At 35.7% G+C, this 245,747-nt stretch overlaps 1 protein-coding gene across 1 annotated transcript; it reads left to right on the plus strand.

Annotated features, from left to right (window-relative positions):
* The first annotated feature begins 862 nt into the window (after positions 1-862).
* Positions 863-126,591, plus strand: LMBRD1 (LMBR1 domain containing 1). Its single transcript, XM_028097815.2, has 16 exons — positions 863-973; positions 7,558-7,734; positions 13,946-14,006; positions 28,550-28,647; positions 30,718-30,785; positions 40,301-40,389; positions 43,243-43,316; positions 62,110-62,235; positions 65,956-66,108; positions 93,196-93,260; positions 93,611-93,713; positions 94,257-94,361; positions 96,690-96,839; positions 99,018-99,096; positions 125,083-125,174; positions 125,316-126,591. The coding sequence occupies exons 1-16, from the start codon at positions 896-898 to the stop codon at positions 125,430-125,432; spliced, it is 1,635 nt and encodes a 544-aa protein (XP_027953616.1). The 5' UTR covers positions 863-895; the 3' UTR covers positions 125,433-126,591.
* Positions 126,592-245,747: the final 119,156 nt, after the last annotated feature.

Genomic DNA, 245,747 nt, shown 5'->3' on the forward strand with positions numbered 1-245,747 from the left:
GGGCCATGGGGAAAAGGGAGAAAATTGGCCTGGGGTTGTCTTAGACCTTTCCTTCTAGCCAAGGGAGCCCCCAGGAGAGGATTAGGAGACTAGGAGGAAGAGGCAGATTACCACCACAGGGTTGCCTGGCTGGCTCAGTTGGTAAGCGTCCTACTCTTGACCTCTGAGCCCCACACTGGGTGCAGAGATTACTTAAAATAAAATCTTATAACAAACAAGTACCACAGCCCGCAATTTCACCATGAATATGTTCACAAAGTCATTACTGAAATTCACAGGTATGTATAGAGCTAAATAGAAAGTCTACAACATCATGTGATACGGCAATGTCCAGCAAAATAGTTACCCAGGCTGGGCCCCGATGCCAGCAAATTTAGAAAGTCATCCGGCCATTAGGCCAACTTTTTCTTCAGACAGCCATTCCTGCAACCTAGTGAGCTCTACTAACTACAAGGCCCATTCTGTCTTGGACATGAGGGCCAAACTTTCTTCCCAGGAGGAAGTCGAAACTCCTTAACGCTGGCTTGAATTTCTAGAAAAACGCAATCCAGGCCCTTGCGCAGTCCCCTCGCTTTTCCTGTCCATCAGCTGAGTCCGATTCAATTATTCCAACAAGGTTGCTGCGCAGTAAAACAACACCCTCACGTAGAGCTTTCGCATCACCTCAGGAGCGGGCAGCGCGGTGACGTCACGGCGTCCCGGGCGCGCCCCGCCCCCGCTCGGCTCAACGCCAGGGGACGCTCGAGGGCTGGGTCTCCTTGACAACTACTTGCTCCGCCCCCTCCGCCCCTTTAACCTTTAGGGTGCACGGGCGCTGTGTCCTTCGCACTCTTTCCCCTTTCCCCCTCCCCTTTCCCCACCCCCTTTCCCCAAGGAGTCCGGGCCGGAAGTGAAGATGGCGGCGGCAGGGCCTGCTGGCGCGGCTTCGGCGGAGCTGGTGATCGGCTGGTGCATATTCGGCCTCTTACTACTGGTAGGGGAGGTGCTCGTAGTTTTCCCAGTGTTTGGTGGGAGAGAGGGAGGGGCCGGCCTCGTAGCTGGCCTTTCTGGGCCCGGGAGACCCTCCTCATTCCGCCCCGCCCCCCTTTTAATTTGGACTGTCGGGGGGCTCCTTTGCTCCGGGGCGGAGCTGCGTTCCGTGTGGGTAAAGGAGGCACGGATTTCCGGCCGCCTTTGCTGTCCTTTGCCTGATGACGTTTAATATTGCAGGTTCCCATTCTCGGAACTCTTGGCCTTATCCCTGACTAGGGCACTGGGACGGGTGGAGTCTGGGGACGGAGGAGACCCAGGGGGTTGAGAAGGGAGAAGTGGCCTCTGGTCCCCATGTGAGACGTGAGCACAAGGTGTGGGGCAGCGGCGCCTGATCTTTGCAAGTTCAGTAGCCGCTGGCCTTGATCCGGAAGGGGGCCTCTTTGCTTCTTTAACTGTGGTTTGTCCGTTTTCACTACCCTTGGGGTTATTGAGTCTCCAACCTTCTCTACCCATTGTGCGATTCTGCCTTGATGACGTGAGGTGTTCGTTCTGACTTCCAGGTTTCACATTCCTTTCCAGTCTTTTTTGATGGATGTAGAAACTTGGGCAGGGAAGAGCTGTAGCCCTCTTTACTGCCAGTATCAGGGTGTATATACTACAGCCTATCCGAACTGAGGTGCTTTCTTTCCGTACCATCTTATTCCCGTTTATCCAGTGATCAAAACGTGGGCCTGGGTAGCCCAAATGGCCTAGTTTTTACTTCCTTGCCTCATATTAAAACCCTTGGGCTTATTTTATTTGGGGGTTCAATTTACTTCTCTCCATACCCCTCCCCATTCTCACTCTCTTTCCTCATTGTCTTTATCCTCCTGTTGTAGCATTGTGTCCCAAAGTATTTGGCTGCTTTGCATTACTAAAACAAAAAACAAAATCAACCCCCAAACCCACTAACTTCAGTTTTGGAAATCAAGACTTGTATTTGTTAGATTCCACTACAGTGTCTGCAACCTAGGTAGAAAGTAGTATGTTTTGCTGGTAAATGTTTCAGCAGAAACTTTACAAAAAAAAAGTGTGAAAACTTCTGGAAAGTTACCTCTTGCTACCTTCACTTCTTCCAGAAAATAATAGTGCCCTTACACTGCAGCATACTTTACTCCTCTTGGTGGAGAAAATGGAAACAGTAAAGGGTGGCGCTGTTCCTCAAAGATCATCCAGTGTGGTACTTTAGGAGTTCACTAGCTTTTCCAGACCATCATATTCAGTTGGTTTAGGAAAAAACAAACGAGCATGTAACCAGTATCGAAGTCTAGTGAGAATATCTTGGCAGTTATGAATTAATAAACATTTAATGTATGTGAGTTGTGCTATAAATTGTGGGAGGATGGAAACAAAATGGCCTTTAAGAGATCCTGAAGATAATGGGAAAACAAAAACTTTTTTTTTTAAGATTTATTTTTTTATTTGTTTGGTTGGGGGGAAGCGCAGAGGGAGAGGGAGAGAGAAACTTTAAGCAGACTTCCCGCTGAGTGTGGGAGTGTGGATCCCTGTGCCCACCTAGATCCCATGACCCTGAAATCACGATCATAGCTGAAACCAAGAGTGGGACGCTTAACTGACTGTGCCACCTAGGTGCCCCAAGGACAGAAATTCTTAAAACAGGTTTAAGTACTGAAAACCAAAGTATGATTTTATAAACGAAATAGGACTTCTGAGAATAGAGAGCAATATTGGAAGACAGTGGAATTGAGGTGGACTTTGGATAGATGAAGAAGGGAAGGTATTGAAGTTGATGATAGTACAGAAAGAAAAAGTAAAAATGAGAAGGGAATTAAGGAGTTTGAAACTAGATGTTGGAGTAGAAAAAATTAGTAATAAGGGCTATTTTCTGCAAATTTCTTTAATTCTTGGTTTATTAGAAGAGAGCTAGAGTCTCATGTCTGCTTGTGTATTCAGTTTTTTGAGTGTTGTTTTGGTTGAAGTATGTGAGAAATATCCTATTTTAGTGGTATATCCTTGGAAGCAGAGGAGTATTTTTTAGATAATTGTGGATGTTCTTAAATACTACGCCAAAACTCAGTAACTGGAAGCTTTCTAAAGGTTAGTTGAACCAATGGAATCTGAAACCCTATCATTAAACTTTTCATTCTGTTACATTAAAATTTGTTGGTCCATGTCGCACTCTGGATCTTTTGCCTGTGCATGGTTTTATAACGTGAAGCATTGATTATTTAGAAAATCTGGTTCACTGAGTTATGCAGATATTCCAAATATGGATATATTTCATTACATAATAATAAAATATCTCATTCATTAACTTCACCACTGATCTTGTCAGAAGAAATGCCCCAGAAAAAAGTATTGAGAAACTGTCAAGCTTGCAGTCATGGATACAAGTTTTCCAAAATTCTAAGTTTCATTGAAAGCTTGAATTTTATCGTTGGGAACGGATACTGTCTGTTGTTTTTTTTCTTGAAGTGATAGGTTCCCTTTGTTCATTTCAACAAAATATACCAGATATCCAAGTCTGAATAACCATAGTTAATCACTTGTACTTAAAAGTGATACTCCTTGAAAAGAGTGTCTGATGTGGCTTTCAGCTCTTAAGTTACTGGCAGTGCTTTTCCTGGGGACAGCCATAACACCTTGATGTGCAGCAGGATAGCTCCAATGCATACTTCACCGTTTTCTGCATGGAATATTGAAAAGATTCAAGGGTTGAAGTTCAATAAAGTTAATTTTTAGTACTTCATTAGGCAAAGTCTTAAATTGTCCTCTGTGTGTGTGTGTGTGTGTGTGTGTGTGTGTGTGTGTGTGTGGCGGTGAAGAATACAATAACTACTGGCACAATTTGGTGCCATTGTCTTGATTCATGCTTAATTTGTCAGCAGTTTTACCACTGACTTATGCAGCATGAGTTCAGGTATCAACATAGTGAAAAAGGCAAATGACTTTTTAGTATTATGAGCATCGTTTTCAATTTGTAAATCCCCAGAAAGGATTCTGGGACTGCTGGGGTTTGGAGGACTTCACACTTTGAGAACTGTTGCCAATAATCTACTAAAGAATCAGAACACTAAGATTGACTACTTGAGTGATCCTGGGCAAACAGGGTGGACTTCAGTGTCTTCTGCCACATGGGTTAGGTTTGGTCCTCCAATCCTATAATCTAACTTTGTTTCTTTTACGAAATCTAAGCGTTTCTTCTTAAGTCCCCCAAGATCCTCAATTACATTTCCCTTTGCTATATAAGACAGAGTCTTCATTTCTGTAAAGCAAGTTTATTCTTACTGAAAGTGATGATTACTTGGAAACTTGTTAGGAATACTAAATGTAAGACCCCAGCTCTACTGAATCAGAATCTGCAGTTTAACAAGATCCCAGGCAGTGTATGTGCTCATTAGTTTAAGAAACATTCATCTCTTCTCATTCCTACCTCTGCCCCAGTCGTCAACCTTGACTGCTCATCAAAACCAACTAGGGAGTTTTTAAAAATCCTAATGCCCAGACCAATTAAATTAGAATCTTGTGGGAGGGGCTGGGGGTTGCTCTAAACCTTTATGATTGTTAGCAAAATCATATATTTCTTTTATGAAAGGCTCTTAAGATATTTCATATGACATTTGGTTTCATATGATTTATTGACATATGACAATTCATATGACAGTTGCTATTGGCCAGGCACTGTGCTATAAACTCTTTACATCTTACTTTATCCTTATAACGTGCTATGAAGTATTCTTACTACTATTTTATAGATGATGACATTTGGTTTATAATATAGTAACTACTGATAAATTTAACCCACATAAACAGAAAGCTCTTCGGGGTTCTCAATTTTAAAAGTATAAAGGGATCCTGAGACCAAAAAGTTCAGGATCCTTTGGCTTAACTATTTTGGCTGGGTTGCCCTTTCCCTGCTTGTCTGCCTGGTGTTGGCAAATGGCTTCCTCTGCCATAATACCCATCACTTTGAACTTGGGAAAAGTGCAGATTTTTTTGAAATCCATCAAAAAAATTATTGAATACTTTGTCAGGTCCTGCTAAAGATAGAATGATTAAGCTCAGCTTCCAGTGGCTTCAAAATAATTTGAAGAATGTTTTAAATATTTGTGAATTCATTTAAAAACATCCATTAAAATATTAATATACATTTATGAGAAAATAACTTCCCCAAACAAAAATAAATTAGTAAGTAGCCAGGATTTGAATCTGGGTCTTTTTTTTCCCTCCAACATCCACGTTCCAAAGTCTACATTCTGTTCTCACTTTATTTTTCCTGCTGTTCTGACACCAGCTGAAATGTTAGTAATATGAAGGAATTACATGAAACAACTTAGATAGATTTAAAATGCATTATCCTAAGTGAAAGTAGCCAGACTCAGAAGATGATATGCTATATAAGTACATTATTACATTATGGAAAAGGCAGAAGCTATAGGGACAGATAATAGTGGTTGTCAAGGGTGGAGAGTAGAGAGAGAGGGGTTGACTACACAGGGCAAAGGTGATTTTTCTGTGGTGGCAGAACTGTTCTTCTATCTTGATTGTGTAGGGGAATTTGGAAGCTGTGAAACAAATTAGGTGGTGCTGTTAGTTCAGCTCAGCCTCCTGAACTAGGATACTTAAAGGAAGTAACAGTTGAATCTGTTGAAAGAGTGAAAGGACAAAACGCTTTTGTTTCAGAGCTCTTAATAGAGTTTATTTAAAACAGTGGTTCTCTCTTACAGCTAAGTAATATTCCATTGTCATTTGCCACAACATGGGTAAACCTAGAGAGTGAAATAAGTCAGAGACAGAAAGACAGATACCATATGAGTTCACTTACATGTGGGATATAAAAAGCAAAACAAAAAACCAGAAACAGACCCATAAATACAGAGAACAAACTGTTGGCTGCCGGAAGGGAGGAGATGAGCAAAATGGGTGAAGGGGAGTGGGAGGTATAGGCTTCCTATGGAAGTCAGTGATACTATAGTGTTGTGTGGTGACAGATGGTGGCTATACTTGTGAGCATGGCATAGGGAGTAGAGTTGTGGAATCACTGTGTTGTACACTTGAAACTAATGTGACATTGTGTGTCAACTATACTTCAATAAAATGGGAAACAAAAACAGTGGTTCTCAAGTTTGGCTCAGGTTGGAATCCTCAGGCTTTTTTATCTTTATTTTTTTTAAGATTTTTATTTATTTGGGACAGAGAGAACAGGAGCGGGGGTGGTGTGGGGGTTGGGGACAGAGGGAGAAGCGGACTCCCTGTTGAGCAGGGAGCCCAGCGCGGGGCTTGATCCCAGAAACCACCCTCCCCATCATGACCTGAGCCTAAGGCAGTCGCTTAACTGACTGAGCCACCCAGGTGCCCCTCCTCAGGCTTTTTAAAAGTGCTGTTGCCTGGAGGAGCTTCGCTCTGATTGAATTAATTTGTGGGGAAGGCATAAGGGTATTTATTTATTTATTTTTTAAAGAGATTTTATTTTTATTTATTTGACAGAGAGAGACAGCCAGAGAGGGAACACAAGCAGGGGGAGCAGGAGAGGGAGAAGCAGGCTTCCCGCAGACCCGGGAGCCTGATGCGGGGCTTGATACCAGAACCCTGGGATCATGACCTGAGCCAAAGGCAGACACTTAATGACTGAGCCACCCAGGCACCCCGGCACAAGGGTATTTAAAAACTGTCCAAGTGATTCTAACACAGCCTAGGCTGAGAATCACTGATTTAGTACCTATCTGCAGTTCCCTAAATTTGAGTAGAGCAGAGCTTCTTAAAATGTAGTTCCTGAACCAGTAGCAGCCTCACCTGGGAACTTGTTACAAATAACAGATTTTTCTGGGCCTGCTCCAGACCCCTGAATCAGAAACCGGGGGTGGGGCCCAGCATTCTCTACTATAAGAAGCCCTCCAGATGTTTCTGATACTCCCTAAAGTCGGAGAATCTTGAGTAAAGTCCTATAGTCTGTGTTAGTCATTAGAAAGGCATTGGTAACTATTAAGAGTACCTGGTGGATTAGAGATGTCATCCTCAGTACCTGAGTGTACTTTTATCACTGGAAAGTTCCTTTGCAGTGCACGTGTACTCATTTTAAATGTTCACTTTTCTTTATTTAAGGCCCTTTAAAATTTGAATTATAGTATAATTTGTCAGTACATGGTGATTATTGGCAGATAATCTTTAGCTGAATGGTATTCTTGAACTGTAATAATGGGGCAGAAGTTAATTTCACTTCAAGTTATATTCTATTTAGGTTGGAAAAATCTATAGGTAAAAAGCATTCAAAACTAATTACAACTATGACGTTGTGTGAAACCATTAATGAGGTTCAATGAAGATATATGTAATTGAGCACTGGTATCAATAACTTTTGTGTGTGAATGTGTCTTTGCACCTAAGGGAGGTTGTACTGCATTCATGAAATAGGCTTTGAAAATTATAAATCTTGAACAAGTTTATAAGAGGTAGTGGACCTTCCTTATACATCTAAAAGAACCTTCATTTGACAGTTTCCCATTGGAAACTTTCAAACACATACTATCATCTGTGTTAGAGAATGCATAGGGCAGTAACAGAACATTTCTTTTTGTTCTCTTTCAGGCTATTTTGGCATTCTGTTGGATATATGTTCGTAAATACCAAAGTCAGCGGGAAAGTGAAGTTGTCTCCACCATAACAGCAATTTTTTCTCTGGCGATTGCACTTATCACATCAGCACTTCTACCAGTGGATATATTTTTGGTTTCTTACATGAAAAATCAAAATGGTACATTTAAGGTAATTACTATCATACTATGTGATTTTTTTCCCCCCTTTCAAGTTCTTGGCAATTAAGTGTTTAAGTTTAGCAGTCCAGTATATATTGTGCTTTTTTTGTTGTCTCCAGGGAATAAATATGAGTGAAAATGCAGCATAGAGACTGAGAATGGGACAACCACCATGGAAAACTAGAAACAGACTCTTAACTGACTAAAGAACTATTAATTCACCAACCCTCCAAATGTGAAGAATCCCTTTTGTTGATCCGAAAATATATTACATAATCACAATAGTTTATTTTTGTGTCTCTCATAGCTCCCTTGAAGTTTGAGTTGATTTACATTAATGCAGTAAATAAGTAATTTAGCAGGGCTTTTGTTAGTGGTGGATCAAAATCTAAATCTGTTTCACATTGAGTACTTTGAGTCAGTATGGCATGTGGAAGAGACCACTAAGCTAGCTGGGAGTTACAAGACCTGACTTCTAGTCTTGACTCTTTACTATCTAGGCTGTTTCTTTGGCCAACTTAGTTAAGTTTTCTGGACTTCAGGTTCTTCATTTTTAAAATGAGGGGTGTTGGACTGGAGGGTTTCTGAGTTATCTTTCAATTAACATATGTTTAAGTTTCTTAATAGTTAAGCTTCTTGAGGCAGGAACTGTGTCTTGTTTATTTTTGTATCCCAAGTGTTTAGCACAGAGTAGATACTTCAGCATTTGAATGAAATATTATTACAGTTAACTCAGTATTGCATGCTTCCAAAATAAGTTCCTGAATTGAGCCAACTGGACTTAAATAATGTGAAAACATTTTTGTAGTTAGGTTTAGATACATTATGATTGCTGTGAAAACTAATTATTTACTGTAGGTCACTTACTCACATATTTATTTATTTTTAAAATATTTTATTTATTTGGGAGAGAGAGAGAGCGCATACCTCCCCTTCCTGGGAGCATGAATGGTTGGAGGGGCAGAGGGAGAGGGGAAGGACAAGCTGACTCCCCACTGAGCACGCAGCCTGAGATGCAGGGCTCAGTCCCAGGATCCTGAGATCATGACCTGAGCCTAAGTCAGATGGTTAACCAACTGAGCCACCCAGGCACCCTGGTCACTCATTTATTTAGCAAGTATTAATTGAGCACTTAGCATGTGCCAAGTGCTGTATGAAGATAGTAATTAACATCTGTTGAATATTTACTATGTCAGATCCTGTTCTCATGATTAATATATATTAACACTGTTTAACCTCCCAAACAACCCTGTGAGGTATAGTATTATCCATGATTTTATGGGTAGGAAACCAAAGTCTGGAGAGGTGAAGTAACCTATTTAAGGTCATACAGCTTGTAGGTGCTGTAGCCGAGATTTGAAACTCTGCATTCTGGCTTCAGAGCTCTTTGTTCACTAGATTATATATATTTATATATATATGTGTGTGTATATATATATATATATATATATTTTCCTAGTGAGTACTATAAAGTTGACACTAACATAAACACTTTTTATTTTATACCAATGTATAAAATTTTTTTTTAAAAAATTAGTAATTAAGATATGGCATTGGAACATTTTGTGTTTTGGCTGCTAAAATGTTCATATCTTACTCCCCTCCTCCAGTGATTAATCTCTCTTAGATGTCTGGGTTTAACTCTCCAGTACTGCCTCATTTGTACTCTCAGATTTTGTTTTAGAACTTTGTATTCTTCACTGTACCTTAAATACATTTATTTGCTTAATATTTATTAAGCATGTAGTATGTACCTGACACACATGGGTGCTGGAGATTAATAAATGAGGCTGCTGTTTTCATGGAGCTTACATTCTCTAAGATCAGGCCAACAGTAAACAAAACAAGCTGACTTCACAGCAGTACATTCTATGAGGAAATATAACAGATTGCTATGAAAGTCTAAGTTGTGGGTAATTCACATAGGGGCATGGGAAGGCCAAATTGCTGAAACAGGTTACTTGAGCTGAGACCTGGATGAGGAAGAGCCAGTCAGGTGAAGATCCAGAGGTGAAAGCCTTTAGGGAGAGGGAACAGCAAATACAGAAGCTTTTAGATAGAGATGAGTTTGGCCTATTTGGCTGAAGTGTGGTGTTGGGGGTTGCACTTTGGTACTAGCTGAGATCAAGAGGAAGACGGGAGCCAAATTGTTTATGACTTTTAAGTCATGTTAAAAGAGCTGTGTTTTGGACAAATTACCTTCAGAGTGCTTATCCTAAATATTCAAGTGGAGGTGTCAAGTAGGGAGTTGGAAGTGTTGTTAAGAGGTGTAGTGAGAGGGGTAGAGAAGTGGCTGCTGGCTTTGGTCAGTGGTGACCAAAGAGCAAGAAGATAGTTTCAGTGGAGCATTTGGGTGCTCAGATTGGAGCGGGTTAACTGGACAGGGAGGTGAGGAAGCAGTGATAGGGAATGCTGAAAACTTTTCAAGAGCTTTTGTTTTCTAAGGGAGTGAGAAGTGGGGTCAAGGGAGGTGTTTTTATTTGAGGTGGTTGTGTGTATATCTCTGTGCTTATTGGAAGTTACTAGGGTTTGTATACTTTAGGATTCAGTGGGGTAGGAGGATTTTTAGAGGGAAGAGAAGATACTATTGCAGGTACAGTGTCTTTGAGAAAGCAAAAGGGTTGGGATTCTTAATGTGAAAGGATTGGCCATAAATAGGAGTACAGGTACTTGGCAGAAGGAAGGACTAACATTTGAATACAGATGGAGGTCGGTTTTAGATTTGGTAGTAAGTTGAGTGAGTTCCTGTCTTTTGGTTCCAAATTATTTTAGGGACCTCAAAGTCAGTGTTTCTTAGACATTGACATTTTGTTCCGATTAATCTTTGTTGTGGGTGAGGTCCTGTGCATCATAGACAGCAGATCTTTGCTTCTACCCACAAGATGCTGCTAGTACACCAACACTCTCCTGACCTCGTGGGGCTCCATTGCCAAATCCCCATGGGGGACAAAGTCACCCCTGAGTGAAAGCCACTGGTCTAAGGTGAGAATTTCAGGTAAAATGGAGGAGAGTTGTATACTTTGGGGTTGGGCTGAGCATTTCTAAATGTCATTTTGAAGAATAGGAAAGGAAATTTTATGTATATGACCCACTGCATCTCTGTTCTGTGGAATTTATATTCTTTTTCTTTCATCTGAAATGCTCTTTAATATTCTCTAGTATTCTTTTTCTTCCAACCTTTTGGGTCTTAAATGACTAGTTTCTTTTGGTCTCTGCTTTGGGAGGCCGTGGTCTATAAAATGTATCAAGGGTAGAGTGGTTTTCAAAATGTAAATGGAGGAAGGTTTCCTAAACTAAGCTCTTTTGACAGTATGTACCTTGGAGGCAAGACAGGGTATAAGAGCCAAATGCACTAATAGTATTTGAATGATGTTGTATATTTTATGCTTATTTATAGTCTTAAAATGGTGATGTTAATATTTTCTTATTGCCATAAGATTTGGTTAAAAGAACCTTGCAGGGTAAAACATTCTAAGTGTCAATGAATCTTTGGCTTTAAATTACCTACATTCTTTCTTCTTTTAACTTTTTTCTGAGTTTGGGGTCTTGTTTAATTTTAAAGTTTAACTTGTAAGTAATTCTCAATGGGTACATTAATACCTTATGGGATTATTTTGGAAATTGGAAGGGAGCTTGTGCAGGGATAGGTGAATTTTCCTCCGTTTCAAAAAATCTTCAAGATTCAAAAATCTTTTTAAAATTCCATTTTGTTCATAAACAGTAACTAAAGAAACTGTTAGGAACTCAAGTTTTGATTATGTACATATCCATTTGGATACTTGAATCATTGATGAAAAAATGTCCAGTTATTGCACAGAAATATCCCCAGTGCTTTGCCATGCCCATGTGGTAAAAGAGTTCCATTTTTTTTTTTTTTTGTATATGTATGGGTGTTTTATTTTTTAGACAAAGATTGCATGTGTTAAAACTACTAGTTGTAATTTGTTCTGTGGCTCCCCCCCCCACTCAAAAGTACTTCATGGATATCTATATATACCTGTTTATACAGATTTCATTGTTTTTAATGTCTATATAGTTTCTCCTTAGGCATATAGATTGTTTCTAGTTATTGATTTTTTAAATTTTTTTAAACAACACTGCACCGAATATTGTTGGGTAAGGAGCAAAGGGAACAATAAACATTATTTGGTGTAGGCTGGAATTTATGGGGGTAAGGATCAGCAAGTGCATAGGTTCTTAAATCCTTGACATTCTTGCAATAAAGTGAGCGTTCCCAAAGTGCAGGTGCTTCACCAGAGGTACCTCTACCTTCTTTTGTTCTCCCTTCTTTTAAGGCAAAGAGAATGGCCTTGCAGATAGGTAAACACGATGGACTTGGGTGCCAGGTAGTGTGAACTTAGATACAAGGTGTTCATGAGGTGCTTGGACATTCCAGTTGCTGAACACCTAGAGACTTTGGGCCCCTTTAGTCCTGTGAGTAATAGAGATGGGGTGTAACTCCTCCTATTGTATGGGAAGGGGAGGCCCCATTTTGGTAGCTTGCTGTCATGCAACCCAGTAAGAGCTCTTGAGGTCATTCATTAGACAGTACTACTTTGTCTTTAAAACTTATCTGTATATTGATATCTGTCCTGATTTGTGTGAATATTTTTAGGAATAGATTCCAACAAAGAATGTCTAGATCATAGACGATTTTCCTTACTATTAACTATGTAGGTGATGACTTTTCCTCTACATTTGCCACTAATGTTTTAAATTTTGCCACTTAGGTAAATGAAAGGTTACTATAATAGATTTTCATGTTTTATTAAGCAAATCTAGTAATTGGGTAAATTTCTCATTGTTGGTCATCTTGAAAAAATTTCCTAGCTCTTGCCTATATGTTTTTCAGATGATTTTTGTAATCAGCATGTCAAAATACTCTACCTCTTAGTATATTGGGATTTGGATTGACAGTATATATAGTTTTTATAAAGTAATTTGGAGGGATTTGGTATTTATAATCTTTTCATGTGGGAACATGTGACTTTCCATTTATTTAGATTTTTTAATATTCTATAATTAAGTTTTCTTTATATAGTTAACATTTTTATTTAGCCTATTAAGTTTTTTATAGTCTTTATTGCTGTTGGAAAAATACTATTTTTATTGTACTTTGTGTGTCAAGATTTTGCTTTTGTAGTGCTAAATTTGGATTTTCCACATTTTTGTTCTTTTAGAAATTTGTTGGTAAGAAATTCATAGATGTTCCTTGCTAGAGGTGTTTGTAGGTGATTAAAAAAAAAAAAGAAAAACCTAATTATTTGAGGAGATTTAAATTGATATCCTTCCTTAAGTGCCAGTGTAGTGGGATGTTGATACTGACTTGAGCTCTTAAAATTGTTTATTGGAAAGAAATGATCTGGATACTGATACTTAATAGCAGTAGTCACTTAGACTCTCCAGGTTTAATTTTTCATATGCATAAAGTTTATAGGACATTTGATAAAAAGACTTGCCATTATAACCTGAGTTCTAATTCATTAGTGTATAGATTTTTTCTATTTGAAAAGATTAATTTGAATTATATTTTCTAAAATTACTAATTTAAAGAATACTTGTGTGGGGTGAATGCAAAGAAGTTTAGATTGACTGTTCTTTTAGGTATTTTTAAAAAATTATGCTCAAATATTTTCTAAAATACAAATCATATTTCAACTCTCTGTATAGAAATTCATCACTGTTTTCTGTTGCCCTTAGGACAAAGTCCAAAATACTTAGCATGACTCATGACTCCCTTAAACTTGTGTCCTTCCCTCCCTTGCTCCACTGGCTTTTTCTTACCCTCCCAAAAGCTCTAATGAATCTATATTTAGCTTCTTGCAGTTTTTTTTTCAAACTTCCCTGTGTGTTTCTTCTCTCTTCTGTCCTTCCTGCTGTTTTTTTTTTTTCCTCCTTTTCTCTGAGAATGACCTTTCTTCCTTCATTTTTCAGTTTAGAGTCATTTTGGGAAGCCATCCCTGATCTTCAGGCTGAGTTAGGTGCCTCCTGCTTATGTCTTTCCCTAGAACTATATTGTCATCTTATCTCAGCATTTACCTTTTGAAATTTGTGTGCTTACTTACTTTACCTGTTTTCTCAATTATTGAAGGCACAGATCATACTTGGTTGGGTTGATGATACATTTATAAGTGACATTCAGTCATATTAAAACTTAATTATAATTGCTATAAACAGATGGGTGTTTCATTAATATTTCTTTTGTTTCCTTTTTATCCTAGGACTGGGCCAATGCTAATGTCAGCAGACAGATAGAGGACACTGTGTTATATGGTTACTACAGTAAGTATTTCAGTTTCATTTCCTATCTGCGCTGCTAACCAAGATGTAGAATTAAGCTGTGTATAAACATTTAATTTTGATATCACATTTGTGATGACTGTTTCAACACCAGGAGTAAGAAATACAGCATTCATTCTCATAATCTGGAAACTTTTAACCTACTTTGCTTCATTTAGGTTCACTTGTACTATGTCTTTTTGGAGTTTCAGTCAAGTTACTTTAAATCTCAAGTGTCTTCCTTTGTTAACATTACCATTTTCCTACTTGCAGTCTTGATTTTAAAAATCTCAGTTTTCTGGACATTTTTTCTAAGTATTGACACTAGTAAAGGGTACTCAGGGGAGTTTGTAACATCAACTTTATTGTACTATACAGAGCCAGTTTAAGGGATTCTGGTTGATTGGGCCTTCCCTCTCTCTTTCTTCTCGAATGTTCAATTTTAAAAGCTTTATAATAAACACCTAAGTGTTTCCCAGATTTTCTCTTTAAATTTGCATAAGACTTGTGTTTTTATAAAAATGTGTACGTGCAGGGGCACCTGGGTGGCTCAGTTGATTAAGCATCAGACTCTTGATTTCAGCTCAGCTCATGATTTCAGAGTCCTGGGATTCAGTTGTGTCAGGCTGCACACTCAGCAGGGAATCTGCTTGGATTCTCTCTCTCCCTCTCCCTTTGCCCCCACCTTTCCTGCTCACAGATGCGTGTCCATGCATTCTCTCTCTTTCACTCTCTAAAATAAAAATAAGTAAGTCTTTAAAAAAGTGTGTAAGTGCTGGGTGCCTGGATGGCTCAGTCAGTTAAGCGGCTGCCTTTGGCTCAGGTCGTAATCTTTGGGTCTTGGGATCCAGCCCCGCATCACATCGGGTTACCTGCTTTAGCGGGGAGCCTACTTCTCCCTCTCCGTCTTCCTTCCCCCCCCTGCTTTTGCGCACTCCCTCGCTCACTCTCTCTCTCTCAAATAAATAAATCTTAAAATAAATGTGTAAGTGCTGAGTTAAGAAAGGGATGTCATTTTTTTTCAGCAATTAATCAAGATGTTGAGTAAGATTTCAGTAGGACACTAAATTGGAAACTGAAAAACCAGCTTATAGAAGTTTCTCTTGATGGGATAGTTTTTTCAAGGGTTTCACTGAATTTTAATTTAGCTGCTTTGGCTCTACCTTTGCCTTTTCTCCTGATCTGAAATCTACAGACCCATGAAATTCTCTCCCTTTGGTGTGTATTTTAGAAATACTTTGTGGTATTTAATGTAGAATTCATTATTTTAAACTATAAATTTGACCTCTTAAGTTAAAACCTTTGAAATGGTGCTATATTAAGTAGAATGTTGCCTTTCAATACAAATTTTGGGGGGATATAAGTCACTTCAAAAACTGTTTTGGGGGAAGGGAGCCTCTCTCCTATGTGACACTAAAGTCTATTTGTGCTTTAGAACATGTGACAAGATAAAGCAGCTTTTATCTTGGTGTAGTCCAGGTCCATGAGCCATATCTTATCACTGAACCTAGAGGCTACTGGATTAATCCATTGTAACAAAGGTTACAAAGACTTCTAAACAGGAATGTTAATTGATGCAGCCCTTTCAGTTGTTTCATGGAGAGAATTAAGTCTACCAAAATGATTTTAGTATTTTTCTCAGTTCTCCTAAGGATAGTATGTCCCTAGTATTTTAAATGCATGGGAGATAAGTTAATCATTACAAACAGTAGATGACTTAGGAATTTAGGGCTTGATTTTCTGCAGAATTTGAGTTGTAGTTAGAAATATAACTACTGGGCCCCTGGGTGTCTCAGTTGGTTAAGTGTCTGCCTTTGGTTCAGGTCATAATTCCAGGGTCCTGGGATAGAGTCCCATGTTGGGCTCCCAGCTCAACGGGGAGTTTGCTTCGCCCTCTCCATCTGCCTCTCCCCCGCTCATGCTCGCTCGCTCTCAAATAAATAAAATCTTAAAAAAAAGAAATTTAACTACCTTGGGATAGGATAGTTGAGATACTGATTTAAGGAAGGAACTTGCATGAGAAGCCAAATGATAGATTTCTTGATGACTATGGATTCAAAGCAAGATTTATTCAATAATGTTAATGGTTGTTGTCATAAAGGTAGTCATATCCACTTTAGCTGTGGCTAATCCTTTGACTATAACTTAGGTGATGACCTACAGCAAGGAGCCTAAAAGGTTTGCATGGCTTCTGAAATAGTTACTATCCTCAAGCCCAGTTGTTTCTCCAGAAATGCTAGATATTATCTAACTGCCTGTTAGCTGTCTCCTCCTGGATCCTGAGGACAGCACAGACTCCATGTAATTCTAAGCACTATTTTTATACATCCCCTCTGTGAGATTCTATAGTTCATCTAATCTCTCCTAACATAACACATTTTCATTGTCTAACCTTGCCAAGAACTGTACGAGACTTTCACATTCAACATTTTACTTAATTTTCATGAATGTCATTTTTTGGGAAGTGTTTTCTACATTTTACAGATGGAGGAAATTTATATTTAGAGATATTAAAGATCACCTTGTCAGTGAGTGGCATTTTGAAGTGGATTTTATTTCCTAAGCTGGATCTTTGTGGCATGAAGTGAGCTGCCTTTTAATGGTTCTGGGGATGTTTCCTGTGAGAATGCTTAGCAGCACTGAACCCCCAGGGCAGCTCCCAAAATCATCTGGGACCTTTTAAATAATACGGAATGCTAGATTATATCCGGAGAGATTCTGATTTCCGTTAATGAATTCCCTATCCCTTTAGTGTCACCACTGCTCTGTCAGAAATGTGTTTAGGTATTGGAAAGATGTAAGGCTCAAGGTGGTGAATTCAAGTTTTCCAAAAATCCTAATTTTCTTTTGAAAGTTTAGGTTTTATCATTGGCAGCAAACACTATTACCTTTTTTCTTTGAAGTGACAGGGTCACTATTCATTTTGGAAAGAGTCCATCTAATCCTCAAGCCTAGATAATTACTGCTTGTCTCTCAGTTCTTTCAAGTAAAAAATGGTGTTCTTTGAAAGAAAGTGACTAAGTATAGCTCATAAGTAAAATAGCACAGTGCTTCTCACAAGTAAAATTTATGAGTACTTCCTTTCTCACAGAATATTAAAAAGATGTGTACTCAAAGGTAGACATCTAATGGAATTACTACTGCTTCAAAAGGGACTTTTCTGAATGAAAGTGCTCCCCATTGGTGAGTGGTTGGTGGTGAAAAACTTAATAACTGCTAGTGGAAAGGCTAACAACATTTTGGTATTAATGTGAATATAATTTTCATGTTTTGGGTACCCTGAAATGATCCCTGTGAATCCTTGGGTCTGGAAACTACACTTTTGAAATCCTTGTTACATTAATGGAACTTTGGGTAGTTTTTTTTTTGGACAATTTGTAGAAGTCAGGAGAACTACTGCTTCCACCTACTGGTTCTCCACTAGCTCTTAATTGGTTATTAACAGTCCTGTTACCTGAAACCGACTGCATAGGAAATACAAGTTCCTGGAGCTTGTCAAAGGATGAGAGAGTGAGGTTGTTTAATTCTGCCCTTTTGTTCTATAGTCATAGGGACCCTGTACCTAGGAGATCCCCTCATTTGAGGATGTTGTATGCATCCCAGAAACATTTCAGTCCTTTTCTCCTTTTTGAATGTCTTTGTTTCTTCATTTATATCTTTAAACTTCTTTGATATTTTCCTTTAAAAAGCTACTCTTGTCTGACTTTTCTTCTCCGTTCTGTTTTAATCCTATGTTGGAACCTATTTAAGATTTTATTATATATTGTGTTTAACCTTTTATCTGAGTTCTATTTTTATGTTTCAAATTTATTTTTATGTTTAAATTTTTACATTCTGTTTATTGTACTTTATTATAAATGTTTATTCTAATGTTTTCTCTAACCATTCTTGAAATTTTTAGTTTTAACTCTTTCACTGTCCACTTGAAGTGAATTTTCATTTTACTTGTTTTTCTAACTTTTTGTGTTGATTTTGCATGTGTACAGGGGTTGTAGAAATGGAGAGAGCTCAAACCATAAGCAGGAATTATTCAAGACTTATCATTTTTTGTGTAGATATAAATTGAATTCATATAGTGTACATTGTTTTCTGTTTGGCTGTAGTGCTCAGCATTGTATTTGAGATTTATCTGTATTGTTGCAGGTAACCGTACTTCATTGATCGTCATTGCTTTGAATATTCCATTGTATTAACATACCATGGCTTGTTTATCCATTCTAAAATTGATGATCATGGAACACTACATCAAAACTAATGATGTACCATGAGAGACTATGGACTCTGAAAAACAAACTGAGGGTTCTAGAGGGGAGGGAGTGGGGGGATGAGTTAGCCTGGTGATGGGTATTAAAGAGGGAACATATTGAATGGAGCACTGGGTGTTGTACACAAACGATGAATCATGGAACACTACATCAAAAACTAATGATATAATGTATGGTGATTAACATAACATAATAAAAAAACATATTAAGCAGAAATTTCATAAATTTAAAAAAAACTAATGTCCTGTATGGTGACTAACATAACATAATAAAATTAAATTAAATTAAAAAAATAAAATTGATGATCAGTTAGGTTCAGTTTTTGGCTCTTTCAAATACTGCTGCTTTGAGGATCTAGTATATATTTTAAAAAAAGCCTTTACTGCATTGTTTTCCATTGTATGGGTGCTCTTATTCAAAGAATTCCAGGTTATTAGGTGTTTAATAAGTTCTTACTTTTTGCTCTCCAGCATTTCTGTAGTGAAAATAGATTTATGCATATTTGGGTAAGGTAAGTTATGGAACTAAGGAAGAATAAAGATGGATCAAGAAACTTTCAGACTCTTCTATGCCATGCCTTTTAGCGCACCTAAGAGAATTCTTAGGAAGTTTTTCCTTACTCCTCATTGGTTAATTGCTGAAAAATTGTACTTGGAGTCTTTACTATGAATTTTGAACTTAGGGTTTACAACCTTCTAGTGTCTAATTTGAGAAGAGTACCATGAGACCATGAAGTCATTTAACTTCTTTATGACTTTAACACTTGTGAAATGGTGGATAAAGTAATATCTACTTCATTGTATTAGGAATGTGAGACGTGTGATTAGTGCTGAATAGCAGATATCTGCTGTTGTTTTAATTCAAATTAGCTAAGAGAGCAAGGAAAGTAAACCTCAGTGCAATGATAGGAGAAGATTAATATGAAAGAATTGACCTAACATCTCATTAAATTTATATCTTTTTGATTTATTGTTTTGAAAACATCTCTAATATATATAATTGCTTTTCTAAAAAAGATTGAGAATAATTTGGGGGACTTCTGTAAAGTTCTTCTTGATGAGATATAGTTGTGTCCTATCTCCTGCTTTCCCGCCCCCTTTTTATTTTTTTTTAATTTTATTGTTATGTAATCACCATACATTACATCATTAGTTCTTGATGTAGTGTTCCCTGATTCATTGTTTGCGTATAACACCCAGTGCTCCACGCAGAACGTGCCCTCTTTAATACCCATCACCAGGCTAAACCATCCCCCCACCCCCCTCCCCTCTAGAACCCTCAGTTTGTTTCTCAGAGTCCATCGTCTCTCATGGTTCGTCTCCCCCTGACTTACTCCCCTTCATTCTTCCCCTCCTGCTATCTTCTTCTTTTTCTTATTTCTTAACATATGTTGCATTATTTGTTTCAGAAGTACAGATCTGTGATTCAACAGTCTTGCACAATTCACAGCGCTCACCATAGCACATACCCTCCCCAATGTCTATCACCCAGCCACCCCATCCCTCCCACGCCCCACCACTCCAACAACATTCAGTTTGTTTCCTGAGATCAAGAATTCCTCATATCAGTGAGGTCATATGATACATGTCTTTCTCTGAGTGACTTATTTCACTCAGCATAACACCCTTCAGTTCCATCCACGTCGTTGCAAATGGCAAGATCTCATTCCTTTTGATCCGCCCCCTTTTTTAAAAGACTGTATTCTACCTGACGATGTATTCTTAATCTCTGGGGGAGTTTCCTAAATGGTTTCTGATTGCATTTGCTCAAGAAATTCTCTAGATAATGACTCCATGACACTAAGTGGCCTAAGAATTTGTTTCCAAGTAGAAATATTAGAGGAAACAAGCAACCAAAAAAATCCTTCAGAGAAATGACTGTTCTTCAGAGTACATATTCTCAGTTAAAGACTGTAAACAGTTTTGTTTCCCAAGTTGTATATTGTCAGATCATGCCCCTTAATGTTTCAGTCAGTGAGGTACTGTCAGCAGTGGTAGTAGTTATCTGCTGTGGTGTACCAAATTACCCCCAAATTTAGCAGTTTAGAACAAACATTATCTCCCAGTTTCTCTGGGTCAAGAATCCAGATGTAGCTGATCTGGTTTCTCAGCTCGGGTTTTCTCTTCACAAGGCTGCAGTTGTGTATGTTGGGACTACATTCATCTTAAGGCTGCACGTGGGGAGAGTTGGCTCCCAAGCTCCCTCACGTGGGTTTAGGCTGGCTTCACGTCTTAGCTACCTGTTGCCAGCAGCATCAGTTCCTTGCCACAGGGACCTTTTCATAGGGCAGTTCACAACATGGCAGCTAAGGTCTCTCAGAGCGAGCAAGATGGAAGGCAGAGTCTTTTAGTAATTAATCTTAGGAGTCACATTCTTTTCATCAACAGTGAGTCAGTGATCTAGCCCACACCTATTATATTAATATACCATGTCTTGTTTATCCATTCTCAAATTGGGGGATTGCACAAGGGTGTGGGGATCAACAGGAGCCATTTTAGAGGCTAACTTTATAGCAGTCTTGCAAGTATTGACAGTTTTGATGTTTTTTCAGCATATAATACTTTTATACTTGTAATATATCTATTAAGCATGCAAGGTATGAAGTTTGAAGTCCCTTGTGGGCCTTTCCCCGATGCCATCTCTTCTTCAACCCCCTTAGAAGTAACCACTATTTTAATTTAGTCTCTGTTATTCCCTTATTTTTGCCTTACAGTTCTACCAGGCTGTATCTTTAGTTTTACATTTTTTGAACTTTATGTGAAATTACTTGCTTGTTTTCAGGGGCACCTGGGTGGCTCAGTTGTTAAGCATCTGGTCATGATGGTGGTTTTTGTTTTGTTTAATCCAGCTCTTGCTGGATTCGATTTGCTGTTATCTTATTTGGGATTCTTTTAAAAATCGTCTTAGGTGAGACTGGTATGTAACTTTCCTTTATCTTAACTATTCTTGTCAGGCTTGTGTATGAAGACCCTGCTAGTTTCATAAAATGAACCGAGAAGTATTCCTTCCTTCCTTTCTTTCTTTCTCTCTCTCTCTCTCTTTCTTTCTTTCTCTTTCTTCCTTTCTTCCCTTTCTTCCCTTTCTTTCCTTTTCTTTCTTTCTTCTTTCTTTTCTTTCTTTTCTTTCTCTTTCTTTCTTTCTTTCTTTTTCCTTCCTTCCTTCCTTCCTTCCTTCCTTCCTTTAAATTTTTAAAAAATATTTTATTCATTTATTCATGAGAAACAGAGAGAGGCAGAGGCAGAGGGAGAAGCAGTCTCCCTGCAGAGCAAGGAGCTCGATGTAGGACTTGATCCCAGGACCAGGATCACGACCTGAGCCAAAGGCAGATGCTAACCGACTGAGCCACCCAGGCGGCCCTGTTTATTTTTTTATTTCAGAGAATGCTGTGGACCAGTGAGCATTACCTGGGTCTCTTTGTCCTATAATTTGTACCCATGTCTGATAACTAAGGGATAGAAGTGAGCATGGCAGTTTGTACAGTTAGTCCTAATGAACTAACCACAAAACTTGTTTCTTGTAGCTGAGTTCTGCTGGTTGGAATTTTTAATAGCCATATGAGAGTACTTCCAGCAAGGATGAAACAGTAGTTTTGTTGAATTAGCGGCATTATTTCCACTTGACCATTGGTTGCCTTATTCTATTGAACGAACAGACAGTAATAGTTAACCGTGTGGGCTGGAGTGATTGATGCTGGTTATTAAGGGAAATAGAGTTGCTGCTACACTGTGAAGGCAAGAACTGTATCTTGAACCCAGGAGATTCTGTGGCACCTCATGATGCTACCATGTTCAATGGTAAAAGTTAATTGAGATCTATTACACTCATGGCTCACAGGCAGGACCATCAATGGCTCAGGATAGTTCAGGAGTGAATGTTTGGGTTCCCCCATTTCTCATACCAGATTCTGTTTTAGGAATTACACCTGACGACATTAACAGACTGGAAATACATGACTAAAACAGTATAGTGGTTTTTAAATCTCACTTAAAGTGAGTCTAGAATTGGGCTATCCAGGGTTCAGATGGCAGCGTTATGGCATCATGAGGATCTTTTTTTAAATTTTTTTTAAGATTTTTTATTTATTTATTTGACAGAGAGAGACACAGCGAGAGAGGGAACACAAGCAGAGGGAGTGGGAGAGGGAGAAGCAGGCTTCCCGCCGAACAGGGAGCCCAGTGCGGGGCTCGATCCCAGGACTCTGGGACCATGACCTGAGCCGAAGGCAGACGCTTAACGACTGAGCCACCCAGGTGCCCCGCATCATGAGGATCTTAAACTTGTGTTTTGTTTTCCTTTGTTTTCATCTGCTCTCCATCCTTAGTACATGATTTCCATCTTAAGGTCACCAAAGTCCAAAATGATGGCTAGAGTTTAAGCTATCACATATCCATTTCAGGCAGGAAGCAGGAGGAAAGGGGAAGGACAAAAAGGGGAATGCCAGCTGAAATGAAAATGGGTATCTGGTTATACGGCTAGCAGCCTTGACCCCAAATATCTTCAGCTGGGTAAATGGGATAATTTTAGAAGGTTTTTAGAATTCCCAGAATATCTTTATACTTTGACCCTCTTAAAAAAAAGCTTTGTAATGATTAATTATACTATCACAATATTGACCAAGTTATTCTTTGTCTTGGTGTTTTCATCAGTAGTTGAGAGGAATAAAGAGTGTCTAAAAATCCCAAAGCCTAATTAATCCAAGTTAATTTTCATGTGCATTATAATTTAATGATATACAGTTTTTAAAAGGTAGCTTGTGTATATGAAAAGATCATAAGTTATCATATATTCTTTGCCACAGTTTTTGTCTATGTCCTTTTAAGAGTTGATGGCTGTCCACTTGTTTTTGCTAGTTCTTGCTAAGTTGTTTTAAAAAAACTTGTTTTATGAGTCTAATTTTTGCCAATTTTTGTGGACATGAGGTTTTAAAATTTGTTCTTAGTATGTTTTCTTTGATGTTAGTGGGACTATTAAACCAAATAGTCTGTTTATCTTTCACCTGCTAGTAGCAATCTTTTAACAAAAACATTTACAAGTAAAAGCATACTTTATAAAGATGTCAGGATATGAGAGTGTCATCACTGTTTGGGTTAAGAATAATTTTCCTTTGAAAATAGCTATCAATATGAAGTAGAGCTGTAAAAGAAGCAATTTCTCAGTTTCATAATCGTGGTAACAGCAACTTTTTTTTTTCATTTACAGATATATAAACCCAACTGGACATTAGAACTGATCCAAAACACAAAAATGTTAATTAATTAACTTACGTTTCTTTATAGATTAACATTTATGGGCTAAAGGAAAAGATCTTTATTTATTCATTTTTTAAAAAGATTTTTAAAATTTATTTGAGAGAGAGAGAAAGAGAGCACAAGCAGGGGGAGCGGCAGGCAGAGAGAGAGAGGGAGAAGCAGGGAGAAGACGCATATAGATGCAGGAGAGATCTTCCAGAGGATAGTTTATTTAGAGTGTGGTGTTGGCAAAACAAAGATTTAGAGCAGTTGTTCTACACCTATTTTTTTTTTAAATGAGTTTATATTCTTTAAGGATTTTTTTTTAATTTTATTTATTTATTTGAGAGAAAGAGAGAGAGAGAGAGAGCATGAGAGGGGGTTGGGTCAGAGGGAGAAGCAGACTCCCTGCCGAGCAGGGAGCCCGATGGGGGACTCGATCCCGGGACTCCAGGATCGTGACCTCAGCCGAAGGCAGTCGCTTAACCAACTGAGCCACCCAGGCGCCCCTGTTCTACACCTATTTTGAGTCATAGACTGCTGAGGGGATATTATAGAGTCTTTTCAGAATTGTGTGTGTTCCCCATTTCCTTCCCCCAGGTGTTGATTGCTAGAAACTGCCTTTTTCTGGTTATTTCTATCAGCAACATAATGGGAGTTTTGGTTGCCATACATCTTCATGTCTCTTTACAGTCAGTAGCTGTCCCAACCACTTTTTTTGACTCGTGTTGTAATAAATTAGTTTTGCCAGTTCTAGAACTTCCTGAAGTTCAGTTGTAGAAAATGTACTCCTGTGTTTGGGCATATTTTATTCAGCATAAGGTCTGTGCGATTCATCCTCATCTCATGTAACCATGGTTTGTTCTTTTTTATTGCTGTATACTAGTCATTGGTATAAATATAATACCATTTAGTTTGCTTATCTTTTCACCTGTTGATGGACGTTTGGATCATTTCCAGTTTTTGACTACTGTGAATAATGTTGCTAAGAACATTTTTGTTATGAAAGAGTTAATGCAGGGAGCACCTGGGTTTTTTAGTCGGTTAAGCATCTGACTTTTTTTTTTTATAGATTTTATTTATTTATTTGAGAGAAGAGAGAAAGAGAGCATGAGTGGGGGAGAGGAGCCAAAGGGAAAGGGAGAAGCAGACTCCCCACTGAGCAGAGAGCTGGATGCGGGGCTCGATCCCAGGACCCTGAGATCATGACCTGAGCCGAAGGCAGACGCTTAATGGACTGAGCCACCCAGATGCCCCATGCATCGGACTCTTGATCTCAGTTCAGGTCTTGATCTCAGGAGGGTTGTGAATTCAAGTCCTGTGTTAGGCTCCACAGTGGGTGTGGAGCCTACTTTAAAAAGAAAAGAAAAGAAAGAGTTAATGCAAGACACCTGAGCTTGTTCACTTACCATATACTTTCAGGTTGTGTGGCTGACCCTTGACTAACTCCTGTGAACCTAGCCCTTGGATGTACCCTGCATTACTAATTGATAAGGTGGTTTTGTATAGCTGAATATGGAACCTTGCAGTACCAGCTTGTTCAGTTGTGCAAAACGTATGATTTTTAGTCAATACTTGCTTTCCTGCTTTGGGTCAGTAGTTTTGGTATCATAGCTGGTCACTCAGGCAAATGTGCATATTTTACAAGTCCTCAGTAAAAGCCCTGGATTCTGTAACTCAGGCAGGCTTCTCTGGGCAGAAACCCTTTGCATATGTTGCTGCTCTTCATTGTCAGAGGAGTAGAATTGTTGGAGCATGTGGTAGTTGTATATTTAACTTGGTAAGAAACTACTAAACAGTTTTCTATAGTGTTGTGCCACTTTACACTGCCTCTAGCAAAGTATGGGACTATCAGTTGTTCTACATTCTTGATAACACTTGGTATTGCCAGTTTAATTTTAGCCATTCTTTTGGATATGTGTATCTCATTGTAGGTTTAGTTTACATCTTCATGACTAATGATGATAAGCATCTTTTGGAATGTGCTTTTTGGCCATTTTGTATCTTCGGCCAATATCTTCTATGGTAAAGTATCTGTCTTTCGTCCACTTTAAAAAATGGATTATTTGTATTTTTTGAATTATAGGAATTAATTTTATACCTGTTCTGCTAATTGACTATGATGTTAACTCTGAAGCTTACAAGATCATTGATCACGCAAGTTCCTGAATACCAGGAATGTTTATGAAATAGCCATAGGCTGTTTGGCCAGATGAAGGCCTAGGCCATCAGGTAGTAGACATAAGCAGCATGCTGAGAGTGAAGCCAGACATTACTGGGTCAAAATTTCTGGGGTATGGCTATCAGCTCATTAAACTCTGTTATGCTGATTTAGGGTTTCTCCTATTCTATACAAATTATTTAATCATTTTAATCATAATATTAGAATGGTATTTAGAGTGATTTATAGTCCTGTCCCTTTTACTTTTAATTTTTAAAAACTTACTTCGGTTACATTTTTTAATATATGTTTATTTCCATTGGCTGTTAGACTTAGAAATATTAATACTAACTATTGCTGGCCCTTGAACAACACAAATTTGAACTGTTGTGCCCACTTAATGTGGATTTTTTTCTAATAAATTCAGTATAATATTGGTTTATAATACTATAATATAATAGTCTAAATGTATTTTCTCTTCCTTATGATTTTCTTAACATTTTCTTTTCTCTTGCTGACTTTAAGAATATGGTATATGATACATGTAACCTACAAAATACATGTTAATTGAATGTATATTATTGGTAAGGCTTCCAGTCAAGAGTAGGCTGTTAGTTAAGGTTTAGGTGAGTCTAAAGTTATATGTAGATTTTTACCTCTGCAGGGACTTGGTGCCTTAGCCAACTTCAGGGGTTAACTGTACTCTGTGTTTTGTATAGGAACACAACAGTCATTACCTTTAAAGATTTACTGTCATTATTGGTTTCTCATAATATTAAAAGACTGCATGCATTTCACTAAATATGTGTAGTGCAAGAATTCAGTTTGCTGACAATTATTTTATGATTGGTCAATAAAAATTACCTTTTACCTTTCTATTGGTTCTGTAGGGCTTTGTTTGCTGAGTTGTAGCTATGCTGCATTTCATGGGGGCTGTTTCATGAGTGGCCTCCAGATAAGTGAGATAGTACTAGCAAGTATTAAGATCATGTTTAAAAATTCTGTAACTTATATAATCATTCCTTCTAACAGAATAAGTATTTGAAGTTATACATTACTAACAAATGCTTTTTTTTTTTACAAAGGAGTATAATAACTATTATCCTGTGATTGTTTTATATAATTACATTATATAATTCCGTGAATTTAGGCACATGCAAATAAATGTAAATTCAGAGATTTTTATTTTATTATTATTAATTTATTTATTTTTTAAAGATTTTATTTATTTGAGAGAGAGAGGGAGGGAGCACAAGCAGGGCGAAGAACAGAGGGGGAGGGAGAAGCAGACTCCACTCTAAGCAGTGAGCCCAATGTGGGGCTTAATCCCAGGATCTTGAGATCATGACCTGAGCTGAAGGCAGACACTTAACCGACTGAGCCACACAGGTGTCCCTTATTTTTTTAATTTAAAAAAATTTTTTTAATTTATCTTTTTTGAGAGAGGGAGAAAGCACGTGCATTGGGGTGAGGGATGAGAGGGGTAGAGGGAGAGAGAGAATCTTAAGCAGGCTCCACACCCAAGGTGGGGCTCCCATCTCAGGTCCCTGAGCTCCCATCTCAGGACCTGAGCGGAAATCAAGAGTCGGTCACTTAACTGACTGAGCCACCCAGGTGCCCCTTCACAGATGATTTTAAAAGCACTTTTTTTAGGTTTGTGAAGCCTCAAAAAGTTGTTTATTCTGTTTTCTTTTTTTATTGTTAAATATACTTTGGCTGTTCAAATTTTAAGTAATACATTGAATTAAAAAATATTTTGACTACTGGGTCAAAGTATCTCTAATATTATTTTAAAGCATATAAATAGGAATTCGTATCAGTTAACTTTGAATCTGATTTTACTCTTTTACCATTCTTACCTTTTCTTGGTCTTGATTTGTATAAGATTAGTTTTATAACACTACATATTTTAAACTTAGATTGGGGAAATTATTTGTACCAAAAGGATAGTATTGTATATATAACTATTTCTTTAACTTGAGTGACTGGAAAATGTTTTAACTTCACTTGATTTTAAGTTGGAAGGAGTACGAAAGTTAACACTCATTGATTTATTTTTTAACGATTTTATTTCTTTTAGAGAGAGTCAGAGCGAGTGAGCATGCATGTGCACGAACAGGGGGAAGAGCAGAGGGAGAAGGACAAGCAGACTCCGTACTGGGCATGGAGTCCCTCATGGGGCTCGACCCCACAACCCCAAGATCATGACTTGAGCTAAGTCCAGTCAGTCACTCAACTAACTGAGCCAGACAGTCGCCCCAAAAGTTAATGTTCATTTAAATGAGTTGGTTCACAGGAAGTTCTTGCACTGTGTTGAGTATGTAGTAAGAGCTCAGGTATTAGCTGCTACACTTGTTATAGGCATAATTGGTTTATTTTTATTTTTTTAATGTTTTTATTTATTCGTTCAAGACACAGATACAGAGAGAGAGAACACGAGCAGGGGGAGAAGCAGAGGGAGGGGGAGAAGCAGAGGGAGGGGGAGAAGCAGTCTCCTTGCTGAGCAAGGAGCCCCATGCGGGTCTCGATCCCAGGACCCTGCGATCATGACCCAAGCCAAAGGCAGACGCTTAACCATCTGAGCCACCCAGGTGCCCCTATAGGCATAATTATTATCATTATTGCTGAAAATTGCCCCATGGTTAACTTGAATTATGATCTATCTAATAGTGCTGTTGATTTCTTGGGGCAGGGATCAGAAAAGGCTGATTGGGATATTACATATAAACAAAGAGTTATGTGTATAGGGATCAGATGGGGGAGTGAATTTGGTATGTAAATGAATTTGGTAAGTTATTTTGTATGTTAATATACACACACGTAAGTATACATATAACAGTTATTAAGTTTATATGTATTCAGTAGAACTCAGCTTATTATTTCTTTCCACAGCCTTATATTCTGTTATATTATTCTGTGTGTTTTTCTGGATCCCTTTTGTCTACTTCTACTATGAAGAAAAGGATGATGATGACACTAGTAAATGTACTGTAAGTATGTTTATTTTAGGGGGAGGAGGAAAGATTATTTCCTTTCTTAAAGAATGACAGGACTTTGAATTCATTCTAGAGCAGTGTTGCCTAATAGAAATACAATGTGATCCAGATGTGAAATTTTAAATTTTCTTTCTACTTATTAAAATAAGTAAAAAGGAGCAGTTGAAATTATTTTTAATGGTACATTGCATTTAATGTAATATGTTCCAAGTATTATCACTTCAAAGAGTCAGTTTGGACTAGCCATATTTCAAGAGCTCAGTAGGCACATGTGACTTGTGACTGTTGTTTAGACAGCAATTCTAGAGCAGGGATTGGCAGACTTTTTCTCTAAAAGTCCCGGTAGTAAACATTTTAGGCTTTGTGGGCCATATAGTTTCTCTCTCAGCTACTCACCTCTGCTGTTGTACTGTGAAAGTAGCCAGAGATAATACTTAATGAGCTTGATGTGATCCAGTAAAATAGGAGGTGGGCTACATGTGGTCCACAGGGCAGTCTGCTGACCCCTATTGTAGGGCATAAAGAAGGAACACTTGCAGACTATTTTTACTAATCCAGGATAACACTGATATAAAAATCTGATAAATATAACATACATGTATGTCCAAAACTTCATACCAACATCACTTAAATATTGGTATACAAATCTTAACTGAAATATTAGCAAATTGAATTCAGAGGTATCTTAAAAATATATTAATATAGTATAACTGAGTTGGGCCTATCTCTAGACTGCATGGGCAGTTTAGAATCGGCACATCTGTTAATATATAGTCATTTGATAGGTCAAAGAAGAAATTGTATGTTGAAAGGTATTTGCTAAAATTGAACATTTTTTCTAATTTAAGGGGAAAAAGCAGCATAAAAGGAATGTCTTTTTATTGAGTAATAGGAATTTGTTTTATACCTTTTTTATGTTTTGTATTTAAATACCAAAAAATATATATATATAGCTTTCACTTAAAAACCAGCATTTTTCTTAATCATGTTTATTAAAACCTTAAAGTATTTGCATAAGATCAGGAGCAAGTACATAACAATATTTTAAGTGATTCCAAGTGGTAATCAGTACAGTTTATTAGAGAAAAAATAAGATGTTTAAATATTTATAAAGAAAGTCAAAATTAATTATTTGCAGATACTTATGTAACTCTGTATTTGTAAACCCAACATATGTAAGGTAAAGTGGGTGGTTAGGAATTTAATGTTAAAAATGGAATGAGATACATGCTTTCTCTTTTCACTTCTGAAGTTCATCTTTCCCAGCCCTTTGGTTGATCTTAAAATCCTCCTCAACCTTTATTTTAGGTTTTTTCCTAAAGATTGTCTTAACTCCTTTGTGAAGAATTTGTCATATGAAGCATGAATTTAAATTTTAAAAGGTGACTTTTAGAGACTTCATTAATCTGAGAGACAAATAGGTTTTTTTTGTTTTTTTACTGATTTAACCTTTTTTTTGAGGTTAACTTTTCTTTCCATATTTAGAATATCCAGCTTTGTGTTTGTCTTTGGACAAAGATAATGATAAATGTTTTATATATTTATATATGTGTTCTATATATATATTTTTTATTTTATATAAATATATACATTATATATAAAATATGTACATGTATACACACATGCATGCATATTGAATATTTATTGTACTTATTATTATAACCCATTTTAATGAATTGGGGGAGGGGTATTATAGATTCTGATTGCTTCCTGTTTGGGGGAATATATTAGTAAATATTCTGATAATTTTACTAATGATTATGCCCACTGAAGAATTGGTTATGCTTTTGAATACTGATTTCCATAAGGTCTAATCATTGAAAAGACTTTTAAAGTCTAGTATGGTTTGCAAAGGTAACTTATGATGTGGCATTACATTGTTTTTCCTTAAATTTTAAGATTATTTTTCAACAAGGAAATTTTACACAAATTTACACATAAATGTACATTTGATGTGAAAGTACTGTTCCACTGTAGCAAGAATATTTTATATTTTATTTTTTAAGAATATTTTATATTTTAAAGGTCTTAGTAAATGGTATATTTTTTTCCCTTGACTTCCAGCAAATTAAAACAGCATTCAAGTATACTTTGGGATTTGCTGTAATTTGTGCACTTCTTCTTTTAGTTGGGTAAGTCTTGATTTTTTTTGCCCCTGAAAGTGGAAATAACATGATAATAATAAAGGCTCATTTAGAAAAATCTAGAAAAAAATGTAAGAAGAAGAATAAACCACCTTTTATATTGCCACCAAGCAATAGCCACAGTTAACCTTTTTTGTATATGTTGTTCTACCTAGACATTTTATGTGATCAGATACATGCAGAGTGCTCTCCCCCCATACATATACCCTCCATGTTATAATTTTACAGAAATGTGATTTTATTTTATGAATTCTTGATAATCTACTTGCTGACATACTGTAGGCATCTCTTTAGAAATAGTAAATATAGTTTCATCAATTTTTGACTGTATTGCATTTTCCTTTTAGCATACCACAGTTTAATCTTCTAGTGATGATTACTTGGACATTTATGATGTTTGCAGTTTTTCCATTTTTATAAACAGCTCTTTGATGAAACCTTTCTGTGCATCTTTTCAGATTTGGTGCATCAGTCTTTAAATTTTTGAATTAATCTTTGTCAGTGAGTTCCTTTCTTAAATCTTCTTCCTTAAGGTTTTATACTAATATCAATAAAGTTTTGCATTTTTTTTATACATTTAACATTTTCTCTTTGGAAAACATTTGTCCTTGTTAATGGAAGACATTTCTCCTTGTTAAAATAGGTTTTGATTCTTTTGTTTTTTTAGGTTAGGAAATATGTGAGGTGCTAATAAGCTTTTAAAAGGTTCTTTTTATAATTTGGTCTCAGAAATTCAGTAAATAAAAAAATGACATTTATTGAATACAATTTGTGGTGGAATAAAATTGGTCAGTAACCTTTTGTGGTTCTAGGACTTCTTGGAATACAAATGCTTTATAATCAAGGCATATTCCCAGTACCCTTTGTCTGCCTTTATGTGTCATGAAAAAAGAGTACTTATTGAAAGGACAATTTTTTTTAGTAGTTTTTCTATTTAGCTATTGAATATATTTTTAATTCTCTTTTGGCTTTTTAAGAAAGACAGTTATGTGAATTTGCTTTAGTTAATGTGAAAGTCTCTCATTTAGAAACCTAAATTATCTAGAGGAGAGATCAGTAAACTTTTCTTAAAGGGTAGTTAATATTTTAAGTTAGAGGTCCATATGGTCTTTGTGGCAACTACTAAACTCTCTTGTACCTTGATAGTAGTTATGGACAAGATGCAAACAGAGGGACATGGCTGAGTTCTAATAAAACTTTATTTATAAACATAGTTTGTAATCTCCTGATTTAGAATGTGGCTGAGAACCATCAGTAAAACCACAAATCTTTATAGCAGCCAGAGTATGTGTCCCAGACAAAAGGTGTCTGGGGATATATTTGTAAATTTATTTGTTCTTTTCATGGTGTATTATCTTCAGTCCTCATTTAGAGTTACATTTTGCACAATTCTGATAAAGTTTTAACAGATTCTTTAGATGACATTTATTTATTTAGAAGCAATATACTAAAGTTAAGCAAATGTTTCCTTGCAAATACACTAGTAACAAGAAGCAACAGTTTGACCAGCCATTTTGAACAATATAACATTCACTTATTTTCCAAATATTATTATGTACTAGGTATGTTCCAGATACCGTACAAGGTGCTGGTGAGACAGCAGTTACCAGAAAAGACAACTCCTCTTCAGGGAGCATGTATTCAAGAGAGGTTTAGAGGGGCAGAGAAAGAAAATAAAAAATGGGTTGTGTTGAGGTTGTGAAATGTTAGGGAAGACACTGGTGAGAAGGTGGTATTTGAGAAGATATTTGAGGGAAGTGAGGGAGCCATGAATATATGTGGGGGGAAGAGCATTCCAGTCCGAGGAAACAACAGATGGAAAGTCCTGAGGCAAGAAATTATCTGGCATATTTAAGACAAAGCGAGGAAACTAGTGTGGCTGGAGTAGAGCGAATGAAGGCTGGAGTAGCTGAAGATACGGCCAGAGGTAACTAGTGCTGCCAGATTGAGTAGGATATCATAGGCCATTGTTAGAACTTTGACATTTATTGTGAGAGAGGTGGGGAGCTGTCAGGGACTTTTGTCATTAAGCGACATAATCTGACATTTTAACAGGATTCCTGGATGGTGTTTTAAGATTTGACTTTATGGGGGTAAGGGTAGAAATATGAGATCTGTGAGGAAGCTGTTGTAGTAACCGAGGCAAGGCATGATGGTAGCAGTAGTGATTTGATTCTGCCTACCTTTTGGAGAAAGAGCCAGCAGGATATTCTGATAGGATACATAGGTGGGGTGTGAGAGAAAGAGGAATTGAGAATGTACCTGCAGTTGGCCAGACTTCAAAGTCTTAGGAACACTTCTCTCACAGAGTTTTTTATTGAGACTGTTATTTAGGCAATTTGGATTGATTAATTGCTCACATAGTTATCTCAGCCTCCAGGACAGTGGACTCCATATGACCCGAAGTTCTCACCCAAAATCACATGGTTGGTCTTTCTGGCTCACCACTTAAGATGTTGTCAGCTCCTGCCCTAAACAAAGGCATTGGGTACCTGCCAGAACCGTGGGCAAAAGTCGCACCTCTTTTGGGCAAAGCCAAATTCTTTGCTACACAGAAACGGGTGAAGTTGTCATCAACTTAGATAGGCAAATCTGAAGGAGGAGCAGGTTTGGTGAGGGAGTATTGGAATCTCAGTTTATTTCATGGTAAGTTTTATAGGCAGTCAGGAAGAAATGATGAGTAAGGCACCAAATCAGGCATTAGGGAAGTCAGAGTTTAGTCTCTGCTCTTGCAATAGCAATATCTAGCTCCAGTGAGAAAATGAGTTTTTTCTTTTGTAAAATGTAAAAGATAAGCTGAAGGATTGCTAAATATTATTCCCCGTGCCACCTCCCGCCTTTCTCAGTATTGCGGTCCTTTTGTAATTGAATTGATGATGTTGGCTCTTAGGTGGATAATAGGTGAGAAGGAATGGCATAGAAAGCACCCATACAGGTGGGAGGCTTTGATTAAGGTGGACAGGTATTTCCTCTGTTGTTGTAAGAGCAATAAAAATGAAAAGATGTGCAAGTGGGCTCTTAGGTTTTGTGTGCAAATGAAAGAATTCTTCTCTGATTGGCCTCTATTTTCTCACTGATATTTGAGGTCATTAGCTGAGGGCACTGATAGAGGGGAGAGTATGTGGACTCCTGTATTTCACAAGCTTGAAATTTGTGAATGAAAGACTAATAATGTTTTTGTTACCCAGGGTAGTGTTCTTCTCATTACCATATTTGAATGAGGTATACATTTAGATTAATTGATTGACTAAATTGCCTGAAATTTTCTTGAGGGTAACCTACTCCTAGTTTTTGTTAAGTGATGTATGTTTTTCTTTTAAAACAGTAGATAATTTTATGGTACAAATGTGGTTGAGGTTTAACTAATTCATGTAGCTAACATATTTGGAGCACTTTGTTATGTAGTGTGCAAGGTCTTGGGGATAAAGGTGGAGGGTCATTGTCTCTTTCCTCAAGGTTCACAGTGGGGAGAGACATAAATACATAATTTGGGCTATGATATTTAAGTGCTCTAATAAGAGATAAATACTAGGTTTTGATGATGGAGTAGCAAGTTCCTAGCCTTGCCTTGAAGAATCAGGGAAGACCTAATAAGGAATAATATTTGAATTGAAATTTGAGGAGTGGAAATTTGTCATCAGACTAAATAAAAAAGATAAATAGCATGTGAAGTGTATTCATCTTTTTAGAGTGCTGTAAAAGACATTTATTTTCTCACAGTTCTAGAGGTTAGAAGTCCATGGTCAGAATGTTGGCAAGTTTGGTTTCTGGTGAGAACTTTCGTCCTGGCTACTGCCTTCTGTGTCCTACATTGTCTTTCCTGTGTGTTCTCACTGGGAGAAAGAGTGCTCTCTGGTGTCAGTTCTTCCTAAAGCGACTCAATCCCATCGGACTAGGGTCCCACCTCATTTAACTGATGACCTTCGTAAAGGCTCTATATCCAGATGCCATCACATTGGGGGTTAGGCCTTCACATAAAAATTTTGTGGGGACAAATTCAGTCCATAACATTCTGTTCTCTGGCCCCCCAAAATTCATGACCTTACTATGTACAAATGCATTCATCCCATTCCAGCAGCCCCCAAAGTCTTAATTGAGCATCAATTCTGAGTCCAAAATCTCATCAAAATACCACATAAATCAGGTATGGGTGAGACCTGAAATATGATGCATCCTGAGTCAGAATTCTTCTTTAGCAGTGAACCATTGAAACCAGACAAGTTATGTGCCTCAAAAATAGAATAGTAGGGCAGGAATAGGGTAGACAGACATTTCTGTTCTAAAAGGGAGAAATTGGAAAGAAAAAAAGGGATTATGGGTTCCAAGCAAGTCAAGGCAAGGCAAATTATATTAGATCTTAAGACTCAAGAATAATTATCTTTGGTTGGATGCTCTGCTCTCCAGGCCCACTGAAGGGTAGATGGTAGGGTCACCAGCATGGCCCTAGGTAGTGGCCTTGCCCTCTTGGTTCTGTGCCTAGGTCCTGCTCCCTCGACTCTTTGTAGCAGTTGCCTGGTGGCCACAACTGAGGAAAGCTGGGAGGAAGCAGCCTTGCCCCCTGGGCCTGTGGTGGGAGTGGCAGCCCTGATGATAACTGAATTGCTTTTGGATACTTTTTCTTGAAGGATAAAGCATGTTCTCAGCTAAGTAATTCTGTCATCCTGTCCTGTAGAATCCCAAAAATCTCATAGCCTACCTTATTTTGTCCCATCTCTGTTCCCTTTATTTCAAATTGGCAGTGTCCCTGTTAGTATCATCCTACCACTATTCCTGGCTTCTGCTGAGATGGTTGATTAAACCCATGGTTTCCACCCTTACTCCTCTCCTTATCAGATGGTTGTTCAGCCACACTCTTAACACAGGCTTCGTCATTCTTTTACAATACAGATGGAGTAGTTCCTTCACCTTACCTCTTTCCTTTCACATTTTACTGTAAACAGTAAGGAGAAACCATCCTGCTCCTTCAACACTTTGCTTAGAATCCTCCTCAGCTAAATACCCAATTTCATCTTTTAAAAAGTTCTGCCTTCCACAGAAACACAAACAGTTCAGCCAAAGTCCTTAGCACTGTATTACAAGTTATCTTCTTTTAGTTTCTAATAACATGTTCTTTTTTTCTAGCTGAGATTTCACCAGAATGACCTTCAGTGTCCATACTTCTACCACCATTCTATTCATGATGATATATGTCTTCTCTGAGACAACAGAGGCTTTCTCTATAACTCTTCTTTTTGAGTCCTCCCTCTTGCCTTTAACATCCACATTTTTATCAATAGTCTCTTTGTTAAAATACAAAATTCAAACGAGTAAATCTGAAGATCTAGTTGGCTTTATTCAGCAGTTTGTGAGTTGGGCAGCATCCCATCTAGCAAGTAGAAAGGAGCTCTAAGGAGTTATGCAAAATGGAAGATTTTTATAAGTAGAAGGAGGTGAGATAAGGAAGTTCAAAGAGGGAATTGTTTCAAGCAAGGTCACCTTCCCTGAGGGCACAGCAGGTTTTTTTTTTTTTTAAGCAATTGTCTGATTATTCAAGATGAGAACTGAACTAGCTGCTTTTTTTTTTTTTTAAGATTTTATTTATTTATTTGACAGAGAGAGACACAGTGAGAGAGGGAACACAAGCAGGGGGAGTGGGAGAGGGAGAAGCAGGCTTCCCGCGGAGCAGGGAGCCCGATGTGGGGCTCGATCCCAGGACCCTGGGATCATGATCTGAGCTGAAGGCAGAGGCTTAATGACTGAGCCACCCACGTGCCCAAAGCAGGGGGTTTTTATCAGGCAGATTACCTTACTAGGAAATTCCAGACTGATTGGTTTAAAATTCTACTCCTGGGAGAGGCTGAAATTGCTCTGAGGTTAGGTATTAAATCTTGGTGGGGCTTAGCACAGGTGACTCCATTTGGGGCCTGCCTTCCTTCCTTCCTTTCTTTTCACCTTCAAGGCAGCCTAGGCTTTTTCTGGCTTACATCTTAAAACCCTTGCAGCCTCTGCTCATTACTGAGTTTCAAAGAGACAGCCACATATTTAGGTATTTGTTACAGTAGCAGTCCACTTAACGGTACCAAAATCTGTATCAATCTACTTGGGCTGCCATAACAAAATAGCACAGACTGGGTAGCTTAAACAGTGCACATTTATTTTCTCACAGTTCTACAGTTCTGGAGGCTACAAGTCCGTGATCAAGGTTTCAGTAAATTTGGTTTCTGCTGAAGATACTTGGCTTATAAATGGCTGCTTTTTCACCGTCTCCTCACATGGCCTTTATTTTATTCTCTGCTAGCAGGGAGAGAGAACTGTCTAGTATCTCTTCCTCTTCTTATAAGGACACCAATCCTATTGGATTAGAGCCTTACCCTTAGGACCTCATTTGACCATAATTACCTCCTGGAAGGCCCAGTATCCAAATATCATCACACTGGTGGTTAGGACTTCAACATACGAATTTTAGAGGGACGAGTTGAGTCCATAACATTATGGTAACTTGTGAGGCTGCAGTTAACATGGAATATTTGAAGAATGATATAAAACATATAATGTGAATTTTTTTTAAAAAAGAGAGAGAAACCAAGAAACAGATTCTTTATTTGAGAGAGAGAGCACAAGTAGGCAGAGCAGGAGGGAGAGGGAGAGGCAGGCTCCCCGCTGAGCAGAGAGCCCATCGTGGGGCTGGGAGCTGGACCCTGGGGTTATGACCTGAGCCCAAGGCAGATACTTAACCGACTGAGCCACCCAGGCGCCCCTATTTTTTTTTTTTTTTGATTGGAGAGAGAGAGAGAGTGTGCAAGAGGGCAGGGGAGGGGACAAAGGAGGGAGAGAGAGTGAGAGAATTCCAAGCAAGCTCCTCACTCAGTGCTGAGCTGGATGCAGGGCTTAATCTCACGACCCTGAGATCATGACCCGAGCCAAAATCAAGAGTCAGATGCATCAACTGACTGAGCCACCCAGGCACCCTACATATAATGTGAATTTTAACTCTCACCCTCCTCCGTACAAAAAAAAAAAAAAAAAGTATGATGTGATGTTTCAGGTGTTTGTGTAGGTAGGGGACAGGCTATGATTAGCCAGGTAGGTAGACTGGGTCTCATAAACAACATTTAAGAAATTTTGAGTTTTATCCTGCTGAACAATTGAAAGACAGTGAAGATGTGTATGCATTTGTGTGTGTGTGAATGCATGAAAGTAATTATATATGAATTTATCTAAGAGTTACAGTACCATGAAGGATGCATTTGAAAGGGGCAGTTGCAAGTTGGGTTGGAGAATTGAAATATAAATGGTAGATGGGAAGACTAATCATGTAATCATTGTAATAGTTCAGGTGACAGATGAGGGTCTGAACTAGAGTAGCTACAAAGAGAGCAGAGAGGAAAAGAAACTGATAAGCTATTTGGAAGATAAATATGACTGGTGATTGGGTGTAAGATGTGAAAATCATATTTTCTATTCTACTGAATTTATCATTTCAGTTTCATACCTACTGAAATTCGTTAGCCTTTCCTTTGTCTTTTCCGTAAAAGAGAATCTGTATTAAACTAATAACAGCGAGTCAGATTGGGTATAAAGTATTTTTACTGAGTGGGTTTTCAGTTTTACTGTTTTTAAGATTGTAAGAGAAATTTATAACCTTTTGAGGCTCCAGGTCTTATCTTGATCTAGTATGGGTGTTTTTGGAAGCTAAGGTTCTCCTTATGCATTTTTATTTTGAGAGAGATTGAGATTAAGAAAATATCTGTACTTTCTACCACATAAATCTCATTATACTCTTACTCCTGGTTACTTTACTATCATCATCATTTAGTAAATAGTTGATAAACTTATTAAATGCTGCCTCCTCATCAAAATTGATGTATCTATATTCAAGACACATCTGACTTTAGTTTTAGTTGCCTTTGCATCTGTTGGGAGGTATTCCTTTCTCTTTATAGATCTTTGTCTACAGGCTGACATTTGGCCAGTGAACATTAGTTTGCCCCTTCGGGTTGTTAAGAGGTTGAAATGCTTGCATATCAGTCAGCTGCTGCTCAGCCTTCCTGAGTCTTCTTACTCCATCCTAGGCCTGTTTAAAGGGTAAAGCCTGGTTCAGCAGGGTCTTCCAGAATTAAGGCCAGTGTGTCTGTTGATTACTTTGTGCTTTTGCCAAATTGGTTGTGAAATGTTTTGAATATTATTGTTCAGGATGTATAGATGAATTTAGTTTTAACTCTTGAATTCAGCCTACACACGTTTCTCTTAGTTTATATGAAAATATTTCACATCTGTTTCTTAGATTATACAACCTGGTCACGGGATTCTCCTAATTGAGGAGAACCTGCTTTGGGGTTTGTGCTTTTGTTACTCCCTCTAGTTCCTACCTGAAAGTAAGCGCTAAAATGTTACTGTGCTGGATCTCCTCAAAGTAAGTATTTTCCTGAAGTCATTCTGACAGTAGTTTGAGCCATATGACCTTAAAAAAAAAATTTTTTTTTGTCATAGAAAGTTCTTGGTGATATTATATACAACTTAGAAGTTTTTCCCATACTTACAGAGTTGGTCATTCCCAACTAACAAATTCAAAATAAACTTTTCAGAAAATACATATATCGGGAAAAAAACTCCATCCAAATGAAATAGAGGAATATTATATAGGTAGTTTTTACTTGCTTGGTTTATACATTTGTTCAAATGCAGATAAATATGTTAATATCATTATAGAAGTATAATTTGCAAGAGTTTTTTTGTTTTGTTTTTTTTTTTGATTCCACTTTACTGCTTTTATTTTTTAATCTTATGACCAGAGCAATGATGAACTTTTTGCATTTATTGCTCTCTGTGTGAGTAATCACTTTTCTTTCTGAAAGTGGTGTGAAATAAGTCTCCAAGATTAAGAGTGTAGTAAATGCACATCAGTGCAAATAGTTAGAAATTTAAATAACCTCCTGACGTGCTCTGACCATTTATCTTTTTGTAAGAATAATAAGTATCAGTAGTACCAAGGAGTAAAGGTTTAAAAAAAAAATAGAATGATTACTTTGTTTTACTTGCACACATTATTAGATACTGTTCAACTTATTGTTGAACTCATTTAGTATTTCCTCTTTACAAAAGAGGATAGACCTTTGTGCTTTGTTTACAATTAAAATTAGGTTAGAAAGGAGGTAGTATTAGAGTTATTTCTTGTATTTCTGTTTGATTCTCCACATACACAATTTAAGGGATACCCAACGTTTTACCTTAATCTTGTTTCTGACTAGATATTAAAGTAATATCTACTTTCTTCCTTCCCTTTTCTTTCTCTCATGATCCCAGGGTCCTAGGATTGAGCTCCTCATCAGCTTCTTGCTTAGCAGGGAGCCTGCTTCTCTCTTTCCCTCTGCCACTTCCCCTGCTTGTGCTCTCTTGTTCTCTCTCTTAAATAAATCAATAAAATCTTAAAAAAAAAAAAAAAAGGAATTGAGTTTTAGACCATTTCCTTTTATTTAAATTTTTATCTTTACAGCCATTAACCAGATTTATTTTCTTTTTTGTAGTGCTTTTGTTCCTCTGAATGTTCCTAATAATAAAAATTCTACAGAGTGGGAAAAAGTGAAATTCCTGTTTGAAGAACTTGGAAGTAGTCGTAAGTATTCTTTTAAAAAATATTCATAATAGTTCATGTTTTATGACTCTTGGGACTTTTTTTGAGTAGTCTGTTTCTACAGTGTTAAGAATTTAACCTCACAGTTCTTTTGACTTGTGGTTAAAAGTGTGTTAAGACTCACTTCTAGCTATGATGTAGTTAAGTCTCTTCATACAATTACCAAGTCGAAACAAAAATATAATCTCCAAAGTATTTTAGCAGTGAAGGTCTTATAATTTCTATGTGTTTGTTAATTGACTTGGGATTATATAGAATATGTTAAAGAAATGTGCTTGATATAGTGTTTTTTATTTTTAACTTTTAGCCAGTGAAAGAACTACATATTGCTGTTTGATCATCATTAAGTAATTTTTATGTGGAATATAAATTACAGAGGTTTCATATGAATGAAATAATATTTTATTATAAATTTACCTCACCAAAACATTTTGGAATTGCTTTTCCAGAAGTTTCCCTTAACTTTATCAGTGTGACTTAGGTTTTTAGAAGGAAAAAAATAGGTTAAGGAGGTTAGGTTAAGAAAGATGCTCAATCATTGAAAAGTACAGTTGATATTAGAAACTGGACGTTGGGTTGGAGAATTGGTTATTAGATATTAGATATTGGAGTTGGAAGTTGGGTTGGAGAATTGGATATTAGATATTAGAAACTGGAAGTTGGGTTAGAGATATCAAATAAGAATGTGTATCTTATTCCTCAGAATTTCATGTGCATTTGAACTTAGTAATCACTTTATTTTCAAAGAAACCTACAATATTTATTTTATAAACCTGAAAGATGTTTATTGCTTTTGTATTCTTTTTAGTAAGTACTATACAGTCTTGATCAGCATTTCTTTTTCTTTATCCAGATATAATATTAAATGATGATTAAATTAAGTGTTAGAGTCCTTGCTGTACAACTTCTTAATTTTTTTGCTTTCCACTTAAGATTTCGTCATGTAGATTGTGGTCCATTAATATCTTGCTGATACTAGCAAGAACTAGGATAGCAGTCCTGGCATGTATTAATACTGAATTGTCAGGATTTATGCACCTGATCCTATTACTGAGAAATAAATTGCTTCTTTTCTCATAGTTAACTCCTTCAGGTCTCTTGAGTAACTACTCCTCTGCCTTAAACATTAAGTTATACACTAGTCTTTGAGTATTGGTATAACTTGAATCAGTAATTATATAGGTAGTAGTAGTGTAATTTCTGTAATCTCATGCTCTTTAGTCTTAACATTATTTCTTTTATTTAAAATCTTAAACACTACATCCTAGAGTACATTTTGCTTAATGGTATTAGTAATATTAACTTTTTTGATTGGCCAAATATGTTAATATAATACTCCATTTTATCAATTGTAGGGTACATATTTCCCCACATTTTTATATTTCTGATATTGGGATGTGTTTTATAAGTGATAGTACCTTAAAATTGCTATCAGCTAAATACCAGATCTCTCCTAGTTTTGGGTTTTTTTTTTTTTTAAAGATTTTATTTATTAGAGAGAGAGTGCAGAAGCCAGGGGGAGGGGCCGGAGGAGGGAGAGAGAGAGAGTCAGACTCTGTGCCCAGCAGGAAGCCCACCACAGGGCTCCATCCCAGAACCCTGAGATCATGACCTGAGCCGAAGGCAGATGCTTAACTGACTGAGCCACCCAGGCACACCTCTCCTAGTTTTATGAACAATTTCTGTTGATAATTCTAGTAAGATCAAGAAGGTAATAGCATCAGAATGTCTTTGATTTAATAAAATCTAATATTTTAGTTTTATAAAATGAAGGCTTAAAAATTAGGCTTGCATAGTAGCTTATGAATTTGTTTAATATGCTTTCTTGAGGTGTTATATAAAACTGAGACATGAGTTTTAAGAAGACAAATGATTCTGATTTTATTGTTATTCATGCAAGATTAATATACATTAAATTAAAATTACATTTGGTTCCACAGGACCTGCATTTTAACTAGATCAAAACAGGTTCAATAGGACCTGTATTAAAACTGAAAAAATTAGTATTACTCCCATTTATGAATATTCAAATTTGCTTGGGTGTTTCATTGTATAATCTAGTATAATTATTTAAAAGTGTCACTCTTGCCTCTGAATTATTGGCCTTCCCTTAAATAATTTACTATGTCTGACTTGTTAACATAATATTCTTCCTGTGTTAGTACTTTGAATTTATTTTTTGTTTGTGTTTGCTTTTTATTTGGTTTTGTTTTTTTCCTGCCAGATGGGCAGTCTAGCTCCTTTCAAATTAAAGAATGAAATAAACTCTTTAAGATTTAGTTTTAGGCTATATGCTAAAAACTTATTTGAAAATTAAGAAAGAAACTAAGAATATCAGGATTGCGGGCAGAGGGGAGAGAATTAGTCAATATCAGTGGCTTTCCTATGTAATGTTATTTCTCAAGGACTGCCATTCAGAAAGTCTAGGACAGTTTTTTTGCCACCTTTTGAGCATCTAATATTTCTTTTTAGGCTCAATAATTAGACAGTTTTTCACTTTAATTTTAAGAAGTGAAAGAAAGAAAATCTTAGTCCAAAAGATTTTTGCAAATGAATTTGTGAAGATCCCTTTAAAAACTCTTTTCTCAGGGTACCTGGCTGGCTCAATAAAGCATGCAACTCTTGATCTCAGGGTTGTGGGTTTGAGCCCCATGTTGGGTGTAGAGATTTTCTCCCCTTGGAGTTGGCACTTCAAAGATGAGGTAATATACATTGGGTTTATTCCTTAAGAATGTATAAGAAACCCAGTTTTTATATCTTTATATTGATTTTTTGAATATAAACATTTGAGTAGTATATGTGTACATTTTTAACAAAGTTCTGCTTCCTTTGCAGATGGTTTAGCTGCATTGTCATTTTCTATTAGTTCTCTGACCTTGATTGGAATGTTGGCAGCTATAACTTACACAGTAAGTGTAATGGTGATAATGGAGTTAAAATTAAGAAATTACTTTATGAAGCAATTTCATTTTACCTTAGTCATGTATTCAATTAATTATATTTTCCTCTTTAATATTTTAGTGCTTGCTTCTTCATTTCTTAAGTTTTCTTTACTGAAGAGGAGAGTAAATTTTTAACTACTTAGTCACAATCATTTTATCTATATTTTTGAAATTTAATATTCAGAAACAAATTTTATAACTTGTGAACCTTGAAGATGGTTATATGTTATGCCATAGTAGATTTAGTGATTTATAAGCATATTAGAACTCTGAACTGTAGATCAGTATCTATTACTGATGCAGTAGATTCATCCTACTTGGGTATATAGAGTTTTTAAATTTAGATATTTTATATAATATGATATTTCCTTAGTGTAGAGAATCTAATCTTATACTCTGAGAGACTTTTTTTTTTTTCAGTCTTTCTGGCGATAATAAGGTATGAGTTATAGCCTGCCAAACTTGTGTACAGTCTGTTTTTTGAGTTTTTTGCTCAAATTATAGAGGAAAAACCAACAATAAATACTTCTTACCTACCTCTTGAAAGAGAGTGGTGTAGGAAGCTTTAAATTATCTAGAACCTTTCCAGATTAATTGAGTTTATGTTTACAGAATTCTTAATTCTTGCAGAAATGGGAAATACTGGTTATAAAGAAAACATTTTTGGATATTGTTCCAATATATCTTTCTTTAGACATGAAAGAAATGGGCTTTTAGTGTGATAGCAGAATCTAATTTTGTTACATAATTATTCAAGGGTCATCATTTAGAATAAAAGCAGTCTAAAATACATGCATTTTAATATGTCAGGTGCTTATTTGGATACTCTGTTTTATTTATTGCCATTTTTTTCATGGATTACTACATAAGGAATTTGTCATACTATTAGTGGTAATTATCCTTCCATCTCACAGAATATATGTGTGCTATCTTTATTTGTCTTTTTAAAATTTATTTATTTATTTATTTTGGAGAGAGAGAGAGAGAGAGAGAATGTGAGCGGGGTGGTGAGGACCAGAGTGGGGAAGAGAGAGAGAGAATCTTAAGCAGGTTCTATGCCTGGTGTGGAGCCCAACAGGGGGCTCGGTCCCACAACCCTGAGATCATGACCTGAACCAAAATCAAGAGTTGGACGCTTAACCAACTGAGCCACCTAGGCACCCCTCTTTCTTTTAAGAAGCAGTCACAAATTAACAACAAATTAGGAGTTCGACCTGAACTCTAATTGTTATTCTGTGACTGATGTGTTAAGGTGATTTTGTGTGTTTTTTGACCTTCCTGGGTCAGGGTCTTTCCCATTAAATGAGAGTAAAAAAATGCCTTTAGAGGTTTTTTGAAGGTCAAATGATACTGTGTAAAAGTGCTTTGAAAACTATAGGAAAATGAGTATATAACAGTTGATAAAAAGATTAGTTAGGAGAAACAAATGGAAAAAGAGGAAACCAATATGTAAGGTCAACATCAAGAACTGTGAAAGGTCTAAGATTTTACCCTCGTTTTAGCCTGTTACAGTTCTTTGGTTGTTGGCTGAAGATGCAAGACTTCTGGGTCTAAGAGAGACCTTTGTATTACAGCAGTAACAATAGCCTTAGCATTAGCATTTTCCTTTGCTGGTTTCCTCAGTTCCAGTTCCCATGGGGTAATGTGAAGTGCACCAGATGATATTTTCATATAGAAGAGGAACCTTTGAACTTACGGAAGCTGAAGCTTTTATAATGGACAGTAAGTCTGCTTGCCCTTTGCTCCAGAGGAAGATGCTATCTTTGTTTTCCAAGGCTATTTTTCTATATAAACATCCTTGAAAAGATAGTATAGAAAAAAATGAGCATTTGTGCCTGGTTTGCAAGGTGTGAAGAAATGAGAGACCCATGGAAGATTGTCTTCCAATAGTCAAATGGTATTTGCTATGAAAAAAATAAAGCAGTGTAATGGTATAGACAATACTGGAGACTGGTTCTACTATAAAGGTCAGGAGTGACTTCTCTAACATTTGAACAGAGACCTGATAACTAAAGTGACTGAGCCAGCCATGAAGGAAGAGTAAGCGCAGAAATCCTGAGGTAGGCACATGTATGCAGTGTTCAGATAGTAGCAAAGAGGCAAAGCCAGTGTGGCTGGAGCTCGGTTAACAGGGGAAGGAAGGCTGAAGTTTAGATGAGAAATAGCCAGAGGCCATGTTAATATAGAGCCTTATGCATCATGGTTAGGATTTTGAATTTTATTTTGATTGAGATTAGAAACCATTGGAAGGTTTTAAATGGAGAAGTGATAGGATCTAACATTTTAACACTATTACTCTGGTGGCTCTGAATTATGTAAGCTGTGGCAGTGATGAGTGGGAGTGGGAAAAATCTGTGAAATTACTAAATTCTGCGAAAGAGAGCTTCCCTGTAGGAATGATAGTATTGTAAAGTAAATATTTTGAACTAATATTTTATATTACTCTAAGTCAAGCTGTGAAAATTAAATAATCATTTAAATAATGAAACCAAATAAAATAATCATAACTGACTTAGTTAAGAGATCCTTAGAAGAACCTTACGATTTTAGAATGCAGAGGGCATTGATAAACAGAGGACTTTATGATGGGGACTAGGTTGGGAACCTGAAAGACATAGAAGATATACTGAATAGGTGGGGAGGGGTCCCTTAAGTCCTAAGCCCAGGGGAGAGGGTCCAATTTAACAGTATAGTAAGATCATACTATCTAGGAGTTATATTTTTTCTTTAAGTAGCATAAGCAATAAAATGTGATCCTTGGTGGAAAGTCTTAAATGTAGATTCTTTTTAAGTCTGTGGGTCCCTTGAACTACTTTACTGTCTAAATTTACTCATTTCTAAACTGGGAATAATGTTTAATAAGATTATGAAGATTTAATTAAGAAATTTACCCAGTCTTGGAATTTGTTGGTCACCCAATAGTCACTAGTAGCTCAAATTGTTGAATATTCACAGTTTAGTATGGTTTAAACTATAACTCACAGCTCTTTCCACATCTTGCAGTGAAAGTAAACCAGATGCTAATAGCAGTTGTATCAACATCATTGAAAAAGTGGTTTATGAAAAGATGAGTAAGTCAAAGGAGGTATTCAAAGTTGGGTGGTAGTTACTTGGGGGAGGGGATGGATAGACAAACTTTTAAATAGCACAAAATATGCTCAGAACTCAGTGGAAGGATGTTTAGCCACCAAATCAGTCTGGCCAGTTTTACTATCAAGTATATATAGAGAAGACCCTGTTAAAGGGGAGAGCATGGCGTTTATACCTGAGCGCTAGTCATGAGTGAAAGTCTTTATGTAAAATCTCATATCTGAACCCTAGCTTCCCCATCTGTAAAAATGGGCCGTTAAAACTCAATCTTTATTAAAAAGCTAGTTGAAAATCAACTGTTTATAGATAGGTGGTTTTGTTATAGAGAGGTGGTTAATAGTACTAATTATCATATTTGCTTGCAGATATAAAATTTTGTCCTAACTTGTTATGGAAAAGCTTGAGAATTGAGCTTTTCACATGGTAGAGCATGGAAAGAGGGTACAGTATATATTCATGGGATGTAGAAGAGATTTATTTTATTTTATTTTTTTGAGAGAGAGAAAGAGGACATGCGCAAGCAGGGGAAGGAGCGGGGGAAAGGGAGACAGAGTATCTTAAGCAGGCTTCACCCTCAGTGGTAAGCCTAAATGAGGCTCAATCTCATGACCCTGAGATCATGACCTGAGCTGAAATCAGGAGTCAAATGCTTAACCAATGGAGCCACCCAGGTGCCCCAAGAGATTAATTTTAATTAAAGCTCCCAAAGTGGGAAGTTAATATTTAGAGTACTTTGACCCTGAGTGCAAAGAACTAATTATTAAATGTAAAGTCGTGTCTACTATAGACTCTGTAACTGTTAGTATTGAGACCAGAAAAGTTTTTTTGCTTTTTTTATTGTTGTTGTTTTAAGATTTTATTTATTTATTTGACAGAGAGAGACACAGTGAGAGAGGGAACACAAACAGGGGGCGTGGGAGAGGGAGAAGCAGGCTTCCTGCCAAGCAGGGAGCCCGATGCAGGGCTTGATCCCATCATGACCTGAGCCGAAGGCAGACGCTTAAGGATTGAGCCACCCAGGCGCCCTCGAGACCAGAAAAGTTTTTATAATGTGTTAGTAGAACGTGATTTTCTTAGCTACCCATTATTGTTTAGTTTAGAAACTAGTTGATTATTTAAATTTTACCAAGATCATATCTACTCTACCATGTCTTAAGGGGTAACCCAATAATTAGGCACTATTCAATATTAGAAGAATGTCAAACAACATACACCTTGCCTATTGTTTTCATCTTAAATTGAAAGGGAATGCTGCTACTTTTAAATTCAAAAAATGAAACCTCTAGACACACTATGTAGATATTTTAATTTTTTGGTGCCACCAAGTGGGGAAATGTTGAATAATGATACTTTCATACAAAATGTATCCTATGGACCGATGAAGTGCCTATAGAAACAGTGACTACTGAACTTTTTATTATATATACATATCAGTAAAAACTTTACCATGTCATACGTATATACATACATATATTATATGCACACACACTTATATACACACATATAACATGCTAATCTAGATACATTTAATATAAAATATAAAGTAATAGATTAAAGAAAATTAAAGTGATAAATTAAGGATTCAGAAATAGAAATAGAGCATTGACTTTTGGTAATCTTTGAAGAGAGATATGCTCTTTAAAAGTCAAATTTTTCAGCCTTCCATGTGATACTGTGTTTCACTGAATCTATGTCACTGATTGTAAGATGTACCTGCCTATGCTTTCTTATCATTTCTAATTTTTGTTTTATGTTTAGTGTGAGTTTTTTAGACTTATATAAATACTTCTTTTTTTTTATTTTTTGACTTACATAAATACTTTTAAAAAACCATATCATTCTTCATATACAATAAGGAGAATATAAGTGAAATAAATTGGAAAGGTGTTCCCTAAAACTTCACATTTGGAATCTGAGTCTTCTGAATCACTTTTTTAAATTGGTTATTCACATCCATGTTTTACTATACAAGACTGTCTTTTATGCTATCAAGAGAATTGATGATGGAGCTTTTACTAAGTCCTCCACTCTTGTCTCTGGAATTTTCTTTGAAGCTGCTAACATACCCATTGTTAACTATAAGCTGTTTTTGTTGTTTCTTGTCTTGCCATGTGAAGGGCAAATGGAAAATGGCTTTTACTTTGGGTATGTTCCTTTAAGCTCATAAAGCACTTGGTTGTTGCTTTGTAAGAAAATACGGAATTATGCTCCTTTTTTTTTTAAATTTTATGTATTTATTTTGAGAGAGCAAGAGCAAGAGCAGGCACACGTGGGAGGGACAGAGGGAGAGAGAATCTCAAGCAGACTCCATGCTGAGTGCGGAGCCCCGTGCGTCCTTGGTCTCATGACCTGAGCCGAAACCAAGTCAAATGCTTAACTGACCAAGCCACCCAGGTGCCCCTGCTCCTTGTCAATAAATACTTGCTTCACTATTTGCTCCTTTCTTTCCCCTTACACATTAACTTTTTGTTTCAATGTCAAATCACAGTACTATCTTAAAGACATTGTAAGTGCAATTAAACTCAATAGTGATAGCAAGAATGCATGTAACTCAAATAGAGGACTAACTGTAATGTAACCAGCTGTGACCAAATTTGTGACCATGCAGGTAATGACAGCTATGTCATGACTTCTGTGTAGTCGATGATTATAAGATGCATCCAAATTTCACTAATGTTAAATGTGAGAAAATATATGTCTTGGATTCAATGAATATTTAAAGGAGAAATCTTAATTATGTGTTTAATGAATTGTTTCATTAGTCATAAGCTCATACATGTCCTTGAATAATAGGTGTTACAAATATATGCCAACCATTTATGCAGTCTACAAGTAGTGCTTGGTATTGCACCTTTACAGTAATCCAGGGATCACAGGTTGGAAATTTTTATTCTAGATATCAGAGAGATGCATAGGGTGCTGTTCTAAACTGGGCAATGTAAGAAGGTATTAGAAGTATTGGGGCGCCTGGGTGGCTCAATCAGTTAAGCATCTGCCTTGGGCTCAGGTCATGATCCCAGGGTCGTGGGATGGAGCCCCACCTCCATCAGGCTCCCTGCTCAGTGGGGAGCCTGCTTCTCCCTCTGCCTGCCGCTCCCCCTGCTTGTGCTCTCTCTCTCTACAAATAAATAAATAAATTAAAAAAAAATTATCCTTAAAAAAAATGTAGTTTGTATGTATTCTTTCAAACATTTTAGGTTTTAATACATATGGTGATTTATTTTTGGAACTTGAACAAATAAAATTGGAGGCAATTATGACCAACCTAGAAGCATTTTAAAGGATATAATCTCTTTAGCCTTGTTGATCTTCTGATAATTCACTAGAGGGCAGTAGTAAGCAATAAAAGCTTTGTTTCTGAAAAAGATAGCTTTTTTATACTTTTTTTTTCAAAGAAGTCTGAGGCTAAATTCAAAAGTTTATTATTTAAAGACCTAAAGTTGTAATGATTAAATGTCTTATGTAATGTCTTATATCAGCTTTATCATAATCTAAATATTACAGTTAAATTTCCTGATAGTCATTAAAACTTAAACATGCAATCCAAAAAAAAAGCTAAAAGCTAGCTAATCCAAAACAATGACAACTTTCCTTTACTCTTCTTTTCAGACTTAAAAATTCACAAGAAGATACTGTGTTCTGGTCCCATGTTACCACAAGGTGTTACCAAGAACACGTCTTTATTTTCTAAGATTTTTACATTAAGCTCTGTAGGAATTTACTTCAGCTCTTCTAATAAATATTTAAATTCCATGTAAGGAAATAAGTTCATGTGAATTTAGATTTCTTTTTTAAACCAATTGTTAAATATTATTAGGAGAAAAAATAATTGAGACTTGGTTTTTACATACCAAATAGTCTACTGCACTTGTTACTAGTCTGGCTAAGAAATCTGTGTTTTTAAGAATTTTCTGAGTGATTCTGATTAGCCAAGTTTGGCAGATATAGTGAAACAAATGTGAAGACCAATAATGTTAACGTACAGAGTTTTGTACTATAATTGAGTTAAAAGCAAGGCACATTTACAGGTCAAGGCATATTTCTCAGACATGGTGTATGAGATGTGAAGGGCACTGAAATTTGCTGAAGAAATAGTGTTAAGAAGTTAGGCATTCTAGTTGAAGGCACTACATGTACTAAAGTATGGAAACTGGACAAAGCCAGAAATAGTATAAAACCAGTGTTTTAAGAACAGTGAAAATTCAGAGGTGTGAGGCATGAGATGAGGTTGGTAGGGATCAGATTTTGAAGGGTTTTGTATACCTGGATTAGATAATTGCAGTCTGTTCATAACAGTAATTCTACCTTTCATTGAAAAGTAACAAAACTTTTTTGAACAATCTTACATGAAATTCTGATATACAAAAAAGTTAGATGTACAACATAGAATTGCTCTGGTTGAAGTAGTAGCAGGTCTCTGTGTGGCTACTTGTCTTCCTATCTCCTGTAGTGGCCTTAAAGGCATCCACCCTGAATCCTAGGATATCCTCTCAAAGCACTTTGAAAACTATTCTAATTAGTCCTGGAGATCGTAATGGATGTTAATTATGGGAGTGACATAATCTGACGTGGATCCTAGAGATTACTTTGGAAACAGTGTAGAAGATAGATTTATACAAAGTGAGACCAGCAGACCAGGAAGGAGAATTTAGATGACCTTGTATTCGACTGTAGACTCTAAATAAGGGCCACATTGTTGATAATGACTAGAGCAACAGATTCCTTGGGAAATAATATTGAATACTGAGGTTCTTTACTTAGGGATCAAATCCATCTAAACAAGCTTTGGGGTAAAATAAGCTTGTTTGGAGGTCTTTGGGAGGACAGGGAATTTATGTGGGCATAAACTGTGTTTAGCAAAATATTTTTGCCTTGGAATTTGGTTTGACACAACATAGGTGTGTTAAAATTATATGTGAATGTGGATAATTGGTAAATAATCATTATGTAATACTGCCTATTCATCAGAGTCTTCAAGTATTATGTTACTTTTTTTCATTGTTTTAAAAAATCATGGAATTACTAGAAGAAACAAATGGGTCAAATGATAATAGAGTTAGGAAAGCCCTTTAAGGAAAGGTTAGAGGAGCTGTGGGATACTTTGGCTCCCATAGGCTTTTTTATTTACATTTTCAGTGTTCTAAGGATATGATATTTTATATTCTTTCCTTTTTATACTTTACCAAGGTCATTATAAGTATAAAGTTGGTAAGAATTGATTAATTACAAGAAAATTACTCTGTCTAAATTTCCTTCCAATATGAAACAGAATCTTCTTCCTTTCTGTTTTTTTCAGGGGCGGGCAGGAAGGAGGGGAGACAATGGGGAAATCATGAGAACATTAACTTCTGTTTTAACAATATGTAAAATGTAAGATTTTAAGGTATTTCTCCATTAGAAAACACAAGGACTTGAATATTGGGTAATAAGTTCATAATTATCTAGATACATTGTGCTATATATAGTTGATATTATCTGATAGAAGTAGTTGATTTCTGGGATTTCTTTTTGGTCGTGTTCTTTGCTCATATTCTCTCTTAATTAAAAAACAAAAAACAAAACAAGCCATGGAGGGAGTTTCAAGATAGTGGCATAAGAAGACCCTGAACTCACCTTCTCGCATGGATACAACAAACTTACAGCTATATTTGGAATAAATTTTCTCTGAAAACCACCTGAGAACTTGATGAACAATACCTCCACAACGAAAGACAAAAGAGACACATCAAGTAGTGTAGGAGAGTCGAAGACACTGCCTCACCCCTGACCCGATCCCAGGTGACCCCACAATCAGGAGGTATCCCATAATAAGGAACTCTACCTTAAGGAGTAAGGGGATTGTACCTCCTATCAGGCATCCTGACCCTAGGGGCTAGCACTGGAAAGATGACCCCCTCCCCAAACATCTGGTTTTGAAAATCAGTGGGGAATTAAGAGAGGGAGAATCGTAGAACTATAGATAACAGAGATCCTGCTCATAAGTGGCTTGTGTACAAACCTGATCACCCTGAGATCCAGCACAGAAGCCACAGATTTAGAAGTGCCTACACTGTAAATGAGGGAGAACCACTTACTAATTTTAAGGAGGCTGTGGCAAAGGCAGGGACCCATAGACACTATCTGGTGATGGAAGCATTGGTGGAGTCCATTTTTGGAATCTCATTCTAACTTGCTGGTGACAGAGCAGATGAGTGCCATTTCTAGTGCTCTTCCTCTAGCATGCAAGCACTAGCGGGCATATTTTGCCCACTTAACCCTTAACCTGGCTGGCAAGCACCTCACACCACACAGCACTCCAGCTACAAAGGGCCAGGCTAGTGTCCTGAGCCCTGTTCTCCTCACTCAGTGATTGGGCTGCCAATGGGCCAGATGAGCACCATGATCCCTACTTCCCCCATGTAGCAGTAAAGCTGCAGTTGGTCCAAGTGGGAGCCCTAAGTCCTGCCCAACCTATGCAGAGAACCAAGTTGTAACTGGGTGGGGAGAGTGCACTGAGCAGCACCCAAGCTACAACCTAGTTGGTCCAGTGACCTAAGTCCCACCTTTCCTGTGCAGCATATGGGCTGCAACTGGGCTGGTAAACACCTGACTCCTGTTCTCCCTTAGCAGCAGCTAAGCTGTAATTAGCTTCCAGGGACACCCTAAGCCCCACCTAATCAGCATAGAGACTGAGCTACAACTGTGATGGGCAAGCAGCTGGAACCCCACTCTCCCTGCACAGTGTCTGAGCCACAACTGGGCAGAGTGAGTGCCTGAGCCCTGATCTCCTAAACAGCAGTGCTGGCTCTTTCACACCTGGTGGGCACATGCAGCCCATCGAGTGGTTGCCCGTATGAAGTGTCTGACTCTGATGGCCAGGGTAGATTGCTCTAAAGGCCCATGTGAACCAGCTGTTAGACAAGACCACCCCTTCAAGACTGAGGGAGATAGCAGTTTCACCTAATACATAAAGACAAACAGAGAGGCAGAATGAGACCAAAGAATATGTTCCAAACCAAAGAATAAGGCAAATCTCCATTAAAAAAAAACTTTAATGAAAGGGAGATAGTGACCTACCTGATAAAGAATTCAAGTAATGGTCATAAAGTTACTTAGCAATGTTGGCAGGAGAATGGATGAACACAAGAACTTTAGCAAAGCTGCAGAAAATGTAAGAAAGTATCAATTAGAAGTTATAACTGAAGTGAAAAATACAGTAGAGGGTTCAGTAGCAGAAAGGATAAAACGGGAACATGAAGGCAAACGTGAAGACAAAGCAATGGAAAACACCCAGACAGAGCAGCAAAATGAAAAGAATTAAAAGAAGGGAGGACAACTTAAGGGACTTCAGGAACTACGTCAAGTGGGATAAATTTGCATTATAAAAGTTCCCAGAGGAGATGAGAGAGAGAAAGGGCCAGAAAAATTATTTGAAGAAATAATGGCTGAAAACTTCCATAATCTGGAGAAGGAAACACATCCAGGTCTGGAAGCCCCGGGAGTTCCAAACAAGATGAACTCAACAAGAAACAATCTCAGACAAATTGTAGTTAAAATGGTAAAAGTTAAGCATAAAGAGAGGATCTTAAAAACAGCAAGAGGAAAGTAACATTACATACAAAGGAAACCCCATAAGGCCATCAGCAGATTTTTCAGTAGAAACTTTACAGGCCAGACAGGGGAGTGACATAACTAACTAATTTATTTAGTGGCATAACATATTTAAAGTGCTGAAAGGGAAAAACTGTCACCCAAGAATTTTCTACCTGGCAAGATTATCATTTGGAATTGAAAGAGAGGTAACAGTTTCCCATATAGAAAAAAGCTGAGGGAGTTCATCACCACTAAAGTATGAAGGGTTAAAGACAAGAACAGTAAAATTAAAAATACAATAATTAGTGAGGCGCCTGGGTGGCTCAGTTGGTTAAGTGTCTGACTCTTGATTTCAGCTCATGTCATGATCTCAGGGTCATAAGATTGAGCCCTGTGTTGGGCTCCATGCTCAGTGGGGCATAGGCTTGAGATTCTCTCACTCCTTCTCCCTCTACCCCTCCCCCTAAACACGTGCTCATGCATGCTCTCTTCTCTTTCTAATATATATATATATAATTAGTGAAGGGATGCATAAAATAAGATGTAAAATGTGTCATCAAAAATATAAAATGTGGGTAGGGGAAGTAAAATATAAAGCTTTGGGATGTGTTCCAAATTAACTTACTATCAACTTAAAAGAGATTGTTATATACATGAGATGTTATATATGACCCTTACAGTAACCACAAAGAAAAAACTTATAGTAAATACACAAAAGGAAAAGAGAAAGGAAACTAAACATAACACTGAAGAAAATAAATCAAATCACAGGGAAGAGAGAAAGAGAAGAAAGGAACAAAGAGAAACTACAAAAACAACCAGAAAACAACTAACAAAATAATACATAACTGTCAATAATTATTTTTTTATTTTTTAAAGATTTGTTTATTTATTTGAGATAGAGTGAGAGAGAGCGAGAGCAGGGGCAAGGGGCAGAGACAGAGGGAGAAACAGGCTCTCTGCTGAGCAGGGAGCCCGATGTGGGGCTCAGTCCCAGGACCCTGAGATAATGACCTGAGCTGAGGGCAGATGCTTAACCGACTGAGCCACCCAGGTGCCCCTCAATAATTAACTTCAAATGTAAATGGACTAAATTCTCCAATCAGAAGATGTAGGGTGACTGAATGGATTTAAAAAAAAAAAAGATCCTTCTACATGCTGCTAGTAAGAGACTTCAAATGTAACGACCCACATAGACTGAAAATGAAGGGTTGGAAAAAGGATATACCATGGAAATGGAAAGAAAGCTGGGGTAATAATATTTCTATCAGACAAAATAGACTTTAAAAAAAACCAAGATGATAAGAAAAAGAAGGGCATTAATATTGATAAAGATCTCAATCTAACGAGGATATAACATTAAAAAAAATTTTTTTTTAGTATCATACAATGTATTATTGTTTCATGGGTACAGGTCTGTGATTCATCAGTCTTACACAATTCACAGAGATCACCATAGTGCATACCCTCCCCAATGTCCATTACTCAGCCACCCCATCCCTCCCATCCCCTTCCACTCCAGCTTGTTTGTTTCCTGAGATTAGGAGTCTCTTATGGTTTGTCTCCCTCTCTGGTTTTGTCTTGTTTCATTTTTCCCTGCCTTCCCCAATGATCCTGTCTTGTTTCTCAACTTCTCATGTCAGTGAGATCATATGATACTTGTCTTTCTCTGATTGACTTAGTTCGCTTAGCATAATACTCTCTAGTTCCATCCACTTCATTGCAAATGGCAAGATTTCATTTTTTTAAGGCCTGCGTAATATTCCATTGTACATATATATATATATATATATATATATATATATATATATATACACACACACACCACATCTTTATCCATTCATCTGTTGATGGACATCTAGGCTCTTTCCACAGTTTGGCTGTTGTGAACATTGCTGCTATAAACATTGGGGTTCGTGTGCGTCTTCAGATCACTACATTTGTATCTTTGGGGTAAATACCTAGTAGTGCATTTGCTGGGTTGTAGGGTAGCTCTATTTTCAACTTTTTGAGGAACTTCCATACTTTTTTCCAGAATGGCTGCACCAGCTTACATTCCCACCAACGGTGTAGGAGGGTTCCCCTTTCTCCACATCCTCACCAACATTTGTCATTTCCTGACTTGTTAATTTTAGTCATTCTGACTGGTGTGAGGTGGTATCTCATTGAGGTTTTGATTTGGATTTCCCTGATGCCAAGTGATATTGAGCACTTTTTCATGTGTCTGTTGGCCATTTGGATGTCTTCTTTGGAAAAATGTCTATTCATGTCTTCTGCCCATTTCTTGATTGGATATTTGTTCTTTGGATGTTGAATTTGATAAATTCTTTATAGATTTTGGATACTAGCCCTTTATTTGATATGTCAGTTGCAAATATCTTCTCCCATTCTGTCAGTTGTCTGTTGGTTTTGTTGACTATTTCCTTTGCTGTGCAAAGGCTTTTTATGTTGATGAAGTCCCAATGGTTCATTTTTGCCCTTGCTTCCCTTGCCTTTGGCGATGTTTCTAGGAAGAAGTTGCTGCGGCTGAGGTTGAAGAGGTTGCTGCCCGTGTTCTTCTCTAGGATTTTGATGGATTCCTGTCTCACATTTAGGTCTTTCATCCATTTTGAGTCTGTTTTTGTGTGTGGTGTAAGGAAATGGTCCAGTTTCATTCTTCTGCATGTGGCTGTCCAATTTTCCCAACACCATTTGTTAAAGACACTGTCTTTTTTCCATTGGACATTCTTTCCTGCTTTGTCGAAGATGAGTTGACCATAGAGTTGAGGGTCCATTTCTGGGCACTCTGTTCTGTTCCATTGATCTATGTGTCTGTTTTTTAGAGCTTGAAGTCTGGAATTGTGATGCCACTGGCTTTGCTTTTCTTTTTCAACATTCCTCTGGCTATTCGGGGTCTTTGGTTCCATACAAAGTTGATGGTATTTTGGTAGGGATTGCATTAAATGTGTAGATTGCTCTAGGTAGCATAGACATTTTCACAATATTTGTTCTTCTAATCCATGAGCATGGAACGTTTTTCCATTTCTTTGTGTCTTCCTCAATTTCTTTCATGAGTATTCTATAGTTTTTTAAGTACAGATTCTCTGCCTCTTTGGTTAGATTTGTTCCTAGGTATCTTATGGTTTTGGGTGCAATTGTAAATGGGATCGACTCCTTAATTTCCCTTTCTTCTGTCTTGTTGTTGGTATGTAGAAATGCAACTGATTTCTGTGCATGGATTTTTATATCCTGCCACTTTACTGAGTTCATGTATGAGTTCTAGCAGTTTTGGGGTGAAGTGTTTTGAGTTTTCCACATAAAGAGAATATAACATTTTAAATGTTTATGCACCCAATTTGGAGTACCTAAATATATAAGGTAGATATATTAATAGAAGTAGAAGGAGAAATAGCAATACAATAATCGTAGTGGATTTTAATACCCTCTTGGATCAGTGAATTGGCCATCCAGACAGAAAATCAGTAAGGAAACATTGACCTTAAATGACATATTAGACCAGATGGGCTTGATACATATAGAACATTCCATCCTAAAACAGCAGAATACACATTCTTTTCAAATACACATGGAACATTGTCTAGGATAGCTCATATGTTAGGCCATAAAACAAGTTTCAGTAAATTTAAGAAGATTGAAATCATATCAAGTATTTTTACAACCACAATGGTATGAAACTATAAATCAGTTACAAGAAGAAAACTGGAAAAAACACTAACATGTGGAAGCTAAACAACATGTTAAACAACCAGTGGGTCAGCAAGGAAATCAAAGAGGAAATCCAGAAATACCTTGAGACAAATGAAAATGTAACACAACATTCCAAAATCTTTGGGATACAGCAAAAGCCGGTTTAAGAGGGAAGTTCATAACAATACAAGCCTACCTCAAGACACAAGAAAAATGTTACATAAACAATCTACATTTAAAGGAACTAGAGAAAGAAGAACAAACCAGCCCAAAGTTAGTAGAGGGGAGGAAATTAAAGATCAGAGTGGAAATAAATGAAATAGGAAATAAAAAAACAGAGAAGATCAATGAAACAAAGAGCTGGTTCTTTGAAATGATAAACAAAATTGGTAGACGTCTAGCCAGACTCATCAATAAATAAAATAGAATAGAATAGAATAAAATAAAATGAAAAAGCCCAAATAAAATCAGATCTGAAATGAAATTACAACTGATACCACAGAAATAAAAAGGATCATAAGAGAATACTGTAAACAATTATATGCCAACAAATTAGACAACCTAGAAGAGTTGGATAAATTTCTAGAAACACAGTCTTCTAAGATTGACCATGAAGAATAGAAAATCCGAATAGACCAATTACTAGTAATGAAATTGAATCATGTACAAAAACTTCAAGAAATAAAAGGCCAGATCGAGATGGCTTCACACATAAATTTTACCACAAATTTAAAGAAGAGTTAATATCTATCTGCCTGAAACTATTACACAAAATTGAAGAGGAAGGAACACTTCCAAACTCACTTTACGAGGCCAGCATTACCCCATTACCAAAACCAGACAAAGACACTGTGGAAAAAGAAAACTACAGGCCAATATCCCTGGTGAACACAGAGGCTAAAATTCTCAAGAAACCAAAGTCAGCAATACATGAAAAGGATCATACACCATCACCAAATGAGATTTATTTCAGGGATGGAAGGATGGTTTAACATTTGCAAATCAATCAGTGTAGTACACCTCATTAACAGAACAAAGTGTAAAAATCATATGATCATTTCAGTAGATGCAGAAAAAGCATTGACTTAATTCAATATCTGTTTATGATAAACACTCAACAAAATGGGTATAGACGGAACATTCCTTAACATAGTGAAGGCTGTATATGACAGACCCACAGTAATGAAGGCCATTCATGACAGACCCACAGCTGACATCATATTCAATGGTAAAAAGCTGAAAGTTTTTCCTCTAAGATTAAGAACAAGGCAAGAATGCACACTCTCGCCATCTTAATTCAACATAATATTGGAAGGCTTAGTGACTGCTGGTAGGCATGGAAAAGAAATAAAAGGCATCCAAATTGAAAAAAAGTAAAACTTTCACTGATGACATGATACTATATGGAGAAAACCCTAAAGACCATCAAAAAACTATTGGAACTACTAAATGAATTCAGTGAAGTTGCAGGATACAAAATTAATATACAGAAATCCATTATATTTCTATGCACTAATAATAAGTAGCATAGAGATTAACAATCCCATCTATAATTGTATCAAAAAGGACAGAATACCTAGGAATAAATTTAACCAAGGATGTGAAAGATCTATACCCTGAAAACCATAAGACCTTGAGGAAAGAAATTGAAGGCCACCCTCAAGATGGAAAGATACACCATACTCATAGATTGGAAGAATTAATACTGTTAAAATGTTCATACTACCCAAAGTAATCTACAGAATCAGTGTAATCCCTCTCAAAATGCCAATGACATTTTTCACAGAGCCAGAACAAATAATCCTAAAATATTTATGGGCCCCAAAAAGCCAAAGCAACCTTGAGAAAGAAGAACAAAGTTGGAGGACTCATGCTCCCTGATTTCAAATTATACTATAAAGCTATAGTAATGAAAATAGTATGGTACCACAAAAACAGACACCTGGATCAACAGAATAGAATAGAAATCCCAGAAATAAGCCCATATTTATGTGGTCAATTAATCTACATGAATGGAGGCAAAAGCAGATGATGGGGAAAAGGCAGCCTTTTTAAATAATGGTGTTGTGAAAACTGGACAACTACAAGAGAAAAAATGAAATCGAGCCACTTTGTTATACCATATACAAAAATAAGCTCTAAATGGATTAAGGACTTGAATATAAGACCTGAAACCATAAATCTCCTTGAAGAAAATATAGGTAGTAAGCTTTTTGACATTGCTCTTAGGGCAATATTTTTTTGGATATGTCTCTTTAGGCAAGGGCAACGAGCAAAAATAAATAAATGGGACTATACACAGTGAAGGAACTCATCAAAAGGAAAAGGCAACTTACTGAATGGAAGAAGATACTTGCAAATGATATATCCAGTAAGGGGTTGATACCCAAAATATATAAAGAACTCGTACAACTCAGTAATAAAAACAAAACAAAAAAGAAAAAAACCCAACCTGTTTAAAAATGGGGCCTGAACAGACATTTTTCCAAGAAGACGTACAAATGGCCAACAGGCACGTGAAAAGATGCAACATCACTAATTATCAGGGAAATGCAAATCAAAACCACAATGAGATACTACCCCTGTTGGAATGGCTAATATCAAAAAGACAAGAAATAACACATTTAGTGAAGATAAAGAGAAGAGAACCGTCATGCACTGTTGGTGGGAATGCAAATTGGTGTAGCCACTATAGAAAATAGTATAGAGGTTCCTCAAAACATTAAAAATAGAAATACCATATGATCCAGCACTTCTGCTGTTGGGTATTTATCTGAAGAAAACGAAAACAGTAATTCGAATGAACACCTCTGTGTTCATTGCAACATTATTTACAATAGACAAGATATGGAAGCAACCTATGTGTCCAACACTGAATGGATAAAGATTTGATGTGCATGTGTGAACAACATGGGGGTTAGGGGTGCTGATCCCCCTGCATGTGTGAAAATCTGCATATAATTTTTGACTCCCCCCAAACTTAACTATTAATAGGATATTGTTGACCAGAAGCCTTACTGGTAGCCTAAACAGTCAATTAATACATATTTTATATATCATATGTGTTGTATACTGTATTCTTAAAATAGAGAAGGGGCACCTGGGTGGCTCAGTTGTTAAGTGTCTGCCTTCAGCTCAGGTCATGATCCCAGGGTCCTGGGATCGAGCCCCGCATTGGGCTCCTGCTCAGCAGGAAGGCCGCTTCTCCCTCTCCCACTTCCCCTGTTTGTGTTCCCTCTCTCACTGTGTCTCTCTGTCAAATAAATAAAAATAATATAAAAGTAAAATAGAGAAAAGGCAATGTTGTTAAAATCTTAAGGGAAATACATTTATAGTACTATACTGTATTTATGAAGAAAAGAATCCATGTATCAGTGGACCCTTGCAGTTCAAACCCAAGTTATTCAAAGGTCAACTATAATTAAAATTGTCACTAAAGTTTTTTTGGAGTTGACATCTAGGTTGTAGAGAGTTTGAGAGACAATATGCAAGATCACCCAGGATATTTTGAAGTTTTGGGATTAAGCCTAAGAAATAGCCTTTATCACTTCTGCCTACATTCATTGTCTTGAACTCAATTTCATGAGCCTACTTAACTTCAGGGGAGACTGGCTGAAGTAGTTTGGCTGTGTGCTCAGGAGGAAAATGAAAAAAGATTTAAAATATGTAATGTGTCTGCTTTAGAGCCTGTTGCTGCAACCAGGAAGTGATAGTTGTCAGTTTTGTTTCTAAAGATTTAATGATTTAGAATAACGGTCATGTGGCAATTGTCATTAAGTGTTTTTAATGGTTACAATTAAAAATCATCATTTGGGACTGGCTAATATAGAAAAATATAAAATATGTTTATTTTTAATGCTTATTAACATTAGAAAATACTTGTAGGAAAATACTTAAAATACTTAGCAAAATGATTAATTATACTTAAAACTTATAATAAACTGTATACAGATAATTGGTATGCTAATTAAATAATATGTATGTATTAAAAATTTAGTCAGGGTTTACTATATATATTGTTGGATAAAATTGTTTTTTCCATAGAAAATAATTTTATAAAGTGTTTCTACTAATTCACACTATCTTAACCCCTCATTAATCTGAAGTTGCAGCTTATTACTTTGGTATTCTTTTTACACTAATTTTGCAACTTTTCCTTTGAAAAATACATGTTATCTATTCTGTGAATAGTTAGTTTTACAGATGTCAGTTTATATAACTGTGAAATAAACAAGAGAATTATGAGGCAGTATGTCATGATTCATTTCCATGTACTGTGTTCTTCAGTGATTATAATCCTTCACAACTGCTTACTCTTGCACTTGCTTTAAAGTTTAAAGGACGTTTTTCCCTCAAAATTATATGTATAAAATAGTAGTACTAAAACACATTTTAATTTTGTTTCTTTTAGGCCTATGGCATGTCTGCATTACCTTTAAATCTAATAAAAGGCACCAGAAGTGCTGCTTATGAACGTTTAGAAAACACTGAAGACATTGAGGAAGTGGAGCAGCACATTCAAACGATTAAATCAAAAGTGAGTTGTTATTTTATTGTAATTGGGAAGCGTAAAAGCACATTGTCTTTGCACTACTTTCTGGTATGACTTAGACATTGGCAATCCCATATATTTGACATCCGTTGAATTTTTTTGCAACATATCTGTAACAAACTATGTCCATGGTTTTAAAATTTGTCCTCTGTGAAATGCAAGACACTGACAATTTGAGAATTTCTATCAGTGTTCTAACAAGTAAAAGCAAAAGTTTTGCTCAGGTATGATCAAGACCTTGCTTATTCCCAGGTATGTTGATTTTATGTGTAACATCAGATTTTACTGTGTCACTTATGTTCAAGTTTTATGTACTAGTGAAATAAGCTAAAAATTCCATGTCATCACTTGCCAATTGAATGTACTTCTAAAAACACAATGAAGTTTCTTCCTCTGTCACCTCAAGTAACAGATAAATATTATAGAAAATATTTAGAACAGATAAATAATACTTATAGAACACATAAAACCTATTTATAGAACATTTCTAAGCATTATTTAGAAAACAAGTTTTCTAAATTGTATTAAACTAGCATAATCCTGATACAGAAATCAGATGATAATTGCATACAAAAAAAAACTACATATGTACTGGTCTCCCATGAACTTCTTAGAAGCAAATGTTTTAATATAAAGAAAAATACTAGCAATTCAAACCTGTGTTGTAATAAGAGAATATTTTATAATTATCAGATTAGGTTTATCCTAGAAATTCAAGGATGATACATTAGAAAATCTACTAAAGTAGTTTAATGTATTGAGTTTAATGTAATAGGGATATTAACATTTTAATGAGAAATATAAGCATTTTAATAGCTGCTAAAGAATATTTAGTAAAAGTCAATTTGTAGTTATGTTTTTGAAAAAAAGCCTTACCAGATTAGAAGAGAAGAGAGTGCTTAGGAAAGGAAATCTATAATGAGTGTCATACTTAATGATGAATTGAACATTCCCATTGAAGTCACACATAGGTCAGTGTGGCCAGTATCATTGCTGCTCATTAGCATATTCCTGGAGGTCCTTGTCAGATAAGAAAGAATGCAAGTATAAACATAAGAGGGAGAGAGAGGAAAAGGGAAATATACTTATTATTCACATATCATCTACCAAGAAAATCTGAAAGAATGATCGACAAATTAATGGAACTAATAAGAGTTCATCAAAGTGCCTGGATACAAACATATAGAAATCATTAAACAGTTGGAAGATGGAGTAAAAAATGGTCTCATTCACAATAGCTGCAGACTATAAAATAATAAGAAATGTCAGAATTGTCCTGGTAGAAATTAAATAAAATTTATTGCAATACATAATAGAAGACTGAAATATATTGAGAACTTCATCAGTTCCTGATTGGGAAGACTGAATATTGTAGAGATGACAGTTTTTCATAAGTTTAGGTGGAAATTTATAAAAGACAAAATATGAAATATTCATAGACCCCCAGGGGGTCTAGAAGGATGTTGTATTGCTTAATGGAGGTAACAGTAGGAAAGGGCAGTGGTACTCTGGGATAGTATGAAGGGAAGCTTTCACGTTTTACTTTTTTTAAAACAAAAGGTATGTATTCATATGCTTTATAATTACATTTTTTTTTTTCCAGATGAGATAATTAGTTAGCTGCTGGGTTTCTATCCTGGTGTTTGTTTCTCTGACCAAAATTATTCTTATATTGTTTTGGTCAATAGGCAAAGCAGAGGCAAAGCCCTTACTCCACTGAAATATTCACCAAGTAGACAGATAAATAACTTGGGTTTATTTTTAGTGGACCCTTAAATAGGTTTATTAACTTTTTTTCTGAAATAGTGAAAGCTAGTTGTTAAATAAAACTACCTCATTGTTGGTATCCTTTGGATATTAGAATGGCATTTCTGAGAAAAATTATATGCTTACGATACAAAGTACTGTACCTTTCTCATGCCACACACTTGAAGTATTATTGCCTGGATCTATCTTCTAGAAGGGAATGTTTGTTTTATTCCTTTGTCCTTCCAAAAATACCTTTCCCTGAGGTTCCTTTTTCTTGGGAAGAAGTTCGATAGTACCCATTGTACTTAAAGGAATGAAGATAATTAAATATAGTCTAGTGTATGCAGAGTATGGCCTCTGGACTAGTAGCACCAGAATCTCCTGGGACTTTGGTAGAAATGCACATTTTAGACCCCACCCAAGACCAACTAAATTTTATTTATAGGGTCTAGAAATCTGTGTTTAACAAGGTAATTGTTATGCATGATAAAGTTTGAGAAGCAGTTTGATAAAGTATGGAAGACGACGGCTGGTTCCAGAAGAGTATGGCAGTGCCATTATGTAAAGAGATCATTATTACTGTGCAGGTATCTTTATTAAAGGATATTTGGATATTGTCTTCATTATAGCTATGATTTCAGATGAGGCTGCACTGCATATGCTAGAGAGCAATTTTGTTGTCTCTCTCTTAAGAACCTATTTAAATCTGAATAGGGATATTAACATTTTAATATCTGATGTCTTTACATTTTATTTTATTTTTTTATTTTTTAAAGATTTTATTCATTTGAGACACAGAGATAAAGAGAGAGAAAGCATGAGCAGGGAGAGAGGCAGAGGGAGAAGCAGGCTCCTCGCTGAGCCAGGAGTCTGATGTGGGGCTCGATCCCATGACCCTGGGATCATGACCTGAGCCGAAGGCAGACGCTTAACCATCTGAGCCACCCAAGTGCCCCTACATTTTATTTTTTTAAAGATTTTATTTATTTGAGAGAGCGAGCACAAGCATGAGTTGGGGAGGCGGGCAGAGGAGAGGGAGAAAGCACATTCCCCACTGAGCAGGGAGCCTGATTCAGGGCTCAATCCCAGGACCCTAGGATCATGACTTGAGCCAAAAGCAGACACTTAACCAACTGAGCCACCCAGATGCCCCTGATGTCTTTACATTTTAAAAATGCAGTTCCATGTAAATATTTTTCTTGTTGCTTCCAATAAAAGCAAACAAATTTATGTTACCTTTTTTGTTTATTTTTAGCAATTGTCATTTATTGTAACTAATTATTGTATCCAATTGAAGACACTTGTGGGCAGGGGAGTTCAAGCAGGAAAGTGTTATCTTTGAACCACCATTGAGAAAGGTACTGCTTATGGTTATAGTAAGCATCAGATAAAAATAGATGGATGAAAGTTACCTCTCAGTAGGCTGGCCAAAGAAAAGATAACTTATGTGCAAAAGTCCTTGGAGAATAAGAAAGTGACATTTCTTAGCAATTGTTATAAATACCTCTGCATAACACATACTGGTATTACATCCCTCTGCTGTATCTGAATCGGGGGCTGACCAAAGGGAGAGAAGGGGTAGAACCAAATATACTAAGATAAGGGATAGAAAGAGGAGCTTGGAGGTGAGAGTAATTGAACAAATTGAATAAAGTACCCCATAAAAAGGGCATTTTTAAAGATATTTATCTCCTTTCCACGTAACTTTACCATATATTTGGAAAATAGGAATCAAGAAGTTCAGTATTAAATGTACACACATCTATATTTTGATGCTGATCTTGGTTCAGAGATGTGTATTGTCACAAAGATGTCATTTTTTTTTTTTTCAGTTTGTAAATTTGCCTAAGGAGTATCCAACCTAAAAAAGGTTTTGCATGATTTGATAAATCTGATGGGTACTTTACTAAGACCTTAATGGTAAAAAACTGTTTTATTTTGTTCTGTTACTTGCAGAGCAAAGACGGTCGACCTTTGCCAGCAAGGGATAAACGTGCCTTAAAACAATTTGAAGAAAGGTTACGAACACTTAGGAAAAGAGAGAGGCACTTAGAATTCATTGAAAACAGCTGGTGGACAAAATTTTGTGGTGCTCTGCGTCCCCTGAAGGTAAATGGAGTTTTAAAAAAATTATCTTTGTCACTCTTTTCCCAAGTTTATGTAGACCTCTTAGAGTAATTGAGTTCTCTTTGTGAGGAATTACAGCATGGTACTTACGAGCATGAATTTCGGAGTTAAAGTGATTTTGAATCATAGCTCTGTCATTTGGTAGTTTGGGCCAGTTACACACCTCTCTGAGCTTCATTCATTTACTCATGTGTAAAGCAAGTATTATAACAGAGATGTTGGGAAATTTAAATTAAAATATAAGAAAGTAATGTAGTGTGTTGCTAACACATTTTGCAAGTTTGTACTTCTCCATAACTAGGAGAACTGGAACCCATATTAGAACTCAGGAACCCTAACTGAAAGTAATAGAATTTGCTTCATTGTTAGATGGTATGTTTCTGAAAGTATGTAAAAAGGTATTATTTAGTACAGAAAACCATTAATTAATCCTTACTGCCTCCCTCCTTCCCTCCCTTTCCTTCTTTTCCTTCTTTCTTTTCTTTTTTGAAAGTATCATTTGCTAGCCATGAATTCTTCAGACAGTGGTACCTAAACTTAAGTACCTACATTGAACTAAGGGCATAATAATAAAACTCTGAGTCTAAAAAGTAGCTAGAACTGCTGGCCACAGACTTCTATATTGTCTATTCTGTATCTGGCATTTCAAACACCAAGCTTTGTATATAATAGTGTGTAAGTTGTAATTTAGAAAGTGCAGTGAATAGACTGGTTTAAGGAAGGTTAAGCAAGATAAAGCTATAAAGTGGGTTTTGGCTAAGTTTAAAAAAAATGTTTTAGAGAGCCTCATGAAATGGTTAGTCAGGTTGAGTTCTGCTTTGTTTTCCTCTTGTAATTAGAAAGGAAATCAGGAAATGCATTGACTGCTCACCTTAAAAACCTGGTTTTTGAAAGAGTTCTTCAAAAATATATCGTAATCAGATCTATCGTGTATTTTTATTTTATTTATTTATTTATTTTATTTATTTATTTTAAAGATTTTATTTATTTATTGACAGATAGAGATACAGTGAGAGAAGGAACACAAGCAGGGGGAGTGGGAGAGGGAGAAGCAGGCTTCCCGCGGAGCAGGGAGCCCGATGCGGGGCTCGATCCCAGAACCCTGGGATCATGACCTGAGCTGAAGGCAGATGCTTAACTGACTGAGCCACCCAGGTGCCCCTATTGTGTATTTTTAAACCTTCTGTTAGAATCAATTTTATTGAAGACTCACCACTCCTTTTTTGCGGGGTGATTGTCTTTATAATACCAGAAGTATGATGAAATCCTCCTCAGTCTTTTTTTTTTAATCTCCTCAACCTTATCTTAATTCTGTATTTTTTATATGGCTTCTTTATAAATATTTATAAACTGGTCTAACATGGGCTACCTTGATTTAAACACACTCTGTCCTATTTCACTGAACCTATGTTTGGAGGGATTTTTAAATCAACTTTAATAAGTGTGCAGATTGATTTTGCCAAATACAGATATGTAGATATGGAAGATCCACATCACTCCAAAAAGCTACTTGATGTCTTCCCCTGTCCCATGGAACTCAGACCCTGGGTGTTGATGTCTTTGTCATTATAGTTTAGTTTTTTGTGTTCTATAATTTCATGTAAATGAAATCATAAGAGTGTAGTATAATCTTTTTTCTGGCTTTTTTGGTGCAACAAAATGTTTTTGAGATTTGTCTCTGTTGCATGTTTTCTTTCAGTAATTCATTCTGTTTTACTGCTGGGTAGCATCCTGATGTGTCTGTCTATGTCACAATTTGTTTATCCACTCACCTTTTAGTGGAGATTTGAGTTATTTCCAGTTTGAGATTATTATGAATAATGCTGTTGTGAATATCTGATATAGATGTGTGTTTTCATTTCATTCATTTTTCTTGGGTAAATAACTAGGAGTAGAATTTCTGAGTGTAATGTTTAATGTACATTTAACTGTATAAGAAACTGCCAATGTATTTTCCAAAGTGGTTGTACCATTTTGCATTCCCACAGCAATATGAGATTTCACATTGCTTCACATCCTTGTCAACTCTTATATTGTAACTTTGTAATAGTTATTCTGATGGATTTATAATACTATTATGGTTTTGATTTGCATTTCCTTGGTGACTAATGATACTGAGCATTTTTTAGTATTCTTATTGTGTATTTTCTTTAAAATGCTTGTGTAAATCTTTTGTCCTTTTTTTAAAATTAAACATTTGTTTTATGAGTGAGTTACAAGAATTCTTTATATATGCTGCATTAAGTACTTTGTGAAATATATGTATTGTGAATGTTGTCTCGTACTTTATAGATTGCCTTTATGTTTTCTTAAACTGTCATTCAAAGAGATGTTCCTTAAATTTTTATTGCAATCATTTTCTCATCTGTTTTCTTCTGGAAATTTTATGGTTTTAGCTCTTATATTTTAGGTTTGCAATATAATTAATATTGTGGGATGGTATAACTTAAGGGTTTATTTTCCGTATGGATATTCAGTTGTTTCAGCAGCATTTTTGTCAAGACTGTTCTTTGCTCATTGACTTCCTTGGTACTTTTGTCAAAACCAATTGATCATGTGTATGTGTGCATCTATTTCAGGACTTTCTTTTTTGCTTCGTTGATTTATATGTCCTTATGCTAAAACTTGATTACTGGTATGTTATACAGTCAGTCATGAAATCAAGGAGTATAAATTCTTCAGTTTTGTTTTTCTTTTTCAATATTGTTTTAGCTATTCTAGATCTTTGCATTTCCATATAAATTTTAGAATCAATGTAGAATTCTACAGAAGACCCATTGGGATTTCTATTGGGATTACTTTGAATCTGTAGGCAAATTTGGGGAGAATTGATATTGTAAACTTGAACCAAATGAGAGTTCGTCCACCTGATGAACATCAAGCCAGTAAAAACTGACACCAGTCTTTTGCAGTGAAGAATGATACTGGTGTGGCACCACCCAGGATAACAGGGAGCTAATGCTCTAAAGACCTGAACTACCTGATGGCTTGCAAGTGAAGGTTTTTAAAGGCAAATTTTGGGGCAGGGGCCCTCCTGAGAAGGTCAGCCCCACTGATTGGAGGCCCATGTTAGCAGGTACTCTAGTACTGCTTTGGTGCCTCAGAGGTCTTTTCCATCTCAAGAGACTTGGAATCTTAAAAATACCTTTATTCTATATGTTAGAAATTTCATTAAGTACATTTTGGTGATTATATCTTTACTTGTAAGCTAGTGGGGTTGTATTCCTACAGGTTCCCTGGCCAGTCCAGCTGTGCCCAAGGATGGTAGGCCCTTTGGTATTCATTTTCTCGTCTGAACTGACAAGATGGATGCCGGCTTTAATATCTTAATACTGAATCTTCTAGTCCCTGAACATGAGATCTTTCCATTTATTCATGACATCTGAAAGTTCTCTTTGCAGTATTTTGTAGGTTCAGCATGGAGGTCTTTCAAATATTGTGATAAATATATCTATATCTTTGTTTATACTGTTACACATGATTTTATTTAATTTCAGTTTTCAGTTATTGGCTTCTTAGTATGTAGAAATTTGTTTTTGTACATTGATCTCATATCATGCAACCTGGCTAAATTATTACCTCTAGTAGCCTTATTATAGATTCCTAAGGAATTTTTATGTACATGAACATGTTAGCTGCTAAGAGACAGTTTTATTTCTTCCTTTTCAATCTAAGAGTTCCAGGTGCTTTTTTTTTTCTTATTGTACCAGCTAAAACCTCCCATACAGTCAATTTACCACTTACTCTTTTTGTTATATATATGTATTATTCTTGAATATGGATCTAAGTGCTTACCTGTCTTTCATTTTCTGGGCCTGTTAGGAATAATAGGAATAATTAGGAGTAATAGGCATGCCTGAAGGAAAACTCTGGGGATATAAACTTACTGTTCTATAATTGAGGGTTTAACATGAATGTGAAGAGATAAGCACTGCTTTTTTTATTCAGATGAAATATGAAAATTATTTTTTCTTCAGTGTGTTTGTGCACAGTTGATATAATCAGAAATGGGAAGTCACATGCTCTAAGTGCTTAAACATTATCATCCAAGTAGTCCTAGTGGAAGAAGGTAGAGATAGGCCCACTCATTCCTCTGCATTGCTCAGTACATGCTGGAGGTGACTTAAGACCTGTGAGAAGCTCCTGATACAAAATTTCTTTGAAGTTATGCTCTATCTCAAAATTTTGTGCTAGTATTGCCTTTTACTCTGTATTCTAATCCATGTTTATTTTATTATAAAATGTATTAGATTTAAATTTTTGCAAATGCAAAAGTTCAGAGTTTGATGATTGTGTGACTTTTTTGAGAAAATATAATTTTTTTTTCCTTAAGATTAGATCCCCTGAGATACCTACTGATCTTGTGATTTCACATTACCATGTATTTTGCGGGGTATACATAACTCATTTCTTTTTTTTTTTTTTAAGATTTTTATTTATTTGAGAGAGAGAGCACAAGCAGGGTGGGGGAGGGGCAGGGGCAAAGGGAAAGGAAGAAGCCGGCTCCCCGCTGAGCAGGGATCCTGATGCGGGGCTCTATCCAAGGACCCTGGGATCATGACCTGAGCCTAAGGCAGACACTTAACCAACTGAGCCACCCAGGCATCCCTGCATACCTCATTTCAGAGGCAGGGATTTTGCTGTCACATACATCTGGTTTTGAATACTTGTTCTGAGCCTCACCAGCTATGTAAACTTGTTACTTCACCTTTCTTTTTCTTTTTTTAAGATTTATTTATTTACTTCTGAGAGGTGGAGGGGAGAGAGAGCACGAGTGCAGGCAGGGGCAGAGGGAGAGATAAATTTTAGCAGACTCCTTGCTGAGCTTGGAGCCTGACCCAGGGCTTGGTCTCACGACCCTGAGATCTTGACCTCAGCCGAAATCAAGAGTTGGGCACTTAACCAACTGCGCCACCCAGGTGCCCTGTTACTTCACCTTTCTAAACCTTAACTTTTCTCATCCTTATAATGGAGTTACATACTTACCTTATTTTTGTTATGGGAATTAAAAGAAATAATGTATGTAGTGTTAGTGCCTTTTGATGTAAACAGCTCAGAAAACTGCAGCTGCTGTTGTTATAGTTCTATATATAGGATTTTTCCACTTCTTAAATGGTGCCGGAGAACTCAAGGGAAAAAAGCAGTTTTGTGTTGTAGACATTTATAAAACTAAGCATCTAATTAAAATAAGTTAATGGCTCCTTAAAACAACTTTTATATGTAATACTGAATACATTTCTAAGCATACAGTCTAATGTTAATTAAACACTTGAATAAATTCTCCCCTGACAGAAGGGCATACTATGAGCTTTTACAGCTAATTGGCCTGGGTAACCTATAGATTCATTAGGTTTTAAATATAATTTTTTATTTTATTATATATATATTATTATATTTACTATATATATATGTTTACTATATATATATTTGCCTATTCTGGGTATCATATAAGTGGAATTATTCTGTATTTGTTCTTTTGTGCTCAGCGGGGAGCCTGCTTCTTGCAAAAGAATTGCAAGCAGGGACTCAAACAGATACTTGTCCACCAGTTACCACAGCAGCATTATTTGCAAAAGCCAAAAGTTGGAAACAACCCAAATGTGCACCAACAGATAAACAAAATGTGAAATATACATATAATTGAATATTATTCCATCTTAAAAAGGAATGAAATTTTGGTACATCTGTAACACAGATGAATCTTGAAGACATTATACAAATTTGGATTATGTATGGGAGAGTTCATCTCTGGGGTCTGTTTCATTGGTTATATATCTGCCTTTATGCCAGTACCAAACTGTTTTGATTACTGTAGCTTTGTAGTAAGTTTTGAAATAGGAAATATGAGTCTTGTAACTGTTTTTCTTCTGCAAGATTGTTTTGGCTATTTGAGATTTTTGAAATTCCATATGAATTTTAGGATAGGTTTTTTTGTTTCTGCATAAAAACACCTTTCCAAAAAATACCTTTGTACTTTTCATAGGCATTGTGTTGATTCTGTAGATCACTTTCAGTGTTATTGTTATTTTAACAATATTAAGGCTTTAAGTTCATTAACATGGCGTGTCTTTACATTTACTTATGTCTACTTGAGTTTCTTTCAGCAGTGTTTTGTAGTTTTCAGTGTATAAGTCTTTTGTCTCTTTGTTTAAATTTATTCCTAAGCATTTTATTATTTTTGATTCTGTTTATTTGAATCAGACCCATAATAAACTAGCAAAATTTTTATTTCTGCTTGTCCCACTAATCTCCTAACCCCCCAACATATACACAAACATAAACCAACTAAATTTCATAAGGTGAGCAAACAGTGAAAAATAATTTCATCATACACAGTGCATTGTTTTGAAGGTGTGTGGAAATATTTTTATGTTTCCTTACTAGTATTTTTGTCATGTCATTTTACCCTTTGAAATTTACTATGAATTATGTTTAAAGATGTAGCAGATTTTCTTTCTCAGAATAACACTTAAAGCATGTATGTTTTACATGGTGGTGGTAGTTTGTTTTAGGCCATACTGTTTGAGTATGTCTAAAGACAAAGACTAGCACTTTCTAACTTTAAAGAAGTCTTATTAAATGTTTTACTGGAAGTATAAGTGTGCATTCCAGATTTTTACTTGATCACTACATGAGATATATACTTTAGGTGCTTCTTAAGATGTCTTTCGGGTAGTTTAGGTTGGTAGTAATTGTGTGTTAGAGTTCCTGTAACCTACAGTGTCTTTTGAAGATTGCCAGTAACTTTATGATATGGATACTGAAGTTCATATAAGAATAAACCCACTTGTAAGCGACTTAATCCATCTTTATATTAGTACAGTCATGAAACTTAAGTGTGTAGAAAAGCTTGGATTGGGTCTTGTTAATCAATAACTGATCAATACATAACTTTGTTTTTTGTGTTTGTGTTGAAGAACAACTTGTTTAACACATGTGGTTGATTCATTAACATTGAGCTTAAGACTAACAGCAGTTATAACTCATGCCTGAACAGAGTTTACCTAACACATGTATTTTCTCAGTAATCACAGCCGTCTTAGTCTTAGGAACACTAGACAGCACTTCAGCACTATGCTTGGGGGCTGTTTAAAAGAGCAAAAGTGCCAACACAAAAGCACAGAAATGCAAAGAATGGAACACTAAATAGACAAAAGATACTTGTTTACAGTATGAGACCTGAAATAAGAAAGAGTGTTTGCCTTGTTGTGCAAGCTGGAAACTTGCACATTAGGTGACTTAGATTTTTTTCATTACTCTGCACATATCCCAGAAGACCACAAGTGCCCCAAGTATTGATTTTAAGGTTATAAATAAATTTTAGTGAGTAAATGGATTTGCAAATACAGAATCTGCAAATGAGAATCAACTGTACCTATAAGTAAAAACAAAACAAAACAAAAATCCCCAAATCCATTAAGTGTTCTCTTCAGCTTTTACTGTAAAACTTTGTGTTTAAACAAAGATAATTTGGGGAAAATTGCTTGGGAGAGAGAAGAGGAGATTTGGAGGTGGGCCTGAGATTGATCTGAATCCCCCTAAAAGTTAACTAATCTAGTCACATACACACAAAAAAATTGTATGATTCCACTTATATGAGGTATCCAGAGTGGTTAAATTCATAGAAACAGGAAGAATGGTGGTTGCCAGGGGTTGGGAAGAGGGAAACCTGGGGAGTTGTTGTTGAATTGGTACAGAGTTTCAGTTTTGCAAGATAGAATTCTTGGAGATTGGTTGCACAACAATATGAATGTAGTTAACACTACAAAACTGTATACTTAGAAAAAGATTAAGATGTAAACTTTGTTATATATCTTTTACCACTATTTAAAAAACAGAAACAAAAAACAAGTGGCTAAAAACCAGGGAGAAATGAAGAGTTGGACTGTGGGAAAAAATGGAAGGAAAACACAGTTAAATTCAGAAATGAATACAAAATTATAGGGTGTCCAAAGGAGAATAGACTCAAATAAATTTAATAAGTGGCATTGAATAAAGGTAGGTAACAACCAAGAGAAAGAAAACAAGGTGAAATAAAAAGGATCAAAAAATGTTGACATGGAAGAGAAAGAGAAACTACATAGGTTTAATTGGTATCCACACAGAAGTAAAACAAAACAAATTAGCAGGAACTAATATTTAAAGCCATATTCCAAAAAAATCCACCTAAAAATAGACAGACATGAATCTACATATTGAAAGAGCCACCTTGTACCTGGGAGAATTTATGTGCATTTTCCTAGTAACACTGACTTCAAAATTAAAGAAGAGCCTTCAAGATTTCCAAATTAAAAAATCAACTGACTTTACAAGGGCAACATAGTTAGAATCAGACTTCTTAAAAAACATGATAAAGCAAGGCAAGAATGGGGGGAACATTAAAAAAGTCTCAGTGAAAAAGTATGAAGCCAGAAGTTTATATTTAGCCAAACTATCTTTTAGAAAAACAATTTTTAAACATTTAAAAACTCAGGGAATTCTGTACCCATGTGCTCTTGAGAAATCCACTAGTTGCCAAGCTCTAATCAGCCAAGAGGTGAGAGGGGAAAACATCAGCAAAAGAAATAAAGGTGAATATTTAATATTGCAGATCTGTGAAGAAAAGATGTGGGCAAGGGTGAGACTATGTATAAACATTGTATGTTCTGATGAAACAAATCATGCAATTAAGAAGGGGGAAAGAGAAGTAGGGTTTCTCATAGATTACTGTGTGCGGAATTAGGTGGGAATTGGATACATAAAAATTAAACAACTCTATACCAAAGGGCTAAACAAGAAAATGGGCTAAGGGCATTTGAAAATTGAAGTACACTAAAACAAAAGTATAAATCTTCTTGACAAAAAGGAACTAAAAGAGTGAAAAACATATTAAGTAAGAAACACAAGAAATATACACATAATTCTCAGTAAGACTGTTGAGATTAATGTTTCAGGCATATCAATAAATATGAGTGGACCTAACACTATTAAAAGAAAAATTTTAATTTTCCTCACAAAGCAAGATATAACTATATGCTGTTTAAAGGAGCCACCTAAAACAGATTGACGAAGGCTAAAAATATGTATTGAAAGATATGCTAGGCATATGGAAATAATAAGAAAACATATAGTGATCTTGATGTTAGATAAAGTAGAATTTGAAGCCTAAGAACATTAAATCCAACAAAGGATACTTTTTGTGATAGTCAGAATCTCTTCCTCCTTCCCCAATGATTTCCATTCCCTAATCCGTAGAACCCTTAGTATGTTAAATGAAGTGGCAAAGGGGACTCTGCAGATGCAGTTATGGTTACAGACTTCAAGGAGATTATCTGGGTCGCCCCTTAAAATCATAGAACTTTTTTGACCTGAGTCAGAGAAATATACTATAAAGGGTAAGTGAGAGATAGTAAAAATGTGAGAAAGACTTGACTTGCCATTACTAATTTGAAGATGGAGGGGGCAGTGTGAAAAGGAATGCAAGCAGCTTAAGGAAACAAGACTCCCAATTGATAGCCAGCAAAGACTATAAATAAAGACCTTAGCCCTGTCACCTCAAGGAACCGAATTCTGTGAACAATCTTAAAGAGTGTGAAGTGGTTCTTCCCTAGAGCCTCCCGAAGGAAATACAGCTCTGCTGACAACTTGATATTGTGTGACCTTAAACAGAGAACTAGCAGAACTGTGCTGTGCCCAGATTTCTGACCTACCGAATAAGAAGATGTTGTTTTAAGCCACTAAATTTGTAGTAGTTTTTCAGTGTAGCAATAGAAAACTAATATACTTATTAATATGAAAATTCACAAGTTACAAGGTAGATAAAATAGTTATGTACCAAAGAACGCAGTAACCAACTTTATGAAGCAAGAAGTAGAAGAGATTCAAGGAGACGTAGATTGAAATATGTTAACAGTATGAGAATAACATAACACCATACTCAGGGTAAGACATTTGAGGTGCACAAAATTGAGTAAGATTATAGAAGACCTAAATATAATCAATACGGTGTATCATAACTTTTGAACTTTACATCCCAATAGTAGCGACTACACCTTCTCTCCAAGTGCACATGGAACATTTACTAAATTGATCATATATTACGTCATGAAGAAACTGTCAGTGAATTCTACAGAGTAGATATGTTACAGACAACTCTTCCCTGATTGCAATGCAGCATTAAACCTAGAAATTATAACAGAATCAATAAGCTAAGGCACTTTTCACTTGTAAATTAACCTTATTTTCAGCAACTTCCGGGTGAAAGGAAAGGAGAAAAACAAATTGCAAAATTTCTAAAAATTTGATGGAAAAATCATTAGAATCTATGGGATATATTTAAAACCATAATCAGGAAATAGTGATCAGGAAATTCAATGCTATAAACACATTTATTAATAAAAATAAAAGGATAAAAATATACACACTGAATTCCAAGCACAAAAGGCTAGCAAAGGAACAAAGTTAAGCCAAAAGAAAACACAAGGAAAAAAACATAAAAGCGGAAAACAGAGAAGAAAAACATAAATTAATTTCTATGTGTATGTTTTAATTAATAGATAAAACACTAACTTCATTGAAAGGAAACAGGACTGACTGGAGAAATGGTTGATGCTGAGATTGGTGCTGGGAAAGTATATAAGCCCACACCTGCTATGTCAGAAGGAGAGGATGTGCTGAGGAGTAGCTGAGGTATGATTAAAGGAACCAGCTTAAAGGGGCTCCTAGTTCCTAAATTTGGGACCATTTAAGTATGAAAATATATGAATATATTGATATAAATAAGTAAATGGAGAAAGGAAAGCTCTCCCTACAGTGGAATCCTAATAAATGTAGAATAAATACCAGAAAATCAGTGTTTGGCAAACACCACATACTGCTTCTTGCAGGAGACATAAATGAATACTAAAATTAGAAGGTGAGAGTTTTGTGAGAACAGGATATTTGCATAATCTCAGAGTATTTCCCTTTAAGACATTAATTCTGAAGAGGACAGTAGTAATTTTACAGTGGAGAAACGTGACCAGAACCACCTTAACCATCTAGTCCAGATTAAGCTCATCAGGAATGGGGCAATAGGTATGATTGTACCTTTTGTCATTTTTGCGAAAAATACATGAGCTGAATTAAGTATGAGGACATAGGCAACCCACATTGAAGGACAATGCAGATAACTGCTTGACTCCTCAAAATCTAAAGGCCATGAAAATAAAAGTGGTTTAGGAACTTTTCCAAATTAAAGGATACTAAACAGACAAAAGCAATGTGTATAATGCTGAATTGCGTTTTGGACCAGTAAAAAAACAAAACTTTTTTCTGTAAAGGTCTTTAGTGGAAAAATTGAAGCTTGAATAAGGTCTATAGATTAGATAGTAGCATTCTATCAGTATTAATTTCTTGATTTTGACAGTTGAAATGTGATAATGTGAAAGAATTTGCTTTTAGAGAATAGGTATTAAAGTATATTTCTTTAACTCATACCCAAAAATAATAGTTCAGCCAGAATAATAAAACAAGGTAAATGCTAAGATTTGTAGAATCTGGTTGGAAGGGATACCTGAAATTCTTTGTGCAATTTTTGCAGTTTTCTCGTATATCTGAAATTATGTCAAAACAAAGCTTTAAAGTCCTAACTTTTACTAGATCTCCCCTACTCCCCCACCCCCAAATTTTGGCATTATCCTTACCACTTCCATTTTTAATGTCAGTTTTTATGAAAGTCTCTTTCATCTGAATAGTATTGAACTGGAAGAAAACGCTTCTAATATAAGGAAAATTATAACCATGACCAAGTATCATAAGCTGATACTACACTGACAAATCACCATGGGAATCTTTGCAATATTAATAATTTTCTTTGCAATATTTTGCAAATATTTTCTTTACAATATAATAATTTATAGTCAGAGCTGAATATTACTGATCTTCTAACTTTTTAAAAAACTTTTGTAGAACATTTGCACCTGTAAAACAATTCTCTTCGTAGAACTGTAACTTATAATATCCTGTCATGATTTGATAATGAAAATCATGTGTTCTTGCCTTCTACCTATGAGGAAATTCTTGAAGACTAATTGGTTTGCTATCTAGAGTTAGGGGCCTGGGACCCATGGCCATTCACTATGTAATACTGGACATAGGATGTCAAATGGCCTCTGGAGAGAAGAAAATTCCAGTTTGGGTTAAAATTTAAATCCAGTTCTCCATTCCAAAATGCTCTTTCCAAACTCTTAACCTAGACTGACGTGGTGTCTTTTTATTGTAGTCATCTAACATTCTAGGTGACTTTTTTAAGGCACAGCTTCTCAATGTTAATGTAAGAATTACTGAGGAAATCTTGTTAAAATACAGATTCTGATCTAGTACACCTGAATTAAGCCCCAAAAGTATGTATTTCCAACAGGCTCCCAGGTGATACTGATGCTACTGGTCCATGACCACTCTTTGATTAACAAGATTCTAAGCAATTTTTAAAGAGGGAATGCTTCTGTTTCCTAACCTCATTGTTATTAAACAGTTAGAAAACTAGAAAGAGGTTTCCCTTGCTCACATTTTTCAATATGCCTCAAAAACACACAATTTTTCTTAAGCCTTCTCGACACCAGCCATTGCTTTTGGCAAAAAAGGAAGCAGTACATGGTATTTTATTTAAGTTAACATTAATAATAAAATACAATAGAAATTAACTTTACACCTATAACTTTTGTTTGAGTCTCTAGGTGTAACTTTCTATTGTTTTTGGTTATATCCTGGATACACAAAAGTTATTTTATGGATATGGGAAATTCACCTATGAAATCTCGTGTGTCTTAAAAAAAAACTCACCCTATATTATTTCTTTCTGTATTGCTTGGGAGGTTTGTTTTATATTGTCAGATGATATTAAATCCTAGGAGAAGAGATTTAAGCTTATTAATAAGCATTTTAAAACCAAAACACAAAATGATTTTAAGAGAATGATAAAAAGTTTATTTTTGCTGAAATGATAGCTTATTCATGCTGCTTTCTAATACCATGCAGGGTTCAATTTAAATCAGACTTTCCCAGTCTCAGCACCTTTGACATTTGAGGCCCAATAATGCTTTGTTGGGGAGGGTAAGTACTGTCCTGTGCATTGTAGGATGTTTAGCAGCATTCCTTTAGCAGCATTCTTACCCACTTGATGTAACCCACCCCTACCCCTCCCATCCCCCCAAATCATGACAGACTTTCTGTAAACATTGTCAAATGTCCTTTGAAGGGCGGTTATCCAGTTTAGAACCACTGCTTTAAATGAAAAGAACACAAGGTTTTAAACTTAATGTAAAAGGGAAAGGGAAGAGATTTGGGGGAATGGTATGCTATTAATGAGGTAGAGGAACTTAAATTTTCTTTGTAGGTAATGGAGAATTTTCTAGACAGCTGATCCATCATTGGTTTAGATAACATCATATATAAAGTTAGTAGCATTAATAGTATTTTTATTCTGACAAAAGCAATGTTTTACTTGGTATTCTTCATAGATTATAACATTTCACCTTTTTATTGTGGATTAATGAAAGTAACATGATTTATATCTGATTAATATCCAGGAAAAATTTGGTTTCTGTTCTATATATTTATATTTCTAAAACAGCATTTAAGATATTTATTTATTTATTTGACAGAGAGAGACACAGCGAGAGAGGGAACACAAGCCGGGGGGAGTGGGAGAGGGAGAAGGAGGCTTCCCGTGGAACAGGGAGCCCAATGTGGGGCTCGATCTCAGGACCCTGGGATCGTGACCCGAGCTGAAGGCAGACGCCTAACGACTGAGCTACCCAGGCACTGCTCTAAAACAGCATTTTTTAAGAGGTCAATTTTTCCCAACTTGGTCTATATCCCAGCAAGGTATTTGTGGATATTGACAAATTGATTCTAAAACTTATGTGGGCTGGGGGGAAGACCCAGAATAGCCAGCATAATACTTAGGAACAACGTCAGAGGACTGATACCACACAACTTCAAGACTTACTATAAAGCTACAGTAATCAAGACAGCATGGTATTGGTGGAAGAAGAGACATATAAACCAATGCAACATAATAGAGATCCCAGATATAGACCCATATTGTAGTCAACTGATCTTTGACAAAGGAGCAAAGAAAATTTATTGGAAAAAGGATAGTCTTTTCAACAAGTGGTGCTGAAAGAATTTGACATCTATAAAAAGTGAATCTAGACATAGACCTTATACCTTTCACAAAACTTAAAGTGAATTATGGACCCACTATATTAAAAAAAACAAACTATAAAACTTGTAGAGAATAACAGAAGGAAATCTAGCTGACCTTAGTTTTTTAATATATCACCAAAGCATGATCCATGAAAGAAAAACTTGTTAACTTGTACCTTATCAAAATCAAAAACTTCTGCTCTATGAAGGACACTGTTAAGAGAGCAAAAAGGTCACAGACTGAGAGAAAATATTTGCAGAATACGTATCTGATAAAGGGCTTCAATCCAAAATATACAAAATACTCTTAAAACTCAATGATAAGGGGTGCCTGGGTGGCTCAGTTGGTTAAGCAACTGCCTTTGGCTCAGGTCATGATCCTGGAGTCCCAGGATTGAGTCCCGCATCGGGCTCCCTGCTCAGCAGAGAGTCTCCTTCTCCCTCTGACCTTCCTCCCTCTCATGCTCTCTACCATTCTCTCTCTCTCTCAATAAATAAAAATCCTAAAAAAAAACCCTCAATGATAAGAAACTACCCAATTTTTAAAAAATGGGCCAAAGTTCGGACACCCATCCCAAAAGAAGATATGCAAATGGGAAATAAGCATATAAATATGTCATTAAGGAACTGCAGATTAAAACAATGAGGTACCATTTCACACCTATTAGAATGGTTAAAATCTAAAAATTTAGATTTGTCTAAAAAATTAGACAAAACCAAATGCTGGCAAAGATGTGGAACAACAGGAACTCATTGCTGATGGGAATGCAAAATTGTACTGCCATCTTGGAACACAGTTTGGCAGTTTCTTTTTTTTAAAAGATTTGTTTATTTGAGAGAGAGGGAGCATGCAAGCAGGAGGGGCAGAGGGAGAGAGAATCCCAAGTAGACTTTGGGCTGAGCACAAACAGTGACGTGGGGCTTGATCCTACAGCCCTGAGATCACAACCCAAGCCCAAACCAAGCATTAGTTGCTTAACTGACTGCACCAACCAGGCACCTCTGGAAGTTTCTTATAAAACTAAATAAACTTGGTCTTTTCATACATTCCAGCAATATGCTTCTAGGTGTTTATCCAGTTGTGTTGAAAAGTTATGTCTGCACAAAAATCTGCATATGAATGTTTGTAGTTGCTTTATTCATAATTGCCAAAAGTTGGAAGCAACCAAGGATATCTTCATGGTAAATGGACAAATTATGGTACTTCCAGACAATGGAATATTATTCAGTAAAGAAAAAGAAATGAACTATTAAATCACAGAAAAAAATGAAGGAACTTTAAATACATATTGCTAAGTGAAAGAAGCCAGTCTATGAACACCACATAATTTATGATTCCAGCTCTCTTCTGGAAAAGGCAAAACTATAAAGACAAAGAAAAGATCAATGATTGTCAGGGGTTAGAGTGAGGTAAAATAAGATGGATATGTGAAACAGGAAATTTTAGGTCAGTGAAGCTATTTGGTGTGATACTGTAATGGTGAATACATGAGGTTATGAATTTGGCAAACCCCATAGAACTTTATAACGCAAACATTGAAGTTTTAATGTAAACTGTGAACCATAGGTAATGTGTCAGTATTATCAGTTGTAACAAATGTACCACACTAATGCAAAATGTTAATAGGAGAAACTATTATGGGAGTGAGAGGTTTATAAGAACTTAAGTACTGTTACCTCAATTTTTCTGTAAACTCAAAAATGTTATAAAAGTCTACTAAGTTTTTAAGAATCACTTTTTGTTTGTTACACTTTTGTTTCTAATAAACATGTAAAAATAACTAGTGTCCATCAGTAGGAGATTGGCTTAATGAATTATCACCTCCATACTTGGAAGTATTATACTGTACAGCCATTAAAATGAAGCTCCATGTGTTATATAAAATGAAATCATTTCTTAAACAAAAGCTTAAAGTATTCTTCAGGATGTGTGTTGTATTTTAACTGAAACTAACGTTCAGGTTGCAAATACTCTTCTGAAACACACACATACCCCTCAGCATACACATTTTGGGAAGGATTTGTAAGAATTAATGGTAGTTACCACTGAGGAGTGGAACTGAAGACTTAGGGGTTAGTAATGAGGCTTATTTAAAATTTTAAAATTCTAGCCATGCTTTGTACTTAATTTTAAATGCCAGTTGTTTTTTTAAGGGTGTCTTTCTCTTCTATCCCCATTTGGTAATAGACCTTTTCCCTGTATTGAAGCCCCAACTTCTCATGTTTCTTGTCTCCTTTGAATCTCCTTTGTTTTATTCAAGCTAGCCTTACTGTTCCATATGTATGGGGAGGGAGAGGTTTGTATATTTTCTAGCTGAATTATTTAGTTTGGACCAAATTGGTTCCTTTCTCTGGTTTTGTATACACATATATGTAACAGATTATGTTCAGTATAGGATGGACCAAAAATCCTTTGTAAAAATTCTTAGTCAAATACTGCAAAATTCAGAATTTTTCATTTTTTAGAACAAGTATATTTATTATATACTTAATAACATCCCCCACAGGACTGAGCAGCATCTCTCCTTCTTTCAAGCACGTTAATAATTCTGCAGTGAATATATGAATATTCACAGAAAGTGGGTTTAAAATAAAGAGTATAAAAATCTCCATGTTAGTTTAAGCCAGGTTTTACCAACAAATGAGTTAGGAAAAAAGTTCAATATCTAGGATAATTTTTCAGAATTGTGGATAAGTGATTGTGGACCTATGTAACTTATTTTTCTTTAATTGTTATCTAATTCACATATCATAAAATTCACCCTTTTAAATTGTACAAATCAGTGTTTTTTAGTATATTCACAAGGTTGTACAGCTATCACAATCTAATTCTGGAACATTTTCTTCACCTCAAAAAGAAACTCCATGCTCATTAGTGGTCTGCCCCATTCCCCCTAGCCCCTGGCAACCACTAACCTACTTTCTGTCTCTATAGATTTGCCTATTTTGGGCATTTCATATAAATCAAATCTTTCAATATGTTTCATTTTGTGTCTGACTTCTTTCACGTAGCATAATTATTTAGATTTTTATTTGAGAGAGAGCAAGCAGGGGGAGGGGCAGAGGGAGAGGAGAGAGAGAATCCTAAGCAGACTCTGCACTGAGTGCAGAGCCTGACACGGGGCTTGATCTCACGACCCTGAGATAATGACCTGAACAGAAATCAAGAATCAAATTCTTAACTGACAGAGCCACCCAAGTGCCCCTCACTTAGCATAATATTATTAAAGGTTCATCCATGTTGTGCATTATAGCAGTACTTCATTCTTTTTTATCTGAATAATATTTCACTGTATAGGTAATACTACATTTTGTTTATCCATCATCAGTTGATGGACATTTGGGATGTTTCCACTTTTTAGCTAATAGGAATAATACTGTTATAAAATTCATATACAGGTTTTTGTGTGGATATATGTTTTCAGTTCTGTTAGATATTATATCAAGGAGTGGAATTTCTGGGTCATGTGGCAACTCTATATTTTAAACTGTTTGATGAAATGTCAGACTATTTTCCAAAGTAGCTGTATCATTTTATATTCCCATTAGAATCATATGAAGGCTTCAATTTCTCTACATCTTCACCTGTTACTATCTTTTTCATTATAGCCATCCTAGTGAGTGTGAAATGGTATCTCTTTGTAGGTTTGATTACATTTTCTTAATAAGTGATGTTGAGCATCTTTTTAGGCACTTATTGGCAATTTTTATATTTTCTTTGGAGAGATACCTATTCATATCCTTTGCCATTTCTAAATTGGGTTGCCTTTTTATTGTTGAGTTGTAAGAATTTTTTATATTCAGGAAACAAATATTTTCTTCCATTCAGTGAATTGTCTTTTCCATTTCTTGATAGTATTTTTTTAATTTATTTTTTTAAATTTTATTATGTTAGTCACCATTCATTACATCATTAGTTTTTGATGTAGTGTTCCATGATTCATTGTTTGCGTATAACACCCAATGCTCCATTCAATACGTGCCCTCCTTAATACCCATCACCAGGCTAACCCATCCCCCCAGCCCCTCCCCTCTAAAACCCTCAGTTTGTTGCTCAGAGTCCATAGTCTCTCATGGTTTGTCTCCCCCTCCAATATCCCCCCGTTCATTTTTCCCTTCCTACTATCTTTTTTTTCTTTTTAACATAGAATATATTATTTGTTTCAGAGGTACAGGTCTGTGATTCATCAGTCTTACACAATTCACAGCGCTCAGCATAACACATACCCTCCCCAATGTCTATCACCCAGCCACCCCATCCTTCCCACCCCCCACCACTCCAGCAACCCTCAGTTTGTTTCCTGAGATTAAGAATTCCTCATATCAATGAGATCATATGATACTTGTCTTTTTCTGATTGACTTATTTCGCTTAGCATAATACCCTCTAGTTCCATCCATGTAATTGCAAATGGCAAGATTTCGGGTTTTTTGAGGGCTGCATAACATTCCATTATATATATATCACATCTTCTTTATCCATTCATCTGTTGATGGACATCTAGGCTCTTTCCATAGTTTGGCTATTGTGGACATTGCTGCTGTAAACATTGGGGTGCACGTACCCCTTCGGATCACTACATTTGTATCTTTGGGGTAAATACCCAGTAGTGCAATCGCTGGGTCATAGGGTAGCTCTGTTTTCAACTTCTCTTGATAGTATTCTTTGAGGCATAAACATTTTTATTTTTGATGGCATCTGATTTATTCTTTTGTTACATGTACTAGGTGTAGGAAACCATAACCTAATCCCGAGTTATGGAGATTTACACTTATGTTTTCTACTAAGAGTTTTATAGTTTTCGTTCTTACATATGGGTCCTTGGTCCATTTGGAATTCATTTTTGTATATGGTGTGAGGTAGGATGTCTAACTTCATCTTTTGTATGTGGATATCCATTTATCTGAGCACCATTTGTTGAACCAACTATCCTTTTCCTCACTGAATTTACTTGGTACCTTTGTCAAAAATTAGTTGAACATAGATGTACAGTTTTATTTCTGGAATCTCAGTTTCATTCCATTGTTCTATATGTCTGTCCAGTGCCACATAGTCTTAATTACTGTAGCTTTGTAGTAAGTTTTGAAATTGTGATGTGTGAGCCCTCTACTCTGTTGTTCATTTTCAGGGTTATTTTGGCTCTTCTGGGTCCCTTGCGTTTCCATATAAATTTTAGAATCAGCTTGCCAGTTCCTGCAAAGAAGCCAGTTGGGATTTTAATGGAAATTGCACTGAAAATGTAGATCAATTTAGGGAATATTGCCATCTTGGAAATACTAAGTCTGATCCATGAACATGAAATGTCTTTCCATTTATTCAAGTCTGTAATTTCTTTATGCAATGTTTTTTAGTTTTCAGTGTACAAGTCTTGTACCTCCTGGTTAAATTTACTGCTAAATATTTTGTTATCGATGCCTATAAATGGAATTGTTTTTGTAATTTCATTTCAGACTGTATACTGCTAGTATATAGAATACAGCTGATTTTTGTATGTTGATCTTGTATCCTGCGATCTTGTCGAATTCATTTATTTGTTCTAATTGTTTTATTGCAATATTCGTAGGATTTTCTATCTACAAGAAAATGTCATCTGCAAATATATATATAAAATTTTATTTTTTTCCCATGTGGACACCTTTTATTTCTCTTTCTTGCCTAATTGCCCTGGCTAGAACCTCCAGTGTACTGTTCAGTAGAAGTGGCAAGAGTGAACATCCTTGGAGCTCCTGGGTGGCTCAGTCAGTTAAGCTGTCAGGTCATGATCCCAGGGTCCTGGGATCGAGCTCCACTGAGTTGGGCTCCCTGTTCAGTGGAGAGCCTGCTTCTCCCTCTCATCCCTGCTTGTGCTTTCTGTCTCTATTTCTGTCTCTCTCTCTCAAATAAGTAGATAAGATCTTAAAAAAAAAAGAAGAATGAACGTTCTTGCTTTTTCCTTGATTTTAATGGGAAAGCTTTTAGTGTGTCACCATTAAATATAGTATTAGCTGTATAAGTTCTGTAGTTGCCCTTAACAGGTTGAGGATTATCCCATGTATTTCTAATTTGTTGTGTTTTTTGTGTGTGTGTATTTCTTTTTTTATGAAAGTGTTGCATTTGGTCAAATGTTTTTTCTGCGTCTGTTGAGATCATGCAGTTTTTGACCTTTATTCTGTTAAAACATTGTATTATATTGATTGATTTCTTTATGTTGAACCAACCTTGCATTCCTTAGATAAATTGCACTTGGTTATGTACATAATTCTTTTTACATGTTGCCAGATAAATCGTTTGCTAATATTTTGTTCAGGACTCTAGCAGTTGTTTTTATAAGGAACATTAGTCTATAGTTTTTATTTTTTGTGACATATTTGGCTGGTTTTAGTAGGAGTAATACTGGTCTCATACATTAAGTTGGGAAGTCGTCCTTCCTTTTCTTTCTTTTTTTGGAAAAGTTTGTGAAAGATTAGTATTAATTTTTTGGGAGGAGGTTCCTTTTTTTATTTAAATTCAATTAACATATACTGTATTATTAGTTTCAGAGGTACCGTTCAGTGATTCATCAGTGCTCATTACCTCATGCGCCCTCCTTCATGCCCATCACCCAGTTACCCCACCCTTCCACCCACCTCCCCTCCAGAGACCCTCAGTTTGTTTCCTATGCTTAAGAGTCTCTTATGGTTTGTCTCCCTCTCTGATTTCATCTTGTTTTATTTTTCCCAGTTTTGCTTCTTTTACTAACCAGAATCATGCTGTATTGTTCTTTGATGTGCCTGTTGGAGATGTTCTCAGCCTAGCACACTCCTTTTATCCATTCTATATTCCACAGAATTAGTGTCAGTTTGGGTTGCTTCATTCTGCTGTTGTAATTATGCCCACTTTTGTACACAAACTTGAGCACAGGGGCTGGAATTTGAGGGGAAGAGTGCCAGTTTGAGCCCTTGGCAATCTGAGCTGAAGGCGTGTTGACTTGGCATTGAGCAGGTGGCAGGCCACGCATGCTGACTCGGGCAAGAGGGCGGCTGGACTGTGAATTTGGGACCCACAGGCCGATGGCACCGTGTGTGACAGGGACGTGGCTGGTTTTGCTTTTAACTTCTATTTTTCTAAGAAACTCTGTCTCTCCTTCTATTTTAAATGGAAGCCTTGCTGGATAGAGTATTCTTGGCTGTAGAGTGTTTCCTTTTAGCACTTGGAATTTATCATGCTGCTCTCTTCTGGCCTGCAGAGTTTCTGCTGAAAAGCCCACTGATAGCCATATGGGGTTTCCCTTGTATGTCACTGCTTTCCTTTCTCTTGCTGCTTTTAAAATTCTCTCTTTATCACTACTTTTGGCCATCTTGTTTACTTTGTGTCTTGATGCAGACCTCTTTGAGTTGGTTTTGTTGGGGGCTCTCTGTGCCTTCTGGATCTGGATTTCTCTTTCCTTCCCCAGATTCTGGAAGTTTTTAGCTCTTATTTCTTCAGACAAATCTATTTGCCCCATTTTGTCGCTCTTCTCCTTCTGGAATCCTTATCATGCGACTGTTATGCTTGACAGTGTCGCTGAGTTCCCTGAGTCTGTTCTCATTTTGCATATTTTTCCCCCTCTCATCTGCTCAGCTTGATTACTTTCCATTACTCTGTCCTCCAGGTGGCTGATCCGTTCTTCTACTTCATCTTGTTTGCTATTTATTCCAGGTAGTCTGTTTTTATTTCCATTTAGTGAGTCCAGTAGCTCTAATTGGTTCTTTTTTACATCTCCTGTCTCTTGGTGGAGGGTCTCATGGAGGTTCTGCACTCTTTTCTCAAGTCCAATGAGTATCTTTATGAGCATTACTTTAAATTACTTTAAATTACTATCAGACATATTATTTATCTCCATTTCGCTTAAGTCTCCTGCTCTGATTTTGTTCCACTCTTTCATTTGGGACATATTCGTCTGTCTCCTCATTCTGTCTATTGTTGTGTCTGTTTCTCTGTGTTAGGAAAGTCAGCTACATCTCCTGCACTTGAAAGTAGTGGCTTTATGAAGAAGAGGTCCTGCAGTGCAGTGTCTCCTTTTCACCAGAAAATGGTGCATCAGGGGGTGTTTCCTATGTGTGTTGCTACAGGGGTGTCCTGTTGTGGCTGAGATGTGTTTGCCCTCATTCCAGCCTGTGATGGCTCTCTGCCTATTGTGGGCAGTCTGGTGTCTGTAGTATTAGTCTGGGTGGTCCGGGGCTGCTTTGGGCTTGAGTTGAGTCAGATCAGGTGTTTGCCAGAGATGAAGTAACACCAAAATGCAGGCACTTTACCTGTGTTGTCCCCTGAGAAGTTTTTGTTGGTGGGTGGGGCCTGCAGTCAGACCAGCTGCCTGCCCCCAGCCCACTGCTGGGGTCACTGTCAGATTGGTATGTGGTTATCTTTCCCTCTCCCTGGAGCAGGACTCACTTTGGAGTGGTGCTAGACCCTTGTCTGGGCGACACGCACACTGCCATACTTATGGCACCACTTTGATGGGATCTTGCCAAGAGCGATCGGAGGGGGTGGATCTGCTTCACTGTGGCCTCTTATCTATACCGGGCTGTGAAGAGTCTGTTCTGCCAGCTTTCCAGTTGCTTTCTGGGTTATTTTTGCCGATGTGGGTGCTCTCTAGGCAGCCATGTGGCAAGAGGTGAGTCCAGGGTCCTCCTACTCTGCCATCTTCTCAGCAGCCTCTCAATTAGTGTTAATTCTTAACCTTTGGTAAAATTTCACTAGTGAAGTCATCTTGTTTTGGGCTTTTATTGTGGGAAGTTTTTGATAACTTATTCAATCACTTTTCTTGTTATAGATTTCTTCAGATTTTCTTTTTTTAAAAATCAGTTTTGGTAATTTGTGTCTTTCTAAGTTTATTTGAATTGTTTTACCACTGTTTTCTGGCCTGCATGGTTTCTGATAGGAAATTAGCTGTTAATCTTGCTGAGAATCTGTTTTACATGATGATCTCTCCTGCTTGCTTCTTTCAAGATCTCTGATGTGCCCTTCCCTACATTTATGTATGTCTAGGTGTGGATGTCTTTGAATTTATTCCTCCTGGAGTTTGTTGAGTTTCTTGGATACATAGGTTATTTTTCATCAAATTTAGAATCCTTTTGCCCATTATTTCTTATTCTTTTTGTCCTTTTACCTCCTCTTTTTCTGGGAATCCCATTGAACTTAGGCTTCATGGTGTCACATGTGTCTGAGGCTCTGTTCACTTTATTTCATTGTTTTTTTTCTTTCTCTTCCTCAGACTTGATCATCTCAGTTGATTTATCTTCAAGTTCGATCATTTTTTTTCCTTCTGTCCTGCTCAAATCTGCTGTTTAACCCTTCTGGTGAAATATTCATGGCCATTTCAACTCCAGAATTTCAATTCACTTCTTTTTTATAATTTCTCCTTATTTAGTGAGACATTGTTTTCATATTTTGTTTTAGTTCTTAGGTCATGATTTTCTTTAGTTCTTTGAACACATTTAAAACACTGGATTTAAAGTTTTTGTCTGGAAATCCAATGGGTTTTCTCAAAGACATTGCCTATTGATTTTTTTCCCCCTCTGTGTTAACCATGTTCTGTTTCTTTGCATGTCTCTTAATTTTTTTTCTTAAAACCTGGGATATTTTAAATGATATGCTGTGGTAACTCTGGAGATCAGATTCCACCTTCTCCCCAGGTCTGCTATTATTGTTCTTTGCTGTTTGTTTTGTGACTTTTGTGAACTAATTCTGTGAAGTCTATATTCTTTGTTGTATGTGGTCACTGAAGTCTCTGCTTGGTTAGCTTAGTTAATGATTGAACCAGTCATTGAACCTCAAACCAATAAGCCTCCTAATCTTTGCTGAAGGGCAGTGTATGTGTTTTGAGATACTACTTCAACACTCAGGCAGGCACTTTGCAACTATGCCTTAGCCTTCACTTCCTGCTTTTGCAGAGCCTCAAGGTTAATCAGAAGTGGGAGTTTAAACCTTCTCAGATCTTTGCTGAGTATGCACACAGCCCTGAGCATTCCCAGGAATATGTGGAAATTTTTCAAAGCCTCTATGGACATCTCATTTCCTAGGTTTCCATTTTAATCTTTTTGGTTAGTTTATTTTTTGCCTGTTACTGACCAGTTCTTGTGGCCATAAGTTATTGGTTGCCTGTAATTTTTTGACAAACAGTCCTGGAGAAAGAGTTTTGTATTGTATGAGCTCCAGTTCTTGTCAAACAGATGGCCTTGCAAGTGAGATCTTCCGTGGAATTACCCAGCAAGTCAAATAATAAGCAGTTCTCTGGGAATGAGACTTTGAAAGAGTTGTATTCCCTTTCTGTTTCCTCAAGTGGCTGCTAGGCTTCTGGCTTTTACAGGCTATCTTTCAAGGCTACAATACACTAGAGAGAAGCAATTGGGACTGCAACAAGTTAAAATGCCATAATGCTCTGTATTCTTACTGACATTCAGTCATTTTTCTTGGATAAATGTCCTTGGATTGTTGCATGGCTTTGGTAAATTTCCCTAGTGTTGAAAAAGTTGATTCTGACAATTTATGTCAGTTTTTTCATTGCTTTTATGGAGGAGAGGATTTTCAGAGGCTCTTATCCCTCTCTCTTTACTAACGTCATCTCTATAGCTTAATCTTTATTTCAAATTGACATTATAGCTAAGAGTGGAATATTTAGGTCAGTTCAAGGTGGTCATCATTGACAAGATTCTGGAAGTGCTAATTTAATTTCTCATTTATATATGTTGTTTTCTTGGTTTTTATAAAAGTTATAGTTTTTACATTTATTTTGTATTCTATTAGGTAGCTGTGATTAAACAGTTTAACTGTGGGTCATTCATCCTAACAGATTGGGAAAATAGTCCCAGATTTTTTTTCCTTTTGTATTCTCTCCCCAAAATGGACATCAGGGAAAGGGAATTTTAACTTCTGCTATTTCTGTGTTAGGTCTTTGTACTAATTGGCATCTGGCAGTTATATGTCCTCATGCTACAAGCTATTTCTTATTAGCAGTCTGTTAGGAAATATAATATGTTTTAGTTGTAGATCCTCAGTGTAATTATATTGTCTTCTGATTCACCTTGGTATTGAATAAAGGTGCTCAAATCTAGTAGAAAAAGATTGTGTAAGCTCCTTTGTACCTTCTACTAATGAACTTTTGTTACTGTAGAGTCACTTCAAACTTCCTTAGCAATAAGACCTTTTTTTTTTTTTAAGATTTATTTCTTTTAGAAAGAGAGAGCATGTGACTACAAGTGGGGGGCGGGGGCAGAAGGGGAGGGAGAGGGACAAGCAGATTCCATGCTGACCAGGGAGCCTGATATGGGGCTCGAGCCCATGACCTGACCCAGAGATCATGACTTAGCTGAAGTCAAGAGTCAGCTACTCAACACACTGAGCCACCCAGGTATACTAGCAGTGATACCTTTTTAAATAAATGAGTTCTCATGTGAAATTCCATTATGTAAAATTGGTACAAGCAGTGTTTTCTATTTCAGGTAATGACTATATCCTTTTTGGTCCTCTCTTGACAATTTTCTTTTCCAATGGTTCCAGAGGTACTCTTTCAGAACTGAAGAATTTCCTAGAACACAGCCTAAAATTTATTCCAAAATTCATCTTTATATGTGGGGTAGGATGATGTGTTACTATTTTACTTCATTTATCCTGGCAGAATTCTAAAGTAAACTTCAGCAATTATGTGTCATAAGATGAAAAACACCATCACATACATGATATTATCCATCTATTCCTATCAATTCTAGTCCAAAGAGGGGCCAAAAACACTTAACTATGCTTAATCAAAATCTTCCTTTTTTTTGTTCTGACTTTGTGGACTCTTCAGCCTACCCGTTGCTAGAACTTAAGGAAGATGTCAGGGAAAAAAAGACTCTAGGTTATTACAAACCTATATAAACCTATAACGTAGGTTTCAGCCCTTTTTTATTCCTTAGACACCAGGTTCCAAAAAATTTTTGCTTGTTTTCTACTATCTCTAATACAAAGTTCATATGGTAGAAGGAAATGTATTCTACTAATTACAGTGCTTAATACATTTCTTCCCAGAAATATTGTTTGAGATGACATTTTCTTCAGTGCTGTTAATACTCTATATTTCAGGAATAGTAGCAGTTATACAGACTTTTCTGGGCCATGGTATGTGATATATATATATATATATATGTCTCATACATATACACAAAACATGTAGACAAAAGCTATAAATTGTATGTATGTATGTGCATGTGTATATATATATATGTATGTATATACATACGTATGTGTGTATGTGTATATGTGTTTAAAAATTCTGTGGGAAATGTTCCAAGTTCCCTTTTTTAATAACAGGTTTATATGACCTGATGACTTTCATGACTTTTGGTTTTTTGTATGTGTGTGTAAGTCTTAATGTACTTTTTAAAAATTTTTTTTTTTTTTTAAGATTTTATTTATTTATTTGACAGAGAGAGACACAGTGAAAGAGGGAACACAAGCAGGGGCAGTGGGAAAGGGAGAAGCAGACTTCCCGCAGAGCAGGGAGCCCAATGTGTGGCTTGATCCCAGGACCCTGGGATCATGACCTGAGCCAAAGGCAGATGCTTAACAACTGAGCCACCCAGGCGCCCCTTAATGTACTTTTCAGTTATCTTCTAAGCTTATATTTCATTGTAACTGAATATAAACCTTTTATATGACCTAGCAGAGTCTAATTTGTTTACTTACTAATGAAGACTTTTAAATACTTTGTCTCCTGAGTATGTGTTTTCAGTCAAACAGTCTCATAATGAAAATTTAGATGACAAATGTCTAGAATTATATACTAAATTAAAATATATCTTAGATCATTTTATTTAGATCATTGTCATATGCTTGCAATTCATATTGAGCATAACGGTTTTGTGCTTTTAATATCAACTTCTAGAACTGTATTTTAATGAATTTTTTTTTTTTTACTTTTAGATCATTTGGGGAATATTTTTCATCTTAGTTGCTTTGCTGTTTATAATTTCTCTCTTCCTGTCAAAGTAAGTGTAGTATACATATTTTCTAAAGCACACATCCTGTGATGTTATACATTTTCCATACTTGATTCCATTAGTGTAACATATTCATCTTTAGCTATTTTACTTTAAGTATTCTACAGCATTAACTCAAAGAATGACTAAAAATGTGCAATAATAGACAGTATTTCTTTGTTCTATTTCAATTGAACAGTATCTGTAAGATATGTAAGTGAGGTTTAATTTGTTACCCATGGTTTTCTTTGACTCTGTTGAATCTGCATGCTTAACTTACGATATTTTTTCTAAGTTAATTGAAAATATGCTAGTATAACATATAAATTCACTCCTTATAATTTTTGTTGTTGTTTTAGTTTGGATAAAGCCCTTCATTCAGCTGGAATAGATTCTGGTTTTATAATTTTTGGAGCTAACCTGAGTAATCCACTGAATATGCTTTTGCCTGTACTACAAACAGTGAGTAAAAAAAAAAAAAAATCAGTCATTTTATTCTTCAGCAAACATTCTCACACTCTGTCAAATTATTATGTTAACAAACTATTAATACTTGGCAATATATACTTGTGCCCTCTGCTGATTTGGCTCTTCATTTACATGTAACTTCCACATTGATATATTACTTTAAAGATTATATTGATATATAGGTGAACTCTTATACATAATTTGATTTGGGATACATTATAATTCCTAAGGTGAACGTTTCTAATAATTCCTATTTTTAATTTTTAATGAAGTCTTTTATTCTATGTATAAATGTAATTTTAGTTTAATTTGTTATAGGATTTTTCTTAGGATAATGGTACTAAGCAATTTGTAACAATTTAGTAATTGTTTTTTGGAGGATTCTTTTTTTTTTGTATTATCAGAGTAGCCTATCAAAATCAGGACTGATATTTTAAACATTTGTCAAATATGAATAATGAAGTTTCATTTTCATAACTTTATATGACTTCTAGGACCCCTCTTATTTGTGCATTAAATTAAATTTTTTTTTTTCAGGTATTTCCTCTTGATTATGTTCTTATAACAATTATTATTATGTACTTTATTTTTACTTCAATGGCGGGAATTCGAAATATTGGCATATGGTTCTTTTGGGTTAGAGTAAGTATAATAACATTATTTTGATTTTTTTCATCATTTTGTACATAATCTCCATCTCCAAGTTAACTTAAATTTATAATATAAAAGTTGCAAATATCTTGATATTAAAAGGAAGCACACTAGCTTTTTCTTTTTTGTTGTTGTTATTTTATTTATTTATTTATTTATTTATTTAACAGAGGGAGAGAGAGAGCAAGAGCAGGAACACAAGCAGGGGGAGTGGAAGAGGGAGAAGCAGGCTTCCTGCCAAGCAGGGAGCCCGATGCGGGGCTCGATCCCAGGACCCCGGGATCATGACCTGAGCAGAAGGCAGACACTTAACGACTGAGCCACCCAGACGCTCCGAAGTACTAGCTTTTTCACTTCACGTTAGCATAAAGGTGCTTTTTGCCTAAGTGGTGGTTTTTAAATGGACAAGTTTGCCCCTTGCATACATTTGGCTGTGTCTGGAGATATTTTCAGTTGTTAAAACTAGTGGGTGATTGACTTATTTCACTTAGCATAATCCCTTCCAGTTCCATCCATGTCGATGCAAATGGTGGGTATTCATCCTTTCTCATGGCTGAGTAATAGTCCATTGTATATGTGTATTACGTCTTCTTAATCCATTCATCTGTTGAAGGGCATCTTGGCTCCTTCCACAGTAAAACAACAATAACAACCCAAAAAATTAGTGGGTGCTATTGGTGTCTAGTGGGTAGAGACCAGAGATTCTGCTAAACATTCTGGATTGCACAGAGCAGCCTCCCATAACAAAGACTTAACCAGCCCAAAATGTCAATAGTGCCAAGGTTGAGAAACCCTGGTTTAGATTATTTTCTTTAGTGTTTGGCTGCATGGAAACACATTGAAGTACAAATGAATACACTGTAGCTCAATAGATGGCCCTTCCTACTAGAAGTTAAAATTGCTATATGATTGGAGAAGGGTTATTTTCTTCCTACACTCATTTTGAGATAAATTAAGAATTTCAAGGAGCACCTGAGTGGCTCAATCGATTAAGCATTGGCCTTCAGCTCAGGTCATGATCTCCAGGTCCTGGGATCAAGCGCCGCATCAGGCTTCCTGCTTAGCAGGGAGTCTGCTTTTCCCTCTTCTTCTGCTCCTACCCCCTGTTCACGTGCTCTCTCTCTCTCTTTCAAATAAATAAATAAATAAATCTAAAAAAATTTTTTTTTCAAAATGAAGATAATTCGGGTAGAGATTACTTCCACCTGTGAGTAAAAGAAAACCCAGTTAAATAGTGGTTTGAACTAATAAAAGATTTCTTGCTATGAAAATTTTTAAAAATCTAGCATTGCTTTGTACTTCAAAAATGTCAAGTCCAACATCTCTGTAATGCTCTTGGCTTCTCCCTCAGGATTGTAATATGGATGCTATAGCTTCATTTATCCTGTTCATGTTCCATTAAAAAAAATACTATCAATAAAGCAACATTTTCCCAAAAGTCCACAGCAGACTTCTTTCCTTTTGATGTTTAATATTTTATCACTGTTAGCTACAACTACATGTAAGGGAAACTGGGAAATCTCAATTTTTAGGTGTTCATATTGTCATCCTATCCAGAATTGGAGTTCTTTTACTCTCTATTGTACTAAAATCTGTTAATAAAACAGAGTAGTGATTTCTTAGTTGCTAAAATAAAAATGTGCTTTGCCATTGAAATGAAGCAAGTTCTCTGGCTTATTGTATTTATTATCACATTTTAGTTTCCCTTTAGTATAAATATATATGAAAGTATTTACAGTCAGATTAATATAAATTATGATAAACTAGAACTTACAACAGTATAATATGAGGATATCATGAGTATCTCATAGAAATGAGGATTTATAAATGCATGACATGTCTGTTCTTATGTAGTAATATGTAAAACCACAAATATATTACTAATACTTGTAGTTTAAACTCACTCCTCTAATCTTTAGGTAGCATTAGTGGTAGTTCGTAATTCTTCTTAGCTCTATAAACTTCTAACAGATGCTATTACATAATAAGTTTAGAAGATTTGTCTGGAAACGAAGCAGGTGAATACTAACATATAATATATTCTCTAGTTCTTGAGTTTTTCATGGATCATTTATAGGATCCTTTGAATATAGATGCTTTGCTGTGATTTTAAAATAACCATAAATGTAAAACTAAAAGCTTTACAGAGAAAGAATTGTCTGTCATTGTCATAATCATTTGAAATGATTAAGAATTCTTAATATTTATTTTAGAAAAAGAAATAGTTGAACTGTATTCATTACCTCTAACACACAAGCAGAACTTAGTGCCTTAAAACTAAAGCATATTGCTGAAATATTGTTACTTTTTTCTTTCCAGCTGTATAAAATTAGAAGAGGTAGAACCAGGCCCCAGGCACTCTTATTTCTTTGCATGATACTTCTGCTTATTGTCCTTCACACTAGCTACATGATTTATAGTCTTGCTCCCCAATATGTCATGTATGGAAGCCAAAATTACTTAATAGAGGTAAGTACAAAATTTTAAACTTCATTATTTTGATATTTTAAAGAGAGTGGTATTTAAAACCAAATTTTAATTTGTGAAGGTTGGCATAAGATAATAGCTCATCAGATCAAGTTTAATATCACAAAAACAGGTTTTTCACTCCATTTTTGAGCATATTTATGTTTGTTTTGTACAAGTTCTTTTTTTAATAACACACTGAATTTTATTATTGTAGTTCCTTAAATGGATCCCATGACGCTAAACTACTGAACTTTATCTCAGCACTTTGTTAAAACTCATATTATTTTCCCTAAAATAATATTTTAAGTAGTTTTATTAATATGGCTCCCCAAAAAGTTTTGTTGAGCAAAGTATGTCTGGTCATCAGTACTGTGAATTCCACAGGAGAGTCTTAAAAAATATTTTATTTGTAGTGTTACAAAGGAAGGCAGTGACATACAAGGGAAACCCCATATGGCTATCAGTGGACTTTTCAGCAGAAACTCTGCAGGCCAGAAGAGAGCAGCATGATAAATTCCAAGTGCTAAAAGGAAACACTCTACAGCCAAGAATACTCTATCCAGCAAGGCTTCCATTTAGAATAGAAGGAAAGACAGAGTTTCTCAGAAAAATAGAAGTTAAAAGCAAAACCAGCCACGTCCCTGTCACACACGGTGCCATCGGCCTGTGGGTCCCAAATTTACAGTCCAGCCGCCCTCTTGCCCGAGTCAGCATGCGTGGCCTGCCACCTGCTCAATGCCAAGTCAACACGCCTTCAGCTCAGATTGCCAAGGGCTCAAACTGGCACTCTTCCCCTCAAATTCCAGCCCCTGTGCTCAAGTTTGTGTACAAAAGTGGGCATAATTACAACAGCAGAATGAAGCAACCCAAACTGACACTAATTCTGTGGAATATAGAATGGATAAAAGGAGTGTGCTAGGCTGAGAACATCTCCAACAGGCACATCAAAGAACAATACAGCATGATTCTGGTTAGTAAAAGAAGCAAAACTGGGAAAAATAAAACAAGATGAAATCAGAGAGGGAGACAAACCATAAGAGACTCTTAAGCATAGGAAACAAACTGAGGGTCTCTGGAGGGGAGGTGGGTGGGAGGGTGGGGTAACTGGGTGATGGGCATGAAGGAGGGTGCATGAGGTAATGAGCACTGGGTGTTCTATGCAACTGATGAATCACTGAATGCTGCCTCTGAAACTAATACAGTATATGTTAATTAATTGAATTTAAATTAAAAAAAGGAAACCCCACCCCCAAAATTTTATTTATGGGTATCTGAGCTTTCTTTCAACATGATGGGTATTACTTGTTATACTCTTTCTTTAACGTTGATCTTTCAGAAGCCAGCTGTGGCTCCTGCTTGTAACTGGACAGCTAGTTTGGGTTTTTTGACAGTTTAAAATATTTTGACCATATCTGATTCAGCCTTTGTGTAGTTTGTTTCCTTTCCCTAAAATACCTCTTGCTCTACTTAATAATGCAAATGTGTTTCAGGTTCTAGTACAAGCTTTGCTTTAATGGAGTCTTTGATTGCTAATCTAGTCTGCCCAGATCACCCCTTTTTTATACTGTATTCCTTCATTCTTTCTTTACTTTAACATGTAATTAGTAACAAAAATTTAACAAACACATCAAACCTTCCAACAGTACCATACATAATATTACCAATGGTTGAAAAATTAGTTCATTGACAAATACTAAGTAATAATGTAAGTGGAACAAATATAAGACACACACTATAATAGAGGTACATGAGTAACCTGAGTTTGGGAAACACAGTACTAGATCACCTGAATCCTATTTTCTACTTCTTATATCTTTTTATTTTCTTCTTGCCTTATTGTGTCCACCTAGTTCACTAGGTCATGTTTATTAAACTTTTTTCTATGAATAAATGAAGTGACATCATGCATTTGCATGGACAAAACATATTTTCTGGTTTCACAGTGGAATAATAAGTAGGCTTTTTCTCTGGGAAGTTGTTCTGTTGTTTAGTCCAGGACCTAAAATTGTTGCAAAAAAGCCCTAATGTTAAAATTTACCATAAATCTTTCTCTTCGAATTGTAATTTTGTATAAGAATATTAGCTAAATGTAGTTTAATAGAAAACAGTATAAAATATGATTACTTTTTGATCCAAATATTAATATACTTACATTTTAACCATATTTTTGTCTTTTAGAGCAATATAACTTATGATGACCATAAAAACAATTCAGCCTTCCCTGTGCCAAAGAGATGTGATGCCAATGCCCCTGAAGGTAAGGCAGCTCTTATCAACTATCTTAGAATTTATAACTCTGTGAGAAAAGAGTTGGCTTGCATTTTGCTGTGTTAATCATTTGATGCATCTGTTTTAATATATGGTAATAAAGGAACTTTTAGCAGGAAGAAATTGGTAAGTCTTTTCAATAGAATTTCTTGGTGATATATTGATTTCCATTAGGGAAAGGACCATTATAAATTAGTTACTTATCAAGTAACAAAAGGTAGTTCTTATTTATTACATTTACTAATATAAGAAATCACTCTTAAATGACTTTCTTTTTCCTTGAAATCTCAAGATAGTTTTGGTGGAATCTCTAATTCTTAGGACCAAGACCATAAGTACCTATGACTTAGAACTCTTCATTCATACGCATCTAGTTATTTTACTTAATAATAATAATGTTAATAGCAGTTCACTTTTAAGAACATATAATTGTGTTCCAGGCACTACGCTAAGTATTTTATGTGTATTCTGAGAAAAATTCTGTGATCCTATGCTTTTAACCTCTTTTTTTTAGAGAATTTTTTTTCTTCTTTCTGTTCATTAAGGTGATTTTTTTCTTTTGAATATTATTCTGTCCTGATTAAGGTTTCCAGATTCATTCTATCAGAATTTGCGATTTCTTTTCTTCTTCTTCTTTTTTTTTTAAGATTTTATTTATTTGACAGAGAGCACAGGCGGGGGAGCAGCAGAGGGAGCTGCAGAGGGAAAGGTAGAAGCAGGCTCCCCACTGAACAGGAAGCCCACTCGATCCCAGGACCCTGGGATCATGACCTGAGCCAAAGGCAGACGTTTAACCGACTGAGCCCCCCAGACACCCCTGCAATTTTTTTTCTACTCTTATCTTCAAAATGCTTTTATATCAGGGTAAAGTAATATGTCAGATGGAGTAAATTTCTTCATAAATCACTCATGGGTACCATTATAAAAAGAAAAATTCTGAGTTTTTTAGTAGGGTCAATTAAAGATTGTGATGGAGTAATAGGAAGACTAAGCATAGAATACTGGGATAGTCCAGAGGAGGAAGTAATTACTTCTACCTGGAGGAGATCATTGTGCAGTGGTAGTCAAAAGAAAGGCTTTTGGAAAAGTGACACCAGAACTGCCTTTCAAGGTTAAAGAAGAATTTGTCTGCTGTGTGCATCAAGGGAAGTTGTCCTGGGTAGAGGAACAAAATGCACAAATAAAATTGTCTTAAACTATATTATGGGTATGTGTTTAAAAGAATTTAAAACATTGTTATTGTTTTGTATTTGGAGGGAGGGAGGAAATGAAATTGAAGAGTTAGGAGTCAGATCGCAAAATGTTTTGGAAAGTAAAGAGTCAATGAAGAGTTTTTGTTTTTTTTTGTTTTTTCAGTGAAGAGTTCTAAATAAGAAAATAGAAGTTATGATCTGGTTTATTGTCCCAACAACTTAATTATCACAGTTATATGTTATATAGAGCCGGGATTTGAGACCAAAGCATAGAAATCAGATGGGAGGCATAGCCAGAAGGAGCTGTTACAGTAATCCAGGAGAGATGGTGGAAGCCTGAATTAAGCAGTGGTCATGAGCACATGAAATGAAGAAAGAAATTCAGGGGTGAATTGAGAGAATTTCTGATTGTTTGGATCCAAAGCAATTTCAAGGAACACAAAGATTCTAGAATGGCCCTCCAGTTACTGACTAGTTTGGTAAATTTTGGTATCACCAAACTGAGATAAGAATACTTACTAAGATTAGAGAGAATTTTAAGAAATGATGAGTTGACCTGAGATATCTCCAGGACATTCAGGTGGAGGTTTCATAGGCAGTTGAATATATATGCAAGGAACTGAGAGGGAAGAGAGTGGGAGGAGCACAGAGACTGGACCTCAGAAAAAGTGTTAGCTAAGGGCAAGTGGATAAAGAAGGTACAGAGGAGAGGACTGAAAAAAAAAATGTTGATGAGGAGAAATCTAATTGAATAAAAACGAGTATAAATCAGTGACTGAGTTTATATTATTAGTCTTCACGGAAATTCTTCATAGAGATTGAGAGAGATTAGGCAGAAACTGAAGAAGGCATGCAGGGTCATGGAAATTTTTGTTTAGCTCTTTTGTTTTGTTTTGTTTTTTATAGATTAGGAGAGACTTCAGGGAGGATGGGATAGAACTAATGAACAGGAGAAGCTGAAAAATATCAGAAAGGATGAATGACGGAACAATATCCAGTTCTAGAGGAGATGGTATTAAGAACATCCAAGATGGGATGCTTTAGATAGAACGAAGGGTACTCCTTCTCTAAGTTGTAAGTCAAGAAGCAAGGATATGGACTCAGATAGTAATTTCTTAGAGTGGACAGGAAGTTGTCATTTGTATCTCATTGTCTCAGTTTGCTGTGAAGTGTAAGTTCAGGTCATCTGCTGAGAATTGAGTAGGCCGTTGGGGCACGTAATTAAGGAAAGTGGCAAAAGTTTTTGATAGGCCATGAAAGTGAATAAAGAGGGTTCTCACTGAAGATAAATCAGTGATAGATAAATATGTCAGGGGACAGAGATGAAATTATCAATTTGTGTTTTTGTTGAACAGATCTGTACAACCAGTGTGATTATTCTCCATCGGGGCTTAGTTGTCTGGGGAGGGTAGGTTGAAGGATTGAAGTAGGATGCAAGGCAAAGGACAGGCTAAGAGGCACAGAATAAAGTGAGTCTGGGATGCATAAGGAAATAAGGAAGAGACTAAAACTGGGAGAAAAGAACCAAATGGAGAAGAGATGGGAAAACAAATCCAGTGGGATACCTTTTGTTGCCTGAAGAAATAATAGTAAAATATTTCTAGTATAAGTAAATATGACTTGACTTTCCAGTTCTACTTTTGTAATGACTTTAGTCCCAGATTTTTTTCTTTGAAATGTACACACACATCACAAAAAGGGTGGATAGTTGAAATGCTTTGGGTTGTCATTTTTAGCTAAGTGAAAATAGAATGAAAAATTACTGCTGAGTTGATTTGTAATTTTTTTTTTTAACTAAGGCGGCATTGACCCTGAAGATCTAAAATAGATTCTGCTTTTAAAATTCTTATGGCACTATTGAAACCATAGCAGAAAAAATAAATAAAAACAAATTAAGATTTCAAAATTATGTTGCACTGGTAAAGGGAATTTTAAATGCCCCTGTATTGCTGAACTGAGTGAATTTGTATATTATAGCTCAATAAGCTTTAGTCAGATGATATACTTTACCATAATTTTTTATGAATCCTATTTAGTATCTTTCTTTTTCAGTCTAACCTAATTTACAGTAGTTAAAATGACTCTATCTGAACTGTTAAATTTTTCTTAAACATTTCAGTTGACTTATCCTTTGAAATGTTACTTTGCAGTACAAAACATACCCTTAGGTTTATGGATTTGATTGATTTTTCTCAACCTTTTCTTTTGTTCTCTAGCTCATCCTGAAATGTTAACTTTGTAACATTATATGTTCATGGTAGAAATATCATTGGATCTGGGGTATCAGGGTAGATTTTTTTAAAATAAAAATAGTGATGGGGAAAGATGAAGAGCAGATTAGGACATGAGATTTGACACATAGGGGTGGGGATGGTGTGGAATATATGGTGACAGACTGGTATGACTGTATCCATTTGAACACGAACTTGGAAATCTCAGCAGAGAAAAAAATACTGTTATTTGTGACATTTTGGTGGGCACATTTGACTAGAGTAGATGGTGCTACAATATAAATATGCCATAAGGCACTTGATGGCACTTTTATGTGTCTGTTGCAAATAACAGAATCTTGAAGAGTGAGTTTTAGATTTAGAAACAAAAATTATGATGTTATACTTAAAATTATTTCTGAGAAAAGATAATCTCCCTGGAAAGATATTAAAGCAACAATTTCTAAAAATACATATATGAATCTCTTATCAATCAGTACATTTTAGAGACCTTTTTTCTCAAGTAATACTGTGTTCGTATATGGAGTAGTCTTGCATTTACTAAACATATAGAAATTATTACTGACACCCTAGTTTTAAGTGCCTATAGTGTCTAAGAGTCAAAAGAGAGTCACTCATCTAAAAATAGTTTAGGTTTTTGTGTTTAAAATCTCTTAAAGAATAGAATGGTTTAGCAGATTTATGAGGAATACCTGTCATACCGCGTTTATAAAGTTCTCCTAAAATGACAATATTACATAATTTATCTTGACAGGTAGTGCATAGTTTATATGTTTAAAGTGAGTCAAGGGCGCCTGGGTGGCTCAGTTGGTTAAGCGACTGCCTTCGGCTCGGGTCATGATCCTGGAGTCCCGGGATCGAGTCCCACATCGGGCTCCCTGCTCAGCAGAGAGTCTGCTTCTCCTTCTCACCCTCCTCCCTCTCATGCTCTCTGTCTCTCATTCTCTCTCTCAAATAAATAAATAAAATCTTAAAAAAATAAAAAAAATAAAAAAAAATAAAGTGAGTCAACTTGGCAAATTAGAAATCAAGTTTTAAATTTTATATGCCATTGTGGCAAAATAATCTTTACATTCTTAGTTTTGTATTCTTTAATTGCTACTTAATCCAACAAGCCTTAGTACACAATTTATGTTAATGTGAGTAAAATAGTTAAACACAGAACTATTACAAGTTAACATAAATGTACATAAATATTTGAATCAAAATAGGAAGATGAAAGATCATTGTCCCTTAATGGACAAACACAGTAGGCATTGTGAGTACTGGGGTAGATTTTGGAAAAGTGTCAGAGAAACACATATACCTATTATATGTATTTCTGCCATTGAATAGCACTCAGCCTAATGGACTTGGATATGAAAATAAATAATTGTAATAGAAGGAAAAGTAAGTGGCAAGCTATAAAGAAATAATAGACAAAAGTGCTATGGGAAGGCAAAAGGGGATAATGATTTATTCTGCCCAGGGGGTAGTATAACATTTCAGCTGGGCCCAAAAGCATAAATTAAATAAATCTAAATGAGCAATAACAACAACAACAAAAAAATTGAAGGATATTCCAAGCAGAAAAGGCACCTGCATTAATAAGGCATAAAGACATAAATAAATTTGGCATGTTATAGTAACAATAAATTATGGCAGGAGCATTGAATATTTGGGGAATACAGTGAGGGATGAAGGAAGATAATATGTTTCCAAGTGACTGTTTTTAAAAATCCATGAACCCCCTTATTTGTGCTGTTCTATTTAATTCTTTTACCTTTTCTTGACGTAAACTTGTGTTGTCTTACTTGGAACTGGAAATGAAGTGATCTGTATAAGTCAAATTTGATTTTTGTAAGTTATTCTGATTAAGTATATTTGTTAATATATATAGCCAGTCTTAAGTAATCAAATGATATACATAGCTGTAGATTTTAGCTTTAGGATATAATTTTACTAGGACAAATGGTTAAGATGACTCAGGTTAGCTGGTGATGCTAAAATAGAAGTTGATGTGTTAAACTAAACCACATGAATTACAAAAAACAGAGCAGACTTAAAATTTAAAAAGCTAAAGCAAGGTTATAATTATATACACTAAGTACAAAGGGAAAGTGAGAATTATTTTTAATTCTTTAATAAGGTAGAATGTGTATGATACCTTACTTTAGAAAGTAGTTAAACTCTAAATTCTGGAGTAAACAAGCCCATCATCAAGAAATGACTCAAAATACGTTCTCTGTAAATAAAACTTACTTGTCTGTTTTGCCAGCAAATAAACAGGTTGACCTGTTTTCTCAGAACCTCAAATATCTGTCCTAAAAACATTTAACATACTATGTCAGGGAGAGAGAATCTTTTTTCTCCTCATTTTCTGTGTGAGAATTACAGAAATGGAAATAAAGAGATACATAAATTGTAAACAGTTTTAAAATATGAATTAGAATGTTAAAGCAAAAAGAAAAACTTGATAGAGGACTTCTAACTCATGCAATCCTCTTTATTGCAGATACAGAAACTAAGGCCCTAAGAAATGAGAAATAAAAGCTGTACAGATAATATGAGACTTGGGATGATAATGCAAGTGTCTGGATTCCCAATACCTTTTTTTTTAATTCAGTTAATTAAGATATAATGTATTATTGGTTTCAGGGATACAGGTCTGTGATTCATCAGTCGTATGTAATACCCAGTGCTCATTACAGCACATACCCTCCCCAATTTCCAGCACCCAGTTACCCCATCCCTCCACCCCCCTCCCCTCCAGCAACACTCAGTTTGTTTCCTATGATTAAGTTTCTTATGGTTTGTCTCCCTCTCTGGTTTCATCTTTTTTCATTTTTTCCTCTCTTCCCATATGGTCCTCTGCCTTGTTTCTTAAATTCCACATGAGTGAGATCATATGATAATTGTCTTTCTCTGATTGACTTATTTTACTTAGCATAATATACCCTCTAGTTCCATCCATATCGTTGCAAATGGTTCCATCCATATCGTTGCAAATGGGAAGATTTCATTTTTTTTTTCTGATGGCTGTGTCATATTCCATTGTGTGTATATATGTGTGTGTGTGTATATATATATATATATATATACACACACACACACCACATTTTCTTTATCCATTCATCTCCCAGTATCTTTTTGTAGATACATCTGTGTCTTGTATTTTGTGTCCATTGCCTGTCCTTTAAATTTTAAAAATAAAACTGTTACTGCTTTTTTTTAATGTAATGAAGATAGTCATTTGAAGCCATGAGGGAATGAAAGTCACAGACAATATAAAGGAAAATCAGAGGTTGAGGAGCTAAACCTAGGTTATTGGAGAAGGAAACATAAGAGTCTGGAAAATGAGAGGTGAAAACCAGAATACTATAGCATTATAGTATCCAAGAGTGTTGTGTCTACTGGTCGGTAGTGTTGATGCTTCAGAGAGAGATTTAACAAGCAAATCTTAAACCTTTGAGAATGCAGTTTTAGTAGAGTAGTATGGGGCTAAAGTAGTAGAGAATTAGGTAAAAAGATTTAACAATGAAGATAATTTCTAACCTTGATGTGCTTTTGGTTTGCGATTTTTGTCATGCTGTCTACATGGCCTTTAAAAATCCCATATATTTGATGGCACATGAACTAAAAGCATGGATATAATACTAAAGTTGTATATCTATCTTATTTTTAGTATGAAATCATATTAAAATGCATTTAGGAGCTTGCTCTTTGGCCAGATCCTCAAATCTTTTTGCAAAGTTAATGTATTCTTAATTCCACATGTCTGTTTCCTTAATTCATGCATTGAGGGAGAACATAGAGTTCAGTTTTGAATCATTTTTGTTTGAGAATTCCTTAAATATCCAAGTGGAGGTCTTGAGTTGGAAGTTGAGTTGGATCTAAAGTTCTGGAGAAGTTTATGCTGGATTAGTCAGGGTTTGATGGGAAGTAAAGCTGTGAGACTAGATGAGAGATCACCAAGAGACTGAGTATAAATGGAGAAGAGGTACAAGGACTGAGCTCTGTGACTGTCCAATGGTAAGAGGTTAGAAAGAAGAACAACCAGTGAAGAATTAAGAAGGGACAATCAGTGAGTTAGGTGGAAAATTAGGCAAGGGAAGAGTGATGAACGATTTCAAGTGCTGTCATTTGCCAAATTAAAAAAAGAGAGAAAGAGAAACTATTTAAACAGATGATGACAGTAGGAAGAGGGGGACTGTTTGCAATAAGGAAAACTCTCTGACCATGAGATCTGTAATTGTTTCAAAGATCAGGCAGAAAAGAGGGTTTTTTTGTTTGTGTGTTTTCTATGTAGAGAGGAGTAAGTAAGGCGTAAATAAAGAACCAGGTGTTAGGGAGTAGGCTGATCAGAGAATGTTTTTCCCTGAGGTTAGTCAAGAGGTGTATTGTTCAGGAGCGGGTATAGGCTAGGGTAGGCCAGATTTCAGGGGTCTGGGGAAGGAGAGGAATTTAAATTTTGGGTAAATCAAATTAATAAGCCTCTTGTTCTGATTGATCAGTGTGGACAAACAGTTCAGGTAATCTTTTTTTGAAGCAAAATCATGGAACACTACATCAAAAACTAATGATGTATGGTGATTAACATAACATAAAAGAAAAGAAAAAAAAAAAGAAATGACTCTTGGTGGGGTTAATTGAGTGACTGACAAGAACAGGTCTGATGGGATGATGCGGGCAGAAACCTGATCAGAGCAGGTTAAAGACGGAATGGGGACTTGAGTAACTAAGTTTGAAATAATTGTCATGACAAAAACACCAAGAAAAAAAACAACTGCTGAATAAAATAACCAAATTTCTTAAAAGTATCAAAGTGCTGATAAGATCTTAAGACAAAAATCTCAGTTGTTCTCACTAATCATCATTAGACCGGCAGCATCTGGGTATTGGGGAGTTGTTAGAAATATAAATTATTAGGCTCCACCTTAAGCCTTCTAAATCAGAAACTCTAGGGATGGAACCTAGCAGTTTGTTTTAATAATTGCTCCAGGAGGGGTGCTGGGTGACTCAGTTGGTTAAGTGTCCAACTCTTCGTTTCAGCTCAGGTCATGATCTCAGGCATTGTGGGGTAGAGTACTGTGTCAGGCTCTGTGCTCAAAGGGGAATCTGCTTGAGACTCTTTCCCTCAATCCCCCCCTGACCCCTCCCCCCGCTCACTCTCTCTCTCTAAAATAAATAAATAAATCATTAAAAAAAATAATCCCTCTAGATAATTCTGGTGCTGCATTAGTCTGAGTGAAGGAAAGAAACCTAGAACGAAGTAGTAAGTAGAGTGTTAAGCTGCTTTGTTTTGAGGGCACTTACCAAGTCCAATGATTTAAGCTTCAGTTTTCATAGCCTTTTGAGGCAAAAGGAACAGAAAATAACAGAGCAGACCTGTCCAATGAAAATATAATGTGAATCACATAAGTGATTTAAACTTTTTAACAGTCACATTAAAAAAGAAACCTATGACTTTGATTTTATTAAATGGCATTGTATTTAACCCAGTATATCCAAAATATTGTTTCGATATGTAACTAACATAATATTTTACTGAGATACTTTATATCCTTTTTCATACTAATCTTCAAAACCTGGTGTATATTTTGCACTTAAATAACACCATAATTCAAACCCCAAATTTTCATCATCTAAATGAAACAATTTATTAAAGTAAAATACAGTTCTACCAAAGCAATAAAGTTGCTTTTAATAAAAAATTATTTTACACTGCTTCAGTTTTTAATTTATATTTGAATTAATTCGAATTCAAAATAAAGTTAGAAATTCAGTTCCTTAGTCTCAGTAGTCACATGAATTATTTAATAGCCACATGTTACTAGTAGCTATTGGACATGCAGGTGTAGAGTACACATTGAATGGTATCATCTCATAGGAGATGCATGTACCCTCTTGTAAAGCTGAGCCCTTCTGTCCCCCAAGTATTACATCACCATCTGAGGGTGAACAAGTAACGAAGTTATATTACTTCCAGAAAACTGAAGGCAAAGTTGGCCTTAGTGTCAAGAACCGGAACGTAAGAATCACATCCCTGAGAAGTTGTAACCACAGAACTACCAGCTCTTTGCAGATTTGCAGTCCAAATGCACATCACCAGAATGAATTTGTTTCATTGTCATCTCAGACTGGCAGACTAGGCACATGGCACAAGTAAATATAAATGCTCACTAGAGGGAAGAACCTTAATTCTAGGCCTCAAGGAATTCCTGCAAATGAAGACATTGGAGCCAAATATTTAAGCACACAAGGAAACAAAGCACCATGAAAGAAAGCTAGAAGAAATAGGCAGCAGAAAGAGACTCGCTAAGACCAAGTACTGGAATTATCAACACAGATTATAGAACAGAGAGCTATGATAAAAAGAATAAGACCAGGTCAAAATATTGGCAGGGAACAACAAACAGAATAAATGAAAGAAACTGTTACAGATTTGTAATGGACCCAAATACAATATTTGGAAATGAACATACAGGTAATGGGAATTAAACCCACTTCAGGGAACTGCAGTTTAAAACCACAATGAGTTCTCCATACATTATTAGTTGTAAGAGGAAATGTAGTTGCTGTCATAGGTATACATCAGAGAAACTGGAACGAAGATACCATCATCGTGGGGCAGTGCATGACATGCCTTAGGATAGGACACCCTGAGAAGAATGGGGAAATATCAGACAAAACCAAATTGACAATTGACAAGCATGGTATAAAGTGACTAGCTTCTATGATTTAAAAATGTCAATGTCATAAAAAACAAAGAGGTTAAGGAACTGTTACTGATTAGACATGTTGACCAAAAGTAATACATGACCCTGGATTGGGTCCAATACTAGAGGATAAAAATTCTAGAAAGAATATACTGAGATAAATGGCAGAGTTGGAATATGAACTGTAAAGTTTTAAAAATATCGTATCAGTGTTAAAATTCTTGAGTAGCTATACTCTGGTTATGTAAGAGAATATCCTTCTGCTTAAAAAATGCTGAAATGTTAAGACGTTAAGTCACAATATATGGTTCAGAAAACATAAGTGTGTATATATTGAAAGAATGATAAAAGGGGGGAAAAAACCACATAAGACCTGCTGTACACCACCAAATGACAACTATTTTAAAAACATAGTCCCAAGTATAGGCCAAGATATGAAACTACTAAAGATAACCGTTTCTACCTACCACGTGGAGGGTATTATGCATTATGCTATTTATATAATTATACATTTTATACTGTTAAAAATTTACACTTAAATGTTATTTTTCTTAAATTCCATAAACTCAAGTTATATCCAGTGGTTCAACATGATGTATTTGCCCTACAAAATGACAGAACACATTTTGAACATAAAAGTTACTGAATTCCCCAAGCAATTTAGAATAGAAGGTATAACTTTTTATGAAAGTGAGTTAATCTTTCTTGTTTATTTTTAATTTTGAATCTGCTACAAAATAATTCATCTCTTATATTTTCCTGTCACTTCTGGTATAAGTTTCTAGCATCAGATAAACCTTGATTTAATTATAGACCTATTCAATCATGTAAAATGAGTTATTCTTGGGCTAGGTTTACAGAATGTATTCGTATTGAGGCTCTATGCAAAAGGACAGTTTAAATCCACAAAGAACATATTAAAAACTCTTCAGAAATTGAACCTCTTCTCTAAAGGCACATAGTACTTTAAAACTTACTAAAGAATTTTTTCATATTTTTAATAATCCAATTTAAGTGCAAAGATGATTTTCTATATTTGGTAATATAATCCAAATTCTTTAAACAATTTAAGATTTTTCCATAAATTTATCACCCATTTTTAATGATAGAGCAATTTTTACATTTTCTTATGTGAAGCTTTTGGTTTGAAAGCTATGAGCTGAAACAGGTGGATTTTCTAACTAAAGTGGTTTCTTATGATAGTGTCAGCAACCTAGCCTTCTTCTTTCTGAAAACTTTGCAAATTGACTCTGTTAACTCTAGCATATTGTCCATTCCAGAGTATCATATTTTAACAAAACATGTAAAGTCTAAACCATTCCCAAATGCTTATCAATAATTTTTTTAAAACCTTTTTAATCCCATAAAATGTAGGGAACTGACACCAACATAATATGCTGATGTTCAACAATTCTTGGCAAAGAAATATTTCCCTGTCCCTGTGTTAAATAATACTGAGAACAAAAATAGTTTATCTGCTTGCTTCAGGGAATGCTCCTGACCATGAAACTACTAAAATAGCTTTGTTGTTCAGGAGGACTGACTTCAAGACTTCTCATTTCATTGTATCCACCAATCCAAAACTTATATTATAAACTTAGCCCAGTTCTACCCAGTTCCTCGCCTTCCAAGACCTTGATTAAAGTGGTCCAGCCCATTCCAATCCCTTAAACCTTATAAATATCCTATTTTTCCCCTTCTTGTTTTCCCTCACTATAGTCTAATAAACTTAGCTTTGCTAGTTGACAATTAGCCTCATCATGCTGAATAATTTAAGGATTAATAATTTAATCAGTAGATTCAGAATTTTAAATGTGTTATTTTCTGCCTGCTAGTTTATCTATATGGAAACCCCTCAAACCTCAAATCTAAGACTGAACTCTTTTCCTTCCCTCTTCTACTTTTTCCACCTGTCACCTTCATGTCATGGGGTGGGAGGAGTTGTCCTATTCCTGTTCTGTGCCCACAGCTATACTTACTCAGATGGAAATCTTGAAATCATATTCACATTTTTATGCTTTTCTGATAGCTAACCAGTTTCCAAGTCCCACTGATAGAAATAGCAAACAAAAAGAAACAACTGGTTGATTATCCATTAGTGAGAATACTTGAAATAACATTACATACAATGTAATGATAAAGCTTTATGTTAGAATATAGAAAAATATATACTGTATGATGGTATGATGGTAGGTAGAACAGCGTATATATAACCTCATTTTTTATGCTGTTGCACATAAACACATCTAGAAGTCTGGCTCTTATCTCAGGGCAATGAAATTTGGACTAAAGATAGGAAGTAATATTTACTCTTTTTTAAAAATAGATTTTATTCTATAATTAAAGAAAAAACATTGTTAAGCCTTTTTAAGGATGAAAATAATGACAGATAAAATAGTGGCATACATCTACCAAGTAGATACTTGTTTTAGGGAAGACTTTTTTTCCTCTCATTTTGTTGAAATGTGGAAGTAGGTTGGGTAGTTACTGAGACTTCGAAAAATTTAATTTTTGAATTCTTAGTACCGTCCTTTTCCCCAGAATATTGAATGTTTTTTTCTACTTTAGCTTTTAAGGTTCCAGGAAATTTTATTTAGAGGTCTAGGTTACTAAGCAGTACTGCTGAGAGCACTTTACATGATCACTAACAATGGATTCAGGTGATTTTTTTACCCACCCACCCATACTTTGACCTGTAAGCAAAAAAAAAAAAAAAAAAAGGAAAGGAAAGGAAAAAATTGAAAAATGCTTTTTCAGGAGATGCTTATTTCTGTTTAAAAACCAGTGTTACTCTACATCAAAAACTAATGATGTATGATGATTAACATAAAATAATAAAATTTAAAAAATATATAAATGAGAAAATAAAAAAAGTGTTATTAAAGGAGTTACTATACTAGTTGATGTTTGATTTATGTAATTATAAATAAAATGCACATTTTAAGGAAAGCCAGTTATAATGGGCTGAAAATGAAGCTGCGCAAGAGATTTCATTAGAAACTAAGCCTTAAAGGCTAGGTCAAAAAAAGGACACTGCTGTTTTGTGATGACAGTATTTGTTAATGTCTCCTGTGGTGCTGCATGCCCACGTGGGTGGTCCATAAATATAATTTGAAATGAAAATGGTACCAGACTCTTACTGTGGTGATTTAAAAGGCAGATTTGAATATGGACTATCTATTTAACACCTCCTACCCCATATTGGGTGAAGCTAATTAATTTTAGCTTCCTGGAATTTTATAACTAATAAGATCCAATTCAGGATTCAGGCAGTGGCCTTTAAAAAAACACACACACAACTATATATAGTCTTTTTGTTTTATAGTCTGAAAATTTGGGGACGGGAATGGGAAAGTTAAGGGTAGTTAGATTTAGTCTCTGTAAGACAAAGATAGATTTAGTCTATAAGATGAAGATAAGTCAACTCTTAGAATTGTGATAATTTTGATAGCCTTTTTTAGAAAGTTATAGGATTTCTTTGAAGAATACATTAATAGCTATTACAATTTGCACACCTTTAGAAGATATTGACATATATTTTTTAGTAATACTGAGAGTTACAGTCCTATTTGTCTTGAAATTCTAACATAAAATTATAGATGTCTTAATTTCCAGGATTCCGTATGGTCATTTAATTTTACTACCTATTATTCCTGTGTTTTCTCATTTGACAAATGTTTATTGATGTCTGTGTCAGGCGGTAGTCTAGGTACTAATGATACAACAGTGACAAAACAGTCCAATATTCCTGTCCCCATGAAGCTTACTTAGTAGAAGGAGTGGTGCCCAGAAGTAGGGATGATTTAAAATTTTGAGTAGAAAGGAAATTCTTACTGAGAAACTGTCATTTGAGCACAAAGACCTTAACCAAGTGAGGAGCAAAGGCAGCTATGTGGGGAAGACCATTCTAGACCAGGAGTAACAGCAAGTGCAGAGTGGAGGTAGGCTGGAGGAAGTAGAGGAACAATGAGCAGTCAAGTTTAAGGACTTTAGCTTTTACTTTCAGATGCAAGATTGTGAGCAGACGAATGACATGATATTCTCAAGGGATCACTTTGATTACTGCGTTGCATATGGACCAGGGCTTGGCACACTTTTTCTGTAGAGGATAAGATAGCAAATATTTTAGGCTTTGTGAGGCACACTGTTCAACTCTGCCATTGCAGTATAAAAGCTACCATAGACAGTACACTATGGATGGCCATGGACATGTTCCAGTAAAACTTACAAAAACAGGTGACAGGCTACCCTTGGGTTATAATTTGCCAATCCCTGAGATATAGACCATAATAAACCCAAGGACAAAAACAGGTTGACAGGAAGCTTTTGCAGTAATCAACAGAGAGCTTGTGGTGATGCAGGTGGCAAGAAGTGGTCAAATGCTGATGTATTTTGAAGGTGGAGCCAATAGGATTTGCTGAGAAATCTGCTACAGAATAGGAGAGAGAAAGGGTCAGGGGATGCCTATGTTTTTTAGCATTTTAATTAGAAAATGTTACTTAATGTTTTATATCCTACTTATTAGGTAATATCTAGAATAATTGTCTTTAAAATCTACTTGTAGCTATTAAAATTATCCTTTTTTTTTTCTTTAAGCCTGTTTGACTTTGTTTTGTTCCTGGTATTCCTTCCTAAATTGAGGACTATTATCTTAATAGTTATCTTAATAGGTTATCTTAACCTATTAACTTCTTAGTCTCACTGTTGGTCATTGCACATTTTCTCTTTAGATTCCCCTCACAGCTGAGAGCAAGTGTGGTCATGTGGTATGTGGGGTTAGGACATTACCTCGTGGTCAAGAAAGCAAGCAAAATAAAGATGTTAGCCTGTTAGCTATCTATGGGTAGCTCTGTAAGACTTACCAATCCTGTGAAAATAATATACAGAGCCTAGCTTATTTTGGTAATGTGTTTATTAAAATGTTTAAAATGAATAGTTCTTGATGAAGTCTATATAATCTATTAGATAAAGCCTTTGAACTATACTTACTGACCTCACTATTTCTCACACTACCACCATTCTAAGTACACTTACCTTCATTCGCTTTCTCCACACCCAGTCAGTTGCTACATCTCACATGAATTGCTGTACCTTTTAACTAGTGCTCCACTCTGACCCACACTACATAGTGCTGTTAGCTTAATTGTTCTGAAGCAGTGATTATCAAACTTACACGTGATCTGAGTCTTGAAGGCTTGTTAAACACAGATGGCAAATTTTTGATTCAGTAAATCTGAGGTGGGACTCCAGGATTTTCTGAGGGTTCTGGTCTGGGAGCCACACTGTGGAAACCACTGTTCTAAAGTAGTCTGATAAAGCCATTCCTCCAATAAAAACCTTAAGTGCCTCTCCCCTCATCATCTGACAAATTCAGTCTACGATTGAAGGACTACCTCTGTTTTTTCATACATTTTCTGAACATGGTCATCTTTTCCACCTTTGCTTTTCAGCTGTTTGTCCTTGAAATATCACAACTAGTTTCTATGCTGCCCACCCATTTTCATCACTCAGAGTCCTATCTAATGTTTATTTCAAACTTGACCCTCTTTTTTGAACCTCTGCACATGTTCAGTCTCTTTTTATCCTTTGAATTCCCATGACATTTACTTTTTATGACATTACCTTACTCTGTCTTAATTTATAGTAATTTATATATCATATCTCTCTTCCACATTAATTTTCTTAAGTAATCTCTTTGCCCAACGTGGGGCTCAAACTCACAACCCCTAGATCAAGAGCTGTATGCTTTACTGACTGTGAACCACCCAGGTGCCCCTGTTCTACTCTTTTATAGGAACTTAAGCTCCTTGAGGATAATAAAATATATTTTTCTATCTCCCTCAAAACAACAGTTTCTAGAATTAAGCCAGTTTTTTTTATTTGTTATTTTTTTGTCTTTTTAAAAAATGTTATTAAAGTATCATAAGATATTAGTATGCCTATTATCTTGTAGCTTCTTGCTTACTTTATCTGTTGGATGAAATCCATTGTACCTTCTAAGTACCTACTGACTTCCTTTTCTTATTTGGATCCATTGTTTTCTGATTCTGCTGCTCATCTATAAGGTTATAATTTCTGTTCATTGGACTTTTGATGCATTATAAGCCATATCTTTTTTCTTGATTTCCTCCCCCAAGTCCCTAGTTTTTCTTGAGTTAAAAAAAAAAAAAAGAAGACATGCTTTGTGTGAAATACACATCTGAAAATACCTTGTATGTCTGAAAAGTACTTTGCCCTCAGCTGATATAATTGATGGGTTAATTTGGTTGTGCTTAGAATTCTACATAAGAATTTATTTATTTATTATTAAATTATTTATTATTATTTATTAAAGAACTTTTAAGGCATTGCATCATCATCTGCCTTTCATTTTTAATCTTTTGAAGCTAACTTGATAAGTTCTCTTTTCTCCACTCTCTCTTGGGGAGCTTATCTTCATTAGTGCTGAATATCTTCAGTTGATCATCTGTCTTATCTGTATTTCATATTTTATGCCTATCATTTTACTTTGGATTCTTGAATATGTGTTTAGCTTTATCTTCAAACTATATCCTAAATTTTTTATTTCTTATAACAAAGTCTTAACTTTCCTCAAGTACTTGTTCTGATCTTTTTCAAGCATCCTTGTTTTATGGATGTTATATCTTCTTCAATACCTGAAGGTACTAAACATTTTTCTTAATGGTTTCCTTTAAATAAAATTACAGTTCTGTTTATCTTGGAACAATTCTGTTTATCTTGTTCTTTGTCCTTCATGCTGATATTTTCTATATATGTCTGATGATGTATTTCATATTTATGTTAATATGTATTTAAGTATCAGGAACTTCTAGGAAGCCTCATCATAGGAACTCTGTGACTGAGGTTTCTAGTGATCCTTAAATTATATTTTAAAATAAATGGGTGCCTGGGTGGCTCAGTCGGTTAAATGTCTGCCTTCGGCTCAGGTCGTGATCCCAGGGTCCTGGGATCAAATACCACATCGGGCTCCCTGCCCCGTGGGGAGCCTGCTTCTCCCTCTGCCTCTCTCTCTCATTCTGTCTCTCATGAATAAATAAATAAAACCTTTAAAAAAAAAACAAAATAAATGGAAGGGAAACCAGTTGTTTTATTAGAGACCTTTTAAGTGTGTCTTTTCATCTTCCAGATTGTTGAAATCTCTCATCACCTGATGGCTTTCTTCCCATTCTATTTGCTGTTAAGAGATTGCTGCAGGCTTTATTCCTATACTGTAACTTTAATGAGGTCCTGGGAAGGACAAGAAACAAATGACTGTGCCCAGTTTGTCATCTTGAACCAAAAAGCTTGGTTTGCAAAAGATTGAAATAGTTCTTCATGGTTAAGTACTGTAAATTTATAATCTTTTACTTGGCAGATAATAAGTTTGTGAATTGATAGCTTTATCTGGTTTAAATCTACCCATCAAATGCTACCATACCTTGGTCTTCATTGTCTGTATTTGGCTTCAGATAACTGACTGAACAGAAGAGACTACTATATTAGTTAGCTGTGAGTTTATCAATTTGCCACAGGAAGTACAACTGTTAAAGAAACTAGAGGCTCAGGGTTAGTGAATTCTCACCAGAGAGAAAGAATCTGTATGGAAAACCAAATTTATAGTCACAAAGTTTCTAAGTAGGCATGGATGTCAAAAAGAGGGCCTCATTGATCTTATTGGCTGGTATCATCCAGCTGAGATAGCCTGATGTATTGTGCCCATTGTCAAGTGAGGTTGCCATGCAGACCAGAAAATTAGGTATTGACCAAAGCATCATTTTTCTTGGATTTTGCTTGAAATCCAGAAAGTCTCTTGATGTTAAAGTTCTTTTTCTAGGTGACATTTTGATTGTGTTGATAAAAGTTCAACTAAGAATAGTAAAGTTAATTAGGTATAAGCTTTCTAAGTTCTCTGGAGTCTGTGCCAAAGCCAACCTAGGTAATTTTGTGAAACATATAGAGATTCTTGTTCAAGGTTGCTAACTCCTAAAACTGTCTTTTCTTTTAAAAAAAAAAATCACATGTAGATTTCTCTCTAAATTTAATTCTCAAAAGGTCAGTCTATCCTGTCACTATATACCACAAGCACATATTATCTCATTGTCATTTACAAAGAAACTGATACTTAGAAAGTTAAATGACACACCCCAGAATCTCATGGTATATGTGACAGACTCAAGAACTAAATCTCACTTTTCTGTCTCTAACTTTAATATTTTCTGCTATACTCATTGAACTATTACTGTTTTCTGAAAAAAATAAAGTAGTGGAAAACAATTGTTTTCTGTTTCTGTTTTATATTTGACTGTCCTTGGTCAATTAAGACTAATAGATAGTAAATCTTATTAATTTAGAGTTTACTAATAAGTTTGTGATTATTTCTACAGGTTATATGCTAATGCTTACCTTTGTAGCTCCTTTTTATAAATTTTATATGGCCAGTGAGTAATACATAGGAAATTAGGAACATTCTTTCTTGGAGCACTACATATTATAGTACTTTTGAAATACCTTAGTTACATAAATGTAATCAGAGCTCAACACAAGTTATACTTGTTCTTAAAAATAATCACTGTAAAACTCAATCTTTAAGATAAAACATCTGGCAAGTTCTATCTTCATTAACCTGATACAGTTTGTGTATTCATAAAATATAATAAAACTATTTCCTTTAGAATTTCTGTGATTCTTTATGTTTATCAATTCTTTCCCTTTTACCCATCCCCCAGTGAAATTTAACAAAATATTGATTTAACTGTACACCATTTGTTAAATTTTCAGATAAACATAAAACTTTGGTTTTTATTACATATTTCAATTTTTTCTGCCCTTTTTTTTTATTTGGATGTGTGTTGTGAGTATCTCAGAACTTTTCATGTGTATGTATTTTATATGCTATAAGTCATTTGACAGTAAAACAGTGATTAACTGGGATTTTACTTTCAGATTCTTTCAATCCAACCTTTTTTTTCTATCCTGACCTCACATTTTCACTTGAATTGTCTTCTGACTTAGTGAACTCTACTCTCAATCCCTTTTGCTAGTCTATACTCCACTCATGTAATTCTCTTTCTTAAAATCACTATAAATAATTCCTAATCATATCACAATAAAGTCAAGCTCTTTAGTCTGTATACAGTTAAGATTTACATGTCTATTTTAAATATTCAGTGGTATCAAGACCCTAATCAGAAATCAGTTAGCATAATCATGGACAATCAGGAGAAGAAAATAGAGCTATCCTACGACCCAGCAATTGCACTATTGGGTATTTACCCCAAAGATACAAATGTAGTGATCCGAAGGGGTACGTGCACCCCAGTGTTTATGGCAGCAGTGTCCACAATAGCCAAACTATGGAAAGAGCCAAGATGTCCATCAACAGATGAATGGATGAAGTGGCATTCTAAACAGTCCAATCTTCTGCCAGTTTTTTTGTCATTAGGCAAACAAAATAGTCGCTTTAAAGTTCGTTCTCCGTGGTACATGAGTTTTCTCAAAGGCCTTCTTTTATGTGCATATGTAATATAAGGATTTGTTTTACAAATAACGTACAAATATAGAGTGTAATTAATTCTAAATTGATTTCAGGTGAAGGTATAACATGGTGATGACTTAATTGTGGCTTAAATCAACACTAAATGTTTTAAAAATATATTTAAAGTAGAAGGTGTGATTTATCGTAGTTAATAACCAAAGTTATCTTAGTGGCAGTCAGCATACATTAACAACGGCATACCAAATAATCTAAAAGGAAACAAGAAATATATAATATAAAATTTATCAGGTATATTTATAAAGGTTGCTGTTACATGAAAAACAGATTTAATTGCACTTTCTGTTATTTATTTGATGATAAGTGAGAAGTGATGGAGGAAGGGTAGTAGTGTCAGTATTCAAAAGACTTTTGATTTTATTCATGTGCTCCAGATGTCCTTTCTTGGCTCTTTTAATTTTGATCTTTTTTGTGCAGCCGCCTTGTCATCAGAAAAAAATGTTTTATCTAACCCCTATTTTAATTTTTCATTGTAAACAGTACTCTTTAGTTTAATTAGAACTTTTATATGTCCTTTTGAGGAACAACAGTCAGAAGTTTCCTGAACACTTTTGATTTTAGAACACAGTCCTTAAATGAAACATCCAGTGATTGAAATTTACTTTGAAGGTTGAACCAAATTCAAAATACTTAATTATAATTTTTTAAATAACTGCAGAAAGACATCTATAGTTCTCCTAGGTATCTGTGATTCAGGTAAACAGCTAGAAGATGGCAGATGGTGAGGTAAGAAGCCCCCTCTGTTTATTCAGTGTGGAATCATCACTTGAATATAAAATATAGGCATGCTCTTATTAACCAGAATTCTTCTGTGGTCATATACCACTTTATATAAATATAAACATAATGACAGATACATATAAAGATAGCTATAAAGAGTTGTTACATACTTGTATGTATGGATTTGTGGTCTAGTGTCAGTTTTCAACAACAAAGCAGAACACTAACAATGACTACCTTTTAATCTTATGTTAGAAGGTTTTTGTCAAATCTACAACTTTTGAAAATGGTAAACATGTAAAATAATGTGATAGGAAAAATAAGGTATATCTATTGTGGTGGGCAAAAGAGTCAGTGACTATAAACCAATTTCAAATGACACTGAATGAATTATTAGACCTTTGTGGGAAAATGATTTGATTTGACTTGCTTCTGCCAGCTCAGTCTGTCTTAAAATCCCTGTTCTGGCCCTGAAATTTCTAATTCGGTGAATTTTTGACTCCCAAAGTATCTTTAAGTATGGCAGTAGATAATAGAACTTTTATTTTTTAAGTTTAGAACATTGTAACAATGCTGAGAAGGTTGAATGGCTTTTTTCAAATATGTTTATACTTGTAAGATGAAGCTCATGTAATACTTAAGCCATGGAACATACTGTTCTTGTTTTTAAAATAATTGTGAATAGGCATTTTTTGCATAAATCCCAGCTTGTCCCTCTCTTCATTTTTGAAACATTCAAATTGGTTATTTTTATTTAAAGGCATATTACTATTTAGGAGATAGCATATTACTGAATTATATACATTCGAATTTCATCAAATCCATTTATATCTGTATTTGTAACAACCAATGCAAGTTTGCTCCTTGGTGAGTCAAAAACTGCACCAGATTGAGTCGTTGCACAAAGAAGACTTATTTGTAGCAAATGAGATCATGAGGAATGGCTTCCAAAGCTGTGACTCCTCAAGAGGGGGTGAATGAATACCTTTTGTTTAGGGTTAGGATGAATGAATAGATAGGGAAGCCTTGTCATTGTATGTAGAGATAAGCATAAGGTCACACATGCACCTTAAGAAAACATGTGTATATGTGTAGTAGATGTTATGTAAATGAGGCCGTGGTTCCTCTTTGGGCAGAGATGTTAGTATTATAATGAGGTAAAGGTAATTGCTAGTTATTCCAAGGGTTACTCCTTGGTCCATCTGCACAGACACAAGTTAGGGTTTTAGCTCAAATGGTTTGGGTGGTCTGGGCCAGTGCGAGGTCTTGTCAGGGCAGTTGCCATCACCTGAGAGGTGGTTTCCAGTTTCATTTGCCTGAGTTAAGAGATAAGCCAGAAAGAAGAGTTTAAGGAAGAATGTAAAATAGAGATTTGTGAATATAAGCAGGTGGACAATTAAGGTCAGGTGTTGGGGTCTAGCTGGTGAAACTTTGACTATAGATACAGAAAAATAATGTCCACTTGAGCAGCTCTTGAGAACTGTATTCTTTATCATGGGTTCAGTTATACCTTGAAGTGGAAAAGAAATTAATATTAACTGCACTTTGTATGGAGATTTTTGTCTCTTTTGGTCTTTAGAATGACCCTGTAAGGAAATATGGTGATACCTCTATTTTACAAGCATGGAGTCTAAACAGTTCAGATTTTCCTATTCACATGGCAAAGAAGTAGCCAAATAATACTTGACACTAAGTTTCTCAGAGACCAGAGTCTGGGCTCTTCCTTTACCATACTGGACATTTTAGTTATACTTTCATTTTCAAGATATATGCAAGTGTCTTGTTTTGACATCCTTGGAATCTTGTCAGATTTTAGTTAAATAATGTCTTTTTCATTGTGCCATTTTAGTGAGTATGGAGTAGCATCTCATTGTAGTTTTGATTTGCATTTCCCTGATGACTACTGATGTTGGACATCTTTTGGTGTGCCTGTTGGCCATTTGGATGTCTTCTTTGGAGGAATATCTATTTAAATCCTTGGTTCATTTTTTGTTTAGTTGGGTTGTCTTTTATTATTTAGTTGTAAGAGTTCTTTATATACTCTGGATACAAGTCCCTTATCAGATACATGATTTACAGTTTGTTTTTCCCATTCTGTAGGTTGGTTTTTTTTTTGTTTTGTTTTGTTTTGTTTGTTTTCATTTTCTTGGTGATGGTGGTAAAGCCCAATTTTTATCCTCACTTTTCTGAGTTTTGAAAGTACCCCATATGGACACAGCCCTTTGGATGTAGCTGTTTATTGACTGCCATGGCATGAACCAGGAATATATCTATACTTAATACAGATTCTAGATTTCAAATACTTTTTTAGTAATTTCAAGCTTATTATTACTTGTGGTTCTTGCACTCACATCATCAAAAAGTAATACTTTTCAGAACTTGACAGTTCATAATTTTGAAGAGACGATGGCATTCTTTTTTGATTCATAATTGCAAAACATTTCCATTTTTAGATTTGTAAACGCCAGTGATCAAATCACTTAATTTTTTCATTTCCACATGATATTTTTTCTTCCAGACACTTTTGTATACATACTTGCCTTCAGCCTTTGTTCATTTGTTAACCATATCAAATAAATTTTGGTGCACAAATGTAAATGATGAAAGAATATTGTTACATATCTTTCCAGCAAAATGGTATGATCCGAGTTCCTGTTGCATGTTATTGCACAATGAAGTCCTAACTGTAGAATAACTAATTGGATAGAAATATCAGTATTTCCTTTTTGCCCTTAGAAATGTTTTATTCATTTATCAGTTCTTGGGTTTGAGAAAATTCATGTAGGATATCGTTATCTGTAGGCTCATAGTCTGAGATTTCACTTAACACCAATTTTACCATTATTATTGGAAACTAGATTGTTACTATCTGTCTCTTTGCATTCGTTTCCTGGCTTGTTTCTAATATTTATGAAGCATCTTTATCATTTTTCTTCTTTTTGTCATAGTGAAAAATAAAAGATCTCAATTCTCAAAAAGAAAGTGTATTATTTAGCAATATAATTTTTAAATAAAATACCCCTTTTAAAACATTTAGCTTGCTTTCGCAGTTATATTGATATGAATGCCACGTACACGGGTACTTTGGAATACTCAGGCTTATCTAATGGAAAAAGTGACAAATTGAATACAGGCATACCCCGTTTTATTGCACTTCACTGTACTGCACTTTGCAGATACTACATTATTTACAAATTGAAGGTTTGCAGCAACCCTGCGTGAACACATCTGTTGGTACCATTTTACAACAGCATTTGTTCAATTCATGTCTCTGTGTCACATTTGGTAATTCTCATAAAATTTCCAACTTTTTCATTATTATTATATTATGGTGATCTGCAATCAGTGATTATGAGTTCCTGAAAGCTCAGGTGATGGTTAGATTTTAGCAATAAAGTATTTTTTTAATTAAGGTATATACATTGTTTATTTAGACATAATGTTATTGCACATTTAATAGACTACAGTCTGGTGTAAACATAACTTTTGTATGTACTGGGAGACCAGAAAGTTCATTTGATTCGCTTTAGTGCAATATTCACTTTATTGAGGTGATCTGGAACCTAACCTGCAATCTCCAAGGTATGCCTGTAGTTATATTACTTTGAAACAAGTTCTATAATAGAGGTGAGAATAAAATATTAGGGGAGCAGAGTATGACTAACAACTTTCCCTGTCTAGGTATCTCCTCTGCTAGACTGAACTCCCAGCACAGCACCCAGCTATAATGTTGGGTGCTAGTTACCATAGGAGAGGAGAGAAACATTTATTCAGCCACTACTGCTTGAAATCCTCTTGGTTTTTGTTAGGAAGTTTTGAATATTCCTTCTAGACTTTTCTGTTGAGGAAGAGAGCAAAAATTTGAAGGAGGCCCTTGTGGGGATGGGGATCAATAGGTTATCATTAGATTGGTGTTCCCAGCTTGTGAAAGGAAGATATTGCCTCTTTATTAAACTGCATGTTTCTCTGCCAGAAAAAAAGATTTTGTCCAGTTGGTATTGAGTAATTCAGAAGTAAATGTTGAAGTATAGTGGAAGGGATTAAAGTAGATAAGATTTAGATTATCTATATACTTATATAACATATTTAAAACTTTACATAACAAGTCTTGTATAAACTATAACCTAAAGACTACTTTTCATAAAACCATGTGATAGCCCCCAAAGTAAAGTATATTAGAACCCTTGTGTAATAAACTGGGTTACAGAATTCCCAGCTCAATTTTATGTTTTAAGAGAAAATAGCACTTATTTATTGACACTGAGAAGAGAGTTCATAAAATTAGAAATCAATAGTATATTTTCTTAATCAGCAGTAGGATGTGATATTAGTCTCCTAATTGCATGTGGAATTTCTTGCCATTGTCAATTTTGGTTAAAATATGCAGAAGTCATAATCTTTTTTGTAATTAATAGACTAAAAAGAAGTTGCCTTGTAAGATAAGGATTTTCTTCTGTAATGAGTAAAGACCCTCTGAAATTTGAAAGGTTAGAATCCTCTACTAGCTGCAGAATATATGATTTTTCAGTCAGATACATTATATTGTGCTGCCCCAGACCCTTCTGAATGGTTTAAATAAACAAGTATTTCCTTAGATATTATTTCTCAGATATATGTCTATATTAGAGGATTTTGGAACCTAATGGAAATAACGAATTTGGATAAAATTAGTATGGAGTCTGACACAAATATTAAATAACCAGTCTCCACTGTCTCTTTAAAGGTTGCATTTTGTTTTTGAAAAAGTATATGATTGATTTTTGGTATATGATTGATTTTTAATTCAAGCTTAAAAACTAATCTAAATTTCAAACAGTAAGCATATCCATAAATAACAATTTTGTATTTCTTTAGAAGCAGCAACCTTTTCATGCTAGCATTCTTTTTTTTTAATTTTTTCTTTTAAAGATTTTATTTATTTATTTGAGAGAGGGAATGAGATAGAGCATGAGAGGGGGGAGGGTCAGAGGGAGAAGCAGACTCCCTGCTGAGCAGGGAGCCCAATGTGGGACTCGATCCTGGAACTCCAGGATCATGACCTGAGCCGAAGGCAGTCGCCCAACCAACTGAGCCACCCAGGCACCCTCATGCTAGCATTCTTAAAAAGAAAAAAAAATAAATCTCAAAACACCTCTCAAATTTGAGCTGTTCTGAGAATTGGATTCTTAGAAAAGTACAAGTTAATTATAATCACATCTGATTACTTAGTTCATTTTTTTTTTCTTATCTTTATCAGGAAAACTTTATCTGTTTTGGTTTAGGACATGTCTGGAACTCCAGTTTAAAATGCTTCTTCTATTTCAAATATATTGCACTATCCAATATAATTTTTCTTATCCTAAAAGCCAGGATTACATTGGTGGCATTCCTTTTTTTAAATGTCATATTATTTGGTAATTTAATACTAATTCTGGAGGAGTGGGCTTTGGAGAAAAACCTAGATTTCAGTCCAATCTCTAACACTTACTGACTGTATGACCTTGGTCTTTAGTTTTGATTAATAATCTTTTAGATAAATTTTTAATAGTCCATTTCAAGAAAGAAACTATCTCACTATGTTGTCCTTTATTTGCTTTATAGATCAGTGTACTGTTACCCGGACATACCTGTTCCTTCACAAGTTCTGGTTCTTTAGTGCTGCGTACTATTTTGGTAACTGGGCCTTTCTTGGGGTAAGTAGTACAGGTATCCTGGGGATGATGTGATCCTTAATTGCTCATTTGTATCACAGTAGTGCCATTGGATTTTAAATTCATTATTTCCTGAATGATCTTAAATTTAAGAAATAACACGTAGCTTATTTAAATTTACAGGTATTCTTGATTGGATTAATTGTTTCCTGTTGTAAAGGGAAGAAATCAGTCATTGAAGGAGTAGATGAAGATGATTCGGACATAAGTGATGATGAGCCCTCTGTCTATTCTGTTTGACAGCCTCTGTTTTATAAGGCTGACTGAATGTCTATTATGCATTTTTAAAGTGTTAAACTAACATTAGGATGAACTGACTAGCTTTCATCAAAAATGGGAGCATGGCTATTAAAAAAACTATATTTTTTATGTTATCTGAAGTAACATTGTATCATAGATTAACATTTAAAATTGCTATAATAATTCTATGTAAATATAAAACTGTGGACTTGGTGAGGGAATGTTTGTGGAAATTTTTTTTCTCTAGTGTATAATACTGTTGAATTGATTAAAAATCTTCCAGAATTAATATTCCCTTTTGTCACTTTTTAAAAGCGTAATAAATCACTTGTATCTGTGCCTTTGGGTCTCTGGAGTAATGTGGAATTCTAAAGTTCTATAACTGATTGTCTAAATATAATACAATATAGCTGATAAATAAATGTTACTCCTCTATGCAACTTGTTTTCTATTTTCTACATTAAATCATTAATGCCATTCAAATATATTTCATGAGCAGATCTCAAGCTACTTGGTGCTGTGAGACCATGGCATTCCAAGATGAATTGTATTGTTCAGATATTAATCCTTTAGATATCTTACCACCTCTATAGTATTTAAGGCATATATATTGTTGTAGGTAGCTAACGTCAAAATTTGCCTTCCAGCATGAATGGGAGTGCTGTCAAGAATAAATGATCTTGAAAAAAAAATCAGTTTACTGATTAGTTTAAGATATGTGACATTGGGTTCCCTGGGTGGCTCAGTCAGTTAAGCATCCAACTCTTGATCTCAGCTCAGGTCTTGATCTTAGGGTCGTGAGTTCAAGCCCCCCATTGGGCTCCTCACCAGGCATGGAGCCAACTTGTATGTGACATCATATTTTGGCTTTAAAGGTATTTTTTCATTCCAAAGATTTATACTTTTCAAAGGGATAAGGAATATTATATAATATTGATAGAGTATTTTGGAACACACTTTGGGTAGTGAGAAATCATTAGAAATGGTATTGTAGTTTACTCACATAGCAAATCAGAACTCATAAAAAGCACAAATTAGAACCCATAAAAAATACATCTTTGAAATAGAATATTAACTTTCTGAAAAAGTCTTAGGAATCAACAACCATCTCCTACTTAATTCTTCTTGCCCTTAATTTTTATATCACTTTACTCTGTTCTGATTCTTTGTCTAGGTATACCTTCATAGCCTTCTGTTTTTATTTTGCATTTTCTTTCTGGACAATCTCCTATACCCTTGGTTTCCATCTATATTATTATATCATATCATATATGTCATATTGTTAATATATCTGTATTATTTTTCCTAAACTCCAAAGTTTAACTTACCTGTTAACTAGAAATTATGACTTCAGTTACAACTTGAACTCCTCATTTTTCTGGGCATACCAAGCCTCCTTCTCCTTCTTATCATTTTTGTTTTTGTTTTTTGTTTTTGTTTTTGTTTTTATAAATGGCACCAGCATATACCTCATTGCCTAAGCCAGAAATCAAGCAGAGCTTCTTATTTCCTGTATATCCCTAACTCATCAACCAATCAAGTATTTGATTTCTACTTCTTAAGTATCCTTCTGTTTGTCCTTTCTTCTCCATTCTTATTGCCAGTCACTGTGTTTTAGATTGAGTTGTGTTCCCTCAAAATTCTCTGGTTGAAGTCCTAACTTCAAGTACCTGAGAATATGACTGTATTTGAAGATGGGGCCTTTAAAGAGGTAATTTGGTAAAAGGAGTCCATTAGGTAGGGCCTAATCCAGTATGACTGGTGCCCTTCTGAGAAGAGGAAGAGACATCAGGGATGTATATACAAGAGAGAAAAAGACCGTATGAGGACACAGAAGGAGGTCATCTGCAAGCCAAAAAGAGAAGCCTCTGGAGAATTAAACCCTGCCAGCATCTTGATCTTGGACTTCCAGCTTCTAGAACTGTGAAAAAATAAATTTCTATTGTTTAAGCCACACAGTTTGTTGTATTTTGTTATGGCAGCCCTAACACAGTAATACACACTACTTCTTGAACTTTCTCAGTCGATTTTGTGCCAAGTCCTGACTTCTTTCAGTCTTTCCTTGATAATGAAAATATAAATCAGATTATTTCATTTCTTTCCTCTGAAAAGTTTTCAGGTATTTTAGAATGAAATCCTTTTTTATCATGTGGTGGATAAAGCCTTTCTGGTGTATTTCTTCCCTGACTATCCTGCTTTCTCTGCTATCATCACACTGGTTATTTGAGCAAAATATCTCAGCATTATCCAAATGGCTCTGATTTCTCACATCTCCTCTCTGTTGAACTGTTCCTTCTTCCTATGATACCCTTCCCTTCCTTTTGTCTAAGAAAATCCTTATTCTTGAAATCTCAGCTTTAACATTATCTGTTCCAGTACCTCTCCGCTAAGTCTCCCAGGCAGTTAGGTGGTTTAAAAGTCTTTACTCACATGGCACCCTGTACAGTGTGTTGTGATTTATTGCTTTCATGTCTCCTGCCTCTGGACAGTAAGTCCTTCAATACCCCTCTGGGTTTGTCATCCTTGGTGCCTAGAATAGTTCTTTGCACATGGAAAGCACACAGTTGATAGGTGAATTTGCTAGTTACAGGCTCTAAGTCTGAATATATGGATTAAGCCTATATAAACTGCATTAGCTTAAGGGGAATGTATATTTAGCCTATTTTTAAGATTTATTTATTTATTTTGAAAATACTGCTGTATTTGTCTTGAATATTACATATACATTTTACTACTGCTAGGAAGTTTTTTTTTTATTTGTGTCAGACCAACCTCTTAGCTTTTTATTTGGCTAGTTGTATTTTTTAAATATGTTTTTCTTCGTAGATTCTATACATTTGCTTCTTGCCTATTTAGAAGTTTACTTTTGCTCTAACAAAGTTTTTTTTTTTCCCCTCCCCTATCAGTCATGGAATGGCTTTAACTTTATATTTTATGAAGTTGACTTAAGTGTTGTGACTTCACTAATGAAGGACATATTTTCTTTGAAGTCCTCTGAAAATGCCTAATTTAGAGATGATCCATAGTGATCACTTTCTAAAAGGTCAAGACCCTCTTATTTCATGCAAACTTCATACAAGTAATTAATTTGTTTAGCCATGCAACAAGGTACTGGCAAAATAAGGACCCTGGAACTGACTTCTGTCTCTTGCCACTATACCAAAGGAAATGAAAATGCATATTGTATTTTTTTTTAAGTAAAAGGAAAAAAAGCTCCAGGAAAAACAAGCAATACAAGAAAAGAATGTTTCAATGTATACTACTGAGCTCTTCAGTGAATGATAGCTACAGTAATATACTGTTTTAGAATTAATCCATAGAACATAGTAGACATTGATTATAGCACTGAATGTAAATAATCAACCTTGACAACGTAAAAAGACAGCTGTTAAAAATGGGAAGGTTGAAAGAGCTGGTGGAAGAAGACCTAAGGGGAGGGGGTATTAATATCCTTCCTTCAGGAGAGTGGTAAAGGGGGGACATGAAGAAAGAAATTGAGACACTGTCTCTGGGAGAGGGAGCAAAGAGGAAAGTTCTGAGCATATTAAGATTATAAAGAAAAATTATAAAGATAAAGGTAACCAACAAAGCATCATTAAATACTAATAAATTGGTGGCTGGGAGAAGAAAAGAAAGCAAGGGGTAACTGTCTCAAGCAGGCAACATTCTCTTTTACCATGGGAAGTCAGTAGATATTTAAGATGGATAAACTTAGAAATAGCAGTATATTAAAATATAGCAAAAGATTAAAACAAGTATTATTTAAAAGAGAAATCTTATCAGAAGATAAAATAATCATTAATTATACGTAAATATATCTTTGAATTTCCTGGCAGCAAAGACAAAAAGACTACGATGGATGATGAAGTTTTTACATTTAATAAAAGGAAGCACTTAATTTTTCCTAGAGACAATTTTTCTGGCACCAAAACTTAGAAGGAAATTATATTATGAGTTCTTATGTAAAGAATATTAACAATAAACAAATGTCTTCACTAAAATTTAAATAGAAAGGCATATGCAAGGAGACAGAATTTGGGAACAACAGGAAGAAATATGGTTGGCTACCAAGGAGGCTCAAAATGAATTAGCTTTATGTGTACATCATTTATTCATTCCACTCAGCAAATATCCAAGCTCCTACATATTCCAGGCATTGGATGACAGCTACTGATTTTCTAGGATTGAAGAAGATAGTCCCCATCCTTTCAGAACTTGGTCTAGGAATTTGTAGCTGAGTGGTTCTTGGCAATAACTGGGCCTTATCAATATTTACTAAGATTGTATGTCTCTATTATGAATATATTTTAAAAATCACTTTTATCAAGTTAGAGTTACAATGGAAAACATTCCAGTAACTGGAATGCTGTCATCTCCAAGCCACAACACCTTCTCTTCATGTCATAATCAGAAGGCTATTTGAGCATGGAATTGAAGTGATGTGAGATAAGTAATTTTAAGGGATATTTCAGGTATTTAGTGATGCTTGATTAAGTACCCACCTCTTTTTCAGCAGAGACCCATCTCCAAAGTGACCACGTTGTCCAAGTTTCCCAGATTGAGTTGTGTTGCCCTGGACACATATCACTGTGTTTAACTGAATTTCAGTTGACCCCCTTCATCTTCAACTGTGATTTCACAGGGAATGTGTAAACTTGCTTCTCAGAACAAAGCCAATAAGCAAATATGAAGTCATAATTTAGGGATAACGTTTCTTTGGAGAACTAAGCTAGTACGGTGAGGTATGTAGCTTTCCACATGGTTCTCTCATCAGCTCATATCTGCTTCAGCTCTACATTGAAGCTGCTGGATGGGACTCAAATCAAGGTCGAGCTCCTTGACAGGTATGTAAAGCTACATCTTCTGTTGATTAGCGGATGAGCAGGCAACAAAATTAATACTTGGAGAAATTAGGGGACACTTAGAGCTATTCCATTTCCATATCAAGAGCTGGGGTATTCATAGGCCAAGACAAAATGTATATCTAAAATAAATAATTGTTATATTTGTACTAAGTTCATTCAGTGTCTATCCAACTAGGGGTTACCATGTGCCGTCTGGACCTTATTTTAATATTTAATGAAAAGCTCTAATTTGGTAATATCTGATGTCCTCATCAGTTCTAGTTCCAGTTTCTACTATATTTATCTGAAACTTTTTAAAGAAACTCAGGGATGTGTGTGTGTAAATATTTACACACATTCACAAAATCTCATTTTATGTAAAGAAAGACCAGTCTGCCCAGTAGAAGAATAAGGGAAATGTAATGTTTATTCCTGATGTATACAATAACTCAAAAGCTGACCAAACTATAATCAAGTCTGAAAAGTCTTCTATAATGGAGAAACTGTAGTGATTCATTAATATGAACCAATAATTGAGGCCTAATATGTATCAGAAATTGCTATGAACAGGAGACACATAAATGAAAAAACAAAATAGTGCCTATTCTCAAAAGGTGCTTAGAAACCATGGAGCAAACAAATTCAAAAATAGAAAATTATAATGTATACAAATGCTATAAAAGAGGTATTACTGAATACAGTGAAGCTAAGAGTGATATCTTCTAAAGCTCAGGTAAGACCTAAGACTTGAAACAAACAAATGTTAATTACAGGCAATAAATCGTCCAACCAGAAAAAAACCTGGCTATTTAGTGAGCCTATAATGGCCTTAGACAGTAAGGAGATAACTGTGGGGAAGTCTTGAAGAGGCCCTGTGAGTGGGAAAGAAGGCTGCGTACAAGGTGAGAGAGAGACCAGTAACCCAGGAGCAAAAAGGGTAAGGCCTGTCTCAGCAGTAGCAACATGTGGTACTCTGTAACCAAATGTCCGATCAAAATTAGTCTCAACCCTGGGAAAAAGAAGGGAATCCCAAAACCACATTAACTTCCAACTCCCTGAGGAGAAAGAGAAATAGAAATTAAGTTGTCACAGAAATAAATTCTATTCCTTGTACTCCTTAGTTTGCAAAATGGTGTTTTCAGGGGCACCTGGGTGGCTCAGTCAGTTGAGCGTCCGATTCTTGATTTTGGCTCAGGTCATCTCGTGGTTGTGGGATAGAGCCCTGCATCAGACTCCGTACTTGGCAGGGAGTCTGCTTGAGGATTTTCTCCTCTCTCTCTGCCCCTCACCCCACTCTCACTCTCTCTCTCTCAAATCTTAAAAAAAAAAAAAAAAATTTAATGTTTTCACCTGCCAAAGCTAATAAAAAGTTAGTAAACATTTTGTTTCGAATGCCACTTAATTCTGTAAATTAGTTACTCCGGTAGTGGAATAGAGAAAACTCTCATATTTACATCGTGTAAGAAAAACCTCTTTAGACCGTACCTGCCCTTTCAGTGTTTGATTATTCCAAGGCTTGGCAAACTTTTTTTTCCAAAGGAGCAGATAGTATATATTTTAAGTTTGAAGGGTCAGATAAGGGCTCTATAATATATTCTTTCTTTTTTATTTTTATATCATGTACAAAAATTTAAAAACATTTTTCTCTTGGATTTGAATTGGTAGTTGTAGTTTGCCAACCTTGAATTGATCATTTTGCTTAAGGTAGTTTTGCGAAACAAAGAAAAGTTGGTTAATGACATAAAAAATACAAAATTACAGAAGGGGGATTGTTAACATCTATGAAAAAGAACTTTTTCAAATGCTTTTAGCATGCTAGTTCATAGTTTTTTTTAAATGAATAAACTTTTATTCTGAGGTGATGTCAACTTGTAACAGAAATTAAACAGTCTGAAGTTGTGACTGACAAGAGAGGAGAAGGCAATGATCTCCAAATCTATTTGACCAGTGATCTGTTTGACCCATATCTTCTTACATGGAACCCAGTGGGAGAAATGATGGACAAAATGATCTATAAGGTACCTTCCACTTCTAATATTTGTGTACTATTTCTCTCTTGGTCATAGAGAATTATAAATGTGATTCCACGTTGAAAATTATACTAGCAATTTTTCTCTGTGAACAGTTCCCTCATTTGTAAAATTGGGATGATAATACTATCCCCTTCATAGGATTATTGTAGGCACTAAATTAGTATGAAATGTTTAGTATAGTGCCTTTTAGGTGGTGAACTCTCTATTTCTTAGCTATTGTTATTTCTAAGATGTTTTCCTTTATTTCATAATGTTCTTTAATTATCAAGTCTCCACACACTTTATGTTTGAGAAATTATCCTATACCTCAACCTGTAGGTTAAGTACCTAATAAATTCAAAAACAAGCATTTAATTGTATTATGAAAGCTCAGAGTATAAGAAACCTTAGAAAGTAAATATTTTTGAGGCTTAAAAGAACTTTTATAAATAAGTCATCAGTATTAAGGTCTCTTTTTTTAGAGATCTTATTTTCTTCAAATTGTATTTCAAAACTCCAAATAATGAAATGCAAGAATACAACGTCCCAGTTATTTCAAGCATAGCAGCAGTGTGTTGTAGTTAAAGCACTAATTATGAAGCACAAGCCATTGTGCTCCATCTTCTTCACACTGCTCCTTTGCTGGGTTGCTTTGAAAAGTTTACATTATAGCCTTTGTCTTCTAGGGTTTGTTTTTTGTTTTTTTGTTTTTTGTTTTTTGTTTTTCTGTTTACTTAAATGTAAAAAGTGAAGAATTTCTCTTCGTTCCTCATGGGAACATTGTGAATTCAAAAATAACACTTGTAAAGCTTTTTTTTTCTTTTAAAGTGAATAAAATATTATATATGTACCATCATTGTAGAGTGCAACAAGAAAGTAAAATAAAATGTTTGCTGTCACTTGAGAGGCTGGACTTTGCAATTTATTACATAAGCTTGTTTCCTCATATACCTCCAACAAGCTTGCTTCCATCAACAGTGTCCAACCTGAGTTACTTAGTAGCTGGGTGGACTTGAGCAAGTTATTTTACTTCTGTAAGCCTATTCCTTCATTTGTAAAGTGGGCTCCCATTACCTACCCAACTGAGTTATCAAAAGAATTCATAGCACCCAGAACATTGTAGGCACTCAATCAATATCAGCAAGGATTGCTATACATACCTACAGCCTTAGGAAGGCACTGGGTTTTAAACCTAAAATGAATTTGAATACTTTTGGATGGGGCATATATTCTCCAATTGGCCACACTTCCAATCCAATAGCATCACACAGGCAAATACATGCTCTAAGAAGACTTTTGAGTTTGGCCCTGGGCCTCAGGTTCTTTGCCTCAAGTTCAAATGGATAAGCTTCCCAAAGGAACAGTTAAATCAAAAACACAGATTTCTTTCCCCATTCATTTACTAACATTTCCTGTGGGTTGACTATGAACAGAAGTGGAGAGCTACAAAGATACACAAAGCATAGCCCCTGTCCAAGGAGCTTTTCCATTCAATAATAGTTTTTCTGAAATTTGGAATTAAAATTATGTAGTATATTATGACTAGGGCAAATTAGTGTGGCAATATTTAAAGGCATGTAAATACCAAAATATAGTGAATTACTTTTCTGTCTTACCTTTATGTCTTCTTAGTCTTAATCCTTTCCTAAAGCTTTAAAAACAGAATCTCTAGGGTACCTGGGTGGCACAGTCAGTGAAGCAACTACCTTCACCTCAGGTCATGATCCCTGATCCCAGAATCTAGTCTTGCATCAGGCTCCCCATTCAGCAGGAAGTCTGCTTCTCCCTCTGATCCCCTCCCCTTTGTGCTCGCTCTGTCTCTCTCTGTCTCTCTCTAAATAAAGTCTTTAAAAAAATTAAAAAATAAAAACTGAACCTCTAATTTTTCATCTATGTTACTTCAGGTGTCAATTTTTGGTGTAAAAATATACTATCAAAGATAAACGACCCCCAGGAGCCTTTCTCAACATGGTAGCTGTCTGTTATCTCAACCTCTCCCTATTTAGTTGTTGAAGTAATCTCCAAGGATTTTGTGTTTCTCCCTTTCAAAACTATCTTTCTCTTCTCTTTAGTTTGACAGAAAAAGAAGAAATTTCAACTGTGGAGGCTCCACATTTCCCAGCATGACTCTGTTCTACTCAGGAAAATAGAGTAAGATTTCTCACCTTTTCTGTCACAGTCAACTCTCTTTCTCCTGAACTTCTTTATAGCTTTTGCAAATTTTTGCCTGGATCCAGGTTGTTCATATGTAAAAGCGCCATACTTCCCCCCAGTATATATTAAAGCAACTTTGGAAAAATGCACCTAAACAACTCAACACATTTTAAGGCTAGACATGAATTTGTTCCCTTACTATAAATTTTTAAATTACTTCATTTAATCAAAAACCAAACAAAAAACAGTTTGCTCTTACTACATAAAAAGTCATAGCAACATCAAAGTTACACACTGTTCTGACTGTCCTTTTGAAATAGAGATAGAAATAGCATGTATTTGTAAGATTAAGCACTTTTAGAATCATTAAAGAAAAGTAAAATAATAGGAATCTATAAATTTCCAGACCCCACGAAAGAGAGAGTGGGGCCAAGGGGAATGCCCTGGCTGTAGCCTCAGGAGCCCCACCTGAAGGCTCTCCAGTTCTGTGTCACCCGTTACATAACTATCCCCAAAGCTTGACTGATATTTAATGAGGAGGACTGAGTGTGCCTTGTTGTTCTCCACAGACATGGTTTTCTCTGAGCCCCCCATCTCAGTCTCCATCCTTCTGATTTCCCACCCAGTCTCAGCATGTTACCCCCACCTTTTGTTTGCTGCTGCACCTTGGCTTTGCTGGAACAGCCTCCAGAGAAGCCCACCAACCTGAAAGTACGGAGTTGGGATTCTGGCAGATCCTGGGCTTGAGTTTGGCTCAGTTGCTTATTAACTCGGATCTGGGGTGGCTTGCTGTGAGCATTAGCAATAGCATATGTAAAGTGCCTAGTGTGATACCTGACTTTTAGTAGGCGTTCAGGAAAAGGTAGTTGCCATTATTTTATAAACTGGCATTCCTGCAAACAGAGCTAGACCTTCCCAAAAGTCTCTGTCTTAATAGCTGGAATAATGGCTTGCTAATTGATTCCATCCATCCACGTTGCCCCACCCTCCCTGGATAAAAGTCATCACTGTTGGGAATCTTTAGGCATGTAGGCACAGCATATGTTTTCTGTGAAAAGGAACTTGTGCAATTATTTCAAGAATTATTTAATTTTTGAAAGTGTAGGGACCTTAGTCTTTTGTTCAACTTTCAATTAACAGATATTGTGAAGGTAATCTAGCTGTGGCTGTGTTGACATTTCAAGACATATCTTTCTTTATATTTACAGTAGCGTTCCTATGACATTATTTGCCAGAGAGCAGTAATTATTATGAATAGTCATGGTGACTTACCAAATGCAAAGCTCTTTCAGTCAGAAACATGTTGTGAACTTTTACTGTGTGCCCAACTCTAGGCGATGCTGAGATTACAAAGACAAATGCAACCTGCAAGACAAAACCCTTTCACACCTTTGAGGAAGTCACATTTCATAAATGGGTTTACACAGGAGCTCTCAGAAAAGCAGATTGTATGACTCTAAATGACACAGTGTGTGAGGCAGATAGTATCAACAGTCTGATATCTCCAAGACTCCTGTCCACCTTTGGCTGGTGGTTATAGACATTGTTTCCAAAATCCTTCAGCGTCTTCCCCACAAATAATTGGTGACCTTGGCTAAAAAGTTTTTTATTTGATTGTAAGCCACTTGATCTGTAATGGTATTTTCCAGCAATCAACAGGCATTAGAACCCACCTTGTATAGTGCATGTGTGTACCTCTGTTTCAACTTTTAACCGTACCCAACAAGCTAGTAATTAATATACTCCTCATCATTTTTTTCTGGCCAGAATACCTACTGTGGCTGTTTATTGTACCTCCCTGGTAATTGAGCATGAAAGAAGTCAGGATTTTTACAAATAAGTTAAAGGTGTCGATCCTTTTAAATACAAAAAAATCGTTAGGTAAACACCCTGTCAAAAGTAAAGGATTAATAAATATTAATGCTGGGCTTTGATTTATGATGTTGAGATTTTAAGAATAAATATTTTTTAAATGGAGCAGGCTGCTCCATTCCTATACTTCTAGAAATTAGAAACAGTGCTGTGACTCTGTGTTGTCTCTCTTTCATGTTCCTCAAACCCTAAGGCTTTCAGTGTAGTTTGTACTTTATTATAAGCCATACTAAAAATATTAATCAAATTGACTTTTCAAAAACATACTTTTCACTTATGTGTTCAATCTTATATTTTCATTCTTATTAAGACTTGGAATATTCATTCATTTTTGAAAGGGAAACATCCCTGTTTAAAAGTGAAAAGGGTCAGTGGGGAAAATATAGCTTAGTTTTTAGAAATTCACTATGGACACAACATTTTGGAAGTTTATTTTAAGCTGTGTAAGGAGATGAATCTGGTGTTCTCATTAGCATTAAGTTTATGGTTTTGATTTAAAAAGTTATAGAATCTTGCCAACTTGGATAATCGTCTTTCATGTCAAATTTCTTATGGTGTATCCTCACTTTGGAAGAAATTTAAGAATTGGTTAATATAGTGAAATTCATTATTTCTATGATTTTTTTCACTTTAAATATATCTTTAAATTTTTACTTTTTGTAAATGGGGTTTTTGTGAAGTTTCTATTATTAAAACCAAGTTACATTTATAAGGCAGAAGAGGCAGCCTTTGTGGTAGCTTGTTTGGTGTTCTGGTTTCTCTGGTTTCATGTTTCTCAAAGTTTGGCTCCCATACCAGAAGCACCAGTATCACAAGAAAAGTGATGGGAGAAGGAGACTCAAATGGAGTTGATTTATGCAGATGGTACCCTGAAAAGACCCCCCACACTTCCCAGCTTTCCAGAGCGGTCTTTCCCTTGTCCCTTCTGTCCTCTTCAGTACTGTGTTTTCTCTGTATTTTAGACTTTTTTGTTTTGTTTTGTTTTCCAGACTGGTAAACCTGTTCTCTATTGTGACTATCTTCCTTTTTAGTTTGTCTATTGAAATTTTTAACTACTAATTATACATATGTATTATATAATAATTATATAATTTTAACTAAATTTTAGTTAAATGGTTGTTATATATTAAAGTTTAAATGATCATATGCTAAATAATTTAAAATCTTTTAATTAAATAACGCATACCTATTTTTCCTAGTAAGTCTCTCTTTGTGCTCTAATGTCATCTCTAAGATTTATCTTTTGTTTCTTCACTTTTTCCTCAGAGAATGCTTTGTTCTATTTTTTTATTAAAGTGTTATTAACATATAAATTATATTAGTTTCAGGTATACAACATACTAATTTGACAATTCTATACATTATTACTCAGTGCTCACAATGATAAGTGTGGTCACTATCCAACATTATTAAAATATTAATGGTTCTATTCCCAATATTGTACTTTCATCTCTGTGACTTACTTATTTCATAACTTGTACCTCTTAATTGCCTTTATCTATTTCACCCATCCCCCCTCGACCTACCCCCTGCAATCACCAATTTGTTTTCTGTATTTAAAGAATGCTTTGTTCTCTATGATCAGTTTGGTTTTCCTTTTCTGGGGTTACACAGTCCCCTGAAGTGTATTCTGAGTTTGCTTTGCTTGCTCATGTTCTGTTGCTTCAGCATTCAGATGGCTTTGCACCCTCCATCGCTGTCCCCAGTGAGTGTCTGTTCTGCTGGATCAGTGGTGAATCAACTGACTGATGACTACCAGTTCTGGGAGAGAGGGAGTCTCTGTCAACAGGGGCAGGAAAGGGGGCAATGAAGCCCACAAAGTGGTTCTTGCCCTGAGCTTCCCCTCAGCCAAGACTGTTAAGATGTAGCAAGCCCTCATAAGACCAAAGATAGCAAGCAAGCAAATTCATTCCCACGCTGTATCCTGTGCCCCCTCAGGGAACCACAGAAGCACCAACATGCTTGACTCCTGGAGGAAAGACAGATGCATCATTTCATTCAACACTATCCAGTGGTAGAATGGCAGGGTCACACAGTAATGCCTATTTAGCTTTTTATGAAGCAGTCTGTTTTCCAAAGTGTACCATTTTCATTCCCACCAGTAGCACAAATACGGTTGGTATGGCCCATCCTTTTAGCTTTAGCTATTTTTAGTACTTACATGGTAAGTCAATTCATTAGTCTGTCCAAGAACTTGTATGCAAATGTTCATAGCAGCCTTATCAGTGATAGCCGAAAACCAGACTTCAAAGTGCCACTCAGGAGCTTTCCAAGATAATGGAAGGTGTTAACTGTGGTATTGGTTACAAGGGTGTGTACATTGTATCAAAAGTGATTAAATTAGGGGTGCCTGGTGGCCCAGTGGGTTAAGCGTCTGCCTTCTGCTCAGGTCATGATCTTGGGGTCCTGGGATCAAGCCCCAGGTCATGCTCCCTGCTCAGTAGGGAGTCAGCTTCTCCCTTCCCTTTAGCCCTCCCCTGCTCATGCTCACACGTTCTCTCTCTTGCTCACTCTCTCTCAAATAAATAAAATCTTTTTTTAAAAAAGCCATTAGACATTTAAGATCTGTGTACTTCCCAGATGAAAGTTTTATTTCAAAAATAATTTTAAAATGTAGAATAAACAAAAAAAAGTTCTTTAAAAAGGAAATAGAGATAGGCCAGATGATTTGTTGAGATTTATACAACCAGTAAGGAAATAGGGAAATAAAGAAATAAACATATAATATCTCCTATAAAAGAAAGGTTAAAAAGAAAGATTCTATAGAGGGCACATGGGTGGCTCAATCAGTTAAGTGTCTGCCTTTGGCTCAGGTCATGATTTCAGAGTCCTGGGATTGAGCCCCACATCAGGCTTTCTGCTCATCAGGGAGTCTACTTCTCCCTCTGCCTCTCCCTCTGTGCTCTCTCTCTTAAATAAATAAAAAAATCTTAAAAAAATAAAGATTCTGTAGATTACCTATAATGACTTAAATATAGTATAAACATGCTTATTTAAATGTGGAATAATATAAGAGGTTTCTAACGTGGTAGATCATTACATGGTTTATGGTTTGCAGAGGTAGGGAAAGGTATAAAAAAAGAGATGAAGGGGAGATATAGTTCAACTGAGCAAGAGGGATACTCGGAGAGACTTCACTAAGTTGTGATCAGTGCACATGCATGATCACATGTATACATTTGCATAAAGTTATATGTGGACAGGGTTGCTACAGTGCACAACCCTGGGAGGAACATTTCACATGAGTGGTTATGTAATGCAGCCGTACTTCATAAGGTTGTATATATGTAAAAACAACAACAACAACAAACAAACCCAAAAAACAAAACAAAACAACAACAAAATAAACATTTTAAAAAGACTATAAAAATGAAATAAAATAAGGGGCTATTACTTCCATAATAAACCAATCCAATCAAGTCTTAGTAGGGAAAGGCTCTTAGTGGCAAGGATTACTTCTTTTCTAATATTGTGGTATTTAAGATTTTATTTATGGCTTCTGAATAGGAGCTAAATCTCCTAAGATATATCTTAAACTTTTCTTACACTAAGGCCTAAGTCTGATCCCTGAATGGAAATACAATGCAATGTCTCCATTTTCTTCATAGTGTAATGATGTGGTTAAGCTGTGCCAAAGCTTGGGTTCAAACTAAATTATATAGAACTAATAGTCACCGTTGTTTGGGAAAGTAATCACATGAATGACTCAGTCCTTGTTCATAAAAAGGAACAAAAATGTTACTACATTTAGCTTATACTTTTGAATACATGGGAAACATAAGAGTATCTGCTAAAGGAACTATTAGAATTAGTAAAGTCATCTAATAAATACAGTTCTAGTAATTTGATCATATCTCTTTTCCGTTTCTTCTCTGGTGGACTCAAACAAGCAGGGCAGTCAGACTGGTAGGGGGTAGCAGGTACATCTGAGGTGGCATGATCCCCAGTGGAGAAGGTAGGTATAGAAATTATTTTCCTTGCTGAATAAAACAGCTGATGTACCAAAGGTGGCTCAGAGGCCCTGTCTTTCCTCCAGGACTCAAGCATGTTGGTGCTTCTGTGGTTCCCTGAGGGGGCACAGGATTCAGCGTGGGAATGAATTTGCTTGCTTGCTATCTTTGGTCTTATGAGGGCTTGCACATCTTAACAGTCTTGGCTGAGGGGAAGCTCAGGGCAAGAACCACCTTGTGGGCTTCATTGTCCCCTTTCCTGCCCCTGTTGACAGAGACTCCCTCTCTCCCAGAACTGGCAGTCATCGGTCGGTTGAATTACCACTGATCCCCAGAACAGACACTCACTGGGGACAGTGATGGAGGGTGTAAAGCCATCTGAATGTTGAAGCGGCATAACATGAGCAAGCACAGCAAAATCAGAATACACTTTAGGGGACCGTGTAACCCCAGAAAAGGAAGCCAAACTGATCATAGAGAACAAAGCGTTCCTTTTGAGGAAGTGAACACACAAAGGAATTAAAAATAAATCTTTAAGAGATGACATTAGAACACAAAAATAGACTTTCTAAGAAAAATATGTGTACATAATTTAAATGATTTTAACATATTTAGCATATGATCATTTAAACTTTAATATGTAACCATTTAACTAAAATTTAAAATTATATAAGTATTATATAATACATACGTATAATAATTAGTCAAAATTTTCAATAGACAATTTCTTGTTACTGCCTTTGGACTCTTCCCTAAACAAGTGCAATTTGGATAGATACCATCCGATGATTTGAAAAGAGTTTTATTTTTTTCACGGATTTGGGGGCTTCTTCCAATGAATGGTCCCCTCCTTTTGAGGATTTTTCCTCTCAGTTTTCAGCCACGCTGGCAGTCCCAAATTCTGTCCTTGACATCTCAGGCAAATAAAATATTTTCTGTTTGAGTTCTAGTAGTTCTGTTCCTTTTGGGCTAAAGTAGGCCCTCAGGAAAAAGGCTGCCTAAAAGTAGGTCTCAACCATGCATTTCCATTCTTTGAAGGCTTGAATTCCTTCCAATTTTCGCCTGTTTCTGGTCACTCTCCATTGCTTTTAAATAGTTTTTTAAGTATTTACATTGTTCAGAATTTATAATTATTATATGCAGGAGGGTATCAGAGGCGGTTCTCCCCCATGCTCCTACACATTGTATGATGGATTGCCAAGAAAATGATGATTTTGTCCTTATTACAAATCTGTTGTCTATTGACTATGTTTATGATCTCTTTTGCCATACAAAGCATTTAAGGATTATGTAGTCAGCTCTATCTGTACCAGTTATTAACTTTTTTTTTTTTTTTTTTTAGCTCCAAAGTCCAAAGTCATTCCAAATGTTGGAGCTGAGACTCTGCAAAGCACATTTCTCCTTGCAGCTGGCTTGCTGTTCGGTGTGAGGCAGAGGTCTGAGACCAGGCTTGTAGGACCTCTGGGGTCCTGGGTTTTGATAACCCCAATCTCTTCCCTCTGTTCTCCCAGCCCTGGAGTGAGTGAGTGAGTATGTGTGTATGCACATGCATGCACTTCTTCCTGCAATTACTCTCTCTGGTTACCTTCTTGTTCTGTCTTCTTGCTCACTGAGCCCTCCAACACCTTTGTACCGAAATTGGTGTATTGAATTCCCTTCATTGAAATAATCAATGCATTTCTTCCTTTCATTACTGGATCCTAATATACAATTTTGTAAAAACTTGTAGACTTTTATTTTTTAATATATTTCCTAAACATTATTTTGTGCATATCTTAGATTTTCTTATAATACTTAATTTTCTATACAGTGAAATATTTAATATATCTGAAATTTAGTTTTGGATTGTTGTGCAAGAGAAAGATCACATTTTAATTTTTTCCCGATGAATACTCAGTTGGAATAGCAGCCATTTATTAACTAATTCATCTTCCCACTGAGTTATAATATAAAATTATCATGTTAATTGTCATGTACACTAAAATATTTCTGGAAGCTGATCAGTTTTTAAAATACAACTGCTCATTCCATATTACATTATTTTAGTAGCTTCATATTTTGATATTTAAAATTTCTGCTTCTATTTCTGGATGCTTAGGGCTAGAAATTTTAGAAAGTTACTGATTTTGAAATATTAATCTAGTATACTTTTTTTTCACTAAATTCTTATTAATCCCAGAATATTTTTTCTAAATCTCTTTAAATATAAAGTTTAATTTGAATGAAAATAACATATGTTAACATTAAGACAGTGTTTTTTATTTTAAAAATTATTTCATCTGATATTAATTTGGACTTATAAATTTTCTGATTGGTAATCTTTTAGTATATCTTTGCTATCTATTTACTTCAGACTTTTTCTGTGTCTTGTAATCTTAGTATAGCTGGATTTTTAATTCATTTCTTAGTATTGTCTAACAATGATTATTCATCTATATGGATTTTTTCTTGTGTATTTTATTGAGGTTTTTATTTATCCTGATTTTTTTTTTGTTTCATTTTTTTCCTTTCTTCTTTCCTTCTCTCCTTTCTTTTTTTCTTTTGAATTGGTCAGGCTGTATTGCATTGGGAATTATCTCTAGTCCTATTATTTCAGTTCATACTCTGGGAATTTAAAGTCTAGATATAGTCAATATCTTTATGTTCCCCCTAAACCAGACATTGGTAAACTTTTTCTGTAAAGAGGCAGATAGTAAGTATTTTAGGCTTTTCAGGTCATAGAGTCATTCTGAAACTGTAACTCTGCCATTGTAGTATGAAAGCAGCCATAGACACTAAATAAACAAACAGATGTGGTAGTGTCCCGGTGAAACTATTTATAAAACTAGATGCTGAGCTGCCACCAAGTGCCTAGAGGGTGCAGCTTCCTCCAATGCCAACAGCCCGGAAGGTAGACTATCAAGACGCAGACTATTGTGAGTTGAATTGTGCCCTCACAAAAGTATACATAGAAGTTCTTACTCCCAGTATCTGTGAATGTGACTTTATTAGGAAATAGTCTGTTTACAGATATAATCAAGCTAATGTGAGGCCATACTGGATTGGGATGGGCCATAAATCTAATGACTGGTGTTCCTATTAGAAGGCCATGAAGAGATACAAACAAACACCCAGAGAAGATGGCCATGTGAAAGCAGAGGCAGAAATTAAGAGTGTGCAGCTGCACCTGAGAAACACCAAGAATTGCTGGTAAGCACTGGGATCTAAGAAGAGGCCAGGAAGAATTCTTCCCTAGAAACTTCAGAGGGATCAGGGCCCTGCCAACTCCACCATTTTGGATATCTAGATTCCCAAACTGTGAGAGAATAAATTTCTATTGTCTCAAAATAAATGAAAATAGGAGGCAAACGAGTTTTAGTCCAAGCACTGTAGTTTGTCAACCTTTGTCAGGAGGATCAAGTAATTTAAAATGTTTCAGTGCTAGCCATCCCACTCGTTTACAGTTTACATTCAAATGTTGCCATGATGGGGCACCTCAATGACACAGTTGGTTGAGCATCTGACTCCTGGTTTCGGCTCAGGTCATGATCTTAGGGTTATGAGATCGAGCCTGGCATTGGGCTCCATGCTCAACCCAAAGTCTACTTGAGATTCTCTCTCCTGCTGCCCCTGTCCCCCCACCCAACTCTCTTTCTCTCTCTCTCTCTCAAATAAATAAATAGATCTTTAAAAAAAAATGTTGCCATCCAGTCTAGCAATTTTTTTTCAAAAATTCTACAGACTGGATGTTATTTTATTGCTTTGTTTTTTATTATTATTACTATTGTTTTACATTAATATGTATTTATTTTTTTCCATGTATTTACCCTTTTCTTCACTATTTTTTCCTATTTTCCAGATCTTACTTGTGGAGTTGTTTTCTCTATCTTGAATTGTATTTTTAGATTTTCTTTTAGTGAATATCTTTTGGTGAAAACTCATTTTATCCAAAAATGTTTTTATTTTACTCTCATTCCTGGAAAGTAGCTTTTCTGTGCATAATTATCTAAAAGTTAAAACTTACTCCACTGCCTTCTGGGTTCTGTTGTTTGCTGCTGAGAATGCAGCTGTCCATTGGTGCCCTTTCTCTCTAGCTGCCTAAAATGTGTTTGGCAGTTTCATCATAATGTGTCTTGTTGTGGATTTCATTTGATTAGCAAATATGTTGAGTATCTACTCTATGTTGAGCACACTTTTAGGAATTTGGGATAAATCAGGGAAGAATGAAGACAAAAACCTTCAAGGAAGATTATAGTCTGTGGGGGTAGGAAGAGACATAAAATAAAAAATAAGCATCATGAACAGTATGTTAGGTATGTTCTGTGGGGGAAATGTAGATCATAATAAAAGTGATCAGGATTTCTGGGAGGATGGATCAAACTGTAGCAGAAGACAAGGTGGTCAGAGTATGCTTCATTAAGAAGGTGATAGTTAATGAGGGAAGACATGAATGAGAACATTGGCTAAATGGACATGTAAGGGGGGAAGCATTCTAGGCAGAAGAAACAACTAGACTTAGGTCAAATATTCTTAATGTGTTGGAGTAATAACATTGAGGCCAGTGTAGCTGCAATGGAGCAAGTATGAGATAGAGCAATAGAAAGAAACAATAGAGAAGTACAGAGGGCACATAGAGAAGTGCAGGGTCCCTGTAGGGACTGGATATTTATTCAAAATTTTGAGCAAAGGAGTGACAAGAAGTGACCTGTTTTAAAAGGATCATTAACCAGCTGCTGAGTTGAGAATAGGTTTTAGGAAGCAAAGGTAGAAGCAGAGAGAACTGTAGAAATTTATTACAGTAATTCAGGTGAGTGATGATGGTGACTTAGATTGAAGTTGCCACAGTGATGGTGATTAGATGTGTTCAGATTCTGGATACATTTGGAAGGTAGGACAACAGGATTTCTATTAGATTAGATGTGGAATACGAGAAACAATGGAGAGGTAAGGATGGGAATAATCAATCAGAGGATGGAGTAGCATCAGTCTCCCTTGAAATTGATTGGCTTTCTTCCAAATGAGGAATATAATTGTAAAAAAAAAATTGGGATATTCTCAGGCTTTATTTTTTTATTTCCTCTTTCTAGAATCCCAGTAAAATGTATTTTAGACTCTTCTCTATGGTTTTAAATCTCTTTGTTCATATTTTTGATCTCTGTTTCTCTAGGCTTCATTCTGAATAACTTCTTCAGATTCACTATATACCTTAATCCAGATCTCTAATCTGATGTTTAACCTTTATGCTGAGTTTTAATTTCATTTAAAAAAAAATTTGTTCTACTACTGAACAGTGGCTCTCAGGAATCACTGCCCTTCATTGCCTGATATCCAATATCTTAAGAACTGTTGTTAATACTTCGTCTGTTTTTATTTTTTAGTTGTCTTAGTTGGAAGGCAAATCTGGCCCCGTTATTACAACTTGGTTTTAGAAGCAGGTATGACTTGGAATATAACATTTAACTTGCCCATAATAGTAAGCACATTCCATGGGGCGCCTGGGTGGCTCAGTCGTTAAGCGTCTGCCTTTGGCTAAGATCATGGTCCCAGGGTCCTGGAGCCCCGCATCAGACTCCCTGCTCCGCGGGAAGCCTGCTTCTCCCTCTCCCACTTCCCCTGCTGTGTCCCCTCTCTCACTATGTCTCTCTCTGTCAAATAAATGAATAAAATCTTTAAAAAAAATAGTAAGCACATTCCAGACAGAAAGTACAGCAAGTGAAAAGATTTAAGATGGAAAGGTGCTTTATATATTCTAATAACTAAGAAAAGATGTGTTCTAATAACCAAATAAACAGGGAAAAGGAGGATAATTGTCCTTGGATGAGGGTGGAAAGAAATGCAGAGCCCTGATCATACAAGGACTTTGTTAACTTTGTTTTCTTTGCGTTTTTAATATATAAACTGCATGTGTAAGTTTGTGATGCTGTATCATCTTTATGAATTGTGCCTATTCTTTAATTCTTCTTCGTCGTTTCAACTTTAGTTGTACCTAGTCTGAAATTAATATTATGATGTCTTTATTTTTGTTGCATGTGACTGGAATCTCTTTACTTTTCTCTTTATTTGTAATATACCTTGATCATTTTGTTTTTATTGTGTTTTTATAAATGGCACTTTGCCTAGGTTTGTTTTTTTTAAATGAATCTAACAATCTCTTTGCTTTAATAGGCAGAGTTTATTCTCTTCCCTTTTTCTCTAAGGATTGATACTTTTTTAAAAGATTTTATTATGTGAGAGACAGAGAGTGAGAGCGAGCCTGAGCAGGGGGGAGGGGCAGAGGGAGAGGGAGAAGAAGGCCTCCTGCTGAGTAGGGAGCCTGTTGCATGTCTTGATCCCAGGTCCCCAGGAACATGACCCTGATGAGGGAACAGAAGGCTGTCTGAGGACAAAGCAAAAGCTGATACCCCACCCCACCCCCACCCATGGGATATATGTGACATTCCTCAGGCACTCCTAGTGCCCTAAAGCTAAGGAGAGGAAAAACTTACAGAGATCACAATCCTGCAAGACATGAGTCTTCCTCAGTTTACAAATGTCTTAGCAATCTACAAGAACAAAGCATTTCTATCAATAACCTAGCTTCCAGAAGGAAATGTAGATATAATTAAATGTCCTTATAACTTGCAGCCCACTGACAGATACTTGAAGCCAGCAGAGTGTAATGTTCCTCCAGGAAGCTCCCAACTATCTTCATGTTAATGCCTTGCTAGAGGGAAAAACAACCTTAACTTGACAATGGCAAGGTCTGGTATCCTGTGAATCTTCTTTAACATATGAAAGATCTTTCTCAAAACCTCCCTTTTTCCTTATCTCCCCCAACCCCATAGTATATAATCAGCAACCCCTCACAACCCCAGTGCAGCGGTTCTTTCTGCCCATGCTTTAATAAAGCACCATTTTGCACCAAAGACGTCTCAAGAATTCTTTCTTAGTCGTCAGCTCCCGACCTCACCCCACCTCACCTCACCTATGTTCCAAAACCCCATCAACCTTAGCTGAAGGCAGATGCTTAACCAATTGAGCTACCCAGGCACCCCAGGATTGATACTTTTTATTTGATGATTTGTCTTGTTTTGTTTGATGATTTGTTTTACATTGCTTTTTTCTGGTCTTTATTTTTGTAGTTTGGATCAATTTGCTGTTCATTTCATTTTTTTTTTTTCCTTTGTTAATTTGGAAGCTCAACCACACTTTTCCATTTCATGAATCAGTTGATTTTCTTGGCACTCATAATCTGTCATTCATTTCTCTGCTATTATTTAAAATATGTTGCCAATTATTTTGCCTATTCAGATCTTCTGTTTTCCCACCTTGTTTTTTTTTTTTTTTTTTTTTACTGCTCCCAGCTTTTATTAAATGAGACCTGTGTAATATCTTGACTTTCCTCCTTTCTTTTCTGTCACTCCCAACTACATGAAACATCTGGAAAAATTTTGCTTTCTTTATATCCTTTCCACCGTATTAATTCTTAGGTTTTGCTATATTGTGTATTTTAGTTCTAGATCATGATTAGAATTTCCATTGAATTATCTTTGCAAGAAAACTACTTTGTTTTAGAGTGCTTGTTTTATGTTTAAATAATATTAACATTAATAATAATAACATGATTTAATGTCACATATAAAATATATAATATGCTAGCATGACATATATTTAACATTTCCAGAGGGTCTAAGAGATAAATCTATTCAGATTTATCCATGTTCTCCATTATTTCTTTCTTAAACCTACATCTTGAGGTCTCTGTTTTGCTTCATTTTTTTACAGTTTGAGTAGAAGGTGTTTTGAGAGTATTGTTCTCAATTGGAGTATGTGATATGCTCTCTAAATTCTTACATGTATATAAATATCTTTTAGGTAGTATTTTTGGCTGGGTATAGAATTCTTAGATTGTAATACTTTTTTCCCATTAGCCCCCTATAGTTTATTTGGAGAAAAAGAGTCTATTTATCATTGGATATCATAAGCAGCGCTGGTGACAGGAAAGACATGGACTCTCAGAGTCTAGATTTATTCCACTGCCTTCTCCAACTACCAATATTATATATGGGAAGCAGAATGTCAGAAAGGAGAGATGTTATACAGCTGGCTTTGAAGGTAGAGGAAGGAGCCATGAGTTAAAGGTGTAGGTGATTCTAGAAGCTGGAAAACACATTCTTTCCAAGAGCCTCCAGAAGGAAATAGCCCTAATGGCCTAGTTTAGACTTGTGAATACCTCCAGAACTATAAAATAATGAATTTATGTTGTTTTAAGCCATTAGGTCTGTTGTAATTTGTTACAACAGCAATAGGAAATTAATATACCAATTTTTTATATTTTAAACTCTGATTTATTTCTTGCACTGATTCTTTATGTCTTTAATTCAAGTATCAAAAACATTAGTCTGTCTTTCACTTCTCCTACTAAAATATCTATCTGTCCATCCATCCATCTATCCAAGTATAATTAACATACAGTGTTACATTAGAGAGAGCATGCAAGCAGGGGGAGGGGCAGAGGGAGAGAGAGAGAGAGAATCTTAAGCAGGTTCTGTGCCCAGTGTGGAGCCTAACACAGGGCTTGATCTCACAACCCTGAGATCATGACCTGAGCCAAAACTGAGTCAGATGCTTAACTTACTGAGCCACCCAGGTGCCCCTATTTTTGGAATAATTTAAGAAGAATAGCTCTTACCTCTTCTTTAAATGCTTGGTAGCATTTACCTGTAAAGCCATCTGCTCCTGGACTTTTGTTTGTTGGAAGTTTTTGATTACTGATTCAATTTCATTGTTAATAATCATTCTGTTCAAATTTTCTGTTTCTTCTTGATTTAGTTTTGGAAGGTTATATGTTTCTAGGAATTTATCCATTTCTATTAGGTTGTCCAATTTGTTGGCATGTAATTTTTTGTTATATTTTCTTATAATCTTTTATATTCTGTGGTGTCAGTTATTTCTCCCTTTTTAGTTCTCATTTTATTTACTTGAACCCCCCCTACCCCTTTCTTTTTCTTTTTTCCATGAGTCTGGCTAAAGGTTTATCAGTTTTTTTTAAATCTTTTTAAAGAATCAGCTGTTTGTTTCATGGACCTGTTCTATTGTTTTTCTTTTTTTAGTTTCTATTTGTTTATTTCTTCTTTAATCTTTATTATTTCCTTCTTTCTACTGGCTTTGGGCTTTGTTTGTTCTTTAGGTTAAGGTTGGGTTGTTTATTTAAGATTTTTCTTGCTTCTAGAGGTAGGCCTGTATTGCTATAATCTTCCCTCCTGAAACAGTTTTTGCTGCATCCCGAAGATTTAGCACCATTGTTTTCATTTTTATTTGTCTCATGTAGTTTTTAATTTCTTCTTTGATATCTTGGTTGACCCATTCATTGTTTTAATGTTACTTAACCTCTGTGTATTGGTGTTCTTTTTAGATGTTTTTCTTGGGATTGATTGCTAGTTTCAGACTGTTGTGGTCAGATAAGATGCACAATATAATTCAGTCCTTTTGAATTTATTGAGGCTTGTTTTGTGGCCTAACATGATCTCTTCTGGAGAATGTTCCATGTGCACTTGAAAAGAATGTGTATTCCACTGTTTTTGAATGGAATGTTCTGAATATAACTGTCAGATTCATGGGATACAGTGTGTCATTCAAAGCCAGTTTCTTTGTTGATTTTCTGACTGGATGATCTATCCATTGATGTAAGTGGGCTGTAATACCTTGACTGATTTTTAACCTGGAGTTAAGCCCCACTAATTGCAAAAACTCACAAAGTTAAGCCCTCCTGTTTTTCAGAACCAAATATTATGGGGACTTGGCTCTTGGCTTCCCAGTGTAGGTCCCCAGTGTGTGGGGTGCCTAGTGTAGGGTCTGTTCCTCTCTATTCTCTGTGCCTGTGGTCTCCCTCTCATTTGTGGTTAGTCTCTCTGGGAATTTGGTTCCTGACTGGGTCTCTGTCCTTCTACTACTTTCTATATGACTGCCTCTCTATGATTATATATGGAGAGTATGTTTTGCCCATTTTCAGGTCATTTTTGGGGTTAGTTGCTCTGATGTGGATGTTATCTATGTGTACCCGTGGGACAAGGGAAGCTTAGGATCCTCCTACTCTGCTATCTTAAAAATTCTTTTTGAGTGAAATAAGTCAATCAGAAAAAGACATGTATCATATGACCTCACTGATATGAGGAATTCTTAATCTCAGGAAATGAACTGAGGGTTGCTGGAGTGGTGGGGGGTGGGAGGGATGGGTGGCTGGGTGATAGACATTGGGGAGGGTATGTGCTATGGTGAGCACTGTGAATTGTGCAAGACTGTTGAATCACAGATCTGTACTTCTGAAACAAATAATGCAATATATATTAAGAAAAAAAAAAAAAGAAGATAGCAGGAGGGGAAGAATGAAGGGGAGTAAGTCGGAGGGGGAGATGAACCATGAGAGACGATGGACTCTGAGAAACAAACTGAGGGTTCTAGAGGGGAGGGGGGTTGGGGGATGGGTTAGCCTGGTGATGGGTATTAAAGAGGGCACATTCTGCGTGGAGCACTGGGTGTTATGCACAAACAATGAATCATGGAACACTACATCAAAAACTAATGATGTATGGTGATTAACATAACAATAAAAAATAAAAAATAAATTCTTTTTTTGTGCACTCTCAAGTATCCTTAAGTGTGCTTATTATTACTATATTCATGTTTTCCTGTGCCTCCTTTACTGTGGAGCATTCTGTCCTGACTGATACACTTCTCTTTCTGGTTGCTGAGTCCTACATGTTTTGTTATTACTTTTCTTTGCCAGCTCACTGGGAACTCCAAACAGCTGGCATGATGTACAGCTATCTCCACCTATAATCCGGCTGTGGAGAAGCAGATAGGCTATAAGTCTCCTAATCATGAGGAAGAAGCCTCATGCTCCAGGCCAAAGATCACTCATTCCATCATTTCAGCTCCTCCTTTGTCTCTTCGGGGCCAGGGAGTCTCCACATACTTGCTCAGTGTTGTTGTTGACCTTTCTATTTGGAATTCATAATAACCTGGTTATGATCCTCCACCTAGTGCTTTCTGGTGCTGGTCTCCAAGTTCTAACCCTACCCCAACAGTCAGCCTCACACCATTTCTTTCATCTAGTTGGCCCACTGGGTACAAAGCTTCACTTCATTTGGTTGCCTGTTGGTGGCCATTTGACTCAAATGGGGCAGAATGATTGAAATTGGTGCTGGAAAAGAAGAATGCTACATTCAGGTCATTATCTTCCTGGAATTCCAAGGTTGTGGATTTTTTTCTTTATACTTTTGAATAATTATTCTTCATATGTCTTATTTTTTTCATTAAATTCACTGTATATCAAGTGTTGATTATGCTTTTTAATGGTATCATCTCCATTCAAAAATTTGTCTTCATCTCCAAAATTCTGGACCATGTCTTCACTTGGCTCCTTTAAAAAGGTTAATACATTTTCAGATACTCTGCATACCTGAGAATGTCATATTGGTGACTTTCCATACAAATAATACCTTGATTCATTTTTTGGACTATTTATGAGATTTCTTCAGATATAACTCTTTCATTCTCGCCTTGATTGATCCAGAGGAGAAAAATGTCTCTCTGAATTTTTATTTTCAACTCCTTTAATATAATACTCCTTTCAAATTATATGTTTGAAAATCATTTTTACTTGTAGCCAATTATTTTTTAAAACCTGAAACATGGTGATGCCTATTTCTAAGTTACAGTTTTACTTATGTATGGAAATTTTTCTTAAGTTACATATTTTATTAGTGATGCCAACATCCATTTATCCTGTGTTCTTTGGAAAATTCTGTCATTTTTAGGTTAGATTTCTTGCTTTATTCTTCCTGAATGTCATCTTTCTGCAAATTTATAATATACATTGTTATTTCTTCAGTGACAAGGATATGGTTGTCACGTTCATCTCTTTCTGTTTCAACATTTAGTCATGAGGCTTGCTTTTGTATGGGTTTCAGGTGAAATTAACATGTTTGAAATGCCTACTGTGTACTAGGAATAGGTGCTATGTTAATATTATTTTCCACTTGAGAACTTCAGTATACTGCATTATACAACTGCAGGACACCATTTACTTTATATTTCTCGGGGTTGTACAGTGGGTTGTATCTGACTGGCCTAGAACATACCATTAACCTTGTTTTACATATGGAGAAACATAGAGAGGTTGAGTGATTTTTCTCATGATCACATGGTGAATAAATAGCCAAACCAGTTTTAATCTCAGATTAGGCTCCAACTTTCACACTCTCTTTGTTCTATCATACAACATCTTCCCATGATAACCAGCTTTTGCCTGCTTCCAACAGTGATTTTGTTTGGTCTATTGCAGATTTCATTTTGTTTTTTACTTTATCCTGGACTGTTCTTGTTTAATCGATTGTCCTGTCCCTTTTTATCTCTTTGAGAATAGATTTTATCCCTTTTCTAAAATCTTCTTGCACCAAATCTATTTTGGGGTTATGTTTATCTCTGAGCTCCCACAGTTTTGCCCTACTTTAGTGTTACAAAAGTCTTTCAATGATACAGATTATTTTTTTCTTATACTCACACTATCTTCAGATAGTGTGGAACTTAACCTGTGGAACTTTGTGTTTCTGTTGAAAATGATCTTTGAATTACTGCATAGTGTCCCATATATATGTGTGTGTGTGTATAAACATATATATGCGTATGTGTCTATACATGAGATATACCTATCATTTTTGCTTATTTGCCTACTTATCTACTTTTGAGAAATCCATACCTGCATAACATCACAAATCCATAAACTTACATAAATATTCTAACATTTTTGTAAAGGATGATTGCCCCTTGAAGAAACAATATCCTTTTTGTTGAATATCCCTCAAATTGCCCAATTCTATATAAGGTAGGGCCACTTTCCCACATCACAATTAGCATCTTATGATTTTAACAAGTTTTTTCTATCATTATCATTATTATTATAATTCTACATTCTAAAACTCCCCTTCAAATAACAAGGGTTAACTTATTTTGGAAACTAGATTATCCTCGGTAGATGTTCTCAAGTTATCATGAATAAAAAAAACTGATCAGTACCTGCAAAATATCCACTTACCTGACATCTCTTCAAAACGGATGTGGGTTTATTTTATTTCCTGCTTGTCTGATAATACTGAGGAATATTCTTTTTGTTCACTTGAACTACTTTGTTTTGAAGTATTTGGCTTGGAGCAAAAGAAACTAAATTAATCAGGGTTGCATATCCCTGTCCAGTGACTTACATGAAATGAAATTGATAGCCTGGTCTTACATTATACAGATTGTTCTTGCTATGGAAATAAACTCTACACGTAGAAATTCACTTTAAACATACAAGGAGAGGAAAGCATTTATCTATCATTCTCAAACATGGTTGGTTTGCAAGCTGGCTTTGGCCCCACCTTACTTCTGTTGTCAAATTATTCAGACTAAATATAGTTCAGGATAGTAAGAAATAACATCTTTGTTGTTCCTACTTATAATTTGTTAGGCTTACTTCAGACATTAATAATGAATAGAGAGGTTAAATATTAGGGGTTGTGCATAAATTTTCAAGAAAGTAATTCAAAGTTTATCAAACCTTCTCTGATTATGTTTGTACCTCCAAACAACATTCCAATAATTCATTTAAATAAGTTTTTAACCAAGATCCAATTTTGGTATTTAGATTTCTCTGTCCTTTCTTCCAGAGATTGTATAAGCAATGAAATACAGGCTTACTGAGCCTACTAAGTTACATTACCTGCTAAATACATGAAGCAGATCACCCAGAAATGTCAACTATTGGGCAGGCATGACAGGGATCTTAAGTAGATCTATTAAAAGATGTGATGAGAAGTAAAGGAAAAGGAGCAAAAGAGGTATGAAGAGCTGAGAGATAAAGGATGACACACCTCAGAATGGGAACAAAGTAATTGATAAAGCGTCATTAATAACAGTGTCTATGAAAGGCTGCTCCTATCTCGACCTTGGGTGAGCTTGCCTTATGAGTCACTGCATTATGCCAAAGCAAATAGATCCTATAGAGATTGATGTACATGGTATCAAAAAGACCCAAGTATCAAAAAGTTATTAAGAAACTTCTGGTACGTATACTGATGAGGGTAGCTTAGATGGGATGGGAAGACTCTACAAAATTGAGGAATTCCTATACATGGAATTAATGAAGAAGATCTGTTATAGGAAGTTTGACCTTATAATTTGTAAGGAGCCAAAAATCACATGCACAGCAGTGAGTTTGCCTATACAAAATTTCAATATGTGCAATTTCACTAAATTATGCCCTTTTTTGGCTAGTGTTCATCATGTTTTTGAGATAAATTGAAAAAGACAAATGAAAACTTGTGAGTAGAAAATGGAAGCAAAGCAAACGGCAGAGGGGAAAAAATATTCCTAACATTGTCTTGGCAAGATGAAGGAAACTGAAGGTCCTAAAACTGATTTGAGATTTAGAAGCACTGATAGGATGTTATCATGGAGACAGCTAAGCTACATATCTATGTGGTTTTGAGAGGACTCTTGAGAAATTACTTTTAAAATATCCCAAATATCTAAAATGTCACCTCAATCATTCACTATTTGTCCATTGCTCTGAGGTACCATACATTTGACCATTGGGACTAGCCCTCTCCCTTACTAATGATGTCAGTAAAAGAAAAAAAAATCAGTGCATGTAGCAGAATATCCACAGGCCCTTTCAGCCTTTGACCACCTTTGCTTTTGTTTTTAAATTGCCTTTTCTAGTTTCTGAGCTCAGTAGGATGTGGCCAACCATTTTCAATTTTAGCAACATCCTTATTCCTTTATACCAGAGTTTTAACCTGAAGTCCTCCCTCTTTCTGGCTAATAAGCAGGTTACTCTGCATTTCTGCGTCTTAGACAATAAGTTGGGGTATAAGAGAAGTAAGTTCACAACTGAGACATCAAATCAGAAAAGTACTGAAAATTTGGATGTAGGAAAGAAACAGAAAAAAATCTCTTGGAATGCATTTGATCTCAAATTTGAATTTCTACCTATCTTAGATCCAATCCAAAATGAAAGAAAAGAGAGACATAAAAAACACAAGTTGTAGGGTTTTCTCTGCCTCTCAGGACCATGGGATGATATTCACCATGGGATGATATTCTTGGGGGAAACCATTGTTCTTGTTCCTCCCAAATTCCCATCTTCGGTCCTGGTCTATGACAGGCTAGAAACAAGGTCTCCACTGCCTTGGAAAAAAGCATTGATTCTTTCTGCCTGGAGTCCTCAGGATTTCTCTTGGATCACTCCCCTTATCTGGGTTCTCTCCAGGGGGATTTCCTCCACACATTTACTGTCTAAAATTAATGATAGGGGACCTCAGCTTTTTCTTATAGCCAAAGACGTAATAGTTTCTATAGAATTAGAAAGTTGTAGATAATTTTGCTCCTCTCTACCTCTCTCACTTCAGCTCTGACCATGACAGGGCCACATTTGCCTTCTTTCCTTTCCTCAAAAATGTCATTCCATCATGGTCTTTGTACTAGCTATCCATTTTTGCTTGGAATGCTCTATCTCCAGTTCTTCACATATCTATGTCCTTCCCATCATGTCAGATTCCAAGATGCCGTCCCTGACCACCCTATTGAAAGTAGCATCCACTTACCCAGAAGTTGCTTTCTATACCACTATACTGATTTATTTTCTTTAGCTCACTTATCAAAATCAGTAGGTTTACTTGATTATGTTTTTTTTTTCTCTCTGCGTACTAAATTATAAGCTTCATGAAAGCTGGACTCTCATCTATCCTGTTTATGACTGCATCTCCTTCACATGGCACAGTGCCTAGCACATAGTGAGTACTCAGCAAATGTTTTTTGAATGAATACATGAATAAGTGAACAAATGGGAATAGTTCTAACCTTTCTGTAACACTTTATACAGGGCAGATCCTTATGTATTGAGAGACCAAAAGGACACTGAATCTGGAGATACAGTCAAGGAAGGTAACCCTTTGATAAACAAGTTCGAATCTTCGGTACCACACCTCTGCTACCCCATAAATGATAAACACAAAGGGTAATAGGCAGCTGGCAATATATCCACTGAAAGGTGCCTGTATCTGTCCAGGTTTCTGTGGAAACCTGATGAAGATGATTTAATAAAGTGACTCTTTACAAAAGTGGGGCAGCATATAAAAGAAGAAACAAGGGGTGGTGCAGTGCTTTGGAGTTTGACAATTACATGAGGTATTACCACCCCTAGATGTGAAGGAACAAGACACAAACAAAAAAGTGGTCATTGGAACCTGGCAGGACCTGGATCTTCAGTAGAGAGAAGCAGCCAATCTACATCAACCTGTCAGGGAGGAAGGATTTGGGGAGAACTTCCCTTCTTCTCCTCCTGCTCCATGGATCTCCTGCTGGTGCCTGTCATTGGTGAATCTGGCCTGAAGCAGGATGGTAGGGAAGCCTGTAGAGAGATTAAGCAAGGTGAAGAGGATCTGGAGGCACTAATGGAAAAATCTAGCGCAGTTCTCCTTACTCTAATTATCAGTGAAAGCCAGGAACTTTGATGAGCCAACAGGATATCTGGCCTCTCTATCAAATATATTTTTATATATATATAAAATTTATATATATATATAAATATATATAATTTGTATATATAAAAATTTTTTATATATATAATTTTTTTTCCTGGCAAAAGTTAGAGAAGCAAAGTATACTGATTAAAAATTGGGGCACTGGAGCTGGGCAACTGGAGTTGAATGCCAGTTTCTTTACAATTATCTTACAGGTAAAATGGGATCAGAGAGATTTGTTGTGAGGATTAAATAACCTAAATAAATTAATATCTGTAAAATGCTTAGAAGAATGCCTGGTATTTAATAAGTATTAGCCCTTATTATAGGCTTCCTCTTGACTTCAGTGTCTTGATATGGTATAGTTTCTAAGCTCTCAGAACTAGCACAAAATTATATAAGATATTATTTGACTGGTCAATGTTTACAGTTATAGGAACTTAAACTGAACATATCCTGAATCTTTGATTTTGGAGTCCTGGTTTGAGGTTTCCTCCTTCTTATTAATGCCTTCCTATGAAACACTGGACCCAGGACTACCTTTAATTATCTGTAATTAATGCATTGGCTATATCTTTTCAGAGTTGAAGCTCATTTCTTGTTGCAGCTTTCTAATGCCTTACAGATTTTGCTTGAGGCTTAGCAGAATGGACATTTGTCACAGGACAAATCCAAGGAAGTCCACTGCCATGAGGAGAGGATTTTCAGGCTTTTCCAAGGTCCTGATGATGATGATGATGTCATCTAAATTAAGTAGTTCTCCCAGGAATCTCATGACCATGGTCTCTGTTTCCATCAACAGTTGGAAGGAACAGGGCAGTCTAAGATCCTTTGGAGCATTTCTTCATATTCCACACAGGGAGATGAAAGCTTTTTTCTTTGCCTCCTCTGTTTAAGCATTTGCAAATGCCCACTCGTGAAGTATGTTCAGTAAATTTCTAGCGGTCTAAGAGACACTGTAGAATGTGAACCCAGAGATCAATGATGTACACATACCTGGATTTTAGCTAATTTTTTCTCAATTATAAAATAAAATTCTCTGTATATATCAATTTTTAAAAGAACCAATAGATTCTGAAATGTGTGTGTATGTATATAAATCTACACTGCAGCAGCTAGCCAAAAATACCTTTTTTCTTAACATCTCATTGAAAGAATATAAAGATTAAGATCCAACAATAGATGGTAAATTGGATATCAATTGTATCAATTGCCAATTTGTGTAAAGAGTCTGTTTTGCCTTTTCAGTCATTATAAATATTTATAGGACTTCCTTGAATTCACTTACCTCAGTCTTTTGAACTCTAATCTTAAACTCCTTTTTCTTCCAATTTAGAAGTTTTTAGGAAGTTCTTCAGGGACTAGGACTATACTTTCACTGGATAAACACAGGAAACCACCATGAGGATAATGAACACAAAGGCCAAGAATTATGTGTGGTCATCAAGACTTGGGGCCACATGAGGTAGGAGTGGGAGGCAGGGTGGGGAAAAGAGGATTAAGCAAGTCAGAGGATGGATAGAGAAACCAAGATAATTAATGATCTACAAGTGGAATTAGTTATCAATATTTAAAACCTCTTGAATTTCAGAAAATAGGATCAAATGTTGATCTAGTCAAGGTGTTAAACATAATATAAATTTTAGGGAAATTTTAGGAAACCAAAATATGTGAAATACAAGTGAAACTTTGGCATAAATGTGCTCAGAACTTACAACATGCATGGTATTTTTTTTAACGACACACAAATATATTTCCTGCCCCAAATACAAAAGAATATAGCTCAATAAATACAAAAGTACGTTACTTCACTTGCAATTTGTATATACTACATATTTTAAAATGTCAGCCTACAATTTGACTCAATTTTCTTTCTAAAATTCATAATTATGCAGTCAGTACATTTAATTCTATATAATTACAGCACAAAAAATACTTCCAGAGAAATATAACATTTATTTTTATTATATAGGACACATTTATTACTTTGGATTTAAAATATAAGATCACAATTCCTTAATAAAAATACCAGGTTCCAATTTTAAAAGTTATTCTGTTATATGGAAGTAAAAGTTCCCCATTAATGAGCTGTTTGACATCCAAGTTTTAAAATCCTTCTTAAAGCTTCAAGAAGCTACTCTTCTATGATATAAAACAACGTATTATTTTTGATATATTCTGAACAAAAGAGAGGATAGAGATTAAAAGCTCAATGTCACATTGTTTTCTCTATTCCTAGGTTTTATTGTTTGCCAAGCAGCTGATATTGACAGCAATTTTGAGAAAACTACATTTTCCTTATATCTCTTTTCATCATAAGGATCTTATATGCTTTTCTGAGTTGTTAACATTTCCTTTTTTGATCAAGGGTTTATTTTCTATTATGTAATTAGCACAGATACACACATCCACCCTTTCCTCTAGAATAATTAGAATCGTTTGCTAGCTGATAGCTTCAGCTGGGGTTTGGACTGGTGACTTAGGACACATTTTATTGTTTTCTAATTACTCAGCTGCAAATTAATGTGTGAATTTGGGTAGTCTTGCTTGGACTTCCTATACTTTGCCTATAAAGAGAGAATTCATTAATTTTTCTCTTTAAACATAGAGTCTGGTTGTTTCCCCAAGGGACAATTCTTTTTATGTGTGCAGTTGGCTAGAAAAAAGTGTGAGCCCATTTAATGTAGTTTTTATTCTAGTTGCTAAACTGGGGGCATCCAAAGTGGTGAGCCTCTGTAAAATAATCGGAAATAGTCTAAACCTGTAACCTATAAACCTAGAATGTCTTCATGGAGAAGTAGAAATTCATTTTGAATTCACCTTTTAAGGATTTAGGGATTTAAGAGTTGAGTTGGTAGTTAATGCCTTCTTGTATTATGACCTCAATGTTTTCTCAATGCTAGCCCCCTTTGCCCCCCTCCACCCCAGCCCTGTAAAAAAAATCAGCACTGCCTCCTATTTGGAGTGGGGAGTCAGTACAGAGAAGTAGGAGTGACTGGATTTAGGAGTAGAAAACCAATTCGCCCTGGGCAACATTTCTCAAGTTAATTGGTGTTCAGAGGAAAAACATAATTTTACATCTATTTAATAACCTTGAGACCTGGGCAATTTGCTTGACTTCTCTAAGCCTCAATTTCCTGATCTGCAAACTAGAGATAATCATGTCACCTGTGGCATTGGATTGTTCTAAGGGTTAGGTAAGATAATTTAAGGAGCTTATCATGGGCCTCACAGAGTGTAAGTTTAACTAAAGGTGGATTTTCAGGATACTTTGTATTCCAATGTACACTGTGAACTTTAAGTAGAGTGATATATAATTTTCATATGTCTTGACTGCAATTAACAACACATAGCTTATTTTTCATTATGCATCTGGGATTATTATTTTGTGGAAACGTCTTTAGAAGATATTTCTCAAGGGATGGTGTTTTATATACATTATAAATATATATTATAATAAAAATGTAATTCCACAAATAAAAACAAAAAAAGAAGTAATAAAAATTTTGATAATGTCAACTTTCTCTTTTAAGTCAATTCCCAATTATTTTAAATTTAAATACAACCACTTAAATATATTAATACTGCTTTGCCAACTCATCAGACAACATTCCTTCTTGCTTCTTAGAGCTGTGGGCTTTCATTCTTGACCACTTCTAGAAATGACTAAGGGGTTCCTCTTCCACTGCAAATTTAGACTTTGTGATATTATCTTCAAGATCATACAGATAGTCATTGTGATTTTATGGTGTTTACTAAAGGCATTAATTGCTCATATAAAAAATTTTTCCATATACTCTATTTTGGTATTTTCCTGTTGTGTAATATACTAGAAGAAAGGGAAGAGGGAATGGAAGTGCTCAGGTCTCCCTACCTCTGAGCATCTCTGTCTATGCTTTCCACTTTGTATGTAGCTCAAGTATGCTACCCCCAACCAGACCTCATCATGTTCTCTTTAAACATAACCCTTCTCCCGGGGCCAGTAGGGACTCCATTATCCTATTGACCACTGGGGACCCAAACAGTGGTTATTTTTCTCCCCTCCCCCAGTTTTTATTCACTTTGCCATCAGGAACAAATCAGTTGTTGTTGCACACTGTAGAATCCGTCCTCATATCTGCTGACTCATCCCAATTGCTATAGTCATCAGGTTACATTAAGATCCTTTTTATGCCTCACCTGGAAATAACTTCCTACCTGCTTTCCTCATCTCTAATCTCTTCCTATTCTTACTCTTTATAATGCTGCCAGATTAAGGTCTGAAAACATAACCCTGACCTTGTTCCTGACCCTGCTTAAAAAGCATCTGTAGCTCCATACCCACTAAAAAATAAAACCCTTTTAAAGTCAATATAAGTTCAAATTACTTCATCATAAATATGATATCTCCTATGTCTCTACAGATTGAATTCAACTCTCAATATCCCACTAAATGCCATTTCCTCAAATTATCTTCTCTTTCCCCTCACTTATTCAGCCATAAAGAATACTTTTCTTCTGCCACAAGCACTTTATCTTTACCTAGCAATTATATCTGTCTCTGTACATACATAAGTATATATGCACAGACACACACATATATAAATATCCAGTAAACATAAAAAAGTATATAATGTATTTACCAAGTAAAAATATATTTACATATATAAATGGATAATATGTATGTATATACACGGATATATACAAATCTTCTCAACTACAAATATTTTAAAGGTCAGCCTTTGTCTAAATCATTTTTGGTCTCTTCCACAGTACATATTAGAGAATCTAGTCACATAATTATTTATATAAGGGAGGAAGGGAAAATGTACAGAAAAGGAAGAAAGCAAATTAGAATGCTATATGACTTAATATATGTTACATGTTGACATCAAAAAAATTTAACATGACTTTTCCAATGCTGTAAGTTTAGACACTCACAATGCAGAGAAAATGCATATATTTTGCCTTTTCCATTATATGATTTTTCACAAATCTCTCTTTTATGACACCATGGAGGCTACAAATCTGGTTGTGGGTATCTTGAGCAAGCAAATAAAATTCTTCATATGTCAATGCTTGAAGCAGTATTTTTGTTTTAGGAAAAAGTTTTAAAAGTCCAAATTGGGTTGAATCAACACTCTTCACTATAAGGCACTTTAAACCTAGTAAAACTCCTCATTTTACCAATGAGGAATTGAGGTGCAGAGAGCTAACTAACCCAGGGTCACACAACTATTTAGTTATTAATTTAGCACTAGTATCACAGTGGTTCATATTTCAATATTTATACTTCAGTGGTCCTTCTTGATGGGTGCAGAAGGCAACAGCAATCTGCTTTGGTTTTGCCTAGACCTGCCATTGGTCTGCAATACTAATTTGGGTACTATTGCATCTGCTGTGGTATTGAATATTGAACATGTACTAGAATATTGTGCTATTTCTTTAAAAGTAAGTCTCCTCTGCTTCTTGACTGAGCAAAGTTGTATTCCTTCTTTATTCTTTCAGATTGAAATTGGTTTATATTCCAAGGGGTTGAAGCCAGGTAAGAAACTATAACAAGGCAGAAGAACAGAAGAAATAATAATAGGTTCCAGTCAAAGCACCAAAGAAAAATTAGAGAAACTAGACCAAGAGGATTTTATTTTAGCTACATGAGGAAAGGAAGATTATTCAGTCTACATGATAACTGGCCAAATCTGCTTTAATTATGAATTTTGAATCATCTTCTATGCCAGTCCAATCTCTGATTGATGAACTAAATGGTGCTAAAATAAATTTGCCCATATTGAACATGCCTAATGAAATTTCTTTATATAAAAAAAATCATTGACATCACTCTTTCAAGAATTTAAAGAATGTCTTGAAGTCATATGAGCAGTAGCCATCTTCCATTTTTTGTTTATTGAAAAATTGCCTGGTTTCTTTTTGATAGTCCCTCATTTGTAATTTATTGAGCACCTACAGTATATCAGCTACTCTTTAAAAAAGATACACATCACTTTTTCCCTCAAAACTGTTACTGAAAAACTGCATTCAGCCTGATATTTGTGATCTACACAAAGTTGTTTAGGTAAACAACTAAAAACAGTCATCATTTCAAAGCTGGTTTCTCGTCCTTGTGTCTCCACAGGTGACATAAGTAAGTCTGCGTCTTTCTTCTTTTTTTTCATCCCAACTCCTTTTCATGGTCCACTGTGTTTTCTCTGTATCCCTTGCTTCTTTTTGTTCCAGACCCTTCTTTCTTAAGATAGACTTTCCGAGTCACTCCTTATCAGCAGGGAGTCAGGCTGCATGCAGAATAGTCAGAGGCAGACTATTGGAAACTTGTGGCTTTTTAATTTAAAGGTTGACTGGGTTACCCTCTAGGAGAGAGGTGTGTTGTTTGTTTGTTTGTTTTGTGTTTTTCTTTCATAGGTTCACAAAAAAGAGGCAGGCAAGATGGTTCCCAGAAAGAAAAGGACAAGGAAATTGCAGGAATCATAAGCCCTGGGCACAGATAATACCAAAACCGTCTTAAGAAGCAGACCTAACCTGAGCTACAGAAGTTAGGTTTTTCCTTGCTTGGATGATTTGGCAAACCTCCCCCTACAGCATTTGTACTGCAGCCTCAAATGTCTGCAGATTGGCCTCCAGGCCTCAGTGAGCATATGGGAACCTGGGTCACCACCCTTCCCATTTCTGCTCTACTTTCTGTTCCCAAGAGCTCAAGCTAGACTTGAATTCTCCTTCAGCAAGGACTCAATCCTCTTCTAATGGTGCCTCATGCGCAGTGTTGCAAAAGGAGGGCTCTGTGTAAGGACTGAAGGGGCGTTGCCCTCAAGCCTGTTGTAGGCCTAGGAGCTGGAGACTGTGTTGTGAAATGTATGTGGGAATAAAAGGAAGAAGGAGGGAATTGAAGAGGGAAAATCATGAAAAAAGTGGTAAATGAATGGGGAATGGGACTTCAGGAGACAGGTGTTGAAGATAAAACCTACTGTATTGTTAGTATAGCACTAGCTGCTGTAATAGATAAACCTACACATTTCAGTTGTTTAATCCAAGAGAAATTTATTTCTTGCTGACAGGAAGTCCAAAACAAGTGTTTCTGATTGTCAAGCAGCTGTTTTCCTAAGCTATGATTCAGGGATCCAGATTCCTTCCATTTTATGGCCCTGACATCTTTAATGTGTGGCTTCTAAGCTCCTTTAAATCAAGCCTGGGGAGGGGAAAAGACCCTAGAAGATCAAGTATGAAGTGGCCCAGGCCTGGAAGTGTCAATCATTTCTTTATTCACATTACATTGGCTAGAACTCAGTTATGTGGCATGGATGAAGGCAAGGGAGCAAATATAGTCTAGCCAAGTGCCCGGGAAGAAAAATGGGTTGGATAAACAGCTAGCCAGTTTAGCAATACCCATTTAATTTTGCACAAGGAAAACCCTGACTATAACTTAGAAGTATAGGTCTATAGGTTGGAGTTGTCATATTTCTGCAATTAGAGAACTTAAAGGTTGAATAAAATCTGGAGAACATTTAGGTTGTAAGGATTGCCATCTTTGTCTTTTGATCATCTTAACTTAATGGCTTCTTCTGATATTTTGGTTCCAACTTCTGGCCATTAAAATATCGCAGAATCAAAGGCCTAAACCTGTTATACTAATGGAAACTTGACTGTATTCTTTGCTAAGAGGGTCAAGTATTCTGTTTAATTATGAGCAACAATGGTTTCCAAATATTTCCTCTCTATAACAAACCACCACCATGTATCTCTATAAGATTTTAACCTATACAACCTATACAATGTCACTCTACCTCTACCAAGTATATATGTATATATATATAAGGTGTACTTTCATTTATATATGAAATATACAATGAAATAATTTTAAAGAAAATCATAAAAAGTTATAATGACCTAAGAAAGCTAATTTGGCATCAGATTTACAGATATGCCCTGTTATATATCAAGGACTGTGTTAACAGAGATATATTTCTCTATCATTTAGTAAGTTTGTTTAGGTCAGGGCAGAACTTAAGAGTCAATTTTTAGCTGGCTAACATTTCACTGGTATAGAATTCTGAGTTGACACTTCTTTTTTTTTATTCAGCCCCTGAAATATAGTGTCTTGCTGGTCTGCATGGTTCCTGATGAGAAATCTTCTGCCATTTATTTGTATTATTTCCCCCTATATATAAGGTATTGTTTTTGTGCTTTTAAGATTTTTTTCTTTGTCTTTATGTTCAGAAGTTTATTTTGATATGTCTTGGTGTGGATTTCTTTGGATTTATCCTATTTATGATTTGATCAGCTTCTTGAATCTGTAGGTTTATGTCTTTTGCCAGCTTTAAAAAGGTTTTCAGTCATTATTTCTTTGAATATGTTTCAGCCCCACCTTGTTCCTCTACTCTTTCCAGGAATCTGATGACATGAATGTTATATCTTTTATTATAGTCCCACAGTCCCCTGAGGATCTTTTTTCTTTTTTTCCCAACCTGTCTTCTCTCTGTTGTTTAGATTGTATAATTTTTATTGCTCTATCTTCCAATTCACTGATTCTTCCAATTGTCTTTGTTTTTAAAATATTTATTTATTTGTCAGAGAGAGAGAGAGAGAGACAGAGCACAAGCAGGGGGAGTGGCAGGCAGAAGGAGAAGGAGGAGCAGGCTCCCCACTGAGCAAGGAGCCTAATGTGGGACTCGATCCCAGGACCTTGAGATTATGACCTGAGCCAAAGGCAGACGCTTGACCAACTGAGCCGCCCAGGTGTCCCCCAGTATCTTTTTCTTTCTGCTGTTGAGCACAGGCTCTGAACTTTTAATTTTGGTTGTTGTATTTTTCAGTTCTAAAATTTCCATTTCTCTGTATGTCTTCTATTTCTTTGTTAAGACTTTTTTTTTTCTTCATTTGTTTCAAATGTGTTTGTAATTGTTTGCTTGGGCATTTTTATCATAGCTGTTTAAACTTTTATCAGACAATTCTATCATCTCAGTCATCTTGGTATTGGCATCTATTATCTTTTTTCATTCAATTTGAGATCTTCCTGGTCTTTTTTTTTTAATTGAAAACTGGAGATTTTTGTATGAAGTTATAAATCAATTTTATTGTAGCTGACTTTCTCTGAAACTGATCTGGCAGGGGAAGTGATGCAGGAGGTGGTCACCAAATGGAATTATAAGTTCAGGTATCCCACTTAGACTCTGTTGATACCTCATTACTCTTGGGCAAGGGTAAGGGTTTCCACTTCCCACATGGTTCCCACTGACACCATGTTTATGATGGCTGTGTTATACTGGGCAACATTGAAAGTCCTGACTCTTCCCTGTGCCTCCTCTGACAACACTCCAGGAGGGAGGGAGAGGATCACATCATTTCTGCTGGATGGGAGTAAAAATCCAGGCTTCTGTGTAATCTCCACTGACAGTGTAAGGGGTGGGGGTGTGACCAGATGGTGGGTATGAGTGTCTTGGCTCTCTACTTGACCATTGTGACAAAACAGTGGGAGTGTTGGGATGCTTTGCTACTACCTTTAAGGGTAGAAGTCTAGGCTTCCACTTTGTTATTTTTGGGTATGTGGAAGTGGGATAATTTCTGTGGTATTGTCTGGAATAGAGCAGTTATTGTCTAAAAATTTTCTGTCTTCCCACACTATACCTATCCTGGTCCTTTGACTAGAGAGAGCAGACTTTTGTTCGAGGTTTTTGTTTTTTGTTTTTTCTGTTGGCACTTTTGGGTTATTGGCTTCTTTAGGACCCAGTCTGGCATTTTTGGTAAAAGAAAATAGAAAGAACTTACCACTGTGTCATTTCTCAAGTCAAGTGTCCTAACCAGTCTGCCTTCTTCCCTCCACCTTTCACAGTCTTCTTATGTTTGTTTTATATATAACATACAGGGGTTTTAGTTGTACCTAGAGGGGCAATAGGGAAAAGCTTGTTTATTCCATCTTCCCAGAAGTGGAAGTCCAGTCTTCCTGAAATTTTTTAACATGGTTAGATTTATATTAAGGAGTGAACTTGTGATAGGCACTGGGTGATGTACAGAAGTGTTGAATCATTAAACTGCACACCTGAAGCTAATGTTACACTGTATGTTAACTAACTGGAATTTAAGTAAAAATAAAAAAAAAAAGAAGGACCAGTCTGAGCTTGGAACATAGTGAAGACCTGGTACAGATCTAACAAGACTCAGAGTTAGGTTATGAGAATAAGGAAGACAACACAGGGACAGAAAAGATGGGAGTAAGAAAAAATGAGTGAAAGACCAGTGATAACACACCCATCTGAGGCAATAAAAACTAATAATTTAACTCTAAAATCTAGCTCAGTGAAAGCAATTTTTTAAAGTTATGCTAATAACCATATACTAACATTCATCAGTCACTTAAAATGTCCAGTTACTGATGTGTATTGCTTTTATCATCTAATACAATTCATTTAGAGCTGTGGTTTAGGACCTTTTTTGAATTACTAACTCTTTTGAAAGTCTCATGAAAGTTACAGAAACTGTAAAAATAACACGTAAACAGAGTTCCTATTCACCTGGGACATAGCATGGTTAAATACTGGCTGGCAGTTTTTGGATGGGTCAAGCATACATTCTTATTGGTGGTTAAATATTTTAAATATCAGCCCTGCATTATTAACACCCAATTTTGTATAAAATGTCAGGAAGTTCCTTAGCTTCTCCCAAATCTGTTTCTGGACCAATTAGATCCCCATGTTTCTCAAGCTAAGAGCTCCTGATCTAGATATGTATGGACTACTTAACTTTCAAAACATTTTCCATAAATATTAGTTCTCTGATCCAGGTTTCTATTACTTATTTCTGTTACTTTATCTTAGGCAAGGGTTACATACAACGAGAGATGGCTTCAGTACATTCTCAATCATTATTTAATCAAATTTGGCTATATTCCCAGCTTTAAGCATAATTCACTTACCTTGATTCTCAAGGCTTCCCGAGACTTGAGTCCTTGACATTTAGCAGCTTCTCTCGGTATCAAACTTTCCCCAGCATCTCTTATATAGATTGCTTTATGCTAGTCCCTTACTTCTCAAATTATAGTAAATGGATAAGCAGCATTATCTTGTTAGAGAGGCGGGATTCATTCCTATTGAACTAGAATGAAGATTTTAACAAGATCCCTAAGTGGTTTGCATACTCAAAGTTTGAGAAACAATTCCCTAGTAAAGAATTGCTTTGTTCATCAAGACTGTGCTTGCCCCCAAGTTACAGAGAAAATTTAGAATATAATTTACATAGGATACCAGGTTACCCAACAGTGAATTTTAACTCTTTTTCCAAGTGAATCTACCTGTAGAACTTACTAAACTACTCTAATGATTTTGTTTCTCAGATGAAAATTTGTTCTTGAGATTTAGTTTGAGAGAATGTGTGCAGTTGGCTGTCTCTCAACAATGATCCCCTAAGACATCACATCAGACTATTTCAGTTTTCCATTTAGTCAGAATAGAACTACCTGAAATGATATAAAAAGGCTCATCTTTATAAATTTCAGAAGCTTTATCTCTAATTCTGATGATGAGGAGGGATAGGGTTGCCAGATAAAATAGAGAACACCCAGATAAATTTGAATATCAAATGAACAAGAAATACTTTTTCAGTATAAATGTGTCTCAAATATTGCATGAAACATCCTTAAATATTAAATATTCATGGAACATAGTTATACTAAATATATTCATTGTTGATATGAAGTTCAAACTTAACTGAGTGTCATATATTTTTTAAAGATTTTATTTATTTATTTGACAGAGAGCGAGAGAGGGGACACAAACAGGGGAAGTGGGAGAGGGAGAAGCAGGCCTCCCGCGGAGCAGGGAGCCCGATGCGATGCAGGGCTTGATCCCAGGACCCTGAGATCATGACCTGAGCCAAAGGCAGTCGCTTAACCAACTGAGCCACCCAGGCAACCCGAGAATGCATATACTTTTGATGTAACACATCAAGCACCGGTCCAAATCTCACATCAATCGCCATGATATGAGAAAACCAGGCTACCGGGCAACTAGCTGTTGACAGCTGCTAAATTCAGTGGAGATTTCTGTGGTTACGTCCTTTGAGATGTTAAACTCTGGTAGCCTTGACTGCACAGCTGTGGAGAGTGGGATTACTCCAATTTATTACAATCAACTGTCCTTGTAGAAGACACACCTGTGGCACTTTAGGCACAAGAAATAGGAAAATGCTTGTTAATTCCGCCTTACAACTCAACCTAAATTAAATTTGACAAGCATTCCAAAAATACATAATTTTCCAGGTAACCAGTTTCTTCAACAGCTTAAATGATATGAAGAAGTAATAAATTGGATGGTAATTAATTCCTTGGGTAACTTATTCCTATGAATTTAGACTAGCTTGGGCTATGAATTGCTCTTGGGTAATTGTAAAGTGAATTATGCCAGAGCACTGTTTCCCATGAGCAGTTTAAATGCTGCAAGCAAACTGTTAAAGAGACTAATTCCTTTCAGTGTACCATCATCTAAAGACGGGGAGGTTTTTGTTTGTAGTTGATGGCAGAGTTGAACAGTCAATTGAAAAATCCATACTTCAGGATGGATTTCCCCTTAGGAATTTTTTCTCTTGGTTATTTCACCATCATAATGATGATGAAAAACTTACTCTGTTTTTAAAAACTCTTTAGTATAGAAAATATCAAACAACCACAAAAGTGAGAATATTATAATAAATTCCCAGGCACCCACAGCTCATCACCACAATGTTTGATCTATTTCCTCTCTCCCTGTGGGATTATTTAAAAATAAACCTCAGACATCATCTTTCACCTGTATATAATATCAGACTGTATTTGAAAGGCAAGGACTTACTTTCCTTTTAAAATATAGCTACTATGTTATCATCACACATTTCCCCAAATAAATAATAATTCTTTAATCTCAAATATCTAGTGCTCCTATTTCCCTATCATTCTGTAAATATTAATTTTGTTTTTGTAGTTTGTTTGAATTGGCATAAAAACAAGGTGTCACTTTATCTGTAGGTGTTTCATCCTTCTTTTTTTTTCCTTGCTGATTTTTGTTGTTAATAAGTTGGGTATTTAACTTGTAAAATTTGCAAATTGCATTCCTGTATTATCATTTACATGTTCTTCTGCCCTTATTTCCTGTAAATTGGTAGTTAGAGCTAGAGGCTTCATCATAGTTAGGTCTAATTATTTTGGCAAAATTACTTCATAGGTGATCCTGCGTACTTCCACCAGGAGGTACATAAAGTCTAGTTATTTATTTTTTGTATCATGATCACTGTAAAATGGTAACATGAAAATCCATTCAATAGTTGAATTATAAGAGAAACTTCCCTTCATTAACTGCTTGCTAATGCTGAGGTATAATGCATGTAGTTGAAGCAGAAAAGTGCTGGATTATTTCACTTTATTAGTTTTCAAAATTATGTTTTGGTTTCTCAGAATACATCAAAGGTATCAATAAGATTTTTAAAAAAAATTATTATTATTATGTACCCATGGACTTAAATATATTTTGTATGTTGTCTTATATTGCAAATACTATCCTTTCTGATGCTCAAATTGTTCCAGTGGGAACTCATTCATATTGATTCCTGAGTCCTTTTGACATGATTCTAATGATTTTTTGGTATCTTCATTTTGTTTTCTTTTCTGAGATACTAAGATTTTCCAGGATCATTCTAATACATTTTTTGCTAAAGAACTGGAATAAGTCATTTCTCCAAGGAGCCCTGGCTTCTTGCAGTGGGAAAAGGTATTTAGAGACACAGTCTGGGTGACAGAATTAGTTATTCTATTCTTTCCAGGTAGGATCCAGTTTCTAGGCATTTTTTTTTTAGATTTACTTATTAATTTTGAGAGACAGAGAGAAACCATGCGAGCATGAGCAGGGGGAGGGGCAGAGGGAAAGAATCTCAAGCAGACTCCCTGCTAAGGCACACAGCCCAATGCAGGGCCAGATCCCAGGACCCTGAGATCATGATCTAAGCCAAAATCAAGAGTCGGATGTTTGACTGAGCCACCCAGGTGCCCTTCTAGGCATTTTTAAGAACCATGAAGAGTTTGATATTTTTACCCACTTGTAAGTTAATAAATTCCCGTCCCATAGTTTTATGGATATTGGTAGAGACTCCCGGGTCAAAGATAAAAAAATGTTTATTATTTAAGTCAGTGAAAGTAGCCAGAATATAAGCATTTTTGCATCAGTATTTCAAACCTCATTTCCCACAGGGAGGGCCAGATGATACTTGAGCATGAGGTGGGGGTATTACAGAAGAACACTGAGCTTAGAGAACCTGGATATTTTCTAATAGACAAGAAGCATGTCTGCCCTTTGCTATAGAGGAAGATCCTGCATCTTCGAAGGTTGCTTTCTATACAAATACACTTAAGATAATAGTGGGAACAAAGTACAGTCAAAGCCTCTGCTCACAAGATGTGTAGAACTGTGAGACGCCCATCGGTTATTGTATCCCAGCCGGTGTTTTCAGTGGACATTTAAAATCTAATAATAAATTGATTTAGACATTTCTAATTCGAATTCAGGACAATAGGGTTTTTACTTTGTTGATGTTACATTATTTCCTTTATTCCACTGTCCCCCATATCCTGGTTCTCATTGACACCAACATAATTGTGCATTTCTTTATCCAATGCAAGAAAATAATACTCAGAATAAAAATATTACCACTGAAAATGTTATTAATATGATTATAACAGTTAAATTACAGACTACAGTCCTGTAATAGATATAGATGCATTTGATTTTCTGGTTTTTATTGTGTCAGTTTGGTTAATTGGATTCTTAAAGAAATTTGTTTATTCTATCTTTTTAATATCTGCAAGATCTCAAGTGAAGTTCTTTCAGTTCCTAAAATTGGCAATTTATGTCTTCTCTCTTTTTTTGTCTTGATCACTTTTTGCCAGGGATTTATTGACTTGATTAGCTTTTCAAAAAATCAGTTTTTGGTTTTTAAAATTCCTCTTCTTTGTTTTTTTTTTTAAGACTTATATATTTATTTGAGAGAGAGAGAGGAAGAGAGAGAGAGTGGGGGGTAGGGGCAGAGGGAGAGAGAATCCCAAGCAGAGTCCACACAGAGTGTGGACCCCATGCAGGGCTCACTCTCAGGACCCCAAGATCACAACCTGAGCTAAAAATCAAGAGCCAGAGCTTAGCCAACTGCACCACTGAAGCAAACCCTTCTCTTTTTTGTTTTATATTTTATTTATTTCGGCTTTTTTCTTTTTCAAGTCCTCCCTTCTACCTTCTTAGATCTTCCTTCCTTCCTTCCTTCCTTCCTTCCTTCCTTCCTTCCTTCCTTCCTTCCTTCTTTCCTTCCCCCTCCCCCTCTCCCTCCTCCTGCCCCTCGTCCTTCTTGTTTCTCTTCTTCTACAAACCATTTCTTGTATGTTGTCAGGAGCCTGGTTAGTAATGGCTTAATGAATCAATTCTCATATCAAGCATTAAAAGTTATTTTCGTCTGGGCCCTTCACACATACACACACATATACACACACACATACCCTGAGGCTGGTCTTGAGATCTCAGTACCTAAGACAAATTCAGATTATAGTGATGGTTTCCTGTAAAATATTGTAATTAAAAATGACCTCTGATATATTAGGGTGAGAGACTAATTCATTAAGTGTTCATATTTTTTTCACTTAATAATATATTGTAAATATTTTTTCACAATATGCTAATTTTTATAACACAATTTTTAATGGCTTTATAGTGTTCTAGTGTATGAACAAAGCAAAATTTATTGTTCTATTTAAAAAATAATTTTCTGTTGTTGGAAATGTAAGTTTCTTCTAATTTGTAGTGCTATACATGAGTTTAGATATCACTATCCAAAATTCTTTGCACAATTTTCTTGTAAGAATGATGTGTTTATCACTAAATTCAGACATTCTTTAACAATGAATTTAGAAAATCACAAACAATTTTGAAGGGAAAGCTTGATTCCCCACCTTAGCCAACTTAATACAACTTTATACCCTGACCTGGGAATATCTACTGGGTTTAACGTTTCCATGGGAAAATGTGTTCAAGTATTATCCAATTTAAATAATAAATGCTTTAATATACATGAAGTTCCTCAACCAATGTGTTGGTGATAATATCAGTTCTATAGTTAAGATGCCTACAATTTCTTAGAAGCACTGTGTACACATTTAACTATAATATAAGGCAGAGTATTACAGAGGTTTAATGGATGTATGGTGCTTAGCACATAGCAAATGTTTGACTAATATGTTGAAATAAATTCTATTAAACATGATTCTATGCTATCTTAGGGGAATGAGTGAATAATTCTGTTGGGGAGAATACTGGAGAAAGCTCCATGCAGCAGCTAGTCTTTAAACTCTTCTGCCACAAGAGGACCACTCTGGGCAACAGTGTGACTGAAGGCTTAAGAGTGGAGGCTCTCAAGGAAAAGCTGTGGATAATGCCAGAACACAAGCCCTGGAAATACTGTGAACATATGAAGGATTCTGTTCAGGTAGGCAAACTCTTAAAATCTATGTATACATGTGTTCTAGTTTAGTTAGTAAATATGCTCCTGAAAAATTATGTGGAATCTGATTTTTTATGGATTAGTGGTTATTGTAGAAAGAACAAGCATTGTTCCTTGTATTAAAAGGAAGAATTGTTTTTTTTAATTTAATTTTATTATGTTATGTTAATCACCATACATTACATCATTAGTATTTGATGTAGTGTTCCATGATTCATTGTTTGCGTATAACACCCAGTGTTCCATTCAATATATGCCCACTTTAATACCCATCACCAGGCTAACCCATCCCCCTATGCCCCTCCCCTCTAGAATTAAAATGTCTGATTTTTACCTAGATGTTTACATAATGGTTTGGCTTCAAGTTGGCTATGTCTGTGATAGTATGTGCTTTCATGAGTTTAATAAAGTTATTTTGATCTGTTTGTCTCTCTAACACAACCATACATAGTAACTTATACTTCAGGATTTAGGACTTAATTCATGCAAAAAATAGATTTTAGACTAGAGAGAACTTGAGTTATTTTCTAGAATTTATAAAAATAAGCATGGAGACGTAGGAACACAATGTCATCTATAGTAAGAAAGAAAAAGGGAGAAACAGAAAACAAAGTCTTTGCTTTCATTGTGTTTATCTTTGCTTCAGCCCCTCTGTGGTGACTGGCAGGCCATTGCATTTGGAATTTGCTGGTTTCTTGCTTCCCTGTGCTCTGGAAAGCATCCAACTTCACTCCATGGAAAGTCTCTCTAGTGTTATCCTAAGGGGTATGGTATCATTGCCCTATTACTTGAGACAACAAGGCCAGGGCTACTGAAAGGTTAACTAGCAGTTATTTATAAAGCACTTCAAAAATAAAAAATGTTCTACAAAGGCCAAGGTTATTAAGACATTGGCAGCATATATGAGAAAGTGGAAATTTTTCTGCTGGCTTAGTTTCTGCTTAATCTTTAAAAATGAAGACGTCAAACACTCAAATTTTAATTTAATTCAACAAATGTTTATTGAGAACTATGATTTTCAAAGTTTGTAGACTAAGAGGAATAAAACTTGTTCCTTCCCCTTAAGAGGTTCACTGTTTAGTAGCTGGATAGACAGATACACAGCTCATTAGTTTTAAAAAATATTTTATTTATTTATTTGATACATAGAGAGAGAGAGCACAAGCAGGGGGCGAGTGAGAGAAGCAGGCTCCCACCAAGCAGGGAGCCCAATGCGGGGCTCAATCCCAGGACCCTGGGATCATGACCTGAGCTGAAGGCAGATGCTTAACTGACTGAGCTACCCAGGTGCCCCCCCCAGGTCTAATACAGGGTAAACTCCAAACTTTCCTCAAAGTGGTAGAGACTGGGAACTGTAGGTATCAAAGTGAGAGGATACTTTCAACTGGAGTTAATTAGAGATGAGTCATGTGGAAGGGGACATTTGATCTGAGCCCTGACGGAGAGTAAATTTTTAGAAGAACAAATACTGAGGAAAGGGCATTTTAAATAGAAGTAACTGAGGTTAGAGGTGGGAAAGGCATTTCAGGGAAAATGAGCTGAGAAGGTAGAATAGGGTCATATTATAGAAGACCTAAGGAGCCTAAGGAGACAGTAGAGAGCTGCTGAAGGCTTCTGAGAAGGGGAAGTGAGGAGGGTAATACCCAGGGCATGACTGGACACAAAAGGTAGTCACTCAACAATTATTTATGGTGTTGCCCAATGGATCACATTTCTTTTTCTTTTTTTTTCTTTTTTTTTTTAGGTACAGTCTAATGCTGACATCAGTTTCCTTGGATTAGTTCCTATTTTCATTCAAGATCATGGGTTAAGTTTCTACTAAAAGCTAAGTTGTGTTTTAACTGTATCTGTCCTCTGCCTTGCAAAAATGCCTCTTTTTACTTTGTCTTCCCTCACATCACCCTCCAATCTTGATCTCCTATCAGCTTGGCTCAGCCTATTTTCCTCCAACCTCCTTGAAGAGAAGGCCACTTTCCTATTCACTCTAGCACTGGCATCTCTAGCCAGGTTATTTTTTTCTTCCTACTGACTCTAGGTTTTAGTATTTCCCTCCAGGTAATGGAGAGCTAGATGTACTTGGGAACTTCTGTGATTCTTTTTCTAAGTTTTCAGTGCTTTGTGTGACTCACTGTAGAGAAGAGTGAGAAGTAGGGGTGGAACGAAAACAGAACCCTGAGGGAGCATGGAGTGGGAGAGAGATATGAAGGCATTTTTACAACTAGCTATTAAGCAAGACAATATATCTGCCTCAGCTTCTTTGTGTGTCAAAAGGAAAATAATAGTATCTACTGCATGGAGTTGTTAAAAAGTTAAATTAGTTAATATTTTGAACAAACTGTTTAGTGAAGTGACTTGTCCATGGTTGCCATAAAGGCATGGCCCATAAAGGCAAACTTCTAATAGATATCTTAAAATAATTTTAACTTGGAAATAATAAGTTATTTTTACTGCTACCCTTATTCTCATTGTACTTCCCCTCATTTTCTTTCTCCTCTATCCTGTTCCAGAGTTTTCTAGTATTTGTCACATTGAGATAACATATCATAACCTGCTATATAGAGCATCTTCTCTGTCCCAGAAATCAGCTAGTAGAAGGAAAGCAAGGTAACAACTGGAGAAACACGACCTAAATTAAATAATTGAGTCATACTGAAATCTTTCTTGCTTAACTCCCAAATATCTTGGATTACTTCATATAGATGAAGCATGGGGCATCTCGGCATGTTTTATCTGATGGTGATACCATCACGTATTTTACTCAGCCAAATTTAGTCATGATAGCTTAGATTAGTGGTTCTTGATCAAGAGAAATTTGCCCCCCCCCACCCCGAGAGTATTGGCAATGTCTGGAGACATTTTTGTTTATCACAAATGGGATGTGCTAACTGGCATCTTATGGGTAGAGACCAGGGAGGCTGTTAAACATCCTATAATGCACAAGATGGCTTTTACAACAAAAAACTATCTAGCCCCAAATGTTAATAGTGCCAGAGTTGAGAAACTCTGGCTTACATTGAATCAGTCTACTCAGTGCCCCCTGAGAGTGAGGTTCTGAGGAAATGAGTGACTTACCAGGCATACCTGAGTGGGGAATCCTGGCCCAGGGCAGGTAGAAGGAGGATTCTGTGATCCGGGGAAAGTTTCTGACAATCACAGTGTGAAACAAACTTTGCTTATTTATCAATTTTGTCAATGTGACAAACAGGATATTTGGGGTATCACATGGCTGCCAGGCAGGGCTTAGGTAAATGACTGCTTTTGTGTTTCTTCTGATGGAGACCCTCCCAATAGGTATGAATGGTGACCTGGGACAAGCTGAGGGTGTGTTCAGCTAAGTGGTTAGCTCAGCATTTTTGGCACATTGTGATGGAGTCAAGACAGCAGGAAGAAAAGATGTCACAGAGCTAGAGATATTTAAATTATTTACAATGAGATAGATGTAAGTGGTGGGCTTAAAATATGTTCAAAATTCTTTGACATTCCCTTCAAAGGGTGAAACCTAATTTTCTTCCCTTTGAATTTGGGTTGGACTTAGTGACTCACCTGTAATGATGGGCTAAAACAGAAGTATGGTATGTGACCTCTAAGATTAGGTTACATAAGACACATGGTGTCTGCCTTGCTCTCCTTTTTGGATCACTTGTTCTGGAGGAAGCCAACTATCATGTCATGAGAACACTCAGGTAACCTTATGAAGAGGTATGTGTGAAAAAAATTGAGGCCAACATCCATGTGAGTGAAGCATCTTGAAGCAGGTCCTTGGCCTCAATCAAACCCTCAGATAAGTGTTTGAGAGCAACACGAGAGTCCATGAGCCAAACCCCTCATCTTGAATTCCTGACCTCCAGTAACTGTGTGATAATGTGTGCTTATTGTTTTAAGCTGACAAATTTTGAGATAATTCATTAAGCAGCAATATATAACAAACATATAAAATATTCAGGAGTGAGTTTTTTTAAAAGATTTATTTATTTATTTTGGAGAGAGAGAGAGAAAAAGAGAGCATGAGCAGGGGAAGGAGAAGAGGGAGAGAGAGAGTCTCAGGCAGACTCCCTGCCAAGTGCAGAGCCCAATGTGGTGCTCGATCCCACAGCCCTGAGATCATGACCAATCAAGAGTTGGATGCTTAACTGATTGAGCCACCCAGGTGCCCCATGAGTTGTTTTTTAATGATGGCTATAAATAGTATGCAGGAGGTTTGGGTGTACCTTTTAAGGGGAAGGAGTCTCATTATCTATGTAAGAAATAGAATTTTGATTCAGAATTGCATGGTCAAGAATATGGGCTCCTGAACTAGACTGCCAGGGTTCCATTGCTGACTTACTAGCATTGTGACCCTGTACAGATTAACTTCTCAGGCTTCAGTCTCCTCATTTAAAAAACAAAGATAATAAATAATAGTTGTAAAGTGCTTATCAACATGTCTGGAATACAGTAAACACAAAATAAACATTAGCTGTTATTATTTCTCTAGTTTATAACCTTACACTCAGATGGTGATTTATGTTTATGAAATGCTCTGCATACATTATCAGAAATCCTAGAGGCTGGTTGGAAAGGGACCAATGAATGAATTCTCAAATCAAGCATTCAACACTATCTTCATCTGGGCCCTTGTCACTCACAGCTCTGGGGCTGGTCTTGATGTAGCAACACTTAAAGCTGATTGTCTTAGGACCGTGGTTGCAGTTGCTTATTAAATATTGTCATAAGAACAACTTCAAGTACATTTGTGTGAGAGACAAATTCATAAAATGTTCATATTTTTTCACAGCTTAGCTCTCAGTGAATGGTCTTTCCCTCAAACTCATAAAGAAAATATATCTAGTTTTAGTACCAGGTAGGTTAACTTCTCAAAGAAGGAGATTTGATCTCAAATGTCTTGTGCTCTTGCTTACAATCAACTTTTACCTTCTGGTTAATGTTGATGACAATGTTATATGAATTTCAAGCATCTGGTACAAATCTGAAACTTGAAATATAGAATTGCAAAATGAAATTTAAATTTACCAAAACTCTCCTCAGAACTACCTAAGTAAGAGGTATCAATCCTGCTCCTGGCCGTTTGCTTTCTCTGTTACTTATACCTGTGAGCTTTCAGAATTAAACCCAGTGTTATGCACTGAACCTGTATGTGCCCTGAATTTCCATATGTTGAAAACCAAACTCCAATGTGATAGTATTAGGGGGCGGGGCCTTTGGGAGGTGACTAGTATTAGATGAGATCTTAAACATGGAGGCCTCTTGAATGGGATTAGATTAGAATGGGGTTAGAATTAGAGAGAGAGTTTGTATCCTCTCCTTGTGAGGATACAACAAGAAGTCAGCAGTCTGCATCGAGCAAGAGAGTCCTCACCAGAAGTAGACTGTGCTGGCACCCTGAGCTCAGATTTCCAGCCTCCAGAACAATGAGAAATAAATTTCTATTGTTGATAAACCACCCATTTTATGATATTTTGTTATGCAGTCTGAGCTTAGACACCCAGGCATGGTTTACTAGACAGTGTCACAGTCGGGTTAATAGTGTGCTTAACAAGGTGAGAGTAAGGCACAGCAATCTTTGGCTTTGGAATATTTTTTTCTGATTATTTTTAACCTGGAAACAGAATAATAAATGGGGAGAAATTGTAGAAAATTTTGCTGGAAAAATAAAATGTAAGAAAATAAACCAAGAGCATGTTTTTCCTGCTTTGAATAGGAAATGGCAGATTTTCATCATGTTTATTAGAAAGTAGTAAGAATAAAATCAAAGCATTTTTGAACTGTATGCACTTTTAAACTCTAGAAAAGCACTGCACTGCTCAAGAAACAGTAAATTAAAAAAAGACAACTTGGTGCCTTTTGTTGTGTGGGAAGGGAATGTTCCTTCATTAAAATTGACACTATTTAGAAAATCTCAATGTCATCTCTAATCATGGTGCGTTTTGTGTGTGGCTAATCTGTTCACTTCAAAAATTTCACTGAAATCAGTCTATGTTTTGTCATTTTTACTAAGATAAAGTCTTTAGCAATTGCATTTCAAATCTTTTCTTGATATAAATTGTAGACATGATAGAAAGAGGAGAGGCAAGCATTTGGGGAAAAATACTCCCCTTTTTGTAAGAAGAAAAATATTTTGAAACAATATATTTTGGTTTTTTTGTAAATGAGTATAATTGCAACTTTACAGGGTTGTTATCAAGATGGGTTATCATTATGGGTTAATATTAATAAGGAATTTAGAACAGTGCTTTGCATGTAATACATATTATATAAGAGCTAGTTAAGTGCATAAATAAAAGAATTCTTACGATTCAATCATTTAGGGCAGAAATCAATGCTAGTGATAATATTCCATGACATGGGTGACCAGAGGTATAATAGGAATGTAGCAGCAAGTGCCTGAACACTTATTTGTGTGATGACTTAAATCTTTTTTTTAAATTTTATTTTATTATGTTAGTCACCATACATCATTAGTTTTTGATGTAGTGTTCCATGATTCATTGTTTGCGTATAACACCCAGTGCTCCATTCAGTACATGACCTCTTTAATACCCATCACCAGGCTAACCCATCCCTCCGCCCCCCTCCCCTTTAGTACCCTCAATTTGTTTCTCAGGGTCCATAGTCTCTCATGGTTCATCTCCCTCTCCAATTTCCCCCCCTTCATTTTTCCCTTCCTACTATTTTCTTTCTTTTTTTAAAACATATAATATTTGTTTCAGGGGTACAGGTCTGTGATTCATCAGTCTTACACAATTCACAGCACTCACCATAGCACATACCCTCCCCAATGTCTGTCACCCAGCCACCCCATCCCTCGCACCCCACACCACTCCAGCAACCCTCAGTTTGTTTCCTGAGATTAAGAATTCCTCATATCAGTGAGATCATACGATACTTGTCTTTCTCTGATTGACTTATTTCGCTTAGCATAATACCCTCTAGTTCCATCCACATCATTGCAAATAGCAAGGTTTCATTCTTTTTGATGGCTGAATAATATTCCATTGTATATATATACACCACATCTTCTTTATCCATTCATCTGTTGATGGACATCTTGGCTTTTTCCATAGTTTGGCTATTGTGGACATTGCTGCTATAAACATTGGGGTGCACATACCCCCTCAGATCACTGCATTTGTATCTTTGGGGTAAATACCCAGTAGTGCAATTGCTGGGTCATAGGGTAGCTCTATTTTCAACTTTTTGAGGAACCTCCATACTGTTTTCCAGAGTGTGTGATGACTTAAATCTGTTTATCAAATGAAGCTGACCCAAACCATACAGGTCTACAAAGGTTTTCTAGGCACATGACAAGGAATGTTTTTATTTTTTTGATTATTGAAAATGCTTTCCTCTTCTTTCCTTTGTTAGGGCTTCACCTCTAGTTGCTTGATTCTAGACGAGTCTTTTAGATTTTTCTTTAAGGACTTAGTGTTGAATTTCTTTCATCAGAATGTTCCCTAACCTTATTATGTTGTCCATTGAATTAGTATAGTGCAATTTCAACATGGTGTATCTTCCCAAAACACACACACACACACACACACTTATGCATTCACAGAAATATCCCAACATGAATGTTAGACAAGTTTCTACTGAAGTTTGGATTTCTTGGTTTTCAGATTTCATTTACCCTTTAGGATGATTATTCAATTTCAGGGAAGGAATGTTTGGAAATTCTGGTTCTTTCTGAAGTAAGCTAAAGCTTTCTATGATAATCTTAACAATTCACATTTGCTTTAGGCTTTCCAGTTTAAAAAAACACTTTATAGAAATTATCTAATTTGATTCTCACAACAGTCCTATAAAACATTAATATTATTCACTTTTTCTCTGATGAGGGAACTGAGGCTCAGAGATTAGATTACCTACCCCAATTAGCATCATTATGTGTGAAGACTTTCCAGATCTAAACTCTCTCCCCAACTAACCTTCAGTTCATCACTCAAAGCACTTTAAAACCAGGATCAAGTTGGGGCACCTGAGTGGCACAGTTGGTTAAGTTTTTGGTTCAGGTTGTGATCTCAGGGTCATGAGATTGAGCTCTGTGCTCAGAGCAGAGTCTGCTTGAGATTCTCTTTCCCTCTTCCCCTCTGCTTTTGCTCTCTCTCTCTAAAATAAATCTTAAAAAAAGAATTTAAACCAGGATCAAGGCAAAAATCAAGATGGTTAGCAGCTTTTTCACTCTTTTAAAAAATTTCTTTGACAAATATGTTTCATCCTCTCTCCATAGTTGCTTAAGACAAGTTTGAGTATCACTTAGCTGCATATTAATGTCTTTGGTTTGAGATTTTTTTGATCTTGTGGGAGGCAGAATTTTAAAGATGTCCCCCATCATTCCCATTTCCTAGTTATTCAAACACCAATGTAGGTATTACTATGAAGGGACTTTACATATTTAATTAAGGTAACTAATCAGATGACTTTAAAATAAGGAGATTATCTTGGATTTTCTAAGTGGTCCCAGTGTAATCACAGAAGTCCTTTTTTTTTTTTTTTGAGGTTTGGCATTTCTTTCTTTATTTTATTTTATTATGTTATGTTAGTCACCATACAATACATCATTAATTTTTGATGTAGTGATCCATGATTCATTGTTTGCATATAACACCCAGTGCTCCATGCAGTACATGCCTTCCTTAATACCCATCACCAGGCTAACTCATCCCCCACCCCCCTCCCCTCTAGAACCCTCAGTTTGTTTCTCAGAGTCCATAGTCTCTCATGGTTCGTCTCCTCCTCCGATTTCTCCCTTCCTTCTAATGTCCTCCATGCTGTTCCTTATGTTCCACAAATAAGTGAAACCATATGATAATTGACTTTCTCTGCTTGACTTATTTCACTTAGCATAATCTCCTCCAATCCTATCCATGTTGATGTAAAAGTTGGGTATTCATCCTTTCTGATGGCTGACTAATATTCCATTGTATATATGGACCACATCTTCTTTATCCATTCATCTGTTGAAGGGCATCTCGGCTCTTTCCACAGTTTGGCCACTGTGGACATTGCTGCTATGAACATTGGGGTGCATATGGCCACCGAAGTCCTTTAGAAACCAAAGAGGAAGCAACAGAGAAGCCAGAGGAATTGAAAACATTGGTAACTCAGTATACTGTTGCTGGCTTAAAGATGGAGGAAGCCATGTGGGAAGCCTGAGGGGAATTCTGCCAACAACCAGTGAGCTTGGAATAGAATCCTGAGCCCCAGATCAAAACTACAGCCCTGGCTGATGCCTGTGAGACCCTGGGCAGAGAACACAGCCATGCTCTGCTGGGCTTTTGGCCTATAGACCTGTAAGATGAAAAATGAGTATTGTTTTAATGCTTTGTTATACAGCAATAGAAAACAAATACAGATTTATACATTTAAAGTCTATGAAATTCAAAGGAGAATATGTGTTATTTTTATTTACCGCATGCTTGTCCCCATTCACAGGACCCTTTTCCTGGACATCAGGATGAGGGAGTGGCACATTCTCCATTCATCATTTTCAAAAAGCACATTGCTCCAGAGGATTCTGAACAGCTTCTTCACTCTCGTCAAATGACTTTTACTACTCCCTAAGCAACAATAACATTTTTCTATCTTATAAATAAATGAGGTCTGAACCACTTTGAGAAGTCATGCATCTGGGTAATTCCAATGGTGATGATGTTACCTGCTAAATTGTCTACATGCTACTTCATTTACCTAAACTGACAAGGGCCACACATTTATTGTGGTCTCAAGGCATTGTTTTTTCTCTTTGTATGACACTAGTTGATCCCCTGGCACTAGACCAAAAGTCCCTGCCTTCTTTGTAGACTTCGGAAAAAATTCAGCCAGCACCTAAGTCACATCTATTAGGCATTTCGTTTGGACCATGAGTTCTATCCCTAGCTATGATAGGCTGAATTGTGGTTTCTTAAAAATTCATATGTTAAAGCCCTGACCCCTATTACCTCAGAATGTGACCTTAGTTGAAAGAGGGTCATTGTGGATGTAATTAATTAAAGTGAATTCATACTAGAGTAGGGTGGACCTTCTAGTCCAATTTTACTGGTATCCTTATAAAAAGGGAGAATTTAGAGACAGATACACACACATGGGGAGAATCTATACAGAAATGAAAGCAGAGATGCAACAGAAGCCAAGGAATGCTAAGCATTGCCAAAAGCTAGGAGAGATCTGAAACAGATCCTTTCCTCACTGCCCTTAGAAGGAACCAGTGCTGCCAATACCTTGATCTTGGACTTCTACCTCTAGAACTGTGAGACTATAAATTTCTGTTGTGTAAGCTGCCCAGTTTGTGGTATTTTGTTACATGGTATTTTGTTTTGTTTTGCAAACTAATACACTAGGCAATATGGGAACCATTCCCAAGTCAGCCCTCATTGTAGCTGATGAGTGGCAGGGGTAACCTGCCCACATGCTTACGTCAATCTTGTTATAATTTTGACCTTTTTGACAAACTTTTTCTGACACTACCAAGGTGTTCTGCAATCTGGTGTCATCTTTGCACCTTTTCCCAATCAAGTCTGCCTATATTATCATATATTCATCAGATAACCTGAAGCTCCACATGGAGGAACATCAAGTGACAGAACCTAGGATAAACATATGACTCATTAATGTGAGATGGGCCAAATGTCTAAGAAATATTTTATTGCTTGTCATAAAAAAATGTTAATAAGCCTGCAGAAAATATTTCCAAAGAATTACCATAGTTTCATGATCAAGCAAGGCAGTGGTTTTTCTGAAGTTAACAAAATCAACTGACTGGTCCTTTACATCAGTGTAAAAGTTTACAAAGGAGAAAATACCCGGGATTAAGCCTTTACTAGTTAGAATAACTTCTTGTATCAAAAGCAAAAAAAAGAAAAAATTCAAGTATTTTTAACATTTGTCAAGTAAAGCATGAATTTAGCCAACAGAATGTTTTTCTTGTCTAAGTATTCAGCAACCTTAAAAATTAGTGTTTGATAACAGAGAGAAAAAGGGATAATCTCAGATTTGGGAACCATGGGTCCCACTTCCAGTTTCTTGACATTGTGCATGATTTTGAGCTATTGTTGTAACTCTCCTCTACCTCGTTTTTCATCTGTGAAGTGGGAATGGATGGGCTGCCACTATATTCTTCCCTAGGATGCAATACTAGCTGTGGAAATTCTTTAAGTTCTTTGAAAAATATGTCCAATATATATTTTCCCAAGGAAACATGAAGACTATTTCTGTATATGTGTGTGTGAAAACTCATCTGTCACTGTGCCTTCCAAGTCCCAGCTTATTGGAATCATTTTCTATCAAGATTTGGTTGAAGAAAGAGGAAAGTGAGCAGGGCATGGAAGCTAGAAACGATAGGAATAGCAATGCCTGCTTCAAAGGAACCAAGACTGGAAGCAGACTAGGAGGGGAAATTTCACTATTATGGGCTTCTACATTTGGTACTAATATTGGTATTATCAATGCCATATGACATTTTGCAAAAATGCTGAGGTTGGGATAATTTTATGTATGTATTTATGTGTGTGTATATATGTATGTAAATATATATGTAAATGCAATGCCTATGCATGCTTATATGTTTATTCAAATGTTTATATATATGTATGTATATGCTTATACATGTATATATATACACACAGAAATACTTTGAAGCTTCACAGAATGAGGACATACATAACAAGTACTTTATATAAATACTGAAGCAAAATGGGAAAGACATACATAAGAATTTCCAGTTTTGAAAGATTTACCTAGCAATATTCACTCTTACATTGTATTCATAGATTCAGAGCCTTAAGAAACTCCTAAAATACAGTGTTGTGACAAGAAATTCAAGTAGGATAACTAGGGCAGATTGATCTAAAAAACTCATTATAAAAGCTTACTTGTTCTTCAAGGCTCAGTTATTTTTTCTTTGAAATGTTTCTGACTTCTCACTACTCCTTTCTGATGCCCCCTGCACAGAATTTATTCATTCCATTACTATAAATTTACCATATGGAATTAGCTCAGAAATTGCTTTCTCCCTTCCTCACACAAATACATTGGAGGTTAGGTGCTGAGGCCACAGCAAGTGACTAACACACAGACAGTGGCAGAAATGGATCATTTCTCTCTTCTCAACTCCAAGCAGAATGTCTGGAGCCTAGAGGCACTTGAGCGTATTTGATTCCATTAAATCCCTTGCGTATGTATGGAACATTGACTTGTGCTGGTCTTCGCATCAGGTTCTCACTTCTACCTCTAGTCACTGATCATGCCTTTTTTTGTGAGTTAAACTATTATCGAGATCCCTAGCATGAGAGCTGACAGAGTCAATAACTATTCATTGAATAAGTAAATGAACTTCTATGTGATTTGCTGCTGTGAGGTGTCTAAGGGCTCAAGTACTATGGTCAAATTTGTATTTAAATCCTATTGTGGCCACTTGTTAGCATTGTGATTGCAGGCAAGTCCCTCAATCTCTGTAAGCCTCATCAGTAATGTAGAGGTAACAGTAATCACCTTATAAGGTTAGTTGAAAACAAAATGAGATAATCCATGTAATGTATAGTTATCCTTATGATTTGTATTGTCTTTTTGTGTTTATGACCTATAATTACGGGAGACATTTTTATTCACGTTTATATCTTTAGAAAGAACCTAGCCCAATATACTCTGATTTGGCAATGAACAGCAATGTTGGATAAATGATAGGGTCATGGCATGTCACTGGAATTTTTTTAAGACTTTTTTGGAGCAGTTTTAGGTTCACAGCAAAATTGAAATGTTCCATACCCCCCAGAATGCATAGCCTCCCCCCCATTATTGACATCCCCCACCAGAGTGGTACATCTGTTACAACTGATGAACCTACATTGACACATCATAATATGATGGGTCACTGGAATTTTATAATGGCCTTTTCTGCCCATTCATATTTTTTCTGCTGGACTTGATACAGTCTTTTAAAACTTCTCAGTATTTTTTCCAAATCTCTTCTGAATAAAGTCCAAGAAATGCAAATAAAGCCTTGTAAGGTGAGTCATAGGAAGAGTCTTTGTTGAAGACCATAAACATCCACTCCAATCATTTTAAGTAGGGAGGCTTACATGGCTAGAAGAATCACAGGAAGAGCTTGAGGAACAGACTGTAGGCTGGGGTTCCTAGAAACACCTCCAAAACCATCCCTAGAGATGGAGTTGTTGCTACAGTGGGGTCAAGAAGCAGTCATTGCTACAAAACATGGAACAATTGCTGTGACTGCCCCCAAACCACACTGCTTTTCCCTCTACCCACCCCAGCTAAACGGGGGCCCTGAATTTAAACTACTATCTAAATCAAAGTGTCATGCAGCTGTGTTGACTGCAGAATCTGTCACATACCTGCACTGTTGCAGTGAATTCAGGTGTTGGGATTCCATGATGGGAAGGTATGATTTGAAGGAAGCTTGGAGTGTTCTGGAGTAGAGGCAGCAAGGGAGTAAGACCACTGCGATGTGCAGAAGTATGGGTTTATAATGCAGAACTTTTGCTGATCTGAATGAAACGTATTAGGATGGATATTTAATCTTTCAATGATTAAAGAACAGTCCTGAGATGAGAGAGAAAGAGAGGAGAGAGAGAGAGTAAGAAAGAGAGAGAAGAGAAAAGGAAGAGAAGAGGAGAAAAGCTATCCAGTGAGGGGGAAACTACTTACTGGAACTCTAGGTAGCTCCTCTGGATTTTACCTGAGTTTTAATTGCTCATTCCTCAGATATCCCAGAAAGACAGGGGAGATAGATTGCTTGGTTTTAAATAAAAGTATAGTCAGGGACAAAGAAAGAGTCTGTCGTGCAGGGAGAACATTTCTAGACTCAAAGTCTAGAGAAACTGTTTGTATCTACTGGTTTATTAAAATAAGAAGCAAGGGTCACATTGATTTGCTTTCAGAGCGTCTCCTGCCAGGGCATAAGCTCATGAAGCTGGTGAACATTTCATGTCCCTGCCTTAGGCCAGGTTACTCTGACTGCTAGTTCCCAATGAAACAAGATGCTACTAGCTCAAGATCCACATCTCTCACCTGAGATAAAAACATCTCCAAATGTCTTCCTCTGAAAGAAAAGGGCATTAGCAGTCTGTGAAATTGCTTCTTTAAAATCAGATCTGAATTTTGCTTTTTGGCCCAGCTCAATGCTCCTAAGAATTGACTGAATTCTTGAAAATTATATTTACTAATAGGCAATTTTACTCTACTATGATATTGAAAGTGGCTTATGAAATTCTCAAATGAAAAATTTTAACATTTTCATATAATTACAAAATAATATGTACATATTGTATGCAAGTCAGATATATATACAATTTATTGAGTTATTCTAGGTATTTAGTATATTGTCTCTAATTCTCATGACACTTCATTAGCACGATTCCTCTTTCCATTTCACAGATGAGGAAATTGAGGCTTAGAGAAGTTAAATGACGGGACCAAATTGATACAGGAAGTTATGGTACCTGAATTTTTTAAAGTTTTTATTTAAATTCCAGTTAGTTTACAGTGTAATGTTAGTTTCAGGTGTACAATATGGTGATTCAACACTTCTGTACAACACCCGGTACTCATCACAAGTGCTTGCCTTAATCCCCATCATCTATTTCACCCACTGCCCCCCTCATACCTCCTCTCCCGACAACCTTCAATTTGTTCTCTATAGTTAAGAGTCTGTTTCTTGGTTTGACTCTTTCTCTTTTTTTCCCCCTTTGCTGTTTTTTTCATTTCTTAAATTCCACATGGGTGAGAGATCATATGGTATTTGTCTTTCTCTAACTGACTTATTTCACTTAGCATAATACTCTAGCTCCATCCATGTTGTTGCAAATGCAAGATTTCATTCTATTTTATAACTGAGTAATATTCCATTGTGAATATATGCCACATCTTCCTTATCCATTCATCAGTCGATGAATCATTTGGGCTGTTTCCATATTGGCTATTGTAGATAATGCTGCTATAAACATCAGGGTGCATGTATTCCTTTGAATTAGTATTTTTTTTTTATCCTTTGGATAAATAACTAGTAGTGCAATTGCTGGATCATAGGGTAGTTCTATTTTTAACTTTTTGAGGAACCTCCATACTGTGTTCCAGAGTGGTACCTGAATTTTAATCCAGGCAGTGTGATTTGCAATTCTGTTCTTTAATCTCTACACTGTATGTGTATGTGTGTGTGTGTGTGTGTGTGTGTATGAATGTATGAAGACATAGAGTCATATTGTATATAATCTGTGGAAACCCAACTTTTTTTCAATTGGTTATAGATATTTTCTGATATCTGTATTTTTCTGTGACATAATTTTGGGATATGACATAATCATCCATTGTGAAGCATAACTTCTTTATTTAAAACCATATGGTTAGACATTAAATAAATTATTTGATGAATATCAATACTCATAAGCATAATGGCTTGTATAAAATACATTCCTAGAAGGAAATTGCTTGATCAAATGATATGCGTATTTTTATGGCTTTCAAGAGATCTGGCCCATTGCCTTTATTTTCAAATAAAGTTTTATTAGAACACATTCATGTCTATTTATCTACGCATTTGTGCTACAATACAGAGTTGAGTAGTTGTGACAGAGACCATATAATCCACAAAGTTGGAAATATTTACTGTCTTGCCTTTTACAAAAAAGATTTACAATGCCCACTCTAAATAATATATTATAAAAGTAAAAGTTGCCTTACATTTCTGCCAGTCTTGGCTATAGATAGATGGATAGGTGTATATATACAGATATTCATAAACTTGGTAGACTAAATTAGTATTTCAATGTAAAAGAGAAAGTTTCTTATGTTTACCAGACACTTGCCTTTCTTCTCTTGTGTCTATTATCCCTTTTCTAACGTGTTGCTCCTTATTTATTCATTTGACATTTTGTTTAGTGAGTTCTTCATAAATTAAAGACATTTACATATTTCTTGAAAAAATATATTTTCCTTTAGGTCATCTGTCTTTTATGTTATTTATAATGGCTCTTGATATATAAAAGATTTTAATTATTTTGTAATGAAATCTACCAATCTTTTCATTTAGCATCCCTTCCTTCAGTTAAATTCTACTTAGGGAACCCTGTTTTCCCTTGTGCTTTGTGCATATTCACATTTATTTCCACTGACCTCTTTTTTTTAAGATTTTATTTATTTGAGAGAGAGAAAGAGAGAGCCAGCACAAGCAGGGGGGAGTGGTAGGCAGAGGGAGAAGCAGGTTCCCCACTGAGCAGGGAACCCAAGGTCGTGGGTCTCAGTCCCAGGATCCTGGGATCATGATCTGAGCTGAAGGCAGACGCTTAACCAACTGAGCCACCCAGATGCCCCTCCATCGACCTCTTTTATAAGTTTTTCTTTTTATTTTTATTCACTTAATACTGTCAATTCTTTAACTTACCTGCACTCTCTTTTGAGTGAGGCTGTAAAGTGAGAAACTAGTTTTTAAATATCTAAACATTAGGCAATTATTCCAGCATCACTGTTGAGACAATGTTCTTTTGCTACTAATTCACAATTCCACTATCATCTTATGTTAAAGTCTGACTTAAAATATTGTCTGCTTCTGATTTCTGTGATAGTTCACTCATTCTGTTTGTCCTCATGTTATCTACTAAATTTGTACTCAGTTTTAATTAATGAAAAATTTTCCTCATTACTTTCATATAAATTTTTTTGCCTCTTCAGTTTATTCTTTTAGATGAATGAACTTTAGAATCACTTTTTCAATTTTTTTAAAAATATCAGAGGTTAAGTTGAAATTCATTAGAACAACACATTAATTTGAAAGAGATTGGAATATTTACCATATTAAGTCTCTCCATTTAGTCAGGTTCTTTTTATGTTTCTGAAAAATATTTGGTCATTTATACAATATAGATCCTGCAAACATTTTCAAATATTTATTTCTACATATGCTAAATTTTCTTGTGCTAATAAAGTTTCATCTATTACATTTTCTAAATGGATATTCTTCATACTTAAAAAGGCTATTATTTTTCTAACAGCCCACATTCATGTATTCTATTGATACTCTAAAGTTTTTCCTCAGTTGATTCATTTTGGTTTTCTAGGTGGACAACCTTTCAATTTATTAAACTTCTGACTAAATTGTTTTATTGTGTCGTCAAAAGTTCCAGATAGTGTCAAGCAATGGTAGTAGCTGTCCGCATCTTATCTATGCATTGTGCCGCACTTTAAAGTAATTCTGTATATGTTTCTCAGTTATATATGAAGTTGGCTTCTGGGGTAAAATATGTCTTCTATATCATGTTTAAGGAAGTATTCTGCTCTCATTATTTTGTTAGGAGATCAGTTGCTTGAAAATCAGGAGTATTTCTTGAAAATTATCAAATGACTTTAGACATGTCAACCCAATTAGTCTGAACTTTTCTTTTTGACCTACTAATAGGGATTATTATATTAATAAGTGTCTATTCTTAAACCATCTTGGTTTTCATGAAATAAGCTCTGCTTGCCAAGGGTGTCATTCTTTTAATGTTGTGTTAAATAATTTGATTTAATAGAATTTGATTTATTTTCACAACTATGTTTATGGTGATAATGGATTGTGGTTTTATTTTGTTTTATCTTTTTAAACGGTTATTATTTAGCTTATATGTTTGGTAAAATAAAACTCAGGTGACTATGATTTTTGTTGTGGTGGTGGTAAGAGCATTTAACATTAGATAAAAACTCTTAACAAATTTTTAAATGTATAATACAGTATTAGTAACTATAGGTATGATGTTGTACAGCAGATCTCTAGAATATATTCATTTTGCATAACTGAAACTTTATACTTGTTGAACAGCCACCCCAACTTCTCCCTCCTCCCAGTGCCTGGCAACTACCATTCTACTCCCTGCTTCTATGATTTTGACTATTTTAGATACCTCATATAAGTGGAATCATGTAGCATTTGTCCTTCTGTGATTGGATCATGTGATTTAGCGTACTACCAAGGTTCATCCATCTTGTAGCATATGACAGGATTTCCTCCTTTTTTAAGGCTGATAATATTCCACTGTGCATATATACCACATTTTCTTTATCCATTCCTTCGTCAATTTCCATATCTTGGCTATTATGTATAATGCTACAATAAACGTAGGAGTACACATATCTCTTTGAGATTCTGATTTCAATTCTTTTGGATAAATAGCCAGAGAAGGATTGTTGTATAATATGGTAGTTCTATTTTTGATTTTTTGAGGAAACTCTATACTATTTTCTTTCCCACCAACAATTTACTTTCCCACCAACAGTGTACAATGGTCTTCCACATTCTCCCTAACACCTGTTAACTTAAAAAAAAAATAGTCATCCTAACAGGTGTGAGGTAATATTGTGATTTTAATTTGCATTTCCCCAATGCTTACTGAAGTTGAGCATTTTTCATCTACCTCTTGGCCATTCGTATGTTTTCTTCGGAGAAATTTCTATTCAAGTCCTTTACTCATTTTTTAATAAACATTCTGGAACAGTTTATGTAGCATGACAGTCATTTTAAAGTTTAACAAAACTTACTAATAAATTCTGTGGATTTAGTGACCTTTAGGGTTGCCAGTAATGCTTTTAAATTGTTTTTCTTGGGGTGCCTGGGTGGCTCAGTCAGTAAGCAACTGCTTTCAGCTTAGGTCATGATCCCGGGGTCCTGGGATCGAGCTCCACATCGGGCTCCCTGCTCTGCGGGAAGCCCGTTTCTCCCTCTCCCACTCTCCCTACTTGTGTTCCCTCTCTCACTGTCTCTCTCTCTCTCTGTCAAATAAATAAATAAATAAAATCTTTAAATTGTTTTTCTCTCAGTGATTTCTTCTGATTTTTTTTTTAAGTTTTGAATGAATTCAAAAAGTATGCTGAGTCAGAATGTGATGAACTGTCCTGGGTACAGAGCTTGAAGAAGAAAGGAGTGTATGCATGTCAACTTAATCTCTTTCTTGTTTTTAGTAACATCTTCCTGCTCTCAGGGTGCCTGGAATTCCCATTCCAGACACCTTCTGCCTTATCCTCTCCATGGGAAAAAGCTTTAGTCTTCTGCTGGGTGGGAGAGGAGTTAGGGGGCTGCAATTGGGGAAGAGAACTGCAGATTTGCTTCTTAAATAGTCACACAACCACTTCTTTTGTTTAGTGTCATCCTCAGAGGTAGCTGGCACTGCCAAAGTCTGGGGCTCTTGGGGGATTCTGTAGTGTAAACGAGCTGGCTATACCCACCACTGGCTTAAGATTCAGCTTTTTGGATCTGTTAAGTCAATTACTATGCATCCATCTGCTTCTCTGTTTCCCAAGTCCTGTTACATCTGCTGATCTCTCTGTCCTTGTGGATTTATACTATTTAAAAATCACTTCTAGTGAGATTTTGTGGGGCAGTGAAGCTGCCTGCATTATTTACTTCCGTATTTTGGGGTGTCTTCCTTTTAAAAAACTTTTTATATTAAAAAAATTTAATTTATAGGAAAGTTGCAAGAATATTACCCTTAGATTTATCAATTGTTAATGGTTTTTTATCAGATTTATCAGATTTGCTTTATCTTTCTACATATCTATTGCATATTATTTCAGCATCTATTTTGCAAAAACAGCACATAACCATTATATAGTTATAAAATTCAGGAAATTCGACATTGTTATAACATTGGTATGAGGTAATTATCTAAAAGACAGTCTGTATTCAAACTTGCTAATGGTTCCAGCAATGTCCCTCTAGCAACTAAGGTTCTTACAATGCATCTAGTTGTTGTGTTCTTGAGTGCCCTTTAATGTGGAAGTGTTCCCTTCATTTTGAAAGCTTCCTCGACCTTTCTTTGTCTTTCATGAGCTGGACACTTCCAAGTAGTGCCAGCCAGTTGTTTTAGAATCTTCCTCACTTTCGTTTATCTGATTGATTCCTCGTGATTAATTTGGTTAGCACTTGGGGCAAAAATGCTACATAAGTGATATGTCCTTTTACTGCATCACATCAAGAGCCATAAGCTGTTAATTAGTCCCATTTTTGGTGATGTTAAATTTGACCACTGTTATGAACTGAACCATATCCTTTCCCAAATTCATCTTAAAGCCTTAACACAATACCTTTAATACCCCAAACAAGGAGAACACTTACCCTCCTTCCAGATCGTGAAGTATATACAGCCTTGGAGGAAAAAAGGCCACCCCTTAAGCAGGCTATAGGTATAGTTCTCAGGGTAGTGCCCAATTTCAGTTTCAGCAAAAAGTGAAGTAAATACTCAGTTATGAGTCTGAGGGTGAAGGATATTTTACTGATACTAAGCTGCAAGTTACAGAGGTCCTTGGGAGCATTGCTTAGAATGTTTTGGAGGGGTCGGAGATTGGATATGATTAAGGGGTCTTCAGATACGTGTATAATTATTACAGGTTATGAAAGGTGACCTGGAAGTCTTGGACTGAGGTAAATAGTGTGTAAAGAATAGGAATTAGTTCCAATGCTTTTTGGGGACAAAAACTAAATGAAGCTTATTGTCTCAGTCGTTAGACATAGAAAATCATGTATTTAACTTATTAGGCTAAAGAGAGATAATAATAAATAGAGGCGAGAACTTAAAAATGAAATTGAATTTGATTATGTGAGACAAATGTTGATACTACATATTTGTGGACAAAAGTCATACAAGTATCATATCTTAGATACTCTCAAACATTGAGTATTAAACCAGTACAACAGAAGTAACGGAATCATCCTTACAAAATAGATATTCCCTGACATGAAGTGGAAACCTTTATTATGAGCTGTTAATTATTCTCTTAAAATGCTGCCTATTGAATGATTTCATTCAAAATAATTTGGTAAAGTAAAATAGAAGAACTGATATTTAGTGAAATCAGACAGTGATGACAACATAAAAGAATGTTAGGGAAAACAAAATCAAATCAGGAAACAATAGGTTTAACATTTTATTTATGGATTTAAAGAAGAATTAGAAGTAACATTTAGAAGGAATTTACATCTATTTACTTTGTTTTTTTAAGGAAGACACACTTTTTGTGTGTACCATATTTTCTTTCTTTTCTTTTCTTTTCTTTTCTTTTCTTTTTTTTTTTTTCTTTTCTTTTTTTTAGAAAGAGAGTGCACGTGAGCCAGGGCAGGGCAGAGGGAGAGCGAGAGAGAATCTCAAGCAGGCTCCACACCCAGCAATGAGCTCAATGCAGGGCTCAATCTCATGACCCTGAGATCATGACCTGAGATGAAATCAAGATTCAGACACTTAACTGAGCCACCCAGGCACCCCACCATGATTTCTTTTTGATCCTGAAGTCTGATAATTTTTGTGTTTTGTAATACTGTCCTTTCAGCACGCATTGTGAGGTTGGGGTTTATGCGGTTGGGATGAGGTGAAGTTAGAGGGGAGTTTTCATGGTGATGACACAGCCTCACCACCCATTACATTTAGGAATCTGGTCCTTTGCTGATAATCCTTTATGCTATAATTAGACTTACAAGAATTTAATTGTCACCTGTGAATGCCAAATACGCTTCTACACTATGTTTCACATTCTATCTGCAGAGGCAGAGCACCCAGGAAACAACCAGCTTAAAGAATGTGCAAATTCACACCCCTGAACTGCTGAGAAATTCTTTAGCTCCAACTTAGTAACTGTCAGAGTGAGCTATATTTGTTCTCCCTGACTGACATATAACAGAAGTTCAAGAAGTCACTTATTTTTCATTCCATTATTACAAATGTGACTAAAAATAGATATAGAACACAGGGATTTTGCTCCAAAGCTGAAGAAATCATAGTGAGCAACACCTGCCACACAGAGCATGGTAATTAGCTTAGATATTCCAGCTGGCCTTTCCTGGATGGTTGAGGGCACCAGACAGCCAGTGAGGGTTAGATTATCCTCTGAGCAGGAAAGCCAGTGAGGAAATGCTTTCCTTTGGCTAAGAGGACTCACCAGCCAATGTGGGTGTCCTGGATAATTTCATTAAGACAGGCCACTCTTCTGCACAATTTTAATTCAGTCACAGTCTCCAAAATATTTCTTCTGGCATTGACATTTCCTGGGAGTAATTTGAAAGAGTGGAGGCATAATCAAGGAAATGAAATGTTTCTATTTCTCTACTAACTTTAGAACTGTAGTGGAATAAATGCCAAGGCTGAAACCTTGCAGGAAGGCTGAATGTTCCCAGAAAAGAGGTAGTTACCGCTTGATGAGAACAAGAGGAGAGATTGAGGAAAATGTCATCTATCCACAGACCACCAAATTGAGCCCAAGGTTGGGTGCATCATGGGCCCCAACACATAACTTCAACATTGAGTTTAGATTTATGTCATGGTATGCAGTATGACAAGAATTTACTCTAGGATCCAGATGGACGTGTATGGAAGCAGCTGGATCCTGCAAGATTACTCTTTTTAATTTTATGACCCTTAGTACATTGACAGCTCACGTCAGACAACCAGACTCCAACCTAAGTAATGGTGGGGGAAAGAAGCTTGTAAAGCGAAGCTGAAAAGGGCATGAGGAAAGCATTTATTACCTCTGAAACAATTGAAGATTTTTCAGAGCAGTTATATTGAATTTGAGCTGCTGGGTTATATGAAAAAATAGCATGTAAAGCACTGCCCTTACTCCTCCCTCCTTCCCTCCCTTCCTTCCTTCTCCCCCCCACCCCTCCCCCTTTTATTTTTTGTCTGAAAAACCATGATTTATACTGCTTTGGTGCTAAGAGGTAATGTGTCTGGGTTGATCTTTGTTATAGCATTAAATTAGAGTCATGCTGGTTTCATTCTGCTGATAAAGGTTTAGGTGTGAGCTTCACATGCCATTCTTTCTACCCTGTCCCCTTCCAAACGCACAATGGTCTTCTATTTTCTTTACTCTTCACCTCCTCCACAAGCTTGTTCACTTCACTTATCAGTAGCGACACTGTTGTCTAAATCAATCTCTCTAGAGCAGTGTTTTTCAAACTGGAGGTCCTGATCTATTAGTGGGTCTTGAAATCAATTTAGTAAGTTGTAACCAGCATTAAACAAATAAAGTCGGAAGGAATATATATTAGAATGGGCTGCACAATGGGACAAGTCCTGTTTTAATGAAATTGGTTTAGTTATATGTGTATGGGTATTCTAGAATAAAATATAAATATATTCCTCAGTGTGGGACACAAATAAGACAGATTGAAAAATGCTGTCAAGGGATGATAGAGATTCACTGGTGCCTGCTGTGGGAGTCTTCAGGGGCAGTGGTAACAGTGTTTTGTTGGTATTCTTTTGGTTTCAGACCCTCTTGGTGTGGCATTAGTTTCTATTTTCTAGGCCTTGTCCCTTAGACAGTTTAATAATCTCTCAGTATTATTAATTATTTTACTGCCTAAGTGAACCCAAGTTGAACCGTAGTAGCTTGCTAAGGTCTCTGTGGAGTAACATAGAAGAGTTGAATGCTAACCCACCTGACACAGATGCTGAAGAGTTCTGAAATGGGGAAGGTCAGTCATAACTTGGTGTCACAAGTCCAAAATTAATGTAGTTTACTCCCTTCTTCCTTTCCCCCAGGCAATACAAAGAAAGCCAAGTTGAGTTCTCCAATTTAGGGCCAAACAGATCCTCCAATGAAGCAATGTTCTGATTATTGATAATGCCATTTAGAATTTTAATAAAAATTAATATGTCACATCATTCTTCATTAATGTTCATTGAAGACTACTGTTATACTTGCCAGTTCAAGTTAGAGAGGGTATAAAGGATACAGTCACCAGATGAAATGGTTTCAGTATGACAGTGTGCCTCTGTGCTAGTAATTCAATCCATATCTTAAAAGGATTAGAATCTAAGTAGAGTCCTACTCTAGAAGTATTCTATATATCACTTAATTTATAATGATATAACATGGTAAGCAATCTAAATATTCATCAATAGGGAATTTTAATAATTAATTGGATATCTATACAATTGGCTATTATGCAATGAAAAAAGAAAGTTTTCTTTATGTGCTGACATGAAACATTCTTTGAAAAAAGTTTAGTGAAAAAAGAAAAGTATAGACTAATCCATATAGTAAAGCCTATTAGGTTGAAAAAAGAGAAAATTACATATTCATTTGATTAGGCATAGAGATAACTGTGGAAAAACCACAAGAGCCTGATGGCAAAGGAGAAAGGGGGACAGGGGTGGTTATTTTTCCTATTACCTTTAGGACATTTTGAATTTTGTATTTAAAAAATCAGCATATTTAAAATGAAAAACACCTTTTTACATACTGATTTTTACCCTGCCATTCTGGTTTTTAAACTCATATTGCTCTTTTTATCCAAGCCTTAACATAGTGAAAATTATAGACTCCTAAACTCTCCATTTGGTAGAATGTAGAATTGAGGTAAGTAATTAGCCTTGATGAGTCCTGAAATACTAGGGACCCTGCAGCTTGTGACTTTCCAGGGTGAAATTTGACCCTTGTTACTCGGACCAAGTGTGTTTTGGCATATTGTAAGTGAGCAGCAACATCTGTTTTATTATTTTGCATAGAGTATGACCACTTGTAAGTGTTTCTACAAATGGCAGGTATTTAAAACATAACACCAAATGTACACAAATAAAAACCCAGTGATGAGGGCTCAAATGCTAGCATAACTCATCGGTGCTTCTGAAATTGACCGTTTTGTGCCACCCAGGACGTCATTTGCTAAGATTAAACCCTTGCTAGTGTCCACTTCTTATCAAGGCATTGCTATGAACATATGACCAAAACTGTATTGTATATTTATGAAATGGATGAAAAGGTCTGACGCAATATACTGATATTTTAAAAGACAGTGTAACCTACAGCAACAAGAATAGCATTTGGACCATAGTCTTTTAAAGAATCCAAGAGAAAAGAAAATAATTAGATAACTTTTAATAGGATTCATATCTGTGCATTGGCTTAAGAATTAAAATGCCTATGCTTTCCATAATTTCTATTTTTCCATTTCCTTTGAGTTTTTCTAGTACTGGAATAAAATAAATCCAACATGGCTCTTTATTTTCTTTTTGAGCTCTTATTTATAGGTTATTGGCATATTTGATCTGTAAAAATATATACTCTCATATTCTTAGTATATTTCAAGAACTTGATCTAAAGTTCTTAAAACATACTAGCTGAGTGGGTACTTTAATAATATTCTATATTCTGCAGAGTTTTGTTAGTGGCGGTATAATTGTGAGATAAGACGTTATGTAAACTTCCAGGTTCAACTCTTTAATATCCAATTCATTACATGCATTTTAAACAGTGTCATATTTTCCACTGATACAACTTTCATGCCATCTGTTGGGTAAGGGGTATTTGAAGTCATGCCAGTGGCAGCAATAGTTATAGTTGAAGCTGAAATTTGGCACTAATACCCTCTTCTTCTTTATTCCTACCGCTTAATCATTTATCCACCAATAAATGTACCAGAGTTATAGTGGATAGGGTTAAACAGTTCAGTCACCCACAAAGAGTCTCTCTCTCTTTCTCTCTTTTAAATAGGTAGTGATTATGGTAGATTCTGGAGTAAAGACGATTATCCTTCCCAACACCTCCTATGAATTTTGGAATAGACAATGTTAAAGTTGTGTGTGTCTCACACACACACACAGACTATTCATACATAAATACATATCACCATGGAGTGAAGCTACAGAAGAAAGCAATAGGAGGCATAGAGCAGATGAGAATTCCAGGCTGAAGGAAACTGGTGACCCTGGAAAATGAAGGAGGAAGCATAAGAGAGCCATTTGCAGAGTAAAAGATATCTTAAACTTAAATAGATCTCAGATTTGGCAAGAATTTATAGACGCTTCAGCAATAACCTTTGCTACCAAAGCTGATGTGTCTTTCCTTATCTAGCGGATGGTTGACTTCAGCAATACTAGCACTTTGGGCCCACAATTTGACAAGGAAGCTGATTTAACTCAGAATATAGATATTAACTTTTTCTTTCTTTCTTTCTTTCTTTTTTTTCTTTGTGGGGAGAGGGGTAGAGGGAGTGAGAGAATCTTAAGTGCGAAGCCTGATTTGGGCTTGATCTCATGACCCTGTTATCATGACCTGAGCTGAAATCAAGAGTTGGACACTTAACCAACTGAGCATCCCAGATGCCCCTAGATATTAGCTTTTAAGCAGAAATGCCCTCAGGTTTTATCTGGTCACAAAATTATTTTAAATAATGCAAACAAATGAACAATTTAAATTAGATATTGCAAATATTATTAAAATTTCAGTTCCTTCTTGGCAATAATACATGCGAGGCGATGGTATTGCAGGTTCAAAATTCTTTAGGTAGTTGTTGGTATTCAGCCTCTGCCTTCCTGAGAAATTGCTATGTAGACAGAGCAATATTCAATCTGAAACTTGGTTAGTCTTTTCCCATTGAGACATCTACACTTGTTTTTCCATTTGTACTCCCCAAACATAAACTGTCACAAGGATACCACTGGACTGTTTCATTAGGAAAAGTGGCAAGGCTATATCCTTAAATTGACTAGGTATAATGACCTTATTTTGATATACTTAGAGAAACTACCAATTCATCAATTACATGCATGAAACAGTGTTTTCTTCGGTTTTGCTTTTGATAGTGATGTACTCTTACTGTTGTATCGTATATCTTTATAGGGATACACATAGATATCTAGAGAGGGTAGCCTCAGGATTAAAAGCATGGACTTTGGAGCAAAATAAGTTTGTTCAGATCTCAGCTCAAGACTTATTGTCTGTGTGACCTTGGGCAAGTACTGAATCTCTGAGTGTCAATTTTTATCTGTGAAATGGGAAAATAATTATATCCACATCAAAGATAGAATTCAATGAGCTATGTGTGATTTGTATTTTTCTTCTGTGGTCAATTAATTTCTTTTGCTTTTTTTTTTTTTGGTCAAATATTTTAATGTTTTACTTATTGATTTGTAATTGTGTTTTGTATATAATGCTAATAATTTATTTGTTGTGAACAATGGTTCCCAATTCATAGGCTTGCATTCTGTTTATGATATTTTAAATGTGCAGTTTTAGAATTTTTGTGTTTGTAAAATTGCCTTATCCTTTCCAGAGTATTTCTTCCATTGTGCTTTATGTTAAGAAAGTCCTTCCTCATCCAGGAGGAGATATATATACAAATATATACATATATATATTTCTTGATTTTTATGCTTCAGTTTTACATTTATTTCTTTAGTTTATTTGTAATATATTTAGTATATTATGTCAGACGATATCATAAATGAATGTTTCTCCAAATAATCAGTCAATTTATCCAGTGATATTAATTGAATAATCCTTCTACTTTTTCATGTTTTTAAAGATATTAAATCCTATTTTGCTAGGATTGACTTCTAGGCTTTTTTTTTCTTTTTTTCTGTTACACTGATCTTTCTCTTAATTCTTCTGTCAGTTCTTCACTGTTTAAATTTTTCTGTTTATAGCGGGCATTACCATCTGGTGGGACCAATCCTCCTTCATTACACATTATCAGAATATGGGGGGGTTTCCTCCTGTTTTTCCAGATATGCTTTAGAATTTGTATAATATTTTGAATAATTTTTATTATTACGTTTTGAAAACATAGTACATGCACATGGTAAGACAACAGAGAATGGAGTGGAAGGCATTCCACCCAACCCTGACCCCTATGTTTTCTTCCCCAGAGGCAAATTACTTAGTGGTTAAAAACCCTGTTCTGGAGATAGACTATATGGGTTCAAATCACAGCTTGCAATTGCTAGCTATGTGAATTTAGCAAATTGTTTAACCTCTCTGTGCCTGTTTCCTCATCTGGAAAATGGGGATAATAATTTCACCTAAGATAGAGAATTGTTTTGATGATCAAATGATATAAGTAAACCATTTAGAACAATGCCTGGACCATTGTAAGTGATCTGTAAAACTTAGCTATTGCTGTCAGTAGCAAGTTTCTTGTACATACTTCTACAGATAGTCTATACAGATAAAAGCCCATATGTTTTACACAAACAAATGGAAGCAAGCTGTGTACATGCTTCCATACCTCTTTTTTTTTAAATAGATCATTGAGATCACTCTGTATGAACATATACATATATACACCTAACTTTTCTTTTTAAGTAGTTCATAATATATCATCGTATAGATGTATTATTTATTGAAAAGTCTATTGCTTATGAATATTTAGATTGTTTCCAGTCTTTTGTTAGTACAAACAATGTTGCAATAAATTATTTCATCTTTATGTGCATTACACATATATTTGTTGATCAATTCATCGAAGTGGAATTGCTGAATGAAAGCATGTGTTCATATTAAATAGTAATAACTCTTTTTGATTGACCTCCCCAGATACTGTATCAACTTGTACAGCCATCAGTGATGTGTGATAGATTCTGTGTCAGTGCACTACTATTAACACAAAGGTCTACGAAGGTTGGTCTTTGATGTTCTGAGAGTTAGACAATGGCCTCTCACAATTTTAATTTGCATTTGCTTAACTATGGTTAAGGTTTATTTCTTCTGAAAAACTTTGAAATGTATATTTATTTTTATTTGAATAGTCAGTGAAAGTCTTCTGAACATTTTTTATTGGAGATTGGTCTTTTTTATATTGATCTGTAAGCTCTTTTTGAATATTAAGAATATTTGGTCTTTGGCATATATGTGGCAAATACATTTTCCCCATCTTTCATTTGTCCCTTACGTAGTTTATGAATTTTTTGTGTGATGCAGACATTTAAAGTTGCTATATGGTCAAATTAATATTTTTTTCTGTGACATCTGGGTTTTGTTAATGGCTTCGGACTTTTCTTTTGAATCATGAGCTTGGTAGTAGGTCATGTCTATTGTTCTCTGGATCTTCTGTGTGCTATTTAGGAATGAGCTCAAGAGAATGAAGTGTTGAGAATAATATGCTCCACTTGTAATAGTGATCCAACCCAATTTAATAGGTTTTAAGGCATGCCACCAGAAGATTAAAGTAATGGAGTTAGAGGACATTAGAGGAAGTTAGAGTTATTACATATATCTATCATGAGAATAAGTTTAGCGGTCTCTGTAAATGAGGCTTCTTGCTATTGTACTGTCCAAGCCATAGGCCATGAAATATAATCTCTATTTTGTCTCACTTGATAACTTCTTTACTTTGGGCAAATTACTAAAAGTGAGAATTTGGATCCAAGAATAGACATATTTTTAAGGCCTTTGACACCTATTCTTATACCATCACCCATAATTTGTAGAAATTAGTAACAACAGGTGAGAGTCCTCTTTCCTAGAGTCCTTATTAAATTTTTTAAAAATCTCTTCCAGTTTGCAGGTGAAATATGTAATCTCTTTAGTGGTATAATTTATATTTATTTAGTTGCCAGTGAGACAAAAATGTTTTCACTTGTATTTATTCTTTTAGAAAATGATTATGTACTTAAATTGTTTTTTATTTTATGATGTTTGGCGTTTTGTTATGGATTTATAAATGCTCATTATATACAGTTGACCCTTGAAAAACATCGGTTTGAACTACATAGGTCCACTTATACATGTCTTTTTTTTATAAATACAGTGTGGTACTGTAAATGTATTTTCCTTATAATTTTCTTAATAACTTTTCTTTAGTTTGCTTTGTTGTAAGAATACATTATACAATACATATAATAACTTACAAAATATGTATTAAATTATCTATATTATCAGTAAGGCTTCCATTTAACAATAGGCTATTAGTAGATAAGTTTTGGGGGAGTTGAAAGTTACATGTGGATTTTTGACTGCATGGAGGGTCAGCGCCCCAAGCTTTGCATTGTTCAAAGATCAACTGTATTAAGGTTATTAATCTTTTAACTGTCATCTAGTATAATAAATATTCAACAAACTAAAAGTTCTCTTAGATTTTAGAATATACGTATATAACATACTTATACTTGATTTTTATATATAATTTTTCTATTTTGCTTTCTTACATATAAATGCCTATATAAATATACATGCTTACATAAACATAAATAAATGCCTATATAAATAGGTATTATTTCCTTTTAGATTTGAGATAACAATATGACTAAAAAGATATTAATTTACAGTGCCATATTGTTTTGAAACTTATTTTTTAAAAGTCTCTTTGGGGGAGCCTGGGTGGCTCAGTTAGCTAAGCATCTGCTTTTGGCTCAGGTCATGACCTCAGGGTCCTGGAATTGAGCCCTGCATCAGGCTCCCTGCTCAGTGGGGAGTCTGCTTCTCCCTCTCCCTTTGCTCCTCCCTCCCACTCATACTCTCTCTCAAATAAATAAATAATCTTTAAAAATTAAGTAAAACAAAAAGTCTCTTTGTTAGAGGTTTTATGTAAGTTTTGGAAGTTGTCCTTCTAAACTTGTATGGGGGGAAAAGGACATTTTGCTTTTGTAATGTTGCTTCAGATGATTTCTTTTATTAGGAACTCACTTAAGTAAGACAACCATATTTTGAAGTACGTTTCTTTAGTTACTTACAAGATGAAATTTCTGCTGCCTTGTGTTCAATTACTTCAATTTATATAGAATTTTGAAGTTGGAAGATGCTTTGAAAGGGATTCTTCCTGTCATTGAGCACAAGCAAAGCTCTCTTAAAACATATCATCATGTTGGAGGTCTATATAACTCAATGTTTATATGTTTCATAGAATAGGCGTTGCTGATCAATTTTAAGTCATTTTCTTGTGTTCTTTTTAATGCTTGCCTCAGGTTTCAAGGGTCAGTTTGTACTATTATTACTAATACCGAATAGGTATTACATAGTTTTTACACTGTGCCAAGTGCTCTCAATGCATTGTCATTTAATCCTCACAAAACCTCTACAAAGTGAATTCTAGTATCACCCCCATTTTATGGATGAGAGAATTCAGGCACAGAGGGTAACTTACCCAAGATCATTCAGCTAGAGGAGCCAGGATTAGCTCTACAGAGCCCTGAGTGAATCAGAATGTTGTATTTTTATATAAAGTCTCCAGATTTGTTAATATTGGTAACTAACAATTAAGTAAATTTTAAATATTGTGTAACTTGGGAAAACTGGACAGCAAAAAACAGAATACAACTGGACCACTTTCTTACACCATACACAAAAATAAATTCAGAATGGTTGAAAGACCTAAATGTGAGAAAGGAAACCATCAAATCCTAGAGGAGAACTCAGGCAGCAACCTCTTTGACCTTGGCTGTAGCAACTTCTTACTAGACAGGTCACCAGAGGCAAGGGAAACAAAAGTAAAAATGAACTATTGGGACTTCATCAAGATAAAAAGCTTCTACACAATGAAGTAAATAATCAACAAAACTGAAAAGCATTGGGTGATGGGCATTAAGGAGGGCACATGGTGTGATGAGAACTGTTATACCCACCTGATGAATTATTGAACTCTACATCTGAAACAAATGATGTACCATATGTTGGCTAATTGAATTTAAATTAAAAAAAATGAAAACAAACAAACAAAAAACCTCTAAAAGGCAGCCTATGGAATGGGAGAAAATATTTGCAAGTGATTTCTCTGTTAAGGGGTTAGTATCCAAAATCTATAAAGAACTTACCAACTGAACACCTGAAAAACAAAATCCAGTTAAGAAATGGGCAGAAGACAGGAATAGACACTTTTCCAAAGAAGACATCCAGATGGCTGACAGACACATGAAAAGATGCTCAACATCACTCATCATCAGGGAAACACAAATCAAAACCATGGTGAGATACCACCTTACACTTGTCAGATGGCTAAAATTAACAACACAGGAAACAACAGATGTTGGTGAGGATGTGGAGAAAGGGGAACCCTCTTGCACTGTTGGTATGAATGAAAACTGGTGCAGCCACTCTGGAAAACAGTATGGAGGTTCCTCAATAAGTTAAAAATACCCTATGATCTGGCAATTGCAGTATGAGGTATTTACCCAAAGGATAAAAAAATACAGATTTGAAGGGGTACATGCATCCCAATGTTCATAGCAGCATTATTACCAATAGCTAAATTATGGAAAGAGCCCAAATGTCCAATGACTAATGAATGGATAAAGAAGATGTAGTATATATACACAAGGGAATATTACTCAGCCATCAAAAGAATGAAGTCTAGCTATTTGCAACCACATGGATGGAGGCAGAGTGTATTTTGCTAAGTGAAATAAGTCAGAGAAAGACAAATACTACATGATTTCACTCATATGCGGAATTCAAGAAACAAGACAGATGATCATATAGCAGAGGGAAAAAAAGAGGGAAACAAACCATAGGAGAATCTTAAAGATAGAGAACAAACTGAGGGGTTGATGGAGGGAGATGGGCAGGGAATCGGCTAGATGGGTGATGAGTATTAAGGAGGGCACTTGATATGATGAACACTAGGTGTTGTACGTAAGTGATGAATCACTGAATTCTACTCCTGAAACCAACATTGCATTGTATGTTAACTAACTAGAATTTAAATAAAATTTTGAAAAGAAAAAAAACATATTGTGTAAATCAACAAAATTCAGGCCACAGACAAAAATATCTGTACACTGAATGCAGCCCTTGGCTGTCATTTTGTGAGTTCAGATTTGTAGGATTCCTTACTCATTTATATCTTTCAGGTACTCCTGGCTATGCTCAACACCGCTGCCTTTTCTGGATTTTCCTAAGGGCCATTCGTCATACTCTGGTCTCTATTAATTAGGGCTTGTTCACTCATTTCTTCTGATTTAAAAGGACAAATAGGCACATCTGAAAAGGAGAGAGAGGAGGGAAATAGTGAAAGAGAGAGAGAGACAGAAAGAGAAGCTGTGGGAATTTGAAGTACACTGAAATAGAATATGACAATACTGTTCTGAGATGATCAGAAAATCTTATAAAACTGTTCCTTCCCTCTTATTCCCTTTGGAGGTTCTGCGGGCCTAAATACTCCAGTGCTCTGTCTCATTAGTGAAGTGCATTATGTCTATTGCAGGGCTATATTATCTCTCATCTCTGTCCTGTTGTCTATAACCTCCTTTTAGAGTTAGAAAACTCTTCATTTGAAATACCTTCCCTATGCTCTTTTCTTGTGTAACATTGGCCACAGTTACGCTCTTTTCTTTTTTGGCATATATATTGCTAGTGGTAATGGTCTTCACATTTCAACTGTACTTTAATTGGGATATTTCATTTGAATCCTTAAGCTTGTCAGTTTCACACCGTCCTGCTCACAACATCCAGCAGAGAACTCAGTCCCATCAGCTCTCTCCTCTCTGAGTTGACATGGTTGAAGTGCTCTACAGGCAAGGGATGCTTTTATTCCAGAAATAGAGAGAAACTTCATGAACCGAAGGGCTGGGGTGTGACCTGCAAAACCAAAAATCGGATTGACTAAACTGGGACATCTCTGCCTCTTCCTGCTGCACTAAAATAGAATATATTCAGCTGACCCGATTTGTAGTCTGGTGTTTAAGTGCTCTTGTGAGATGGGCTACATAATGACAGGGAATAAAATCTAAACAATCACCAGCATTTAAAATATATATATTTGCTACGTTATAATTTTCTGAAAGAGATTATGATTAAGGATTTACTTTTTATTATAGTTTTAAAAAACTTGCCTCTCAGTTTTTTCAAAAGAACTCCTTTGAATCATAAAATGCTAAGCAACCAGATATACCATAAAAAATATATTTCCCTGTATTTTCTAAGCTTTCCATTTATATTTGTTTCATATTTAGAAAAAAAATTACTTTTAAGGCCAAATGAAAAGGATTGAGGGTAAAGCAGAAAGGATGTCAAAGTATCCTTACCTCTTGTCACCTACCTCAGGATTCCCCAAACAGCCAAATGAGGAATTGTCCATCAGCTAAGAATATTTTTTACACTTTTAAATGTTTGGAAAAAAAAAGAATAATATTTTGTGACATGTAAAATCATATAAAATTCAAATTGTATAAAGTTTTATTGGATTTGTGTGTAGTCTATGGCTGCTTTCATGTTATCCCTGCTGAATTCAATAGTTGCAAAAGAGACCATATGGCTCTCAAAGTCTAAATTATTTACTATCTGGCTCTTTTCAAAGAAACTTGCTGATCCTTAAATCACGGTAATAATTTTTACTATAATATATCATTCTTAATTTATAAAAATCAATATATTTTATTGATTGCCAACTCACTCTCTTCTAATTCAGCTAGAAGTTTTTCCCTCAAATCATTAATTTACATATATTTGCTCTGCAAAATTATTTTCAGCCTTGTCTTAACTTTATTAAGACAAGCCCATTATCCCTATTTCTATCTATATTTGTGCAAAAAAACCCAAAAAAACAAAAAACCAAGCAAAAAACAAAAAACAAAAAAAACCCCTTGAGGTTGCATCCAGTCTTTAGCAAAGTGTAAAGGAAGAAATGGAAGGGAGATTAGTTTTAGGAAATACTCCCCAGCATGTCACAATACTCTGATGCTTTTATTGAGCTTCACCATCACCTGATAAAAGCCACTTGAATTGCCAACTTGCTGTCTAGCAATAATAAACAGCGTTTAGGGGTGATGTATGGTGCAAATTCCATACTCCTCACATTAGCATAAACTGACAATCTTGCCCCAGCCTACTCTTCCTGTCTCATCTTCTAATACCTACTTGTCTTGTACCCTCTGTCTCTGCCACAGCAAAGCTCTCATTCTTCCCCAGTATATGCTTTGCCTAATCCATCCATTTTCCATAGGGCCTCCCTGCTCACCATGACTATCTTTGTCTTTGAATCTGCTCAAGATTTGAGGTGACAGTACTCTGTAGTACAGATCATATATCATCCTGATTCATTTTATTTCAATGGCATGATCATTTCATGTCTTCAAGATCAGAAATAGGGCAAAAAGTTTTAATGTTGATTTATTTCTCATTAAATAGATGCCCAAACCATACTTAATTCATTAAATAGGTGCTCAACCCATACTTAGTTATTACTTCCATGTTCTTGGTCTTCCATTAAGAGTTAGAAAACTGAACAATCCGAGGTTTAGATCTCGTTTTGCTTATGTTTGTGTCATGGAATACAGTGTATCTAGTGAAGGAGAGAATGGAATACAGTGTATCTAGTGAAGGAGAGAATGGCGAGTTCTCACTCCCAGGACTGGAGATGGTATCCTAGTTCTCTATTTTTAGGGGCTAAAGGGGCGTACGTTATGGCTGCTGATAAGACTATTTCCATCCTCTTTTAGGGTTAATTCTTACCAGTAAGCAAAGTTTTTAAAAATGCTACTAATAGAGGGGGATTAGCCCTTGGGAACGTGGAATATGGAAACTTAGGAAGGGAAATTTGCATATACTATTCTTCCTCCCTTAATGCAAACATGCAAACATCTCACAGAAAAAAAGAAATGGGTGCAGTAATCTTTGACATGCCCTGTTTTGGAACAACTATATATTTATTAATATTATTTATTCTAATAAAAATAAAATAATTTTATAGCAGGGTAATAAGAGTTAAGGATTTTCTTTAAAATTTCCCATAGAAGTCTGGCAAGTGTTTTTTTTAAAAGATTTTATTTCTTTGTCAGAGAGAGAGAGAGAAAGAACACAAGCAGGGGGAATGGCAGGCAGAGGGAGAAGCAGGCTCCCCGCTGAGCAGGGAGCCCGATGCAGGACTCAATCCCAGGGTCCTGGGATCATGACCTGAGCCAAAGGCAGATGCTTAACCAACTCAGCCACCCAGGCGTCCCTGAAATCTGGTGTGTTCTACTCATATTTTAAGTTCAGCTTTTGTTATACTCCTTAACTCTGCCAGGCAGAATGAATTACTTATTTTTTCTGCCTCATAGTATTTTGTTCAGTCATAGTACTTAGTGTTTTGTATTACAATTTATATTTCTGTCTCCTTAAAAGGACTAAGAGCTTCTGGAAGAACATATGGTATATATCTGCAAAGAAACGGATCCCACTAAAATGTTAATAACTATTAGCTTTGGATAGTGAGATTATTTGTGATCTTTTTAAAAAAATTTTTATCTTATTTTATTTAAATTCAATTAATTAACATATAGTGTGTCATTAGTTTCAGAGGTAGAGTTCAGTTATTCATCAATTGCATATAACACCCAGTGCTCAGTATATCACATGACCTCCTTAATGCGCATCACCCAGTTACCCCATCCCCCCACCCATCCACCTCCCCTCTAACAACCCTGAGTTTATTTCCCATTGTTAGGTCTCTTATGGATTGTGTCACTCTCTGATTTCATCTTATTTTATTTTTCCTTCCCTTCCCCTATGATCCTCTGTTTTTTTTTCTTAAATTCCACATATGAGTGAAACAATATGATAATTGTCTTTCTCTGACCTATTTCGCTTTAGCATAATACCCTCCAGTTCCATCCACGTTGTTGTAAATGGCAAGATTTCAATTTTTTGATGGCTGAGTAATATTCCATTGTGTATATACACCACATCTTCTTTATCCATTCATCTGTTGATGGACATCTGGGCTCTTTCCATAGTTTGGCTATTGTGGACGTTGTTGCTATAAACATTGGGATGCAGGTGCTCCTTTGGATCACAATGTTTGTATCCTTTGTAGAAATACCTAGCAGTGCCTTTCCTTTTTGTTTATTAAAATTTTCTGTGTTTTTCCAATATTTTTTTACCTTTTTTAGCAACTATATGTATCGACTTTTTGCTAGTTATTGTTCTAGGCATGAGGCATGTAATGAGCAAAACAGCAAAATCTCTGTGCTCATGGAGCTTATATTCTTGTGGGAGGAAACAGACCAGAAAAATGTAAAAAAGAAAACGGAGGAGGAGGAAAATAGAACAAGAGAAGACAAAAAAGGAGGAGGAAGAGAAAAGAAGAAGAAAAAGAAGAAAGAAAAAGTAGTAAGAATAGTAATAGAGAGTGATCGATAATGGCTATAGATCATTTGGAGGTGAAAGCAAGCTAAAGGGTGGCTCCTAATGGGGAAAATCCTGTTAAATAGGGAAGAATATATGGTATATGGAAAATAGAAGTGTATTTGTATGCCAGGGATTTCTTTAACATTCTTTCTGGCAGTGAAAATTTCTTTTCAGAAAAAATTGCCCTGGAAACCTCAAATTCAAGATCTATAAAAGCCTTTCTGCTGTTCTGAATGGTAGTGATGGGTGGGGTTAGATGGGGCCCTGGCCTCTCAGTCTTCTCCTGACAACTCCACTGACTGCCTTTGCCCTTATAGAAACATAAAAATGTAAGGTACAGCTTGGTGACTAGAGTTAATAATATTGTGCTATATATTTGAAAGTTGCTAAGAGAGTAGTTTTTTTTTATTTTGTTTTGTTTTTGTTTTTGTTTTTTAGAGGGAGAGTACACATGAGCTGGGGCAGAGAGAGAGAGGGAGAAAGAGAATCCTAAACAGGCTCCATGGCCAGTGCAGTGCTGACATGGTGCTCGATCTCGTGATGCTGAGACCATGACCTAAGCTAAAATCAAGATTTGGAGGTTTAACGAACTGAGCCACCCAGGCACCACTAAGAAAGTAGGTCTTAAAAGTTCTTGTAAGAAAAAAAACATATGTAGCTATGTATGGTGATGAATGTTAACTAGACTTATTGTGGTGATCATTTTGCAATTTATTCATATACCAAGTCATTAGGTATATCTGAAACTATTATGTTGGTTATTTTTTCAATAAAAAAAGACTATTATTTGTAGATCTGCCAGAATGTAGAATATATGTAAAGGTTTATACTTAAAGTATGAAAGAGAGATAATTCATGGGTTAAATTCTTGGTAGAAATAGGTTAAAATGTTAAGAACCCAACTTTGAAAAGGAGGCAGGACGGAGTTCTTTGGCAGAGAGAAATAAATATGAAAAAGGAGAAATCTACAGAAATGTTAGGATAATATCAATGGTGGATTGGAATAGTTTTAGCCCTATCCACATACCTCCAGAATTATCACCAAACACAGTCATCAGCATCATCTTTAAAATGAGGATGTACTTTTTCTTAATATTACTTAAAATGTGAATAAATGACTTTTAGGATATTTTATGTTTATTGGTCCAAAACAGTATGATATCATGAAAACCAGTGTGCTGGTTTGTAAATGCAATTTCAAGACCTGGACCTTAGTCCTTCTGGCTAGCCAGATCACCACACTGTGCCAGTCCTGTTTAAGGGCCAAAGGAAATGGGAAAATAGAAGTCACATTGCATAGCTTCATTTTTCTCAGGGAGGTAGAAGGTTGGTTCATAGATTGTAATTTGTGAGCTTGAAAAAGGAAAAAAAGATATCTGGAGTGGCAATGAAATACATCAGATAAATAAAATGAATTTGAATAATGTGGCCTACAGGCATTCTCAGATCTTACTAGGATGTACAGTTACTTGTTTTACTAATTTTCTTCCTTATCAGCAGTAACAGGTAATCATCTTCCTTACTTCCCTGAAAATTTACTCATTTAATCTCAAAATACTAATTTAACTATGATCTTAAACTATTGCCATCCCTATAGTTTGTGTTATTTTTATTTGCCCATATGTACTATTAATCTACAACACTAGTGAAATTAGATATTGTTGAACCACTTGGATGGATACCAGGATTCTGATGAAAGGAAATTTCAAATCTCAGTTAGAAATAATGGGGCCCCTTTAAGACACTGGGAAGAAGTTGAGTTGGAAGCATCTAATGTTATACGTGGGTTATTACTGTTAACATAGATTCTGTCCTGGCACTGGGATGATAAGAAACTATTACCTGTCCATCCAAGGAAGGTAACTGTTAAATCTAATGGTTGCTTTAGGGAAGAATAGGATGACGATTCTAAGGTGAAATCGATGCTTCTATGCTGATACAGGTCTAGGACTAGGAATCTAGTGGGTGTGACAGCTCTTTTGCTGAAGAACACTACTTATTAGTCCTAGAGTCAGGAGGTAGTTGAAGGGACCAGGTAACATTTGAGTCTTTTTTTATTTTCCCCCACTCAGTGAGAGAGAAAATTTGACTGCTTTTGGCTAGGGAGAGGACAAGGTGATTTAATCAATTGTGGAAAAAAGAAATAATCAAATAGTCAAATCTGAAATAAGAGGCAATTTATACATAACAGTAAGGTCCATCCATATCAGATCCCCTCATATTGAGAGGTAGACATCAGCTTTTCCCATCTCTTGATTATTCCCCTCCTATTCCTGGTGAAGTTCCTCCCTCTATGGCCTAGGGAGCTGGATTCCCTCAGTGTGGTGCTTTCTGTTAGACCACCTTTTATAGGAAGCTTCTAGGCCTAGTCTACTCCCCACTCCTTATTAAGATCATTTTTTCTCATCATGATGTCAAAATGGGTGTTATAGATTGAATTGTGTCTCCTCTCTCCCCCAGCCCCCCATTTATATGTTGACTTTCTAACCTCCAGTACCTCAGAACATGACCTTATTTGGAAATCAGTTCTTTGCAGGTAATCAAGTTAACATAGGATCATTAGAGTAAGTCCTAATCCAATAGGACTGTGTCCTTATAAATAGGGGAAATTTGGACACAGCGATAGAGACACAGGGAGAACACTGTGTGAAGATAAAGGGAGAGCTGAGGTAATGTATCTATAAGCCAAAAAACAAATAACAAACAACAAACAAAACAAAAAAGACCCCAAAAAACAAAAAACAAAAACACCAGACACCCAAAGATTGCCAGCAAACCACCAGAAGCTAGGAGAGAGGCGTGGGACAGAGTCTCCCTCACAACCCTCAGAAGGAACCAACCCTGCTGACACCTTGATCTCAGATTTCTAGTTTCCAAAACTGTGAGACAAAAAATTTCTGTAGGTCAACTGACACAGCTTGTGGTACTTTGTTACAACAATCCTAGCAAGCTCATATACTGGGGAAAGCAATTTGGTAAGCAATTCTTTTCTAAAATAAGAAGAACATGTAACAAAAGCGTTACTATTGTCCCAGACCGTTCATAGTTCTTAACAGTTGAAGACACTATATACATATGAAGAGAGGGGGGTGAAAAGTGAAGTAGAAAACAGGAAGTATGGTTGAAAATTTGTAGTAAGAGCCATTATACCCTCCAGGTCACCTCTACCACCTCACGTAAGTATGCAACATCCCAGCTGAAAACAGAGGCTTATTCTCTAAGCAACTGACCCAGGAAGCTCTGGATTGAAGGACAGAAAGCACAGCTGATGGGAAGGATAACTGCAACCTTTTGGCCAACATCTCCCCATTTCTCCCACTTCCCTGCCCTGGTAACCACTGTACTACTCTCTGCTTTTATGCATTCAACTTTTTTCAATACCATATACCAGATATAAGTGAGACAATGCAGTTTTTTTCTTTCTGTATCTCACCTATTTCACTTAGCATAATGTCCTCCAAGTTTATCCATGTTGTTACAAATGACAGGATCTCCTTTTTAGAAGCTGAATAATATTCTATTTTGTATATATAAACCATAATTTCTTTATCCATTCCTCCAATGATGGACTCTTAGATTGTTTCTGTATCTTGTATATCATGAATAATACTGCAAATAACACAAGAGCACAAATGTCTCATTCAGGCACTGGTTTCATTTACTTCGGTTATATACCAGAAAAGGCAATGCTGTATCATATGGTGGTTCTATTTTTAGTTTTTTAAATAAACCTCTACATTGTTTTCCATAATGGCTGCACCAATTTATATTCCCATCAGCAGTGCATAAAGTTTCCCTTTTCTCCATATCCTTGCTTTTTTTTTTTTTTATTTTTAAATAATAGCCCTTCTTAGGATATTTTAACTATCTGGCAATCTAGGTGATAGTCAAGCTTTATCTTTTAAACTGAATTTTTTGAAATAGTTCGTAGAAGAAGAAGGATGTTTAATTCTTTCAAAAAAACTTGAAATAAATTAGTAAAATCTGAGATTACCTTTTAGCCACTGACTTCATAGTTTCATTTAAAAGGCAGCTTGATTCTGTCAATTATTTGGATTTTTTTAGAAACAAAATCAAGTGTCTAAAAAGGTGTAGATAATCAAATAATTGATTTTTTCTTTGTTAAAATTCAGATAGGTTACAATGTGTATAACCATATTTTTCAACATTTCCCTTATCAGTCACCCTCTTCTCCTCAGAACGCTGCTAGAAATTTTAAGCCAACTAGACATAATCTTTTCATTGCTTTATGTTTTTCTCTCCCCCTCCTCTTTCTCTAGGATGAGCACTTTGATTTTGAGAGGTGGTAATGGTGATGGGGCATGTTTGTGGGATGTGTTCCTTGCATTATTCCAATGTTTGTATTACAGATCAGTTTCCTGAATGAAATTTTTGGCTAAAAGCAAGCAGAAAGGGCACTTAAAGGAGTAGTATCAGAGAAGGCATTTTGTGCTCTCTGGACTCCTATGTTAATCAAAAGGACTTTTTAAATTTTTTAATTGGAAAGTTCTCAGAAATCAGCTGTAATCTAAATTCCCAAATGGAAAAACAGAAGATCAGCAAAATTGAAAAACTTAACTAGATAAATGCATTTGTGTTTATTTTACCCATCCTGATTATAATTGTAAAATATCTGCCATAAATAGGGTGAAATTTTTGGTAATGCGGCATAATTACACGTTTACTGCTGACAGTGTCTTTACTTAGATTTTATGAGCTCTTTATAATTCTTAATGACTTAGCCTGAAGCAACAAATTTTTTTTTGTGAATGAAAAGTTTATCAATTCACAAATAATAATGTTTTTGCAAAGAGTACTCTTATAACACAATCTCCTTCCTGTGATAGGTAAAGGTCAAGCTCAGGAACTTCCTGTTGCTATTGCAGATATTATTTTCAGTGTGCCATTATAGGAAAGGTCGGACTGGAACTGAGCCATCATGCACTTTATGCAGAAGGAAAATGTCAGAATCAGACAGAGGATAGTAGAATTTATATCCATGATATAGGGGTGACCCCATCACTCTTGAATGGTACTACAAATTGGTAATGAGGGCACCTCTATGTCTAATTAATGCCAATTCTTCAGCATACAATATTTGTGACATGTTCAATTTATGAAGTTCTCCATCTTTAAACTTTCCTACAGTTTAAATTTAGTGATACCTGCTCTACCGCCTCACTTCTGGGATGCATATTGTGTCAGAATTGACCTTCAGAATTACAGGGGAGAGAAGAATGAGAAAGAGATGTGCTTTTTTCAAATTAACTTATGATCACAGAAAAGTTACTTCCCTTTTTATCACCTCAGTTTCACATCTTGCATTCTCATCACATCATAGAGATTTCTAATAATAAACATTAGTACCTTAAAATAGTATTTCATATACTATTGGTATACAATTGTTATTATTAAGGAAAAAGTTTTCAAAGTCACTGAAAGTAGAATGAAAGACTACTAATTCTTCAGGGACACCTAAGTGTAAACTGCCTGGACAATTTTCTCTAACATCAAAGCAACATGAGGTAGATTACCATGATCCTAGTCTCAGGCTCTCTGAGGATAGAGACTATTCATTTCTGCAGAAGCCTCTTTTTGAACATTATAATGTCTATCAGACCAAGCTCCCTTTTCCTAGCGTAAATCTCTTTTCAATAACAATTTAAACCCATTTTCCCACCTTGTAAAGCCTTCATACTGGGCAAAAAGCTGGAAAATACCCTTTATATAAAAATTTTCTGCTTTTTTAAGTAGCTATCATCCCATTACTTTAATTTCTGCAGATTAAAAAGCCCCAAATGCTTTATTTGTTTTCCATAGGCTTTATTATCATCCTACCCATAATTTGGCATGCCTTTCCCAGGGTCTTTTTCAAATTCTTCAAATTGCTTTTAAAATATGGAGATCAACATTAAGTCTATACAAGTATAGGGGAATTATTGCCTGTTCTCATCGGGCCAACTCTTCTAAGTATTGAGTTCTTAAGGAACCCAGTCTTGACTCATAATAAACTCATGGTCTCTTATCAATTCCCACTTTTTAAAGATGTGATCCTACTTCTAGCCAGTGATTTCCACAAACACTGTTTGTGTTTTGTTCAACATTCAAAGGATTGAGGATGCATTGTGAAATTATCCCTTTTTCTGGCCCCACACTCATATTGTACCCCCATTGGGGAACTGTTGAATTTCTTTATCCTCCTTTGGTAAAGATAGCCTCACAAAGACCATAAAATGTTTAAATACTTTAGGAATAGGAGAGCTATTAGTTGGCCAATGTGACATTACTATATAGAGATACCTTCTCAATTAGTAGAAGTATGCCAATGGTTATATTTTTAAAAAAATCTGAAACTCTTTTGAAACTTCATATATATTGATCTATAATTTGTACATTAGCACATTTATGATAACACATATGTATGTTTATTGTGTCTCCTCAGTGTGTTAGGCAGTGTGTAGAAGGGAAGAATAGTTTTGGTTTCCTATCATTTTACAACACTGCGGCATGTCACAAATAGAGTATGTGTCTGTATAATTATGGTCACATATATTCAAAATATGTAAATGCTATAATTCTGCTTTTCTACTTTAGAATTTATTTTTTATCTTTTTTTCCTATTAAGAAACGCAAGGTAGACATAAAGTACATTGCCAGATGCATGAATCTAAATATGAGACATCTCACTACTTTCCAGATTCATACTTATTCTGAAATGAGCTTGAGTCTAAGAAAGATTTTTAATGAAGGAGAAATGATGTTTTAACAGATGGCAGATGGGAGTTTGTTCTAGGTTTTTGAAATAGTATAAACTGTCCTATAAAGCATCTATAGAAAGAGAGAGACAGAAGGGAAAGTGAGTGGTATTTCTTGATTAGTGTGCTGGTAACAGGTGGGGAATATGATGGAGGTGATATAGGTAGGCGGACTGGGGAGAGTGATGTGGACACCCAGACTTTTTGGCAAGGCAAGATAGAGCACCACCGAAATCCTTTGAGGAGGAAGATAATTTTTGCAGCAGCAAAGGACAAAGAACTAGCTTCTTGCTAATTGAGAAGAGATACAATACAGATAGTAAAGACTTCACATATGGTGAACATTCAACCTGATTAGAAAGCGTTCCAGCAACCCTGTCTAGCTTCCCACCGTTAATTTCCCCAACTAAGAATAGGTTTCTGAACTAAGTGCAATGAGAAACAAGTTTAACTGGAGTCTCTACTTTCCATAAACACACACTCAACAGCATTCCAACACACACATGCTACAACTACGTGGTACTGTATTTACAATGGGCAACAAAATAGTGATGGTTCCAGTTCTTGTGGAGCTTGTAGTTTGGAAAGGAATACAAAAAGAAAAAAGTAAGCAAACAAGCAAATACCTTACACATTGTTCTGGAGGTTACAAAGAGGAGATAGCACAGTAAGAGAGACTATTGGGAAATGGGGGGGGCAGAGTGAGAAAACCACTTTAGAGAGCATAATGTTTATAGAAGCTTCCCTGAGGAAATGATATTTGAAGTTAGACATGAGATCAGAGAAGTTGGCAGTCAGGGGAAAGAGCATTCTAGGTAGAAGAAATAGCCTTTGTAATGATCTTAAGGAAGTAAAGAATTTAGTGTGTTTGAGAAGTTAAAGAGGGCCCATGTGGCTGAAATGTGAGGAGCTGGAAGAACAAAGAGCCGTGAGCTATGGGACAGGACCATGTATGCAATCTTGTAGGCCATAGTAAGTTGTTTTATTTTATTTTAAGTGAAATGGGAAGTCACTGGAGAGTTTTCAACAGGACTGTGACATGGCAAGATGTCATTTACATAAAAATGTAAATTTTTATAAGATTGTTTTGGCGATTGTATTGAAAATGGATGGAGCAAGGTAGACAGGATTATACATAGATAAGATATAATAATCTAGGCAAGAGATGATGGTGGATTTCATTATAGCAGTGTCAGGTGAGATGAAGAGAAGTGAATGAAGTCAAGATATTTTTGTATTTGAGTTGACAAGGCTTAGAGGTAGATTAAATATGAGTGATGACAAAGAAGGAGGAATCAAAAACCATCCCCAGGTTTGAGCAACTGGGTGAATGCTGATTCTATCTGAGGGGATGTCTGAGAATTAGAGGTACTATTTTTTAGATACATGAAATTTGAGATGCCTATACCACATCTAATTGGAGATATCAAATAGGTGCTTAACATGTGAATTGGGAGTTCAGAAGAGATATCCCCCTGAACTATAGCTATACATTTGGAAGTTATCAACATATACTAGTTATGTGACATGTCTATATGAACATACATAGTATACACCTACTCTGTGGATGTGAAATATCCAGGATACAAAAACAAATATATTTTAACATGAAGTTAAATTTGCCATTGTAGATACCTCAGGTCATATAAACTCTAGATTTTACCCTAGGATGGGCTTTAGTACCTAGCTCAATTTTACTTAAACAGAGTTTTGTGGGAATTTCAGGATGTATTTGAAGACGGCTGGCTTAAGGGGTTTTGAAGATTATGTTCTGTCAGGCAAAAGGCGAGAGAATCTAATTAGGATTCTCTAATGTAAAACTTTAGCCCTCATCAGTTTTGTATTTGCTGCCTTGCTTCTGCAGTTGGGCCCAAAGGATTTTTTTTTCTTTACACCTTCCACAAATGGTTGAGGACATCTGTATTAAGTCACCAGTTACAATCATTGCATTATTCTTCTCGCCTTTTGGCTATTATAATAATAATCATGATAGCATTTTGGAGTAATCTTTTATACCTTCAAATTGTTTTAAAAAACACTGATTATTCCTCAGTACACTCTTGTGTAAAAGGAAATGATTTTATGGATGCAAGAATGGAAAAACAGGTAAATTCGTGCCATTATGACAGCTATTGTTTATTCAAACCATCACTGAAATTGTTTGCTAGGTGAAATTTCTTAACTGGTGAGTGCATTGTATTTGCTTTTTAAAATCAGAATGACAAAAAAAAAAAAAAACAAAAACCCACAACAGAGTGACAAAGAATGGTCAAAGGAAAGTTTGACTTCAGTTATTCTAAAGACTGAGAAACTGAATCCTAGATAGCTGAACTACAGCCTGTACAACTATGTAAGTATATAACTATATATAAACCTTTATATATTTATATATACACACATATATAATATATATAGTATATATAAGCCTTTATAACTATATATTGTATACAATTACATATAACTTTATATATTATATATAATTTTATATATAACTATATAACTATAGATTTGTCTCTTTATCAGACATGGAATATCAACCATTTTACATACAATATTTTGAAAAAAATCCTTTCATCTTCTTAATCAGAACAAACTAAATATAACTTAATATTTTGTAGGTGCCTTAAGATCATCGTTATAAACATTTACTGTTGTACTGCAAACAGTGTGAAGCCCATTCCCAGAAGCTATGGGGTTTGTCTTCTGATCTCTCCACAGGAGGGCCACAGGCAGTTGTAGTCTTGCCTTGATCTGTTTTCATTCCTCCTTGTTCCCTGTTCCTGCCTATAACTCTTTTCCTAACTTCAATTACTTATTTCTCAATGTCGTCAAACTAAGTCTAAGGAACTCTATTGGGTAAAAATCCACAAATTTTAAGGACATATAAATGTATTTTGGCTAGCTTTTTATTTATTTGTTTTTTTATTAAGCTCCTTACCTCTGTTTAGAGAAGTGAGTCATAATCAGAATAATATAAATCCATTATATTACTCACTAAGCTACCTACAGAAGAATCTAGATTACTATGTATAGTTCTCATTTGAACTACCATAGTCCCTGAGATAGTAATGTAAAAAACTATCTGGAAACAATGAATTCTGTTGAGCTATGAACACAGCTTATTTATATTTATTCCAGGAATGCAAGTCTGATTTAATATTTTCTAAAAAAAAAAATCAATGAATAGAATTTACCACATTAATAGATTAAAAGATAAAAGTAATATGATCATCTCAATAGATATAGTAAATGCTTCCTAAAATTCAATAAATGTCTATAATAAAAATTCTCAGAAAACTAGGGCTAAAGGACTACTTTCTGAATTTTACAAAGGGTATCTATAAAAACCTACAGCAAGCAGCGTACTTAGTGATGAAATATTGAATTCTTTCCCCTGAAGTTGGGAATAAGACAAAGATGTCCCCTCTCATCACTTCTATTTAACATTTATATTAAATCAAGGGACAAATATGTATAACAACTATAAAGGTAGAAAGAAAGCTGTCACGTTTTTACATTGACATGATTACATTCATAGAAAATCTTTTAAAAACTACAAATAGTAGAAATAATGCAGTTAGTAAGGTTGCTGGATATAAGGTCAATATACAAAAATAATCATATTTGATTTTAAGAAACAATTAAAAATTAAATTAAAAACAAGATCATTTACAATAGTACAAAAATCATATAGATAAAGATAAATGTAGTATAAATGCATGAAACACTAGAGAATATTGTTGAGAGAAATTAAGGAAGGCCAAATCAGTGGAATGATTTACCATGTTCATGAAGTTAAAAATGTAATATTGGTAGAGTCAATTCTCCATGAAATGATTTGTATATTCAATTCAATCACACTCATAATTCTAACAGTTTTTTAGTGGATAGTGACTAGATGATTCTAAAATTTAGGTGGAAATTCAAAGGACCTAGAATAGGAAAGGCAATCTTACCAAAGAAGAACAGAATTGGAAACATATGAATACTAATTTATTCGTTACCTATATCAAGGTAACTAGTATATAGGTATACTTTATACCTTTCAGGGGATATTGGCCAAAAGGGTGCTAGAAACATTCTATATCTTTTTCTATGTTTTCTGTTTTACCTCAGTTTAAAATAGAATAAAATTGGTCATTAGGAAGCCTCTATAATCAGGAATGTGCATCTGTTAAAGAGGAGCTCACAGGCAAAATTACAAAGCACACAAAAATAATCTACCACCAGGAGAGGAAGAATTTGTTCCAAAGAATAGGAAATAATAGGGCAATATAAAAATAATTTTAAAATAACTATGTTTAAAATCAAAAGAGTAAATCAAAGATTTATCAGAGGTAAATGAAGGAATAGAATCCACAGAATAATGACAAAATATTCTATGTATGTATGTATGTATGCCTGCCTTCCTTCCTTCACTTCCCTCCTTCCCTCCTTCCCTCCTTCCCTCCTTCCTTCCTCAAGGTCTGTTTAAATCTAAAACCCATCCTTTGTCCCTTTATCCCACTAAGTTGTTTAATTAGTCAGATTAAAGAAACTATTACAATTCCCATGTTGTTGAAGTATTTAGATTCTAGTGAAAGAATTAGTAAATATAGATTAGAAATTTGAACATTTACTATTAAATCTAAGAAAAATCAATTCATATTCATATTTAAAATCCATATATTAATATACTAATCCATATATCCTTTCCATATATTAATTATCATAAAATCATAAAATTCAATGCTTATAAAATCAAAAGAAGCTACAAAGTGCAAGTATTCTTGCATACATTATCTCTAAAGACATCTATATATTGGCTATAATGCAACTAGTGAAACAATATTTCATTGGCCATTAAATATTTTGAAGTAGAAATAGTTGAATTGAAATCTATGAAATTAGCTTCTTTTCATCTTAAATCAATCTTTTGGTGCAAGCTGACAATTACAAGTTGATTTACAATTGTGTTTGTTTAAACATAAATATTAATCCTTTCCCAGGAAAATAAACTAATACTATAATGGATAAAATATATAAATATGGTCAATACAGTATTTTGACATCTCTGATACCTACACTCCAAAATATTTCATTTACTATGGTATTCTAATGCAGTATATGTAACCTGAACTGTACAAAAAAAGCTTGTAGAGTTAGCACCTTTTAGTTGTTCTGAAGGAATGGAAATAAAAAATGTTTACAAGGATGCAAGAGTTTATTGTTCTTATACCAGAGTACTAGATTCTGGGTCATGACAATCCAGTAACATGGCTATAAAAATGAGTCAAGATGGAAATATTGGCCTTATACCCAGAAGATAAATCACTTGAAAGGCTCAGCAGTATAATAAACTGACAATTCAAAGAACTTGTCAGGATACATTTCTTGTCTTATGGCATGAACAAGCCATAAATTCAGACTAGAGACTATATTTTTCCTTTTGTTTTTATTTTGGAAATTGTTATGGAGTGTGATTTATGGAGAATATTTAATTTTGATGAATTTTTTACATTAGTGATGAATTTTATGATTTGAAAATCTAGAGTGTAGTTTAGTTGCTATATTTTGTATCCTGAACATTGTTATGCTGGATGAAGCTATACCCTCAGTTTCAGAAGAATATAGTCAATCCCATGACAGCTGACAACTATGCTCTTACATTTCTTCCTTGACACTTATTCTATGATTAGTGCTAACTACTCAGCAAGGTAGACTGTGGTACATGCAGTAGAGACAGTCAGATTTACTCAGGGATACCCAGGAGACAAGATCGGGGTAGGGATATATTCCTATGGAATTTCATTCCTAAGTTTAGGAAAGTTAGTCCAGTATTAGGTGGACTGAAGAAAGCAAAGGCCTTCTTGCATTAACAGCTGACATTGTCATATCTGGCTGTCTCATAGTAAAGAAAGAGGATTACTTTTAATTTATTATTTTATTTATTATTATTTTATTTATTTTAATTTATTTATTTTAATTTATTTTTATTTTTTGAGGGAAAATAAAGTTGGATAACTCTAGATGCCTAGTTACATCTGTGGGGAGGGAAATACCGCATATTTTAGATCGGAGACTTGGGTTTCAAAGCAAGAGAGTGATAAGGAAACCCCTTCTGTCATCACTCCCCATATTATTAAATTACCCTTAAAAGCACACTGTTTTTATTATTATTATTATTATTTATTTATTGAGCATTGAAAAACCTTGCCTCAACCTTGTTGATTAAATGCAGCTAAACAAGGTGGACTTGTTTCAGTTTAAAGGGTTGTTTCAGGTTTTGTTTTTTGGGTTTTTTTTTTTTTTTGCTTTTTGCATATATCTGTAAAACATATTCATATTTATGTTGCAAATCCATATAAACATCTTTCCTTAAATGTACAGTGTTGATGCACAATTTAGATAATTTCGTCCTTTACGCTCCAATGTAGGCCCAGGGTGGTGTTGTTTTTTGTCATGTTTGAAGCTGTTGTCATTATTAGTTTTGTAATCTGGGGTCCATCACTTCACCTCTCTGAGCCTCAGTTTCTTCCTTTACAGAATGAGGATAATAATTGTGCCTACTTTGCTGGGTTGTTGTGACACACTTAGTACAACGCATGACAAGGAATAATACACAATAGGCAGCTATTAAAACTCTTAAAAATTTTAGCAAACTCTTATTTTCACAAAGAAAGTTTCCAGAGGTCAGGAACTATATTTATAGACAAGTCTCTTGGTAAAAATCCCACTTTTGCACAATATGCCTAAATGCTGTTCAATTGCATGATTCTTAATGATCAAATGAGAAGGATTCAGAATTTAGGAGCTTTCTTGTGCCACAGATAAATGAGTCAGTAGAATATAAAGCAGTAATAAATTAAAGATTCCATGGCATAATTTAGTAGCCTTTCAATGATCTGCTAACTGTTCTTTGAAAATGGTATTGTCTTGCCTTAACCAAATTTACTACTGACATTAAGTGGGGAAATTAAATAAAGACAGTTCTGTGTTTGGTAGGGGTGGGTTTCTGACAATAGATCTGACAGCTTAGAATAGGAAGGGGCTGTCACTTTTAAGGGAACAGCATAAAGATCCTCTTGATCATGGAATATGTCACCAGCTATTCATAGGTATTTTTATTCCTATGTTTCTTTTGCAAAATAAGTTCTCTGCAGATATATACATAATCTTGCACTTCTCAAATAAAAAAAAAAGAAAAAAATCCCAAATCATTGGGATGGCATGGAAAATAATGTCATGATAATAAATTTCAACTTCAGCTCTGAAGAGGGAAGATCTCTATGCTTTAATTTTGAGCATCTTCTAATTATTATAGTCTCATTTTAACCTAGGCATCAAATTCTCTTTGGATTTTTTGACCATCCTGTTTACTCAGAAGTGCTAAAGTCTTAAAATTAGCTAATCTACAACTTATATAGGAAGTCTTGTATTCTCTTGTGACTTCTTTAGCTATATAACTGGATATATGGGATAATCCTTTGTGTTTACTTAGTTTTAATGTTTTTTGTTGCTCTTGTGCCCCAACTTTTCTAAAATCACCATGTGCCTGGTGTAGAGTTTAAATTCAAAATGAATTTAAGATTCTTTTGCCTTGATAATTACATAATATATCCTTGATATTTATTGTGAAAAATGGCTTATAATTGCTAGAAAACATTATATATACTTACATATATTTAAAACATATATCTTTTAAAGTTGCATATTTATTTAAGTATTGTTAATATTCATATTTATGTAGCAAATCCACATGAAAAGCAAGACATTTATTTAATGGCAAGTATTATATAGAAGTATTTACCCCATTGAGTAGGAGAACAGATAACACTGATCTGAGATACAAATTACACATTGTGGGAATTCTAGGCTTCTCTGTCTTACACAGGGAGAAACAGAAGAACCAGACTCTAATTGCCAATATCTTCTGTGTTCCAAAGATTTACTTATAACTCCGGGGAATCCTGAAAAGGGATAAGGAAGAGTAAATGGCATATCAGGATTATAGTCCATCATATTTTTCTTTCTCTTTTTTTCAATTCAAGTTTTCTTTGAGTTTTTTTTTCTTTTTTTGGAAAGTGGTATAAGATATATTTAAAATTTTAAATTGCTGACAGTTTAATCAATTGTTGAGCCCTTTTCCCCTTCTTATAGGTATCAGAATAATCTTTGATTTCATAATTCATAATTTTTAACTGTATTTCCTATTTTCTCTTCCATTCTTTTTCTCTTATGTAGATTCTTTTTTTTGTTCTGCCACTATCATTCTTTAAAAAAATTAAGGCAGTTTTATTACTGTAAGTGTAGCAGACCCTGCTAATTGCCTACTCCGTATCATTCTTTCCTACTTCCTTAGAAAGAAACCTGGCATTTACTCCAAGCAGCAAGTAGAATCTCCAGTTCCCAGCTTGCAGAGTGTGGTGGCAATCATATGTTGTTGGGTAGGGCTTCTAGGAAGGCTCCTCAAAGGGGCCTAATTTGGTAGGACATATGCTTTTTGTTTACCCTTTTTCATTCTTCTTCCTTCCTGGAATGCAGATAAAATGGGCTGTAAAAGTGACCTAAAGAAAGAAGCTATGTTCTACTGGTGGAGCAGAAAGTTATGAGGAACCTAGGTCATTGATAACTCTGGAGCTGCTAGACCACTGTTAAGTGAGAGAAATAAACCTTTATCTTGCTTAGGCCATGTATTTGGATTTTCTATGATGCATAGCCAAATCTAATACCATAATACATATATACAAGATTTTGGGGGGCTGTATATCATAGAAAATTCAAATATATTTCGTATTTTTAAAAATGTCTGTAGTGAATAGATGTGTACAAATAGGCACACACACACACACACACACACGTATATATATACACACACACACATTCCATTCTATATGGACTTTTTTAAATATGAAAGAGTATAAAAAATTAAGTGATAACCACTTATAATCCCATTACCGAGATACATCCATTGTTAAGATTTTTCCTTTCATTCTTATTTTTTAAGAATTTATTTTTTTTTACAAAATTGAGATCATCTTTATACTCCTTTATACCTGCCTTTTTTTCACTTACAATTATGTCATGAGCATTTTCCCATATCATTAAATATTCTTCCAGAATCTGATTTTAATATTCACATAGTTGTCAATTTTTTGGATTCACTGCAATTGATTTACCTAATCCCCCATTGTTGGATATTTAAATTGTCTCCAACTTCTTGCTAATTTTTAAATCAATCTTTCCTTACACCTTTGATTATTTCTTTATAATAAATGTATGGAAATAACATTGTTAATCATGGTTTAAAGTGACACAAACATTTCTAAAATTCTTAGTAAGTTTGGTCAAATAATCTTCCAAAAAGGACATTCCCTTTGTCACTAATATAAAGTATGGCCCTTTAAAGTATATTGTGTAAGTTTATTGATAAAGAGTGGTCTCTCATTTCTTACAAATTGTGTTAATTTGGTTACTAATGAGATAGCTCTTTTTAATACATTTATAGGAAATCATCACCTTTTTCTTATCAGTTTGTAAAAGTTCATTAGAGATTAAGGATATCGACATTTTAGGGGCGCCTAGGTCGTTCAGTCAGTTAAGTGGCTGACCCTTGATTCCGGCTCAGGTTATGATCTCAGGGTCCTGGAACCTAGCCCCACATTGGGCTCCACACTCAGCGGGGCATCTGCTTGAGGATTCTCTTTCTCTCCCTCTGCCCTTCCCCCTCCACACATACGTGCTCTCTCTTTCTAAAATAAGTAAATAAATCTTTTAAAAAAGGATATTGACATTTTAGTACTAATTTATATTGTCTTGCCTGGCACCTCGTAAATACTTAACAAATGTTTCTTGATTCTTTACATTTTCTTTTAATATTTAATAGTTGGAACACAGGAAAGGCATCCATTTTGGGTTTTAGCAGAAAATAAAGGAGAGGTGTTCTGTTTTGGCTAAGTTGTTCTGGGGTGTTTTAGAGGAGTTGTTCTATAGCAGTCTCCAGAGAGAGGTGTGGGCACTCATTGTGGTGTATGAAGAAAATATTAGAACTTCTATTTGTATTTATTTTTAATTTTTAAAGAGAGGAATTAAGCTTTACTAAGTGTCCCCTGTGGATACACACTGGCTGTGGCATGTGGCCTCTGGGTTCTGTATCAGGATTTATTATGCACAGTAAGTGAGGTTTCCTGCATGAAGAGTTTAGTTCTGCACTGAAGGTGGGCTGACAGGGGCACCCTCATGTGTCTCATCAGGGCCCGGCCCCACAGTGACATTATTGGATAAGTGAATTCACAGAATTTATTATTCAGTCTTAACTAAATATACTTCAGGAAATAGGAAAAGGCCTTAAATGTTAATATGGGAATTGTAGTTTAAAATTTATATCAATATTGTAAGCACATGTGTACCACAAGAAAGTGTTAGAGCTGACACTTCTCCCAGGCATTCTATGTCGGCCACATTCCATGTTCAATGCCATGATACCTGCTCAGATCTGACAGGGTCTACCAAATATATTCACAATTATCTATATACAACTTTTATATTAACAGTGAGTGAGAAAATGACTCCCTTTTGTATTATGGAAAGAATTTATTCTGTATTGAATATGGACATTTGGAAATCTTTTCATCATTTCAGCAATAAGTGAGCCAGTGATAAAGGGTTTTTTATATTTATATAAATACACACACAATCATATATATGTGCGAGTGTGCACGTACACGCACACATACATACACACACCACATTTAAGAAACTTGAAACAGAATTCTCTAAATGCTTTTAAAATGTTTCGTATTTTATTGGTTATTTGAACTCACTTGTTAAAAATAAAAACAAGCAACACTGTCCAATGAGTTTTCAAGGACAGTTGATTGAAATCAGGGAAATGCATATTTACTAGTCAAGGATTTGCTTTTAATGACTGCCATAGTCAAATGAAAATGCCTCACATAAATTTTAAAATAAACTTAACTTAGAAACTGACCTAGAATCTAATTAATGTATAAGAAAATATTAAACTAAGATTTTAAAAAATAAGGCAGAGAATTCAATCACATTGCATTCAGTATGTTTGGGCAATAAAACTTAAAAGTACTGAAAATATATCAGAAATGTTTATTAACTTTCATTTAAAATTTTTCTATCTTTGAATAAGAGTTATAATGTATGCAATATGTTAATATATTAGTAAAAATTATAAATAAATATACATATATTGGTACTGTATGACCAAAAATTTTGTACTGCTGGGAAAACATTATAGAAGAAGCTTGTAGACAGCTGATTGAGTAGAAAATTGGAAATTAGAATGAGAGATTGCCCTTTTGCAGGTAATTGGGTGATTAAAGTCATCCAGTGATTGCATGTTGAATGAGAAAAAGACTAACCAGAGAGCTCTTCTGTCTCAAGACCCTTTCGAGATGAATTGTGTACAGAAACCTATGGGGAACAATCCAGAATCTATACTGGAAACCAGAGTGAAAATGTGAAGGGCTTTGTGTCCAGCAGTCCCCAGTTTCAATTGTTTCTACCCTTCCCTAGTTGTATAATTTGGACAATTTATTTCTCAGAAACTCAGACTCCATGTACATAAAATGTAAGCAATACCTGATTGTTAGGACTACTCTGAGCATTTCTGAGATAATATGTGGGATACTTAGTATTCTGCCTGGCACACAATAGGTACTCCACAAGTGACAGGTTTTCTTATGACATTCTTCACAAGCACATGTTCAGTAGCCGATTTGCTTGATGTGATGTCATCATTTGGGAAACTGAATACCCTAGTAATTATCAGGTAAGGCTGAATTTCATTTGAGAACAAGAGTCACTACCATTTCTTTTATTTTCATTATTAAAGTGATATGAGCAGGTATTTAGTCCAATTTTACAGTTTTGGGTATACTTCTACTTAGTGTATAGGGTTATAAAACATTCATATTACCTGTAGTATGCTCCCAAAGCATTTATGTATAATTTTATCTCTGATCCCAGGCCATCTTGCATCTTAAATCCTTTTATTAGACTAGGCATCACATCTCTTTGATTTCCCCCTTTGCTGTTTATTAAATCATATTGCTTTATAAAAATATCCCCATGCACTTTTATCTTGCCCTCCCATCTCTCCACCCATCCCCATTGTGCTCAAGACACTACTTTTAGGCCATCTGTTCTTTAGACAGAACACTGCTGCTGAACAGTACTGCCTCCCTACCAGGAAATCTTGAAAACATCTTTTGTAGACTTTCCAGTTTATCTGCAGGTGCTGAGAAATTCGTATTTTATCATCCCCAAGGGTCCAAATGCTATTCAGAAAGCCCAGCCATCAAGCAAACTTTGTGCTAAATTACTGCTGTCAGTCACCTATCAGCAGAAATGGTGTGCTCATCTTTGGCTTTTCATCTACAAACCTAAGAGGATAAGGATAATGGTAGGCTAACTTGAGTCTTTACCTAGCCATCCCTGGATATCCCCTTCTCACTCAAATTTTCCCCCTCCTGTCCTTGGGACTCTTACAGACTCCCATGCTTCTTATCTCTGCTTGCCTCCCCTGAAGCCCTAGGGCTTTCCCTGGTGTCCAGCTCTCAAACCCCATAACATAGGTAAGAGGAAAGTAGGACAATATGCAGTATCTCTCCTTCTTTTCTTTTTATTATTAATTATTATTATTATCATTGAGTTATAACTGACATATAACTGTAAGTTTAAGGTATGTTATGTGTTGATTTAATGCATTTGTATATTGCAATATGATTGCCACTATAGCAGTTAGGTAAAACTTCCATCATGTCCCACAATTATCATTTCTGTGGTGAGAACATTTAAAATCCAGTTTCTTAGCAACTTTGAATTATATAACACAGTACTGTTAACTGTAATCACAGTGTTGTGTATTGGATCTCGGAACTCATTCTTCTTCTAACTACCAGTTTGTATCTTTTGAACAACATCTCCCAAATTCTGTCACCCCCAATTCCCTGGTAACCACCATTCCACTCTCTGTTTCTACAAATACTGTATGATATCACATGGGCAATCTAAAAAAGCAGCTCTCTTTTCTACAGCAGGACAAGAAGTTCTTTTTTTTTTTAAGATTTTATTTATTTATTTGAGAGAGAGAGAGAGCACGCACATGAGAGGGGGGAGGGTCAGAGGGAGAAGCAGAGTCCCTGCTGAGCCCCGAGCCTGATGCGGGACTTGATCCCAGGACTCCAGGATCATGACCTGAGCCAAAGGCAGTTGCTTAACCAACTGAGCCACCCAGGCGCCCAGGACAAGAAGTTCTTAATTCTATTTTTTTTTTTTAAATTTCAAATGGAATGGCCTTTTGTTATTTATTTATTTGTTAATAAACTACTTGTAGTACATATTTTATTTATTTCTATCTCCTTTTCTCCAAGGTCTTAGGACAAACTCTAGAGGACTGACTTGGGAAATGAGAGAGATACATTGTCATGCCTCAAGTCAGTGGTTCCTAAACCTGACTGCACATCAAAATCATTTGGGAAAGTTTCTTTTTAATTATATGTTCTGGACCTAAACTTAAGTTCCTAAAACTTGCTGAATGTGAATGTCTGGGGTGGGGTTCAGGAATCTCACTAAACTTTTTACCTCTGAGTGATAATCAATGAGTATTTCTGAACTCCATTCAAGAATCATATTTTTCTCCTACCTCAGAGTAAGGTCTATGCTTCTTTTCTCCCTGATTTCTCTCCACAACCTCCTTTTTGTAGTTTTTCCATGAGTGGCCTACACACCTCTCCTTCCTCATTACATATGATTACAGTAGGTGGAACAAGGAGATTAAAGTTAAAGTATAATTCTAAGTACAAAGACAAAAATAAGAGGCCTAATTCTCCCTGTATAAAATAAGCAAAGAACCTTATTCCAATCCCTTTCCTTAGAGCATTTACTTTAGAAAACTCATACTTGTATGTTCCCCTCTCTTTAAAATTTTATAAATCCTTTTGAAAACTGCATAGGCCATTTCTCAGCTTTATGATCCACAGATGTCTTTCTCAAGGACCCAGAGTCAATTCTCTGAAATGTAAACATCAAGTGATGTCTCTGTCTCCCAATCTCCCCTATCCCCGTTGCTGTGGGAGGTAGAAGCCTAACTTTGGGGGGTGCCTTGCTCCAAGTTGCAAAACTGCTTCCTGTCATAAAAATATGAGAAGTTTGTTTTTCCTCTGGATAAAGCCAATTAGTTAACACAGATGGTCATTCCAATTACCAGGTAAAGTTAGGAGGAACTGGTTGTGACCTACTGTCAAGGTCTTTTACCTTTTTTTTTTTTTTAAGATTTTATTTATTTGAGAGACAGAGAATGAGAGACAGAGAACATGAGAGGGAGAAGCAGACTCCCTGTTGAGCAGGGAGCCTGATGCAGGACTCGATCTCAGGACTCCAGGATCATGACCTGAGCCGAAGGCAGTCACTTAACCAACTGAGACACCCAGGCACCCTGTCAAGGTCTCTTACTTAAGGACTAGTTATTTATCTTGAAAACATACGTGGAATGGATTGTATCTGCTCAATTACATGAAAGGGTGAGATTTCCTTCTATCTTTGCAATCCCCAAGCAGACTGTGATGCACATCACATTCTAGTTTAATGTTTATCCAATAATCAAAGTTCTCTTTCTCTACTACTTTTGTGGAGAGGATTTCTGTGTTGGGAGATTTTGTTTTTAATTGTATTTCCCCAACATAATCAGGTAAGGGAGGGCTCATGAAAGAGAGAAGAGTGTTTACAGTGAATAAGATAAATTTCACTGACTGGAGTAGGTTCTGAAGAAGACAATGAGGAGAAATAAGGGAAAGTGGGAGAAATAAGGGAAAGTAGAATATCTAAGAGTAGATGGGGCAGAACGTACAGGTGACCTGAGACACCTAAGAAGAACAGTTATGTTAAAATAAAAGTCAGTGGCTTTTGTTCCTATTTTCATAGTTACCTTGGGGTTGAGGTCTAAGAATGAGGCATCTAGAGGCTGTGGCTTTCCTAAAGGCAGGCAGGGCTGGGCTGAAGGCATAAAGCTGGGTGAAGGAGTAAGAGTTCTGTCTCAAACTGAGGCTGATGGAAACTATGCAAAAAGTTAAAACTTAATGACGCCTTCTCTTTAATAAAAAGAAAATTTCTGACAAGTACTTCAAAAAAGTAACAACAACTGACAAAGAAATCAAGAAGACGAACAAAATGTTCAGTGAATTAGAAGAATCGATCTTTGGGGATATGGACAGGAACAGTTTAACTAAAACAAACAGAAGATTTGAGAGCCACTCTGTTGCCATGCCATCTGACAAGTTTCTGCTTCTTCCATAATCTCACTCCCCTCTGCTGATAAGCAACTGTCTGCCTCCCCAGGGGAGGTTGGCCATAAAGCTACCTCAAATGGTTAAGTGCAAAGAATTGGGAGCCAGCTACCTTCATGAGCTCCAAAAAAAAAAAAAAAAAAAAAAGCCAGCAACCTTCATGCATCAGTTCTCATCTGGTTCTCATTCAGTTTTCCCTTCAGCTGTTCCTGATACTTACCTGTAGGTAGCCTTTTGGCTGACACTGGAATCAGTTCATTTGTAAGAATGTTTTAAGTGCTCTGCTGTAAGTGAATGTGAATAGACAGAGTACACATCACCATTGAAGAACTGCAGGCTGGGTTTACATAAAGGGCCCCACATTTTGTGGATAAAGATTTAGTTTATGTCTGCAGTCCCATAGGGAGCAAACTGCCTGGATGTTGGTTCAGGAAACATTTGAGTTCTGACATTTGAGTCCTTGACAAGCCAGTACATTTCTGTTTGTTTCATGAACTGGAACAAGTATAAACTTTATCTGATAAACTTTTCATTTCTTAATTCAAATATATCTATCTAATGTGCTAGTATTTAGGCAGAAGGTATGGTGGTGTAACTTCCAGAGCCTCAAAGCATCTCATAAATAATAAGGGAAAAATCTCACAGTAGAATTAGACCCACTTACTTCAGTGAGAACATGGCATTATCTGTCCAATTTATCATACATACTGGTAATGTGCATTGTCTCATGAGGGTTTTCCTAGGCAGCACGTAACTCTTTGCCTAAATGTCCATCATATATACTTTTGTCTGACCTATTCTGGGACAGATCTTCCTTTGGCTCTGTTTACACATTATGATTCAGGTATCAGAAGACATTCTGAGTTTTAAGAATGAGAACTTGTCATCTCATGAGTCAGTGTGCCTCACTTTTGCCCGTATTTATTCACATAAATCTATCAGGTATTTTGTGGTTGTGTATAGTATGAGGGCCCGGGAAATAAAAATAGAACAAAATAAATGATCCTAATCCTTTAAAAGTCTACACTCTTTTTGAGCATAAAGGTTCAAAACACATGACTCAAAGAATGTAATACAGTAGGTAATCTAAGTTGTTTGAATATTATTGCCTTAATTTTAAGTAGTAAAAAAAAAACATTCTTCAGGATATGGCTAGAACTTTAATTGCTTTGAATAATTTGTAAAATGTGGTCAAATAGAGGTGGAGAAAGTAGGCAATCCAGCGTGAGCTAGCGGCATGAGCAAAAGAATGAAGGTGTGGGAATAATCATAGCCAATTCAGCAAGTTATAAAGGTACTAGTTTCTCTGCAAAAGAAATTTCCTACTAGAAAGCATATCACTTACAATGAATTACAAGTGACAGACCAATCCTAATTAATGGAGGATCTTGTTTAACATAAAATTGTGTTGCTCACTCATGTAAAAATCCTGAGGTATGTGGTCTGAGCATAGTAGAAACACTTTGAGGTCAAGAACCCAGTATTATTCCATTTGTTGGTCAAACTCCATGTCCCAAATCATCTTATAGCACATGTTGGCTTTTCCAGTTATCTTGGCATCATTCTATCTAGAAAGAAGGTGGCAGAGGGAAGAGAAAGGCATATTCCTTCCTTTAAGATACTTCTTTCCTTTAAGGACACTTCCTGGAAGTTGCATACACAAGTCCATGGGATTCTCATGGATTCCACTGGCTACACCAAGATGCAAGGGAAGCTGAGAAATGTAGTCTTCATTTCAGGCTGTCATGTATTCAGCTGAAAAAACAATTAGAGGTTTTATTACTATAGAAGGTAAGAATGGATATAGGGAACAACTAGCTATCAATGCCACAGAAAGTGATGGGGAAAATGGTAGAATATTTTGAGTGAGTCTAGATCAGGGCTCTGCAAACTTTTTTTCTGTGAAGGACTAGATAGTAAATATTTAGGCTTTGTGCACCATATAGTCTTCAGTGTAACTATTTAACTCTGTCAAGGGCAGTGGTATAAAGGTAGCCATAGACAATAAGTAAAGGATCATGGCTGTGTTCTAATAAGACCTAATTTACAAAAAGCAGAATGAGAGCAAAATTTGGCCATATACTATAGTTTTCTGATTCCTGGTCTAGATTATAAACTTGATTTGATCAATAAGAGTCTTTGAAAATTTCATGTGAAGGGCAATGTGAGGAGAAATCCTGCCAGGGTAGGACCACTGAGCTACTGTTTGGAAGATCTTAGGTCCAACCCCAGCCTGTCACAAATTAGATTTGCAAATTTGAAAAAGTCATTTTGCCTCACAGAATAACAAGTTTCCTCATTTTGGTAATGAGAAGACTGAACAGAAACTCTCTAAAGCTATTTTCAATTCTAAAAGACTGTGGAGATAGTGGAATTAAGATGTCTAATTGGAAAAGTTTTGCAGGGATCCTAGTGTGAAATGGTGATGCCTGGGCAATAACAGGAAAAATAGAAAGAAAATTTAAAAGACATTTTAAAAGAAAAATAAAGAGAAAAACAAACGATGATTAATTAGATAAGGGGCTTAAGGATAGTCATCAAGTACCTGCCAGGTTTTGAGCAGGGGAGCTGAAGGGATGTTGGTCCCACATCAAAGACAGAAACATAGAAGGAGATTCCATTGCTAGTAAAAATCCCAAGGAGGTTCTTCTTCCCCAGCCCAGGTTTTTCCTTTTTTGTCAGGGGTCAGCAAATTTTTTCTACAAAAAGCCAAACAGCAAAATATTTTGGGCTTTGTGTGCCATACACTCCCTGTCACAATGACTCAGTTCTGCCCCTGGAGTGTAACAACAGCCATAGACAATATGTAAACAAATGAGCATGGCTGTGTTCCAATAAAAGTTTACTTATGGACACTGAAATTTAAACTTCATATGATGTTTGTGTATCCTAAATTATTATTCTTCTTTTGATTTTTTTTAAACCATTAAAATGTAAAAACTATTTTAGCTTGCAGGCTATATATACAAAAACATGTGATAGACCAAATTTGGTTCTGTGAGCCATAATTTGCCTACCTGTTCTATGTGCAAACAGTTCTTTAGCAGTAAGATTTCAGACCCCTCAACATTGTCACTCTGTTTGAGAGTCTGGAGGGAGAAACTGGGCATGTGTAGCTCTACCCCTTCTGTTCCCTTTGCTTTTGGGAGCTAGGAGTACACTCCATTCTGTTCCTCCAGAGAGGCTCTGCCAAAATGGGGATGTGATACACTATGTATTAAGGAAAACTTCTCTGGTCCCATACAAAGTACATCTGTTGATTTCTGGAATTCAGTATTGGTAAATTCACTTGTGCACAGACATAAACTACATCTTTCAATTGAGATTTATCTGGGTAATATTTTGACCTGAAACATATTGATCTTATTGGGTTCAGAATATGAACAGTAAGAGAACTATTTATTTATCAGGCTACTTCAAAGACCTTGAAAACTGGTATCTATTCCCATGGCCTAAAAAAATCATTGTTTCAGAGACTTGGTCACAGACATTAGTGACTGGAAGAGTGCTTAGACCATATTAGTTAGTGCGTAAATGAATGAATGTGTAAATGCTAAAGCATTGGAAGGTCTAAATTGATACTTGAAATAGGATTCTGAATTGGGACGGGGGACAGAGGCCGGTTAACTATAACCAAAACTGGGGTTATCCTCACACAGTTTTGAAACTGCCTATGGGCTAATGCATATGGTTGTTAGTACCTTTTACTCAAGCTATTAGGATTAATAGGAAAGACTGAGATGACTGAGAACTCAATTTAAACCAATAGACTCTTCCTATTACAGAAATATTGAATTTACTTTAGAGATATAAACATAACTAATATGTGCTTTTTAAATTTTGAGCTGAAAAAAAATTTTGAGCTGTTTGAGAAAAAATAGTTGACTTCTTTTGAATAAAAAGTGTGCTGTTGTACACCTCAGAGGCAGAGAAAGAAAATCCATGAAAAAGAGATTTATCTGGATTCCTAATTAATACATATAAATACAACAGGCAAATTGACAGCAATTACTAAAACTGCCATCCAGATTTAAAACCAGGCCTAAAGGATTTTACAGTTTAGTTTTGTAAGCAATCTGGCCTCTTCTTTTCATTTGCTTCTTCTTAAGGTTCCTCCTCTCTTCTAGACAAGTTGGTCCAGAAAAGACCCTGAACCTGTATCCCACCATGTGGCATCTGTGCACAGTATGTCTCTTACTTGGTACACTCCACCTTGGCTGTTCCAATGAAATCCTTTCTTCAACATGCAGCCCAAATTCCACGTCCTTGAGGCTGTCTTCCCTGAGTACCCCAACTCTCATTCATTTTCCCCTTCTCTAAACTTGCAGCTTGAAAAATCTAGTCTCTTTCTTCAGCAAGATGGATGTTGTTAACATTCAAGACCTACTCCCACTGGGCATACACAGATCTTGACAGAACTATAAGAGAAGTATTTTCTGGATCTGCAAACTCATTTTGTTGCATAGTATTTATAAAATTATTTTAAATGTATTGAGTAGCTATAAATGACACACCAGCTTTGTGCAATTGGGCTTAATTAAAACAGATTGTGGGGTATGTTCATTTTCCAGAGTTTTAACATAACTCCATCCCTTTTGCTCCTATCTAAGAGCTATACAAGTGAAAGTGAAGTTTGGTATTTTAAGATATTTCACTTATCTATTACTGAGAAACAAACCAGCAAAATTCAGTGGCTTAAAACAATGATATTAATTTCGCTCACATATCTGCAACTGGTCATGGCTTGGTGGAATGGGTCTACTTGGTGTCCTTAGGGGTGGTTCAATGAGGGGCTGAAGGCTCTGCTTCCAAGATGGCTTAATCACATGGCTGGCATATTGGTGCTGCCTGCTGGCTGTAAGCTCAGCCACAGCTGGGAGACAGAACTGTTAGTTCCTTTCCACATAAGGGTCTCAGTGGGCTGCCTGGGTTTTTACACAGGTGATAACTTGTTTCCAAAAGCAAACATCCCAAGAAAACAAGGGAAAAGTACATGGCACTTTCATGACCTTGCCTCAGAATTCACTTACTATCAATCTTCCCTACTCTGTTGGTAGAGGCAGTCTCAAAAACTTACCCAGGTTTAAGGGGAAGGAATATAAATGCTGTTTCTTGTTAGAGTGTGGCAACATTCTAGAACAGGATGTAGAATAGGAGCGATTGTTACAGACATCTTTGGAAAATATAATATGTCACAATGGATCTAACTTTAAATGATATTAACATCTGATTGTGACACACTAGTATTTTAACATTTTTATAGAGGATCTGCTGACTTACAATTCAGTGTTCCAGATTTAATTTTAAATTTATCTTAAATTATTTTCTTATTGTCTTATGTGTATATGCTTTATAGCCCAAACTAGATTAAAGGGTGAGGACCATGCTGTGTGTTATCATTTTTAACCTAGGTAAGAAATACTCATTGGGAGGTGAGCAGAGAAGGTTTCATGCCATAAATTCTGTCTAAATAAAGAAATGAGATTGATGTTTTAAACAAAACTTGAATTAAACATCCAAATGAGTATTTTCAATCATCTTGGGAGGTTCCACACTTTCCCAAGGTAAATACTCTCACTGATAACATTTTAAAATTCTCATTACAGCATGCCTCCTGGGCTCTATCAGATACCTGAAGTTGTGTAAGATTTGGGGACTGGATGCTGGGACAGCAGCACAACTGAAAATCAATCACAACTTTGCCAACAGCCTGGCCCAGAGGTATCACTGTTGGCCATCCAAGTCACACACACATTTATCTATAGTATAAATACATCTATCTATATTTATACAGACACATAGATCAATCTAGATGGATCAGTCTAGGTAAATAGACTGATCATGAGTCTGGTCACTTCTCTGTGTTTCCACTGCTATCATCATGAACTAAACCTTCATTATCTCTCACCAGGGTTCAGCATTCTCTTTGTCTCTGTTCTCGGTTTCCACTTTTGCACCCTTACTGTGAGTTTATACCATAGTAACTAGAATGGGTTTTTTAAAAATGTAAATCTGAATTCTAATTTATGTTACAACATGGATGAGCCTTGAAAACATGCTAAGTGAAAGAAGTGAGACCCAAAGAACGTAGATTATGAGATTCCTGGCCCCTGCTTACCTTCTGGCCCTACCATTCGCCATATTCTGCTTTTGCTTGGTGAGGCTGTAGCCTACCTTGCCACAGTTTGCTCTTTGAATATGTTCACAGTATTTCTCAGGGCTATTTCTCCTGCTGTGCCCTTATCTGGAATACTTTTTTTTCTCCCCAGAATTTTCCATCCTTAGATCTCTGCTCAGCTGTTACGTTTACTGAGAGACCTTTTTTCTCATCCTATTTAAGGACACTCAACACTACCCCCCCAACTTTACAGTTTCTTTCTCTCTGTCCAGCTTTACTTTTCTTCATAAAACAACCACTAACTGGCATCATATTACAAATGCTTTTTGTTTATTCTCTGTCTCCCCAGAGTACAAACTCTCTGCAGTCTGGGGCCTTGTGTGTCTTGCTCACTGCTGTATCCTCAGTGCCCAGAACTGTGCTTAAATGGACAAATGAATAAAATAAAAATATGTTCTTTTATCTATGTAGTACAGTTGACCCTTGAACAATATGGTTTTGAACTGTGTGGGCCCATTTATATGTGGATTTATTTTTCAATAAATACAGTACAGTGCTGTGAATGTATTTTCTTTTCTTTATGGTTTTCTTAATAACATTTTCTTTTCTCTAGCTTACTTTATTGTAAGAATAGAGTATATAATACATAGAACATACGAAATTGTGTTAAGTGGCTGTTTATTTTATCAGCAAGGCTTCCAGTCAACGGTAGGCTATTAGCAGTTAAGATTTTTAGAGTCAAAGCTTAGATGCAGATTTTCATCTGTGCAGGGGGGTTAGTGCTCCTCACTCCCACATCATTTAAAGGTCACCTGTACTTAAATAATTTCAGTAGTACTATAACATGTATCCCCAAAATAATCCTGGGAGATTGTCAGGAATAGATTATGTACCTTAAATAGAATCACCAATGATAAATATTTAATGTATATTATGTTCCAATATGTTTACAATTATTACCACAGCTCCATCTTTATTATATGTTTACAGTGTTCCAAGGACTGAGGTAAGAGCTTCATGTGTATTATTTTATTCACTCCAATAATAAACATATAACTTGTATAAAATATTCTGATTTTATAGATGAGAAAATTAAGATTTAAAGCAATAACTTGCCCAGTGTTATTCAGCTAGTGGCACTGATTTAAACCCAAATGGCTACTTACTCTACTAGTCATAAAATAGGTGCTGAAAATCAGGGCTTCTCAAACATGAATATGAGTCAGAATTATTTAGGGAGTTTAAAAATAGTCTTATATCTCAAAGCCAGACCTATGTATTAGACTAATATTTTGAACTAATAACTAAAGAATTCTCTACCCTATCTATTTTTCTTATGTCCTGGCCTATTGAGTGACCTTTGCTACAGGTGAGGGTCTGTAGATACCAGAACAAAAAAAGTAATTTAAGGGAGTAAATGGATTTTTTTTTTTAATTCAAAGCAGACACAGTAATCAGAAAAACAAAATATTTTAATGTGCTTTGGATTTCCAAAACCAAACCAAACCAACCCCACATGCTTAATGGGGAATGTTGGGATCCATATCTGTGAAAGAAAGTTTATCAGATTCGACTTTGAGCAATAGACTGGGAGAAAAGGTAAAAGCCCTCCAGGACTGGCAGCAAAGAGACTCTGACCCACATACTCTCTCTCACCTCAGCCTTTTCATGGAGTCAGCTCCTATCCTCAGGGATGTAAAGCGTAGAATCGGGGAAGCAGTAATGATGCAGCAACAGTGGAGATCAATCCCAGTGTGACGATGCCCCCTGAACCAGTTGGTGAAACAATGCCTAACTGGGCAGAGGGAAGCAGGTATGGAAGCCAGGTGGCTTTTATCTCTGTCCTAAGCATCACTTAAAAAATATTTTCAAGAAATGCTATGCTTTATTCCGCTCTTGGGACTCTAAATTCCAAGTTGATCTCTTTCTCTCTCTCTCCCCTCTCTTCTCTCTCTCTCTGTTTGTGTGTGTGTGTTTAATAACTTAGAATCATTGTATACTTCTGATGAAAATTACTTTAAAAATAGACTTAAAAAATAAGGATTTGGTTTGTATTACTTCTCAATCTGAGCATGCTTTGTTTTTTTTAAATATTTTATTTATTTGAGAGAGAGAGAAAGAGAGAGAGAGAGTGCGCGCGTGCACAAGCAAGGGGAAGGGGCAGAGGGAGAGGGAGAAACAGACTCCTGGCTGAGCAGGGAGCCTGAGGCAGGGCTCAATCCCAGAACCCTGGGATCATGACCTGAGCTGAAGGCAGAGCCTAACTGACTGAGCCACCCAGGCGCCCCCTGAGCATGTTTTAATTAACAATTCCTAATTGCATGTGGTGGTCTGACTTCTAAGATAGTATTCATGCCTTTGTATAATCCCCTCTTCTTCTTCTTCTTTTTTTTTTTTAAGATTTATTTATTTAATTGAGAGAAAGAGAGAGCACGAGTGGGGCAAGGGGCAGAGGGAGAGAATATCCAAGCTGAGCCTGATGCAGGGCTCGATCTCACAACCCATGTGACCAGAACCTGAGCTGAAACCAAGAGTTGGTTGTTTAACCAACTGAGCCACCCAGGCGCTCTGTAATCCCCTCTTCTTGAGTACGTGAACCTAGGAACTTATTTCTTTTTTTTAATTTTTAAAATTTTTTTTTATTTTGTTATGGTAATCACCATACATTACACCATTAGTTTTTGATGTAGTGTTCCATGATTCATTGTTTGTGTATAACACCCAGTGCTCCATGCAGAGCGTGCCCTCCTTAATACCCATCACCAGGCTAACCCATCCCCCCACCCTCCCCTCTAGAACCCTCAAACTGAGGGTTCTAGTAACTTGTTTCTAAGAGAATACATGAAAAGTGATGGGATGTCACTTCCACGATTAAGTTACCAAAGACACTCACCTTGGTAGGGGGCTCTCTCTTCCTAGAAGATTCTCTCTCCCATTCTTGGCTTTCTCATTATGATGAAGTAAGCTACCATGTGGAAGAGGCTCATGTGGAAGGAAACCAAGAGTGGCCTCTGGGCAACAACTAGCAAGGAAGGCCCACAGTCCAACAACTTGCAGGAATTAATTCCTGCTATCAACCTCAAAAATGAGCTTGGAAGTAGATTTTTCCACTTGAATAGGTGGGCATTGACCTCAGCCAGCCAACACCCTGATTGCAGCCTGTAAGAGACCTTGAAGCAGGAACCGCACTAAACTACATCTGGTTTCCTGACCTACAGAAACTGTGAGATAATACATTTTGTTGTTTTAAGCCACTGTGTTTTGGGGTGATAAGTCACACAACAATAGATGACTAATATACTGTGATAACCAGAGCAAATCTTAATCCTAACAACTGCAAGAAAGTGAAATGAAACCCTACTTTGGAAAATATAAATAGCCACCCTAAATCAAGTGACTGATAAACAACCAGATATTTATTTTCCTTTGCATAGCCTTCATTCCTTTCTTGTAAAGCGTTCATTAATGAAGAACTAGTATTGGACTGAAAACACAAAATACAATAAGTTAAGGAGTGCTGGTCTCCAGTATGAATTATTTCAAACTTTGTGCACCGAGCCCCATGCTCAGGGTTTGTTAAGAAGTACCAAGTTTTGATAAAAGTTTCCAACAGTATTTTCTTTTTGCTCCGCATTGAATGATACAAATTGATGTTTGACCTCAATGATAATTCTGTCAGCAAGTCTATATTATAAACAAATGCCAATTAAGTAGAAAGCAATAAATGTAAAAACAAGAATATATATAGCTTTGGCCCTAGGTCACTTGAGTTAGTCCTCCATCCCATAGACACCTATGCATGGGTAAGAGTGTGGAGTCTCCATAACGATAAGAATCTATATTTTGCCAACATTACATTGTAATTCTCTTTGGAAATTCTCCTGCCAATCCCATGTTGGAGGAAAGGCAATAAAATGGATTCCCTCACCTCATTAAAGAATTATAGTCCAGTGATACTAAAATAATGATTTCTAAAATGCCAATTACTCATTATTTCTTGCAAATCTTCAGTGTCACAAATCAAATTTGTATTTACCAATTAGGTTTTACTTTGTTTGCTTTGGTGTGATCAAAGATAGCTTCTAATATGACAAGTTGCTTATGGAGGAGTGAAAAGCCCTGAGAAAGTAAGAATAAATTAGTTTTCCACCGAAGATAGGCAGTAGCTTGCAGTGGTCTTTGCCTCATACAGATGTTTAATAAATACAGACCCTTCACGGTTGGAAACATTCATCCTGTGTTATTTGGACCAGATTCATATTGTTTAAGAGTCTTACTCTATGAACTAGATGTTTCCTGGGAGATAACTGTTATGAGTGAGTTATTAAGATAACCTCACAGGAAAAATAAAAAAGAATGATTGCTCTTCAATGATGACACTTTGTTTAATGGGGTAATATTTTTCCTTACAGAACCTATTGCTTTCTGGCTAAGGGTAATGAGAATGCAAGCAGAGCTATAGTCTTACATCAGTTATTCTCAGGGTGTGAGGGCTGGGACATTCCCTCCCCCCTCCCAACATTAAATGTAACTGACAGTGGGAATAAAGCTACTGCATTGAAATGGTTTACTACTTTGGGTTTTTGTTTTCATAGAAACTATATGCACAGCAAAGTATAAATCAACACAGAGGCTGGGCTCAGTTTCCAGAACTTGATACAAAAAACATATATGAAGAGGATTAGTATGACTTTGCATTACATATGATTAAGTAGGCATTTTTCCTTCAGCTCTCACAATAGACATTAATATTCATCTTTATAGTTATATAATTTATTGGGTGCTCATTTTGGGAAATTTAAAGGATACAAAACATGCAAAATATGAAAACATAAATGACCCATATTCCCACTACATAGAGATCTGTGTTATTTTTCTGGCATAAATTGTGTGTGTGTGTGTGTGTATGTGTGTGTGTGTGTGTCCAGCTTTGCCATTTACTGTACAATCTTGAGCAAATTACTAATATCTTTGTGTTTTGGCTTCTCCATCTCTAAAATGATGATAATAATAACATTTTTCATAATATTGTTGGTGAAAATTAAATACATTTATACATGTATATGCCTGGCATGTGACAAATGAAAGCTATTATTTTTATGTACATATGGCTTGATTCAAATTGAGATTGTATTATACAAATGATTTTTTAAACTTTAGCAACATTTTAGGAAAATTATTTCTAGTTCATGAGTCTTTTATGATATGATTTTAAATGGTTAGATAGTATTTTGTCCTATGAATGTATCACAATTTAACAAATTCCTTCTTATTAGATGTGTTATTTTAGTCATTATAAAATAATGCCACAACCAATATCCTTTCATCTCCATGTTTGCCCTAGATATGGCTTTTTCTTTAAAATAAAGATATAGAGAGGAAATTCTTGAATCAAATGGCATTTATAATTTAAAGACTTTTGGTAAATATTGTCCACTTGCTCACCAACTGACACCTCCCATGGGAAATCTGTGAGAGTTCTTTTTCCCCCAAATCCAAACGATATAAAAAATGCTCTTCACTCTCCTTACTCCTTAAAAACCAAACCACCACCAATTTCAAAACCCGTAACTAGTTTACATGGGTAAAAACAATACGTCAATTTCCATTTTTATTACTAGTGAAGCTGATTTTTATGTGCTTATTGATCCTTTCTATTCCTTTTTTTTTGGTCTGGAACTTTGAAATCTTTATATAGTTGCCATTAGGTGTAAATTTAGAGAGACTGAAAAGTCTCTTTCTGAATCTTTAGGGACACATAGCCAATGCCATAGCAGCTTGCTACTCTGTTAAAACATAGGTAAATTAAGCTTTAGAAATTTTCAACTTAACTAAAAGCTGTCAAGGGTGAATAAATCGGTTAATTTTTGAACTGATCTGGTTTAAGAAACAAAATATAAGTGAGGTTTTACTTGACTTGTTTCCACACGAGGGCTCTCAATGCTGCTAAACTTCATTTTTGAAGGAAAGTTTTCTTTTCAGAGATGCTAAGATGAATATTTTCTTAATAGTGAATTCTATTTTGATGATTAATACCTTGGTTTTTAGGAATGTTCCACTTTTCCATGTGAAATAAAATGTAAAGCAAAATGTCACACATGATGTGATTAACTGTGTAGAAAATCCAAGAGCATCTACAAACTATTAGAACTGAGAAATGAGATCAACAAGTTTGCTGGGTGCAAAAATCATTATACAAAAAATCAATAACGTTTCTAAATCACACCAAAACCTAATTAGTGTAAGTGGTTAGGAGGGCTCCACCAACAGAAATGAGGGGAGAGTTTGTATTTTATAGAGAAGATATGGAAGCCAAGCAAGGAAATTATTTGATTGGCTGTGACTTAAGCAATTGCCCTTATTTGGGAAAACCTTATTTGGCTGTTTGTGGTTGGTTCTTAAGTTTCATTTTTTCTGGCTTAGGTTTTGGTTGTTATATAGGCTACCATATGAAAACAAGGCTTTCCTTATCTCCAAGTCTAGATGAGCCACCCTAGCCTAATGGCCTCTTTGTTTAATTACTTTCATAATATCTAGGAATAAATATAACAAAAGTCTTTAAATTCTGTTTTAGAGAAAATTAAATCTTTACTAAAGATAGATCTAAATAAATGGAGAGAAATACCATGTGTAGAAAGACTCAATGTTGTAACTGTTTCTATTTTGCCCAAATTAATTAGTAAGTTCACTATTGTTCTAATAAATCTCAGAAGTACACTTCTTAGAACTTGATAAAATTACTCTAAATTTGGATGGGAGAGTGAAAGGCAAAGGATAGCAGACAATTTTAAAGGAGACAAAGAAGAGGAGATAGAAGAATGTTTATTTATCCTACCAGAGTTCAAAACCTATAAAGTTATCACAATTAAAACAGTGATATTGGTACTAGATTAGATAAACAGGCCAAACTGAACAGAATTTAAAAATCTAAGAATAGGCCCACATTTATAATAACTTGTCAAAGGATGCGTGTGCACTATAAATTAGTGGAGACAGGATAACTATTCAAAATATGGTGCTGGGACAAAAATCACTAAAATAATACTCTCAACTTGTACTTTACACCAAAGTTCCAGGCATATTAAAGACTTGTTTATGAAAAAGCAAAATTTTCAAAGTTCCATGAGGAAAAGAGGAGACAATCTTTATGACATCAGGATAATGAAGAGTTTCTTAAATAAGAAAATGCACAAACCATGAATGATAATATTAATCAATTTCTCTGCTTTAAAAGATACCATTGGATAATATGCAGCCATCAGAAGGAATGAAATCTTGCCATCTGCAACGACGTGGATGGAACTGGAGGGTATTATGCTGAGCGAAATAAGTCAATCAGAGAAAGACATGTATCATATGACCTCACCGATATGAGGAATTCTTAATCTCAGGAAACAAACTGAGGGTTGCTGGAGTGGTGGGGGGTGGGAGGAATGGGGTGGTTGGGTGATAGACATTGGGAAAGGTATGTGCTATGGTGAGTGCTGTGAATTGTGTAAGACTGTTGAATCACAGATCTGTAC

The sequence above is a fragment of the Eumetopias jubatus genome, unplaced genomic scaffold (genome assembly GCF_037043125.1).
Source record: "Eumetopias jubatus isolate StellerSeaLion01/CBP00866 unplaced genomic scaffold, mEumJub1_p1.0 scaffold_6, whole genome shotgun sequence".
Classification (NCBI taxonomy): domain Eukaryota; kingdom Metazoa; phylum Chordata; class Mammalia; order Carnivora; family Otariidae; genus Eumetopias; species Eumetopias jubatus.

Bases quoted from the DNA above. Each gene is read 5' to 3' on its own strand.
- LMBRD1 (XM_028097815.2), top strand. From the start codon at position 896: ATGGCGGCGGCAGGGCCTGCTGGCGCGGCTTCGGCGGAGCTGGTGATC. The intron at 30,786-40,300 runs GTAAGTCTTGAT...TCTTTTTTGTAG, and splicing joins GCACTTCTTCTTTTAGTTGG to TGCTTTTGTTCCTCTGAATG. The intron at 66,109-93,195 runs GTAAATGGAGTT...TTTTACTTTTAG, and splicing joins GTGCTCTGCGTCCCCTGAAG to ATCATTTGGGGAATATTTTT.